General features: G+C 40.4%; 1 protein-coding gene across 3 annotated transcripts; it reads right to left on the reverse strand.

The window, feature by feature from the left end:
• Window positions 1-67,491: 67,491 nt before the first annotated feature.
• sema5a (sema domain, seven thrombospondin repeats (type 1 and type 1-like), transmembrane domain (TM) and short cytoplasmic domain, (semaphorin) 5A) lies at window positions 67,492-198,086 on the reverse strand. 3 transcript variants are annotated; one of them, XR_008600436.1, is made up of 23 exons: window positions 197,532-198,086; window positions 164,926-165,138; window positions 152,889-152,988; window positions 149,841-149,886; window positions 141,048-141,110; window positions 137,180-137,278; window positions 131,987-132,200; window positions 130,411-130,696; window positions 127,823-127,958; window positions 123,022-123,226; window positions 119,794-120,001; window positions 117,824-117,941; window positions 113,932-114,113; window positions 112,302-112,445; window positions 107,150-107,297; window positions 96,531-96,756; window positions 80,824-81,033; window positions 78,493-78,663; window positions 78,098-78,253; window positions 74,580-74,624; window positions 73,692-73,903; window positions 70,106-70,335; window positions 67,492-68,916 (listed from the first exon to the last, which is right to left on the reverse strand). XR_008600436.1 is itself a non-coding variant. In XM_055007263.1 (22 exons), the coding sequence occupies exons 2-22, from the start codon at window positions 165,071-165,073 to the stop codon at window positions 68,797-68,799; spliced, it is 3,234 nt and encodes a 1,077-aa protein (XP_054863238.1). In that variant the 5' UTR covers window positions 165,074-165,138; window positions 197,532-198,085; the 3' UTR covers window positions 67,492-68,796. The 3 variants fall into 3 exon arrangements, 2 of the variants coding, with proteins under 2 accessions (XP_054863238.1, XP_054863237.1); XM_055007263.1 differs by lacking the exon at window positions 70,106-70,335 and having other exon boundaries at window positions 74,580-74,621; window positions 197,532-198,085; XM_055007262.1 differs by lacking the exon at window positions 70,106-70,335 and having other exon boundaries at window positions 197,532-198,084.
• Window positions 198,087-208,579: the final 10,493 nt, after the last annotated feature.

Raw genomic sequence — 208,579 nt, forward strand, 5'->3', positions numbered from 1 at the left:
AATTACAAGATTAACCTTTGCTAGAGAACATCAAAAGAAGCCCAATTAATTTTTTTCATTCTTTGGTCCGAGATGGTCAAGATAAATGCTAAAGGCCATAGTGAATGTACACTCCTGACAGTGAAACATGGAGGTGGGAGTATGATTCTTCAGGGCTGTAGAGGTGCAAACAATGTTGGGAAGAGGTCATTTATAGATGACACCATGGGTTCCTGTGGACATATCAAAATACTGGCAAAATACATTCTGCAGAAACTTGGCAGAAGAGCATTATTCCAGCATGATAACAATCCAAAGCACACTGCCAAAATCACACAAAAGTTTCTAAAGAAGAAAAAAGTAAAGATAAAGTATGACCTGGCCAAGTATATCATCTGACTTGAATCCAATAGAGCACATTTGGAGTATTCTAAAGAAAAAGACAGAAAAACAAAACCCCGCCAGCAAGGAGCAGTTAAAAAATTCTGTCTCTGAATAATGGCAGAACATCTTTTCAGAAATTTGGCATACTTCATACTGAGGAGGATTGAGTTTCTACCATGGGCCCAGAATGTTTAATATAGTAAATCTAAACTGTTAGTTTTTAGTTTGACATAAGAACAAATATAATTTTGTTCAATTGAGAAGCATGCAAAAAACTTTGAATCATTTGACATTTAAGTGATACTGCACAGTGCTTTGTCCATTTCTGTTGTATGTATATATATATATATATATATATATATATATATATATATATATATATATATATATATATATATATATATATATATATATATATATATATATATATATACCCCAATTCTATAATCAAGTAAAAACTTAATTCACTTTATGTTTATCTTATTTATGCCTACGTTAAATCCAACAACAACACAAACAGCCAGTATAACACATCTGAGTATTACCAGGCTCCTTCCTCATCTCTATTTCTGTCAAAGAACATATTTGTACTTCTATCTGAACTAATTTATATTTATATTCTTCTTGAGTTCAATATCTCAAAGCCATTCCACAATTTACCCTCACAAATTGAAACTCACATTCTGAGTGAGTTTCAATTCATTGAAAAACATGTTGTTTTTTTTTTAAGTTAAATGTTCCTTTTAAATTATAGTGCGTACTTCATTTGTATGTGGCAAGGAAGTACAGATTTTTTTTTAGCTTTTGGTCCACAAGATTCATGAATTGTGAAGCACATGTCCTTGAAAACAAGTGTCAGTGTGTGCTTAAAATCCTACGTTGTTTGCCACGTTGTTTGTTTGTCATGGCTGTATTTTGTAGTGTGCGTAATGGTTGTAGGGTGCTAAGGTATTCTAAGGTTGTAAGGTGTTTCAGCGATGGATGGGCTTTCTGTCTCCATTAGTCAAAGTAATGTAAAAATTGGTTGGGCATTTTTAAACTTACAACGATGGATGAATTTATGGCCTCCTCAGTCCTGACAGCCATAATGACTTATGCAAATTGGAGGTTAAGTGCTGAGATGAGGCTGTTCAGCAAAAACAGAGATGCACGTACAGCCCAGGATGGATGGAGGAGGAAGAACAAGCTAAATGGAAAGATAAACCGTCAGCAATTGATGTTTGCCTTTGTTGAGTGGGGTATGTTGAACTTGTGTTACCATGCGGCTCGATCGATATGTCCTAAATTTGAAAATACACGCGCTGAAATTAATTTGAAAGTTTAACAGATTTTCCGCACACTTTATCTATCACAGCGCATCTCTGGAGTAAGTGTGGAGATAAATATAAAAAACAATGTGGGTGTGAACTGTCACCTTATGTCTAGTTTTATCTCACTGATATTTTTTGCACGTAGACAGAAATAAAATAGCAAAAATATAATAATACAGCTCTAGGAAAGTAGACAGCCTGAGGGTTTAGAGTATCACTGCACTGATAGTATATTTCTAAGGAATTTGTTACAAGTATGATGCCACTATGAGCTCACAGTATTGCCATTTCGGTTTATGTGTGCAATGTGAATGCTCTTTATTGATGCAACTTAAAGGTAATGACTTTTATCCAAAGTCTTTCCCTCGATCTCTTGCGAAAACCGCGGCACCAGTGAATGTCCTAATCTCACCCAGTGTCTGATAAGCAGCCATGAGCTGTCTGGTGAGTGGGGCTCATCAGTGGCAGATTAATGTCCAGCTGAACTCTGTGCACCACACTGTGAAAGGGATGAACAAAGGGAGCCTGAGAGTACAATGACATTGTAAAAGAGGGAAAGACTGATTGCTACAGCCTGTAAACGGGGTAAAATGCAGAGAAAAAGCAGAGACATATGAAAACAATTTCCCTCAGAGGGGAGAGGGATGAACAGACAAAGGGTTGGTTGAGGATAAAAAGGTGAATGGCAACAAGTAGATGTGCAGAATGTGAGAACTCCACGACCTGAAATTTATTACTGTGTGTTCTGTGCAGTGGGAGGTGAAGCAGGTTGATTTACAACATCACCTGACCCTTTTTCAGATTTGACTCCAGTAGAGATGGCCTTAGAGTCACCTCCCACACACACACACACACACACACACACACACACACACACACACACACACACACACACACACGCACACACACACACACACACACACACGCACACACACACACACACACGTTTTGCACAACATTAAAAAAAAAATACACCACAAACTGGCTGTCCTCGTATCAAGGGTCCAAGAGCCATATAAAAAGTTTATACCTTCATCAAACTCATAACATGGAAAATAAGTCATATATAGCCCCGGAGGCGAAAGAATGCATTAAGGATGTGTTTAAAAATGAGCCACTGTTTGTGTGATTAATCATCGTCCCACAAAGTGACAGCCCATGTGCATGTAATGGGACAGCTGGGATTTTCCGCCGTAATTACTGTTTTATTGAAAAATCTATATGTACGAAGAGCAATTACAAAGGTTACAACATAAACTGTTTTTGCTGCAGTGTGTCAGTGATCAAGGCGAATCATGCATCAGTGCAGGAATAATGTTTTCTGCTCATTTGAGAGATTGGGTGTTAAATGAATTTGATATGCAGAGATATACCCGCGTATTAAAAATGGAGATTAAAAAACTGGGAAAACAAACTATAATAGTGGGAAAAAAAGACGTACTTTCCAAAAAACTAACTTTTAGCTCCCCTTAAATACAAAGTTTTCACAGCAGGGATAGAGTTTGCTTGTTTGAGTCCAGTTAAATATTTGCCACCTCCACTGAAGACTCCACTGGTTGCCTGGCAACCTCACTTTGACGTCAAGACTGCACTGTTCCCCAGCCAAAATACCAGTCCTACACACAAACCCCCTGTCAAACCACAGCTTGGCATTTTTACACTTTGTTGTTTGAACAAACTAAGCAAACAGCATATAGCGTGTTAACTAATGAGCTTCAGAGGTCAGTGGTAGATATGTACTTCTGACTGTTTCCCTGTTTTCAGCCTTTTTGCTAAGCTTGCTGTCTCCTGGGAATGGCTGCATATAGGTATAAGCGTGTCAAACTTAATACATAAAAGAAAGTGTTCTATCTATATATGGCCACTTGGGACCTTGGAACAAGCTGTAAACAACACCGACACACTGACGCCAGCCGCTTTTAGCTCCATTTGGCTCTCCACCAACTCTGAGGAGAAATATGTGGCTCTTCAGGTCCTAAATGCGCCACCATGCTCACTAGTTGGCTGCTAAATTGTCTATCTGTCATTTGGAGGAGAGTAAATAGTATAAAGGGGCTTTTTCTGGTTGTTATTGATGAAAACAGCTTCTTGATGTGGCTTGAAATCAAAACTATAAAGGGCAGGATGTAAAACCAAAAGATGGAAGGAATATAGACTAATCTAGAAATGACTCCTTTCATATTACACAGTCATTATTAATTCAAGAAATATTAATTAGCGCGGTTGACTTTTTCTGTGCTGATATCTGAAGGAATCAAACATTACAGTAACTTTTTGTCACAATGTGCACTGGATCAAAGTCAAACTGACCCAGTGGGCAACTACTTGAGAGAGAAAACCATCTGAATATCTTTACATCAAACACTCAATTAAAGATCAGATTTTTTCCAGAACAACATTATACTGGAGTTTGATCCAGAACCAGTGATTAAAAACAGCTTAAACATGGCACTTGTCTTTGGGAGCTGTGATGGTGCTGCAATACACTGCCACGGCTGTTGCTAAGTAACTGCTACTGCAACTGATCTTTTCATCATTACACTAATATTAGAGAAGGCTTATTATTATTTGCAGTCAACACATCTTAGATATAAAGTAGTATCTCTCAAATATGGTGGTATTTTGATGAAAGAAAACGGGACGGTCCTCCCCCATAAACACTCCATATTAGATTGCAGCTCTGAAGTACACGGTGGTTTTTAATTACAGGCTATAGATAAATATGCCACTCATTATGAGAAATACTGAATCCCTACTCATCCAGTCGCTGTAATCATCTGTTGATTTCTTTCGGCGGCAAATGTAGAACCCAAACACAAACAATCGGCAGCTTGCAAACTCTGATTCCTGTTTCTGGCCATACATGGAGGGACGTTTTCTCATAATTCATTTAGTTTTAATTTCCCTGCGCATTACACATGTTTTAATTGTTAAAAACAGCTGGGAGGAAAAATATGAGAAAGGTTAATGTGCATGGGCAAACTGTTCAAAAAAGTATGAAGATGAAACCAGCAGCACAAAGCCCTTACTAATTTATTTATCATCACCCCCATTGTTCGTGCATTTCAAGCACCTGTATTGATGATTAGGCCAGTGTTCATTAAAACGAAATAGAAGTAAAACTTAAAACAGTAATAGGTGCTGCAGGAAAACTTGTTTGTGGAGACTTGTTCTTAATGCTTAACACTTTGCCTTCATACTGCTACAGAAAATATTACACCTGCAGTGCACTGAAGTCGAATTTTACCATGTTTGGAAGTTCAAAACTTTTGACTGAAGTAAAAATGGTGAGTAAAAATAATAGTCACCTCTTTGAATATCTCTGCCTGCCTTTTCCTGCTACTTTAAAGGCCTTTTTTCATACCAGATGTTCTGACTAGTCATTGATGGTATCCCACAAAGCCATGAGCCACAACTCACCACCAGGAGCCTGAAACAGAAACAGCTAAATGGAACGAAGGCAGCATTTTTTTTATTATTCCTGTGCCCATCCTACTGTGAAATGTAAAATGTCTTCTAAAGAAAAGGCACCAAAAGAAAAGACCAGAAAAAAATTATGACAGCGCTTTGACAGGGGACCACTTTTAATCCATTTGTAATCCATTTGCAGGCGAGGTGCTATTCAGGGTAATCAAAAGCTTCTATCAGTGGTATCTTTGTGACAAGCAAAACAGTGCATGTTTAGGCAGCCTTGTGTATTCATTCTTTATTTTCTTCTGGGAAACTAGGTTATCAGTAACTGTAGACAGGCAGCAGATTAATGCATTAAATCTGCAGTCACATGTAATCACTCTCTTTGTCTGCAGTATTGTCTTGCAGTCAGGTAATCAATAAAGATGCTGCAGAGATTGGTTTCAAGAAAGAATTTAAGACTCTTGATTTTTCACATGAAGTCGCGTTGCCCACTGTGCATTGATTTATAGTTTAAAACATGCCATGATTTCGGAAGATTTTGTAAAAACATTCAAAGATAATTCAAGTCAAACAATATTGACTTGAAATAGTGTGACAGAAAATTCTTACTTTATCTTCCCCGGACATAATATCCACATGATGCAGATAGATGAACAGATTTCTTCTCGGCTAGATATTACATGGTGATCCACAGCTGGAAACACACAGGTGCAATTAATAATACTAAAGTGGCTGCATTCCATTTCGATGAGCTAATTCCAGGGTCCTGGGATGGTGTGTGCTGGCTGACTGCCTTTCTGGGACAGTTGTTAGAACTGAGCTGTGTGCTTTTTCAGTCATGCCAAGTCAAAATGTTAGTCCTGAAAAAGGTTTGCTGTCGTTTAAAAAAAATAACAGTCTATACACACACTTGTTTTGGCTGATTATGCTGCGTCATATTTACCTTCACAGGCTGCGTTCCAGTGTAACAAGTAGGAAAACGTTTGTTTCCAGGAATGCCATTATTTGCCATTGCCCGCAATGCCAGTTAAGTACAACACAGTATGTGATATTTTGTGTATAAAAATAGCCTAGCAGAAAATACACAAGACAGTACTTTACAACAGTTTTTGAGGTGCTGAACAGCCATCTTCGATTTAAAGTCAAGGCCTGCAGCACAGAATGCTCTGGCTGCACCTCACTATCATTTTGCTGTTGAGCAAAACAATTCTCTCAGTTGTTTGCATTTCTTTAAACCAATCACAACGGTCTTGGGTAGAGTTAAGCGAAGTAGGCAATGTTGTCTGAAATTGAGATAGGGAAACTGTTTTGCTGGAACATTTGCATGTAAAGAGCATTGTCAATAAAATGTCTAATTCATTGAGGAAAACAAAACAAAAATGCAGAATCCTCTGCAAAACTTGACATTTTTGTTGCGGCAGGTTTCTCGTCTGGAGTTTGTTGTTTCTTAAAGTGAAGGTATTTTTAAAACGGTAATGTGTTGATAGTGGAAGAGGCATGAAATGCGTGGGCAGTGGCTGGCTTATTCCCACAATCTAGATCCAGTAAATCAGACTAGTCTGGCTGCACTTGTTATTTTTCTGCTATACTGTTTGTGAAAGAAGCATCGGGCTGTTTTTTATTTTTTACAACCAATCACAATCATCTTAGATGGTGCTCAGCCTATTATGTGGGACCGAAAATTGACAGGTGAATTTAAAACAGGGTTTTTTTCACCTAAAAAATGACAAAGTTACAAAAATCAATAGAAAATTTGGGTTCATAAAAGAGGTCAAAAGAACAGAACTAAACTAAGGCTATATTCAAAACAAACAAACAAACAAACAAACAAAAAACAGCAAACCAACTGTACCGATGAAACAGCCTCATAATAAACTAATAGACCTGCAAACCACTGAACAATAGGAGACATATATACTGGCTGATTACACACAGTTACACACAGTAGGGGAAACATAAAACACCTACAGCTAAACTCACAACAAAAAGTCTAAACAGCACAATTGGTGCACTAAATCAGAAGAAGATGAATGAACAAATTCAGAATTCATCTAATTTTCCAAAAGAAATCAAATGAATAAAATATTATTTAAATCAAATAAATCTGGTCCCCCCCTTGAAGGGACAGTATTTGGTATGGTCTGATTGGCAGCTCTGATATAAAAGCCTGCTGCCCCCTGAGGCCATATTTTGCCTGATGCCACCCAGATGACTACAGCTGCAGAAGTTCAGTACCCCAGCACAGGTAAAACAAAGAAAAGATTAGTACAACTTCTAAACACAATGCTGAACATACACAAGTTAATTAAATGTGGGTCTTAATAATAGAACTTTAGTACTTCATGAAAGGCTAAATAAATTATGAGTATGTTGCTTGAAATGATCAATTATGTGATGCTATTTGTGTTTTTGTATGTGCAATATGAGTGCAAAGGGTTTCCACTTTAACTGAAGTGGTTACTAAGGTTACCAATATGCATTGTTGGATGGCTGGAAGGAATAATGTAGTGGAGAATTGTTTTGGTCAAACATGTGCATGCAGGGAGGCTCTGTTAGCTAATGGCTAATTCCTAACAGAGCCAGATGGCCTTACTTTATTGTATGGTCCAATCTTTGGCACAACTTTCCATTTTCAGCATGTAGATTGCTAGCTCAGAGGTTGTTGTGGCTGTTGCTTCTGCTAGCAAAAGAGGATTTTGAAAACTGTGATTAGTCAGGTTCTTTCAACTTTTCTGTTCCGATTACAGTTGAAATTTCTCATAAGGAACTGGAAAATTCTGACTTCCAAGTTGAAATGCACCATCGAAGCTGGCTGGAGCCATTTCACAGCAAACGTTTTGACGCGTCAGTGTGGAAAAAGCAACAAAGCAATCATTAATATTAGTAGTTCAACCCTGTCTCAAAGAAATTAAGTTTCTTGAAAACTAGATTGTTTTCCAAAGCACAACAAGCAGAGCAGTAAGTAATATATTTGGGTCAAACTTGAATGTTGATGTTGCAGCTTGAATGTAACCACATGCAAGCTGCAATATCCACCCTATCAGGATGATTGATTTCTTGAGTCAATATGCCCCAAAGCTACCAATTTTTAAGCAACAGCAATGACTCCACACTAATATATCAGTTGTGCTGTGGCTTTCCACTCAGTCCACTTGCTCATGTCGGCTTCATGTACTGTGTTTTAACTTCAGCGGTATACTATCACGGCATGCTGCTGGCTCACTTTATTCCTGTTCTGACTTGTTGTGTCCAATTTGTTGGATTTAAATCTTTGTTGTTCACCCACAGCATTGCTGAATTTCACTCCCTCCAGCTAGTTAACTGCGGTTAATTGTGGTCACCTGGGTTTCCAGAGGTAACTCGGTCCCTGATTGGATAGCTTGAATAATAAACAGCTGTGGGCTTAGAGGACCTGCATCTACGGTTACAGCTCCAGTCACACTCCTGTTTCTCTTCATGGTACAGTATTATCAAACCAATAACTTGAAATGGACGGTGTTCCAGCCATCCTTTAAAAAAAAAAAATCACAATAATGAAAAGTCATCTGTATGAGTGAAATATATTTCCCTTGAGGGATAAACCACATGCTTATGTATGCATGTTTGCATGCTGTGAGCTCACACACACACACACACACACACACTCACACCTTTAGACAACTGCTGAAGCCTAAATTTTGCTGTTTATCTGCCGACTGGCAGTGGTTCTGTGATAAATCACCGTCTGACAGATATCTTGGCTTCATGCAAGCTCATGAACCTCGCTCTGAGACCGGAGCAGCTGAATGAGGTGTTTGAGTGCTGAGAATTTTTTCTGCGAACCTCAGAGGAGGCTGGACAAGAACGCTGGAGTCAAGTTGAATAAGATAGATCTTCCAGTGAATTGTCTTGCAAAAAGGTAAAGTCTCTGGTTAGATAACAAACACAATATCTACCAACAAAGTTACATCTGAAAGTGTAATAAGTACTTCCTTGTGCAGTAACTGTTTTAAAGTAAGAAGTGCTGCTTACATTTTTAAGACAGTTGCACTTTTACAGTATTTCATTATTTTGATTGAATACCCAAGTACTAAATGTGTCACTTCAGTAATATGCAAAGATTTGCATAGTAGTTCTGGAGATTTGTGTAACCTTCTAGCAGTCATCATATAAAAATGCAAAGCAGTGCACTTTAACAGTACAAGACAAAGAACAGCCTTCATCAAGGTCTTCTCGACTCTCTCTTTCTTTGTTCTGATTTTAATTGCAGAGAAAAACCAGCCTCTTGTTCTTCCTGTTGCTAACAGCAGCGTCCTTCAGGCTGTTTCTGTTCCATTGAAACCTCAAAATGCTGTTGTCTTACAATGCAAAGAGGTGAGAGAGGAGCCATACACTTTGTTGCATACACAGAAAGTCAGAGTTCTTTCCTCTCTTAGTATCTCCTTGCCATACTGGAGACTTGCTGATATCTCAAATACCTCACACTGTGGTTGTTTGGGAGCCTTCTGTGCAGAGCCCCGTAAAGTATTCAGTTCATGATGCTTGTATCATGTGCAGTCCAGATTCTGGTTAGGTGTTTTCCTGGTTTACCCGCCATATGTTTCTTCAAGGAGTAGCAGCTTGTGAAAAGGTCCAGTCACTCGTCAGTCACTTCAGAAGTCGTATTTTGGATAAGAACCAGTTGCCAAAATGTTCCTCTGTTAAGTCAGTTTCAAAGACTCCAGGTTTGGTTCCCAATTTTTGTCAAGGAAAACAACTCTTGGAAATACATGTTAAAAGCGAGAAGTGACAAGGCTGCGGGGAAAATTGCTCCACCTGACTCTGCATGCCACAAGCCAGCAGCATGTCTCATTTGTTGATCTGACTCACATGCACCTGGAGGTTTGATCTCTCTACTGCTTTCCTGCTGGTAGCAAACAACGCTCTCTCATCCATGTTTGTCATAAGTTTTATTTCAGTTTGCACTGGCAAGAAGAGAGCACAAACAACACATGTTAACTACCTAAGTACATTTGCAAATATAAGATGCGGGTGAATAACTTGAGCTTGATGGCAAGTAAAATGACAAACTGAGCGAGAGAGTTTAACTTGAGAAGATGCGGAGCATCTTTGCAATTACTTCACCAGTAAAATTATAACTTTGCAAGATAAGTGAACAAGTCAAAAATCGGGATGCAGCGGGCGCATAGAACGAGTAGTAGGCTGATTTTACTGCTCAGTGTGCAGCGCTGGGGGCAGCTCTGTGGTATTAGCACTTACCTTGGGCTTGAACCTGGCCTGAACAGATAGGTTTAATCTAACCTTGTATGAGTTGCTCCTGTACCATGAAGCATGCTGAGCAGAGGCAGCTAATTTGGCATTCCTTGGAGTGGAGAAGAAGATGAGATGGGAGGGCAGATACACACAGTGAAATCCAAATAAAATGCCACTCAAATACCTGAACCTTGGACCACCCCAGCGGCCTATTTAGTACTCTAGTTTAAATTCCAGCTTTACTTTGGTCATGGGGGAAAAGAGGGCAACACAGCTGAAACTATAAATATCCTCCTTCTGCCTCCAAACTGACAAAAACGGGTGAAAATTAGACGGTGAGTTTTAATGAAGAATCAAAGATTCAAGACCCACTGCAGAGCGAATGAAATAATGTAATGAGTTTCCTGTTTGCAATTAGGTCCAACAACCATTAGTGCCCTGCTACATAATATGGAATGATATTTTGACAAAATTCCAGTATAAGCTCAGCATTTTTCAGCACCAAAAGAAGACTTTAAGACACCTCTAACTGTTCATACTATATAAGCCTAAACTCATCCATGTCAGCACACTTTTGTTTGGCTAAATCAGAAGGAAATGGGTGGAAGTTTTACACTGGATTCTAATTTTTTGTCATTTATAGAATTTTTTTTTTTTAAAAGCATCAATATATTTCCACATCCTGGTCTGGTATGTAAACATGAGTGCTGTGAGATTTTACACTGCTGCCTTTTGCAATTATTGACTCTTATTATTTGAAATCCTTGCTGACTGAATAGGTGTAAATGTATTACAGCACTAATATCGACATGCTAAAAGGCTTGAGTGCACTGAGCTAGCTGTTTGGCTAATACTCACAATTAGTATGGGTCACTCATAGGTTAATTGAGCTAAACGCCTTTACCCCACAGGACCCTGTCCTCAGCTTCAAAATGTTATTACAGTTTGCTAATGGAACTTTGTTCTGTTTTTCCATACAGTCACAAAGTTATGCTTTGTAACAGCCTTGGGGAACATAGAATTAAAGAGTGGCAGTGAATTAAGTTGTAGAACATGAGTTAACTTGTGACATGTGAGGCCTGTTGGATCTACAAGGTTCTCCACCATTGCACCAAATAAAAAGGCAGCTATTTGGTGCTTACACTGATCAGCCATAACATTATGACCACTGACGGGTGAAGTGAATAACACTGATCATCTTGTTACAATGCAATGTTCTGCAAGGGAAACCTTGAGTCCTGGCATTCATGTGGACGTTTGACGTGTACCACCCACCTAAACATTGCAGGTCCCCCCCACTGTGGATTACTACTGTGGACAAAGCGAGAAAAACACAGGATTTGTAGCATGACTCAGAGATGCAGACTAAAAGTTTGCTATTACTAAAAGCAACGCAAGCAAGAGCAAGTAACCAAAGAGCAGGGTCATTTAGCAGGCAGAGTTCAGCAACAGGTAAGCAGGTACACCAGGCAAGAAGGAGATGGTGAAAGGCAAAGTCCCAAACATGTAAGAGGTCAAGACCAAGAGAGAGCAGGGATGATACAACACAGTCTGGCAGAGGGTGAGTGGGAGTGGAACGGATATATACTGAGGAGCTAATGAGGAAATGCAAAACAGGTGAGCAGATGGGTAATGAGGTGACCAGGAAAGGAGGAAAGTGCTGGGGTTAATGCAGGGAAGCTAGGAGGGGCTGGATCTTAAAAACGCAGAACGGATAGGAGTTGTTATCTCAAATCATTATTCTACCTGAGACTTCTGCTGAATCATCTCTGATTTTCTTTACATTTATTTAGAATTAACTGGGGATGTTTAAAATATCCCAAGTTTATGATTTTGGATTCATATCAAGTACTTTCTGAGAAAAAAATTCTCAATCTAACCAATTTCAGCTCATTTTTTTGCACTTTGAGTTTGAGCCACAATTTCTCACAAACTAAAAGCCTAATATTTTCACTGTAATGTCTCACCATGCTATTGATTCAGAATCTGCAATACCGAACAAGTAGATCAAACCATCTCTGATTACTAGTGAGTTTAAATATGAAAAAAATTATAGGTATCATTTATAGCCCCATCTTTGAGCACATGTCAGCCAAAAACCAATGACAATGCAGAAGCCAAATAGTGATACTTTATGAACCATGTTTAGTTGCATGTCACAATAATACAAAACAAACATACAGAATGCTTAATATGCAATACTTGACCACAAAAATAAAAAAAATGTAAACCTTTATTTTGTTTAAACTTTTAGAAGTCATTCAGCAAAAACGACAAGTTGTACCACAAAAACACTGATATTGCTAAATAGCCTAATCCATTTTTTTTTATTTTTATATATATATATATATATATATATATATATATATATATATATATATATATATATATATATATATATGAAAATCAGAAAAATTGGACCTCTGACACGTAGGCTCTCTACAAACACTGCAGGAAGTGAGCAAGTTGGGTATGTGAGAGAAATGATGACAGGGAAAGTCAACCTTGGTGTGGTCCTAAGAGGGATAATAACTGGGGCCAGAGATGGAGACTAGGCGACTAATGAGGCAAGTCACTAATTAGCCACCGGTGTCACTGGCCTTTCTCCTTTCACATGCTATAGCATGTGTGGCTGGATGAGTGTGTGTGTGACACGGGAGGAGACAAAGAGTCTTGCTAACGGTGTTCTAAAAGGTATGAGCTCATATTCCTCAATTTAAAAATAAATAGTGTGGACATACCTCATTAGGACTGGTTGCATTTTTGAATATCCCCTAGTAATACAACAGTGGTACAATGTTAAAAAAAAAAAAAAAAAATACAAGTAAATTTCACTTTGCTTACATGGATTTCATGTTTTGTTTTTGTTTGTTTTATTTTTAGAAGTAGTGTCAATCAATGATTATCAAATTACAATCACTGACTTTTCAGGAAGTTGTGACATGACGCTTTTGTAAAAAAAAAAAAAAAACTAGACTTGCTTAGTAGAAACACAAATTAATTATACACTCCAGTTTCACAATGACAAAAAAAGCAATGCTTTCTGTAACACATATGGTCTCTAATTATGATTATATAGCATGAATTTTCATGGTTTTTAGTAGTGTCAATCTACCATTATCAAATTTATGATAAATTACTTTTCAGTCACTTGTCACTACAACATGATTGTTTTTTTTTTTTAAGAGAAAAAATATTTTTAGCAGACATACGTCAAAAAAATGTATTTTACACTCCAGTTGCATAATGACAAAAACCCCAATGCTTTCTATTACATATACGGTCACTGATTATGATTACATAACATCATTTATTCCAGAGAGCCAGGTTGCTTCCACTGACTGCACCTTTGCCATTTACATGCATCAGCTGTAACTGCAGTAACACAGCCAGGCTTTAGTAAATGTGTTGGCAAGATGAGCTCCTCCACAGAGAAATCACTGCCACTGCAGGAGATAAGTGACATTTATGTTGCACAACAAAAAAGAAGGTGAAAAATAAAAAGACTTTCAAGCCTCAGCTATCTCCTCTGGTCTCAGGTTTCAGAGAGCCGAGAGTCTTCCTCCTTCTGAAACTCATCCTGTCAAGGTTCAGGTGTTCAGGATCAGTGACACATGTAGCCGTCCCTCAGTGGGAGCTACTTGTGGCCCTAAGGTGCTCTCTGAGGAGCCTCTCAGACCCACGGCCCGTATCCTCTTCAAGTCCATGAAGACTAAACTGCTCTCAGATCATCCACACTGCAGCTATACAGAGTTGGACCAAAAGGTCTCTTCCAGGTCCAGGATGAACTTCAATCCTTCTCTTCCTCCTCCACCTCACTGTAGAGAAGTGCATGCAGCAGTTGTTTTTTTGTTGAGCTGTAAACCGGCTATACGAGAGCATTTTGCAGGCCTATGTGCTGCCGGTGTGTCACAGCTGATGCTCCCAAACGGATACGATGTGTTAGAATATCACACACTTGCACTCAATGTGAGAAACGTCAGCTCTGGTGTTAACTTGAGACATGGGCAGTTGCACATGCCTTCTGCTTTCTGTCAGAGATAATACGTCTGCTCCCTTGTCTCCTTGATCCCATCTCAAGACCAGGTTAAATAGCACAGTGTTGGACGTCTGCAGGCTCCAGGAGAAGGAAACAAGCTGGAGTGCAAAGACCTACAGAGATCACTTGGGTTTTGCTCTTCTTTCCCCCTCAGCTCCTTATCTAGAGGGCGGAGGAGAAGGAGGAGGAGGAAGTGATGAGACTTCACTGTAATTGCTATAGAACAGAAAATTGGAGAGCTGCCAATCTAATTGCTTCCCATGTCTGCATGGCCATCAGTCAATGGTTGGAAAGGCACTCTGTAGCATTGGCTGAGATGAAAGTGGTTCACTTCTGTTTGAACACATGGTTTGCCTATTACAATATTTGTAATTAAAAATAATGTTGCTAAACCCTGAGTTAAGAGGCAGTGTAAAATCCTAGAATTAGTTGTGCAATATACTGCTACAATTTAAAGAAAACTGTAGTTGATAACAGGAATTACACTGTTACATGGCAGACGACATATAACAGATTCATATTGCTGGTTTCTTCAACTGTTTTTTTTCTTACCTAGTCTGTATTTTTTTTACTTTTCTTTCACTGCAACCCTTAAAATAAGCTAGAACTTGATGAAATTCACACCGTTGCAATTGTCTTAGAGGTTATAGCACAATGAAGATGTGAAATAATGAGGCTGACATTTTTTTCCCTCCAGCCTCTCACACTGAGTTGCTTTGAAATTAATGTTGAGTGTTCTTGATGAAAATTACCTGGTGCCATTCTTTCCCTCTTTGACAGTGCAGAAACGGTCCTTCTATTACTTTTCATTAGCTCTATCTCACATCACTATACCTTGTTGCATAAGCTTTACCTATGAAAACACGAAAATTTTGTCCCACAGACTCCTCGGGCACTGATTGATTGAAAAAGATTTGCCGCACTTTAACCACTGCTTCCTCTCACGCTGCTTAGTGCGGCTGAAAAATCAGTCTTGAGTGAGTGATATAGAATACTAAACACACTGAAAAGGTCAGTCAATATCTAATTGCTTTGTCAACTCAGTCTTTATTCATATCTTAAATATTTAATATTGCCATTAAAAATTCAGCGGCGGGATAGTCTAGTTTCAAATCACAAGGTGGTATCAGGAAAGATCTCATTAAGCATATTTCATAATGAATGACATCTTTCCTGTCAGTAACAGACTGCTTAACATGGGCACTCACACCTCCACGAGAGATCACCTTGTCTCCAATGTGTGAAATGTAAAACAAAGGAAATGAGAAAATGTTTTATCTTATCACACAGATAAAAGATAAGAGACCCTGCAGCTGCTGTAGGCATAGTAATTCCACCACTGTCTGCTTCCAACAGGGAAATGTGATAATGTATTTATTTGATGAGATTTGGGTTTCAAAAAGGTTCACTATAGTCCTTATCTCACACAATAGAAGGAGAATTTGTCTCAATATCAGCAGTTTTGGGACTCCTTATTTCACAATTCGCAAAGATGATAAATTCACTTCATTTTTAGAATGAGTTGCCCTCTGTATTCCAATCAGCTGTGAGCACTAAGTACAGCACGCGCCATTGATGTAGTCCTGGCGAGAGCGTAAAAAACCCAGAGTGCAGATAAAACACCATGCTCTGAGTCACGCACTGAAGAACAAACTTTGTCAAGCTGGATTAACACTCACAAGCTCCCGAGCAGGAAGGCAATTACTTGTGTTAACACTGATATCCACTGTAACGCCCCTTGACAACTGATTTCGTTGTGTGTGTCTGTGTGTGTTATTAGTGTGTGTGTGTAAATGAGAGAGAGAGAGAGAGAGAGATAAAGAGCTTTCTTCCTTCTTGTCTAACATGGTGTGTGTTTCCCACAGAGGCTCCAATGCAGTAAGACAAACAAACAGTAATGAGGTGACACAGTAGATATGTGTGTTTGTGTGAGAGAGAGAGAGGCTAATTTGCACCTCTTGAGCACTCCTCAAGACTCCATTTTAAACTCCACTGCATCGGAACTATATACCATGAAAAGCTATGAACCTCCTTTCAATTAGAAGAGAGTATGGGCCAAGCAATGAACACTGCTGCAAACCAACCGGTAATTGAGGTTTCGAGGTGCTATTATATTTTATTCTCAGGCTTGTGCACAGAAAAGTTGACCTGCAATATTTAAAAGCTTAACTTTTTGGAAATAATTTCCACCGAGCTGATGTGTTTCCGTGGTGGAGCTGCAATGAAAGCTGTCGCATGATGAAGGGAATATGTTCATTTGTGTTTGCGTTGGGCGAGTGTATTTATAGTCATCTTTACGCTTTACACACGGGAGTTGTGCCTGAAAAGTTATCCGGTGTTAAACTCTTCCCAAACTTTCCAAAATCCGCTGCCTGAGTGTTCTTTTTTTCTGCTACACCCGTCCCGAGCTTCTGTGCTCGCTTATTTTTTTTGACTCTTTTGCTTCAGAGCCGCTCAGATGTTGCTGCTGTGTAGCAAGGTCACCCCTACCTGCTCCACTACCTTTTAGGCCTCACACTGGCAGACCCTACCCTCACACACCTATAACACCCTCCCTGCACCACACACACACACACACACCTCATCACCCTCTCTAATCACTGCATGCATGAAAGTCTGCCCACGCCAGGTTGACTGACAGCTGATCGGTGTGACTGACCTTGACAGGTTATATTTCTGACAAAGTCTGGCAGAGAGAGAGACAGAAAATGAATGAAGGCAGACTGTATGTAAAAGACGGATACAAGCACTGAGAAATATGAAGAAAGAAAGGAAAGGAGAAAGCAGACAAGAGAAACAAGGAGCAGGCAGCAGAAGCTCGAGAGGCAGAAAGAGATGCAGATACAGCATGAGAGAGGAACAGAGGCAGAGATAAAAAGCCAGATTGCATTGTTAAGACTGCTCTGGCTGGTGTTTGTGCTGGTGCAGAGTGTGTGCAGGAGCTGCTGGTTCATGAGTGGACCTCCTCAGAGCAGAGTGGAGTGTCTGTGGTCACCGGAAGAGTAGCTGGTGGAGAACTGGAGCCATCACAACCCTACAAAGCATCTCAATCAGGCCGTGTTTTCGAGGGACAGTACACGCAACCTCGACCCGGAGTGCCATCAAAGTTCCATCGCAGCGACACAAAACGCACCCACGCAAGCTCATTTTCAAAGCCAACAGAAAGAAAATCAAGCAAGTTGACTCAAGGTGAGAGTTGAGAGAAGAGAAACTTGGGAAGGACGATGGTTTTTGTCCTTCTGCTCAGGGTTGTTAGGACAGGTGGTTGGCATTTATGAGATCTCACTTGAATGAATTATTGAGAGCTTTTTACTTTGAATAAATATGGCAAGCAATTTCATAATTAGAGATTCTGAACCCATCGGCAAGACTCCTCTCTTTTCCATCCAGCTTATGGATCTTGCAAGTGTTCTGACCAATAACAGAGTGTTTATCCTTATTGCAGTGGCAAAGAACAAACCTCTCCTCGGCTGCAGAGGGTTAAACCCAGTTTTCTGTAGTTGGATTTGTGGCTCCATGTTGGCGTCTATGTACCTCTCCGTCTACGCAGACTGAAGAATCATGGAAATTCAACCTCCTTTCTGTGACATGGATTATTTTTAAAGGTCAATTCGTGGTTTCTGCATGACATATTTGATTAATCAGATTGTGAAAGTTTTATTCATACTACTGCAATATGAGTCAGTCTGCTGTGTAGATAGTTGCACCGCTCCTCATGTGAAACTCGGAAATCCACTGGGGCACCACTGGATGTTTCTAAGAGGCTGACTGCGACTTTGCAATTTTTACAAGATATAGCAGCTGGTTACAGACTGCAGCGCTGAGTCTATGTGATTATTCCTGAGGTGTGCTGAGCACCGTGGGCGGACATAACACAGGATTTAGAACTCTAGGCCCCGTCGATGGGGAGCTTGTACAGTATCAAAGCAGCTCCTAAGTCTGGCAGCGACTACTTAAACTACACCGACTCATGATGAAGTATAAAGGTGCGGATGATGAAGAATGGCTCCTTGATAGTTCCTCCTCACAACAAGCATTTGTTTTAAGCCCAGTTTGTTTACTTGGCACATTCACATTTGGCATGCTGACATGGTGGCAAATTTTGAGCTGCATGTTTACGTCCATAGAGGGATGGATGGAACACGACATACTTGGGTGAATGATGACATTTATGTTGCACGAACCTTTGTACGCTCAGAAAGCAGGAATGGGTTTTTAACTTTAACTATGCTCCAGTCATCTACAGACAGCTGTGGACACCCAGGGATAGTTAACATTGTCTTTGTGGTCTGCTAAAGTCCACTTGGAGGACTCCATTGCACATATGCTCAGTAGGTCATATCGACATACTTTGCTGAAAAAGACACACATTTTGGGCTGAATGCAAACTTCGGCTGATGACAAAATTTTCGTCACATGGACCCCAGTGGACCCTCGCATTCTGACTCATGTAAAAACACTGACCTTCACACAAAGTTCCTAAGATTCTACGACTTCTGTCTTTTCTGCACCAGGAGCCAAAAAGAAAGGAGTAATAACAGCTTAACCACTTACAAGAGTAGCTTCCATTTTCAGTTGTTCCACATGTTCTGGACATATTTTTTTTCCACAAGGTGCAGCTCCATCAGGTAGACGTGCATCTGTGGAGATCTGCATAACAGTACAATGATTTTAACTTGAGAACAGATGTATGCTTTATCTTCTTTATTAGTATATCCTCAATATGAAAATGCAAGTTTTGGTTTGTTTAAGATTTTCCTTTTTATGACCAATTTAAATATTTGATCTACCTCTCTATGTTTCTAGTTCCGTTTTTTTTTTTTTTTTAAACAATTCTTTGTTTTACACTTCTAGTTCCCCTTTACTGTTTGTTGTTCTCACTATATATATTTCTGGGTCTCTATAGCATTAGTAGTTCTGTTTAGTTTCTGTCCAGCACTCATTACTTTACCCGAAACTTGTTCTCAGTGCAGATAAGACTAAGTTAATGCTGATTTCCAATTCTAGGAAGTGGTCACAAATGATTCCCTCAGTGTCCACACTTGAGGGAAATGAAAGAGACGTGGTTCAGATGTATAAATACCTGTTTGTCTTGATTGATGACTCCCTCACTTTCAAGCCACATGTGGAGAAACTTGTGAAGAAGCTGAGGCTAAAATTGGGTTTTTATTTTCGAAACAAGTTGGCGTTTTTCTTTTAATGCCAAAAAGCGGCTTGTCGCTGTGATTTTTTTTGTCTGTGTTGGATTATGGAGATCTTTTGTCCATGAATGTTTCTGCTCAATGTCTTCGGCTGGTTGACACTGTTTATCAAGCTTCTCTGAGGTTTATTATGAACTGTAAAGTGTCGACACACCACTGTGAGTTCTACTCTCGAGTGGGATGGCCAGCTTTAGCCAACTGAAGGATCCGTCATTGGTATACTTTCATATATAAAGCAATACTTGGACTATTGCCCACCTACATTTGTTCTGTAACTGCACAGAAAAGTGTTGATCATTACTCTCTCTGTTCACAAGATCATTTCTTGCTTTCTGTTCCTTATGCTTGTACCGAATTAGGTAAAAAGGCTGTTGTTTACTCTGCACCTTTTACATGGAATATGTTGCAAAAAAAATGGAAATTAACTGATTTAATCTCATTGAGTGCTTTTAAATCAAAACTGCGAGTTTTTGAGGCCGACTCCACAACATGCACTTGTTTTTCATAACTTGCTAGTGCTTTAATTGTATTTTAACTGTGCAATTTTGTAACTGTATTTGCTGCTGCCTATCTTGACCAGGACTCCCTTGCAAAAGAGGTTCTTAATCTCAGTGGGATTTCTCCTGATTAAATAAAGGTTAATAATAATAATAATAATAATAATAATAATAATAATAATAATAATAATAATAATAATAATAATAATAATAATAATAATTTAGTTTCTATTTTTTGTATGCTGATTTCTGTTCTTTTTCTTAACATTTCTAGTCCCTTTTTTAGTGTTTCTGATTCTCCGTTTTATATTTTCCGGCCTTTTCTTTAGACTTTCTACTTACCTTTTAATATTTCAATTTCTAGTCATTTAAAAAGACAATAAACTTTTCAAAAAGTTTATTGTCTTTTTATCTTTTCTAATTCCCGTTCAGCATCCGTGGTTCCCTTTTCAGCGTTTCTGTTTCTCATTTTAATATTCCTATTTCCCATTGTAATGTTTTCTACTTTCATTTTAATATTTCCAATTCCCCCATAATTTGCCTATTTATGCAACTGGTTAGGGTTTTTTTTCTCCATTTTTTTATGTTTTTAATATTGCTTTTTCATCTTTCTAGTTCCCCATTCAGTATTTATTGTTGTAAATATATATTTCCTCTTGTTGCTTTTGTTTTGTCTTACACATTTTATACATTTGCTTTCTTACAAGGAGGCTCTTTTGAGCCCCTTGGCTGATACTTCCTCCTCTGCACATATTTGTTGAGCTATTATTTGCTAAATCTTTTGCCGTGTCAAACAAAAACCGACAAGATAATCTTTCAAGAAAAAAATGTGTATTGCCATATTTTCCCCCCTCAATCAATAACTAAAAACAAATAAATATAATATTATTTGGTGTCAACTTTTTACAGGTTTCTGTGTACAGCAGTGTTCAAAAATCCATAAATTCTTAAAGTTCTTAAAACAAGTTCTATATTTACAGAAAACTTTTGTAAGAACATATATTTAATACATACAGTAATTTACTGGACTATAGCAACCAGTCCCCCAGAACACCACCAAAGGACGAGTCAGTGTTGTCTACAGTGAATAAAAGAAGTTTACCGAAAAACACAATGTACGAAACGGCCTCCCAAAGCACATTAAAATCTCTGTCTGCTGCTGAACACCAGAGCTCCTCTGTGTTCTCCTCAGATATATTTGTGGTGCTGTATCGATTGCTTCCTGCAGGAACACTTCCTGTTTCTCCTCCTGCCTGTATTCACGTCTGGGCTCGGAGATCTTTCTTAACTGCTGAAATGTTTAGTTGAAGACAAGTGGCAATGGTGGACACGCCTCACCTCCAGCTGCACGTTGGGATCAAGCCGCTGCTCTGGCTGATTTCTGAACCGTGTTATTGAGATGTTTTCGGAGGCAAGGCCTGCACTTGCAGCTACAAAACAGAATTTATGAAAGTCTCTGAAGCAAGAAACGCATCACAAGGATTTAGGATTTTTTACGAGAGGTGTAGAGGACTGTGAGATACAGACACCATCCTCGCACCGTTTCTCCAGCTGGAAACAGCCCTCATGTCTGACAGTATTTGAAGGTGAGGACGTGTTTCCTGTTCTGGTCCCATTATTTCCTAATGATGAATCTCTGCTAATGGTTAGTCTCTCCTGTGCTGCACTGTGGTGCTCACAATGGGCTTCTTGTTAATTGGCCTTTTGACAGTGATGCCCACCCACTGGTAGCCAACTGGGGTTTGATAAATGAGGTGCTCACGTTCCTTGCACTCCCTCTATGCTTCATGTTTTGAGAGTTGAGCGAAGTGGGCGTTTGTTTTCCATAGCACTTTCTGAGAGATGAAGTGTGTCTTGATGTGCACGGCCACTCATAAGAACCACAAGATGAACAACGCTTTTTTGCTATGTGTATGTGTGCGCTTTGTACTTAAAGGTAAAACCCACACTTAAGGCTGCTTGCAATTACTTTCGCATTTCTGGAGCTGTGTTAACCTACATTTAGCTCAGTGAGATAATCAAATTGGGAAATATTTAACCTCTATAGGAATACTTCCTTATTATATATACCATCCATCCATTATCTATACACCGCTTAATCCTCACTAGGGTCGCGGGGGGGCTGGAGTCTATCCCAGCTGACTCGGGCGAAGGCAGGGGACACCCTAGACAGGTCGCCAGTCTGTCACAGGGCTACATACAAAGACAAACAATCACTCTCACATTCACACCTACGGGCAATTTAGAATAATCAATTAACCTCAGCATATTTTTGGACTGTGGGAGGAAGCCGGAGTACCCGGAGAAAACCCACGCATGCACAGGGAGAACATGCAAACTCCATGCAGAAAGATCCCGGGAAAGCCGGGACGCGAACCAGGGACCTTCTTGCTGCAAGGCGAAAGTGCTAACCACTACTATTATATATACCATCAGAGGTAAATGTCAGGTGTCTTCTCAAGGCTCAACATTTTGCTCTTACATTTAGCAATCAAACAAGGGCAAGCCCATCACAGAAAAGGTGGATAAAAGTTTTTCCACCAACAATAAGCCTCAGTGGATTGGGATGCAATGCAGCCTCAAAGTAGTTCAGATTTCTTAGCTGACTTTTGGGCTCAGAAGATCTACACATCAAAACCACTTTTATACTTGTCTTGAGCGTGCTCACTGCCCGTGCCGATGTCCTCTACTGATCTAGATTTAACAATATTGGAAGGAAAATTTGGCCATGAATATTCAACGAGTCAGAGAAATATTTCAAATTCCAAACTGAGCACTGCAAAGTAAAGATATGACATTGTTGCGACACTTATATGTCAAAATGTATGTTCCAATAATTGAGCAAAATAATGAATATTGTTGAAATGCGGTTGCAAAGCCCGGGTTATTAAACTGCTGAAATATGGCAGCAACCTCTAGGGGGCATTGAACTACCAAATTAACCTCAGGTCAACATAATTTATGAGACAGTGTGCACAGACTACATAGATACTCTCTTGTCATTTCAGTGCACCGCTCACCAAGGTTGCATTATTTCATATTTTCTGGTCCTGCTACAATAGAAATACCTCCCCTGTCCTCGCTCTGTGTCCTTGCAGAGTGAGTTCAAAACTATGGTTGCTTTTCAATTTTTAAAAATACAATAGCGGAGGAGGTCAATTAACATGCCAGGCATTTTTGCCCATATCCCGTTTTTTGGCTGTCTCTTCAACTCTGCTACCTTTCTATTTTGCCTCGTAGGCTTGTAATCTTCATTGCTTCCTCCTTCCCTCCTGTGCATCTCTTTCAGTTTACTTTTAATTCCTTCTTGTACTCCACTTTTCTCTGTACACTGTGTTTATTTCCTCACCCGTGCTGCGTCTCAGCCTCTTAATGGATTGATCTAAGTGCTCTCCCGGTGCTTTGCAGCTGCTTGTTGTTCTTTATTGCGGCAGAAGCTTGGCCTTAAGGCGATGTAGTTCCTTCTCTTGTCTCACGGTGGGGCAGCAACTGATGCCCTTGATGAGATTGCCCTGTTGCAGTCAGACTCATTAGCTAGCAGATGTGAGGTGTCACCGCATATCACAGCATCGGGCACCGGTGAATAACTTTTTGCCAAGGTGTGAATAATATATCAGATTTTGTTTACAGGCTTCTCTCTCCTCAGACATTATGCAGTCGGGACCAGACCTCCGCTTTCTGGCTTTATACAAACTCAAGAGCCACCAACCTGCCGGAGGACAAATAACGCTGCCAGTATTCTCCCACTGTTCTCTATCACCTTTCATTCAAGTTTGCAGTTGCCTAACTATGCAGTTGACACTCCCCTCTGCAAGACACATCGGGTGTCTCTGGGTAGGACATGTTACAGTGCAGGATAAGATCTCAAAGGACAATCTCAACAAAAGAGGAGGGACACATCCTCTGGCCTCTGTCCAAATCCTGTTTGGACGAGAAAACTGATTAGAGCATCCCTATGTGAAGAGGGCAAATCAGATCATGTTTGCTGCTCCCAGTTTGATTAGGGATTAATTGAAATAGGAACCGAGCCTCCTGGGAGTAGAGTGGAAATAACAAGGGTTACAAAGCTTCACACACACTTCACCTCCGTCTCCGTCTCACTTTATTTCTATCTTTGGTTTGCCTACCCGACCAAATACTCTCTCATCAAAGGTGGGAGAACAAAACAACTTGCATGCCTAGCCCTTCATACTAATTGCTCAGACTAATAAAGGGCGCCGCTGACTTTCTTGAAATATGCTACATTTGGCTGACTTCAATGCCTGTTTGTTTATTTCTTTGTTTTATATAAAATGCCTCACCTTAATAAGAACAATAAAGTTGAGGTCGTCTTTGCCTCAAAAAAAACCTGATATGTTTTGAAATGAGTTGGCAGCTTTACAGTTGCAGCAATGTTTTTTTTTTTTTCATAATTTCAGTTGAATTGAATTGAACAGACCATTCCACCTCCCTTTATTCCTGTAGTTACAACAGGCAAGGAAGCTTTTTGTTCTTTAATGGCATATAAGGACAGATTTGCCGCTAATAATGTTAGTAATTTCTGAAACAGAGGGTGCTTGATTTAATGACAAGCCAAAACAAAATTCTCATTTCTACCTATCAGCCACGTATTTTGCTGCCCAAAATTATGCTTGTCACTGGCAGAATTTGTCAGTTCTAGCTGACTTGCTAATCACACTAACAATAGTCTAATGGTTGAAAACACTTTGTATAGCTGACTATTTATCCCTTCCAGCTGGTTCATTGTAAAACTGTCTTATATGCACTTGATAGAATAGCATTGTACTAAAACTATGTTAAAGATAAATCCCACAGTAAGAACTCAATACACCTAAACTAACTGCTTCTTGCATTACTGCCATTCAAATCTTTTACTTTTTCACATGTTGTATGCCTTTTATTTTTGATGATAGATTTATTACTTCTCAGCACAAAGGATACCTGTGTTGTACAAATTTGTGGAGACATGTTCTGCCGTTCTTCAGAGAGTATTTTTCCATCTCTCTTTGCCAGAGGGGATGTGTTGCTCTTCCTTTCTCTGTTCTACTGGATTGAAGTCAAACATCTTACTTGGCTAGGCGATACATTGCTTCTCTATGAACTCCTTTGTGATTGTGGCTGTGTGCTTTGGATCATGATCATGCTGGATTATTCCTCTTCTGCCAAACTTCTGGACATTGGAAATCATCTTGTCAACTAGGATTACAAACATTTATGGTGCCATCTATGAATGTCATATCCCACTTGTGTACTTTATTGTCAGGACTGTGCCCTTACTGTAGTAGTCTTGGCCAGATTCATGCCAAACAGGCTGAACCCCATCTGAGCCAAACATATTCATCTTATTCTCATCTGACCACGGAATGTGCTACCAGTATTTATCAGACTTATTTACATGTTTTTACTTTGGGGCTTAGTTGTCAAGTATTCATTTTTATTTTGAAAGGTGATACTATTAGGAATAATTTGGATTTTCAGTGATGTCGCAGAGGGATGTATTATTTTAGTTTCAAAATGTTTTACCCCCCAAAGAATTTATGTTTCGTCCAAAAATCCAGAATTAATGGTCTTTACTCAAAATTATTAGCAATTTACAAGCTATAAATATGTGAACATTTAGTTCCTCCTGCCAACCATAGTTGGTAATTAATGACATTATCTTCCAACTACCTTTTATTTTCATTACAACTCAGTGTACAATCTGGATCTTTGGTTTACCGTGGTTCTGGGATGTATACATGAGAGGTTGTTATGAATTTAATAGAAGAATGTAAAATCAAGTGAAATGACAAGAAAGGGGTTCATTTTCATGATGGAAGCTGTAAATTATACTGTATGACAATACATCGTTAATTTTAATACTCTCAGTTGTTGTAATTGGCATTTTAACAACCACTTTCATGTTCATATACTATTAATTTGCATATAATAAAGAAACAGTATGTGTTGTAAATTGTAGTTTTGTAAAGAATAGCACTCCACTGATTTGATCTGCTGGAAGGCTTTGTGTGCGTCCATTAAAACTTGATCTAAACAGTATTTGGTATAAGTGCTCTTGAATACTCTGAAGCCTCTCGGACCTCTTTTCACCTCAGCAAGGGTGATATTAGTATTGCATTACACTGAGAGAACTGCCTGATGCTCAGCCATTGTAAAGGGCTTGATTGCTGTCGTGCCGTTTCATATGGGCCTACTACCGCCAGGGTTGCTCCATAAATCTCGCTCGTTCGCCTGCTTCTCCTCCTCAGCTCCTCTATTCTCCTTTTGATGGAAACCATTGACCAGAAACATTAATAATAAGAAGAGTTTTAGTCACGGCCCATAAAGCTGCTCTTTGCAGTCGTTAGAGAACACTGGGAGGAAATCATTTCTCATGTTTTGATGTGAATTGTTTAAAAGACAACACAGAATCTAATGAATGCCAAGAATAGTCACTGAATCAGCGACTATTCTGAGTCTTGTGTTGAGATGCCAAATGAATACTTGTATTTGGTTTAAGTTACAAATGCATTGCATATATTTCGTCATTCTTAATGATTAGGTACAGTACTGGTCTGCAGCTACATGGCTGATGGTTTGCCATCTGCGAATTAGCATAGCCATCATCTGTGAGTTACTAGTGAGTCATTTGCTGTGTTAAATACGTATCTTAGTCAACGATTCACTGTCTGAGCTATTTTTTAATTTGATTTGCAGCCAAAATGTGGTTTATTCTCATGCAGTGCCTGCATGTATGTATCCTCTCCAAGGATTGTGGCAATTTATTTGCATACCTTTGCCTTTGTATGTTGTGCTTGTGTATATGACGGTGTCCTTGAGGATTGTGTACATGTAAGGGTGTGTGTTCATGTGTGTGCATTTCTTTTCTCTCTCAAGAAGAGCAGCCCCATCCGTCTTCTGTGCTCAGTAATGGGGGCTCAGAGTGGCTTACGCTCGGCCCCCTGATCTGTCCTCATTTGGCTGGCATTTCGTTACAGGCCAGACACTCTTCCTGTGACACGGAAAGAAACCCAGACTACCCCCTCCCCTTCCACCTGCCATCCTCACCGCTATTTCTCTTTTCCTTTTCTTGCTCCTTAGTCCTTTACTCTCCCCCACTTTGACAAAAACAAACACACACAGAAGTTCTCCCCTCGTCTGCGTCTCAGCTTTCACACCACCACCACAAGATGAGGCAAAATGAGGACAAATTGATATGAATCCCCAGGAAAGGAGCCAGGGGGTAAAAAATAAAAGCAAAAAAAAAGGAAGTGTGCCTGCCTGTGAGGCAACTGTAAGCATAAATCCACTGATATACTGCTGTGGTGTTCGCTGTGTAAGTGCGTCCATTCCTCACTATGATGCCCATAACGGTCACACAGGAAGAACTTCTAGGACAACCCAATGTCACACCAGCATCAGATGCTGTAGATCATGTGCTTTGATTTCAAATCTTAGCAATAATCGTAGCAATTTCATTTCTGCTCAGTTTCTCCTCGAAACTCTTTGGCTCTGACTGATGTTTCCATTGTGGATTTAAAAAGCAGTACGCCATACAAATAAAGGCGAATAGAGTCCACCTGCCTCGCCCGGTCAGGGGACAGGGATAACGTATATAGGAGGTGTGCTGCAACGCACGCTGAATACCCTGTGGCTTAAAACTGACGGCACGCTGAGACAAACCTCATCTCGGTTAAAGGCAATTCCCCTTCATAGTGGGTCTCTGGCTCTGAGCTGCTGGGCCCAAAACAAAGCCAGTCAATCTAATCACGAGAAAAGGTGAGGTGGAAGGATATGAGAGAGAAAGAGATGGAGGCTGAGAAAGAGCCTTTCTGTGTGTATATGTGTGCATGAGACAAAGTGAGTGGGGGATAGAGCTTTACAACAACAATCCTATGAACTCTGAGGACCCTGGCTGCCTCTCAGAGGTGTTTATATGTCTAAAACCCAGATTCATCCTGTTTGCTGCTTTCATCATCTGGGAGAAAAACTGAGAGAGAGAGACGCAAAAGCCTGATTTTTCTCAAGTCACTGCTAAAGTTCTCCTCTGTTTTAGCACTGAATAACCCTTATTGTTGCATATAGTACCCACATAGTCCATCCATAAAGTTGTAGCCTACTTATGCACAGGCACACTTCCATCTAGTGAATTTCTGTATACCCTTTAAACTCGAAAGCACATCAGCTGATGCACAAAGCACTCTCACAGAAGCACGTACTTTTTCGGTTTTCTGTGCCGTGCATGGGAATAAAGGTCCATTGTGTAGGTGTGTGCAGCGAGGTGAGCTCTCAAGTCTAGTCAGCACAACATGGTTTCTCGGAGCTGCTGGATAGCCCTACTGCTGAGCGCTGCAAGTACAGTACATCTCAATTTGTTCTGGGAGGGATCAAATTCTACTGCCTTGCAAATCTTACCAAGCAGCAGGCGAAGCACCCAGTGAATAAATGTAAAACTGTAGGAAATATAATCGAGCTGTGTTTGAACCACTAGAATCAAATTGGAGCCTGGATATCTGTATCAATAAACTATCTGTAGGGAGTCTGGCCAAGCTGGATGTGAAGTAAATCAATGAGATTCAGGATAATTACAGGCTGCATATAATGCAAAATTGCTTATCATATCCGCTTCTCTTTGTAGATGAAAGTTGTATGCACTGTAAACACTGACTGCATGGGTGGGTAATCAAAAAAATGTCAGTCTCCTCCTCCAGGATGACAGCTCATACAAGTCTGAAGTCTTATTAATAATCACAACCTTTTGATAGATAGATGTTATTAATCTTTCATTCATAACTGACCCGAGACAGAAAAGAAAGTCCTCAAAGGTCTAGAGAAGGTTGAAGAGCAGAGGTTGAGAAAGGACAATTCTACCCTAATTACCCTCATCACTCACTCTGCCCCTTAATTTATCTGATCCTCTTCCGGAAATGAAAAACTGCATCACTAATAGCCAATATCATACAGCTGAGGACAAGTTTTACCAAATGAGAAGGTTTCTTGCTGATATCGAATAATATTTTATTTTTCTCAAGGTGGTCAGAGGTGAAATGAATTGCTATTTCGTTGCCAGTAGAAAAACAAAGTAGGATTCATGTTAGAAGAGTAATGGTTGATAAACTTTTTTTTAATGCTGAGCTTTTTCACACATTTTTTGACAGTAGCTAACCAAAGCTGCAGTTTACACTCACAAAGACACAAGATGCACCGGTACAAATCATTCACATTAAATCCCAGCCCCTCTGACTGAGCGTTTGGTTGAGCTTTATACTCTTCAGGTGTGATGTTGACTGCAGTTGGTTGGACAAAGGTGGAGGAACCGCTTGGTGGTCCAATAAGACAGGTCAGGAGGCGGGGAGAACAAAGGTTGGAGTGTAGGTCTTCAGCTCCAGACTAATCAGCTGAGATGACTGGCAGTTGGGGTTCTGGAGAGGCTCTCAAGTCAGCAACAGCTGGGCCTAGACAGGCCATTTCCCTATACCAAGGCCCCAAAAAATCCACCACAGAGCAAGACGGCACACAATCACCAGTGGCTGTAACAAGCTAGAAAAATGTGTTTATTTATTTATCTAGCTAACTAATATATGCAGTTATACATAAAATAATATCAGTTACTGAAAATTGATATGTTTTAAAATATAAAATATCACAGAATAAAATAAATTAAATAAATGCAATCAATTTAGAGTAAGCCAAATGATAAAAGTAAGTCTTTGGGCCCTGCTGGAGGACTTCAGGCAGTGACAACCTTAATAGGTGTTGAACAGATCACAGATACAGGCAGGAGCCTGTTCAAGGCTTTCTATCTTAAAATCAATTCTAAAACTCACCAGTAACCAGTGAGAGACAGCTTCAATTGGGGTAATATGGTCCCTTCTCCCAGTGAGTGTTGTAGTAAAGTGTTAGGTCACCGCGTTCTGCCACAGCAGCTTCAGTGCAATCAAACACCATTCCTTCAAAAATATTCCCTCATTTGGTGTTTTGATGATGGTGCTGTCCAAATAAATCTGCCATTTGAGATTACATAGGTGTAGATCTGGTGACTGCAAAGGCCATATCATGTGATTCACATCATTTTCATACTAACCAAACCTTTCAGAGACCCCTTGTGCCTTATGGATAGGACCATTGTCCCTCACCATCATGGGATAACGGTGATGAGTCAGAACAACTTTGTGATGATTTGCAGTGACACTTCACTTTAAGAGGACAAGTGGACCCAAAATAAGCCAGAAAGATGCCCCAGACAGCATCACAGAGTCACTGGATCCCCTCACTGTAGGGTCAAGGGTCATAACTAGCCTTTAACTTTTAGTAAGCATCTAAACTGTCAAATAGTTACAATATAAAGAATAACATGTCAAATATGCTCCTAATTACTCAACAGTACTGTAAAACTTGAGCTAGCTAGCATTGTTCTGCACTAAATGAATATTCCTGTACCCTATCAATAACTGGCAGGGATATAGGATCATGTGGATTTAGCTCTACATATTTTTACAACCTTGAACTTTTACAGAGTCTCTGTTTCAAAACAAATCACATGAAAACTTTGAAAAGTCAGCTGGAGACAGAGGTTTCAACCAAACTTCACTTACGATATCTAGATAAAGCTGGTAATATCTACGGGCAGATAAAATCAAAGGTGGTCATAGAGGAATGAAAAGCCCGCTTTTGTTTACTTCAGATGAATTCAAAGGCCTTTTGTTTCCAATATTACTGCAAATTTTGATTGGTAAAATGTGTGTGCTATGCAAGAATGGAAAGCCTAACAGGCATAGCAGCAGCAACAGAGGGCTTAGCAAATGGTCAGTTATAAGTATTGAGTGCAAAAAAATACTTCTAATAAATAGGCTTATTGAAATGCCTCTTATATTGCTGTGCAGAATATTTTCCTTTTTTAGTGTTTTGTTTGTAGCCCGCTCCACTTCCTGAGACACCTTGCTGTAGATCAATAGCTCATCACAAGGCCCATTAGCAGACAGGATGAGTCTAATGAGGTGCTGAAATGAAGAGTTGGTTTAATCCAGAACAGTAAAGCTGGATTCTAATTGTTAGTTGTAAAGACACATAGAAGGATGGGTTACTGGGTGTTTTATAAAAAAGGCTACAAATTAACCTTGATTAATCTCCTGAACAGCTTATATGATTGACAATTTTCTATCCAAAGGCCTCATTTTCAATGTAACTGCAAACTTTGAAAGCTCTAAGGAAAAAGGATGGGTGTGTGCAAGACGGGACCAAATGAGACTCCCATCTCTCTGATATTAATGTTTTATTTTCTCCTATGATGCTTCCGAAGGAGGAAAAGAGTGTCTTTAGAGATGTTTTACTCCTACTTATAACATCCATTAATACCAAAGTTACACAAAACATAGCGATTGCTTTCCTGGACCCTGTAATGATTGCGAGGTAAAACAGGTGCCCAGTCATTACACTTCCTCCTTCTCCATTGTTTTCTAGTTAAAAGTAATCAATTTTCTTATGAGCACGAATCCCTTAAGTGTTTCGCTGCCTATGTTGAGTGCTTTCATTAATCAAACAGACAAACCATGCCTCAGGGGCTTGCTCGAGCCTTTATTGTAAATTTTGGAAAACGGCAGTAAAACAAAAAACTTCATCATGTGTTAGAATGAAACATGATGCAGCAGCAGCAGAGGCAATAATAAGAGAAACTCCTTCTACCTCGAGTCTCTCCGCTCGTCTATCTGCCAACTTCTCTCTTTCTCTCTCGCGTCTCCTCCTTTCCCGTGGCTCATGAAGGGCTTCATTTGTCATCCTGCGGGTGATGAGTGCAGTGTTTTTCACCCTGACCTCTACTCTCTCCCTAATGAGATATCAGCTATGCTGCTTCATGCCTCCACAACCAGGACTGAGACCTGGGTCAAAGAATATTTGAAAACACTTTTTCAGTTTGTTTAAGCCTTCCAGGCAACCAGATGGATTTTCCATGTGTGGGACTATAATGAACAGTAAACATTTTAAACTAGCCCTGAGAGAATAAAGCATATAAAAGATAATTAAGTGTCTCTGACGGACAACTTATCTGACACTGTGTGAATACTCTTAATTCAGTAAACTCCAGCCATCTGGTGACCCAAACGGCTTTAAACAAATACTTAAAGTGACACTTGGAGCTAAAATATGCAATTGCTACTTAATTCAGGTTTGATACAGTCGCACCAAAATCATTAGAGACATTTCTGTAAAGTAAGTCCACCTTGGAATATGTGTCATTAGTCCCCCACCATCAGTGTCTGGAAATATGCACCTGTAAGTTGAAAAACTTTTCTATTATGCCACAAGTTTTGCTTAACTCCGTCACACACGTCACGACTTTCGCTAATATTCTTAGGTAACCTGCCACTGTCAGTCTTCCTGGTGCCAGTCACTCACTCTGACCAGTCACCGCAAAAAGCAAAGCAGCAGGACAGCTGTTGCTGTAATGAAATGAAAACTGAATACCAGTGCCAGACTGTAGCACCAAATTCAGGACTCAGTGCATAAGCAGTCTCCGGGGGCCCCCTTCATCTCTTGATCCACGTCACTCACACATCTTTTGAAAAGTGTTTTAACCACTAATTGAGCCAAGAAGTGCACAATTTAATCTGTAATGGTTATTAGGATAGTCACTAATTGCTTATTTATAGGTGATAATAATCTGTTTCTCTGTTTCTCACTCTTCTGCATTGCTCTTTCTTTTCTCCCTCTCCTCTTCTGTCCTTTCCAAATCTGTCTCACTACCCACAGAGCAACCTTCATTTTCCCTGCTCTCACCACAACTTCCATCATCCCCTGTCACATCTTGTTGCTCACAATCTGCTAAAAGGAGAAACTCGTCCACAGGCATGAAGTCTACAGATGACTTTAGACTCGTAACCTGCCTGCAGCCTAACATACAATTAAACAAGCTGCTGGATGATAGTGCTGCTACACTCCTTTAAGCTATAACTGCAACATATGATTACTTGATATAACTTTTAGTTTAGTTACCTTGAAATAAACAAATGCAAGCAAAAGAAAAGTTTCCATCTCAGGTTTTTCAACCCACCCACATCAATGTTGGGATGTTATTTGTTAGTGGAACTTGAACTAATTAATTAGTGCTTGATAGCTGCCTTGATATCTCAGCTTTTATTTGTTATGTCCATATATATATATATATATATATATATATATATATATATATATATATATATATATATATATATATATATATATATATATATATGTATATATATATATATATGTATATATATATATATATATATCTTTGTTCAGTTATGGTTTTATGGTGTTCTCTATCTTTGATCTGCCAATGGGACTTGAGATGGAAATTAGCCATATGGCTACAAGCTCTCGTATTTACATGGAAATGTACATTAATACGAACTGTCCCATTTTTAAAATAAATGAATGATTGAACAACTGAAACTTTTGAATGTTTATTTTTTTCTATCTTTTTAACATGTTCATAGAGTGTTTTTTTTATAATCCAGAAGACACATCGCACATGAAATAAGCAATCAGTGTCATTGCTGAGTATTTCCTCCTAGAAACATTGTGCTGATGACAGTCTCAAAAACATGGATTCTGTCTTCTGGAGTTTCATATGTAACAAACCGAAAGAACCAATCCTGTTGGCCCAAAGAATAGAGCTTTCTATAACATAATTTTTCTCAAGCATGTATTTTTTTATTAATCCAATATTATATCTAACCATTGTGTTGCACAGAGTAGTTTTACAGTGTTTCAGTAGAGTTGGTGAGCTGGTGTTCTGGCATCTTGTGTTGTGAAAATAGAGGCAAGGACCTCATAGTGGGCCAAAAAAGTATTTAGTCAGCCACCGATTGTGCAAGTTCTCCCACTTAAAATCATGACAGAGGTCTGTAATTTTCATCATAGCTACACTTCAACTGTGAGAGACAGAATGCGGAAAAAAAATCCAGGAACTCACATTGTAGGATTTTTAAAGAATTTATTTGTAAATTATGGTGGAAGATAAGTATTTGGTCACCTACAAAATAACTTGATCTCTGGCTCTCACAGACCTGTAACTTCTTCTTTAAGAAGCTCTTCTGTCCTCCACTCGTTACCTGTATTAATGGCACCTTTTTGAACTCATTATCTGTATAAAAGACACCTGTCCACAGCCTCAAACAGTCAGACTCCAAATGCCACCATGGCCAAGACCAAAGAGCTGTCAAAGGACACCAGGAACAAAATTGTAGACCTGCACCAGGCTGGGAAGAGTGAATCTACAATAGGTAAGCAGCTTGGTGTGAATAAATCAACTGTGGGAGTAATTATTAGAAAATGGAAGACATACAAGACCATTGACAAGCTCCCTCGATCTGGGGCTCCACACAAGAGCTCATCCTGTGGGGTCAAAATGATCATGAGAACGGTGAGCAAAAATTGAAGAACTACACGGGGGTACCTGGTGAATGACCTGCAGAGAGCTGGGACCAAAGTAACAAAGGTTACCATCAGTAACACACTACTCCGACAGGGAATCAAACCCTGCAGTGCCAGACGTGTCCCCCTGCTTAAGCCAGTACATGTCCAGGTCCATCTGAAGTTTGCCAGAGAGCATATGGATGATCCAGAAGAGGATTGGGAGAATGTCATGTGGTCAGATGAAACCAGAATAGAACTTTTTGGTACAAACTCAACTCGTCGTGTTTGGAGGAAGAAGAATGCTGAGTTGCATCCCAAGAACACCATATCTACTGTGAAGCATGGGGGTAGAAACATCATGCTTTGGGGCTGTTTTTCTGCAAAGGGGACAGGACGACTGATCCGTGTTAAGGAAAGAATGAATGGGGCCATGTATTGTGAGATTTTGAGCCAAAACCTCCTTCCATCAGTGAGGGCATTGAAGATGAAACGTGGCTGGGTCTTCCAGCATGACAATGATCCCAAACACACCGCCCGGGCAATGAAGGAGTGGCTCCGTAAGAAGCATTTCAAAGTCCTAGAGTGGTCTAGCTAGTCTCCAGACCTCAACCCTATAGAAAATCTGTGGAGGGAGTTGAAAGTCCGTGTTGCCCGGCGACAGCCCCAAAACATCACTTGCTCTAGGGGAGATCTGCATGGAAGAATGGGCCAAAATACCAGCTACAGTGTGTGCAAACCTGGTGAAGACCTACAGTAAACGATTGACGTCTGTCATTGCCAACACAGGTTGTATTACAAAGTATTGAGTTGAACTTTTGCTATTGACCAAATACTTATTTTCCACCATAATTTACAAATAAATTCTTTAAAAATCCTACAATGTGACTTCCTGGATCGTTTTTTTTCTCCACATTCTGTCCTTAACAGTTGAAGTGTACCTATGATGAAAATTACAGACCTCTGTCATTATTTTAAGTGGGAGAACTTGCACAATCGGTGGCTGACTAAATACTTTTTGCCCCACTGTACATGCTAAAAGAAGCAGTGGTATAGAATTAAATCTAAATCATTTTAAGGCAGGAAGGGATTATTTTCATGGAAAAACCTTGTAAATATGTGACTTTAATACAGTGAGATGAGTTTTGTGGCACTAAATCAATGAATGGAAAGAAACTTTAGACATTTACAGATTTTTAACTCAGGATTGCAGGTGCATCCAGTATGTGTACTACAAAAGGTCGTACAAAATGTGTGAAAAGCCATTTCCAACTTGTACAAATAGATTGCAATAAAAAAGGATTTGCTATAAAGATAAAATGTCACTGACAGGGGATTTTGGTAAAATGTCAGATGAAATCCACCCTCTCAACTGAAAACAAGTCACATGTAAAGTGGGAGTGTGCTACTGTATCAAAATTTACACCTCTAGAGTTGTGAAAACATTTGTCTGTCACATCTGCAGTGGTGGAAAGTCACTAATTGCATTCTTTCAGGCACATAATTTCGAGATACTTCTGTGGTGATACCATCCCACTTCAGAAGGTGATACTGTAGTTTTTACTTCAATACATTTAACAGCTACAAGTTGATAGTTTTTCAAAATAAGATATTAGATAAAAATCCTGAGAATGTCATAAATATGCCATCTTTATATTAAAGTACATGAGTACATTCATTCAGATTCAGAAAACTTTCTGTATCCCCAGGGGGCAATTAAAAAGGCAGGTAGAGCAGACAGTGCAACAATGATGTAAGAAAATGAGTAAAAAACAAGAAATTAGGGAGCGGTAACATAAATAAAGCAAATAGGGATAAATATATATATATATATATATATATATATATATATGCAAATGTAGAACAAGTAACATAAGAATAAAAATAAAATGAAAACATTGGTAACATACTAGTGCAAATATGACATACTAGTGCACATACAAATGAACAATGTATGTACAATGAACACATAGTGCCTTGTTCTGCTGAACTTTGGCTGTTCTGAAAAGAAATAACAAAATACAAAACCATATTAAAGCTTTATTGAAAAATATGAATGGTTGTGAAGTTTGTTTTTCTTGGCAAATACGGATAATTCCCCAGTTTTTCCAGAATCCAAAAGTAACATACTGTGGTTAACTTTCTCTGAATCTCAATTTTCTGTTCTAAAAATTATTCACGGCAGTTACTCTTTAAAGAATTGCAGTTATTGGTTTTTGCATTTAAACTGTAACAGCCTCTAACCTGCTGAAGTCCATCACATATACTGTACATACATTCACTGCAGACAGTCTTCCCTAAAGCCTGTCCTGTTCTATGGAAATAGCATGCTGTATATCACAGTGAAACGGCGGTAAAATAAATTACATAGAGGGAGGGGTTGGTTCAGTTTAAGTGACTCCTGGAAATATCAAATAACATCACATTTGCAAACTCAAATAAACACAGGGTAAGAAATATATAATGAGCTATTTTTCACATGGCCTAAAAAGCTGGATTTAGTTGCAGTAAAGGGCTATTTCACAGTGAACTGTGTTTAGACAAGAGCTGGCAGGGCCACTGTACATATTCCCAGACCTTGACACAGGTCTTGCATTTACAGGCTGTACTGTTTACATAATCTTTAGACTCAAGGCCTGAAACTGTGGCTCCTCCTTCAGCAGCATTTGAATGAAGGATGAAAAGAGGTTTCATCTCATGTTGGGCATTTTTGAAAGATTATTTTGCTTTTTTTCTTGATTGGTAAATGAGAATATCATGTTTGTCATGATATAGCAAATACAAAGCCAGCTGCATAACTTAGCTTAGCATAAATACTGAACACCAAGGGAGATGGCCCTCTTGGCTCTGTTAGAAGTTCATGAAGTTAACCTTTCTACAATTAAATTTTTGTGTAATTTTTGTATTTTGTAAATGTATATAATGTGGCATTTAGTGAGCTGTAGTAGTACTAGTGGAGTCAGGGCAGCTGTAATCCTTGTTTCCAGTCTTTGTGCTAAGTTAAGTTAATTGGCTGCTGGCAGAAGCTTAATATTTACCGTACAGAAATGACAGCAGCATCAATCTTCCTAACTAACTCTCTAGCAAGAGAACAAATATTATGCAATATTATTTCACACAAACAATTTTTTTCCAGTTTTGAAATGAACACTACAGCTAAAAGCTGGGCAAATCGCCCAACTCGCATAAACAAATAAATCATTAAATCTCAGTTAGTTTTATTCTTTGGAAGTGCATTTTTTCCCCCACATCAATCAACAAAAGACACACAACTACACGCAGCATCTCATGCTTTCATTTGTGAATCTTTTCTGCCGGACAGATTCACATCACAGTGAGCTGAATGCTGCTCTGATAACATTCAGTTCTTTCAGAGTTGTGCTCATCCTGAATGAATGCTTCAGTGGCTCAGGTAGTACTGATGTTCTTCCTGTCAACAGGGGTGGCGCAGACATCCAGTGCATATTCTGCAGCCATCTGGAATGAGCTAAAAATGCTGAGAGACACGGTGCACGACCTGGGGAACATTGTGGTGGAGCAGAGAGGAGAGTTGAGGAGCCTGGAGACCAGAGTGAGAGACAGCGAGGGTCAGATGGAGGGAGAGTGGAGCAAAGTGCTGCTTCTGACAGCTGAGCTGGGCAACATGTCGAAGAAGGTAGATGAGCAAAGAGCAGAGCCGGTGGTTGCCAAGAACAAGATGACTGAGCTGAAGACAGCAAATGCAGGTAATGAGCAGAATACATTCTGTACTCTGTATGGAGTTTGGAAACAAATGATACAGCTAAAAGTAGAAGTTTTCTGTTTACTCCAGGAAATTGCTCATTATCCATTAAAAAAGGGAAAGTATTTTTTTCTTTTTCTCATCATTAATTTAATAAAACACACAACGCAACTTTAAAAAAGTGACACTGTTAAGTGGTTCCGCTGGAGCAGATAGCTATGCATATATCTTCAGGTAAAAAGCATGAGGAGAAAATATGATGCTTTGGTGTCAGTTCCATTAAATCAAAAAGCTACAGAGTATATTCAACTACTGTAAAACCAAAGGTGTGTCTCTCGGAGTATCTAGGAGGAGCAGGACTCACCTGAACATCCAGATGAGTGATGGATGAGTGAGGAACCTGGTTAGGACATGGCCATCACCAGGTAATTCTTGGTTAACCTCTGACTTTTCCTCAAGCATGATCATCTGGATAAATCTGCACAACTGCTGTCATTCCTCAATTTTCACTCTGTGTTTAGTATAAATTAACAAATTTTACATAAACCTTGTTCATTTTTAATGCTAACTTTGTCATTGCAAACATGTTAGAATGCCAATGTTTGTATTTAACTCGAGTCTTCCTAACCTGGGACTTGTTTTTTTCCTCTCTTTCTGCTATGCATTGGCAGATGACATTAAAACATTAATCTGTTCTTGTACTTGACTTTCAGATCCTTTTATCTGGATACCAGCAAAACTGTCTCAAAATCGGCCTACTGTTTTGCTGATTGATTGTGTTCCTGTATCATATGCCAGCCTTAAAATTGCCCAAATACCATTGTACATAATGAGAAACTTTAAAAAGTTAAGGGTTCAAGTATCCACACTCAAAAACAAAGGACTGTGTCTCAGAGTAGTTCTGTTGAAATTATGTGAACAATAACCAAACTAAAGTAAAAGTACACAAATAAGGTTGAGGGAAAGGGACATGTCACACTCTCTGCCACAAATATTTAGAACAGATGACTCATAACAGCATCAGAGAAATTGCTTATCTTTCTGAAGATGACAATAAATGAGATCCTGACTCTGTGAAAGCAGAAATAATATTCACAGTGATTCACAGGCACATGGGTACATTTTTCGCTTCGTAACCACCAGCTTTTGAGGGGAAATACAAATCATTTTGGATGTAAAAGCTCCAACTGTTTCCACACAGTCAATCCTTTGGGCTTGTTTGAAGTTAGATTTAAAGGTATCCATTTATATGACTTCCATCACACTATATTTTTGTAAATATCGATGCAAATATTTAATTTCAGGAAGGTCATGTTTCGAATTTTTTTCATTTGATTTGTTATTGTACTGTTTACAATAGATTGCATTTTGTTCGGTATGTTGAATGGATCTGTTAAATGCATAATAGTAGGGAGTGTTTTTTCCCTCTTTTTTAACAATTCCAGTGCTATCAGCAGAATTGTCAGGTGTTGAACAGAGATAGCAGACAGACCTGGACAATGAGAGCGAAGAAGTGGCCACTTTCCATCAATGTCAAGCAAGTGTTACTTCTGCGCTGGAAGTGGTTCGGATTTAGTTCAACTCGCAAAGCTTTTAGGAGATGGTTTGCCTTTCCACATGCTAGAGCAGTGATGTCCGCCATGTCATTCCATGACTTTATGTGTGTGTTTTAACACTGTTTTTGTTGAAGCTCTGTCCAGTTTATTCTGAGCCTCTGTTGAGGATCACAGTGCAAAGAGACAGTTTGTTTCTCCCATGAACCACTGTGGTTTTGTCATTTTCTTAATGTTTAGATGTTTTAAGATCACATGTATAAACAATCTTGGTGGAAAATTAGATGATTAATGCCCTTATTGGCCTTCCATATACAGCTGCTTTGATTTCAAGTCGATACTGAGGCTCTGTCTTTTGCTCTTCTTCTTTCTTGCTCTCTTTTTTTAAAAGAACATAGTCAAAATTTTTATTGGACTAAGCGGTCCTTGGTTATAGACCAACTCAAGGTTGGTACCACTCTTCAACCAACTTTCCTGTCCAAAAGCTGGTTCTAAGACTGTCGAAACATAAAGAACTGGTTTGAAATTAGGTTCCGACTTCAAACCAGCCCTTTAACTGCCTTACAGGGAAAGGGTGTAAAACAGGAGTGTTGCATGTGCTTGTGAATCACATTTTATTCTACTGAGAAGATGCTATAATAGTAGAGGATCAGGAGAAAGAAGAAACAGGCATGATACCAGGAATTATCCCATATTATGACTGAACTACCATTATCTCTGAGCTTGCTTTGTGTCTGAATGAGTGAAGCACTGAGAGAGTAACATTTTCCAAATCATAAAAAACAATTTTGCCAGACTGAATAATACTCCACACTTCACTTTTTATGAATTTGAAGGTCATTCAAATACAAACTTTTGGAACTATTCAACATCCTTCACACATCGAATAGAAATTACCCTGCCATTTACCAAAACCTGCTAACTTCAGCCTTCATAATGAATGACTGAGATATTCAGTTTTATGATTATTATTCTGTGTTTCATAAACTTCACAGGTACTTCTGCTATTTATTGTTGTTATAGTTAAATAATGGGATTTTTCCTTGCTTTTCTGTCAACACACCTCGGAGCAACAAACCAGATTACATTTTCTGAACTGCAGATTCAACATAATGACACAGAGCATCTGCAGAAAGAGGCTGAAGGTAACACTGATGAATGACTTCGGAGCTCTAAGGTTATATATCTTTGTATTGTCAAGACAGATTCAGTCGGATAAAATATCCTTCAATGTGTGCTCCACATTCATTGAGTTGAACATTTTAAAGGTGTAACTCATACAACATTTGAATTAATTGAGAAAAAAGATGAGTGAAAACTATTAATCGCTTGTATATAAACATGCATTTTTTCACAGGCAAAATGGATTTTTTTTGTTCTCTTGGCCAATCAGGTGGAACCATTCAAAACAGAAACCCAAATGGGGTACAACAAAAGCCTCATCAACTTCAACAATGCTTATAATCTAATATTAGGTACAGTTTAACTACCAAACAAGTTCATTTAATGTTCAGACTGCTTGAAATATTACCCATCTGTCCTTATTTTCTTTTTCAGGTTTCAGGTCAGAGGAATTCTTTAGAGTTAGAGTCTTTGATGACTGAAATGGGAAAGGTTTTTGGGTTCACTTTGGCCGCAATAACCAGAAAATAACCCTGGGAACACAACAATAAAGAGGGCCATTTGTACCTGTCAAATACATTAACTCTTCAAGTCAGTGGGAGGATTTAGTGTACATGCAGCCTTTCAGTGATGGACCTGTTGTATCCCATTGTGCTGCTTGTTTATGGCGACCCAAGACATGAATATATAAAGCTTACCAATTGAGTAGTAACAATATAAGACTTTTAAGTCTTGTGAGAAATCCTGAAATGACTCAGTTCTGAGCGAAATTACCTGATCAAGCTTTAATCTGAGTTGCATTAAATACAGGTTGATTTAAGGACGCGTAGTTCTCTCTGTTCACTAAAAGAGACAACAGAATAAATTGCTTCGCTTGGATGAACTCCGTCTTTAATTGCTTTTATGGTGTCATGTCTAGATGAAAAACATTGTTGAAAGCGCACTTGATCAAAGATGTGCAATGTGAGATCTACAGAGAGTGTGTAAGTGTGCAAAACAAACGATTGTAAATTCTGTATGGACTCTTTGCTCAGATACTCTCAGATGAGATAGAGCAGTGCAGACAGTAAATAAACATAGTGATCATCCGCATCTGTCATACATATAGGAATATAATGTGGTTTGAAAAATAGTGGCACAATTTTCTTCAATTTCATGTATACAGTATGTTGAAAGACTTCCTTGCTTGCATAATATCCCACTTCAAAGTAGTACTGTATACTTAGATATATTTACTTAGATATTTTCATGTCAGTGATTTATTCTTCTATGGTTACTGAAAATGTCATTCACTGGCTTCAACACTGCTGCCAGTTTTTGTTAAAAAGAGCAAAATCTTGTAGACAAGACAAGACTACGTAATTCCACAAATTCATTTAGAGAACACAGATAATTAAAGCACAGATGAAAGGAACCTGGCAAGCATGGTAATAACTGAATTTTTAAAAACAATGCATGGAAAGCAGCATTGGTACAGATGAGACACAACAGTGTCTGTTTCATTGCCAATAAAAGCTCAGACTGAGCAGTAGTAATCTGTTTTCCAAACTGCTCAGACTCCTTAAAAGATCCATCATCAGTATATATCAGCTGTAACCACACATACACACAATGACATAACTAGAGAAAGAGGAAACAATAACAATAATAACTGCTTGCACTCGTGTCTGTATGCAGAGTTTAAAATACTGAGGTCCAGAAATTGAGCTTGAGGGGTGTTCAGGGGCATGCCGTCCCGAAAATGTTCCTGATTTCCCTGAAGTCCCTGATTTTTAAATGTTTGGAAAGCAAAAATTAGAAAGAGATAGCTTTAAAGTGATGTCACTAGCTAGAAGCATAAATTATCCGTCATGCCGTAATACATAAGAATCAGGTTAAAGGTTGCAGTCTTGTCTCTGCCTTCAACATTACTTTCTTCCTATTCTACTATTTGTTCTTTCTCTTCCAGCCTAGCAACTGCCTCTACTTTTATCAGTGACTCCTCTCTTGTTTCTTATGACAAAGTGTATTAAAATCATTTAGTGAAATTATATACACATTTTTTTTACACAATTTCATCTATTCATTTGCATAATTTTTAATGTGAATTATAGAAAGGTATCTCAAATGATGCATAAACAAGATGTGCTTTATACAATTATATATTTATCCTGTATCATTATACTATGGATTCGTAATTATGCTCAGTGTAAATGGTTAATTGAGCCTATAGGTTCCACTGTAATTGCCAAAGAAAGTGCATATATATATCTGTGGTAGTGATGCAGGCATTGTTGGAATGTGATCAGGTCAGTTTTTTTTGTGTTGCACACCACAAGGACATAATTGATCCTATTGTGGGCACTCTGGGGAATATCTCCCTCATGTTCTCTCTCTCTTTTTCCTACCCAGCCTCCTTATCTTGTCCTCTATCTCTTCCCTTCCCAAGGCTGTGTTTTGATAGATGCAATGTTTTGATTTTCGTCTGCCAGTGGAGGAAGTGAGCACAGGGTAATATGACATTAATTTTCAAATGTTACCGGCTGCTGCTAGGATATTCTTGCAATTAAAATAAGAATACATAGGGCTAACACCCATTTCCAGAAGCTGAATTGAAAGAAAAGCAATTTAACTTTCAGTGAAAGTTCATCAGTCTGACATTGGTTGAACTGAACTATTGCTGGCTGGCTAACCAGCTAATTGATTCAATCTAGTGAACTTAACTAGCTTGCATTACGGTGTTGTGTGATGTAGTGCATCTACACAGTTAGATGATGACTGGCAATGAACTACAAGTAGTCTGCTAGTGAAACTTTTTATTTACCTTTACCTAAGCGAGCTGCTTGTCTGACTTCTTGATCATGCACTAAAATAAAACATGGCCAAAGCTTTAAGCTGTGAATTGTCAAGTCAGTTTGGAAATAGTCTCGCTTGGCCACCCCATTCTGCATTACAGAATGCTCAGTGCGCACTTCACCATCTTTCTGTGTAGGAGGAAAAAACATTTTGACTTGTTTGCACTTCTTTCACCCTTTAGAACCCAGCGTAGCGCCGGCGCTACGTTTTGCATATTGATTTTTGATTGGCTGTAGATTTTAAACCAGATAAGATAGATCGATAATTCTTTTTGCATATAAAATCTGGGGAGTTACACTAACATTTCACACATTCACCAGGTCTCAGCACGCTTTTTCGTTGCAGTGATGGGTTTGTAAAAATACACAATAAAGCGCACATAACAAAACTCCAGACCACCGGTTTTTGGAGGACTTCTGACTTTGAAATAAGCGTGATCACGTTGTGGCCAGGACCTGTCACATGATTCTTATGTGTCCATACCCGAGAGGCTCCCGTCCCCATCAACAGGAAGTGACATTGTTGCCGGGAGTTGTAGTTTTTCTGCCGACAACTACAACTGTAGTTTTCGGCTGGAGCCTGCACAGATAGGAGCTCTCACTCGTTTCAGTCTCACTTTTTTTTTTTTTTTTTTTTTTTTTTTAGCAAAAACATTCAGACACACAGCCCACACACACACACCAGGCATCCACCACGGTCCGTGTACGGATCTGGTAATTAGATTTTCCGTTCTGAAACGGGTATTGAAAAACAAAAAAATGAGTGGTTATTTGATTTTCGTTTTAAAATACAAAAATTAAAATTGAAATACAAGGCGTTTTTCCCTTCCATGATAAAAAGGGATATACGATTTAAAAAAAATGCTTTGATTTTCGTTTGATATTTAGAATAACAAGAAAGTAAAATCAGTAAGAGACAGAAACGAAAAAAGGTCAGTTTTTTCATTTTCTGAGACCGGAAGTGGTCATCAGCAAGTGTGGAGCCAAACTGAGTACGGTGCATTGACTGTATATAATTTTTTTCGTTAGTTTTCATGGTCAAAATGACAGATCAGGTGGCCGATCTTAAAATGAATCAATATTGATTTTTTTTTTATAGAGCGTTAAAGTTTTGCGAAGCCAGGGGGCGGGGCTACTTGATTAACAGTCCGGTCTGGAATGATTGACAGGTCCTATGGAGGAGGCAGCAGAGACTCTGTTCTCCTCGTTTGGATTAATTCTGATATAATAACTGTTGGTTTATTTATCGATGGAGCAGCAGAACATTTTCCACAGACAGTTTTCCTGCCCGTTGGCTTGTTTTAACCAGTTTTCTACGTTCGGCTGATTCAACCAGCAGACACTGAAAGGACTGATAGTTCGGTAAGTAAATGTTTATTTTCGTATCGGTGCCGCTTTTAATGCACTTTATATGCAGCTTTAGTGTCAGATGTAATGTGTGCCATGCACTCCAGATGTTGGTGGAGTTTGTTTCAGTGTGTGTTGACCAGAGAAGAAAGTTAGCATAGTAAATATTAGCTTTAATGTTAGCTATGCTAACCGAGCTAACTGCTCAGTCGTAACCTGATTAAAGCTAACGTAGCATTAAGCTAACGATGTTTGTGTTGAGTTTCATGTAAACAGCTGAAGTGTGTGTTCCTGTAATGTGGTTCATTAAGTTCATAAAACTGTGGCTGGTTGACATTAATGTAACGTTCAGGAAACTTAAATGTGATTAAAACAGTAACGTTAATGTTGTAGTTGTCAGTAATCAGCTTTAATTTGACACTAAAACAGACTGATAATTTTAAATGACATCAGTGTCATTATTTTTTGAAAATTGTCTCATTTGTTGTGATGTTGCTGCTGATTCATTAAAAGCAGATGATCTGTGTTGAAGATACGTTTACTTCTAGTAGCAGAAGTACAAGAATGAAAATGGAAGTTTAGTTCTGCTACATCAAAGATTTCTGGATTAAAATAACTAAATGAGTCTTTATGCCTCAAACTTTATTTATACAATAAAGAAAGAATGAAATAATCACTGATAATAAAAACATAAATACCAGAGAAAACCTGAGAGAATAATTTCCTGAAAAGTCTGTGAAGGAAAAGCAGCTTTTTATCCTGAAAGATCAGAATCAGCTCCAACATCTGCATCTGACAGTATCAAGTCAACCAAAAAACGTCATAGTGTAGCACGTCGCTCTTAAGACGTCATAGCATAGCATGTCGCTCTAATAACGTCATAGTATAGCATGTCGCTCTAAAAACGTCATAGTATAGCATCTCGCCCAAAAAACGTCATAGTATAGCATGTCGCCCAAAAAACGTCATAGTGTAGCATGTCGCTCTAAAAATGTCATAGTATAGCATGTCGCTCAACAAACGTCATTGTATAGCATGTCCTCCAAAAAACGTCATAGTGTAGCATGTCGCTCTAAAAATGTCATAGTATAGCATGTCGCTCAACAAACGTCATTGTATAGCATGTCCTCCAAAAAACGTCAACGTATAGCATGTCGCTCTTGAAACGTCATAGTATAGCATGTCGCTCTAAAAATGTCATAGTATAACGTGTTGCTCTAAAAACGTCATAGTATAGCATGTCGCTCTTGAAATGTGACAGTATAGCATGTCGCTCTAAAAACGTCATAGCATAGCATGTCGCTCTTAAAAAACATCATAGTATAGTATGTCACTCTAATAACGTCATAGTATAGCATGTCGCTCTAAAAACGTCATAGTATAGCATGTCGTCCAAATGCTGGTTTCCAGAGGGTTAGACGAGTATTTATTTGAAAGAGTAAGTTTACAACAACAGGGGGTTAAAAGCAAATGGGTGTTAGTAAAATAAAAATAAATAAACAGAACTAGAAGTGAACTTCATGTTGACATTGATGGGCATTCCAACCAGGAACAAAATAAAAGATAATCAATACGAAAAAAAAAACTTCCTGTTCACCTCTTCAAGCCCAAAAACACACCGCAGTAGCATCCTAAACTAAAACTACCAATGGGTTTCCTGTTTTCCTTTCTGAACAATTCAAAGGTCCCTCTCTATCTCCCCACACATCCACCAACCACTGGAACACATCTCCAAAGTTCTGCCGGGCCAGCTCAGCTTCCCCTCAGAAGAAGTTCCTCCAGATGAAGGAGCCTTTTGAGAGGCAGCTGGCATCATGATTGGACTGTACTTTGGTCTGTTCCAATCCAGCTTCAGCTCCAGAGACGGGTCAAGGGAGGCCGGGTGGACGAAGGCATGCAGCTGAGTACAATCCAGAAAACAACAGAGGAGGAGTGCAGCGGCCCAGGGCCAGAACAGAGTAGCATCGTATGTCTCTTAGAAAACATCATAGTATAGCCTTTGGGATGAAAAAACACCATCATATACATCGTATATTGTACAAATAACAAGTCAAAGGAAAGAGACATACATTGTAGAATTGTAGTAATTGTGGGCTGACTGATTTACTGATTATCAGTATTTTATTTTTTACTGATTATATAATATTATGTAATAAATAAATTTAAAAATGGCGCTACTTTGGCTCTGAACCTTTATCTACCTGTGGTCACTCTGTCTTCTGGAGTGATTTGATTGGTTATACGTCACGAATAAAACTCCTTTAACTTAACATCTGTAAACACAACAAAAACGTATCAACAAAGTTTTCTGTTAGAGTTTGTGTCCTTCTAAGTTTAACTCCAATATTTTAAATACTTGCATTTACTGCAAATGTCTCACTAATAATCATTATCAGCCTTAAAAACCCACAAAACACCCCTCTATACTCGACCACACTTAGTACAGTCCGGTTCCCCCTTCTATAAATCTGCTTGGAATCTTCCACTTCCTGTTTGTCAAAGTGGCCTTCTACCTGGACAAGTTTTGTTGGAGCTCATGCAACAAACATTTTGGGTAACTGCACTTTAATATGGATGGATGACACTGAATTAGAGTCTGTTTTAATGAGACTGAGTTAAGATGTGTAGCTCTGTCATTAAATAGGAAATTATTTCTCAGAATTCACAGAGAAAAGTCTGAAATGTTTGCTAGGTTAGCGTCCCACATGTTCTTTGGCTCAGCTAAAGCTAACTCTGCAGCTTATTGATCTCTTGAGTTGCTTGTTGTTAAAGTATCTTGCTATTGATGCATAAGCTCAGAAAGATGTTTGTCCAAAATAAGCTCATTCTCAAGTCTTAGCTTAACTTTATCCTCATTTGTTTTAACTTTCCCTCATTAGCTTAGCGTTAGTCGAACAACAGCACATGTGAGCTAGGACATGTTAACATTTTAGACATTCAGAGGTATTCTGAAGTAACTTACTAGTTGGTGAAAGAGCAGCACATACAAACTCAGTCTCATTTATGTAGAGATTAAACTTCAGTGTCATTCATTGATGTTAAAGTGCAGTTTTTCAAATGTTTGTTGCACATGCTCCTGACCAAACCAGTCCAGGTGGAAGACAATGTGAAGAGAAAGCTCCAGAGTTGAATATCACACATTTACGTTGGAAATAAATGTCTTTTTATTAGGGATTGTCATGCAAAAGTTGAATTTTCCTTTTATGATGTTGAAAACTTTATGGATTGTTTTGCAGATGTTGGTTTCTTAAATGTTTTTTGACACTCGGCCCCAAAGATTAAAACCTATGACTCACAAGCTGCGGCAATTATTATATTATCAACTATTTTCTGACTAAATTAAGATAAACAGTGAAACTTGTCTGATTCCTGCTTCATGAATGAAGATAATTTTGGTTTTCTTTCCTCTTATATGATAATAAACTGAATGTCTTTGGGTTTTGGACGCCGATCAACATTTTCCACCATTTTATGGACCAGAACAAGTAATTAATTACTGGAGAAAACAATCAACAGACTATTTAACAAAGAAAATATATTTTCGAACATACATGGCTGAATTACTCCAACATTATGGCCTGCCAAACTTAATGAACGGATACAGTTTTAAAATATGCCAAAATAAAAAAATATAACCTTTTATTTTACATCTGTTTACTTTGTTGACTAATCCAATTTATTATTTGGTTTATAAGAGATTAATCGACAAATAAACTAATGGTTTCTGGTATTTCCTCCACTAAAACTAATAAACATGAGGATTTTAAATAATGCTGTCCCACAACTACAATAATAAAATAAATAAATCTGGTGGTGGATTGCATTGAATTCCTAATAAATGATGATAAAGTGTGATATTAAAGGTTTGTGGTACTAAAAATGTCAAACTAGAGATACCGAGTTTAACATTTAGATCGATGATAAAAGTTTACCTAGCTTCATTTCTCTGGAGCCGACTCGATTGCTTTTAGGAATCGTGGTTAAATACCTGCTCTTCTTGTCATTGTTGTAAAAAGTCACGCCATCCTCGCCGACTTCACCTCTTCATGACAACTTGTTCTGCCTCCGACCTCGTGGAAACTCCAGAAACTCGGGAAACCCGTCGAGACAGATTTTCGAAAAACTCGGCGGGCGGGGGAGGTGTGGTGGGTAGTTGGGAGAGGTGGGGGAGTAGAGGGGGGAGGCCGCCACCCACCTCCCCACCTACTCTCCGCCCTGACTCCACCCAGACTCCGCCTTAGCTCTGCCCATGTGGTCACTTCAGAAACTACGATGCCAAAGGGACGACGAAATTAGTTCTTTTTATCTGATCTGTAGCTCAGTGAGTTAAGGATTTGCCTATGGAGCTGCAGGTCGCTGGTTCAAGACCAGATCCTTCTTGAATTTTTTGAAAATCCTGACAAAGACAAACAAAGAAAAAGGCCGGTGGTGGGTCTTGAACCTGCGACCTTCCACTTGGTAGTCCTCTTCTTATCCTCCTGAGCTACTCGCTCAGATACCAATTCTTCTTTTTTTTGCGCATTTATCATCTATTTTTTGCCATTTTTGAGTTTTTTTTTTTACTTGTGTCTCGACTTGACCGTTTCTGTCAGGAGGTTGGACTTCAGCCTTGGTGCTGGAGGGTTGAACCCTCAGTTCCAAGACTTTCCAAAGCCTCCACACCTCCCGAGTCCTCAGGACCTGAGCTTTCACACAGTCTGAGGGCTGAAATTTTCTAAGTCCCACAGTCGTTCTCTGTTAGTTTGAACCTTTAATCAGTCTGGGGACTGAAATCTTAAAAGTTTCTCACTACTTCTCTGTTAGTTTGAACCTTCAGACACTCTGAGGGCTGAAATTTGCCAAGTTCCAGAGTAGTTCTATGTTAGATTTAACTTTCAGACAGTCCAAGGACTGATATCTTCTAAGTTCCTGAGTAGTTCTCTGTTAGTTTGAGCTTTTAGACAGTTCAAGGACTGAAGTTTTAAAAGTTTCTCAATACTTCTGTTAGTTTGAACTTTCTGGTTAATAGAAGCCTTAAAACTTGTGACCATGAGTCTTGATTTCACATTTAGATCATCCATCTGAGTTCTTCTCAGACCTTCACCTGTGGGTTTTTTAGAAATCCTGAACAAACTTTGATTCTCTTCACTGAACAGTAAAGTTTGTGGAGATCAGAAGGTAACATTAGTTTGATAAATGACTTCAACTACTAGTAGACTTTATCTGGAAAGCAGTTTTCTGAAATGAGTTCTTAGTAAATCTATCCACAATCAAACCAAGAACATAGAAAGAGGAAATGTTTGAAGAAACAACTTGATTAATTGTTGTTTTTACCAAATGTTTTATCGGCTTGTTTGAAAAAATTCCTTTTCTTTCCCAGTGTTTAATTTTTCGATTAAATCTTTAAGGTTTTTCTTTTTAAATGTTTTACCACCTTTAATGTTTAATTTTCTTTTTAAATGCGTCATTGTATTTTCTACTTAATTCCTATTTAAAGTTTTATTGTCTTTAAGATTTAATTTTCTAATCAAACATTTAATTTTTAAATGTTTTGTATTTTTTAAATGTTTAATATTCTTCTTGTTTAATTGTATTTTTTAAATGTTGAATTATCTGAAATATTTCATCCTTAATGTTTAATATTGTTGTTTAAAGATTTTTAATTTCATAATTACATGTTTTGTATCTTCTGTTTAATGATCTAATTTAATATTTTGTCTGTTTAATATAATTGTATTTAATGTTTAATTTTCTTTTAAAAAGTTTTATTGTATTAAATGTTTTTTTCTTTGATTTAATTGCTTTTTTAATGTAGTTTATTTCTTTAATCTTTTTTTCTTTCAAGATTTTAACCTCAACCTTAGAAATGAAACAAACCCTTAAATCACAATGAAAATATGTCTGTTGTCACAATCATGAGTTAATCAATTATTCAGTTTATCAATTCAGCTTTATTTGTTTAGCACCTTTCACACAGATGACAAAACTAAACAAGCAAAGAGAAAAAACTATGATTAAAACTATGATTAAAACTCAAAAACATTAAAAAAAAAAAAAAAAAAAAAAAAAAGATTTAACATCATAAAATCTGTTGTGTCCAGGGGATGGAGGGAGTTTATTGAAGTCTTCTTGGGCTCACATGGGAATAAATTTAAAATATAAACTTGATATTCAGTCTAAGGAAACTGCAGAGCGACAGAAGAACCAACAATATCTCCTGTTTTCTCCTTTAATGAGTCGACTCTTCTTGTGCTTTCAGACCAAAGAACTACAGACTCTTCACAACCTGCTCAAACTCTTGGTACAGGACCTCACCACACGGGTCAAGAAGGTTTCTGTCTCATTTCTACTCTGAAGCTCACCTTCTCCTGCTCAAACTGCTGACAAATGTTTCTGCTGCTCTAAAGTCTGGTCTCCAGAACTTCCTAAAAACTCTCAAAGTCTCTTCTGCTGCAGGTTGCTTTGTAGAACTGTTGCAGAAAACCTCACTAAACCACATGGAGGGGCCTCAAGATAGTCGTCCAAATTAAACTGTACAAAAACCAAACTACCACAACCCAAACGCTAAAGTCTCCTGCAGCCTACCAGAGAACCTCTGAGAACAGAGAATCAGGACAGGAACTCTTACCTTCTGGACAACCAAGAATACAGAATGTGTCTGACCAAAAACCTCTAAAGACTCACTGCAGCCAAGATAAAGACACAACTCAGCTGTACCAAATCCACTAATCATTGCACACATTAGCACCATGTGCTAACTGTGGCTAAAGAACCACATTTACCAAGACAACTATCCAGTACAAAGCCCTAAAACACACCAAAAAACACATTAAAGAGGATTTTACTGCTGGAAGCTGCAAGCCAATGCCTAAAGAACAAACACAACAGAGCCAAACCCAGTTCAGTGGTGAAGAGCAGAGGAAATGTTTGTCTGCAGCTAAATAAAGCAGGAAGACACTGAGCTGCTCAGGTGTTCCTGATAACACCAAGCAGCCACCTGGACAGCCAATAGGAACACAGCTTACTGGAAGTCCAGAGGGCTGGGTTAGTGAAGGAAATTTAGTTTAAATTTGAAGCAGAAAGTTAACAAAGAAAGCTGAAAACCACCTTCTGATACCTGAAATCTCTGAGTTTTCACACAAAGAACACCTGAACATGTCAAACTGGTTCCATAGTAGAACCCTCATTGTAAAAACGTCATAGTATGGTGTGTTGCTCAAAAAACATTACAACCCGGCTGTCTCGGGTCGCCGAGGAGCAACACAAAAACAGGACAAACGCTGGTTTCCAGGGGGTTAGGCAGCTATTTATTTGAAAGAGGAAGTTTACAACAACACAACATGTGAGCAGAAAAATCACAAAGTCTGTCTTTAGTTCAGCTGAAAATATTAGTTTTTGTCTTTTTTACTGACCAAACTTTTCAGGAAGTAGATGAAGAATAATTAAAGCTCTCATGTAGAAATCCAACTTATTTTGGATCCTTATGGAGAGTTTGATCTTAGAGTTTGTAAAGCTGTTGAGTTTTTAGAGTCACATGGATTGTTTTGACATTTAATAACCGAGTCCTGAAATAAAATTACAGTTGTGGATTTCTGTCATTTAGTCTGGACTGAACAAATAACAGCAGCATAAATCTCAAACGTCATTATGAGGAGTCTGGATTGAGGTTTCTCACTTGATATTGATCAAAACATGAAATTTAGGTTGGTTTAAAGGAATATTCCACCTTAAATCTTTGAATGTTGACCTAAAAGGTTGGTTTCAGGAAGTATTCCAACTACAAGGTCCTCAAACATCCACCTTAAAGGAACATTCCACCAAAAATCCTTGGACATGCACCTAAAATGGTGGTTTAACCGAGTATTCCATCCAAAATCCTCAGAGACCTGAGGGGCTGGTTAAAAGGAATATTCCACCTAAAACCCTCAAATATAGACCCGAAAGGGTGGTTTAGAAAAAATCCTTCAATGTAGACCAAAAAAGTTAGTATGAAGGAATATTCCACCTGAAATGTAGACCTGAGAAGTTGGTTTGGAAGAATATACCATCCTAAACATCCTTAAATGTAGACTAAAAGATGGTTTGGAAGAAAATTCCACCTAAAATCCTCCAATGTAGACCTAAAAGGTGAGTTTAATGGTATATTCCACCTGAAATTCACTACTGTAGACCTTGGAGGTTGGTCTGATGGTATATTCCACCCAACATCCTTGAACATAAACTTAAAAAGTTCATTCAAAGGAATATTCCACCTAAAATCCTTAAATGTAGACCAAAAATCTTGGTGTAAAGGAGTATTCCACCTGAAATGTCGACCTAAAGGATGGTTTGGAGTAATATTCTACTCTAAAATCTTCCAATGTAGACCTAAAAGGTTGATCTGATGGTATATTCTACCCAACATCCTGGAACATTTACCTAAAAGGTTGGTTTAATAGTATATTCCCAGAAGAACCCTTGAACATCGAGCTTAATGGTATATTCCACCCAAAATACTTGTACATATACCAAGAAGTCAGTGTAAAGGAAATGTAGACCTAAAAGGATTGTTTAAAGGAATATTTAAACGATTATTTTCATTATTTAATAATCTGTTATCAGTCAGAACCCTGGCAAACTTATTTTCATCAGTATTTTTTAGTGGAAGTCACAAATAAAGGAGCTCTTGGTTTTTACCAGCGTTACTGAGTCAAAAGCTGCTGTTTCAACACAGACACGTTCACATGCATCCACAAACCTCTCAGCACTCAAACACCCACAGACAGGAGGCCGGCTGGGCCGAGGCTCCTCGGCGTCCTCAGACCCACGAGTCAGGGAGTCGCTGAACTTGTTGGTCTGGTTTGAAGGCTTCCGTGTGGTCCAGTAGAAGTCCACGTAGTCGGTGTTGGCTTTGAACCGCAGCGACTGGCCGCCATCAGGTGGACCGGCTCGTCCTCGTAGGGCTCCTCCTGTAGCCTTGAGGGAACCACAGGAACATTCAGTAGCTGTTGGAGTTCTTCCTGTCAGGCTCATGGTATAACGGCTCTGAAGAATCTTTTACTTGTCTTGTCTGGAACAATCTAACAGCCTAAACTGTTAACAGCAGTGTAAAGAAGCAAACACTCAGGCATAGATTAGGACTCAAACTAGATTTATTTTAGAAAACAAATCAACTTAGAGGCATTTGTTTACACATGTGGCTGAATAGGAGGCCATCCAATCAGATTTGAGGTCTTCACTCTGTAGGTTGGTTGTTCGGTGAGACTCTTGAACCTCCATCAGCTGACATGGATGTTTGATGGTCTTCCTCTCTAGTGCCAGATGATTCATCCATGAATTCAGCAGCTACAGACTGAAATGAAGCTCATGCTGCCGTGATTGAATTCCTGCTCCAGATCAAATGTTCAGAGCTCACCTTGAATGCAGCCGTCTGCTGTCTGATAGTTTTTCTCATTGTAGTCTTCAATAAAGTCTTTTTCCTCATGTCAGGATGTGGTGAGACTCTTTCTCAGTCTCTGCAGACGTCCCTCATTGTGCATCTCCAGAGAAGAAACAGAAAAACTGCTCACTGCTTCAGCATCACAAACACTCTCCAGCATTGAGAGTGTTTTAGGAATTCATTCATTGTTGTGAACTTTGAAGGAGCAGAAACTTTACAGCTGCCAAAGATATGAGCTCAAATTCTGGATGTTTTAGGAAATGAAGTTCATCAAATGAACACTTGATTATTGCTGATAACGCTCATTAAATTACTTAAGAAATCCAACATTAAAACCTGTAAACTCTCAGGCAGCTTTTGTTAAAGTTTGTCTATCATTCTATCATCATGTTCTGGAACCAGGACTCTGCAGAAGTTCCTTCAAACAGATACTTGGGTGTTTCTATTTAAGGCCTCAGGTTTGAACGTACAGCAGAGGATTAGAAAGGAGTGATTTTAATATTTAAATCAGTCCAGTAAATGTTTGGAGTAAAAATGATTAAAATTTTGATTTAGATAGATTTGTGTCAAATAATATTGTAGAGTCTCACTTAAATATATCCAAATGAGTTCAGTGTATTTACATTTTATATAATATTTGATTTCTTAATCTCAATACTGTAGGGTCTGACCCTAAATATTATAATAATGATGTAAATTTAAATAATAAATAATATTTTAGAGCAGTCATAAACTTTAATCAGCTAAACTTACATAATAAATATCACTGTACAATCTTAACCTGGACATTCATATTATTGAGGTAAATTTACATAAATCGTGATATTCTAGAGTCTTAACTGGAATATTTCTAACATGAATCTTTTTGTATTGTGCTGATAAACAACAATAACCCGACTTTCAGATAATATTTATTGTCTGTGATTGTGAGACTAAATTCCTCCACATTCTAGAACTTTCCATGTAGCAGCTGTAGGAATAAATAAAAATAAAATCTGTTAATTTCCACATTATGCATATTTATTTATTCTTAATATCTCAGACTGAACGGTAGCTGCCAGTAAAAACAAACTCATCTGCTGAACTGAATTTCCCAAAATGGAAACATGGACAGAATATAACACTCATGTATCCATGGCAACGCTAAAGTTTCTGCTTCTTACCAAAGTTCACAACACAAGTAAAGAGTTTAATGTAAAACTTCAGGGATGACTGCTGACCATAAGTATTGTGATCAATACTTCATGATCAATATCAGGACAGATGTTACAACTCCAGCTGTTGCATTAGACTGCAGTTATTCACAGAGAAAACATCACATTCCTCATGAAAACTAGATGGGACTTTTATTAAATAAAGTGTTGGTGAATAAACAGTGTAAACAGTGCAAAGCAGCTCCATTAAATCAGGAGATGTGAGACTTCCACAGCATGGATCACCATCTGCTGTGTTGATTCATAGCTGAATGTCAGAATGAACTGAGATAGAAAAGCTGCTTTGAGCTGCAACATTACGGTCTGACAATCCAACACCATCACAGTTTTCATCTGGTTGTTTTGCTCCAACATGCTGTGAAGTTCAGTTTTTACCTGAATCAATACAGAGATTCTATTTCCAACCAAGACTGGAATAAAAATTAGAATGTTATGAGGTTATTAATGCAACTAAATCCTTTCAGATGGAAGGATTTACTTCTAAGTTCTAATTCAAGTTTCAGTTGGAGCACATTGCATTCACAAAGAAAAACAGCGACACCTTCATAGCAACATTTAATAAACCTAAAGCTTCCCTGTTGGCTCATTGGTGGAGTTTGTTACTGAGCATCTGAACCTTAAATCCAGTGAGACGACCATCTTCAGTCGAGGCCAGTCAGAGAACTTCAAGACCTTCCATCAGCTGGACCAGATGTGGCATCATCTCCCTCTGAACATCTGGATGACAGGAGAAAAGACAGAAATCAAACACAGATCACAGAAATACAATTTATTCACTTTCATCATTTTATAAAAGTAGCATGAACTTTATTAAAACTTGACAATATCAGTAATGAAAGTAAATGTTTTTATCTCGTGTTGAAGCTAAATTTAAAGTCAATTTTAATGACAGTTTATCCTGAGAGGAGTGAGAATGGAGCTTTTCTTTCCTTTTTAGAATATTCCCTCAAAAATATTCTGTTTATTATTGGCTTTAGAAGCATTTTTCTTTACTTATTTATTTTTAGATACCTCAGACTGATACACTTTGCTGGTTTGCAGATAATTTCATGTACAATGACAATAAAAATCTTATATTATAACATATTTTGCTAAAACAAGAACTGCAAACCTTCTCAACCATCTCTCAGTCTGCAAAATTCCAACTGCGACCAAGAATTATCTGATGTAGTTTTTATTATGATATTTACTGAATCAGCCCTGGAATTAATAAAAATCTGTATATGGATATGATTTTCTCTGATGGGATCACTATGGAAGCTGTAGTAACAATTAACTATCCTTTGAAGGGAAAGATTAGGTCTTCTTCAGGTGGATATAAAAAATGCTCTCCCTTAAAAAAAAAACAAAAAAAATGCATACAATAAAGTAAATCTCTTCTGCACTTCACACATACTACACTTTTGTATAACTCTGGATGTCAGAGTAAAGGCAGACAGATCCACCAATCAGCCACAACATTCTGACCACTGACAGCTGAAGAGAACAACATCCATCATCTTGTTCTAATGTAACGATCAGCCTGGTCTAGGTAGGACCCACCCTGCAACCCACAGGATCCACAGAATCCACAGGACATCCCCAGAGGTTCTGATGAACCACTGGGTCAGAGGAGTTTTAGCAGCATAAAGGGACCAACACAGTATTAGTCAGGTGGTCATAATGTTATACTGTTATATTGTCATGCTGATTATATGATCAGTAAATGTTACCATCAATTATAACGCCCACATTGATCAGGAAAAAAAACAAACTATCAGTTCATTCAGAAACTGTGGGGTTAAACCTAAAAACACAGACCTCAACAGCAGTTTGCTTTCAAAGCAGAACACCAGCCGGTTTTCACTAAAGAAGCTTTCAAAGCAACAATTAAATGACAGTTTTGTTCTCATTAAGTTCAGAGTCAGCCAAAATAATGTACAGACATCAAGAAATGAAAAACTTTTATAAATATTTCATTTGTATAAGTACTTCTATACATATAGATACCTCTTTCTAAGTTTGATCAAATCACGATAACTGTGTCCTGTTGTACAATGTTTTCCCAACAGATGGCATTACCCTCATGAATGGAGCATCAACAAGTGACGTCTACAACACAACAGAAATGTCTGGAAGCCAGTGGCCACCACTTTGAGCACCTCTTGTAATTGTAGAGGCCAAAGATAACTCTTATTAATCTCGTGATGTCTGAATAAATTTGGTATTGAAATATTTATGCAAGTTTTTCTTTTCCTGATGTGTGTAAACATTATTTTTGGCTGACTCCGTATAATGGGTTTCTGACAGGTCACCAGGCAACATCTTTTTATAATAATGCCAAACATACCTGCATTCTACAGGAGTGATTTTCCTCATGTGCAGGTAAAGATGTGTGAGGAGCTTAGAGATGACAGGAGCAGGAGTCATCCTCACTAATTCAGCTTCCACCTAGAAACAGAAAGACCACAAACAAACACACTGATATACTCTCAAATGTTCAACCTCACAGCCTCAAAATATCTGTTTAGGAAGTGTTGTGTTTTTAAATTCTGCTGAAAGCATTGACAGACATTCTCTTACAAGGTTGTGTAAAAAGCAGCCTGTCCTCCGAGCTTCTGAGAAATCTTCCTGAACAAAGTTTCTACGTGTAAATCAGCTCAACAAAAACTAAAGCCTCAGTAAGAGATAACAGGTATCGCAAATTATAAACAACTTTCTTTGTTAACTCAGACTTGCTGCTTCAACCTCACATAAAAAGGGGAGTTTAACTCATCAGGTGACTGAAAATGAACGGCTTGTGCAGTTCTAGATCCAAAAGTAGGATGTTTCAACTCATGTTTTACTACAAATACATACAGTAATAAATAAATACAATGGCTGTTTGTTAGTTTATTCACTATTAATGTCATTTTATATACTGGATTGAACTTGAGCAGTGGAAGAGAGAAGGAATTTAATGAAATTATAGAGATTCAGAGAGGTAATGTTGCGCAATGTTAAGTTAAGCGCGGTTTAATTCAAACCAGCTGAATGTTAAACTTCAGTGCAGCTCAACGGGTTTCAGTTAACCTTAAAGTAAAAAAAACTTTTTAAAAAGCTAAAATACACAGCAGAGAAATACAGGTTGAGGTCATTCTAATAATGATGGACAGCTGCGACAGCAACTAACACAGGTGTTCAGCGGCAAGTTAGCCGCCTGTGTTAACTAGCCCGCTAGCTAACTTAGCCGCTTAGCTAGCTAACGTGTCTGGACCAACTGCTCAAACACGACAAAACACAACTCTTCACAAGTCGCTGACTTAACGTACAACAAAACAACGCTACTGGTTAGAAGTATTTATCTTCTTACCGTATTTTACTCCAAAAACAAGATCAGCAGCCAGAGATGCTACCAGACGTGCCGACCATAAATATACAAAGACTAGATACGCTAGCGTGCTGTCTCCTATATTATCTATGGTCTGACCAATCGCTGCTCTCTGGCTCCGCCCTCTGAGAATCTTGTTGTGGTTTGGCTCCACACTTGCTGATGACAACTTCCGGTCTCAGAAAATGAAAAAACTGACCTTTTTTCGTTTCTGTCTCTTACTGATTTTACTTTGTTATTCTAAATATAAAACGAAAATCAAAGCATTTAAAAAAATCGTATATCCCTTTTTGATCATGAAAAGGAAAAACGCCTTGTATTTCAATTTTAATTTTTGTAATTTAAAACGAAAATCAAATAACCACTCGTTTTTTGTTTTTCAATACCCGTTTCAGAACGGAAAATCCAATTACCAGATCCGTACACGGACCCACCACACACACCTTTGACACACTTCCACACATTAGTTGAGGAGCCGCGAAAACCTGGTCGCGCCAAACTATTTTACATCTGGTGAAGCTCTCCAGCAAACTACAGCATCGGATGAAGAGTCCAGCCACTCCTCTGGCCCGGATTCTGCCACCAGCGCGGATGAAGCCGATCTTATCGAAGGAATTGATCATTCCAGTGACATATAAGTCTGTATTCATGAGAAGTTGTTTGTTTTGAGTTGGAGAAAAGTAAAGAAAGTATAATATACATGTAACGCCGCCGAAAGCATTCCGCGCAAAATACGCATCATTTTTACAAGTCATGTGCTGCGCACAGCTAACGTACCACGTAACTTTTTCTGTGTGCAGCATTTACAATGTTGGGAAGGAGGAGGAGGAGGAAGAGGAGAGAATGAAGGTCTCCTGCTGTCCTGGTACCCCAGCGAGAGGTCGAGGGACAGACCGTCCTCCAGCCAGGAGACGCTGCAGCAGCCGCTCCACCAGCGAGCGCTCCGGGCCAGAGGCGCTCCCTACAGCTGGCTGGAAAACTGAGAAGGAACCTGACAGCTTACCTTCTCTGCCACATTTCCTGCCGAAAAGGAGGCCAGGTGTCCAGCCACCTCTGTCAGAATATGTGGACAGCCCTTCTCCATCAGACCTGTCCAAGTACTTGGACTATTGTAAATAATTTGTTTTGATGTTGATGTTGTCTCTGCAAATTTTGCAGTTTTGTTTATTTATTTATTTACTTATTTTTACACGTTACAAAATTGACCATATCTCAAAAAGCAAATTATGTACAGACTCCAAATAAATTTCCTGTGGTTCCAAAGGATATTGTGCAACTTTTTTACATTACCAAATTTGCGGGATACAGCTATGCAATTTCTGTATTTTGAAATATATGTGAAAAAAACAAAAACGATTTTCATTTTTTAAAGGTTTATTGCACTTTTAAGCAATTTTTTGTAGTAGTTAAGACATAAGTCAATACATATTATTACAATTTTGGATATCAGGGTTATTTTGATGTAAAGCAAATAAAAATACTCCAAAAAATGGCACTACAGCATGTAAAAATGTAAAAATATGTCCTGGCGGACTTGCACAATGGTGGGTCTTAAAGGGTTAAACCAGTCAAAATCATGTTGGGTGGAGCATATCAAAAGGTGCTTCTCAGGGGTCCCTCAGATAGTGCCAGAGGACTTGTTATGGTGGAACATTTGCACACAATGAGGCGAGCACTCTGATTAAAATATCTAAAACAGCATAAGGGGGACAAGAAAGCTATGTGAAATGTGAGACAGTTGGAAGGCTTATACTTGCAACAAACATCTGGTGGGTCAGACTAATGTAGAAGTGACTTAAACCTGCATTCTAAGTAATTATCCAACAGGGAGCAACTTCTCTGGTTGCAAAAGAAAGTCTAAATGTAAAAGACTCTATCAGAAAATGACCCTAATTTTTACTTGATTTATTACTTCTGCAAACATCTTCCCAAGGTGTGTATGGTCTCTGTTGTCCGTTTCAAGTCTCCTATACAGCATGGTGGGTTTTTTTCTTTTTTGTGTGTGAATTATGGTTCCATTTAGATTAAAATAGGTGATAGAGGAGGCTTTGCTTTAGGGTGTGAATACCTTGTGACTGACAAGTTGCTACTGTATCAGCATGCATAGTGTCCTTGAATTCTCAGTCAGATCCACGCCTCACTTACAACATCTGGTTCAGAAAATCCAGATTCAGAATGACAGCGAGCATATCAGTGGGTGATGTCACTCTGGCTTATGTTATATGTAGTTTATTTGTTCCCGATTTTGTAGCAATGATCCACTCTACCCACACACAAACAACAATAATGCCAGTGAACAGGTGAAAAGGCCATTTTTCTGGGCATTGTACAATATCTTTGCAGCTTTACAGAAGAGTTATTAAAATGGAGTTTTTTTCACAGCTTTTATTATACCTACTGAACAACACCAAGATTCAAACCTTTGTTGAATCAGTGGAGGGTACAGCCGGAATGATGAGATTTTTCTCTAGTTCTATACCGTGCAACGGTAGCTGTCTCCAGGATCACATTTTGCCATGATGCCACACGACATATGCACACACACAAGGACAGACCCACAAGGTGGAAACATTATGAACCACGCTGTCACGTTAGGTAAAAATCCAGATAACAAAATTCTGTTGGCTCATGTGCCCCCACAGCTTGAGTCTAGATATTACAATGACACTAATAACACTCCGATACTAAGCTGGTATAAGGTTTATAATATAGTTACCTTGTTGTCTGACTATGCTAAGATTTAGCTCAAAACACAAAGTGCAGCTGAGGGTTAAAGGCTTAAAGTCAAACAGTACAATTAATTGTTCTGAAGGGAAAATTGATGTAACAATATGAAAGTAGTATTTAAAAATACTCTATTATAGGTGTCACTATGCCACAAATATTACAGATACATCCATAAATTAGCTATTTGTTTAGTTCTCTCATATAACAACATCATTTGATTCCATAAGTGTTAAACTCTGTTTTCAAACTTAATCAATATAATCAGTGTCTTATTGAAAAGGTCTGGCCTGCGGTAGTTCATTGGACACCAGAGTCTGCCAATGGCACTGCACTTTGAGAGACACCTTTTCTACTGTTGATAAGACCACAAAACGCCATGGCAGTCATCAATAGCCCCAGTGAGTGAATCTAGTGCTGACAAAGCCCTTCTGTTCGGAAAGGTCTCCCTCAACACAGATACTGAGGAAACGGATCAGCGCCAGAGCAGCTGGGCACGCTGAGGAGAATTGGGGCTTGTGGGGAATCTGGCAGGGAAAGATGGAGGAGACATAGTGGGTAATTGGAGCGCGGCGATATCCGCCATTTTGGCTCGTTACCTAAATAGCAGCTTTGATTGAGGTGAATAGGCCCATAAAGGGTTGTGGTTGAGCTGATAAGCTTCAGTGTGGCTTAGCCGGTGTTGCAAGGCTTTTGGCACCCATGTGGACTCGGCTTCCTGCAGCTGAGACCTGGATCGATTGGACGGGCACCTGGGATTCCAGATGTCTTGGGGTGGAATCTATGGTGGCATCTCTCAATTGGCATTACTGCCTTTGGTGACATTCATCCTTCAGCCTGGCATGATGGAACTGGCAGCGTCGTGCCAGCTTCCTATCTACCCACACATATCTGTCTGAGCGAGTGCTGCTGGAAGATGTGCTTCCTTCTATCCGGACTGAAGAAAAAAGATGGAAATACAGAAAGCTGGACTTGTGCGCTGTCTGGAAGCTTGGAAAGTTACATCAACAGCAGATGCTCATATAATGTGTATAAGATTCTGAATATCCGTGGCAAAAACACAGTTTTCCTAGAAGATGTCACTGAAATAAAAATGTTTTTCTTTAAGCATGGCAGCAAGGGTGTAAAGCAGATTAGAGCTGCTTTGAAAAATCTCTCTCATCTGTTTGCTTTGAATACAGAGTAATGTTCAATCTGGGGAGATGTTTGCTTCAAAACACACAAGCAGACAGAAAAAAATGCACTTAAGGGGATGCTCTATTACACTGTGGGATAGTTAGAGCATCTTCTGTCTGACTTGGTGTATTTACAGCGTCAAAATAACAAATAAAGTGGTAAATCCACAGGGCTTCACCTTAGCCTCAGGTGGAGAAAGAGTGAGTCTAAGATAATGCGGATCTCAGCGATCGAATTTCAACTGCGCCAACTGTAAGCCCCCCTCCCGCCTCATGGATTCAACTTCATGACAGGCGTCGGTAATCACTGTTATTTTCCGACTGCAAAAAACACGACGTTTCATGACAGCTCATAAATTGTTCAGTAGTCTTCAGTCTTCCCTGGGGTTGTTTAGTCAACATCTACTTCCACCACTTCTCCAAGCTCATACAAACACACTACATCAGCATACATTCCGCACTGGGCTACCTCCCCAAAAGCAGTTTTCATAGTGTACTCTACCAACTGCTTGGGGTCTTGTCCTGCACTAAGCTGTAACTTCTTTTGATTCTCACTTCACAGTAACAAATGACTGAATAGTTTTGGCTCGATTAACCATTGGCACAGAATGGAGCCCGGGGACGTCATTTTGTGGGCATTTGTATACTTAGTCCTGCTGATATTTCAGTGCTAACAGGGTGGTGGATCTGCTCAGGGAGGTGCTGAAAGACCTGTATAAAGCACAGTGATCCATGTGAATGAGAGAAAGTCTGGTCTCGAGAGGAAAAAGAGGTGTTTAATGGGATGTTCACGCTCTGTTACCTGCCTGACAGGAACAATCTCACTCACTCACCTTGTTTGCCACTCACAGGCCTCTGTATATTGGCTGCTAATTAACAGAGCTCCTAAATGCTTCATGAACAAAATGGCTCTGTGCACAGACCTGGCTCATATTAGTGAAAAGCTATTATAGGAAATGTATTTCATATTTTAATCACATCACATAAGTAAAGTGGTATTCAAAATTTGGTATGTTATATTGCTGCATTGTCAATTTAGTTGTTTTTGCAAGCTACTGATGTCAACATGCCAAGATGCTCGCAATCACAATGCAAATATGTTGATTTTTAGCAGGTCCAAAGCTTACGACAATAAATTAAAGCTTGAGTGTGGAACTTTTACATATGAATAAATGTCTGGTGGATTAAAACTATTGCCAGACAAATTCATACAGTGCTGATTAAGCCTATCAGCACCAGCTAAATCTACGTATTTCACATTACACTGGAATTTTACATCTAGTTGTGATGTGTTTTACATTAACTAGCAGTGACTGGTTTGCCAGAGCTGAAGGGAGAAGTGACTGTAAGCACTAGAGACAGTGTAATTAACAGCAATGAGCACTATGGAGAAGAATTTGACCAATATATTGCTTAGCTGATAATATTCGCATGTCAAAGCTTCATCTGTATTTGGGTCATTCCACCTCAATTCAACAAATTCTAAAAAAAAGGTCACGCCTGACCATCTTCCATTTGACTGTTTTTCTGTCAAGTGGTGAATATTGATTGAGTTGACCATGTTTAAAATCTATCATGATAGATAACATTAGGTTTTGAGGAGTGGGCTCATGTTGATTTTTTTTAAATAATATTTTTGTTTAATCTTTTTTAGAAAACAAACACAAACACAGAGAACAAAACAAAACAAAAATAACTCAGGTGTGACAAGACAATAACACATTTTACATCAGACAGGAAGTTACATAGGCAGGCTAAGCCAGTTTGGGAAATCCTAGTAATAAGGGGGACGACAGTGTAGGTCCAATAAATTTTAAGTATGGTTCCCAGACTTTATGAAAAGTGTCCACTGTTGATTGCAGCATACAGGGAATATATTCATTGGGGATACAGTCCATTATGAGATTGTGCCATGATTTCTTTGTTGGGGTGACGTCCTTGCTCCAAAAGAGCAGAATGTTCTTCCTTGCAGCAAAAGTCAGTAATTTCAACAGTCTTTTATGCTTGCTGTTAGAAATATGAACATTGGGGAGATCGAATATGAGGCACATAGGATCCAGCAGTATTGACTTGCCAAAAATAATGGATTCATGTTGATTTTTGCATAGTTTTCTTTGCACTAATCTGTGGATCAATGTTCAAAGAGCCATATGGTGAGATGTGATGTAGCTAGAGTCCTTAAATTCTGGAGGTTCATTGGTATGTATGTACAGTCTTCCATGGTACAACTATGTGTTGATTTAGCAATACAACCCAGTTGTATGATGGTACAACTTTGGCAAAAAAAATAAAAAATTCAATGTTTCAATATCCAGCTATGTTATTTCTCAATTTATGGCATTTCAAACATTACACCACAGACTGCCTTGATGAAAAGCTAAAAAAAGAAACATGACTGCACCGTCTCTAAGAAATTAATGCTACCCATGACTCCAGATTTTACAAATGGTCAACTTGATTAATATTCACCACTTTACAAAAAAATCTGTCAAATTGAAGATGGTTGTGTGTGGGGCATTCAGTGCAACATTTGCATATTTGTTGCCTGATATAAAAACTTTCTTTTCCAGAGCAAGATTTGTTAGGGGAAATTTAAATTTAGCTAAGCAGCTCTGATGTTTTAAAATGCTCTCTGAACTGTATGCAGCACATGTAGCAGAGCACAAATCACAGCTGAAGAGTGGAGTCAAGCGTTGTCTGCACTGTAATTCACTGACTAGTTTCTGAAATACACTGCTGGAAAGGTAATAAACAATGAACCCATCATTTTCCTTTTAAATAGCTCTAGCATATTATATGTATATATACATGTATAAATAATACTGGCTTATATATTGATATCAGAATTTATTTCTTTTTGAAATCAATATCAGCCTGAAAAGCACTATATCAGTCATGTTCTACTGTGGAGGTCATAGTGGAACAACCATGCAAACATCCAAGAAAAGTTTCTGATGCTTCAAGTAAAAAACAAGTTCACAATTTATCATTAACATTTTGCTTTTTACCTAATTACTCTACCAGACAAAGTGTCACACGTCAAGTTTGGGTTTAGTGTGATAGCACAATATAGCAATGCTAATTAGCACCACCGAAGCACAGCTGTCTGGTCATTAACAGGTATTTGAACATAAACTGAAGCTTTGAACACATTTAAATTTAGACCTGATGGTGCGATTACAGAAGTTATTCCAGTTTATTATGACAGGAACATTAGTGTTCCAAATGTTTAAGCACAAAAACAAAACAGAAATTATAATATTATTATTATAGGAAATGGGAATCATTAGGAGTCACAATTTGGCACAATTTTATTTCTGTCACAACCAAAGATCCACATTGCCTTTGCCAAAAAGCCTTTAACATTTAAAAAAAAAATGCAGATTGTGATCCATCTCATCCTGCCAGTTGCCTCTTGTGACTTTTTGACTTCTTTATACACATCCAAGCACTCACATAGTCAGTTTCTCTGACGTGCACAAGCCCTGCTCTTGTGACCTTTAGCTGCGACCTTTAGCAGTCCCCAAATGGCACTTTGGGAAAGTCGTTTATTGTCCTTGGCCGTGCTGTCAAAGTGGAATGTCACATGTGTCTGACTGACTACGGGCTGCATAGCTCATGTGACTGGAAAATTCATGGAATGCTGAAAGTGTTGAAGAACACTTCGGTCTGCCAACTGTAGACGTGCATGTGTGTGCAGGAAATATATGTGCATTATGAGTGCATCCAATAATGATTCATCAATTGAGGTTTGGTGGGGTCAGTGTGGAACAAATGGCTGTTTTATACAACATGCACGTAGTCTGAAAATGTCTTTTGAGGATAACCGATACAGAGAGAAATGTGCACATTAGCAGCATCCTTTTTCTAACCTCTAACACACACTTACATGTATATATACACAATTACACATGCATCCGCTGTCCTCGAGCTCCCTACTGTATACAGTGATCGGTGTCTGTTGCTGCAGTGCTTCTTTCTCCGGTAGTGAGAATGAAGTCAAGGTAAAGAGAGATTAATTCTCTGAAGTCAGACCCTCAACCAACCAAACAGCGGGGTGATTAATAACACCCCTTCCATTACCCTCTGCACACAGATGGGACGTCAGGTTGAAGGTTGATGGAGAGCGGCACGGTGTGTGGTGTTACACCCCATCATACAGATTAGAGTTTGGACTTGAGACAGCGCCCCCACCACCTTTACCCTGCTGCCTTGTGCGATTTGTATCCTTCAGGTATCCTTCCGTTGCAGCCGATGCCATTTGTCACCGCAGGGCCCTGCTGAAGACTCTCTTTAAAAAACAGGTGGAGGGAGTCTTTTACTCTGGTTTTGGGGTGATTTATAAAGTGCTGGTGTGTGCTTATGGTGCTGTGGCTTTACAGTGTTTTGCTTGAGGAATATCAAAGTCTCCAACGTTGTCAAAAACAAAACCACATTGGACAGAAGTGCCTCACACTTGTAAGCGAGTGCTTTATATCACTGTCTCTTTTCACTCAAGTTGAAGTCATCTTTCAGCCATTTATTAGAGCCGCAGAGGAAATAAACGTTTATGGGATCAAAGGCTTCAAAGCTTTACAAATGACATTGGAAGGAAATGGATGTGTATAACTCACACTCTGACAAGGCTTTTGTGTAGGAAGCAATTTTAATTTATGCACAGTAACACAAGCAAACAAGTAAAAAGAGTTAGTTGCAACTGAACAATTGAATAACCTAATATTTGGTTATAATCTCTGAACAGAAAAGTCTCAACTTGATGAATGAATTTCATCTTACAGTATACGGGTAGCACTCGAGTTGGGGTTCAGGGGAGCAATATTTGCTATGCTCCATCTGTACAGTAAATGCCATTAACATCCTGCTCTCACAAATACATACTGAACTCAGAAGCCAAAGGAATAGTGAACACTATCAAAATTCAAAAACATCATTTTTTTTTTTACAAAAAATATATAAAAAGTACAATGACAGAGACTAAATTTGATGCAGGCTGATATGAATACTCCCAATTACTTGCCAGAATGCACATAAACCTTTTTTTTTCTTTTAAAAAAATGTTCTTTAAACACTGGAGACATTGAATAAATGTATTTAGAAAATCTACAGACATAGGCGTCAAACTGAACTTCCTGTACAAAAACATATCTTTTGAAAGCAAAAACAAAATGAGAAAACAATTTTACATTGATATTTCTATCACTTCTAGCTGCTAGAGGGAGAAAAAAAGAAAACAAAACAAAAGCATGGACAAACTTGACCACAGGCTTCAAATATCTACATCCTGATTCTAGGACTGGGGGTGGATATTGATCCATCTGGAGATTGCTGCAGCAGTAAATGGTAAAAGCCACCAGGCATCACTGCGGTATTTGTTTTTATGACTTCCAAAACCAGTCCTGAACCTAAGACCAGCAAAAAAACAACACTGCTTGCAAGTCCCCAAACCCTGGAATGCGATCAAACATGCAAAACGAAACTGAATGGCAGAGAAAACACGTCAGATGAAGTCATGCAAAGCAATTTGTGGTTATTTCCCATCATTACAAATACAGGTCTGTTTTAGAGGCGTCACAGGAAAGTTAAAAGGGATCACATTTCCCACAGTCTCTTTGTGTTGAGTTCTTCTTTTTCCCTTTTTTTTTTGTCCACATTGGGAAATCCGGTTGTCATTTCTCGGTGAGAGTCAAGGCAAGTTATGCCCCAAAATGTTGAGCTTTCCAAGTGTACCCCAAGGCACCTGAGAGAAAGTGGGCATTTCCTTCTGTTGGCAACATTGTGTGTCTGTATTTTCACCACATACAAGCTGCCATAGAGTCTCAGAGTGGGACTGTCCCACGCATGGTGTCACGAATCTCAATACAAAGCACAAAGAAAAGAGTAAAGTCAGTGGATGGTAAGGTAGGTGTCCCCACTATGGCATGGAATCGAGAGCTAATAGTCATCGTAGGTGTTGAGGTCGGTGAAGTATGCATTGGTATAGGTCTTCCCGGCAAGCTGTGGGTTGAAGTACTTATTTCTTTCTTCCAGAATGAGATTGTTTTTGTTGAAGGCCTGCAAATAAAAAAAAATAGAGGAAGAGGAGTCAGTATGGACATGTTTGCAACACATGGATCAAGTGATTATTCAGCCCAGATGGCAAGGTAAAAGCAAATCCATCTAGCACCCCCCAAAGCAAAAAAAAGAAAAAAAGAAAAAAAGAGCAACACAAATCAATGGGAGGCCGCTCAGTGAATGAAACATACATTTCACAGAGCAAGGTCAAAGCATTTGCAAACAGGCTGAAAAAATGATAAGCCACCACAGGGCTAAATTATTTTGATGCGCATCCGTATGTCCACCTCTGTCATCTCTAATACCCAGCATCAGCAGTTTTTATGGCCCTCAGATTCTTGGTCCTCCAGGACAATCTAAACCATAAAAATCGATCAAACGAGTCGCTTTTCTGTTAAACAATAAGGAAGAGCCACGGGGGGCGTCTTCTCTGTCCCTGCATGACATGGTAAACATGGAATGAGCTTCTGATGTGCTGCTCAATACAGCATCAGCAATTTGGCAAATAGATGCGTTCATATGCAGTCTGTTGTAGTAGAGTGTGTGCTGGGAGTCCCTCGGGGCAGTGTAATTGAACACTTGATGATGCTGCATTTGCAGCTGATGGATGTTTCCGACTGACACTGATAGGGAACAAGCGTGCTGGACGAAAAACTCATATATTTTGCTTCATTCCCATTATGTGATTTGCACACAAAGGGGATGTAATCAACACTCCTGCAGCCCCGGAGACGGATATGTATCTCTGCAGGTGGCCCCATGGCTGCTTTTAAACAGCTGTGCTACGATGCTTGTTAGCATCATCTACTTTGCTCCTTAAACAGATTTAATTGGCTCAAGAATGATTATATTTGAGCTTCTGTTTTGGTGAGGCAAACAAAATTTTCTTTAACTCTTAAGTGGCATTAGTGACAGAGAGGTAACAGAGGAGTTTAATAAAACAGCATCACAATGAATTTTCTGTCTCAACCCATCAAAATCAAACCATCGAGTAAAAAACACAACAAAACAAGAGAGGTAAACATGAAGAAAAACACATGCAAATGAAGGCACTTGTTGAGAGAGAAAAAAACAAGGGAAGGGATACACTGCCTTCTCACAAGCCGGGAGGGAGAAGGGAGGGAGTCGTGATGGAGGGATGAAGGGGGGTCTGAGCAGAGAAAGAGAAACTAGAGTACTGTACTCCAACCTGCCACACACAGGAAGTGCCACACGAAGTGGAAGGGCGGGGCACGTTGGGGAAGAGGAAGTAGTAGTGGTTGGGGTCAAAGAGTTGTTGGGGGGGATCAAGAGGCGGGATGTTGTAGAGGTCAGAGGTTAGTAGAAAATCTCCAGTCCACGCATAGACACCCCCATGTTAGCAGAGAGAGGCTGGTGCATGGCGGGGTCGTCCAAGGGCAAGAGTACCGACACATCTGGCTGCAAGGAGGAGAGGAATGGGCAAGAGTCATCCTCAAAGAAACCCTAAAGCCATATTCTGTCTTACAGGAAGCCTGGAAATATGATTATCTCCACATAAAACCACAGCTAAACAGTGGCTTAGGTTTGTGATTACAAACTAGTCTACTGGAAATACTCCAGCTGGCCAAGAAACCACTGTGAAGGGTGTCGATCATGCATTGTGCACAATAAACCTGACTAATGTGTCATCAGCATCAGGAACAGAGCCAGGTGTTCCATCATTCCTTCCTTAAACACTTAAAAAAAAAGGTATATTATGGATTTGCACACTTAACGGTGGAAAATTCACTGCAACATCTGATTTCATTTCACTGTTTAGGCCCAGTTGGTGAGGGTTGGAAGCAGAATGTGCTTTAGGAAAATTAGACGTTGTTCATTTGTCATGCGGCTTCTTTTGTATTTTCACGCGGCCTGTCTATATTCATATCCGCCACTATCTGCAACTGCACTAACTGAATTATGCTCGACGCTCCTGACTCTAATTGCATGACAGATGAACGCTCCTCACACCTTCATTCCGCAATGAAATTACATTTAGAGAAGTTTGCCCCCGAGCCAAAGGATCTGTTCGCACTCTGTGACAGTTTTACAAAACATTTTCATATCTGAGAAGTAGTTTTGCAAACAGAGATCCAGGTATTTACTTGGTTTATAATATAGACAGTCTCTGGTGGTGGAGATGTCCTCTGGTAGTAAACAGCATCAAACACATTTTGGGGAAAGAAAGGCTGCCTCAAAATGCCCTATTTATCAGAATTACAGTGGAATCAAGTTGACTGCAATACCAAGCTGAGAGTGCATTTCTGTGTAAAACTTACCAAGATAAAGTTTCCCAAATGACTGTTCATAAATCTCATCCTCCAAAGTACCAACTGTCCAGTAACTGATAGTTAATTAATCACAAAGTACATGGTGCTGTTGTAAAATACTCTTCTTTTTTAATGCCTGGAGGGTAAGAACTGAATGAATGGAGAAAATCAAGCTGCACTTCTTAGCGTGCTTGCCTATTAGCTTGTTTTCTGCATTAGCAACCAGGTGAAGCTTTCAAAACAAAGCATATCATGAACAAACTATATCAGTTTATACGTGACTGTTTCTCTATTACATTTTGAGGAAAACAGTTTTTCTCTATTTATGTCACAAATATGCACTTATGTTTCTAATCAACACATCTTTCACATTTTTAACTGCTATACTGTTGTACCTTTTTAGCCAACCAAGCATATATTAGATGGGACGGAACTCTGGTAACCAAGACAACGAAGCGGGTGTATCAAACATGTTGTGAAAGCAGGCATTTTCTTGCATTTTGTGGCCAGCGCCAAAGTAAACTCATCAGTGCCGAAGTGACGAGAACTGAGGAATCTTTTAAAAACAAATTTTGTTAATTGGTGTTTCATTTAATCAAGCATGATCTACAGTTTTGTTTATCAAATGGTAAGAAATAACAGGGAAATGAGTCACACAGGATTATTGCTTTTACGGTACACAGATTGATCGGGCTTACTGGCGTACTTAGTCACCCCACAAAGGCTCATTCTGAGCAGGAAAACCCTTTTAATCCAAAGCATTTTGCAAAACAAAGTAGTTTTGGTACCTAAACCAAACAGTTAGAGAAAATGAAACCAAAAAAACAATATTTCCTCACAGTGAAGCAAATCCCAGTCTCCTGGATGACAGACCTGTTGCATCCTTGTTGCAGCCTTATGAAGTGTATTTTGTGGCTTTCTCACACTAGAAGTATTTCCCGCAACGTCGTAGGCTTACCTTCCTATCTTTCATTTCTTTCAAATATAAATGAGAACGCAGCTTGGCTGTATCGGAACATCTTTTTTGTGAAACAGGGTTAAGAGGTTATATAAAAAAGGCCCATTCACCGCTAGAATATCCACTGTAATGTGTTTCTCTTCTGTCAACAAGAGGACCCAGTGTGCCGTAAGATGTTCAGGTAGCTATAGTGACCATATTTTGCTCTTTATTGGGCCCGATCATATACTCATAACCTCAGTTAAGGTTAACTAAAACGTTACACACTACAGAAACACAATGGCGTGTCCTTGTTTTATACGCCTTCTCTCTTGTAAATTCAAAACTGAATGCCACTGTTTGGAAAGAATCTAATAACAGCAGCAACACAAGGTAATGAAATAATTGATTACACTTGAGGCAGCAATCAAGGACCCATTGTTTCCAAGCTAAATGCAAAATTTTGCCACTGTTAGATGGAGTTCAGCAGCGCGAAAAAAAAAGCTTTACAGGTTGCTTTGAAAGATAAAACACTGCCACTTGCTAGATGAATTTTTCATTTATTTTTCTTCATAGGAATCTTATATGTAAATGATTGCTTCAGGATGATATAATGCTGAAGCAAAAGCTGCGTCTTAAGTGACGAATCCTCACTTAACATGCAATTAGAGACACATAAATGAAAAATAGAACCAATTAAGGGAAAGCTTCACAAAGGTGATTATTAATGCACTTTCCAGACATATTCAATAGCTGCTTGTCAGTAGTGATATCTAAAGGTACAAGACCATCTTACAGATGATATTTTGTTTAAATATATTGAGGAAATTGTTGCATTTGCTTTAAAATCACGCTACCAGATTAGTAAGTTCTGAAACCCCTTTTCTGAGTAAAAAATGCACAGGCTGTTAAAGTGGTCCAATCCAGTTTAATACAGAGCTCAGAGAACTCTTGAAAAAAGGAGGAGCATGGAGTATCTGTGGACAAGCACTAATCACCAGCCCAGACTGGCGCTAAAGGCCTGATGTATCAGTGGATAAGAGGCTGTTTGTACCATGAGAGCGGCAGGATCTCCTTCACTGGCTCTGATACGTCCAACTGTCTGCACTTTAGGAAGCAATAACGATACAGAGAACTAGTCTGAGCAGGGAGATGTATCGAGCTTCTCCGCTGATTACCTACCCACGCACCCAACACTAATTGCATTAGCATGTTATGAGAAAGCAGTGTATGACCACTGACACAGAACAAAGTCGCACACTGAGACACACAGCAGAACGGAGAGAGGATGAACGCACAACTGCCTATCCGTTACACGACTAGAGAGTGCTGGCGCACGACAGGAGGTGGTGTGACACTGAGAGTCATGCAGTAAGAAGTGTATTTAATCACAACTGACACTGGGGGAAGAGGCAAACCGTCGCTCACTGACTCGGACTGGGAGTGTGACATCAATTGATTAAGTGAAACAGCGAGGGAATGTTGCAAACTGCTGTTTTTGCCTCGACATATCCCAACATCTGTCAAGTGTGACCCGCAGTGAACCCCGAGCAAATCCGTCTACAGACCTTGATGGCTTCCACCGAGTCGTATTTGTCCAGTTTGTTAATGTGGTTGGTGATGCTGGTGTTGAGCGGCGCGGCCGAGATGGGGTGGATGACGGTGGCGTCGTGCGACTGCTGCTGGTAGCGTTGGCAGTACGAGTAGACCAGCAGGGTGACCAGGCAGCCCAGGATGGAGCTGCTGAGCCCAACGGCGATCATGTGGAAGAGGTTGAAATCTGGCAGAAGAAAGCGCGGGAAAGAGCCAAAATGAGACTAGGGGTAATTCTCTGTCAGTAAAAGTGGTTATTAAAGCTGCGATTCATGTGGCAACGACAGCATGTGCTGTGATAAAAAAGACCCTTCTGAGCTGATGAAGAAAATATAGAATTTTTGTTGCCTCTGTTTGCTGTGTGCTAAATGAACCTCTTCTATCGCTCTATGCAATCACCAGAAAAAGAAACGGCAAAGCAAGACAAGGTAAATTACTTGATGCTGTATTTTTAAACACCGCTATATCAAGCAATTAATAACAGCTACTATGTCAAGATTTAATTACTCAATAAACGTCCTCTAATAATTCTTTCTTCATAACAGCAATCTGACATAATAATTACAGTCTGATCGTAGTTTGAAATGAGAGCTGTATTTATGGCTTGGGGAAAGAAAAAAGAAAACTGCAGATATGTGGTGAAGAAATGATTTCTCTTCCCTCTGAATTTATATGTTGCTAAGCAAGACTGGAGAGCTATCGCGGTGCCTCTTATGCTCTACATGTGTCATGCCAGGTGCTATACTCCCCTCACTTCCTCTCCATTGCCCTCGCACACACACACACACACACACACACACACACACACACACACACACACACACACACACACACACACACACACACACACACACAGAAATTACCTCCACAGCGCCTCTCCTCCTGGCTGGAGCGTGCGATCGAGACTTCTGACAAAGGAGGAGAAGAAACAGCAGAAAAACAGGCAGAAGTATTAGGGCCAAAAACCATACACATACACTCCCTTGTTAGCATGACAAATCCTACCCTTGAAGGTGAGTGTGGAGATGAAAGCTGCACTCAATACGGAACAGATTATCGTAAAAACTCTGCGAGCTAATCATGGCGTGGCACCTGGAGTGGTTTATGAAAAGTATCAGCTTCCATTAAAGGAAATGAAGTACAAGACGTTGCTAATGAACCTTAATGGACTACCTTTCCCATAAAAGGGGATGGATGATAAGGTATAAAGGCAAATGGGTAATTCTGTAAAGACCTATGACGGCTTTCGTGAGTATTATGTGCCCACTAATTAATATAGAAAGGTTACAAATGTATGATTCAATCAAATGTTTATTCTACCTAATAATTAATGACCCCTAATATTTAAAGACTCTTCCTCATGAATATATGACTTTTGCAAATATGTACAGTGCTTTAATGGCGCTAGAAGTGTTCCCAGTGATGCAGTGTGAATATTATGAGCATCCTTTGTTAAAAGGAAGAGTTTAAAGGATCTCTGTGTAGCAGAGATCAATGCTTTTCTGTCTCGCATTACTGACTGTCAATAGGGAGATGCCTGTCTAAGCAGAGGTCAATACTAATGGTGTGTGTGATGTACACTACGGTTCAAAAGATTGGGATCACTTAGAGATGTCCTTAGTTTTTAAAGAAAAGCAGTTTTTTCAACGAAGATAACATTATATTAATCAGAAATACAGTCTAGACATTGTTAATGTGGTAAATGACTATTCTAGCTGGAAACAGCTGATTTTTAATGGAATATCTCCATAGAGGTACAGAGGAACATTTCCAGCAACCATCACTCCTGTGTTCTAATGCTACACTGTGTTAGCTAATGGTGTTGAAAGGCTAATTGATGATTAGAAAACCCTTGTGCAGTTATGTTAGCACATGAATAAAAGTGTGAGTTTTCATGGAAAACATGAGATTGACTGGGTGACCCCAAACTTTTGAACGACATTGTATGTGTGTGTGTGTAGTAGGTACACTTAAAAGGAGCAGATCTCCGCTGGAGTAATTCTTCAACTGACCAGTCCCTTCATATTAGTTTATAGGGCTCCATTAAAATAAATCTGCTTTTTGCAACTTGCACTGTTTTGGAGCCTGATCAAAATCCAGGCTCCAAACACTGAACACTCTTTAGGACTAACTAGCTCGACACTGCAAGACAAGTTCAATGTTGTTTCTACGTTTATGTCTCCTAAATGGCTCATCACCTTGTGAGGACGTCGTTTATACCTGGTACATAAAGCTTTAATTTCATTTTCTTTATGGACAATAACGTCATGCATGTAGCCATCAAGGGCTGTTGTGAATCTGCAACTAATATCACTTTAAGGTGCTTCTGTGCCGTGAGAAACGTGAAAGTTTGACAGCTGTATGAAAACAAAAGGGGCATGGGTTAGTGAACAGCAGGGCTACTTTCAGATACCAGCTGGAGTCAGGTTTTGTTGAGTTTTTTCATCATGTTCTTTTTTTTTTTTGTGTTTTTTAGTGGCAGTGGGGTGCTCTCGCTCATTTCCCCTAATACAATGAAGATGCAAATTTCAACAGACCTCACCATGGACACCTCAATTCAAAGTGTTTCCAAAGAAAAAAAACATTCCCATTAAAACTGTAGACAGTTCTGCTGATTATGTATTCAGCTCCATTGTATTAAGTACTGATTCTGAAAAGAAAGCTTGAATTTTAAATGAAATGCGGCGAACATCACAAATTAAATTAATCAGCAAACTTAGAAAATATGGGAAAAAAAATTAATCTGTATGGACGAAGACACACCACTAGGTTACTGAAAAATTAGTCATTTTTGTTGTAATTTGGGTGAACAGATCTTTGAAGTTGCCTGAGAGGAGAGGCGTGATGTATTTGAGTTCAAAAAAGGAACATATCCTTGAAACATGCCTTGCAGCACAATAACACCCCAAACACTTAATATCCAACAGCCTGAATATATTGTCTGTGTTGCTGACAGAATTTTTCTAAACAAAGAAAGTTCTGCTCAAGTGTCATGATAGTTCATCAGACTTCATTAACTTATAGTACAATAAAAGTGTATTCAATGTTAGACCTTGCTGGTACATGTCATACATTGTCATTTATCTTGATTATCCTTCATACATCCATGAACAAAACATGACACTGTGAGACTGAAATGTGCTCAACAACTCTCCCTCTCATGCACATATTGATTCCGCTGCTGCATGATGCTGCAAGTATTTCACAAACCCAGGGGAAATATTCCAACAAACAGCTGCGAGGAACACAGAAAACTTCAGCTCCTATTCATGCTTTGTCAAAATCCATATTGCATTTAGAGGCAGGAGAAAACTATTGATGAGCCTCAGTAGTTTAAGAATATACACATTCTGTCTGCATTAAAAGTTGCTCTTTTACGGATATTTTACTTCCTAATAAATGTCACTGAATGACACAAAACTCATCATATGTGAGAAGCGATTTATTTGTGGACCAATAGCGGTGCTGAAATGTGGGAAAAAAGTGTTTGTCGTTTGCGAAGAGAAAGCCTCTTTAACCTATCTACAGTAAATGATGATACGTTTTTCACTGACTGGTTTTGATGCTTCTTCTTGTTTGAGGTGAGATTTGTTCAAGCAGCTTGAAACTGTGAGACAAAGCTGAGAGTGTGTGTCTCTGTGAACTGGTAGCCATGATAAGCAGTTAATTCTCTGCGTGAAATCAATAATGCTTATCTTTTCTTATTATACCACTTTTAGTACCTTAAACATGGTTAATTGTTTTAAATTGACATTCAGGAAGTTGTTGCATTTGCATTTTTAACAAAAGGAAATCTCCCACACACTGTCTCCTTACAATGCAATTTATCTAATTAGGAAAAAGATCTCATCACCAAAGGTACAGAAAGATTAGAAGAGTGGAGGAACAGCAAAAAGTGCCTGACAGCAACCAGCATACAGAACCCACTTCCTCCATTTGAGACAAGTAAAACTGCTGGTGTAAGTGCTTTTTGTATGGCCTGACAAGACGCCCAGGCTCATAATGAAGCTAATACAGCATCAAGATTGTTGGAATGAGTAGAGAGACTGCCCTTAAGTGTAGCATCCGAGTTCACGCCCCCATGTAATCACCTGCTGCACTCAGGAGTCCTTGAGCAAGACGCTACTAATCCTGACCATCTCCAAAAGTGCTGCCCTGTCGCTGAACCTGACCTCTGACATGAGACGGGTCCCTTAGAGGGATCAATAATGCATTTCATTATCACAGGATTCTTGGAAATGAACTGAATTACCGCTGTGGGCATATGGTGGTGGATGGTGCAGAGTGAGTGCGCGTGCTCAAACTTGTTAAGTCATGCATGAGTGCCCAAGATATTGCTAAAGAGGAAGCTCGCATGCTGCGCGAGTGTGTGCATGCTCACCTGGTATAAAATTGGAGTCAGGAGAGCACGGCCTGGTCTCGCTGCTGTTTCCTGAGCACTGGTTTCCAGTCGGGAAAAGGACATCACAGTGACGCACGCGCAGCTGGGCGCCGCTGGAGTCACAGTGGGACCACTCCGACCAGCTGGACCAGCTCTCTGGAAAACACAGTGACAGCATGTCTCATAGCCTGTCAAGTGTGTGTTTATATATGTGTGTGTGTGTGTGCACTGTACTGGGTAAGTTTGTGTACATTAGTGATGCATGAGTGGCCGCTGAGGGGCCGTGAGGAACTAAAGAAAATAAGCAATGAACCAGTGATGGATGGTTGGCCCATTCGAGGCACTAAGCTGCTTATCACTGAGGTGTGTGTGTGTGTAGGTATGTGTGTGTGTACCTGGACAGGCTTGTGTGTTGCAGAGCGCCTCCTCAGTGTGCAGACCCAGGCAGATGTCCCCTCCGTAAGCCGGCGGGGGGTTGCTGCAGGTTCGCGTCCTCATGTAGTGTCCCCCTCCGCACGTCACCGAGCACTTGGACCATGAAGACCAGCATGACCAGCTGCCATCCACTAAACCAGGGAAACCAGTGTCAAATTTTCAATGTTACAGAAAAAGAAAAAGCTTTTTATATCAATACATGCAGCTTTACTTCTGTATTTGATACAAGACAGCAGGAAAATAGCCACTACATTTCAGATTGTTGTTTTCTCAGAGAATAGCTTTTAAAATTTGTGCTTTTATAATATGTTGTTTTTGGGTTCCAGCTCATTTCAAAAGACAATTTCCTCTGAACATCAGGTGATTGGAAGTTATTCCGAGACATTTCAAACTGCAATAGGCGACACAGAAAAATGTGTGAATGTGTGTTTCGAACTGAGAGAAAGTCTGCTTCATCCAGCTGTTAGAGTAAATTTCTGACCTCAGCATCTTCCTGTCTCCTCCTGTGATTAATAAAGATAAATGAAGCATCTCAATCCGCATTGTCATTCCTCCCTTCATGTGTGCCGAACAACAGACGTTTAAAAGACATGAATATTCATTCAGACACACAAAGAGGACGTACTGTATAAATAGATGAATGGACTGAGAAATAGGAGAGGTGTAAAAAAAATACAAAAAAGGCATTAAATAGTAGGCGATCTTGGCACATGAATCACAACAGAAGTAAATATCCTTCACCAGTCTTCTGGATAAAACCTCACTTCATTGTGGCATAGAGAAATTCCCCTTTCAACTGCTTTTAAAGACCTGAAGATGGCTGGCAGCACTATGCAGGTAATTGAAGTTGCCGATGCTTTTTGTCATCTCGGTGTAATTTCTCTATCACAAAGTGACACATAAGTCGATTCCTGGCCCTCGATGACGGATCGTCTCATCTCGGGCGCAGACGCAAGAAAAACACGGATTCATTTGTTTCCAAACCAGATGGATGGTGAGCATAACACCTTTTCTCTCCTTCTCCTTCACAGTGAACTAACGCATTTAAAAAAGCGCTGGATTAGCCATAGGAGGATTACAATTGGTCCGCCGGTCTCAAAATAATATCTCACTTTCAGAGGGGTGCTAATTGAGTATGCATTAGTATTCATTGCCACTCAGGCTGGGTTAAGTCGGTTCCTCAGGGGGGACAGGAGTGCGGAGTTGTTCATCAACATACTGCAGCTGTGGTATTATTACAGTCAACATCCCAGAATAGGTGTACTACATGTATTAGCATAGTGATGCGGCGCAGGAAAATCAAAGCACATTCACCCGACATTTTACTCAAGGGGAGCACTTCTGGCAACCATCCTCCGGGATAAAGCAAATCTGATGCTCTTAGATCCAACCAAAGTCTTCATCTGAGCTTGCGGGTGATAACAGCTTACCCTATTAGCGACAATGCTCGAGCTGCTGGGGAGTTGAATGGTGCACACTTTTGCCGAACGAATTAACGGGCTGTGAAAATAGTGTCGACGCTCGCTCACTGTCTTGTCTATTTTGCTTGCTCGCCGCTTGGCAGCAGTTATGAAGACAGATCGTGCGCGCTGAAGTCAGCGCACACAGATCCAGGCTTTTAGTGAGATACCAAAACCGTTCTCTAGGGGGCTTGATTAATAATCATCTGAGACAACGTCCTGCTTGTCTGCGTGGTGCCCGTATTGGATACCAGGTGTGCTTTATGCCAAACTAAGCACTGGATTTCCATTTAGACAGCTTACTTCCCCTGTCAGACAGAGCATTCTTTTAATTAGAAAGCTTCCTCTCGCCGTCTTCCACCAGAGGAGTGTTGAAAATGCATTGTCTCAGGGCTTTTCACAACAGAATAAGGCCTCCCATAGCTGCAAGCATAATTACCCAGCAATGTAATTACATACTGGAGCACCACAGGGATTGTCTCTTTGATTCTTGGTTTAAATTGGGGTCTCCGTCACACCTCTTATCTGCAACTGATTTCTTTTGTGGATCCTGATTATTTGGTAAGTCATTTTGTCACTGTAATTCTTTATCCATTAATCAAGAGAAAAAAACATAGCTTAAGCATGGTGGCTGATAGTGTGTATTTATCTGTGAGTGGAGAAGAGAGTTGGCTCAGCTATTGACTTATGTTCTTGTAATTGCCCTTATCTCTGTGTGTCCTTCGCCTATTGAGCCAATGTTTTTTTTTCTTTTTGAACCCTTTGTGTCTTTGCTACTATAGCTGGAATAGTACTGTGCAGTAGTCTACCATGCATGCACTCTTTTCTTACCTGGACAAGGCGTGATGTTACACTCCTGATACTCCTGTGCCGGACCCACACAGGTCTGACCTCCGTACCGAGGCTCTGGGTTACTGCAGGTCCGTTTCCGACTACGGATGCCCCGACTGCAGTCTCTGCTGCACTGAGACCAGGAGCTCCAGGCCGACCAGCCACCATTCACCGTGTGGCCTGAGATCCTCCCCAGACGAAGCACTTCGCCTGTTTGAAAGAAGCGACAACACTAATAATGAGACTCTTGTCAAAACACTACCTGTGATATTGTTAGTGTTTCTCAGCATGAGGACAACATTTACTAAAAACGCTGCTGTTTTCTCTAAGAAAGCAGATGACAGTCGTCCTCCCTCGCTGGCATCACTGTGCACATTTGTTTTGAAGAGCATTAAAAGGGCAGAGAGTCAATCACAGCTCTTGATAACAATGAATGTGCTTTACTCTTGCAGCTAGGAGACACTCTAAAAGCTTTAGTTCGATTTGCGCTGAAAAAGCAAAGCCTATCCTTTGGCTTGTGTTGATTTTAAACTAGTTTGTGCTTTAAGGCAAAATGACAGATTTCATCAACAGGTAGAGGCTTATAGAGGCTGTCAATCTTAGATCTGATCAGTAGAATGTATCTGAATTTTACTGATGTCTCAAACACAGTGGTGGAAAAATGAATCACATGTTAATTAAGTACAAGCTCCAACAGAGTAGTATATATTTTAAAAACTCCATTAGTAGAAAAAGTGGTGCATGAAAAATCCTCTTTAATTAAAAATACATACATTTTAGCAGCAAAATGTAGTTAAAGTATGAAAGCAAAAGTCCTAGTTTGGTCCATCCGACTGATAAATTATTATATTTGACCTCATTATATTATTAATAGTGAAGCATCAGTGTATCAACAGCATGTTACTGTTGCAGCTGCTGCAAGTGGAGCTACTTTGAACTACTTTATTTACAGTTTTACACACACGACAGAAGACAAATCTGAGGAGTCATCAGATGATTAATGAAGGAGGAAAGAAGAAAAAACTGTTCTGATACACAAATCTGTTTTCAGTTTTTGGACTTTTCCTTTCATCTTTCATTTGTGGCAAGATATCGGATCGTTTGAACGTTTATTGAAATGAAACCATGTGAGAAGTTTGCAGAGAAAAATCACTATTTGGTGGAGCTGTTGACAACTCACAGGCATCTGAAATGTGAACCTGGCTGCGCAGTGCTTTTTGTAAGATATCAAAAGCCAAAAAGGTTGGAAACCAGTGGTTTAACCCTCCAAACTTCAAAACCCAGGTTTGAAAGGCATGTTGTTGTAAAAAAAAAAGCCAAAATTCCACCATTTATCAGAGACAGAAACTGTAAAAACAGAGTTGGTGTATTTTCAACTTCCAGATGGTCCTTTTAACTCGTCTGTGGCATGGCACTGTGTTGGGAAACTTAGCCACATATAAGCTTAAAATCATGAGATTTCATCAAAATTGCTCCATTCTTCATGTCACTGACCCAAAACCCTCAAAATAAACCACCTGATCTAACCAGATTTTGTACAAAACTAAAAAAAGTCTGCAGTCCTTGACACAACCGTGAAGCCATGATTGTTCGCAGCAACCGACATAAATGGAGCCAAAATAAATAATCGAAGAAATTCAACTTTCTTTTTAATGATTTTTTTTTTGCATCATAACTGCACAGAAGACATTCCTGAGTTGTCTCTACCTCTAGTTATGGTTGTACTGTTTTCAGTGAGGTGCAAGACTTTATGCCGCACTGAAATAATGAGCCCACACTCAGCTAATGTTTAACAATGTGGTGTATTTTAAAAGCTGATTATGTTATCCATGGTGTAAAATCTTCAGCTTAGAAATAACTAGTACCTAAAACTGTCAAATAAATATTGGGGAGAAGAAAGCACAATATTTTTCTCTGAAATGTAGTGGAGTGGACGTAAAAAAAGCAGCATAAAATGAAAACACTTAAGCAAAGTACAAGTACCTCAAAATTTTAGTCAAGTAGAGTACTTGAGTGAATGTACTTAGTTACTTTACATTGCTGATTGAACAAATAGAAATACAACGGCTGACTCATTTATTCAAGAATTCATTCATTCAAGATTATGTTTACGGGTCATTTTAGTAGCAATCCATTGGGGACTCCATCATTTCATCAGTTCAGAATAATGAATGGATGAATATTAGTGACTTCTCCTTAAAAAGTGTCAACAATATTGGGTGGATTGCCATAAAATTTGCTATAAACCTTCATGATCCCCTCAGAATACTTTGCATCATGGTCAAATACCTGTAAATCTAATGTAATTCTCACCAGCTGCAGCCCTTGTGCTAAGCGCTAATTAGTGAATGTTAGCGCACCAAACTGAGAGATGATGAACACTGTAAACATAATGTCATGTTGTCACTGTGAACATGTGTGTAAGCTGCTATTAGCAGTTCATTCAGAGCATCATTGTACCTTATGGAGCTGCTAGCATGGCTGCAGACTCTCAGTCTTATAGGTAGTAGTATTTCTAAAAATCAGTAAATTCACCCAGTGTCAGAAATCAGCTGCACAGATATAATCCATCATTTAATTCTTCACAGCCCCTTTGTCAGTTTCTAAAGATGGATTCAGCCAGAGCCGAGTGTTTCCTGTCAACACTCGAACATGCTCGCTCATCAAACAACATCAGTTGACTAATCTGTGTACTCTCATCTGGAATTAGTCAAATAGAGGATTCCTAATGAAATATGAAACCGTAATTTCTATTTAACTGTAATTACTGGGCGCATTAATCAGCACTGTGGAAATGTGCCTTGTGCTGAGAGACAGGAAGCAGAGTGAGTGGCGAGAGAGAAAGCTTCTGGCCTTTTTGAAAGAAAAGTGAGTGAACTCATCCATGTGAGTAAATGATAATCACCTCCAATGAAATTGCAGTCACTGTCCAATCACTGTTGTGATGATTAACCTATTCAACAAACTATGCTAATTTTTTATATTGCTTTTTTCAGATAACAATACAAATCTTAATTTTGCCTCTATGCTGCTTCTGCTTATTTTACTCTTTCAGGCTCTGCTTTTAAATGAGAGAAGAGACAATTTTATTACTGTCAAATAGACGGCAGAGGCAAACCTGGATCCTGAGTCTTCAACAATGCCATAGCAGCCTTCATTTTCAGGTCTTCTTTTAATCTTTCTTTTTATTATCGCTATCTCATCTTTTTTTTTTGCCCATTGCTTCTCTTAATCCTCCTCTTCCTCTCTGTCTATCTCTGCCATTAACCTTCTCTTGCCTTTTGTCTCGCTCCCTCTCCCTCCCTCCCTCCCTCTCTCTCTGTCCTCCAACCTGGCCTCGCTGTTTTGTCAGCGTGCTCTTTTCACTGACAGTTATCACGGCACGGCTGCTTTGTATTCTCAGGGAGAGGACAGTGTGTTTACCTAGCGCAAATCCTCGACCTCTTCATAACTATGGCCGACCTTGGCGGTGCATGGGCCGACTCACCGCGGCATCAAGCTGGCGTGAGCGCTGACAGGCCCACGGAGGGCTCGAGGCCTCTGCTCTTTATCGATTCTGAGCAGGCAGTGGCACGGACAGTCCCGCTTGCCACTGTGACCTGTACTCTTTATCAAGCCCTCCGTGGCCCAAGAGACCGGACCAGTGCTCGAAAGGCAATGGAGTGCTTAATAATCAAGGTTCTCATTCGTGCAAACATGCACACACACTTTACAAGAGCCTTGTAGTCATCTGGACACACACACATAGATGCACATGCACAGCCTTCTATGCAAACACACACACTACAGTTATGTACCTGTGAAAACGTGGCTCTTTAATTGTCCACAAAACACACACTGCTCTTTGCTCTTTTTGTTTGCTTAAGCTTTGCCCAGAGTCCGCTCTGATTTACCGTGCATATTGTTCACGCTACTTCACAGGGGCTGCCCTCCTGTCGCCAAAACAAACAGCGTGGTGCCCTCCCTCTCAAATAGGGAGCGACTGGATCTATCGATCCACACAAGAAGCACACACAGCCGGAGAGAATAAATTCCCGCTCTCCCGACGAGCTCGGCAGAGTCAAAACTAAGAAGGACACAGTGCAACACTGCAAAGAAACTAGGACATGAAAAAAGTTCCCTCCTCCCTCGCTTTTATCAACCTCACACTCAGCTCAAAGGCAAAACACACTGTAAACAAACTCATGGGCATGTGTGGAAATCTAGATGTATGCATGCGTGGGGTGAAGAGGAACGGGAGATTCTGTGAGCCTTTATAGACATGCAATACCGTGCAATCTAATGTACTGTATAGGCAGATGAGGTAAGAGACAGACATGAAATGACACCTGAAAAACCAGAGACAACTGTGCTTTGAGACAGACAGACAGACGTGAGAGACAGAGAGGTGGAAAAACTTTCAGCTCAGATGGGTGAAGCACTGTCAAGCTTTTCTCAACACCAGAGCAACGCTGGACCACACTGAGAGAAAGTGGAGAAGTGCTTCTTCCAGCCTGCCCTAGATTCTGAAGAGCACATTTACTCCCCATTACTCTCCCTTCCCTCCCTCCCTCTGTTACTTTCCCTATCAGATCAGCAAAGTCTCCCTGTGGAGGGACCGATTTCTTTCGACGTGTGTGTGCTGGTACACACTCAGAAATGTATGGCTCTTTGAGCATACGTTGTGCCTCGTGAAACCGTAAAAATCGTGGGCTCTTGGTTGTTTACAGTGGCACAATATGACAGTATTCCCTGCGCTCTCCTGAGGTCTGCCAAGCGATGGTCGACCAGAAGCTCTCCAGGGGGATGTTCTCAATGGAAGAGCCAATTAAAGGTTTATAAGAGCGCAATTAAAAGCTCAGCCCTGAAGAGCATGAGGGATCAGTGCACACGTACAGAAACACAGCAAAAATAGCCAAGAACAAGGCTATATAAGCTCACCCGAAATGACTAAAGGAAGTTACTAAATGTACTGGATATTTCTTGAATTCATCTGAGGTGAATCCACTTTTTTTTTATGAGGATTAAAAGTCCAAACTACACTCTCAGAGTGTGTTACCCTCTGCTGAAACACTGTCATTCTCACTTATAGGTTTAATTATAGAGATTTATTGGACTGAAGTGGATTTATTCACTGTATGTCTTTAATATTTATGCTTCCAAGGTTACACTAACTGTGCAATACTGGATATGCTGCTAGCACAAGTCATACTTAATTATTTTGTGGTATTTGTAGGGTTTAATGCTAAAAGGGATTTCCAGTAGGTTGAACTCCAGTTTATACTTAGATTTCTACATCATTAATGTCAATCAAAGGCAGTTTTCATCACTGCCAAACTTTCAATGTACAAAACATCTAAACTTATGTTATTCATCTCGCAATATCCATGTTTTTTCATTGTTTACCTCAAGGCTTCGATTTTCTGACAGGCTAGCTCAGCATTGCATGAAAAGATTTTCAGCTCCTGACAAACAACTTGTCCTTGAATGCACCATCAAGGAGAGCGTTGGCAATGGTCCCTGCTGCTCTAAAGTGCAACAATAACGAAACTTTGACAAGAAAATTAAGGCGACTAAATGTTTATTTTGATGAATTACCTTCCACATGCCGGTTTCCAGACACCATATGCTGATTTTTATACTGGGCTAAAATTAACTGCAATCAGCGCCTTGTTGAAAGGTGAAAAATTAGTTTGAAACTTTAAGGTAGCGACAATGTAAATCGGTTGCAATTTGACATAAATCAGTTGTAATCTGTAAACCATTGGTGCTTCAAGCATTTTATTATACCAACTATATATATTTACTTAAAAAACTTCTTCCGTCCTTTTTAATGCATATGCTCTGTATAAATTTCCCGAAATTGACTGTTGAACACAGTCTTGATACGCTTGTTAGACATAAGCCCTTGTGATCGTCTTTTTATTTTTGTGTAAGCGAACACAGCAGAAAAAAAGCAAGTATCAGGAGGGTAAATTCAAGACCAGACTTCTGTCATTTATTCCTCTTGCCAGTACATTCACAGGCAACACAAAGTACCTGCCGGTTCTGCTGGCTGTACTGGTGGACTTCAAGTGCGTGTTTGTTGTAATTGCGTGCTTTCAAAAATGAGCCAAGTCCAACAACCTGAAATTGCAAACAAGCAGTACAAAAAGATTGATTTTTTTTCTCTACCTAAGGAAACCTGCTTCCATCAAAAAAAAGCACAGCCATCTCCCTGGTAATTTGTAGGACCACAGCTGAGCTCTCCACTCTGAGTTTGCATCCAGTCTGGTTAAAAAAAAAAAGTAACAAAGTGGAAAGTGAACCAATGTGAAAGGAAAAAAAGCTCATCACTAAGTCAGAGCGTGTGTGCTTAAACTGTTACTCCTTATTGTTGAAAACTGAATAGAGCGCATTGTCAAAACCTCCTAGTATGATGTTTTTAAGAGCGGAGAGCCATAATTGCACACCGACACGGTAAGCAAAGAGTGGCTTTGTGCAAAAGAGCTGACTTCCTGACAGGCAGGGGTGTTTTTTTCACCGCTGTGTTGACTTTAATTTGTTGACTTTCACCAAAAGTGCCACACTAGAGGTGAAGGTGAAACAGGCAGTGTGTCACCGGCTTTCCAATCTTACCCTGCAAATTTGGTGTCAATTTAATTGCTGATAGTTTGTGACCTCCATCTGAGCACATTCTTGCAGCGGGCACGGGTTACGTGCTTAAATGAGGCACAACAGACGGACACATAGTGAGGATCTTGTCAACAGCAACTGAGTGAGAGTTACTGTATTATAAAAGATGTAGAAATATCACATTTTAAGGCATTCAGTTCCATAAATTTATAAGTAAGTGGTGTGATCAAAAAGGTCTGGAAGTGTCTGCAGTGTATCATGATGCAACGTGTGAGCAGTCCGGATAATGAGTCAGGAGACTGTGTGACACTGCGCTATCAACACTGTAAGCTGTGTTACACACATTTTTGTGACCACTGACAGGTATCCATTTGTAATTTCTACAAGAAACTCCAACTTAAGAGCAAAATTTCATGTCAGGGTTTATAGCTACTGATCAAAGGTGGATCTGCAGCTACCATCAAGAGAAGAAACAACTGTTTGTATGCTACCAGTCAAAAGTTTGGACACACCCTCTAATTCAATGTTTTTTATTTAATTATCTTCTACATTGTAGATTAATACTGAAGACATCAAAACTATAAAAGAATACATATGGAATTATGTTGTAAACAAAAAGTGTTAATCTTCAGTATTAATCTACAATGTAGAAAAAAATACAAATAAATAAAAAGCATTGAATGAGAAGGTGTGTCCAAACTTTTGACTGGTAGTGTATGTTGGAAGAGTCTGTAGTTTGAAAGACTGGACAAGGTGTATCAAGGCAGTTAGTAGCTCACCAGGTGCTCGCTCGGTGTTCTCTTCAACATTTATGTGGTTTTGCACCAGGAATTAGTCCCAGAGCTTCGGATTGTGAAGGCAGAGTTCTACTGTTATGTCCTGAGGTATTTGAGGGAGAATATTGGGTGAAATTGGGCAATCTGAACTTTGGCATGTTGCTGTTCCAGTGCAGTGATTACCTACAGGTTTGATAGCCAAAAAAACTCCCAAAACAACTTTTGCTCCACACCTGAAGGGGTCGTGGTTACAAGACAGTTGAGGAAATTCAGCGCCCACTGCAATGGTGCTTGTCATGTTTAGAAAGAGTTTAAGTGTTGCAGGAGCACTGGGAGTTGAGTATTGTTGCACATGGAAACTACTTCAACAGGGATGGTCTTTAATTTTTTTGGTATAGTCTCACGATGTTTTGATTACACCACGTACATTAAATATACAACTATGATTATTGTGTAGAATATACTTTTCAAAATTAAGTTGACGCCTACCATGTATTAATAAAGATTTGGTTGAAGAGCTCAGAGTCTTTCAGGCTTGGAGGATTATGCAGCCGGCACAATCTCCCCATCGCTATTATGATCTTCAAATTTAGAAGTTTTAGATGAGAGCTTCCATTCTGCCACACTTCATACCCTCACTTTGATTTACCAAAATCACAAATACCGTACATGTCAATTTCTTAATATAAATAGCATATATCACCAAAATTGTTCCAAATTTACATATGCATGTATTATTTTACAGCAGTTTCCTATAGAAACAGGCTCTACAGGGACAAGCTGTGCGTGTTGTATAACTTTAATGAACTGCGTGTTCACTTTTTGGCTCAACTAGCTCTGCTTTTTCACTTGATAAACAGTGAGACAGTCACAGAAAAAGGGAGTGCTGACTACAGGGAGGGAGAGCGAGGCAGAGTAACAGAAAGACAATAAGGATGCTGGAATGGTTGTCATCAGTCAGAGTCATCCCTCAGCACTGTCCTGTGTCTACTCAGTGTCTGCTCATGACATCCGTGTGGGAGAAACTAATCTGTCGTCCATGAGAGGGCCCTGGCCTTGATACCAGATCAGCTGAAGTGAAACACATCAGGCTGCTGACACGCCAACGTTTCTCCCTGGGAAAAAATGAAGCCATCACTCAACGACACAAGCCAGCAAAATTACAAACTCACAACCTTCTTCAGAAATGTCTTTCATCTCTCCAGTGCTTTCTTTTCCCTCTGCGTGTCTGCCTCTGCTGTTGAAAGATGCAGATGATAAAACGCCGAGACAAACATCTAATTTAAAGCTTTTTTACCTGTGATATTGCTACTGCTGCATCATAAAACCAGCGAGACTGAGCTTTTCACATCTTGTAAAGATCAGCAGGGAATGTAACGGAGTATATAAATCCAAGGACTGTACTTAAGTACAAAATTGAGCTACTTTTAATTAGCTTGAGCCTTTCTTTTTTATGACACTTTCTACTTTTACATCAGTAAATCTCAGTAGACATATTGTACACTTCATTTTCTGACAGCATTAGTTACTTTAAAATTTAGGACATTTGCAGACAAAATAGAGAAGAAACTTATATAAATAAGTAAAATATATATTTTGTTATAAATTAAACTATATGAACAATTTAGACAAATGCAGCACAAACAGTAATTTGACAGAAAATCGACAACTATTTGATCATTCTAAAAACCAGTCATGATGGAATTTGTCACTATTTTCAGAAACAACCAATCGATTACCAGAGGAAGTAACCAGCAAATAAATTAACAATAAAATTTTGAATTTGTTGCAGCAAGATACAAAATAGTCTAAAATAGTCTCTACCTCAACCAACTACAACAGTAAAATCCTGTATATGAGTAACAACTTAATGATACATAAGTACTCTCAATACTTTCAATACATTTTTGTGATAATATTTTTGTACTGTTGCTTAACTCTTAGATGCATCAGTGAGTCAAAAATGACCTGGTGAAGTCGTTTCCTTGCAATATCTTTGTAATGAAAAGTTTTTATCATTTCATTTCCAGCTATTCCTCAAAAAAAACATGTTTTTGATATCATTCCATTTAAATTTTTAAGGTACCTTTTATACTTTGAAAAAAATTGTAATGTTTGTATTACTACCCCAAGCTCTTTATCACTGATAATATCATACAAAAGGTGATACACAAACGTGGAGGGACAGAGAGCAGCAACAGCTAGAGATAAGGTGTGGGGAAAATGTCTACAAAATGGATGTTGAAATTCTTCTATTGCTGTTCTGCGTAATATTCTTTTTTTCACTGATCAAAATGTTCAAAATCTGTTATAAAGTGAAAAACAAACATATTTCGAACATTAAATCATTCTTGTATGGACAAAAACATAATACAAACAATAATACAAATTATTATTCTAAGCCAAAAATGGCATAAAAACAGCTTGTTTCCTATATGGGCCATTTTTGACCCACTTACGGAAGAGTATAGGGTCCAATCACTTGTGGATCTAAGGGTTAAATAACATTGTTGATACAGGAATTCTATTTTAAAAAGAATACTTTTACAATGTAGTATCACAAGTTTTACTTAAGTAAAGATGAGAATAATTCCTCCACCTCAGATATTGATTAAATCAGGCAGGAATATCTGTTTCACAGAACTATGGCATTGCAGGAATCATCATTTTAGTGCAGTGGGCTGACCTATAGCTGCAAGCAGGGTGACTAATGATAGACAGGTAGACGGTTTTAATCCTGGCTACAGTGGGAGGTTGAATTTCAGCTGTATGCCGATTACAGCTGGCTGGTTAATTGATTAAAAACGAAAGCCCGCCCCCAAACAGCAAGCATCTACTCAGAGCTTAGCAGCTGGTAAGTATGCATGGCAGGCATGCTTCTGATTTCTCACCATGCTGACACGGTGTGCATGAGGCTGCAGTGAGAGTGATGCTTGGCATTTAAAAGAGGTAGAGGGCTGTGTAATTGTTTTAGCCTTTCCAAAATTTGAAGAAGAAAAGCAAAAGTCAAAGAAATGTATTTAAAAATGTTTTTATCTGCTGAAACATAAGCTGCAATCGCTACGGTGAGCTTATCACCAAGCTCCAGTTACTCTCAAAGGAGCACATTATTAACTAATTACCTTAGATTGTCAGGTTTTATGCTAAAATTGTGCTCGCGGCGGCAGTAAACCCACTCTAATCCCATGTGTGCGCCACCAGGTTTTGCCCATCAGGGTCCAGATAAAGGAAAACCTAAATGAAGCCCTAAAAAAGACATTTTCTGGGTCAGAGTTGAGGAAAACATGAACAACTCTGTCCTGCTTTTTATTGGATTCAGGGAAGTTTACGCATCAGCAACCCCAACAAAACTCATTACCCAAGACAGCATTACATTCATGGAAACACCTTCGTTAGTCCACATCCACAGTGTTTTCTCCTGGTGAACTTAAACACAGTGTCTGAAAATCTGAGGTAGCAGCCAAACAGGGTTATGTTAGAAAAAGAAACCCATCTGATCTCACATTGTTCCTTAAATAGGACTAATTAGCACTGAACTGAAGTGCAATGCTGTTTCTTTCTTGCTGTCTTAAACACAGGCTTGTGAGCAGGGACATGTTAGATTCAAGTCTTTTATCATATATAGCATTTAGCATTCAGATGCATATTTGAGAGGCATTTGTATCCGTGCTACTAAATTTGAGCAAAGCGTCAAGCCCCTGGGATGCACTGTGCAGGATGGAGAATGTGCAAAAACCAATTGCCTTGTGTAAACTACCAAGTAATATTAAATGTGTATCGATGCATTAATATTAAATGAAGACTTACTGTTCTCTTACTGAGTAAAGAGAGAAGTCACATGATGGAGAGGAAAGGGAAAAGCCTTGGTTTATACTGTCAATTGCCTAAATTGCCTATTTTGTTTCAAGGATGTAAGAATACATGTCTATCGAGAAAATTATGCAAATGATCTAATGTTTGGCTTTGTGTTCAGGCATGTGAGCCGTGATAAGAAGGAAAAATGGCTACAACAGCTGCAAGACTAATCACTGAGTGTACATGACAAGAGAGGTCTTTAAATCACCACAGATCTTAAGTAATTAACTCATCGCTATCATTAAGCCATGATCACTGATATGAAACAAGTCAGTATGTTCTATAAAAGCTCATTGTAAATGCTTGGTTAAATCATATATTCATAATTTATCTCTCATAATAAAGACAGATAGAGATCTTAATATGAGGGACAATGTGACACCAAAAAAACGAGAAAAGTTGGGGTGAGGTTGGGGAAAGTCGCCAACCAACCTCAAACATCCATCTATTCTCTATTGACAGGGGATTAATTCTCCTTATCTGCACGTCACAGATGAGACTTCCAGCTGTGTCAATAACATCTGCTGCATCTCCGAACATAATCTGAATTGTCAAATGTCAGGTATATCTGATGGCTATGATGCTCAAATCCACAAACATGGTGACATTTTGCCCGAGCAGGAGGAGACGAAGAGGAAGATCTCCGACAACATGGCAGAGTGGGCTTTTTATTGAGTAGCAGGGAAGCCACATCAGTGTGACAGCGAGACAGCAAGCGAGAGAAAATAGTCTTTCAAAGTTCATGCATTGACTTCAAATGAGAAAACAAAAAGGACATTGGTGGCTGTAGGGTAGGAAAGCTGCGAATTCACTTGAAAGCAGCACTGTAGTGGAACTTAATCTGTCTGAAAGGAGGACGTTTTTAGTTTGCATATACGATCTATATGCATGTTTGGCATTTTTGACATGATAATGCATGCATACATGTGGTACTGTAGTGTGATGACTTTTTAAAGGATTAAAAATTTAAATTTACTACATTACAGTCTGGAAGTTGACTTAATTGATAACTTTCTAGGAATTAAATGCATTTTCAGAGGATAGACGGCTGCAGGATAAATTGGGGTTTTTATGTGTTGCATATTTGTACCATAGACTGTATAAAAGATGTCGATACCATGGCATCACCCATTAGTTTGTGGATTATCGATTTGAAGCCTTGAGTTTGGCATTTTGATCACTGCAATCTTGCTTTGTTTGAGACACAATTGATCATATTTGCATAAGATGGAGGAGCTAGAGAGCAATGAGGAACAGATTTGACTGAGAACCAACTTGTGATGTAGGACATAGTTTACAGGTATAAGCCTGCCATTGGCTGCTCATTTCAGGTGGCTTTGTTCCTCCCCTTGCTGCTTGCTTGTTGCCATTTTCTCCACTATGGACAACAACAATCTCCAAGCAGCAATCTACAACACAGAATATTTCAAGTTTTGCGCAAGTTTTGTCAGTAAAGCAGCCGTGCTGGTTGTTTTTTCTGTAAATTTGAATGGAGACTTGACTTTAGCAGTTAAGACCATAAACCATTTGGGCAAATGCTTACAAAGGATATAAATCTAGTGAGAAGTAGGGTGATTTTACATAGATGTTCTTTTTGGATCCAGTGGTGTTGCCCCCTGCAGAGAAAGTGCAGGTTTAAGACACTTCCACGTTGGCTTTACTTTTTATGCGGCCTCCAGCTAGGCACTGCTAGCTTTCTTAAATTCAGCCTTTTGTTGAGGACTGAGGCTGATCAGCAAATGCCTTCAAGCCCTGAGCTATCTGCTTGCGAAACTACAATTACTTGCGTTCTATATCTACACATTTAGTAGAGAATATGTGACGTGGGTGGAGAAGGACTTGGAGATAATGATAGCCCTGGGCTGACTAACAAACCTAGATATACAGCAATGCCACCATTAATTAGGAAAAAATGCAAATACTTTATAAATGTGTAATATGTACTGGCTTATTGACTGGCTTATTGACTACATTTTCAAATAACGATATGTTTTACAGTGACTGAAGCCTCGGATGTGCTCTAATCGATTGCAAGTTGCCTGATGCAAATAGTAAATCTTTATCGAGTGATGCACCATTCCTATTGGGTGTTCATCATCTCAGAGGGATCTCGGTGTCCTTTGCCCCAGTAGTGGCCATCAATAAAGACCACCACTGTGATGGTAATCATCTTATGATGGCCTTTTGCTCTAAGAAAGGTTATTCTAAGTGCTGTCCCCAGGGATCTGGCACCTCATGCATGAGAGATGGACGGTGGGAGGATGGCATATTGAAAAAACACCTTTACAAACAGGTGCACATTTCTACCCACTGACAACACTGGCAATCACACACATCAGCCCACCCCCACATACACCCACAAGTACACACACCAGTGCTCTGCAGATGGATGGCAAGTTTGATAATGGTTGAAATGAAGAACTGGATCACTGGAGTCCGTCCTCTTTCTCGACAGTTATGACGTAAAACTCCCTCAGAGGAGTGAATCAAGTTGAAGTCTGGAGATGAACAATCAAGGTGCATCAGAGCAGAGTAGCACATGGAGGCCGTTTGCTACTCGATAGGTCTTGTTTTCACCCAGATGGCACAGTACAACTCGGCCAAACAGGGTTTTGAGGATGAAGAAACATTTTTACAGTCGACACTGAAGTTTCTTGCCTCAAAAATGTACACGGCTGAGCTTTTGATAAAAAGTACAAACGCGTCTTTGGAGTAAAGCAGTTTTGATGTTGAAAAGAATTTTGTTTCACTGAACATCTGCAGAAAGTAAATGGAAAAATACACATTTTTTTTTCACATCACTCTCTTTCATTTACAAGGCTATGCTTTGAGGGAACGCAGAGCAGCAGTAGTGTTAATTACTTATCTAGTTAAAATGCAAAATTTAAACGGAATGCAAAATGTAAAAGTATCATGACAAATCAGAGCTGCTGATAATCTTTTCACTGGGTGTAATGAGTTATGCCTCTATTGACACATAAATTATCACCCCAGCTCAAAACTAAGGGTGTGAATGTAAACTACAGCACACTTGGTATAGCATTTGCACTTAACAAGCTGATTTAACAGTTTTGTGAAACAGATTTATGAAAAATACACCCATATTTGTTGAAAGGATTTGAAAAGCTTGTACTGCGCAGCTCATCCGGTACATCACCATCTGCTTGCTGGAGCCTATAGGCTGCTTACATCCTACAACACTGACTGACACGTTGCCAAAAGTGAATGCTGAACTCACCGCCTTTGCTTTTCAATTGGCATAATTAACACTAAAGCTAATCTGATGTCAGCCTTCTGGTGATAACCTCTAATGAAACACGTTGTGTCTGTTACTTCCTCCCACTAATAAGAAACAAGACAGACCTATTAAAGCTGGAGCCTTTGTTCTCTAATATCTTAGATGTGTGGCTGTCACTCCTCTTAAAGCTTTGAGGCTGCAGTTTTCCTCCGTGCCTGTCGGCGCTCATTTAAAACCCTTCAGGAACATTTAAGCAGCGGCTTCAAAGTGTGAAGAGAACAACTTGTACCTGTGACAGCACTGAAGAAAAGACAGATAATCTTAATCAGAAATAGGGAAGATGAGAGAGATCAAAAGAAAATCCCAGCGATATCGCACATTAAGGCTAACCTCACGGCTCACCGCAGCATGTGGCGTGCAAGCGGAATAGCGACAGACCACCCAGAGACACAGATGAACTCAAAAAGACGAGAGGCCACCGCAGTTTAGCCCCGGCGCTAACTCTAAAGCCTTAAAAAACAGCTTTTCCCCTCTGAGGCCGAGAGCAACACCATAAACAAACTTTAACTGCTGCATCTGTATCTCAGCGCCTCTTTGCTGTGGTGTGGTGCCATCCCGCCTGTCTCCTCTCTAATATGGATACTTCCACTTTACATAAACAACTTGTCAATTAGCAGCCTGTTTGTACAAACATTCGCAGCGTTTAATTCACCAGGGGTGTGGCTGACTGAGACTGTGTGGTGCACCAACACAGGCAAAAGGGAATAGCTGGGGATGATGGATAAAGAGCTGGTGTTTGTGCTTCTGCGCGAGACTGTAATTGAACTTTGTGCACGCAGTCGTGTATGTTTGTTTGTGCTTTTTATGTGTGTAGGAGTGTGAATGATGGCGTGGGAGAGCTAAAATGAGTTATAAACTGCTGATCGGCTTTGTGGATTGGAAGTTCATTAACGTGTCTGTTGCTTTGATCTACTGATAAAGTCGAAGAGGATGGGGGCATAAACATGGGAGCTGATTGAGACAGACGTCCCTTAACTTTTGCAGGACAGAGAGAGATGAAAAGTTTTAGAAGACAAGAAAGAAGGAGCTAATAAAGACAGACAGGAAGATGGAATGGCTTGAAGCGAAGAGGACAATAACTAGGCTGAAGAGACACAGAAAGCCAGCTGATGTGGGATAACAGAAACATTCAGAGGATGACGGAGCTAGAAAGAGACCATCTGTCTCCTCCAGTGTGAACTCACCATCAGTGGAGCAGCCGGTGGATCCGTCGCTGGAGCAATAGCGCATCTCGATCCTCTGCCTACCCACTTCCAGCAGGCTCGGATCCGGGATGCGAGCTTTGCAAGTGTAGCGGAAGCGTTGCTCGTAGTGGCCCCCATTGTCGGAGATGTTAACGGGCGTCCAGGGAGTCCAGGGTGTGGTCTTCTTCAGATCAGGACACGGCAGAGTGTTGCACGACTGGTACTCCTGCAGGCCCCAAGACAGGAAACATTAGACTGCATTTAACCCAGAGCTTTATAACATGACAAGCACATTTGCAGGCAGGTGAATTGGACACGTCCGGAGTAGGAAGAGACTATCACAAATCATTAAAGGAATAATTAGCATGACAAGCTCAGACAGAAATTTCTGGTGTATTTCCCAAGCATAATAATAGATTGCACAATGGCTTTTGAAATTCTCAGAAGTGACTCGTGTGAAATTAAACAGCTTATTTTATGAGGAAATAAACAGCAGTTTTAAAGCTTTCATCATTGTTCATCCTTGAAAGCCCCTTGATTCCAGTTCTGGCTGTTTTATTGTACTGCCTGCATGCTGCTGGATCTGGTGCCACTCATCCTCCAAGATACGTCTTGCAAACCAACCAGGCCTGGTTTGCCTAACACGGCATGCACTGACTACGGATAGATTCCCATTAGACCACTTGCTGAACATGGAGAGAGGCAAACAAGCCTAGCAGAAAAGGTCATTGATCAAGTTTAATTTATAACCAAGAGGAAAGGATGGGAGAGAAGTAGCCGAGATGTCACGGAAGAAAAAGAGGAAAAGAAATAGAGGGAAATCGAAAAGAAAACAGCAACTCCTCCTCCCATTTGCATCTAGCTTTGGGAGCCGGGCAGTAAAAATGACAAACACAGCACTGGAGCTCTAACAATATATCTGATAAGATATGGGACTCATTCAGGAGTGCCATACATATATAGATCTCCCCCAAGTCCCTCAGCCAATTTGGTCTACTGGTCAAAAAACTATCCCGCATCTTCTGTGCTGTGGTGCTATATTCGATTATATGATTGCGTAATAAGCAGTCCAAACCCCATTTGTGCCCAGCTGAAAAAAAAAATAGGGAGGTGCTGGAAGTGATACATCTGAAGGTGTGATGGCTGCCATTTTCCTCAGCACTTGTTTATTTATGCTGAATAGGACTTGAGTGACTGCCAGACCTTGACAAAATAAGATAAGAGTTCCTTTCTGCACATCCGTCAGCCTGTCGCATGGGATAGGCTGACAGGTCAGCTGACGAGAAGAGCTCTATACATTATACAGTACGGAGGCCGATTTTTCACCATCTAGCTTCCTTCTTTTATCCTCTCTCATGGTCTCACTTTGCATCTATCCATCTATCTTTATATTTCTTTCACCCCGTTTTTCACACATAACTCCCTTTGTGTCAGATCTCTTTCTCCGTTTCGCTATTTCTTTTTTCCCTCCATATCTCCGTTTCATCTCTCTCTGCCTCTCCCTAGCCAACCTTGTTTCTATCTCCTCCTCTCTCACGCTCCCTCTGCATCTCTTCCCCAGGGTACCAAGGTTAAAAACACAGGGAGGATTTAGATTCTGTTAGGGCCCTGTGATGAATGAGGGTGTCACCTCCACCACACTTCCTGCCTCTCTCCATCTAGCGCAGTAATCATCTCCAGACATTAATATTTAACATTGTCACGCATCACAGACCGGCCCACAATCTGTGATTATCAGCCAATAACAAAAAAAAAAAAGAAAAAAAAAAAGGAAAAGTCCACCTCAACGTTCCGCTGATGCCTACAGCGACAAGAAAGCAACACATGGCATGAACGGAGGCGAAAAAAGGCAAACGATCTGTGGGTGTTTGTTGTGTGAGTTGTTGATGGTGGCCAAACACACTAAATATTTAATGAGGCTTGTCTGGTAAGCCTTTCTCCCTGTACTCACTGAGGATTAGCGTTGATGCAGAGGGCTAAGGAGATAATTACTGGGTTTAAAGCTAAAACCTCATTCAAGGTCTCTGAAGGAATCCACATCAGCGGCATATGCAGCTTACAGCAAGGTGGTCAGTATATACCGCATGTAATAAAGACATCCCACTGAGTGAACTGACATCAAACGATGCCCTTGTATGCGTGTCCACACAGCGATTCTTTACAGAATAATTTTACTGTAGAGCCAGGCTCTTTAAATGAAAGGTGCCATATAAAAACTCAATAAAACCAAGGGGTCACAACGTGATTAAAGGGATGAAAAAAAATCTCTTCTGGACTTTAAGAAACCATTCAAACTAAACATTTTGAGAGAATTTTATGGTCTGTGAATTGATCAAAACCCATATTCATGTTGAAGACATCACTTGTAATGTGGAATGACAGCTGAGTATGACTTCAATTTAAAGGTCACAGACAAAAAGGTTGGTAGCCGTTGCTCTAGTCGTCGAATTGGAAAGCATTTTAGAAATTCAGGGTTGAGGAAACTGTTGATACTGAATGAAAGGTGGCAGCTTATTTGATTAAAAACAAATACAAAGTATTGATTACTGAGAGCAAATAAAAATGTAAGGATGATTTGAGGAGCAGATTTAGACAGAGATCTGATATACCTCTGTTCTCTCAGTTTAACTTTCAATGCTCAACGGATATAATTAAACCAGCAGAGATGTTCCTATATTTATTTACTTGTGACAGAGTAGACATGTTGGGGACTGTATATTTGAAAAACTTAGTCAAGCTAAGTCAGTTTTGTTTATCCAGCCTATAACCACAAATCATACATTTGCCTGAGGGGGTTTTACAATCTGTTCAGCAGATGCCACCGTCAATCCCGTGAATAAGAACACAAAGTGCCTCCAAAGGACTGTTAAAGGGGGAGAAACTTCCGGAGGAGCAAGAGAGGAAGGATCCCTCTTTCAAGACAGATCTGCAATAGATGTGCAATAGATGCAAAAGAATTTGAAATTAATCTTCTGAATGCGAAAAGCCCCTGGTGGATTTGAAAGACATGTCATCTTTACAAAATAATCACGTAAATCATGGCATTCATCAGAAACCCTGAAAACAGAAAGAACCATTGGATTTTCAACTTTCCAACAGTCCTTGAACTAGTCGTCTGTGATGTGCTATTCTGTCCGATATCTTAACAAAATGTATGCTTCAAATCATGATATTTCATTAAATTCCCTGCTCTAACCATGTCCTCCAGTCTTTTGTGCAACTGTGCTGTATTGACTCTGACGCTGCAACCAACAGTCATGTGAGAAAAATGAACCTTTTCAGCTGAACTGCAGGCTGTTTACACAGAGAGGATAAGAGACAAGCGTGGAAACATATTAAAAATGTAAGATGTAAAATATCTACAGCATGTGGAGTCATTTTTTTTTATTCCAGTATTGGGAACACCTGTCCACACTTGGAAAAATGTTGTCCAGTTTTTTTTTTTCATTTTTGTAAAATAAATAATATAAGAAATTCAATTTCATTTGTTCTTCTTTTTATGATTTATGGCGCTCTAACTTTGTTATACTGCTCTGTGTACTTCTAGCCATGTTTGTGTTGTTTCTACAGAGATACACAAGTGAAATATGAGCCCAAACAGAGTAAAAATGTGGCAGCAACTTTCGCATTTCAGGGGGTTAATATGTATTTTGCTAGTCAAGCTAATAAGTGGCTGCATAAAATGAATTTATGACAGTGCGATGATGTGGTGATCCTGTGTATCAGTTGTGTACCGCCTTGGGGTCTATAATGTGGGGAAAAAAAAACAGTTAAAGACTCCTGCTGTTGAAAATATAACAGCCATGTCTAAATGTTGAAGAATGGTGGGCAGTTTATTGTGTTTTACTGCAGTAAAACGAGTCTTGTTATAGTGGCTATGCATGTGAATACACAATGGCATCATAATGAAAACAGTCCATCCTGCTTTCAGAGAAGAAATTTTATAACGTGTTGAATAATGCATTAAAAATGGACCCGAGGATGTGAAAATAAACATCAGTCCAAAGCCATAACCCCGACACACACACATACACCCACAAACAATAAAATAACTCCATTCAAATGACATTCGCCTGAGCAGTGAGTAGGTCATCGTGAGCATACATTATAAGTTGACCACTGTAAATTCTGCTTGTTTGATCGAAAACAAAGAGCCCCATTTTAAGCAAACTTTGATACATTTTCTCTTGAAACATTTAACCGAGCGATTCAAATCTCATTCTTTCCAGCTGATGTGTTTAAGTAATAAAACAACAGAAAAAGCAGGAAACATTTCCTGCACTCTTCACCCAGCCACATCTCAATTTCAGAGAAATTAACCAAAAAAAAAAAAAAAAAAACACGGCGGAGAGCAGTCGAATGTGACAAGTAGCATGTGGAACACAAAATTGGATTCAATTAATCCGCTGATTTTGACTCATACCCGCGTCCCCCCTGGCGAGAGCGGCGATGTGCATTATGGAGAGCAGCGATTTTATGCTGTGAAACACCTTTAACAGGCAGCTGCTCAGAGACGGGCAGCTCTGTAATGGGTTTCTGGCTGGAGCTCAGGAGTGCTGGGTGGGAGGACGCTTGATAGCATCTTTACTGCCTCACACAAACAAGCCGCCTGTTGGTCAGTACGGAAGTAGCGCTCGGTCTGTTTTTGTGTGTGTGTGTTTGTGTGTGTGGTTGTGTGCACGTCCATAAACCTGACAAGTGAGTGAAAGTTTTTACTCCAGGCTGCCACCCTGGCACTGATTTCTGTGTGTGAGTGTGTTTATAAGTTTATGCATGGGCGAGTTATGGATTCAGGCGGGCTGTCTCATTCAGTCTCCATCCGCAGACCTTTTCTGCTGTTATAGACTGAGGGGGAAAGAAGTTGAGAAGGAAGAAGGGCAAAAAAAAGGTAAAGAAAATCCGTGTGTCTGTGTCAGCATAGTGTCTGTGGAAGTATAAGCCCTCAGCCTTTCTCCTTATTTTTATTACAGAATGTATGAATGTGGAGAGAGGGTGAAATGCATTCTATGTTTTTACTTCTGAGTGTGTATGTGTAGGTACAAAAGGGCCTCTGTGTGGTGTCCGGCCAGCTGTGGGAGGTGAATAATAAGGAGTCGTGCCTCTCCAGCCTCCTACCATCATTACACTCATTGTGCTTCTTATTGGAGCGGGAAAGCAGTGTGTGTGTGAGGAAACGGAGAGCAAAGAATATGTGAGTGTAAAGACCCGCTAGCACTGGACGTTTGAGTGTACGGTCCAGATGTGAGAGTGACTAATTCTCTCCTACATCTTTATCTGTTGTGGTCGAGTCCACCGAGACGAAGGCCTAATGCTCCTCAAGTCTCTGTGACACATCAGTTCAATTAGCAGCACCGACCAAAACACACTTTGTCAAACACCGACTCCCCCGCCTCACCCTCTCTCTCTCTCTCTGTCTCCTCACCAGTCTGACTCCATAATGAAGCTTGCTGTTGGCCAGGAGCAGGCTACACACCAGTGCACACACAATGTCTAGCACAGAACAATACGAAAACACACAAGTGTGCGCACACATCAGTCTGCCCACTCCAGCACTGAGTACTTAGCTTTCATTTCACAGCCAGCCTGCACAACTGAACTCCTTGCAGGTAAATAGGCCGGCTCTCACTTTCATTAAGCAGCTCTGCATGGCCCACATTTTGACTTATTTAGCTCCGAGGGGCAGATTCGGCAGAGAAGAATGGCTCTTTTTGATCGCTGGATGTGACAGATATTTGACGCATTTTACTGAGGAAAGTAAGAAAAACCACAGTGAATGATGTACTCCTGAGGAGCGCACAACTCTGAAGCATGTCTTCTTTCATGTAAGACTAGGAATTTAAATTTACGTGGTAGTTTCTGACATGAACCAGTGCAAAATTCTCTCTTCAACAAAGTATTTTTCAACATGTGCTGTAATTGGGGTGTGCTTTTACCATCGTAGATTCATAGTTTTCAATGTGCTCGCAAACGTCTATGTGACATTGAGTTTCACAAGTACAAATTGATAAGGAAATGAAACGCAGTGTGCAGAAAACACTGTGAAAAACACTCATTCACTCACAGCTCAGATCAAACTGAGCTTGAATTTACAAACAAATGCATAGTCCAATGAAGACTGGAAACACACAATATTTGAAAAGTGTAATTTTGACCAGCAAAAAAATAACATCCAACCAGTAAGAGTCAGTGGGGTGGCGGCTCACCACTGGCCTCACGTAGGCAGATCATGCAATATTGAAGTCGGTCATTTGTGAGCACACTGCTGTGAATCTGATTAAAACATGAGAATTTAAGGGTGATTTTGGAAAGCAGTTTAATTCTGGCTTATTTTCCATTCTTCTTCCCAAGCTGAAGATTGTTAACGGAGCAGTTGTTAGCAGCACAAAGACGACTTTTCTATTCATCTGTTCAACTAAATTTGGTTGGAACGATTATAATCACCTACAACTTTGAGCTGTCTTTGGTGAAAGCGACTGTATTCAGGAGAAGTTCTGCCGACTGATGTTGAGATTAGTATGTATAAGGGACACTTAAACTTCATTTCAATGCCTTTCTTTTTACTATCTTGTTTTTTTCTTTTATGCTCATGAACAACAATGATCTTCCTAATTAACTTGGCATATAATCTTCTCAGTCAGCTTTGATGATCACAGTTTCAATGGCATCAAAAGGGTTAATTTAATAATTATTTACTGCAACAAAAGGGTTAATATATGAATTATTTTCTGCGTTAAAAGGGCTAACATAAAAAGGCTTACTGTAATAGTTATTTCTGCATCAAAAGTTTTAATATAATAATTGCCTTCTGCATCAAAAGGGTTACTATAATTATTTTTTCTTTGTGTGACACATTTTTTTCATGTATAATGACCTCGTTTTCAGATGGCTAACCTCTAATATTGAATATTCACTGCTTCGATACTGGGAAAAAATTGCTTTGATTCCAATTTATCCAAGGTTGACTGCATAGTGTTCCGTTTTTTGGAGTTATCACTCAGGAGAAGATGGGTTAAGTACTATACTCTTGGCACAGTGCAGCACTGCTTTGCCATCAGAGCCTCACTTGTTTATTTGCAGCCCAGATTTTTCCTGCGTCTCCTGGGATTCAGACCTGTAGTGCAGATACAGTGAAACGAGAGCGAGGGAGCAGTGTGGCATGGACCAGAGCTCAGACTGATGAAGTTGCAGTCCTGTGGCCTTTTGCATCAGCAAAATGAGCCACTGAACACCTCAGGAATAAATACCCCCATTAGAGAAAGACTGCAACTGAGGCTCAGGGCAATGACAGACAGGGCAACATTAGAGCAGGTTTGATGGCAATAAAGCACCCGGAGAGAGTTTCTTCCTTTAACTCTCCTCTTTTGGACTGGGCTTCCCGCAGATGCAAAGGTTTCTATTTTGTGATAAAGCTCACTGGCACTTTAGTTAGTTAGTTGAGCACGTTTTCCTGACTTTGTGAATCATTTTGGCCCTGAATACTTTATAATACTATTTACAGAATTCATCTTGACTACGGGTCCTAATTTAAAGCAACACAAAGGGACTCTGTCAGTCATTTCAAAGAACATAGTCACAGATTTAATCTAAAATATTGCTCTTTCTACAATAAGATGATGCTCAGAAACCGAAATGCAACACACAACTTCATGATAAAATGGTTCTAGCAATGCTACTGAATGATGCATTCTCCTGTAAAAGACAGGACTGAAACAGTGTGACTGTCATGCAGTCGGAGCATGATCAGAACATGGTGTGAGGGTGGCGAAAAAGCACAAATGTAATTATTTTTGAGGCAGCAGAAAGAAGTGGTGACAAAGAAGAGTGTGCAAAGATTTGAGGAAGTCTGCTCTGTTTCCTAGCGCTCCAAGATATGTTTGGCCATAAAAAAGCTAGAATATATCACTATAATTTAGTTTTGGATGAGATCAGTGCTGGCAACAATAGCAAACAGATCAAGGCTGTTGCTGAAATTTTGAGACATAAAACATGAATAATGTTTACTTGAAATGACTGAAAATGAAAGTATACCAGAATCAATGGATGGTAAATAAGCTGCTTGGGATAAAAGCTACAATTTCTATGAAGAAAACACATCCAAAAACTATTTAAATGCATAACTAATAATGTTTTGAGAATAAGCTTGTTAAATGTTTGTCTCTTGTTGTAGTTTTTTCCAGGGGATGTCAGCCGGTAGTGGTCATATGCTAAATATGTATGTAGACTGATGGTGGCAGCATTTTCTTTTCAGGATAGTAGGTTGCAAAGTGAGAGGAGATACTTGTTTAAGCTGAAGTGTCCTTGACCTGAATCCCTACTGTGCTTTATTTGAGCTATTCTGTATCTGACTGCGGTGTGAGCTCCCTGTGGAGGGGTAGAAGTAAAGAAACTTTTGCCTGAGGGATCAATACAGAATCAAACAGAAAAAGTAACAATTGAGTGGATTTTTTTTGCTCAGCGATTCTTTTTACAGCACATTTGAAATGTATCAACAACGCTGCTGTGGAATTTTTATCACCAACTTTAGTCCGTCTTTGTACTTTGCACAAAATAAGTTCCAAAAGTTTGTGCTTCTCCTGAACGCACTGCCTCACATTTCTTTAAAACAACAAGCAGATGTTAGCTCATCGCTGTCGATTAATGTCTGGAAAACACCTGGAGTTGACCACAGGTGGCTGCGGCGTTATCAGTTCTTACAGGTAAACATGAATGCACAAATGAAGACATACTCTGTGCTCTATTTTTCAGCTCTCAGCAGGATGCCTGGTCTAAAAAAGTAGCTGCGATGACAGAAGCTGCAACATGTGCATGCGTGTGGTCTCCTTCTGTTTAATTAAACATGGATGTGTCCGCGGGAACAAACACAGACAGATGGCACTTAAAAATGAACTCCATCATCATTTTTTTGGATGAAATTAAAAGAACATATTCCCATCATTCTCATCGCCCCCATAATGCAGGTTTAAAAAAGCATAAAGACTATTAAGTTTAAACTTGAACACCTGAGCTGAACCTATTTGGGGGTATATATTAACAGCTGTGTCATTTAGCAGCTTATGAGAGTTGTAAATGAAAGGCAGCAAATGTTTCTTTGATCAGAGTAAATACGCCGCTATAATGCAAGTTAACCAAGCTGTCCAAATAGAGTGCTAGAGGTGTCGGTGAAGCCTGCATGTAATTACAACTGCGGTGGCTGAGGTGGCCCCAATTAAGTCCATATCACAATGTTCGAAGACAAGGAGTCGATGCGAGAACAAAACAAAGGAGAAACAGGGATAACAAGTGGGCAAGGAGGAAGGAGAAGGCGAGCCAGAGAATTGAGTTAGTAGAAAGTATTCATATGACCTGCACACTGAGATCTCCAAACTGTGGATACATCAAAAATAACAGCAAATACCGACAGTCAAAGACAAGCTCTCCCGTTAGGATGCAGCAGCGACAACGTGCTGACATGCCTTCGTGCCATCAGTTTCCTTTTTCTGAGCTGAGTTCCTAAAGGAATGCATCTCAGGATAATTCAACGAAGATAATGGCCGTTGTGCAAAGACAGAAATAAGACAGCTGTCGTCGTGTGAATGTGTGCGTGTTTGTAGGTGGGAAAACAGCAGGTAGGTGCAGTAGATGATAAGGTGTGAAGGCTAAATTGCTACTTAATGGGAGGTCAGTCTTTTCATTTTGGGCGTTCTGCAGCTACTAATGTGTCATGAGTGATTATCAGATGCTATATGTGTTCCTGAGGTTGCAAGGCTTTGTGTGGGATGTTTCATAATGCTGGTGGTGTATTATTTAGCTTTATAACGGGCCATTACACAACCTGTGGGATGTGTTGGGCTTTTTTTTCCCAGCTAAATATGATCTGGGTCGATGAATGCTTTTTCAGCACTTGACAGGATTTCTCTGCAACCAAATTTCATCCATAATCACTTTAATTCAATAAATTGAACGTCTGCATCCAGTCATTTTTTCTGCATACATATCAGATTCCTTCATTTTAAACCCTAAATCTACTCCAGTCAGTGAAAAAACAAAGTTGAAACGGTCAGCTTTGCTTTTACATCCTTCAAAAATCAAATTCTCTACCAAAACGTTAAAGAAAACACACAAACAAACAAAAATACACTTCAAGGATCCCATGCATCCACAAGGCCCTGACCCATATTCTTTAATCCGTTTCCAAGAGGGACACGAGAAGCTACAGATATCATGTTAGCTCTCTCTTATTTTTACCAGGACTGTGGATGAGGGAATGTATGAAAACAGCAAGAGAAATAACACAAGCATCACATCATTCTGTCATCAAGGAGAACGCTCGTATTTCAACACTTCCTTGCATCATCTTTGCTGTGGAGAAAGCTTTGTGGCGGAAAATAAGCCTATTCATATGTGGAGTGATTACTGTGTGTGTGCGCGGTATTAAATAGGTCTTGGTAATAAATCTGATGGCTGCTGCCACTGTATAAATATAGCCAGGGGATTTGGTCGTGTTAGATGTTCCAATTTCATCACCACTGACTGTTCATCGCATCAAATGGCTTAGGCTGAGTTCCTGAACAATGGATAGACGGAGGGAAAGGCGGATTGTAGGATGGTGCATGCGAGAGCTATTGTGTTGTATGACATACCTGACCACACCCGGGACAGTCGTTGCCGTTCTCACAGGTTCGGCGTCGCGACTGGATGCCTCCGCCGCAGGGCACGGTGCAGCGTTCCCAAGCCGACCAGGCCGACCAGTAGACGTGCGCTGGGCAGGGCAGGTGCTCGTTACAATACCTGGGACAAGATAGTAGAGGATGGGAATGGTTCTTTAGTTGATTGGACATATTATATATTAAGATCTAACTTTTTAAGGCACCTGAGAGCAAAAAAAAAACACCTCAAAAAATCATTTAAATGAGACAGCTCTAGCAATAAAATGAAAAACAACTACAGCATTCATTAAAACCATTGTTATAAAGCTTGAAAATCCAATGGGAATGAAAGAAGCTCGCTAAAAAAACTGTTGGTAGTTTATTCTAATAGAAAGGTGAATGTTATTTAAAGACAGTTCCACCAAGATGTATGCATACGTCAGTGCAACAAGCTGTAAAAGCAACACTGACAGGTCATATATTAATAGCAAACGTGTTAGCAGATAGCAAGTTTTTCTTTTTTCTGGTCATCTAATTAAGGTCAGTCTACAACATGTAACTCCGGTGTCTAATCTCACTACAGTTGTTTCGCTCTTCATCAACTCCTCAGAGAATTATCTGTAGCTGCTAAATGTTCCGCTGTGAGTACCAGCTAGATGCAAACTGTGTCTATCTGCTGTCTGGAGGTGGACAAGTCGGTGGGTTTATCTAAGCCTTTTTGCATTTTCAAAACACAGCAAATCAAAAAACTGAGAGCACTACATGAAGCTGAAGGTAACTGTAGAGTCAAGGGATGCTTATCTGCAGGTTTCTCACTTTAACTCTCTACATCCAAACCCACTGGCAGGTGTGAAAGGCATGCTATCTTCAAAAAAATAAAACAACACAACTGATCAGAACTGTAAAAACAGAGAGAATCATGTGATTTTCTACTTTGTGTCATTTGCTGTTCCATCTAAAAACTTCACCACATCTAACCTTAATATTGTACCTTCTCATCAAAATCACTTCATTCTACAATTCTCATTAAAAATCACCAAAAATAAACCATTTGCATGAACTAGAGTCTGCAAAAAACCAAGATAGTCTGTACTCCTTGCTGCAATGATGAGTCCTGTAGTGACTCAGCTGTGAGCAACAGTCATGTGACAAAAATTCATAGAGCTTTCGGTTGAACTGGGATGAACTGGAGACTGTGCTTATACAGAGCACATAGGAAGGAGGCATGGAAAGGAACTGAAAAATATGCACCACCGTTCAAAAGTTCGAGGTCACCCAGGCAATTTCATGTTGTCCATGAAAACTCACACTTTTATTCATGTGCTAACATAATTGTACAAGGATTTTCTAATCATCAATTAGCCTTTCAACACAATCTAGCATTAGAACACAGGATGATGGTTGCTGGAAATGTTCCTCTGTACCCCTATGGAGATATTCCATTAAAAATCAGCCGTTTCCAGCTAGAATAGTCATTTACCACATTAACAATGTCTGGACTGTTTTCTCATTAATTTAATGTTATTTTCATTGAAAAAAAAAAAAAAAACGCTTTTCTTTACAAAATAAGGACATTTCTAAGTGACCCCAAACTCTTGAACGGTAGTGTACGTAGTAAAACATTTAAAGCATGTGGAGCCCCCAGTTTTTTCCAGTATTGGTAACACCTGTGAGCAACATACATGCAATTTGTGTGCTGGCATTACGTGATTCATATGGCAGAAGAAACATGAATTACCACACAAACGTCAACAATAGAGGCTAACTTTTTGAGTCATGCATTCTTTTGGGTTGTCCGTGGAAAATGAAATGACTACTTTAGCTGATTATATGTGAAGGGCACTGAAGATGTCATCACGCTTTTGAAACCTTGCCCATCAACCGGAATAGCTACAAAGAGTTCAGACCACTTGAGAGGAAGGTCTGAAAAGGCGTGTAAGCTTCACTTGAAACAAACTTTTACAAACCCACCATCCCTCTTTGATGTGGCCCTGGAGTGCAGAAAACACTGTGAGCCTGAACGTAACGACTGCATCACGCCACCGGAGACAGCTCCGTGGCATATGTTTGTGCGTGGCATAAAGGGCCAGTGTTGCTTTAAAGAACAACGAAGAAAATTACACCTCACATCTTAATGAACGTGCATATGCACTTTGCATAATTCATTGATACAGCCTATTAAAAAAGCCACAAAGTTGCATGCATCATCTCTAATTGCATCGTTTTACAAGACAGGATTACAGCGAAGTCTAAAATATTTTAATTACTCAATCCTCATTATACATTAACGACAGACGATTGCCAGGCTTATTAAAGCTATATAATTTATTTTATAACTTTAACATATACTATAAAATTGCTTTTATCGCTATTTTGTTGTGTTTTGGCACATGACTGCCTTTTGAAGAAAACTGAGACTTCTTGCACCGAAATAGCTTTATATTCATACCCTTCCTCCAGAGGCTAAGGCTGGATATTTCCATTGTGCTCTTCCCAAACACTGTACTATTGTTCACGGCAAATCAAAAGCAACATTTTGTATACCCTTGGTTGTAAAAATCCTTAGAGCAGTGTGTTCCTCTCCACTTTTACTAATCCGCAAGCTTGTAGTAGGCTGATACAGTGGGGAGGAGGAGTGTGGAAAAGTGAGAACAAGTGTGGATTACAATCTTGCACATGCATGAGAGACGTACAAACAGACTCTCATGTAAAAATTCTCACTTACAAACTTACACAAAATATTCCTGCTGCCCCCAAACACTGTAAAAAACTGTCTGCAACCAATCCTGTAGGGTATATTTAGAGCTTCAAAATCATCGTCACACACACTTTAATCATCTCAGACGACTGAGTGGCTTTGTTATCTTATCCTTTTCTGGTCTTTCTAAAGCACACAGAGCTGATCAGACTAAAACGAGGCTAATTACCCGCTATAGGCTGAGTAAGCAGTGTGGACGTTGTCAGTGTGCTGAGGGAAATACCAACAGAAGGTTCATAAATGCAGGCATTAACCAGCCAGATTTAAGCCCGTAGCGCTGATGTGTACGGCTGGTTTCGTCGCATTTGCTTTATCTTTAAAAGCTCGGGCTGCTGCCAACAATCAGGGCCAAACTTATTAGAGGCCTGATGGCTAATAGACATGCAAAAAAGAGGTGAAAAAAGAGGTTTATTTTACCCTAAGAACGCGAATGTGAACATCTGTGTGGATGTGAACTCATGTCATGTGCATGCATGTTTGCACAAAAAAGCCGGCGAACATAAAGCCTGTGAGTTAATCTGAATAGGGTACTTGAGGCAACAGTGGAAGAACAAAGTGTGTAGTGAGCCTTGCTGCAGATGCCTAACACCTCTGAAAGGAGCCCCATAAAATAAAAGGCTTTCACAGCATTAAAAGGATCGTTCAGCGCTCAAAAGCTGACAAAGTGCCAGTCCTCTTCATGCCATGCAGATTAAAGCTCATTCAAAAGACTTTACCTATTTCACACGTGGGTGACTATAAACAGCAGATATGGTGAAAGATTTTGGATGCCCTTACATGGGCTGAACATGCACTTACTCCAAAATTTTAACCTGCGATAAACATTTCCGATAAACCTGGATGCGCTCATATTGAACGCACACACAGACACACACACAGACACACACAGACACACACACACACACACACACACAACATCCCCGTCTTTTCCTCCCCTCAGGCAGACTCAGACTGACACAGCATAATTCATCTGTTAACACACTTTTTCTCCATCTCTGTGCTCCACTGTTCATCTGTCTGACTCTATTTCACACACACCCACACACACACACACACACACACCCACACACACACACACACACACACACACACACACACACTTCTCTCCTCTCACTCCCACCTTACAAAGACCCTTTCCCAGCCCTCACAGCTGGCCCCTAACAGGCCTAAGGTGTTTTAAATAGCTGAACAGAGCAAGTACTGAGAGCAGGAAGGGGAGATGAAACAAATGAGATTAAAGCTCGGAGTGAGAAACAGAGGGGGTGGCAAAAATCTGCTGCTGGTCTCCTGTGGTCTTTTAGTGCCAGTCAGTGGTTTTTTGGTGTGGTTCCTGACTAACTGGGCTGTGGCGGTCACTCCTTGGGCCCAACTTGGTGGAGCAGTCCTGTTCTCAAGGACTCCTCCACCATGAGACGCAATGAGGACGAAAAAGAAAGGCGGAAGGTTAGAGGAGGAGGAGAGGAAATGAAAAAGTGCAGAAAAAAAAGGAGTAATAAAAGGTTCATCCTTGAAGGCCGTATCCAATTACTCCTCCATCACGATGCTGTTTCTGTTACCATGGTAACAATTGGCAACAATTTATATCTCGTTTTTCCTCCCCTGTACCTCCTGAACTGTATTTATTTGCACTTTTTCTGCCTTCAACTCTGGTTAACAGCCAGAGGCTCGATGAAAAACATCAGCATGATGCCTTGCTGCATAATACAGACACGATAGACACAGAAGGAATGCCTCTGTTTATGAAAACACACCGGTCTTTACGAGGATGGATTTAAATTGATCTAATATCGCCAATGTCATCTAATTTTCTATCACAGTGGAAACTGTCAAAGCCTTCTTTAGTCATTTTCTGGTTTGTCAAACACTGGACTAAACTCATAGATAGCCAGAATAAACTTAGACTTTAAAACTTCATTGGAAAAAAAATTAAAATCTCTTGACCTTTTCTACCTGTGCAGCTTTGAATGTCTCTTTGTGCTTCTTCACATACTCCTTGAAAAACAGATTTTCTTTTTCGGGCCTTGAAGGTTGCTTAGAAACCACATAAACATCTTTAAAAAGGCGATTATTCTATGCCAAAGCCTCCAAAGCTTCAAAACGTAGACTCAGTCTGTGTGTGAAAGCCAGATAATTACCCAAGCACAGGCCTATCCCACTCATTCCTTAATTGGCTGTCACATAGTGGGAAAGAAGTGAGAGAAAAAAAGTAAAACAAAAAGTCACAGACAAAGTCATACTTCCAAACTGCAGGTTGCAAATTATAAAAGAAAGTTACTTTTTTCCCCCTTATCTTTGACATACACAGATCCCAACATAAACGTACAGCATCTATTTACTTTAATCAGTACATGTGGACGTATGAGTGTGGGTGTGCATTGTGTTATTTACCTCTCCTCGCGGTTCTGGCCCACACACACTCGGCCGCCGTGACGAGGCGTCGGGTTGCTGCAGGAGCGCTGACGCACCTGGAAGCCGATGCCACAGCTGGTGCTGCAGGGAGACCAGGAAGTCCAGGGAGTCCATGCTCCGTTTCTATAGTGACGCACAAGACAACATAAGTCTAAGCTACAATAGCCACTGACTGAGAAAGAATGTAATTATAGCTAGAAGACTTCAGTCCCTAAAAACCTCATTATGAAACCCCTGTTCGTTGCACACAGTTTAAAATTGAGGTTTTTGGGGTTGAGGTATGTTTTTCGAAAAATGAGAACGAAAATTAATAAGGAACAGCTACACTGAAGAAATACTGTATCTTTGACAGTCACAGAAGATGCTTTTTGTCTTTCTTCTCCCAGATTCTGCTATCTATATTTCTCAAGGGCAAAAAAAGTCTGATGCTTAGAGCCCATTCTTGATTGTTTGTTGCATAGAGGAAGGGCAAAATCACTAAAATGCAACAATCACTGAAAAGTGTGACTGTGTAGATAAATTACGCTCATAAATGGCAAAACTAACATTCACAAACACTTATTACACTTGTGTTAAGTTCACGGACGTGTATGTACGTGTATATTAACCTGCATTGTAGCAGTTAAACAGTGAGAGACTAACATTTATAGTGCCTATAAATAGAAAATGAATCAGTGACTATATTAATGAAATAGATTAAGTGATGCACAGTATAAAGAAATAAATACCCTGCGTGTAGGTGTTACAGCTTTTTATATGAGAATTTGCCGCTTTTTCCTTGCTCTGTTTTGCTGTAAATGTAATAATGGGCCCGGGTGATAAGCATTTATCATCACTCTCAGACATTTATTACAATAAAACCATATATATTTTTAAATTCGCATTTTTATATTCATAAAAAAGAGACATAAAAATGAAGAACAACCATACGAAGAGCAAAAACAACACACACTAAACATAACAGGAGGGTATACAGTACAGCGCCTCCATTGATTATTCATTCCATCGTTATAGGGTCTGCTTGACCTATATAAAGGGAGCCAAGGTTGCAAAAGAAACTCATGGAGGACTGCTCAGTAGTCTGTATTAATTGCAAGTGCATAATGCTGAAACGCATTTCCGGACCTGATTCCAATTTGTTCCAGAATCTTGCCTCGCTAATCACATCAGTTACTTATTCCGTAGGAAGAAAGCTGAAAATTTCAAGTAACCAAATTTCTATCGAGAAACATTTTGGTTTAGACATCTTCAAGTTTACCAAAATCAATCTTTTTGCGCCCAAAATCTACTATTTTTACTTCATTAACAGACTGTTAAAAACAAGCCCATTCTGTCATGAAAGAATATGTTCACATGCCTTGTTTGTTAGGGAGAAGACTGATGCAACTCTGGGTAGAATGCAAAAAAATAAAACAGAAACACCCAATCAACACTTGTTTGCTGTACATAACTGACAGTGACAGTGAAAATGAAACATGGAGCAATTCTGTGGATCCCTAATGAGAAGGTGCGAGGATGCAGGGAATAATTAATTGACTTTGCTTGTTAAGGTCTCATTACTCTATTCAGATAGATAGATATGTGCTGGTGTATAACCCAACTCATTTACCTGGAGCAGTTGGCGACCTCCACACTGATCCCGTGGCACTGCTGGCCGCCACACTGAGGTGCAGGGTTGTTACAGGCTCGTGTCCGACACAGACAGGACCCTGCGCTGCCTCCATCATTATGACTGCAAGTTGACCATCCTGACCAGCTACCAAAGCCTCCGTCGACTGTAACATTGCGCACCTGTTGGCAGACAAAAAGGGCCAAAAATAAAGCATTTGAAAGTAATTGCTTTTCTCAGAAACTGGGCATTGCATTAGAGAGGTGCTAGCAGGAATGTGTTGCTCTGGGAAACGCAGCCCACGGGTACATGTGGATGCAAACAGAAATCAATTCTCCTCAAATAGATGCAAAGATAACTGCATTACCTCATCTATAGCACATCTAAAATTGTGCAGTTATGTGCTGTAAACACGAGGAAGATATACGAAAATTGTCTCAGGATATGATGAGATTCCAAAAGAGAAAAAAAAGGCAGAGATTCAGACAAGGCAGATGAAAGCCGTGAACGGACCCATTCAAAGGACAGAAATATGAGGAAATAAAAGTGGCTTCATAAATGAATATCTGAAGCAAAACAGAATCAAACAGGAAGGTTCCGATATTGCAGAAGCTATGAATTACGAGTGATGTCCTGGGCATACGAGCTAAATGCGAAAAAGGCGCCGGTGTGAGATTTGGGGCTGCAGATGCTATGAGCCATGTCGCTGCTACATTTCAGGGTGATTTAAAAATGCAAAGAACACTTTCACAGAAGGAAAAGAGAGAGCACGATCATCAGCTGCTTTGGCAGAAGCAGAATAACGTCTGCCCTGTGCTCTTATTGGTAATTGAACTCTGCCGTGTGCCTAAATGGGGTTCGCTTGGCTGAGATAGACAACATCTGCATCAGTAGGCTGCCTGGAAAGCAAACATCTATAGAGAGACAGCCAATACAGCAATATCCCAATATCATCTACAGCTGTGAATATAAATGATATGGTAGAGGTATGTTACCTACTCGATGAATATTTCATGTAGCAAATCCCTCATTGAAAAATAAAGGAAAAAAGGAAATAAATAATTTTTGCTTTTACTGGTGAGAAATATGTAATTTCTTTCATTAAAATGCCAAAATACAAGGGAAAGGACACCAGAAACGAGATGTTAGGTCAAATCTGAAGGATGATGAAAAGCACTCATGCTTTATGTGTGTTATAAGAGAAATAATTCCTTATACAGACTGAAAGTGCAACAGATGTGTTTTTTTAAAATTTTATTCTAAGAGAGTGGTTTCCGTACAAAAATCATATTGAGAAGAGGTTTCCATTTTACCTGAATGAAAACTTAGACACATACTGAATTTTACCTTCCCTAAAACACACAGCAAAACCATTTTTTTTTACTCGTTTCCATACAGACATGAGACTGTGGTGTCAGATGGCATTTCTGAATAGGTTGGTGAAGCGCATCTCCTGTCTCTGCCTACACAACAGAACTCAGTGTGCAAACCCTTGACTGGCCTCCAACTCCAGACTTTCACTTCGCACAGAGAACACCGCAGAGCAGACTTTCAGCCATTTTCAAACTGTTAATGGACTCATAGGGAGCGAAACTGTAGCTGTGATAAAAGACTACTTTACTTTTTAGATCTTGGCAAAACATTGTTGTGAAGTCACAATGTGTCTGCTCTGGTCTGACTTCAGACCCCCTATCGTATGGCCATTTCTCGCTGTCAACGTACAAAGTTATTACTGCCAAAGTTAATTCATTCTTAGTCTAAATGGGTCTGGTTAGACTGAAGTTGACTGAGCAAATACATATTCCATCAGTAGTGTGTGCAGTGGTAGCATGTGGCCAACTGGAAATACATAAAATATTAGTGGCTGCACTGCTGGGAATATGACTATTATTTTTCATCAGATCCTGCATATAAGGCATGGTTTGACATTTGTGGAAACTGCTCTTTTTTAGCAGAAAATTGGATGAGAAGATCAACACTACTCTTTTTATGTCTATTTATTATGATGCTGAAGCCAGGAGGCAGTTAGCTTAGAGTATGATAATTACAGGAAAGTAAGGTAAAACCTCTTATAAAATGTTCTACTATGTTTGCTTCATGTGCACAAAAATGGAAGTATAAAAAGAAAGTGGTGACACAACTGTTTTGTCTTTGAATACTTTTTGTGCGAACAAGAAAAAACCTCAAACTAAACATACCACTTGCAGTATAGAGTGAGCACCAGACTTCAGGGTAGGATGGAGCCAAGCTAGCTGTTTTCATTCTTTATGCTAAGCTAAGCTAATTGGGCCCTGGTTCTAGTTTTTATATTTCATAGACATACACAAGAAAGGTATTAAACTTCTTGTCTGACTTTCCTTTAGTGAACAAACAGCTATATTTTAGAAAAAGAAAAAAAGGTCAATACGCTGCACGCCAAGTGTTTTCAAGCAAATGTTGCTGAAACGAAAGTATGGTTACAGTCGAAAGGTATTATTTTGTTTGCAAATGTTCTCAATGGAGTGAAATGATACAAAGACATCTAAGTGGCAGTCATGATAAGAGCTGGTTGTATACTCTTAACACTAAGACGCTGCTACAGTGCTTCATTTTTATCTCCTTCAGCGTAGGCTACACTAGTACATCCTCGATAAATGGAAAAGAGATAATGGCGTCCCGCAATCCTTGTGGCAGTAACATTGAAACGATTCATCAACCACAGCAGAACCACATCAACAACAGCCATGATTTTGTAGCTTAGTGTAAGTTGATATCTTTCTCTAAGTCCTTCATATCTTTTCTTGGCCTAATGACATTTTCCATTGAGGTCAAGGAAGCGAGTTACAGAAAAGACCTCATTTTTTTGACGATTTGATTGTAACCTGACTGCTTTTGAGGAAATAATGAGCAGCTAAGGCAGCTTTGACCTTTGGGTTGTTACTGTAGCCATCTATCCATCTCTCCATTTGCTATATTTGCTTTATCCTGTGGCTTGAAAGGTAGGGTACATTCTAGATGCACTCATTTTTCCACTTATGGCTGATTAACCCGCCAAACATGTCTTTTAAATGTGGGAGGGAACAGAAGCACCCACAGAACACCCATGCAGGCACAAGGAGAACTTTCAAGCTCCACACAGACAGGCTAACCAGCTTGGAACCCAGGACCTTGTAGCTGTGAGGCGACCGTGCTAATCACTGAACCAGTGTGCTGCTCTGTTTGCAGCCAACAGCAACTATTTATGCACATACATGGATGTGTGATTGTTTTTGTCCATGCATTTGTCTGAATGCATAGACAGACGCAGCGCTTGCCAAGTTTCTGCCAGAGCTCTGCAGACAGATGTCACAGGGTGCTCAGCGGATTGAATGCCAAGTATTCCTCCGAACATGAAGCCACATAAAGGAGTACAAAGGCACACAGCACTCTCATCTGTGACTGGCTTGAAAATGATGTCTGTGAAGCTCTGAAAAAGCCGAGGCATGTTGAAATTGATAGGGTGGACACCCTCTAATACCGCTCCCAATTTCAGTGCACGTTAAAATAAATGGAAGAGCTGTTTCGCTAATGAACCAGCAGTCAGAGGTGAACGATTGAGGCAGCATTCTTGATCATTGCGGGGGTACATGCTGCTCCCTTAAAGTCAAGTTGTTCAGTCTCTTTTGTTGGCGAGGACATGTTTTACAGGGCTGTTGCCTGTGAGTTGTGAGTATCTGGAGAGCAGGGTGTAGCTTTCAGAGGAGAAGAGCACAGATGAATGTGGGTATTAAATTCATGTGGAGAGTACAGTGAACTTGGAGGCCAAGTAAGGATAATTGTGTTTTCTACCAACTTGAAAGTTTCAAAGAAGAGACAGAAAATGGATAATAAGTAACAAGTAAGCGAGATCTGACAGCAGCGTCACGATACTCACAGGGCATTTTGTAATGCTCTGCTCCCACTGGCTCATTCTGACACTTTCCTCCAGGGTGGTGCATTTCTTCAGCAGCAGATCCCAACCACAGTATGGGTCCCTGGCTCCCACACAGGCTCTACAAGGAGAGAAATGAAGTCCACTTTTAATGGGCGTTTATTAACCTGTCATGTGTGCATGCAGACGGCTCTGCATTGCGAGACAACATGATATCAAACATCAGGAGGGCGATAACGGAGAAAAGATAAGGTGGCGGGAGAATTGATGGATGGAAATATGGGAGCTTGGGAGAGATAAGATGGTAGAGGAAAGTGTTAGAAAACAAGGCACAGGGAATAAGGTAAAGAAAAGAGTGGGGAAAGGCAAGAGAGGAGCAGCTTGGAGAGAGGGCAAGGAGGTGAGAAAATTAACAGAGATGAGAGGGAGGAGAGAAGCTACTTAACTGACAGAAAAGACGAGACGGATAAGAAAGCCGGAGAGAAATGTTAATTTTGTTTATGAAACCCCGACATGCATTAGATTGCATCTGCATCATAAAATTATGCCTCAACACAATTTGCTGACTGATTTTTCAGGTAATCTTCAGTCAAGAACCAGGATTATAGTTTTTACCTTTGCATATGCACACGCACACACATATTTCTGACACAAACAGCTTATCTGCCCAGCAAATATTCACTGTGAGGATACCGTAGTAAAGATAGCGGGATCTGTCTTTCCCGTATCTGTCTCAGATGGTTTATTGAGTGCAATAAAAAGCTTGATGATACTCTTTTCGTATAAATACAAGTCTGCGGTGACAGCACAATGACATATCTCTGAGCTGCAGGCATCAACGCTGCCTGACATGCCCCTAGTAAAATGTAACAAAGTTGTTCGTGGATTTCATAACAATGAACCGCATGTAGGCACAAACAAGTACACTTACGCAAGGAAACATGATCATATGCAGTCTCTATATATGAAACTGAAGACAGGTGAGACTTGTGCTTGCTTGAACGTACAAAGCGGCTGACATAGTGTCTAGGTAACTAACAAAAACCAGAAAGTTGACGTCTGTTCGGACAAAGATATGAGGGGTGGCGACAGCAGTGCAAATGAAAGGGAGAAGCTACATGCCAGCACCCGTTTTTAAGGGGGCCTTAAGGGCCATGCAGACTGTACAGCACCAATCACTGAGCCAAAAAACTGAAGACAGAGACAGCCTTCTAATATTTCAAACAGGTGAAAGCTCAAAGAAACGTCAGTGATGAACCCAGTAACTGTCGCTGTAGCTGCCTGTCTGTGTCCATGGTGTTGTTTCTTTTATCTGTTTCGTATTTTCTGACTTTCTTCCAGCCTCTTTAAAAAAAAACAAACAACAAAAAAAAGCATGAACGATGTGATGAAGAGGCATAATGGCTGCAGAATATATCACACAGCCACAGCTGTAATATGAAGCCTTAACTCTTTTGTGCATTCCAATAACAGCTCATTGTGGGAGAGATAAGGAATGCAGGTGTGATTCTTTAGCTGCGTGTGATGATGGATGGGATCCCAATCTTGTGGTGAGTCTTCACACCCCGGCCTCTGTCTCAGGTTTTCTTTGCCAATATTTATGCCTTGACGGAGCGTCTTCCAGACAGACAGAAACTCAATATATCTGATAAACACACACACAATTGCTGCAGGACTGTGCATGAGACAGAAAACACACGTTTTCTGTGCGTGTGTCAATGACGAACAGTCATTGACAGGAAGACAGTCAGAGAGACAGAGGGCAGCCATGGGCACCTCCAGTGGCTCAGACAAAGCTGATTTAGAGGGTTTTAAATCTCAGCAAAGGCCCCTGACCAACACAAAGGCCTGGCCCTCTGTGATAAAGAGCATCTTATGAAAGAGGGGGCTTTCAAACTTTGTTTGCGAGCTCATTTGCTTTTGACAACTTCCATTGAGATTAATGGAGTTTGTTTGTCTGTGCATGCACTCACTCTCTGCTCTTGTGGTAGCTGCATCTCTTGAGCGGGATCTTGATGACCTGGTCTCTAACACCCACATAAAGCTCGCTGCGGCTGTGCAGGATCAGCAGGCTTCGGATCGGCTGTCTCTTCCTGGGCGGGAACAACTCGATCTCCTCCAATAGGCAGCTCCCTGTGGACTGGTTGAGAGGGGAAAGCACTTTCCTGATAGTACCGTAATCTGGAAGAGAAAGGAGAGAAGAGAGGATTTGGCCACACAGAGGAAGAAACATGATTATCTGCACGAGAGAAGGTAAATTCCAGGAGGAGCAAGCAAAGGAGAGACATAGTAGAGATTCTGGAGAGGGAAAAAACAACAAAAAATATATGCTGGATGAGCAAAACTGCACATAAGCCAATGTGAACTCAGTGTGAACCACATAAAAATCACTCCCTAACAGAGGGGCTCTGAAATAAGACTGTCAAAAAGAATGGTGGTGGCAGGTGTGCCAGGCTTGGTTATGCCATCTTCATGCAGCGCTGTAGATGCAACCAGGGAATTGATATGGCACCTGAATGCATGACTTCTGGCCTACTTTTCTTTTAAGGGGATATTCCAGTGGATGAAACCACTTTGTAGTTCTCTGAGAGAGAGACGAATGTGGAAATCCGTGCCAGTGTGAGTGTGTCCTGACCTTTATTTTGCGTAAGGCAGGCCCTGTGCGAAGACGTTAAGGGCACATTTCCTTGAGGGAGAACTAAAACAAACGTCATCTATTATACATGCAATCCCCTGAGTGAGGAAGAAGTAATTAGGTGCACACTGATGCCATAGGAAGAAAGGTGAAATGCTAATAGATGTAAAATTTAAGTTTTTGCCCCCAAGGGAATAATGCGATTACTATTTCAAGAAACACGTGTAAAGGAATACAATTTCTAATTCAGCTGAAGCTACATGGTGAGACTGGTGTTCTGGAAAGCTGTGTGCTAATCAGGGCTAACATTAACCTGGTTGTTGGTCATGACACAAGTCCCCATTGTAGTGTTTTGTATTCTATTACTCTTTTTCTTTTTTTATACAGTACATTATACAGTATATAGAGTATGATAAACAAAGGTGGTGGTGCCTGATATTCTTGCAGCACTGTTTACTGTATGCATATTGCTTGCATTGTAATTTTTGCTTGAATAGTTTTTATTTTCACAAATGTTTTTTTTTTTTTTTTTTAAATAATCATTTTTTTGTATTGTACTTCCTATTTAATTATTGATAGATTAAACTATGCATTCCTGTCTTTATACTGCTGCAACTACCAGATTTCTCTCCTTGGGATCAATAAAATTTAATCTTATCTTATAATGTCTCCTTTTCTTATACTACATATGCTCAAATACCAATGATGTGACAAATGTATATATGTGGGACCACTTTATTTCTTTATCTACCCTGCCACCTTCTGTGAATTGTATGTTTAAATAACTCTAAAGTAACAAGTAGTGTGTCTAATTACTTTGCTGTTGAGTAATTAGTAAATTGCTATTCAGATCAGTGATTTCTCAAGGCATGCACCTGGTTAAAAGTGATGTAGTTTTGTGAGGAAGGAATTTAAAAATCTTTTGGATTTAACTAAATTATGTTCACATTAACTGGAGGAAGAAAAAAAAACCCACTGCTGCAGGGCAGAAATTACAAACGAGGGCTGAATAGCAAATGAGGTGAAATACACTTCAAGCCACATGTTCGAATAATAGAACTTCACACCTTGACATCTTTGGACCCCCAGTTGGAGCTATCAGGTTTCCCACAATGGCTCCAATCAGCAGGGTGTGTTTAACCGTTAATAATAGCATGTGATTAGATACAGTATGTGTGCTAGCCAATGGCCTTGGCAGTGTTTCAGATGTTTTCATTAGTGTGTGGTGAGTGTCTGGGGAACTTGCAATGTGGGCAGCTCTGGTCCACTACTACATTGATCACAGCACCACACAAACAATGAGAGGGGAGTTTTTTGAGGGAGATGCCAAGCATGGAGGCAGTGAACTGGAACATGTGAGTGTGTGTGTGAAAGAGAGAGAGAGAAAGGGGGTGTAAGCTCGTATGTGAGATCCTAAAATAACACTGAAGCTACAACAGGAAGATCATGTTGACATTTCCCACTGGGCTTATGGTACATTAGCACTGTGAAGTGGGTCACTACGTTCAAATTCTGTTCGGTACACCTGCTCATAATCCACGTGTGCGCCTGTTATATTATAATACAGTCGCTCAAACAAACTGGCGTCTATCTGGTGTCTTGCTGATACTGTTTTCCACACCTTGGCAAGTCTAACATCACATATTGTGACAGCAGTGTGATCAAACAGTGTAGCGATAAGCAGACCGATGTCACGAACGTCACACGGGGGAAGCGTGTAAAGGCGGTATGTGTGTGTTACTAATTACCCGTCTGTCTTCTTTGACACTTGACTGTTGGCTGTTTCTCTGCCTTTATGATGTCTTTGTGAGGGATTGCCTTGGAGTGAAATGTGGTGCTCTGTTTGTGTGTGTGCGTGTATAGTACAGTGTATGCGTGCGAGTTCGGTCAGTGCATATGGAGAACATATGGAGGTAAAAAGCGCTCAAACTCATGTCAAAGTCAAAGCTTTGATGTCTACATGATGGTGATGCAGATCGATCGGTTTTCTCATTCCTCTTGCATGCCTTTTTAATTTCTCGCAGAGAAAACAGAGGGCCTGAAGAGAAATACTCAACGCCCTTCAAGTATTTTTCTGTAACAATCAATATTCATGGCTGTATGAGTAATAATCATCACTTAAATTCAAAACAAAAAAACATCCTTGGGTGTAATCCATTAAAAAATTAAACACTCAAATCTTAGTTATTATGCTTTGCAGGACCGTGCAGGTGTGTTCTATCAGATCCTAACTGGATGCATGGAGTATTAGATTATTCTAACTAAATTCTGCCCATTTCAGCCCAGTGAGACAGATAAAAATGGGAGAAAAAACATGCATAAATATGTAATTTGAAAAAGCTGATTGACAGAAATTGTGTGTTTATGTGGGATCTCAACAGTCAAAATAAGAATACTGAGAAAAAATATTTCCAGGACCTTTAAGATGCCACAAAATGACATCAGACCATCGAAATAATATGCAAATGATGAAAAATGGGGCAGTAACAGTCAACATATGTGAAAATGCAGATTTTCCAAAACACATTATCTATTTTATAAAGAAAAAGAGTCAAAAGGAACCTACCAGTGGCCAAATAGATGATGTGGAACAGCATGTCTTTCCCCTGCACCACGTCCACCGCCACATGAGTGAAGCGGACGTTGTCCTCCATGAAGTATGGCACGGGCACCACGGGTTGGACCACCTCGTGCATGAGCAAAAACTTCTGAGCGTCCTGCAGGTTTCTCTGAGTCAGGTTCACGTAGGAGCCGGAGTCGATGGTGCCGCACTGTGGAGGCGGGGAAGTCGGAAAGAAAGAGGTTTGACTGACTGCATTAATAAAAGACAAGCTCTTTGCGACGGCAAGTTAATAAGCTTCAGATTTTTGCCCAGAAGTATCACCAGAGTTGGAAAAGAGACGGATTGAATGATTAAATGAACAAGGCTTTAAAGTCGATTGCTGCCTTGTAGCGATGGCTTGCTATCCTCACAACCTCAAGGCTTTGTAGTCAATACGCCAAGGCTGATGGAAAGAGACTGAATGAATGTTTGACTTAGCAGGTAGTTATCTCCTTTATTAGATTTTTTCCTCATATGCATTTATATTGCTGGTGAGCTTTATTGGAACCCCAATAATACTGTGTCTTGATTGTGTCATTCTTTACCTCAAAAATAATATCTTTAAAAGCTTTTTCAGGGCTTCATTATTGCTGTTCATAATATTTCTGAGTACAATGCTCTCCCTCTAAATGCACAAAAATCATTCAAACAAAGAGCTCCCTGAAAAATAAAGTACCTAAATTACCTGCAGCCAAGGTTTTTGGGCTGTGAAAAACAGCAGTCACAATAACAGAAGTATCTCACATAAATAGTTAGATTTCATTGTCACAGATTAATTTGCTTTTATCAGGCATTGTTGACTCTGAGTTTGCGTTTTGAGTCCCAGTACACTTTTGCAATGGCGGCTTAGTCAGTGTGACAGTTCTGGGTTGTAATGTAAAATGTCTGATATGTACGATATTTCCCAGGGTTCATTTATTAAAAAAGGGTTCAACGAAGTGAACTCTCTCTAGACAGGAGTTTAAAGAAGAAAATATTAAGCAGACAAAATAGTGCTGCTGGATATTGTAAATGTTTGTAAATGTGTGAATATCCTTGACATTCCTGTGTGTATTTTTCTTGAAAATTAATGTGAACTTGGACATTATGATGTATTTTCTAATATATTTTATATAGTATTCTCTAAAGAGTTGAGAAAGGTTCCAACAGCATGAATATGAAGCTGTAGCACTAATAGTATACTAAAAAGTAACTGTGACAAACAGATAGCGTATATTTTTGTAGTAATTGCACCACATATCAACAACTATGTACTTTGTGAGCTAAAAAAACTATATAAAAACTCATGGGATTACCTGAAAAGTGTGCTGTCACAATACTAAAAATAAGGACTGTTATTCTAAGCTCATAAAAACTTGACGTTTCAGAGACAATTGGTATTCACAGGATAAGATGATACTCCTGCCTTTTAAAGTTGAAATGTAGACACTTTTCTCTGCCAAGCTGAACGGGACAAGGAGAGGCACAAAGCCAGTCCAGCTGAGGGACAGCTGGATGAGTAAAACTAACCATGCATGTCCTTTTCAGTAAAAGAGGTTCCAAGCTGGGGTCAGGATTGTGGATTGAGGGCCCCATCCACAAAGAATAGATCTACACTGAGACACGGCAAAGAGAAAACAAAAATAAGCTATACTCGGCAATTACACCCACCCAAATGACGGGTACTGTTTTAGTTTCGTGCACAGTAACGTATTTGCTCCAGGCTAACCATGCACAGCCTCTTCGTACTTAGCCGAGACTGGACCTTAGGTGGCGATTAGTTCCCGCTGACTAGCTACAGTAGTAACAGCATGGACGCTTTGTACAGATCAATCCGTGGCCTTCCTTGGGCTGACAGATGAGAATCATGGAGGGCTTCCCCAGGATGGAGAACGGATCAGTGCCCCTGCCAAATCAGGAGATGGGAAATTAAAGCCCCGAAGGACAGGGAAATGCAACACTGTGTGCATATGTAGCCGTGTGCCCCATGTGAGCCTGGCAAAACATGTGTTGCATGTGTGTGTGTGCAAGCGAAGCAGTAACACACGTCTCAGGTTTCCTTTTGTGGTTTGTCCTTGCATTGCATGCATGTATGAGAATCCCAAAGTGTCTGTATGACTATATTTCTGCCACAGCGAGACAAAGTCAGGTGCTGGCCGGCGAGGGTCCAAGACATCTGTGAATGTGCAGCGAGATAGATGTCGTGATTTTCCCAGTACAGTCAAGGTGAGGGACACAACCATCATTTGGCTGAGAGCCCATCCAACACTCAGGTGTCCTGCTCACCACCGCTGCCAGAGTGATAAGTGACACTCAGAAATAAGGTTGTTTTACAGCATGTTTTTGCAAAATGGACTCCTGTTTAAAATGCCCTTCAGGTGAGGTGTCCTGGTAGATGCCATTCCTCTTTCTTTTCTCCCGGCCTTGCAGGTAATTTAAAAATCTAAAAACACCGAAAAATGTTGGTAATATCTGATTCTATTCTGTCAATTTTATGACAGCAGAAACTCACACTTGTGTTTTGCTGCAATCTAAATATTTAAGGTAACAAAAACTTTCGATCAGCATTCATCAGCAGTTTAAGTTAGCATATTTTTTTTCTAAATATAGAGCTTTACAATGAATGTATTTTTACAGTAAGTAATTACAGAGTGACAGAAAACCTATACAACACAGAGAGGGTATTAGCTTCTAATGCACAACGAACATGACTCATACCCTGAATAAACCCAGTAGGATCAATCCGTGTGGTTCAAATAAATGGGGGGATTTTCTCTGCAGACAGACAGGGAATTAAGCTCTCAATCAATGACCAGCGTGTGTGTATGTGTGTGTGCTGAGTGGCGAGTTCACACTCATAATTATCCCCATTTGGCAGCAATCTATAGCCCTTTATTTTGGTGGGCGTATTTGTATATAGTGGATATGTACGTGGCCCGGTGGCTTTTATGACTGCAGGTTTCCTGTAGGTGTTGTTTGTGCATGTACATGTGTGTAGGTGTGTGTGCCGAAAAGGATGGGGAGGAAAAAAAGGACAGGCTATAAATCCTGCGCTCGTAAATCTAATCCTCCAACATTGACAAATGCTTGATGAAGATGTCACTGAAACCTAGATAAAGTGTGCATCGGTCCAGCGGTGAGGAGCAGCTATTGTGGCCGGGCTTAAGTGAAGAGATGGGGATGGAGAGGACAACTGATGCTGGCTTATGGTTGAGGAGCACAGCTGTATAGAAGCCTATACTGCACAGAAACCCCTACTGTATGCTAAACAGGATAAATGTGTGGTCAGCTCTGACCAGATAGGGAAAATGTTTTTTTCTTGAAGGTGAGAGTATTTCAAAGAGCCAGCTGCTGACATGTAGATAAATGAATGTGTGATGACAATGAGAGGGATTCTCTGCTACGCACTCATAGGTGCGTACATTCAACTGTCACTGCTGGCACCTTTTCTCTGTGAGCATTTCATTCACTTTTCCCGCATGCATTCTCTTTCTGCATGTCATTATAGATAATGCGTGTGTGTAAGTCCCTGATAGCAGGTGTCACGAATGCTCATGCATCTGCTGGCTTGATGGAAACACGATCGCTGTCCCATGATGCGAAACACGTGTGAAAGTGTGCGTCGCCCATCGCTAACCAGACCTCGGAGGAAATTCAATCCCTCACGGAGAGCAGTGTGGCTAAGCTCGTTCCCTGTCTGCTAAGCCTGTGAAAACTTGTGCTAATAAAACATTCCCTCTCTGTCATCGGTACGGAGCGACGCTTCAAATGGGAATAAGGTGCTTGGTTTGCCCCTCCGGGTTTTAGAATGCAGTATAAACATAAAGTGCCACTTGTGCAAAACAAGGACAGTTTATTAGGAGGGACTACAGTTCACAGAACGAGGCTATGAGACATCTTCGAGGAATGATTGCGCCATTGTAAAAATCAGTGGATTTTATAACGAGAGGTCGTAATGTGCGTCTTCATGAGCAGAGAGAGGGGTGATTGAAAGAGACAGAAAATTAATAAGAGTGAAGAGACTCTGAGGTAGGCTGTCCAGGGCAGCCACACATTTATTTATCAGCGTACACATGCGCTATACCCACTACATGCATAAATTTCCTTAGGCATGCAAGCGTTGTACATATTGTATGACTGACTTGCCAGTGTGTTGAATCTAAATGACCTCTAGCATAAAAAAATGACCAATCGTGATCATTGAAGGGTAACTCAGAACTGCAACTTACATGCAGAGATCTAATAAACATATTTCACCCATGGTAGCGGCATGGCTCCTGGGTTGGCAATGTTGGGTTGTTGGTACAAAATTTTTGTCCAGGCTGAAACATCCCCACCATGAATATTTGTACAAATATTAATGATCCGTGGAGGATGAATCTGACTGACTGCATCCCTAACACAAACGGGAGCTTGACTCTTTTCTTATTGCTGAAATATAAATGTGACATGACAAGTATTGGATAGATATTCAGGTCACCCTTACGATAAATTGTGAATAAATTTCAGCTTGGTTGGACATTTCCATCAGCCACAGCTGTACTTTGTATTCTGTACCGATTTGCAAATGGTAACATGCTAAAACCAAGATCATCAACAGTGTGCCTGATTAGAATCAGCATGCTGTCATTTGGAGCATGTGAGCAGTTTCATTTTAGCTCAAAGTGCTCCACAGTTTCACAGAGTGGCTGGCATGACTGTGACACAATCAGCCATGCTGTGAGTGTTTGTGGTGTGTGGTTCAAATCTGCAAAACAAACAGACCAACGAGGGCTAGTTTTATTACCTGAAAGTCTGGATTGGGGTTGGGGTAGGGCAGCCAGGCCGACCGTGAGTTCTCCTGGTACTTGAAGGGCCCGTTGAAAACCTGCGCTATGGCACTGAGATTGAAGGCACACACTGCAGATGCAGCAATGCTATTTCTGCATGTCAGGAAGTTGTCAGGAAGACGTCAGGACGATGATGGATGAGAGAGGGAGAAACAGAGATAAGCATTAGAAGAATCTAATTCAGAGAAGGAGTCCATAGTAGAAGCTGTAAACTGTTCAGAATATGTTGGTATTTGTAAAGCTGACCTCTGTATGTTTGTATTGCTCTCCACCAACAAAACAAATCAAACACTGGGCAGATGGACACAGATGCTGGGGTAAGTGATCGTCATTACCGGATTATAAATCCTGCAATAGGACACAATTAAGCTGTTCGGCTTGTCTGATTAACTGTACAGATCTCCGGCCTGAAATACAGCTTTGACTTTTTAAGCTGTCAGTTTCAACAAGTACCGGTCTCCTCCCTCGGAAGACAAAGTAAAGAATGAGAGTATTAGCTCTCAACTCAAACTGTGAGACTTGTGCGATGTGAATTATAATCCGGTGCAGCTGTTCATTAAACTCTGTGCCTGCAGGGGGAAATGTTTCCAATACCCTTCAAAAGACTTCTTTTTCAGCAATGTGGAGGCATTGACCATAAAGAATTGATTACTCAGCTTTTAATATTGGTCTGTGCTCGCGTGTGGGTGTGTTATGTGAGAAAGTTAAAAAAAAAAAAAAAAAGACAGACGGAGAGACAAAAAAGAGGAAAGAGTTATGATGTTTGGGAAAACAGAAAATAATAGTTTTCATTATACACTCCGCCTCGTACACATGATACAGTATCAAGAGTAATGATCGGCTTCTTTCATAGGATGTAAATGCAAGATAGCGGCTGGAATAATAAACCCTGTTTGTAGATTGCTTGGCATTTCTTTTTGCCTATGCAAACAACATGATCATACAATTTTATATTCGCACAATATGAAATATGACAAAGAGGCCACATGTTGTGTTCATGCAGCTGCACAAAGAAGACATTTGATGATATTTGCTGGTGTTTTGGGGGTCAGATATCCAATAGTGCCATGGAACTGGGATGATTTAGAAAAATGGCTTTAAAACTCGTAAACTTTCAAACTTTTGGAAATTTCTTTCAAAGATGTTGTATGCTAATGAAAATATTAAATCGATAATAATAGAAACTAAGGGAAAAGATGAAACATTTTGTACAGACTTTGCAAAGATACCACTCGTGGCAGAAAAGAAAAGCAATTAATCAACAAAGTAATTTAGCGATTCCTCTAAAAAACATTTCTTGAATATTTAATGATGCATTTAACATTTAAATTGAATTGTTATTTTTTGTTGTTGACATGTATCACCAACAGGTGTAGATGCTAGTATTTTGCCTCCAACATGTAACTTTAATTTTTTAGCGTAATAAAACTTCTGTAGCCTTTTAATGTACATGTAGGATGGCTTGAACAGGGACACAAGTCTGCGGAAAATTAAACCAGACACATTGCTTTTAAGGGAGCTGACATTTGCTGAATTGGTGGGGTAGATACAGCTGATCAAATCTGTCGGATATGATTTCAACAGCTGCCAGGTAGAAATGAGATGCCTGCTTTTCTCTGCTTTTGTCTGAAAGTCAGAACCACTTGTAAAAAAAACAAAAGAAAACAAAAAAAGCACGGAGTATTTTGAGTACCAGACGTCTTTGAAAACGTTGGGAATGTTGGATTGTGCACATTACAACTGCATGACCATCCTTTGTTTAATTGTTTAATGTGAATTTCCTTTGTGTTGAGTGACTGAATATGTATGTATATATATTTAGTCCGCCCCGGAGTTATGTGACGACTGGAATTGGTTTGTCTGTCTGTCTCTCTGTTCGCAACATTACTGAACAACGGACTAACGGATTTGGATGAAATTTTCAGGGAAGGTCAGAAATGATACAAGGACCAACTGATCAGATTTTGGCAGTTTTATAGCAACTTATAGTCTGGATCCACGGATTTACTAAGGATTTCTGTATCATTGCAAGATAGCGGCACAGCATCACTGTAACTATGACAACAAGTGAATACTAAGTCAGCTGCGTGCTGATGATCACATGCTACAAATTGACCTCTGTGGACTTATCTGTCGGAAATCAGACAACGACTGTGCAGCTTTGGCGGAGTACTGCGCTCTCTGCGTGCTTTTCTTGTTTTTAATTTGATTTGCACAATAATTTACTTGAACGGCCCTCATATGCTTCTGTGTCTATTCAAAGCCTTTATTATTTATCTTTCATTATTATGTCTTCATTATTATTGTCTCTGGTAAAAGTTGTACTTTGCAGAAGTTTATTTAAGTTTTGTCCTATATAAGTTTTTTAAAATCAAAATGAAAAAAGAAATGTAAGTAACAATTTTGTCAAAATGATGATCAGAGAACAGAAAGCTTCAGGTTGATCAACTGTAACTAAAGGCGTCTGATCTGTTTATTTGTGGATGTAAATTCTAATGGGACAATGTCATACATTTTATAACTAGTAAAACATCAGGTCACTCACACGTTGGTGGTAAAAATTCCGTAGAGCAGCTCCAGTTCAGGCAGGTAGAAGGTTCCCTGCAGCTCGTTGTAGTTGAATGGGATTTCCCCTGGTCTGGAGCAGTTCAGCCTGGCCTTCATGAAGGTGGTCCAAGTGTCCTCCAGGAGAAATCGGCCACCAATGTCATTTTTACAGACGCGTCCGGCACGGGAAAACACCGTCCGGCCACAGTCGTGCTCTACTGCGTTTTCCCGAAAGAAGAAGTAGGTGAAGTTGCCGATATCGTAGGAGGAGACGAAATTCGGTTCTGGTGAAGGAGAGAAGGGAAATTAATGAGAAAAAGATTGTCACAAAGAGAAAGACGACACAGAAAGAAAAAAATGAAGACAACCAAGAGAAAGATGAAGTGCAGAGAGAGGAAGAAAAATACAGAAGGGAACATATTTAAGGTTGCAGGAGTATGAGGGGGTGGGTGAGCGAATGGGTACGTGTAATGACTGATTGACTCACAGTGTGTGTAAGTGTGCAGCCCACACAACAGCAGGTGATCAGGATTAATAACTACAGGCCATGTTATTAATGGCATTGTGTTGTAATAAGAAAACTCATTTTTCACTCCCCGAACCTAAAGGTTAGGATGAGAAATGACCAAAACAGGTGTAGCGTAATAGCTCTCACCCTATCTAAAACACGCGACCCCCACGACACTGTCACGAGCAAGACGTTCATCTTTATGTATGACATTATTGGATCTAAACCGCACACTTTATTCTCGCCGACAGTGATTTAATTCAGCTTTAAATGAAAGTATTTCCACCCCTCCTCATTTCAACCCTGTTCTCCTCTGCACCTTTGGAGGGCAGTGCAGGGGGGAGACAGAGGGGGAAAAAAAATCAATTCGCCATAAAATTAGTTATTAAACCTGTTCCCAGACGGCTGCTGCCAAGCAATGTATGTGGTAGTTTTTAATTTATTTTTTTCAATTTAGCCTAAATGTGAATCAGATAAAAGTCACTTGCTGACAAGATACTGATTGACCTGCTCCTCTGTAGCCTGGACACCTTAAGCTGCCTGAAGTTCCTCCAGTCTGCACTGAAGAGGTCTGTGCTTGAAGTGGGTCTGAGCTTTTAAGAGGAAAAGACATTGATTTTTGAAGGATTCGCAATTTTATGCTCCTCTTCAAAGAAAGGGCGAGATAAATATAAAGATTTTCTAGTTGCTTAGTAACTTTACAACTAATAGTTTTTGCTGAAAAAAAGGCAGCAGAATAATTATGAAGACGGGATCTTCCATTTTTGGATTCACAAGATTGCACAGCGCAGTGGTGATTTGAGGATGAATGCAATCCTTCAAGAGAAACAGATTCCAGCTCCCATGTTAGATAAGCAGCTGCCACGTTCAAGCATCCTTGAGCAGAATGTTGAATCCCCACCAGCTGCAGAGTTAATGTTCAATAGTTGTGAATGGAGAAACAAAGACAGAGAAAAACCCCTTCATTGTGTTTTTCTGTTTAAAATGGAGATTTAATTTTATGTAACAACTGTTGCATGCATTTACATAAACTTTAAAATTCATCCAAACTTTGGCAGCTCCTTACCGTTGAGCCACTTGGAGTTGTACTGGGCAGTGCGCAGGGGTGGCAGGCCGCCCAGGCTGCGGTAGATGGCCGGGTCTCGCCCAGAGAAGTCCATGGCAGTGGCGGCGTAAAGCTCCCCGCTGGAGGTGATGAGGGCGGTGGAGTTGTGGAGGGGGTTGTAGGGACACCGAGCCATTCCGCTAATCTGATCGTGGATCTCTGTCAGATTAGTGAGCTGCAGCGGAGAGACACAAGAGGAGGAAGCAGGAAGAATGGAGAGTAAGATTGATCGAACAAGAGAAAATAGAACTTAACTGGAAGCAGACATTGCCTTGATACGACTAGAGGATTTTTGTAGTTAGTGAGAACCCAGGAGATGAGAAAGTAGATGAGATATCCACAGGAAACGAGATGAATTTCCTTATTTCTAAATAACAGATTAGTGTCGAAAAACCTACATAAAAATATAGGACAGAGTATCAAAGGGCAGCATTAAAATGCAAACCAGATGAGTCTGGTAATATTTTGTTTGTTCCTGCCAATATGCAAATGGTACAGACTAAGAAAAAAAACTTAACCTCATTATGTTTTGTTTGGTTTACATCTACTGTGAAACACACACAAATATATATGTATATATATATATATATATATATATATATATATATATATATATATATGAGCAAAACCTTCCCGAGCTGGAAAACATAATCAGAGAACACGTTCCGAATCATTATCAACATAAAACACACAAACACAGCAGCTGCTTCAGTTCTAATGCTAAGAAACCACCTGTTAAGACACCAATAAAATTCCTAAACAGGCTTCTTAAATCAAGTTAGTGCTGACTGCACTGCTTAGTTGGTTACGTTTCTGATGTCTCTACAGGACAGCCAGCTGTTTGTCTGGCCATAACATTATTATACCACATCTTTGGGAAGCCATTCTGAGCTCCAAAGAGGCTTGATGTGAGATGCAGTCTTCTGTCGCATACGGCCTTTGAATATGAAGCCAAATCCAACTCCCCGCTTTTTAAAAATACTTTACAGCATGACCCTGGCTTAGCCCTGACACACTGCACTGGTTCCTACTTATATAAAAAAAAGTACAGGCCATAGCTCAGTGACTTAGCCTTGAATACCAAAAAAGGAGCAATGCAATTTTTTAAATCCAAGATGTAATTATATTTTATGGTGCAAAAGTAAACACAGTATACGAGGATTAGCTCATGGTTGGTGCTTCCATCCAAATTCATCAAAGTTCTGAAGGCAGACGCATGACGCAAAAAGATTGCGCTAATCTCAGGTTTAGAAATGCACAAATGATAATTTAAATTATTTGATTCGCAATTACTTTTCTATCAATCAGCTGAGTTCCACATTTGACTCCACGTCAGAGGATCTACATTGACAGTCCTGCCTCTCCACTCATTTTCCGACTGAATAATCTGCGGGTTCTTTCCACTTCTTCCATAAAGAAAACCAGGCTCCATTCAAGGCAGTGCATTGGGGAAACCAGGAGACTTCTTCAGTCAGTTTCCTGGAGTCGGTCGATTTGGATCAAGGGTTCTGTTAACTCCTGCCACCTCTGCTCCACCCGAACTACAACAAAACAGAGCAGCTCTGTCTGAGCTCCGCCGGCTTGAGATGAAAGCCTGGTATTGACGGGACTCATTCTGTGGGCCGGAACAGTCACTTTTGGGTCAGTTGGGTCATTTAGAAAGACAAGAGGAAGAGTGATAAATAGATAGACTGCAGCGCATCCGTTGCATTTTTAAGAAGTAAAGAGAGAGTTGTCTCTATAGTGGACCGAGCAGCTGCACGGGTAGGATACTGAAGTGACTTTGAATGTGTCTGATTTTTTAGAAAGAGACCGTTCACAGATTCGAGTAGACGGCTGTGAGAGCCAGTTGGGTGCTATGTGTGATGCCACTGAGATGCCACTGTGGCTATTGAGAGAATTTTTAACTACCCAGTACGACAGGAAATCTAGCCACAAGCCCTGTGTGATCTGAGATGTGTTAATAGATGGCGTTGTCAATGATTTTTCACTGTGGGTGGCTGGCACATAACACATCCTTGTAGCTTTCTGTCAAGCAAATCTGAACAAAATGTCATGTGCAACTTTTTTTAAAATCTTATCTCTACTTCTTCTCATCCTGAGCATACATACTGTTTGTTAAAACACTGATATATTGTAGCGTTGTTTTTCTCAAAAATAATCTTTGCCATCTATAAGCATTCTTATAGACAGCCAGTTTTTCATAAAAAATGAATTAAAGCTAGAGTATGCAATCTTCAAAAACACACAGGTGGGGGATGAATTCCTTAAAAGAGAACATGTGGCACATTAAAACTAGCTCAAATCTAAAAACACACAAATAGGCGACATCTTCACATTTGCAAAACGTCCAGTTTAAACTATAAATATCATCAGATGAAACTTGACTACAACTTGGCTAAAATACAGCCAGGCAGTGAACATATACACAGGTATGTATCAGTGTACCCCAATGAAACTGGATGAAAATACAAAAACCACTAAAAAATCCACAAGTACGCCAATAGACGCTATGATCAGGCATGTTTCATAAAGCAAGATGTTGTAGTTTCAGTGGAAAATGTGTCTGCACTTTGTCTGCCTTACTTTCCGCTAGCTAGCTAGTACTTAGCATTGTATCCGCCTCGACTTGAACATTCTCGTGACGTGCAGTGAGTGCAATAGCAGACTGCATGCAGGTGTGTAGTTCAATCATCTCATGTGCAGTGAATGCAAAGCTTGTACTGTCTTTTTACAGGCCTGTTACTACCCGGAAAAACATTTTAAAAAATAATTCTGTTATCAAAGCACTTGAATTATTGCTTGCTGCTGGGATGTTAAAAAAAAAAAAAAAGTTGAACGAATATAACAAAAAAATGCCCCTAGAATACATTGCATATTCTAGCTTTACTACACATTTCCATCCTCTGCTGTTATGTATTAGGTGTGGGATGTGTCAGAGGAAACAATTGCTGGCACTAATTCTCTATTCAGGTGCAATTAGGCTATTGTAGAAGAAGAGGACACAATAAAATGAAGCAATTAGAGAGAGTCGGTCAAACCTCAAACAGTTAACAACTGTTTAATCTATAACCTCTGAGCGCTTATTAAATTATTAATATTCCGCTCATTCTCTGTTCATCGTCACGGCTGATAGTAAATCTGTCCAAGCAGCGTTCTATTGCTGTTGCTGTTCCCGACCCGTGTTTCACATTAACGGACGTTCAGTGGGTAAATATGACAGCGCCTGATGAAATACGGCTATAATAATGTCATGACATTTCAACTATATGTATTTTCACAGCGGTAAACAGTCATTATGAGCCTGTGACCTTTGAATGCAGTGCTTTTGGACAAAAACAAATGTCATCATAATAGTAAACTCTTCCCTCCTACTCCTAAAAAAAAAATCCAACACAAGGAGAGCCAGATATTTGATATGGCACCGTTCTAAGGTAAGGACAACACGCTGACATTTCAAATGTTGCTTTATACTCAACTTCAGTGAGCAGTAGTCATTAACAAATAAAGGTTCTGAGCTGGCAGCTCAGTTATCCAAAAATATGGTTATTAGCACAGTGTGCTTTCATAAACTGGTTTTACAAACTGGTTAATACACAAGAAAAAGCTGGAGTTGCCCTCACTGCTTCAAGAGCCTGCTGAAACACAATAGCAATTCAAACTGAGAAGTCTCACTAAACACCCCTTTAAAACATGGGATTAAGAGCTACAGGGAATTTGAGGGAGCAGAGGAGCGAGGCATGAAAACACTGCATCGCACTGGAGTGAATTATAGAAGCGGAAAAGACAATGTGATGCAAGGAACAAAAGGGAAATCATTGCAGTGCATCATGAAGAAGGTAAAAGCAGCACAGATGAGACATGGTTTGTGTTTACTTGGAGGCCAACGCCATGATTATCAGGAGTAATGAGCTTAAGGCAATATTTTGATTAGGACGCTTAACAAGTTTGAGGTAACACGACTTCCAAAAGAGAGAGCTTAATAAGATTCATTTTATAATTAGTCTCCATCCCTGACTGCACAGCAGGAGGCAAGACAAAGACCCACAAAATCTTGTACAGTGAATCCCACATATCAAAATCACGAATCAATCATAGCTTGATTAAACGTGCTGATCAACCTTGTTGTTTCCTTCTGACATTGTCGGTTCATTTAATGAGGATTCAGTCTTCATGTTTGCAATGTTTACAGGCTTGACATACCACTGTTATTGACAAATAATGCATCCTTTAGATGCTGTCAGCTTCCATACTGCACTGCAGGTTTTATATCCCTGACAAAGCAACTATATTTTTTGTGGAGTTTGAAAAAGTTGGTGTAGTTGCAATGAAAGATATTTATTAGTGAAGAAAAAAGCATATTTTCAGTCAGCAGTGAAGGAACAGCCACTTCTAAAACATCATTCAGTAGTGTGCTGCAAGCGTATACTGAGAACTGTGTAGTTTTTAAATATCTTATTTTGCAAATCAGCTGTTTCATTCTTAATGTCGGTTAAAACATCATATGTATCTTATGTTCATGCATTAGGCCTGTGTAAGACCAATAAAATTTGCAAACTGCCCCTTGACAAATAATGTTATTTTCTATTTCAGGCACCTCTGGCTGACTCTATCTGTTGCAAATCAGCATTTCCAAGAGAGAGTTTCACAAACGGAAACCACTGGCCCATAGACTTGCAAGGTGAGAGAATAGCTGACTAATTTTCATGTGTAGAAGGAATAATTTAGTCAAAATGCATAATTATGTAGTTTCCCCACCCTATACTGTGTGGGCCAGTGCGATATTTGCACCTCCACTGTGGCTAATCTTAATTTCATAATGAGCCTTACTCCCTGAAGTCAAGCAGCAGAAGTTAAGTGACAATGTGCAAATTCTACTGGCCCAGTTTTGGAGGAATTAAGTTTGTAAGAGTGCATGCCACTGTTTATAACACACAGTGCTTTTCCCTTTGCTTTAAGAAAATATTGGGAGCATAAATTAAGAATATATTTACTTCTACAGGCAAACAACAACCTTTAGGAATCATGCACATGAGCTCATCTGCATTTCAAAAGGAATAATGTGTTTTATCTTCACAAAAGTACTTCATCGTTCACATCTATCAGTCAAAATTCTATATAGCATGGAAGAAACCAAGAGAAATTCTGCTGTACCGTTCGGTTGGTGCAGATGGGGGTGAAGGCGTTGGTTCCACAGGTAAACAGCCTGTTCCCATTCACCAGCAGCACCCTGATGTAGTTCTGGCACTCCTCCTGTGGAAGCACACCAGCAAACACACATATCACAGTTAGCAGTAACCAGCAGCGCCATTATCTATCCGCTGACAAGCAGCAGCATTAGGCAGAGAGACAAAATTACACTTTATGCCAATAAATGAGAAAAACACCTGAAGCCAGGGGAGGGCTGCTCTGCAACGTGACCAAGCTAGACAGAGTCAAATCAAGGCTAATGCCCACACGGCTTAGCCATGTAACATCTTAATTCAGCAGGGACCCGGTTTGCAGAGGGATCTAAATAAAGGTGGAGAACAGATAAATGCAGCAGCCGTGGGAGAGGACCACTCAGAATTAGCTTTAAAAAACTGCACTGGCTTTGTTGACTGGTCAAAAAAAAAGTGAAAATGAAAGTGTAGCCTCTCATTCAATCATGTTCCTTTTTAGCATGCTCTTTACATTAATCAATTCCAAGCACTTTTCTCTAAATCATGGTGAAGTACATGCTCGCCACTCTTTTCTTGGCCCCCGCTCCTCCTCTGAGGTTTTGGCCTGGGCTTCTAGCAAAGCCACTCAGCACTTGGTTAAAGGCACTCAACAAACACAGCAGCACTGACGGAGTGAATGACTGATAGAATGACTGACTGCTGCTGAACGTCATGAACTCTTGGTCAGGCGTTTGTGGAGGTTTGACGGTGATTTCCATCAACTAAAGTCATTCAGTAGTAAATGTAACAACAGTAGTCAGTATTCATGTCAGAGAGCAGCATTTGTTTTTGTCCCAGGACAAGGTAATAAACTCACAGGGTCCCCCTCTATCTGAAAGGGGCCACGGCTGGGTTGGTGAGGGCCCCTCGTAGAAATTTAAAACCTTGTAAATCTGCCATTGTCTGAGCCACTTGAGGTGCCCAGGGCAACCCCTCCTCCCCCGTCACCCCCTCTCAAGAGTCTGATTTAGGAGTGGAGGGCATCGTAACAGAGATGGAAGGAAGGAGGGCGAGGGCTTTTATTTCCCACTATCAAGATGAAGGTTGACTCGTAAAACAACTCGTTTCCTGGTGCTAAGCGCAGCCTAAGTATGTGTGTATGCGTTTATATGTGCGCCTTCAAAACAGAAGATGTGTGCATGAGTAGCCACACTTATAATGCGTGCCTATATATCTGTGCTGTTTGTGCAGCTCGTTATGCACTGTACACTTCTGTGTGTATGTGTGTGTGTGTGTGTGTGTGTGTGTGTGTGTGTGTGTGTGTGGTTGGATAAAGGAGTGGGGAGTGGGTTGTGAAAGGGGGTCTGCATAATTCAATTCTTCTCTGCAGTTTGTTTCTACGGTAAATAACGCCATATTTAATATTTGCCCAGCCTCACGGTCTTGACTTGTTTATGAAAACTTCCTGACAAATGTTCCGCGTCTGTACTGTAATACAGCGACTGCTGTGCTTTGCTCTCACATTATAAAACAAAACAGAGGCAGCAATCAAGCCCTGTCAAGTCCATTTAACTCTCCTTTCTTCTCCCAGTTGAAATAAATCAAATACGAAAAGAGGAGCGGATGCGAGCAGTAAGAAGAAAAAAGAAATACAATCACTTGTAAATTCACTCAAAGCACAGGGACGGTATCTGTGTAATAGCTTAAGCGATGGTATATTGCTGTGCATTGAGCTAGGTAATAAACCATCGAAAGCCCTGTCAGCTGCTGGAGAATGAAGTCTTTTAATGCTATTCTTAGTGTACATCACATGAGCTGATCCTCAGAGGAGAACAGTGAGCAAAACAATTCGGCTCCTCCAGACAGCAGCGACTCTCAAGGACTGAGGTAGCTTTGGTCTGTAATTCACAACTGCTATCTTGTGCCGGCCAGCCCATGCATGCCCATTATGGGTCCCTAACCACCTTTCACAGGAGGATAAATACACAGCGGTGCACACACACACAGGGATCAGGGCTGGGCAGTTCACCTACAAGTCAAGTTTAGCTCGAAACCATCTGTTTTGTAGACAAGAGTATGCCAACTAACCACATACAAAAATACACTCTGCTCAGAAAGAAACTACAAAAACAATAGGAACTCCCTTTGTACAAGCTCTATAAATAAGAGTTAAGGTGTGGTTGGGAAGCCTTTTACTTCACAGTAAGATGATTTAAATCCTCTTTGAGTTCAGTCCCACATACAAAGCAGAGAATCCCTGTGAATCAGTATGTTTGGGCTGAATGAAAAGCCCCATGTTGCTTTCAGACCTCATTATGTTTCATCATAACTTGATGTTTTTTGATTTTACTCTGCTATTTGGTTGTGCAAACTGAAGGGAGATCTGTGATTTTGGTCTTTAGAAGATTTGCATTTTTTATTTTTTTTTTGAAAGCCATAACTGTTAGGCAGCATTGATGTGCTGGTGGGAAAGTCCGACATCTGGGTCCTTCGGTTTCACTTGTAAACAGCACTCATTCATGTGTTATTTTTGTAGATAACCAAACCCACAGGAACACGCTGAATAATCATGGAGGCTGCAGCGTTCGAGTTTGTAATTGTTCATATTGTTGTTATCCTAACAAGACGTCATGGGAAAACCCATTATTTTACACATTAAAAACAGTTTATTAGTCATCTTCTTTCAGAAAACAGACCTTGTGAAGTCATCGAGGTTATTTTGGGTTAAGCTTGCACACAAGGAACTGCAACGTCGGTTCGGTGAATCCTCCTTTGAAAATGTAATGTTGTTTTCTGGTCCAATTGATGCAAATCTACTGACATTTTCATCCTCATCTTCAGCACATTTGTGTTTAGCGCTAAAAAAAGCAAATGCCTGCGTGCTATCATTTAATGCTACATGCTAAACACTACAGCGCTGGAAATTGTCATTAGACCACTGTAAGTACTGTTTTCTGCCTCTTTCTTTGCACTTCTTAGTGGAGCCATACTGTGTTTCCTTCTTAAGGTTGTAATTAACAGCTGTTCTGCCGGTTAGCAATGACTCTCTTGTTGCATTTCTCTTCATTGTGCACCAACATGGCTGTTTTCACATCATTTCACAATTCCCTTCTTGAAGGCACTGCTGAGTGATAATTTACTCAGGATTATCTGTTGACTTCACATATCCAGCTTACACACAAAATAAGGATCCCTCAAAAAAAAAGTTTTGATCATCTAATATGAAATCTTAGAAGTTCAATTCACAGATTCTATCAATCATATTTTATTCATTGACTGCATTTGTTAAAATATTCTAAGACTCTTTTCATGTATTTTGGAAAGTGCTGTAATTATTTAACCACTATGACAAAATTCTAGCTAAATTATCAATACTGAAGGCCTGTGTTGTGCAGACTATGTGAAGAAAATAACAGATGGTCTTATAATTATTTCCAAAGCTGTAAAACTTATCATCAGCATGTAAGCCTTGTCATTGTGGGCATGTTTGCACGCTGACAGCACAATTTAGTCGCATGGCTGCAGAATTAAGGGCTTGTATTATTAAAACAGAGCACAGATTTGGACACATTTCAGCATCAACCTGGCATACAAAGTTTATTCTAGAGATGTGAAAGAAAATGCAGAATTGAAAGTTTTATTGTCTCTCAGCCTTCCTGCACTTATTGTGAACACCAAACTGCTAGAATAACCCTTCGTTTTCATGAAAAGCAATAATTTAAGTAACAGTAACTGAGCTGTAATCACAAAGCACACCTTTTACAGGGGATAAGATGCTTTTTTCTTTTACAATACTACTACTGAAATTTGTTTTTCTCAACATAGTGACAAGTGTCTGATGAAGAGATATAAAAATGTGTTGAGGCATCACTTAAACTCACCTCAGATTTTCCCCGGCTGAAGCAGGCTCCCTTGGTGAACTCATCGCAGTGCCACTCAGCCTCCTGAGAGAGAGCAAAAAAAAACAGTGTAAGGCTCCCAATAAACCATCAAGAAGAAGCAAACACTGGGCACCATGTCACCATTGAAGCACTTTGAAAACCACTCAGGGAACCCAAACAAAACAATGCCTGGCTCTCAACAGTGGCAAAATTCCCACCTTTTTGAAGTCAATTTGATGTCTGGTGACTAGCCTGGCAATACAAATACCACAAGAGACTCCGTTAGAAAATGTAATGGAAAACCATACAGTGATGAGTGTTGATACGCTGGCTGCAGCACTGATTTCTGGGTGCCGACTATTCTTTGACTTCAGGTGGGAGGAATGGATTAAAACAGAAGGGAACGGTAAATGAATTTGACATCACACATTCCCCACACTCTCAGTCCCACACATAGACACCTGCACATGCATGCTCACGGCACACACAAGTTTATAAGCCATGTTAAATACAGACAGAGAATTCAATTAAGGTGCATAGCAAGCAGAGAGACCTCAAGAAACGAGAGGCAGGAGCGCGCAGAGCCAAATGTCAATTTGATTTATGTGTGAGGGAAAAGAAGGGATCTTAAGACATAACAGGCGAGTCCCTAGAGAAGGCTGTCAATGTGATTTACATGAGGAAGAAACAGAAGGACGCTTTTTACATTTTATTACGGCAGGGAGAAAAATAAGAAGATAAAACCTCAACTGGTCTCCTCTGAGGGTGAAGACATCAGCGTGCACCAGCTTCAACCATTTCATTTTATCATGACCTCTGGGGAGGGGGTCCTCCTCATTGACAAAAGTTCTCGATTCATGAAATGAGCGCTGGCCTTGGGAGCACACCGGGCCACTAAGACAACTCACGCTGGTGACAGGCAGAATTAGCCGCCGCTGCCACCAGCTCCATATGACTGGCAGGGGGAGGAATACTTAACTGAAAAATTGGCTGGTGCAATAATTTGCTTAACGCCAAGTCACGAAAAAGGCTCCAAAAGTAAAACTATTCAACTTATTTTTTTGGCCACAGAGATACGACTTTCCTGCAATAATAACCTGGCAAGGGGCCAGAGGCGCCGGAATTCACTCTCTGTGGGAATATAGTAAATTTCGCTAACTGACAGAGAATATTAGATTTCACCTTGGTATCAGGACTGTTTTATGCCAGGACAAGAGGGGAAGGGAAAGCTGAACCCCCCTCAGCACTTAGGAGAACTTCTTTCATTTCCTCTTTGAGAAGGCTGTGGAAGTTTACCCTGTGTTTTATGACAAGACCTTTGCTTTCCACCTCAGTGGCCTCCGGGAGGCGTAGAAACACCCATATGTACACACACAGGAGGGAGCTTAAAGAGGGGAAGGAGCTTAGGGTGTGTGCTGCTATTCAAGGAGGATAAGATATGGAGAATTAATGGGAGCTGGCTTCTCTCCTTCTCTTTTGTGTGTGCGTCAGTTCGTATTTCAGGCCGAAGCTGGCTATTCCAGGGAATATGCATCCGCCGCAGACACAAACAACCTGCACAGCCTGCACACACAGCACCACAGCTGAATTCACCGTAGGCGCTGAAAGTGCTTTCGCTAATCGCCAAGGGGTTGGGGGAGAAAACCTGTTAATGGCCTGAAACCTTATTCACTCATGTTCAGTGTAAAAATCAATCATAACACAATGCAAAATTACAACTTGAGATCACATTAATGGGAGCAAAGTGGTTGCTTTTATCATGAAGAGGCGATTATGTGATTTATCATCATTCCGCGTGGTTCAGAGCATATTTTCAGATTACTACATGTTCTCATTATATCTGTAAGATCCCAAACTTTATGGCTACTGATGTCCATAAGCCTGTAGGTAGGGGGGATATGATGGCGTCATTGGCCACTAAAGCCACCCGATCTGACAGCCCTGGCTCAAATGGTCCAGAGTAAAGAACAGAATCACAGCCAAGCAAAGACGAGCGCCGGTGTCATTAAGAAACATTAAAAGCTCATTAACATGCTATTGTTCAGCCCTTGTGCTCTCAAGATGAATCTGCCTTGAACTCAAATATGTCTGGAATGTGCTGTCGTTAAATAATAATAATTCTTGGCTTTATCAGGAGAAGCTGCTTTATGGGCGCTGTTTTCTCTGCCATTGTCACCTAGAGGAAATTGGAGTACAGACTTAGAGGAGAAATAAAGAAGATGAGACTGAAAGAGAGGGCTGGGATCAAATTTAGAGAGCAGATAATAGTGAATTAGTTCAAAAGGAAAAGAAATATCCATCATGGTGCTGCAAAGATAGTTGAAGAAAAGCGGTAGATATTGTGAAAAGGGGCCAGATATATACAGATGTGTGACAAATTAAAGGAAAACCCTAAACCACTGACACCCAGAGTGACCAGATCCAGTGCCTTTGTTTAGCTGTGGGAACACTTTGCTGTCATGGTTTGGATCAACTTGTTCCTTTAGAGAGAACATTCCCAGCAAATCAGTACCAAGTTGCTCTGAATGAACAGCAAACCCTAACCCTAACCTTTATCTTATGATGAAGCATTTCTGTTCTAAAGGGTGTAGTTTCTTCACGATGACAATGCCTCCATCCGTAGGGCACATGGAGTCACTGAATGCTTTGATGAGTCCAAAAAAAATAATGTTAACCACACGATTTGGCTTTCAGAGTTACTGGATCTCAACCAAATTGAACAACTATGGGAGACTCCACCACAATCATCACCAGATGAAGGAATATCTTTGTTGTTCCACCCTTCTAGCAGAGCTTAGAGACCGAGAGAATAAATGGCAAGGTGCACTGAAATTGTTCTGTAGTGGCCCAACACTGTACTAAGACATTTTTGCTAGATTTTTTTTTGTTTAATTTGTCACCTCTCTGTAGTAATTAAAGCAAATAAAGTTTGTAACAACAATTAATTTAGTTTCCAACACATATTTTAAGTGAAGATGATAATATTTTACTCTAAACCTGTCTAAGCCATTTTTTGGAGGCAGAACTGAAAGTGAGCACACCCAAAATGTCAGTAATAATGGATAATTGCAAGTTGTACAATGTGATAAGCACAACAGATCAAAGTTGAATCTGGAAGTTTGGTGTGTAAACTGCAGGGCCCCTATAATACTTGTCAGCTGAGAGGCATTTTCGATGTAGTGGCCACACACAGTATTGCAGGATCATGTGATGCATACAAACCTGAAAAAACATGCTTCCACATACAGTCATTGGAAAAGAAGCAGGTGTACATCAGAGAATTAATTTTTCTGATCATCACAAATACCCTAAAATGACAGAATCAGATCGCAGGAATTCAGAAAATAAAGCTTTAAACTACATTCTTGTGGAAAAGTTAATTATTTTACATTGTCCATTTTGCATTGAGGCAACAAGAAGTTAGCCGGCCCAGTCAGAGAGAGTCTCTAACGCACATGATCTCCAGCAGCTTTCCTGGAAAGTGAATCCTGTGCTTATTCTTTATTGGCCAAAAATGTGGAAGCCTGTGAGAGTCTGAAAAAGTTGCTCAGTGGGGAACAATTTTCAGAGCCACGTGACATTATCTTGGAAAGCAAGATCCAGTTCCATTAATACAACTGTGATCCCTTCCAAATGAATTTAGGTAACTGGAGAGTTTAAACAATTGTCTGACAACTCCTCTTTCTTTCCACATTGTGTTTCTTTTCAGCAATATTGTCGCTCTCCTCGATCACAGCATGTTCTCAGTGAATAGAGTCTTATCGTTAACCAACGCTAAACTTGCAAAAACCCCGAAAGCAAGACCTAACCGAACGAAATAATCATTTAAGTGAGATAAAGAGTGATTAAGACACAGAGTTTCACAGCGAGGCAGAGACAATTTGGCACAGTTATTTGTTGCTTCAGGGAAGATGAAGGAAAAATTCCTGACAAGTTATTATTCACATGTCCGCCCGCTCTACTGCCCTCTGGAATGGGTGCAATCCTCAGAGATGAACCATTGTGTCGGAGCTGCTCGTCACACTGAGGGGCTATTGTCACCGCATGGTGGGTGCAGGAGGGATACAAATGGAGAGAGTGGGCAGGGAGGGAGATGGACAGAAAAAAGGAAAATGAGGGACAAACAGGCAGAAAAAATAACAACAAAGAGAAAACAGAGTCCAACTTAGGAGTCAGGCAGAACAAGGGAGACTGTGTGGGCAGAGAGAAGTAGTCAGTGAGATGGAGGAGGGAGCGAGGAGCTGAATTCCAAAACAGCAGCTTCCAGACATGATATTGAATATATTTTGCATAAAGAGGGTCCAGAGAACAGACCCGCTGCTGACAGCTGTCTAGCGTTGTAAAATGACGGTCTGTGAGTCTCACTACACGGGGACGCAGGGTTGAGAGTAAGAGCTGGACAAATCCTGCAGGGTAAATCTAATCTGTCTTATGAATAGCTGATATTACCTTTTGATGTGCTGGCACGATATTTACTATTCAGACTGATGTCTGCTGATGTAAGCTACTGAAAGATTTACACATGAAATTGGTCTTGATGTCATGTCTCAGCGAATGTGTACGTCTGAGTCATTATGCACATCATAACACCTTATAAAAAGATAAGTCAGTGCAGAAGTGACCCCCTGCTATGAATCTTACAATTTAAATTCGCAACCCTCTCGCTTAAACATGCCATCATCTCCATGATATCACTGAACATGCTGATATCTGTATCACCAATTCCTATTATGCTTTTTATTCTATGCATTTAAATGGCCAAGTTAGTGTTCTAGTAATTGAATTAGCAATGATGATGAGGACAGTTTCAGTTAGCTACTGATTAGCAGGGCTAATTGTCTGGCTGACGAAGTGTAATTGTTAGAGACAGGCCTGAGAAATGCAACATGCAAGAGTGGAAGGAGCCTTTTGTTTTCTTTGGAGTTCCCTTTCCTTCGTACCAACAATACAAGGGGAGGCAAAGAAAAATGGAGGCAGAATGTACATCTCAACACCAAACAGTGTCTGTTGCCAAGGGGAGCTGTTATGGATAGTGTTTTCATGTGCCAGTGCAGGAAGAGAGAGAGAGAGAGTGAGGCTGGAGTGAATTTCCACTATTTCCTCCTCCTCCTCCTCGGCTTTATTGAATGGTGAACAATGCCACTGATCCTCCTCATCCCGGTGCTTATTGACTAATGCTGTGCCACAGTGTTTCTGTTGAAACTCAGCCTCATCGTCTGCATCCTGTTTCGATTGAGAATGGAAACGGCATCTTGATATTGAATTCTAAAAGGCTGTGATTTTTTTTCTCTTAATTTCTCCTTACATTAGCAACTCTGCTTTGATAATGCGAGTCTGACAAGATCTTATTGTGCCTGAAAATTAGACACTTAACATCCTTTCATTAAGGACTGTATTTGAGCTGCTGTGCAAGGTTAAAGATGGAGCTAAAACTCAGCAAGGGTGGATGACCGCATTTGATTGTTTAATAACGTCAAAGTACAATTATTTGAAGAGGTCATGGGCAGACAGAAACACAAGGCTGAGTTGTGCATCGAGCCTGCTTGGCCATTCCTCAGCCCTGGCATTGCAGCGGGAAATGATAATGCCAGCATTGATTCACCTGCCCAAGGTTGGCAGCAGCTCAGTTGAGGGAGCTGAATCGGGGAGAGCGGGGGCAGGAGGACAACACTGAACAGATGTGAGATATAATGTGGGGTTCACCTGTAGACAGCGGAAGGAAACTGTGCTGTGTGGTGGCTGTTTTAACAGCTAATTCTTTGGCTTTGGTAGCCGTAAATGTCTCATTAGTTGTGCATGCTGCTGAGTTAAGCCCTCGCCTTCTCTGTTTTTTTCTCACTTCAGCTGCACAAGTTTAAAAGTGGAGCAAGGAGAAAAGCATCCACCTTTTGTTCTTGACAGTGTTTTCCAGATCAGTGAGGATGAGGGTAGAGGTTGACAGGGAGAGGAAGGCCTCTTCAGACTGGTGAGACACGGCAGGAAAAAAATGTAAGTGCCTGATATTAACTCTAATCAAGGCCACAGGGAGGGCTGACTCATCTTTCAAGGTCTGACTCTTCCCTCTTCAACCCCGACTGCCATTCAGTTTGAGTACCTACTAGAAAGTTCATGTAATGTGAAATATTTTCTGCTGTTTATGATTCGGTAAGTGTCCATCTCACTTGTAAACAGCCCCTCAGACAAGCTTTTATGTCTTTTCTAAGGGACTGAGCCCTTTCTACTCCCACGACTTATGGAAAACCAAATCTGTGGTGTGGCCTTAAAAGACTCTCAGGCAGTGAAAAAAAGTTTTCAGATGGCTTGACATTAACTCTTTTAACAAAAGTGTTAAAGGTTTCTCTCCAACTTCTGATATTGTAGGCATTTTCTGTATTCTTTTATGACTTTCAAGCAAGGAGGGTTTTTACAGAAGAGATTATAGTTGCTGGAGCTCAGGCTTGAAAAGTCCTCCTTGTCTCAACTCAATATGTGCAATAGACCAGCCGTGTTTAGCTAGAAGCTTAAGTGTCAATACTCACTAAAACCTCATGACACAACAGTAGGACTAGCAGGTATTCAAAGTTAATTTTCTGCCTCACAAAATGCTTTAAAAAAAAGAGTAACTCATCACCCTGCAACCAAAGACAGAAAAAGCATAGAACCTTTACTTCCTGCACCAGAGGACCTTGGTGGCATTTTCCTTCTTTTTTTTTTTTTCTGGAAATGTTTCATGCATGTACATACAAGATGAGATCAGCCATCGATCATGTCGTAATTACACCTAACTCTTTAGCGCATTATAGGCTGTTTGTATTACAGTGGCTCCAAGCCTTGTGCTCTGTCAAAACATACACAGCCTCCTTCTTAGCGCTGCCAGCCATGCAAGAACAGATCACTGCCATTAGGCATTATCTGACAGGACTGATACATGGGGATGGGGTGAAATCACAAAGACAAGCGTAGGTGTAGCTTTTAGCCTGATTTCCTTCTGTGGGAAAAGAAAAAAAAAAGAAGCTCATGCAACTCTTTTGGAAATTGGTACAACCAAATAAAACGCACTGAATTACAAACAACTGCTCAAACTTTCTTTGTTGGCTCTGTCAGCACGATATTCCCTTGTAAATCTATTTGATCAATCGGCAGTGCATGTAATGTGAGCGGAGCAAGAGCGCCAAAGGGGAAATTCTTTCAAGTCTTTCGTACCGAACAACAATGAAAATGAGAAATATATGTAAACCATGCCACAGAGACAACCAAATCTCCTGTTTTCTTCTAGGATGAAATTGAAGGATGAAGAAGAAGGATGGTGAATGGAAAAATACCACTCATGCTTCTGAAATTTCAGCAGTTGAAGTAAGACGTCTCCTTGACTCTACAGACTCGATCCAGTTTCATGCAAAGCAGGAACGAGTGCGTAGGTCAGCCTAAACTGGCCCGAGGTCTGGGCAGGGATTACCACATCCTATTCTCCCAACAGAAGATATCTTGGAGTTGAGGAGTTGATTGGCTCAGCGGAATCTCCTCGCTGATTCTGTAGCACCAGCCGAGCGCGGGATGAAATAAAAAAGGGGGGATGATTGGATAGCACAGAGCATCTTTAACAAGCATCTGTGTCCCAGTGAGCGCCCACAAAAGACCGGCTCTGCATGAACCCTCAGCTCTCTCCGTGGGGGGTTTCTCTGCTTTCTTCCCTCTGTCTGCCTGCTGTCTCACTGCTCCCTGATTCTTTTGTGTTTGCTGCCCTCCACTCCCTCCCAGCCAACAGATTCAGTCCCGCTACTTATTTCGTCTGACCGTTATTCTCATTTTCCCTTTCCCGTCGGATTTATGTCAACAGCGCTCCCTCCATCCTCCATTTGTCTCTTCCTTCCAACCATTCGCACAGCCCTGCTTCCCTCTCTCTCCCTCCTCATCCTCCCCCCTGGATTTCCAGGGTGTAAATGGCAAACATCAAGAGCTGTCTAAGCATCAAAGGAGCCTTGCTGCTACCACCTAGAAATAAAGCCCTCAACATGTCAATATTTGTATTGTAACACAGTGGGTCACAAAATGGTTAGCTCCACAGGTGGGGATGTGGACTCACACAAGTGTGCAAAAATACAGAAAAGGGAGAGGATGCCAAATGATAACATTAGAGTGACAACATGTGGGAGAAGGAAGAATGAAAGATAGACTTTTAATATAGAATTGCCACCTTGAGTGTACCGTTGTTTATGCATGCTTTGTGGAAATTTTACAACATGTCACCATAGGCATGGCAAAGCCCTCAAGCTAGTGCACTTTAGTTTCTGCCTTGCATTTCAGAACAGATAATTGTCTGTGTGGACTTTTTTGATGCTGCTACCTTAAAAAAAAAAGCTGAAGATTTAAACCAAAAGTAGAGCATCATTAAAAAAAATTGCAGAAAGTTTTAAACAGCCTCAAAAATGTGGAAAAGTATAGCTTTAGAGTGTATGTCACATGTAGTTTCAAATTGGATTCCAACCAAAGGGTATTAACACACAGACTAGACTTCATATCAACACTCCCTCTGTGTATCAACACACAGCGCCATCAACCAAACCCAATGGTACTCCACCGGTTGAGAAGTTGTTGTGACATGTGAAATGCTAAACCATTTTACTGTAACAGCTTTAAGTTATGGGAGCTGGCAGCGCTTTGCTACGTTCAGCATGGTCTTTATTTGGAGGCAGGGCGACGCTGTGCATCGCTGTAAGAGCCACATGAGGGTGAATACATATTCGCCCATAAAACTGGGTGAGGCAGACGGAGGGAGGAATCAGAAAGACAGAGTGAGAAGGATTTAGCACTCACCTGGATCAGTGTCAGGTCTTCTAGATTGAGCCTGAAGAGGTGATTTCTGTGAAGAGAAGGAAACGTGAGTTTATAGAGACATTTTCTCAAAATGAAAAATATGTAAAGATGTTACAGAATATTTTTTTTCTACAAAAATCTGCACTGTGTTTATCTACAGTGTATTCAACCTCTAGTCCTTTCATGTTTAGTCGCCTCATCAGTAGGGCCACCAGTATGCTGCACCACCTCCAAAAAGGAAGCGTACTCACTTAAACTGCTTAAATAGTAATTTAGAGGGTGAAAATAAGTGAAAATGATTCAAAGGACAATGAAATATAGGAGTTTTCTATTGATTTTATTATGTACTACTTTATCCGTTGGACTTTTTTTTATTCCAGGTATTACCCACCACTGTAAGTAGACAGTTTGGATGGGGCCTCATATGTGTTAGTAGCTACTATGTATAGCCTCGAGCTGCTACAGCCTCGAGCGCAGATGAAAAGCAGCCTACAGTTGTGTGATAACCTCACTTTCTAACTGTCTAACTTCACACCTTCAGATTTTTCTTTCATTTTAACAACTTGTATTCTCATGCCCACTTCAAGTAATGTTGCTTCGCTGAGCTTCTCTTTCACATGTGCGGCCGTACTCCATAAAAACTGTACATAGATTGTTGTGTAAAATAGACAGAGCTGCTCTTTAAAGCGGCTTCATCTGAAGCTTCTCAAGTTCTTCCCACTTAGAAGTTAAAATGAGTCTTTTCACTGGGTGCATGAGGAGTTGTAAGAGTGCAGACAGGGTACTGAAAAGAACTGACTTCAATAGATAGCTGGATTCAACCGCTGCAGCAAACTATGGACCTCTAGGTTTCTCCAACCCATAATTAGGATGCCAAAAAAGACTAGATAAAGCACGGGTAAACGGTTTTATGGTCCAATTTCCCAGAGGTTTGTGTGCACGAGGAGCAGTAAGAGTGATAGAGAGAGAGAAGAAGAGAGTAAAGGACAATCAAAGCCTGGCGGTAAAAATCTCCGTCTAAGAAGTGCCGACCTTGCCTTTGCCTGAAGCTTCTCAAATCTGCAAGGCACAAACAATTGGCATTTCCAACTTTTCAAGAGACATTAGGTTCTAATGAATGCCATCTCAGGAGGGAGTGTCTGTATTTTGACTAACGATGTCTCAGGCTGTCGGCTGAAGCCATTATGAACCATTATCAGAATGAGATCACATGAAACTTGACAATTAGGACTCCAACTATTATTCATTGCAATGTTTTTATTTTAACCCTCGGAGATGTCGACATTATCTATGTTTTTGTACTACGTGCCAATCACAATCCAAGAATACTGCTGGTATATGCCACCAAAAAAAAAGTTTTGTTTTGGTAAATTCAGTGCAAAAATACTTTTTAAAGATGATCTGACCTGGAAGGCTTTTCTTTTGCTTTGCTCAAAAACTGTTTAGCAGGCAGAGTTTGTGCAAAAGCGTGAAAAATAAGGTTTTATGCGCCTTTCTTTCATGTCAGAAATCATTTTTAAAGAGCAAGCATTGTTTTTTTTTTTTTATTTTTATAAATCTCATTTTAGAGTGAAAATCCCCAGGCATGCTCACACAAACACCTCCACACACATACACATACATTTACGCGTTCGCAGAGATCTATCAATCTACAGATGAGTGGCTATCAGCTAGGTTTCAGTGTGGCCACGGCCCCCTGTTTTACTGTATTGATATTTGCATCGATTCCTCTTTCCTTCCATTATCACTCATACTTCTAACCCAACCTGCAGCCATCCATCCAGCCATGTTGCTTTTCACAGTTAGACACTCAACAGCCGTCGAGTTGGCACCGAGAATTGAACTAAATCTCTTATTTGATTTTTTTTGAGTGCTGGGAGTACGTGTTGACAGAACTGGCTGAATTGTCGCTAAAAATAAAACATGGCCGGCAAACACAACATGAAATCTAATCTAATCTAATCTAATCTAATCTAATCTAATCTAATCTAATCTAATCTAATCTAATCTAATCTAATCTAATCTAATCTAATCTAATATAATATAATATAATCTAATCTAATATAATATAATATAATATAATATAATATAATATTCACTTATAACACAATGTCATGTGTTTCATTCACAAGACCTTTATCTGTCCACATACACTTTTCCTGATTAGCTTTTCCATCTCCGTTCTTGGGTGCATTAGTAAATTCCCTGGGCTCGCTTTGTTTCTGTTTGTTTTGCTGCTCTCCTTCCTGATGGCTCTCCTGTTATCTCCTGTTCAGTTTGTTGTGATTGTTTCTTTATACTGACAACTGAAGCCATTAAGCAAAGTGCAGAGCAATCAGTCGGAGACTCTTGCGCCATCAATGTATACATGTGGATGCACATATACAAAAAAAAACTGTTTAGCACTGAATGGATGCAGGTATTTTTAAATTTAGTGTCTCAGTCACAAATAATTACAAAGAAACGGCAAACAAACACACACACACCCACATACACATTTCTTTCATTTATTTCTTGAAGACTTAGCCCAACCACAAGAACTACTTTCCTAAATTTATCCTAATGTTAAACTAAACCTGACCTTACCCTAACCCTTAAACCAAGTCTTCACTCCTAATCTAATGATTCCCATTATGGGGACTTGCTACTTGTCCCCAAAAGGGAGGTGAGTCCGTATGGTGTGACTGTGAACAGATTTATGTTCCTGCACCATAAGTAATACCAGTATGCACACACACGCACGCACGCACGCACGCACGCACGCACGCACGCACGCACGCACGCACGCACGCACACACACACACACACTTGGCTGAGCCTCACAAAGACAAAGGACTTGGAAACAATCTCCAAAGCCATTTTTCTTTGGCTTTTGAGGACATCTATTGAGAAACTGATCATTACTCATGCAATGCTCCAACGAACACCACAAAAAAAGAAGAATGAAAGACGGTGCAATAAAAGAAGAGACAACAAAAGAAAGGGACAAGAGGGAAGACAGAAAGAAGGGAAAAAGAGAAAAAAAAAACTAAGTTGGATATGGGTTACCTGGCACCGACGATCAGTTCGTTCTGCCCAGGGTCAAAAGTCAGCTGTGAGTAATCCACCGTGCCCTCAGCTTTGAACCTGAACATCCACGGCTCCATCTCTGCCAGTGACACCAGAGGAAACAAAATCAGTGAGCCAATCAGAGCGGAGTGTTTATGGCTGTAGATGACAGCTGTGCTGATGAATTATCTGACTTCAAACACTGAGGTCCTTAAGGGCCACATTTGTAACAAGGCTGCAAATCTTCCTGTTCCTGCTTTTTGTTGAGATTTTTCTACAGTCAACTAATAAACTGCAATTGTTGCAGTTTAATTTCACAAATTTCCCAGATTTATATTGGTACAAAAAGCAAACTTGAAGTAAAGATCAGGCAAGAAAGCAATAGTGTTATAAACTATAGCAGATAAAAGAAAACCCATGTGAACAAAGAGCGTCTGAGTGAAAAAATTTAGGAAAACTACAAACAGTAATGATGGAGGGAAACTAAGTATGCTTGCTACAAATCATACTTAAATAAAAGTATAGTTAAGTATAATTTTGAGTTAACTGTATTTAACTAGAGCTTCCATTTATGCTGCTGTTTTACTGCACAAGTATTTAATAACTTAAATTAAAAAGATTCACAAAACTGTCAAAATGCTGCTTATAGATTCATGCATCAGTACCAGTAACCTAATAATATGATGGTTTTATCAGTAACATTCACAGGGGCCATTTTTCAGCATAAAAAAGTAGCGACTTTTAGCTTCAAAACTAAAATTTGTACTTCAGTTCTTGCTGAACTGAAAATGTTCAATTTAGGAATTGTACAGGCAGTGGAGTAATGTCCATTCTGGCTACGTAAAGAATCCAGATGCTATTTCTACCACTGGGGACCAATAGATCCTTAAAGTGAAAAAAAAAAAAACGTGCAGACCATATACTCCTCTTAGACAGCACTGGCTGATTTTGGGCTATATAATTAAACCTGACTTGACTCATTCACAGCAATTGGCTTATTAAGGGATTTCTAAAAGGACAAATTTCCTTTTGTTTTGCATCAGATGCACTATTTTTTATGTTTTGAAGGTGGCAGTTGGCACATTTGCAATTGCTGAATAAGTTTGGCACTTGGCACCTGCCATGAAACAAATATGGGCTTTTTTTACTGAAGAAGTGAAGAGGAGGCTGAGTGAAGAACAAAAAGGCTTCTAGGTATGCTTTGTTGTCAGGGTCACGCTTACAAAAAAATTATTTTCCGTGATTTGAAAGACTGACACATGAGTGTTTCACATGCTTCTCATCTTAAAATCACAAACTGAAACCTGAAATGTGGATGTCTTCTGACTCAGTGGGAAGTCCTTTGATTTCTATATACTATCAGAACTACTGTTGATTGATTGGCTTCATGGAAATGTATACTCCACACGAACCAGGAAGATGGATGAGATTTTAAGTTTTTATGGAGACTGCCCTCGACTCCATGCTTTGGGGAATACATACAAACATAACCAGAGCGAGCGAGAGAGGAGCGATATCCCAGACAGACACTGACATCTTATCCACAACATGCCTTTTCTCATGGCGCCCAAGCCATTAACCCCTGACCAATCGAATCAGGCGAGGAGGACGGCCTGTCTACTGTCTGGTTACCCGATAGGTTTAGTTGAGGGTGGTCAATCAGTCATTATGGTGACTTATGTCCTCCATCGCTCATCACTTGCTTGATGTGTAGCCATAATAACTTTTCCAAGTGTTGCTGTATACACAGCTTGGATTACAGTTTAAGAAAGCATTACAGTAGAAGCTGTATTTTCTCCAGATTGCTTGGAATTCGTGTATGTATGGATACCTTGGAGAAGGATGCCAGAGCTCAAGCATGGCAGAACTTTTAGTAGTGCTTGCTAAAGTAATTTTAAAGCATTCATCACTATATTTCTGAGCTATTTCCGGATGAAAATTTTCAAAGGGACTTTTTTAATTTACCAGGGAGCTTTCCATCAGGGCCTGAACAGAGGGAGAGGACAGCTTGAATATCCTCCTCGAAACACATTATCTGCTTCTTCAGGCACACCTGTCAGACAGCATTTCAAATGAAAGCATGCCCTCCCTTGACTGCATCAAAAGCAAGTACTTCGAGTGTTCGTGACAAATGTGGGGTTTCTGAGTGGCTCAAAATGAAGACAAACAGAGCAAAAGAAACAGGAGCTTCCACAGAACATCTGCCACCTCCGACTCACATTGTGGGACCAAACCCTTGCTCTCCTAACAAAACAATATCATCTGCTGAGAGCCTGTGTCACTGTATGCAAAGGCATTTTCCCTTGTTCTCTTTCAAGCCTCCAATGGGAGTACAAGAGAACTGTGAGAGCAAAAAAAAAAAAAAAAAAAAAAAAAACACGATTCGCATCTAATTCCAAGTTTCACAACACTAATACATTTTCATTAGCCGCAGTGAAATAAATATGTGCGAGATCATGACCAACTTCACCCCTAAGATTTCATTTTGCTTAATAGCTGCTGCTCTGCTTATTCTACAGGGAGACACCAGTTTTGGATGTGCCAATCCTTTGGCTCCACTGAGCTTGTTTTTTTTTTTTTTTTTTTTTTTTTTTTTATGCCATCGAGAGGATCCCTGGAATACAAATGTAGCTGTGACACCCCCCCGAGGGAAGACGGCGCTTGACGAACCCAGCTTCTCCCCATAAATCTCCCTGACTCACCAGGGGAGGCTCGCTAACGGAGTGATGGAGTGTGTGTCTGAATGTGTGTGTGTGTGAGACAGAAAGAGAGGATATTTGTTGGAGTGTGCAAAAGGGCCAAAAGGTTCTAATGGAACACAACGGCACTCAAAGGATTTATGGCCTTTTGTGATGAGGCCAAGGAACCGTTCATAAACATTCATAACCAGGCCCTCCCAAGGCTGTGCAGCTAAATATACAGAGGTTCCCAAAGTCAAACTCCTAGCAGAATCCTGTTTTCATTTTACTGCTGGGATGCAAAATTGTGGCCCACTTGGAAGGATTTTTAAAAACCAACGTTGCAGGATACTGAAGTAGTGTCACCACAGAGACTAATTTGAACTGTGATCTAACTTGTGATATTTATTTGTTTTTGGATCAGTAGTAATAGCTAATTTTAGCGGCACCCAGGGAGGTTTTTATGGTCCCATACAGAGCCAACAAATCAACCTTATCGTAAACCCAGCGTAAAAGGAAACAGCAGGACAACCCCCCAGTTAATAAGAATATCCCCCCAAAAAACAAATCCTACATTCAGTTCCTGGATTTCAATTGCGCTTTGCATGTTACATGGCTTCACATCAGCCACACTTTAAATGCATGTGATAATGTAATCACATCACGGCCATGCTTGTACAGCAGACGCCTGAATCAGGAGGTTGGCTGCTCATGAGATGAAGGCGGGATCACACACACACACAGACACACACATCCAGACTCACACACACAGATTGGGATGAAAATTCAGAGCTCAGCCAGGGCTCCGAGCCAACACAAAACCAGCAAACACACACACACACACACACATATACGCACCCCACCCCCTTTTCTCGGTCCCAACTTATCCCCTTAACCCCTGTCTCCTGCCTCCTTAAAATAGAGCAGCCCATCACTCACATGTCGTTTGTTATTCCTCGCTCTGACGCGGAGCAGTTGACACAAAGACAAAATGACAGGATATATAAATATTTACACCCAGCATCAGAGGCCACGCCAGTCTCCGGTCTGCCGGCGCTCAAAGTTGCTGCTGCTGTACTGTACTGCCAGACCAGCAACAACGGCAACATGTGGAACCAATTCTGAAACATGAATGGTTTTCCTGTGAGTGGTGTAAATAGAGTGTGGCAGTGGGCGCTCACATAAATGAACAGCCAATTCACTCTAAATGCAGCCCTGTGGTAATGGGCTGCAGTAAGAATGGCAACTATTTGTTCAAGTTGTTGTGAGGAAATGACTGGTCCTAGCGGTCGAAAAAACAAACACCTGCCTAGTTGGAGGAAATCTAAAGCAAAAGGCAAGGTCACTTAAGACCTTCACGCGTGGCTCTGTAGTTGAAGGCTCCTTCGTGTTATTCTGAGAAAAGAAAAACAAGGACAATTTACAGCTCGAAGGCCTACAACTCAAATTGCCGTTCCTGTGCTGTGGCCCCGGGGCAGAGAGTGAATCATGCAAAACAAACCACCGTGAAGCCACAAATAACTGTGCGATAAAATATTTAAATCTGATGTGCATTTCGGAGTCGAGTCCTTTGATTGTAATGGTGCCACAGAAGAGACACGCTTTCAACAAGATGACCAAATCTCCTCAGGCCCCTTGCAAACAAAATAAAATGAAATTAAAACATGCATGGCAATGACATGTGGGATTTTTATTGCTCTGGGTAACTGAAAGACACACAAATCCAAAAATACCATAAGTGCAGGCCCCTATTCATTCCACTGGCAGCTTGTCATCCATTAAAATATAACATGGTGAGAACGTAGCTTGACCTCGGACATTATTAGAGAGAAGTTAATGTTTTGGAATTTAAGTTCCACAGACCTTGAAGAGCCTTAAATTTCCAACAATCGTCCCCAAATGACCAATTAAATCATCTCTGGTACTACTAGCCTGTTGCATTTATGAATGCTGTGAGGCCATTTGTTTATTTTCCTGCCTTCACTCCCATCTCTGTAACGATGTGTTAGCTTTTTAGGGATGATAAAAGCTAAGCTCGGTCTGAGGCTGTAAAACAAGTCTGCCGGTTCCACTCCTCAGAGACATGGCCCTCAGCTTGGCCTGCGAAGGCATTGTTTACACCACAGTTTATAACCTTTAAAAGCCTTCAAGCCTACACCCAGGAACACTTGTTAAATACAACACTTTATTAATACAGCATATCTCAGGGGCTTTGAGCTACAATAACACTACAAAAGCTTGGTCAGAAGTCTCTTACCAACATATCCTTCTCCAGGAATAAAGTCTTTCAACCCACCTCCTAAAATAATCCCACAAATAGCACACATGTACATTAGACCTCTGCTGTAGCTATATTCAGCCTTGTTTTCGTCAAAGTTACCTTTTGGGTAAACATTCGGGGTGTTGTTGCTGAGCTGCACAGTGTGCTTTCTTTCTGAAACCCTACATTTTTGAAACCGCCATACAAAGCAGAAAGTGGTCTTTAGACTATAGCATCCTCGCACCACAGTAGCAGTTCTGTCAGCCAAGTGTTGTGCCAAGTCAGAAAACCACCATCCCCAGTGGGGTCAGACCCATGCGAGGCACGCCCTTCCAGAGTCAGGCCACAATCACACAGAGAGAAAGAAAGGCTGTCACTGGAACCCACTCAGACAAACCTTGACCTTGGCTTCTCATGATGGCTCACAACCACTTTTTGGTATCATTTTAACTCCTTTTATACCAGAAGAACTTGATCTGTGAGGTGTTTCAGTGAACAACTACAGTTGCATGTCCATTTGCTTTTTTTTAAACTTGTGAATACCCTTCTGTTACCCCCTACCCTGAACTGCAAATTTTAATCTTTCTTTTCTTCATACCAGAATAGATTAATCTATCTGGCACTGGTTAATCTATTTCTGATTTCTTTGAAGTTACTGTTCAACTTCAAATGTCAGAAAATTGTGAGAAATTACCATTTGAATGTTGCAGGGTCCAAGGTGATGTCAAATTGCTTGTTTTGTCCCGCTAATATTCCAAAATCCGACAATAACCCATTTAAATCACAACACAATAGAAAACAAAATAAGGAAAAAAATAAAGCCAAAAATCCATTTGTGGTTCAAATGGATGTTCACATTTGAGAAGCTGTCCCCAGATAATAAATGACTTTCCTGCTGAATAAATGATTTAAAAGAATCAATAATGTATAAAGACTGTTGTTAGATAATCAATTAATTAGCTTTCCATTGAAAAAAAATAATTTGCTTCTTCTTGACAAGATTAGAGGGTCAATACTACTGTTGTCTAGACTCCATGTAGCCACTGCCAGTTATCTTAGCCCTGCACCCAAATAATGCACGATATCTAAGTGCAAAACAATAAAGACAGCAATTTGTGGTTTTAAGACATTGAAGAAGGTGCAGATTTTGCTTCCTGTGGACAAAGCCAGGGTAGCTGTTTGCCTGTTTCCCATCTGTATGGTAAGCTAAGCTAAACAGCTGCTTGCTCTGCCTTCATAGTCAGACATCAACAGCCTTTTAAATTGTTGGTAAGATAAGATAAGATAAGATAAGATAAGATAAGATAAGATAAGATAAGATAAGATAAGATAAGATAAGATAAGATAAGATAAGATAAGATAAGATAAGATAAGATAAGATAAGATAAGATAAGATAAGATAAGATAAGATAAGATAAGATAAGATAAGATAAGATAAGATAAGATAAGATAAGGATCAGAAAACAACCCTATACAAAATGGCAATAAATGCAGTGCAACAAATAGTCAAATAATGCCGGCAAGATGAAACCAATTACTAGTGTTTTGCAAAATTTTGATCAACTGGACATTTAGGCAGTAGTTGCAAGACTCAAGCCAGATCTCTATATGTATGCTTGTGCACATCCAAAAGGGTAAAGTTTGCCTGAGTAGAGTGGGAGTGTTGTTTTTCTATGATCCACAGGGGTATATTTAATGTGTTTGTAGGCCTCCCAGCTTGGCTAAAGAGCAGTCATGGCAGCCTCACACTGCATGTTCTCAACAACCAGGGATTACACTACATTACATGCAACACAATGACTCACAAAAGAGAATGATAATAGGTTTAACGAGAGGTTTCGCCTCCCTCACACACAGTTGCATGGGCATATGCGTGCTTATGCGTATATGTGTCTGTATATTCGGTAATGACTCATGGCTTTCTTTCTTTTTTTTTTTGCTTTTATTGCACAAAAGCGAGGGCTGTAATTTTGCAGCCTCTGAAAAAAGCTTTGTGTACTTTACAATGAGATGCATTTGAACTGCACACAGACTATCATCAGGCCATGAAAGGAAAGTTATTAAAAAAACGAGCAGAAACATAACTGTGAGAGTAAAGATAAATGGACATCTTGATGAGACCAAGGGAATTAGCAGCTGCTCTGCAAAGGTGCTGATTCTAACATACAGTGAGACTGCAAGTAAACAAAGTACAATGATAAAACTTAAAGAGACAATTTGTGCTAAAGGGAAACTTTCTGTGCCTACATGACAGCAAAGAAAAAGTCCACAGAACTTTAAAGCTTTACATCAAAGCTGATAAGTAGACTGCGAGTCAACAGCCTTTGAAAGCACGTGTTTGAGCATTAATGCAATTCCATTTTATAAAAAATAATTCCACCGTTTTGCAGTTTGAACAGTTTGACTGCAGGTGTGTCGCACTGACTCCCAAAACAGTACATCGTCTTTCTCACTCAAACAAATTAAGTGAGACAGAATGCCAATCATTGTGATTTGAATTCTCATTGAAACACAGGACTCAGAATCTAACAAAGGTTAGTGTGCAGCACAGCCTGGGAAGGTGTAGAAAGGTTCAGCTTCCTCTGACGCACCAGAATGGCAACCAAAAGTGAACCAGAAGCCAACCAATTGCCTTTATTTTGACTTTTGATTCCCTTGGTAAACACTAACACACCGCTGTTTTCTTTGCCAGTCCAGAAAATTGAGGGTAAAATTATTATGTTCAACAACTGCCCAATTCTACATTTAACAAGCTACCAAAACTGGAACAATAGCACGAATGCGTGGAAAGACATTTCTCTTGGACAGAGGTTTATAGACCCTGCAGGGGGCTGAAGGAGTTTGAAAGATCCCATTTCAAACAGAGAAAAGACAAGAGGGGAAAGACGTGAATCATGCTGGTTCTTAAACTCAGAACTTAACCGCTTAGAAAATGAAGAAAAAAAGCTCCAAAATAAGCTTTAGAATTTCTTTAGTATAAAACAATCCATTGGTAGTTGTCTTTGTATTCATGGGTACATTGCATCTGCTTAACAGTTACCTTGATTTGTTTTTTTCTGACAACTCAGCAATGATATAAAAAAACACACACATACATTTAACTACAAATGCTGTCCATTTATCTTGATGTTAAATAGCTACCATACTACAAAACACATTGTAAATGTTTTCCTGGACACTACTTAAAATTTAATCCGATAAGTTCTGTGGCTTAGCCAAAGGAGACTTTTTAAATGTTGAATATGGGTTGCAGTGGAGATGTATGTTTATTGCTCTCACGCTGGGGAAATTTACATCATTACAGCAGCAACATTGTTACACCAGCAATAAACATATGTATAATAATAATAATAATAATAATATGTACAATATGTACAAGGAGGAAAAATAAAATGAAGAATGTGGGTAAACCAACTTCATAGATTTTACCATGCCTCATTCAGTATCAAATGATATCTATCCAGTGAAGCTTTATTCTACATTAAGGAACCACTGCATCATCAGCACTGATCATTCAGACCAAAGACTTTTCTCGTTCTTTCCCTTTCTTCCGTTCAGTAGGTTCTGTGTTGGTGAACCGTGTCTGAAAGCTAACTGAAATGTCGACCCTCTTTATTAGTACTCCTATATTTCAACCAAAGCATTAAACCGCTGGAGCTTAATGGGCCAATCTGGTACATTAGCGAACGCAAATGCATTGACCACAGCTGACCCACTGGCTGCTGTGTGATCCTGCTCACACAGAAAAGCACAAGGCAGGCAAGCATTACATTAGCTGGGCAGTTAGTCATCATCATTGCACTCAATTGGCACAGAAGAAGGAGTGCCACCTCAGCTAACAATGAAGTGACAAAGACTGCGAAGAAAGGCGTGAGAGAGATAAAGGGCTGTAGTGGAGCATGCTTGTATCTGTGCTGGGCGAATAGGTTGAATATGAGTCGTTGCATGTATGTGGATCACAGGCAGTGACCTTGGACTTCCAGTCAATTTCACCCAGACAGAATGCATTGTGCTTATCTGACTGGGACTCTGCTGCACTGAAAACAGCTCAATGACATTTTGCTTCTTTGCCTTAGGTAGACAGGACTGCATTGATTTCTATTGATGCTTGCTGTTGACTAGGTTTCGCAGCATTTTATTACAGTTTAGTTGTTCAATAGCAATGGAAGATAAAGAGTAAGGGCGATGAAATTGGATGCAGCATATACTGTATCTAAAAACTGCACAGCCATGTAGGAAAGGCACAAAAAGAAAACCGTGTCTGCTTTGTGTCTCGAGGGAACAAACAAGAAAAAAAGGCCAGAAAGATAATACAGGAGGGGAAGTTTTCCCAGACAGCAAAAGAAGCTTTATACATATAATTTTACAATAAGAGAGTAAACAGAAAAGTCCGTGAGTAACTGCTCACTAAGCTCTCCTTCCCTTACATCATGCCTACACAGAGAGTGGAGTGTGAGCAGCACACTGAGCAGAGCAGCAGCAGCAGCAGCAGCAGCAGCAGCAGCAGCAGCAGCACTGAGTGTTCAGTCTGTGTGTCTGCACAGCAGGCAGTCCAGGTACATTGTTGAGCATAGGTCACCTGTGTTTTTGGAAGTGCTCAGAGCCCAATGCACAAAGACTGTAGTGACACGTGTGAAATGGGGAAAAATATACTCAAAGCCTACAAATACTCTTGAGGTCGCAGCTATATATGTGACATGTGAGCCACTTTGGTGTAGACAGCTGTATTGATTAACAGAGAAGCCTATTGTTCCATCAGACGTGCATCAGACAGGCGACTCAAAAACATGGCTGAAAGGGTTTCTGTGTAGACATGGTGTTAGATACTGTCAGTCTCTGGTGTCTGATACAGCACACTGGTAGTCTGCAGTCAAAACTGTGGCAAATCCATCCATCCATCCATCCATTATCTATAAACCGCTTAATCCTCACTAGGGTCGCGGGGGGGCTGGAGTCTATCCCAGCTGACTCAGGTGAAGGCAGGGGACACCCTAGACAGGTCACCAGTCTGTCGCAGGGCTACATACAAGACAAACAATCACTCTCACATTCACGCCTACGGGCAATTTAGAATAATCAATTAACCTCAGCATATTTTTGGACTGTGGGAGGAAGCCGGAGTACCTGGAGAAAACCCACGCATGCACAGGGAGAACATGCAAACTCCATGCAGAAAGATCCCGGGAAAGCCGGGACGCGAACAAGGGACCTTCTTGCTGCAAGGCGAAAGTGCTAACCACTACACCACTGTGCAGCCTTGTGGCAAATCTATGAAGATATATATATTATGAAACAATGGGTTGCTGATAGGGATGGACTGATTATTGTGACCAATATACAGCATTTTCCCAATTATCAGTGTCTGTATTTTTATTGGTCGATTACTGATAAATTAAATGCTGCTTCAGGTCTGGTGCAGCCTCCTCTCTCTGCCTCTAGTCACTTTGTGGTCTCAGAAACACGAGCCATCGCCACAAACTGGTAAATTTGCTACTCCTGCAGTGGCAAAGGCTATGCTAACGGCTAGCAGTTAAGTTAGATGCAGCCGCAAATTACCCTAAAACAGAGTCTGGAAATCAATGATTAATAATGCTTTAGGATATGAACCTTGGCGGACAATAAAAATTGTGAAATGTGAAATATTAAGAAAATAGAGGAGAACAGTGGATGTAACTGCAGGTGACAAACTCATCAATCTCAACTGATCCCACATAAAACAGAGGAGAACATCCCAATTTAGACCGTGCTATTTCTATTTTTCATATTCTATTACAGTCACCCTTATTAATGAAGAATCTTAGTTATGAATGACAGGGTCCTACTATTACACGAGCTAAAACATTACATCAAATGTAATACTGGTTCCAAATATTGGTTATCAGTCTTTCTTGAGCACCAGTAATCACCATAGGCATCAGGCCTAAAACCAAATAACGGTCGATCCCTAGTTGCTGATTTCAGTCAGACATAGCCAAAAGCAGGCTTGCCATGTCTAGTGGGTTTTACGTGATCATAATTGTCTTGCAAAATGTATCACATGACTAATAAAGGCGGCATTAAATCATTTGGCCGACTTTTGCATGTTTCCAGTGTACATCTTTAAAGTAAGTCTCTTGTCAAATAGGTCTTTAATGCACTTGATGACATGCAGCTTTAGTCTTTTAGCATGATACTGTGTCATGCTAAAATGCTGAAGTTGCATGTTTTTGTGTCGGTGTAAAGCTGGTTAGCCGGAGATGCTAATGATTGCAGACTCCATTAGAGCAGATGAGTACTGTTTGGAATCCACTCTTTACATTTTTGCTCCTGTGTTTTTGATTTCAGAAAGAATCAGAAAGATACCAATCTTTAAAAGCACTCTGTATTTAAACACCATTAAAACGTGGAGAAATCCAAAACTTGACAGGCTTGCAAAGCCTAATTACAGCTGCTAAGATATAATTGGATGTTCACAGTTTGGCAGGGGTTTTGCAAACAGTCAATTCACATTAAATTCACTTATTTTGAGTGATGCGAGTATGTCTGCCTAATGTCTGTAGTGTAATCAAAGATTCAAGCTCCTTCAAGCTCTCCAGTGCCTGCAGATTTAACCAAACATTTTGCAAGTCTAAGTAAATTTATAGTGGTTTTCACTTGGACTGAAGTATCAGCTATGAAGACAGTCATTTCTGGAGAGTGATATTTAGTCTAGATTACCTTAGACAACATTTCATAAACTATGAGAGAAATGAAACACCTCATTGCAAACCACCTGCCCTGAAAAAAACAAAAAACAAAAACTAAACAAAACTTCATGGTGCTTTATTTTTATACTAAAAAAATCTTGGGTTATCAATTTGCTTATAACTTAGAGCTGACATGTGTGCAAAACTGTTTATGTATCTTAGCAACAGTGAAATGTTCTTATAAAACTGTCCAGAAAATGACTATATATGGTGTACAAGTCTAATCTTATGAGAAGTGAAGAAATAGTAGGAGGGTGAAACAGACATAAATAACTGACCAGAAAAGCAGGTATGGAGGGAGATAAAAATGTAACACAATGAGGTGTATTCATGATCCCACCCTGGTGTTTGTGTGGGTTTGTTTGAACATTTACCTGAGTGTGGAATGAGTGGGTGCTCTGTCTTGTGACAGGGCGATTCAGGCAGCAGCACTGGCCCTCTCCTACTGGCCACGCTTCCAGGCCGCAGGACCAGCATGCACTGCAGCAGCAGCAGTGCATGCTGGGCAACAGGGCGTCCCATTGGGGGCCTGGGCTTGGCTCACTTCTCCTCAGGCCTCAGGGGCCAAGAGCATTGGAGAGACACACCTGGAAAGAGAGAGAGACAGACTTGGGTTTAAAAAAAGGTCTGTTTGGCATCTGATTTAATCCAAGAGCTGAAAATGTTGATACAGTGTAGCCCCTGCGTATCTCTACAATCACCGAGGATTCACCCGAGGAGATGAGACGCAGCAAAAATAAATCCTTACCAATAACGAATGAGGAATGGAGGTGCAAAGAAGAGACCATGACAGATTTCCAGAGAAAAAAAAGTGTACACTTTTTGCTAAGCAACAGCAGCATGTTTGCTCCTCGTTGGCACTGAGAGACCTCACACCTCTCACCTCTGACACCAGGTGCATGAATCAGACGATCTGCGTTACATCAGCCACCGAACGTGTGTGTCTGCATCTGTGTGTGTCATTTAATATCTGAAATTATGTGCCCTCTGTGCTCGCCCTGGTTTCCACTGCAGCAGAGCTTTGTTGTATATAATGATGAACCGCAGAAATAACCGGATCTGTGCTGTGTGTTGTGTATTCATGTGCTTTTCATTATTAAGAGTCTATTTCTTTGTTTGTGCGTGTGACTGATATATGTTTGGAGCTGCGCAGGGCTCCTCGCGGGTCAATTAAATCCTATAGCCGCTGTAAATCTGATATATTTTTATTCACAATCAAACCTTCCAATTGCTGGATGTGATTATTATATGATGCTTATGGCACACTCATGCTTCCTGGAAAAGTCATTCCCTGCATGAAAAACAAAGCAGTTTGCACAATTCAATTGCACATGATTTCTTTCTTTGTGGGGGTGAATTGATGATCAGTCTAGACCATCTACATCATTACTTTTTAATCATTTATGTGATGCCATTACCCCAAATGATTCATGCTGTGTGCAGCAGAAGAGCAAGCCTCCCTGACTGTATACCACATTATGTGCAGCATGTGTGGTGGAGTGAGTGAAGATACTGAGAAGATCATAACTGTAACGCAGCAGTAATAGAAGGCAATGGTTTAAGTTTTCATAACAGAAAACGTATTCTGTGGCTGAACCTGTGGAACACACTTATTAGCTCTATTGCATGTGAAATGGGCTTTTCATCTGTTGTCCATTCAGTGGAAAAAATGGTGTTCTGCAGAGCAAGAGCAAAACAATCCTCCCTCCGTGACGGAGTTGATTTAGTGTGAATGGAAGGTTGCAAATAAGCAAAAACTATTAATGTCATGTTTGTTGTGGGAAGGTGGTAAAATATGGAAAAATCTGCCCGGTGCCAAGGAAAAAAAAAAGACAGATGTGAGCGAAGAAAGAAAGAAGTGGTGTGAACATTTGCTCTCTGCAGACAAACCTCGTCTCCTCTTTTCTCTGAAGTATGAATCCCCCTCAGTGCTGGAACACTTGGAGTGGCTCTGGGGTAGAACATAAGGCAGGTCTCTACTCCTGGTTTCAAATGAAAACCATAATGTCGAGAGTGTGGCGGTTTTATTTCATTTCACATTTGAATGGAAAGTTTACTCTGCCTTTAATGTGCATGAATATAATATATAATAATCTTGGGGCCTATATGGAATTCATTCAGAGTCCAGCACATAAAGGCACAGGCACAGTGGAGATGTGTGGTTTGGCTTCACCCACAGAGGAATGTAAAACACCTGTCATCTACAGCAGGGAAAGCAAGTGACAGCCAGTGCCAGTTGCTGCGCTCTGTTCCATTTCCCTTTCGTCTTGACGGTTCACACGTCAGCTCCTGTACTGTTTTGCAGTTTCACTTTAGTCAACCTGTCGTTTTACATGCCACTTTTCTTTGTCTGCTAGTTTTCCTGACAGTCTTTAATAATGTTTTCCCCACCAAAAAGTCATTTTACCTGTTGCTAGTCTGCTAGCTAGGACATTCTTCTTGCCATTTTTCATACAGCCTTCTCAACTTTTATGTCTGCATTCACTTAGGAGAGATATTTCACAATCGGCTGGGCACAGAGGTGAACCTTACTTAGGAAATAAGATTATGGATGTTTTTACAGTCTTGTGTGTGTAAGTGGTCTGAGATTTAAAAGGGACTCTGGTATCTACACACACACACCCACACACACATGCGCGTGCAAACACAGCGTTAGTTGACAGGAGCAGAAGCCGAGGCCAGCAGGTTGAGCACCCTCTGTTAGCCTCGCTACCTCTGTTACAACCCTGCACACAACCTGCTGTCACTGCAAACATACTTGTGCACACATGCATGCTTGGAAAACAAAGTTGCACCATTTCATATACAGTATGTACAATACGCAGTGCCATTAAAAAATATCTATTATTTAACAGTTTCTTAATATCTGTTTCTTGTGCTTTTCCTTGTTTTATGGGTCCATGGGGTGTTAACAGTATTTTTAATATTCTCAGATTTGTAATAAATTTTGACAATAATGGTGCCCTGAGGGGTTTTCTAGTAAAACAAAGTGTACACTTCCTCCGTGAAATACACTGCATAAGCCTTGTTGTCTAACAATCATGTTTACTGCATTTCTTTGCTTATAAAACACTCAATAATTTTGAAAAATGTGTATTGGCCTTATGTTTACATCAGTGTTTGCTGGTTCTCTTGCTTGCCTTTATTGGTGCATTTCTACACCTCTTTGTGCGTCATCATCACAAACAGTTACTAAGTGCAACTGTTTTAATGTGCACTGCGTTGCTCAACTGTATGTGATCCAATCAAAATGGGAGCCCTCTAATAAAAACACTGAAACTCAACAGGGCACCTTTAATTTAACCACAAATAAACACTTGAAAAAATAGCATAACTGATGATTAAGGACTAACTGTGTCCATTAAAAAGGCTTAATTTATTGTTGGGGTTTTTTTGTAGCAAAACATAACTTGTGAGTCCTTCATTTTTTTTGCCATACCTTTTACATCTGGATCTAATGAAAACTTCCATGTCTGTTTGTGCACGAGAATGAAGCCTAATGAAAACCTCTCGCTGCATGGTGAAACAATTAAGACCTGCAAAAACTGCGATACTGTAAAAATTCATACGCCGTAAATTTCAAAAATGCATGTCACTTCAGAGACCCACACTTAACCTGATTTATGCCCACGCATGCATTTGCATCATGCCTTTTAATGTAAGTAGCAGAGGAGATGCAGCCATGATTTACAGCCGAACCATCTGAGCTGTTTTTTCATTCCCCTGAAAAGATTCCTGGTGGATCCTATTTTCTCTTTAACTCACCACAAGCCACCGACTGGTCCTGTGGGAGAAAACTGGAAGAGCTCTCTGTGCTGTTCGGTGGTTCAACTCTAAATCATCTCCAGGGCATTAGTACAAGCCTCCATCAACACCACCACCTACTCCTGCTCCCACTCCTACACAAGAACACATATACAGTCCCAGAGCTTTTGCAGCAGACACACTGAAATCATCCTGGGACCTGGTGATGGATAACAGCAGAGTACATTTAGAGCACAGAGCAGAGGGAGAACTGGCCACATAAAAACTAAAACATGGGCTAAATGGTGTTGTCATATGAGATGGAATTCTTTTTGTAATTCTGAGAATGTGATATAATTTTCACAGGAATTGTAGGTGCATATACCTCACTTTTAGAGTTTAATTTTTTTTTTTTTTTTTTTACTATAACCTCTTCAAATATTATCCTCTTACTGTCCTGCCTGCATATGTAGATGAGAAAAGAGAGGAGTTGATAAGAATATTGATGCACTTATCTCACTTTCAGTTATTACCGTGCTCTCAGAGCAGCAGCAGGTGGTGCTACGGATTTTTTTTGTGGCCCCCGGTTTCAATTTGCAAGATACATACGGGTTGCCCTGGCTTATTGTTGGAGGTTGTTGGGCTGATATGCAGCCTGAGAGGATGACAGCAGACACCACTCAGGGGTAAAACCTAGTTCTGCTACATTCCCTGCATGATTTTTTTCCAGGTACAAAAAAAAAAAACTGTGATCCATATTTTCAAGTAAAGTTTCACTCCCAACTCATCGCATACTGCAGTTTTGGACCCTTTGGCACCACATAAAAAGTAGTGAGTACCCTTCAGAAACAGACGCCATGGGTGCATAACCAAATGTTCTCTGCTGGTGTTGTTGGTTTTTAGCCAATGAGGAGTCTGCCTAATGTTGTGAAAGGGCATATTTTAACCCAAAACATGATATTTTCCTCACCTGAACCAAATCATGAGTGAAAATAAGTCTCAAGTCACAAAATAAAATGAAACTAAGCATAAAGTGGTCTGTGACCTATACCACCGCAAACCCTCTAACCTACTTATGAGGCTCTTTAAACTACGAAAAACTCTTTTATTTCTATTAGCATTGAATATTGATGCCAAAGGACACCTTATGTGTATCTCTCTATGAGAAAACGGCAGTTTTTGACACCCTGGGAATAAGAACAGGCTGTATTTTTATTGATGCCAGACTTAAATCTGCATCCAAAACACTTAAAAAATACTTAAAATTAAATTTGTATTAATTCCCGTTGGCAACAATATCCACTAAACCTTTGACCAGCTGTACTTAAAGCAAAATTTGGACATTTTCATAGCTCTCCCTAATTGGTTTCTCATGTCGGTACACGAAATGTAAAGTGAGAGCCAGGAACCCGTTAGCTTAGCTTAGCATAAAGATGGAAAACAAGCAGCAGCCCAAGTGCCAATACCTCTTAAGTGCACTAATTAACATGTTATCCTATATCAACTATCTAACAAATGTATTCTATTGAATTCTCATCCAGGCTCTTTAATGTGGATGGTCAAGTTTTGAAGATCTATTCATTGCTGCATGTTATTCATCAGCCTCTTTACACTGTTTCCCATTCACACGCACACACTTGCACAAACCAGATGCACCATGCAGTCAAACCACCAACCTGACCAACAGCTGCCCACAAATAGAAGTCGAATAATTATGCAGCTGCAAAAACCACATGCACAAAAATGCAAACGTAGATTCAGTTGCATGTAGACAGCACTGTGCAGATGCACACACAGATTGCATCCTAGGAGTTGAGGTGTCAGCTAACTAATCAAATGAAGTCTTCCTGCAGTAACAAGTGGAGAGAGAGGATCATATTAACACCGCTATTGATTTTGTCTGAGGGGGACTTCATGCTGGTTGAATTGCACTATACATAATGAATAGGCTCCGGAATAAACGCCGGCTTTGTATTCGTCACCCTGACACATACATGCACACACACACACACACACACATGCAGGCTCACATACAAACACGTTTGTCAAATGTGAGTGGTGCGGTGACGATCCATCTGTCCAAACACAGTCAGGGGAGTGTGAGATCGGGGTCACACCACAGTGCTGATAGATGCTTCTCTCTTCCTCCCACCCCTCTTCCTCTTTCTCTCTCTCTACCTCTGACCAGACAGGATACACACCAGTAAAATCAGCCCAGACTTTGCTTTAGACCAGAGCACACAAAGACACCACTGAGCGGCTATATGTTTGTGAGGCAGAACGCTTATATGTGTGTTTGGATGCGACTGACTGGGTGTTTGCCTGTTTATCACTCCGTCTATCAGGCGGGTTATTGCCAGTTTTTGTTTGTTGTTCCGTGTCTCCGTCTGCCAATTGGTCTCTGTGATTTTGGCGTCTTGTGTTTAGACCAAAGCAAACACGGATATGATGGAGATGTTTGATTTTTACTTTGCTCTATGTCTGTATGAAAAGGACAGTCTGAGTGACTGGATAGGTTATGATCGAACTAAATTATGTGTCCATGAAGGAACAGTGACTGACCCACTAACACTTACTAACTGAGTGGCCAAATATGACCGGTTTACCAAGTAACCAGCCAACAAGATGACCGAGTGGCTCTCAGGCTGAATGTTAAATGACGTGACAAGGTAACGAACTAGGTGACTGACTGACAGAATGGCTGATGACGTGTCAGACTGAGTGACTGACTGCTGTGTAAAACACAATATGATTGACAGTCACAGTGGTCAGTAGTTGGACTTTTCTTCTTTTTCCGGTTGTCATGACAATTTTTTTTCAGTGTCAATGGTCAGATTCTTCAGTCTTCCATTGTTTCCCTTTATCCATGCCACTATTTTTCTACTTTTCAGTGATTTTTCTCCTCATTTTTTATGCTTTTAGTCCACCACAGTCGGCTGGGTGTCTCACAGGTTCAGTGGAGGAAGACAGAGAGAATGACGGAGAGATGATTTTGCCATCAAAGACTCACCGCCGCACAACAGGGTCCTTTCCGCTCCACGACCTCCAGATCAGAGGGCAGATTAATTCCACGTGAAGAAATGTTTGTGTCTCTCCAAGAGTGGGATTGAAAAGCGCGCTTGGATCAGATGGCTTGTCTGTTTCAAACCTTATCTCTGGTGCACAGTGTGGCTTTTGAAGCACAAATCAAATGCGCACATGTACAGCTTGTCTTGTTCGCTCTTTCATTTTTTCTCTCGCTCTCCCTTCTGACATAATCACGAGACATCTCTCCTAGCTTTCTGCAGGCCCAGGATGCATTTCATATTCTGCCTATCGATCCATGTTTTTGTGTTTTATATGCTATATATCATATATATTCCTTTGCTGGACTTGCTGACGTCCTGATGCAACAGCATGAATAGTACAGTGGATCCTGAGCTCTTATTCAATCCTCCAGTGTTTCAGCAGGTAACTCAACCTGTTTTGAAATGGTATACATAAAAACTATATGACAGCAAAAGTTGCCGTTACCAAGCCTACGCTATGCCTGAAAAAATGGCTTTTTCTCCTATATGGGTCAGTAGAAAATGTCGATAGCTGAAGTTCTCTCATTTAATATCACAAATACTATACAAGAAACGTGAACATTGGTACGCAGGTTTACAATTCACCCACAAACCCTTTTTTGTTCTTCTGAACTCCAATTAGTTTCTAAGCCTTTACTGTTCTTGTCACACTTTTACCATTTTTGTCCCGAACCTCTATGGAAACAGCACAACCATGGCTAGAAGTAGAGAAAAACTCATTTCTGTGCAGTATGACAAAGGTATAATGGCATACATTAGTTAGGTTTCTTTGAATATTAGGGTATACAAAAAAAGAAAAGAAAAAAGAAAACTGGAAACAACATTTTTCAATATTGGAAAAAACAATGTGACCCTATATACTACAGATATTTCAAAATTAAAATTTGTAGTTTAATTTGTTTCAATACTTTCCTCCTATCTGTTTTATGTAAGCACTGGCTGCAGCTCCAAAAATTAAAATTAAAATTAAAAAATCCCAGAGTTTTTTATTTTTATTCCACATTACTGTTGGCTCTATCGAAGTCACTACTTGGTTCAAGGTTGTGTTGGGAAGGACAGAATTGTCCGTTTCTTGTAGAATCTGGTTAAAGTAAACAGTTTATATTTGACTTTTTTTAACTGAGACGTGAGATAAAGTGGTTTTGATAAAATATCAGGCTTAATTTTAGTTCAGTTTTCTGACATGACAGTGCACATATATGTTCAAGTACTGTCAAAAAGTTAAAAATCTCTCTTCTTTCTGTTTTTCCAGTTTATTGCTCTAATAAATAGTGTAATTTTGGCTGCTGTAAGGTTGTGGAGTTGAGATGGTGCTATCATACAGTCAGTTATTGAGTGCTCTGTGTTTTTGGCACTTAAATCCAAACCTTGAGGCATAGATGACATTTTTGTTTCAAGGGATTACTTGGGTCACATTAAAACTTTCAGTCATGGCAACATCTACTCAGAATAGTTTGGCTGACTTTTTAAAATATGCCCCAGATCTGTTTTGTTTCATGGTAGTTTGAAGGCAAGCGTGCCATGGTGCAATCACTGGATGCAAACAAGCCTGTGAAGTTTCTAGGACACTTAAGAAATTCCTCACAGTTTTATTCAGAAATGTTATATTTTGAAGTTATTTATTCTATGCTTCGTCAAGAAGGTGTCCTTAGCTTTGGACTCTTTGGATAAATGCGTATCCGACTCTAAGGCCGAATTTTATTCTCTTCCACACACAGCTCTAAATTGGAACAAACATTCAAATTCACCAAATATTGGATCTGTTATTCCCTGTTGGAATGATGATTCTAATCTGTTATTGGGTTTGGGACCTCTGCCTAAGATTTGGAAAACAGAACTGCATGATTTGCAGCGTATTTTCTGCTCTCAGCATATGGAGGGAACTCAGACGTTTGATGAAACACAGGTGCTGGAGATGAGAAACAGAAGTGAGATTTTTAGGAGGTGGGCTGAAACACTGCAGGTAGTTTCAGTGCTCAAAGTTGGTTTCTCAAAACCTCTCCTGAAACTTTTACAGTACATTGTCTTGAGGTCAATTTAAGATAATGTCATCCTCCTCCACTCCTGAGTAATGGTTGTATACAGCTCAGCCTCTGTGGTATTTTTTTTTTTTTTTTTTTTTTTTTTTACTGAAAAACACAATGAATCTCAAACACAGTAAAGGCTGTGTGCTGTACTGAGTTGGGCTGCTTCTTGACCGGCCTTAATGACTCACCTGACCACAACCATAGCTTTGGTCCAGTTAAATTGGGCACGTACATCACACACATTTGCACACACTCACCGAGCCACAGAAACACACACACACACGCTCAATCTCTCTGCTGTCTTGCTCAAAAACACACCCAGCAATTTCATCCGAGTCCCACCCTGGCTCTCTAGAGGTTCCCAAATTCTGCTGTTATTTTTACCCAGCTCAGCTTACTCTCTAGCACTCGTGCTGATGCCTCACCACGTGCCGAATGCGGTCTGCATGTGTGTGCATCTGCGCAACACAACTCTAGACGAGGCGAGGCTTCGACAACATGGAATATGTGGCACAAAAAGTGACATCATGCCTGAAAAGAGAGAAACATCCCCGTAAAAAGCTCTCACCAAGCACTAGACAAAATTAACAGCAGGACTGGGGCCTGTGTTGCCATTCATGACTTGGTGATTGCTGGAGGTAGTTCAATATGGCCTCTGACTAAAACCATTACAGAAGGTCTGGCTGGGAATCGCTTTGAGCACCGAGCAAGGGCTGTTGATTTCCAAATTTAGGTCAAGGTAAAGCAGAGGCAGGACTTGTAACCTGCACAGCCGACTTCCTAATTACAGAGAATTTATCATTTCTGTGGATGGCTGGTTTCTACTGGAGTATTCACAAGGCTCCTCTGGAAGTAGATCTACTAAATAATCTTAAAATTTGAATTTATTTCAAAATAGGAAAGGCAAAATGTGAAGCTATCTCCATACCTGGCTGACTCAGCTTTGCACCAAAAATCGAAACCAGAAACTTGGTTCTGTTCAAAAGTAACAGAGTACTTTTACGCAAACCTCTATGGCTCACTAGTTAACACATAAAACCACAACTTTTACGAACATTTACAGATCAGTTTTTGTGCAGATGAAGCAATGTGACTTCATTTCTAGAGGTGCTGGTCAGCTACTCAGACCAGGGGCTGGCTATAGCTTCATACTTTGCCTACAGATACAAGAGTGATTTTGATCTGCTCATCTAACTCCCAGCAATAAAGTGAATTATTGAAGAAGAAAAGTTCTCGGCTCTGCGCAGCTGCTCGGCGCTTAGCAGCAGAGATTCCAAGAAAGAGAGATCAAACAAACAAGATACAGTACAATGTCTTAATTATTTAACTTCAGTGTGTTCTGTTAGTCAGATTTTGATACCACTAGACGGAGTCACGCTATTTCCCTGTTTTCAGTCTAGAGTAAACTCAGTCGGCTGACTTTAAAATCCCTGTATTTCCCCGCGAATTTGTCTTCTTATTGAAAAAGACCCTGAAGGACTTCATAAAATACACTTAGCTACATGCAGCACAGACAGAGGAGAGAAGACTATCAGCTATCAGGATCTATGTACAGCACACACTGTTCCATTCACTGCCAATTACCATCATTCCACAGACCGTGAACCTGTCCAAACCTCTGTGGCCGGGCTGCTGCCACTGCTGAAAGATGTCTGTATAACACTGTCAACTTGTTAAAAAAATCTCACTGCTGACCCAGGCACTGATCGGCTCTTGAGACGGTGAATCTGACACATGGCCCAGACCCCGAGGCTACTGTCTGAGCTCCTCTCAGCGTCAAGAAAACGCTGTTCGCTGGGACCGAGTTGTCACAACAACCTCAGAGCGCTGCAGTGGCTTAAATCTAAAAGACAAAACCCAGAGTTTGTCCCCGCTGTCCCTAAGCTACATCTCAGAGACTTGACACTTCCATAACAGCCTCAGTTAGGTAATACCTCTCTGGTAGGAGTGTCAGGATGCTGGCAGCTCCATTATACAAATGTTGGGGTACTTCTTCAGTGTCAAAGTCATTGATCACTTTGACTTAACAGCTGAAGACACCAACCCCACTACCCTTGACTGATTTGTGATCGTGTTTTTTTTCACCGTGGAGATGATCAAGGCAATCCCCTTGTGGATGTTTGAAGATTTTTCTGTCATTTTCCCAGCGTTTAATGTATCGCCATCAGAGATTTCAGACTTCAAAGCCTTTGTTCTCCGTGCAGTGTATTAGCAGGGCCAATCCACACGAGATTCACCGTGTCATCTCACGGCTGATCAAGGCAGTGGTGCGAAGATGGCCACAGCACTCCAAGACTTATAGGCAAATTATTCACCACACATGGAGGAAAAACAAACACTAAACTCATAGCGGCACATAGACATTCACCTGGGACTGCAGTGATAAGGGGCATAAAGCCCACCACTGAGGAATGGTGACATTTTTAAGCTTTAATTACATGCTTGGCTAACGGGCAGCAACTGTCTCACTGGGCGCAAAATTACACTATCAGTGTCTACAGCTGTGCACATACACAAAGTCGAAAACTGACTTCCCGTTCACACAAAACACACCTGCCTTCTGAACCTGTGAGGTGAAGAACCAGAGTGAGGGCGCTCACTGCTCTGCCGGCATCAAGGGTAGCTACTAACTGCAGGACCAGCTCTTGATCTATACTTCCAAAAGGGCACCGAAATGCTACCTTGATGTCAACCAGACTACAAATGAAGAGAAAATTACAGTCATTCAAGGGTAAATTCCTCTCATTCAGCTCAGAATATGAAATCAGTGACTGCAGACTTTTTTTTTTGTTCTGTACAGGCTGCTGCAGTTTCGAATCATCCAATTACTAATATCGTAATCAATCACCAGCTTTAGAGATGACAGAATATGACTGGGGGATGTGAGGGATGAAATCTCTTACAGATAAATTCCACTGCAGGGGAGGTCGAGTCTCTTTGGTTACACTTGCTGTGAAGGCACAGAGCTTTCAGCTGTTTGTGATGTTGCAGCTTCTAGAGCAGATGTGCAAAGTAGCAAGGTATTTTTACTCCAGTGTTACATTTCAGCATATTATGGGATGTAAATTCATGAGGTTATACTGTTCTCAGCTGCATTCATACTAAAAAGCGGCTACAGTCAATATTGGTTATAACAATGGTTCAAATAATTGTGTGTAATAAGTCAATTGTAGCGAAGAACCTCGGCTCTCAGAGCTTTACAGCTTATTTTAACATATTATTTTAGATTTACATTGACCTGGTGGCCAAAAACACGATTCCAAATGAATGCTACTATCATTCCTTAGCTGCTGGATGTGTAAATACTGCCAAATCAACTTAAAAGGTCAAAAAATGTCAGTGTGATTACAGCTTGTTCCCACTTTCCCCAAGTGCCCAAAAAATTGTTATTGCAGGGGTCTAGTGGTTTCTGAGTGAACCATAAGAGAAGATAAAGTATGATGGACTGCTACACAACATTTTGTATTTTAAAATGTGCCAGTTTTTCAAGGTTTTATGTTACAAATCTGTTGTTTTCTTGTTTTCTACAATATATCTTACCTAGCCTGTAGTAATGCTATAAAAATCACCTCTTTAATACTTTGAATGCATATAAAAGAAAAAAAATGCTAGTCTGTCCTCATTCAATGCACTTTGAGTAAAGAAAAAAAAGCCACCGTGTGTTTTTTTCACTATGTGCTTCTTACTTGAATTTAATGCTGAAAAAACGTCATAGACTTCTCTGATAGAAAGCACTTTGCATCTGCAATAATAAACTTTAAACTCATTGTCATGTTGTGTAAAATACTGTAAAGTTGAGATGTGTTAGTTAAAAGTTGGAATTCAGCAGTTTGTCTTTAATGGAGTTTTATCCCTATATTACTATAACAGCTGGTTAGTTTCTCATAAAGTTGGCCAACTTTGTCACATTTAATCTTTTTTTTCAGCCCTTTCATGTTCAGTCTGCGGGACGATGCGAGAAGGTAAAGGTACTGTTTTTATCAGTCATTTCTTTCTTTTAAAGCTGGTCCTTTACTGACAAAAGTCTCAATTGTTCAAAACCAAAAGGAGGCAAAGGGGCAGGGAGAAGTGTACTATAATCAATCTTCCCACATGTTTCTTGCAATCAACACATCCAAGATAACGAGCCTAACAGGCTGCCAACTCCTACAGCTCCGTAATTATATGCCTGAAAAACAACAACAGCCATCTCTTTGGCAGAAAAAAAAACATACACACATATATTTCAACACACATAAGGGACCTACAGATGGGGAGGGAGCCATAAGGAGGCTGCCTTGAGATGAGTTGTCTTTCTGTATCAGAAGAAATGTGGCAGGAGGGATAGAAAATTAGCTCTCGGCTCCACTGGAACCAATTAATTACCCGCGTGTGTAAGTTTGCGCACATTATTGTGTGTGTCTGTTGAGTGTCTGGCCTTTGTAATTTGTCCCGTTAACACCAGAGATAGGCACAAAAGCAGAAAGTTAGAGCATTAATGGAAAAGAGAGACGGATTTGGTTAGCAGCAGCTGTTTGAACACAGAAAGGATGCAGCAGGAGGATTTGTGTGTTTGTACGTGTGCATGCCTGCCTGAGCCCCCTTCTCCCCAGAACACGTCTCCCAGTGGTAAACTGGAACAACAGCGGAGCAGTCGGAGACGGAGCCCGCAGGCGTGCGATGTGATCGTGTCTCTGTTAGACGAGGCGAACACATGTAGGCCCATCTCCCTCCGTCTCGCCTCCCCCCTTTCTCTCACTGCGTTCTACTGCGGAGTTGAAGGATTGTATTTCACCGTGAGCTGAGCAGACTAGACCACTTTGACAGCTAGCCTCCTCGAAAATGGAGACGCCCGAGACTTTCAGTCACTTTCAGAACCAACCTTGCACACCTTAGCCCCAGGCAACTTGTGTTTCTGGATCTATTAAGGCCATGTGAAAGCAAAAACTTGAGCCTAACTATGGAATGTACAACTTCAGTAATTCTTCTTCATGCAGCTCCTTTCTTTACACTTCTACTGGAGCAGGGCCTACGGGTAAAGGCTTTAATTGGGCATTTGATTCCCACTTGGTGTCCAGAAGAAGACTATTAGTCAGTAGTACAATTAGGAAGCGCAGCAGTTGAAACGCATTGATTCAGCAGTCTTATATTTTACAGGCACTATGCAGACTGTATGCATACAAAATATTATGTAGGAAGCACCTACACAATTAATACTATGTTGTGTCAACATTAAACCTCAAGTTAACTAGTCGCAAATGCAGTGCTAGAGGAAGTTCACACATAGACAAAAAACCTCCCCGCTATAAACATTTGCAACAGCAACAGATATTTCAAACTTATTCCCAGCAAATATATAAGTTTTTACTGGTGATCCTTCAGAGACCCCATTTAAATAAAGTCAGTAGCACTTTTTTTTGGTCATGGGATGCACATATTAAAAATAGCTTGTTATTAAGCTTATTTACATCCTGTGAAGACGAGAGTGCGTAAATCAAATGATTTGTGCTGTGTCTTTGAAATTCAACACATTAAAGAGGCTAACTTTTAACATCAGGACTCAGTGATTAGGATTCTGCAGGGAGGCGGTAATTGCATTTCCTTCTGTGTGATCCACTGTATTTCCCCCATGAGAGAGGCCAGGCTGCTTTCAGAAAGCACAACAACATACACATCTCGCAACATTCTCTCAGAGGGGAAAAACTTCGAAAGCACGGCAGAGAAAGGGGGCAACAGTCGCTGGAATTAGTGGATAAGGAGCCATCCATAATTACGGAGTTGCATCAGGATGTCCATGTAATATGCTGTTGTCTTGACGATGATAACTGTAGCCTGCTTAAACACTGTCCTTAATCATATCCAACAGAATGGTGAAAAAGTCAATCCATCAACACATTTCTTTGCAGAACACCAAACTTTGCTTAACTCAATCTCTGTTTTATGGTATTATCTCTATTCTTACATATTTATTTTTTCATTGGAAATCACTTACATATCCTCCTGTGCAGCATGAATATCAACCACTAACTGATCCTGATAGCTGACAGCTCCAACGACACATATTTCCCCCCTAACACCGACATTCACTGAAGTCAACACAGCTGTATTTCGATAAGGTAAAACAGTTCAAGACTGCACCACATCATTATCTTACCCACATCAATAGATGTCATTATCTACATGCTTAGGTCCAAAGGCTTAATGACCACGTTGTCCTTCACCATGAGCTCATTAACCACTGTGACAAAGTCTTTTGTGCAGGTAGATTTCCTCTGTAAATGCCAATTGCAAGGTAATGAGAAGCACTGAACTGGGGCACAAGTTGACAAAGTGCCAAGGAAGAAACGCTGCTTAAATGAGGGTTTTGTCCTCCTGTAAGGAAATCCGTGTGGTGATATGGAAAAGGGTGGCACATGTTAAGCAAACTAAATGTGAACTGCTAACACCGGTAAAAGTGCCTTTTCTTTGTAGCTACCCTGTGTGGCCTTTCATAGCAGCGTGGAGGTTTGGGAGGTGCTGAGGGTGATGCATTTGAGAAGCTGCCACACTTTGTAGACAAGGACAGGAGGGGAGACATCAAACTTCTGAGGGAAATAGAAAACTGAGGCTCAAGCAGATTTTCTCCGGGTGTCATTACTGATGCTGATCCCTCGGCACGTCATGCTACACTCTTACTAATCAGGTTTCACTATAATGTTTCCACACTGTCTCTTTCTCTGATCAATGACACTCTGCCCTCCTTTAAAACCATGAAACTTCACACGGAAAAGCGTGAACTGCACAGTTAATCCACTTCGCCGGTGTACTGCTAAATCATCAACATGCCATATTAGATGGGCAGATGGGGCGGGAGGAAAGTAAAGTAGGCGAAGATTAGATCAAAGGTTTGCACACCACACGGGGATGAGTAAAGGCACACAAACAAAGATGCAAGTTTAGGGAACTGCCTTTGAAAACAAGGATGCACCTGTCTGATCTGCCTGATCGGTCTCTGCCTCAATATTTATGGTATTAAGTGGAACGAATATCAGCCAGATGCCACAGATGCATATTAAAAGCAGTATATCATCGCTTCATGAATGTGCTTTACAATAAATGCATTTTATTTTGAAGGTAGCAGTAGATCTTTATTTTACATTCAGAACATTACTGACAGATCCCATAAATCTTACTAATGACAGACTTTTAGCAAGGCAGCATTAATTTAGCAGGTCAGTATTGGTTTGTAAGAGGAAATAAGCAAAGAAAACAGGCTATGAGTTGGACAAAGGCCTGCAGAAGCATGTAATTAGGCTGAACATTGCATTTTAGCTCAGACAGCAAATATATAATTGGCTCAACAGTGTTTGTAAGCATGCTTTTAAACCTATAGTTTGTCTGTTCAGTGGATAGTCAGTGAATATCAGTAAAAGCGATATAAGCAATGCATTTTCACTCTGGTGCCGTTGTCTTTCATCCAAAATGCATCATTAAAAGCTTTCTCTCCAGTCTTTGGTGTATCTCAGGTGGAACCAAGGAAGTAAATACTGCAGGAAGGTCATGGATGTGCTTCTGTCGGCCCAATCATACAGAAGACAAACTCGATTCATACCCAGACTAGCTGCTTGCAACTATTGATTTAGCTCATTCACATCCTGGTATGCGAAGCGCAGTTTACCATGGGAGCTGCTCGGCCTGAGCTTGCAGAGTTTTCTTTGAAGCCGGGTCAGATTGAGGTTGGTATCACGTTCCCAACATCTCCTCTGGGTCTCAGCAGCAGTCATTTTATATTGTGTGTTTTGTTGTAGGAGACAAATTGAAGGTAATGCTGTGTCTGCCATCAGGTCAGGTGAAAATTTATACAAAGTTCGCGACAATCTTTTCATCCAACATGGCAAAGATGGGTCAGATTACTTTGAAATGCAGCCAGGTGCTGAATATAAATTACAAGGTACTTTGTTGCAAATAGATTTTCAATGCAAATAAATACATTTTGCATATGTAGCATTTACAGGTAGAAAGAGAAACAGTACCGGCACAAACTACAGGTGTACTGTTTGCGTTTGACGACACGTGGGATCCTGCTTCAGTTGCTGCAGTTTTTTTTTTTAAAGGTGATATTGACAGGAATGGAAAGCTATTTTGGAGCGACTGCAGATTCTCGAACCTTCCATCTTGGCTCAGCACTGTTATTTTTTCCTCCGACTCACAGTGGAGCATTTGTGGAAGGAACTCAAAATAGTACGTCAGATGCACTTTTCATAAGTCAATCGCGTTGGATATCTTGACAAAGAAGCTTCGTATTTTTTTAGTTGACATGTTTTGAAGATGTTATCAAAATCCTTGACAATGCCACTATAATCTAATTGCACTTTTTTCAAATGCAACTTGGGCTACTTACTTTTTGGTCTCTAATTACATAATCCCCATTACTTGTAATTGGGTGCTAGTCAAGGAAGTGAGTTTTAGATAGAAGCATTATGCAGAATTAAAATGCACTTATATTTAATTGTTACCAACAAATAAGATGAGTTTAGGAATCAGAGGCAGTATTAAGAAAGAAAAGGTCAGACTGGTGTATCCCTTCTCAAAAATATGAAGTACATTATTTTCTCATCAAAACAATTCAAAGTTTTTACCAAACTACTGACTAAATAAAGTTACTGAATTCATTTCATCGGCATATTTTACACCGAGAAAGGTGCTGTGTAGGACACCTTCACTTTTAAGTTACCGCTAAGGTTCTAACATGCTATAGCATGATTTATGAACACAATGTGTTTTTTTCTGAATTCAAAGAAAATAATATTTCTGTCCCTGTGGTGACCTTTAATAAATATGAAATAATAACTATGGCAGTTTTGTGCTTTTATAGAATTGTACAATGGCAACACACACTCACACACAACAGGCATTCAGCTTTCAACAACAATGCCAACACTCTTTTCAGCTCATGTCACAACTGCCTTGAACTGCCCTGAAGCAACAACACAGCCTTTAAAGGCTCTCTATGACAAACATTTGTGAATATTTGAGGACATCACAGTCAGACGGGTAATTGCAAGTCTTTGGGGTACGGTGTCACTGTGCCCCTAAAACAACACACAACAAGTTCCCTCTAATTGACCCAAATGAGCCATGTAACAAATAGAAATCACTTTGATAGTGTGTCATCACTTCCCACCCAAAAAAATTGGGAGAGCGTCAGGGATTAGAGGCTACAAAGAGGGAGGATGCACATCCTGTCTGTCTGTCTGGGAGCCTTAAAAAAAAAAATAAAAAATGAGCGTGTCTGATCACAAATACTGTCTGTCAGGACAAATCACACATCAAACAGACTTATAAAGTCTGGAAATTGCCACATATCACAGACGCGGTATATCTTTAACATTTTTTCGTCTGGGTAAAACTACAAGGATATCAAAAACTTGCCCCTCCGTCTTGCAAGGAGGTGGGTGGATGGTCTATAATTGTTATAAGAATGCATGTGTCAGCAGGTACACAGCAGCAGAGCAGGTGTGTGTAAGCGTGTGTGTATGTAAACTTCAGGCTCCATGTTGGTGTTAATGAGTTTTGTGGGGGAAACTCCAAGGTTTCTGGGATAAAAGTGAGAAGCTGGCGTCTCTATTTGGGCCAGTATTAACTCTCTGAGCCTTCATTGCTGCAGGCTCCTCCACTAACTTGATTAGGCAGGTACGGGCTCGGTGCTTTGTGTTCTCCCTTCGCTGGAAATGAAGTCTCGCACAAGGACGAGCAAACACTCACATGAAAGGGACAAACACACACAGGCAATCTTAGTTTTACCTTACACCTTATAGCCTCTGTTTTTATTTCTTCCTTTTAATACATACATGCTACCGCAGCTCCTCCCACAGTGCCACCCGGGAGCAAAAACAATACCAACTAATCAGCAGCAACAGCTACATCAACTTCCCCTGACAGATGAGGAGACACACAGGCAGGCATGGCATGTGTCTATAGCTGTGACAGGTCTAATTTAAGCTCACAGCTAAATATACAGTACAGTGCAACACTGCCCCTCTGAACTGTGCAGCTTCATGACGCCTTTGAAGGCTCGACATCAAAGCTGAATATCATCGCTTTTAACTCTAATATATTAATTCGCTTTCTATGTTTAGGTTCTGCCTCAGATTGCTGCGGAGATGAAAAAAGGCCAGCTTGCCCTAACAATGCATATTCATGTAGCGCACACACACACACACACACTCACTCATTACAACACCTAAGAGCTGCACAAGACATTGAGCTCTTCAGATTTTGGTCAACTGACCCAAATTTCCCCGAAATGATGGCATGTATTAATTTGGAAATACCTTCCTGTGTCATTAGGACAACAATTGTAGGTTGTGGTTTTGGATAATACCCCCCTCACTGCTCTAAATCCCCAGCAGTCAGTCGCATGAATACTGGGCGTATTTAATGTGTGGTCTCACTGTTGTTGACACACCAGCCCTGGGGTCCATCTGGGCTTGATTGTAGGCCAAAAACAGATGTTTCTGCCTGTATCTGTTTTTGCGTGTCTGTCTTTCTCTATCTGTGTGTGTGTGGCTTCTTCACCACATTAAAACCTATGTGTAAAATATATACGTGTGTGTGCACAGATGTCTACCTGACCCAGATGTATCTATTACTGCTGAAATGCCTCTTTGTCAGTGTGTACCTGACCCACTTATATCAGTTTCTTTACTTGCATGTTCCTCTATGGGTGGAAGCTTGAGTGTGCGGCGGTTTGTATATTTTAACAGTTTCAAGAATTTTCAATTAATTTATTGGTATTTTTATGTCATGTCTCTCCACGTTTGGATATGTTCTTGAGTTCAATCTGCCAAAATTCCCCTTGATTTAAAACCTTGAGCAAGAGAATGTGTCTTTTGTGGAGTTAAATCAAAAGAGGAAAAGAAAGCTGATTTCTGCTTCTAAAATGTGAAAATTTGCAGATTTTCTGTGTTTTATGTCATTGCACACTGACAGGAAATTTGCATTTTCCCCACATAATCCATTGTGAAATAATCAGAAGAAGAATCAGCATTGAAAATAATCATCAAATGCAGGCTCTGTGTTATAAAAACCAAACAAGAAGGTACTTTCATATGTGCTCTGTATGAATCTATGAAGGATTTTGCTTCTCTGGGCTGCATGTAAGCCGATCCACATGAGTGACGCTCACGTTACATGATAGGAGGAGATCACAATGTTGAGAAATTTTAGAAGAAATCAGGGGAGAGAGCTGAATTTTGGGCAACAGAACCAAACTTTAATAGGTTCATCCTTTTCCCATGCGTCGCCTCTCTACCAAGTTTTATAAAAATCCAGTCTGGAGGCTTTTGTGTCATCCTGCTGACAGACAAATTTACCTCCGCTGAGTCTCCACTTCCTTGGCAGAGGTGACAAACCTCAACGTCTGTAAAATTGGATTTATCAGTGTATGGGATGAACGACAAGATGGACAATGATATTAAGCGCCGTGAAGAGCGATTTACTTTTATGTGGCATGCTAGGTGATCACTTGGGACAGTAACATGCTGAAACACACACCCGAACAGGATGTTGGATCGAGCAATGAGCTTATTTGAGACACGGGCGCCTGTTTCACAAAAGCAATTTGTAAGCATTCTCCACTCTGCCAGCATCCCATTTCACAAATGATTGTCACTCACAAATTACAGCTCAATTTAAAGTTCGACAGTCTTCTCCCATGTTCTTGCATGGGTCACAAGTATGGTGTTTCTTTTGATGAGAGTAAAGTGCACTATGCTGCAAAACCCTGTTCTGTAGGTTCACAAACATGTTGACATGTATTTCTACCGAAGTATAATTCCAGCTTGAGTCCGAAGCAGTTTTTGTGCTGTGTTGGGATCATTTGATCACATTATTTCTCTGTATTATGTTAATCCTGAATAAGAATAACTAACAAAGCTTTTCTTTTTAATGTATGTCTAAATCTCTTTACAATGTCAGCATGAATGGCAGGATAACAACTATACAGTGTATAGCAAAGAGCTACTTATTACTGTCATCTCTGTCATATTTCCCAATAAATAATGTTATTTGTAGTGGAATATTAGCAGAAAGAGCTTCTCTGATTTCCACTATTGTGTCTGCCTACCAAAGTGTCCTTCACCTTCGTCGAAACCCAAGAGTGAATTATCACATGGTTACACTGACTTGCTTTGTACAAATGCGCACAGTCAATGGACAAAGTCAGAACAAATTTAAGTGTGTCTCATAACTGTGCTGCAATTTATTCTCCAGCTGAACACTCCAGTGAGTTTGTCTGGATGCCTGAATCTATTTTATTTGCTGCATATATTATTTTTGTTCAAGTGAGCTTACGTGCAAATGTGCATGTGTATGAATATGAATGTGCATGTGAGCGAATGCGCTCCTGCGCATATGTGTAATGCCAAGAATTTATTGCTGGCACCAGGCTGATCGGCCGTCTGCAAGACTGGAAGTCGATGAAGTAACGGCCTTCAGTCGCTCGCTGACCTGTTCTTCAAAAGAGAGGGACAAAGGACTAGAGAAGGAGATGGGGCGAGAAAGTCGTTTAGGTTCACTTGAGGTAGATTAGTGGAGAGAGGCCGGTAATAATGAGAGGAATAGAAGAACAAAGGATGAAGGAGATGCAGGCGAGGATGACGGGTAGAGGTTGGATGAGATTAAATTGAGGGACGGGGCAAGGATAGAGGAGGTTGGAGTAAAGAGGAGAGGGGTGTTAAAGAGGTTAGGCAGGAACAAAAGGAGCGATGAGTGAGGAGGAGAATGGAGAGGATTACCATGACACAGAGTTTAGATGGGAAGAAAGAGGAGTTTTGGGGTGCTGCAGAGAAAAGCAAAAGAAAAGGCTGGAGCTGAAGTGTGGCTTTGCTATGAAGAGTGCCTGGGATCTCCATAAATAACACACACTTTATGCCATAAAACAGTTCCTCACATCTCTGCAGACCAGTGTGTGGACGTCAGGAGAGGTCCCACAGAGGTAATTGAATCAGAACATGAAAACAACAGCAGGACAGGGTGAGGTGGTCAGGCGCAGCTGGAAAAGCAACATTCCCCCCTCTTTTAGACTAAAAGGAAAGGAAACACTAAGGGGAAACAGCGGTATTCTGAGTATCTGAGACTGCGGTGTCCAGAGAGCTGACTCTAGTGGCCTTTCACAAGAGCCTCAGCTCCAGGTGCAACACAGAGCAGGTCTGTTTAACATCCAATTCCCTACGTCTTCTGGTTTTTAAGACCACCTCTACCCCACATGTCTGTGTTTGCACGTACACACTGGGCTCTTTTCTTCTTTTGTTTGATGTAAGCTGCAATCTTATAACTGTAATCATCCATCATGGTGTGAAATGACAACAAAACACGTGAAAATAGATTCAAATTTGGCACCCTTACACACACAAAAAAAAGGATACGCAGCTTGTAATGAACCAGTTCACACGGAAATACCTGTAACAACCCGTCCACTTTTACAGGCTAGAAAAACGTTGCGGGGGAAGAAGTTGAAATTGGGCGAGAGGAAGCTTAAAGTGCTCTGTTTGCGATGCACTTTTAACTGGGCTCATCCAGCAAGCTACCGCCATTGTAAAGAGGAAATTGCCTGTAAAAACTTCCCCTCCGCTGCCTCATCCCTTAAACCAGCGAAAATCGGGAAGTGAAGGCTCATTCTAAATAAACATAAACAACGCTAGGTGTAAACGAGCCTCAAAGAGGAGGTGGGCGAGTCGTCTGTACAGCTGGCCCAGACTGTTAATGTCTGCACTTTTGCTATTAGACAGGACCCCCTGGCTGCCTCATACAATTATGTTATTCTTTTGGGGCACTGAGTGTGGGTGTCTGCATTGTGAGACTGTGTCTGGAGGTGATAAAACAGCAGAAAGCACATAAATAATGACTTAATGATCCCCTCCACCCTTAGCAATAATGATGACGACGGAGTTTTCCAACCCAGGACGCCGGTGGGGGCGGGTGGACTGATCCACATGTGGCCTCCAGGTGTGCTTAACTTCATCACTGTTACTTCTTAACCTCCCACATCACCAAAGCTGCGTCCACTTTTACTTTGGACACCTTTTACTATCCCACCGTTGCTCTATATCCAGCTATAAATTGCAGGTTTTTTCCCTTCTCTGAGCATTTTATTATGCTGCAAGTCAAAATATGTGTCTCCTGAAGCTGTTTAATGATTTCAAGAGAATGATACAGCTGGATAATCTGCATTAATCACCCTATCAAGCTACATTCTTCTGCATAAGGAGTATGAACGCAAGCGTATGTGTGTGTCTGTGTGTTTGTGTGCGTCTGTGGCGGGATGTTTCTGAAAGAAAAAAATAAAAGCACAGGTAATTTTGAGTGACAGACTCTGTGGAACCAGACACCGAATCAGATGTGCAGCTAAATTATAGTCCATCCAGTGAGGCAGAAATGAAAGCATGATTATCCATAATTGTTTCTTTAGGTACGTTGTGTTACTGCTGCTCTACAACAATAGCAGTAAATCATGTGACTGTAGACTGCAATTAACATCATTTACCTTTCTTTCCCCGGCAATCATCCTCTGTGGCTAAAAAGGGATGCATTTGTGTTCGAAACATTTTAGCTTTTTGTGCTGAAGGTGTCATTAATTATTTTGCCAACAACTAATTGGCTTTTGCAGCTTCTTCTCAGGAATGTAGCAAGAACTTTGCATGTTATCAATGCACACTGTCAGAGGAAAAAGATGACTAAGTGGCACTAAAATGTGAGAATCAAAGATGAAATAAAGTGACTGTAATCTGCCAATTACTATAATTGCTTCGGATGAGAGTGACGATTGCTGGATATCTGAGAAATCCCACTGAGAGCATGAACATGTGCACAAGAAAACTCACTTTTCTATTAGTGAGTTTCTAAAGACATCTATTTGGAATGAGAACGTGTTAGTTATGATATATTGGGATTGATGGGGGACAGAGAGGGAGTCAGTGTGGGTGGGGAGCTCCACTGATGACAATGACAGGTTACAGTAGGACTCACCGTGTGCAGGGAAACCTGCCACTGTAGGTGTTTGGCACAAAAAGGCTCCAGGATCCACAAGCTGCTGTTGTTTTACGCCTATTAACACACAAAACTGCCCATAAAACTGAAAACGATGGTTGTTAATGTTCTTGAGTAAGTTACTGCATCCCAACCTGCACTCTGACCTTCCCATGTCAGAGCGGAGGGAGCGAAAAAGATTATATCCCTCTGGGGATGAATATGGCATTATAATAACATTATGGCTTTCAGCATAGAGTTAGAAGGAGGTCTGGAATTACAATACAGTTGAGACAGAGAAAAAAAAGAGTTCTATTTTCTCGAAAAAACAACCTAGAAAGCTTTGTAGATCTCTAGCTGCAAATTTCCAATATTTCTAACACCAGCAGACGCAATAAAGGCTGAAAAAATGCAACAATCTTTACTCGCACAATTACTTCCTGAGTATCAGTTGCTTGATGGTCTCTAGCAACAGTCTCCACTTCACATTGTGTAATACAACTCCTTTTTCTGTGCTTTTCTGAAGTCAATAAAAAGACGTCGACCCTGCAGGAAAGCGTCCCCTTTTGCCCTTAACTGTTGCAGTGAAGGGAGTACCTTTCTACCCAGAAAGCCTTTGGGGAACAGCGTGGAGCACAAAATAGATCAGGGCGCTACAGGGCCCTTGCTTCATAAGGGCAGAGGTCTATTTTTAATGACAACAAGAGCACTGCAACAAAGTGTTGTGGTATAGGCAAGTCCAGAGGAAATTTATCCTCTGCGTAGGAGTTCCCTCCCTCACTGCGCCTGTCTGAAGTGTTCTGCAGCAGCTTAAGTCAAAAACAACTGCAAAGGTTTCCTGCAACAAAACCCATTTTATCCTCCATTTAAAATGATCTGCTTGAGCTGATCTCAGCTTATCCTCATTAGGGAAGATCAGGCAATTGTCTTTTCTTCTCTTAGTCCTCTGCTGTCATGATAAGCGGTGCGTGTTTTCATGTCTCTGTGCACCTTAATCTGTTTGAAAGAGCAGCAGGAAGGCCGGGGTCAGGGTTAGGGCCAGGTCTGTTCAAGCTGAGGTCAACAAACTGGAGCAAACCCATCTCTGAGAAAGTGAAATTCGAGCCTTTCCTTTCAGTGCTTCTGCAGCCTGCTGACCTCCAGAGGCCTGACACTTGCACCTGAGCTTCATGTGAAACAAACAGCCGATTCTATTAATATTCTTCATATTGGTACATAAGAATTTTTTTATGGCTTTTGTTTGCTTATTCTTGAGGATATATTAGTTGATTTCACTTTTCTGCATATCCGACAGCCTCCGTTTCTCTTTCTCTGTCGGATCTCGGCCTACATTGCGCGATGCTTCAGGGTTTAAAGCTCATCTCCGTACAACACAAAAGCACCCACCTTAAAACGTGTGTACACTGAGATGTGTGTTTTTAGGCACTTTGGTGTTTCTTTGTGTTTGAGTTTTCTCTTTGCTATGCAAGAGCAAGGAGGGAGGGAAAAAAAAAAACAACACATCTCATCCCGGAGAATCTTTAAACAATCCACTTCAGTCCCAAAAGGGCAGCATGGCGGAGGAAGCGCAGGCAGAGAGTCAGCACAACTCTTGAACGTAACTCACTTCTCTGGGGAGCTCAGCAGCACAATAGAGTCAGAGCCAGGGAATAGAAACATTCTCTTGTTTCATGAACAGCATAATCAGACCACTGTATTAGCAAACCAACACTGTCTATGGAAAAAAGGACACTCCTGGCAATACCTCTAGAATTACTCCATTGTCTTTTGCAGCAACTGATATCCTTATCTCTGAAGCCCAGTACCTGGCTAGACTTAATGTTCCATGACAAAATATCCCTTGAAACCAAACTCCCACTTGTGTACAATAGCATTCAACTCCAAATGACCACTTCGCCTCATGCACACGGCCTTAAAAAAATCAAATTCAGCTTGGCATGCTGCAAATCACCAAAACAAGGTGCTCACAGCTGGCCTTCCAGTTTCTAACTGAGGGCTCATTCTTCCTGATGGTTTATTCAAGGAAGAATGAAAAGTTATTCACGAGGAATAATAAGTGGTTTGTTATTCACTGCTGGTGGTTTAGATCAGACCACACATCCTCCATGTGGTTTCACCTTCAGAACTGAGGCAGCATTGTGTCTGCGACCGGGGTAGACTACACATCCACATCGGTGCTCAACACAGACCGGTAAAAGGGCATGACTCACCAGAGCCTCATGTCTGGAGAGAGTGCAGAGTTTGCAGGCAAGGTTTTGAGAAAACAATGGCTGCATGTGAAGCAGCACGTTGCCACAGTTTTTTTCCCCTTTAAATAAACACATAGGTTCTTCAGTAACATGCTACATAATAACTGCAATAGCATTACTTTAACGGCACATTTCATTTCCTTGGCAGATGCCTGATACTTTATAACTAATGCTATTTTGCCACCTTCGCTAGCCTTTGATTGATGTTCAGTTTTTTTTTCATGTTTTAAGGAGAATATTAGCTGTGAATGGAAACACTGAAATGAATTAAATAGTTAAAAACATAACAAAAGTCCTCCAGTCTCCCCTCTCAGGCTTTACGAAAAATGTGCTATTACAAGTAAAACCAATGCACGGTACATTCTACATAACTAGCAGTACAGTATTATAGGTGAATGTACTTGCAGTATAAAAAATTGTGGTAAATGAGGTACACATGAGGCTAATCAGTATTTCTAGTGTTATTATATAATGTATCAGTGTGTAAGAAGCATTTTACTGTTGCAGTTGGTTGAGAGGTTAAGTAACTAGTTTATCTATTTTTTATAAAGTTCAGGATTTTAGTCCACTGATATCCAAGCTTGGAGTTGGACCCTTCCAAAGGGTCACAAGATAAACCTGAGGGGTCATGCGATTATTTTTGGTGTAGGAAAGAACTTCTGTGATATGAATTTGTATTCAGTTTGTGTTTTTATATGCTGGAGGACACGTCACTGGGCCAAAAATAAAACAAATATTTACAAGAGTAGTTTAACAGTGTTTGCGTAAAGTTGTAAGTGAGCTGGTGTGCCTGAGCTGCAGGGACTTCGCCGATTGGTATATAGAGAACACAATTGTGTAGAGCAACATTTTTAAAAAAGGAAAGGGTTAATTTAATAGACAAAAACTCCTAAATATCAAAGTTTGATACACAGAGGTGAGTTTTTACTCGTGTAATCAATAACCAGAGAGGGCCTTTAGCTACACCTCACAAGTCTATGCAGCCTGAGAGGTGAAACTCAGGGCAAAAAAAGCCTCCATAATACCTGCACTGAACTGTGGGTGACTCAGGTGAACACATCCACCTTTCTGAACTCTGGCGGTGACAACATTCGGATTTTTACGAGTTGACAGTGAGAGGACACTGAGATTTTTGTGAGTAAATACAGGGAAACTGCTGTAAACGTGAAGAGGATTTTGGAAAGCGAGGAAGACATGTCCCCTTCGTACGCTGTGAAAAGCATGCCTCGTCTTCACTTCATCTTGTTTTCCTCTCTTCTGTCAGCCCTCTTCTCCATCCGTCTCCTGTCTTTCCTTCTTCTCTCCTTCACTTGCTGCGTCTGCTGCCTTATATTCTCTCTCTTGTCTTGTCCCTTCCTGTCCTGCCTGTCTGTCTCATGTCTGTCCCTCTCTAAGGACTTCTGGCTCTGACAGCTGAATCCAGCAGACAGATGCATCCTGGGAGCCAGTAGACTGCCGCCTCTTGAGAGAAGCTCCTCCTTGTACATTTAACAATTTTTCTAGAACCTGCTTGCCCTGCCTGTCTGCTCATCAGTCCTTGTATCACCCCTTCTATCTCCATCCATCTCTTCACTCTCCTCTTCCCTTTGTTTTTCCATTCAAACAGAAGGTGCCTCCCCTCTTTGTCTGGGAAAACTTAGGTTCTTATCTTTTCACCTCTATCAGCGTTGTCCAATCTCCCTTTCTCTGGTTATATCTCTCCTCTAATCTCCCTCTTTATCTCCCTTCTGTTCTCATTTTTTCCCTGCGTGGCCAAACTACAAGTAGTGGGCTGCTTTATCTCTTAGATGTTATCGCAAACTTTCATATAAGGTCGGATAAAAGGAATATAGCACGCTCTCTATTTTCGTTTTCTCATTCATCTGCAGAAAGAAAGCATCAGCTTGCAACTTGAAGATGTTTTTTTCGAGGATATTGCTGTGATTAGCCCTTCGTAATGATTTCAAAGTACAGATAAATGTTTTCATTTGCTGAAGATTAAAGGATTTTCAGTATTTATATCCTCTCACTGATCAAATTAGAGCTTCTCTGGCTGCGATAGATGAAGCTCCGATAGTTCTAAACACATCATATCAAAAGGGCTTCTTATCGTATAATGATATGCTCCATAAAGATAAGACGCAATGATGCGCGTCCCAAGAGGAGCAAAAAACTCGAACCCAAGAAAGACTTCAGCAACATTACCTCCTCCTGCTGATGTGAAAAACATATGGCAAACAAAACTGCACAAATAAATGCATGGAAAGTACACAAGCGTGCACCTGCTTTAGTAATGGGTGGCTGCTAAATTAGCTGCGACTATACATAGCAAAGAGTGTCAACGTCTCACAGGAGGCAGTCCAGTTTTGCTCTCACCTCTGAGGTACAAGCTGCAGCCTGAAAGAAGAAGCTCCTGCAAAGGAGAAATATACGAGCTGAGCGCTGCTATCAAATGATCCTCTCATTCATGCTTCAAAGTCATTCATCTTCCAGAGAAATACAGCTGGGTGACGGCCCAGAGAGGATGGAGGAAAAAAAAAGTGTGTGTTTCCCCCTGTGTGTGTGTCTGCATGTGTGTTTGGTGACAACTCATGACTCATTTCACCCTTCAAACGGCCCTGTGGCACTCAATCAGTCAATAAACAAAGACCAGCAAAAGCCTCTTCGCTCTTTCTTCTACAGTCGCTCATTTTAAAAATCCTCTTTTCACCTCTTTTCCCCAGACTCATTACACCTCATCGCACACTCTCCCCACTCCTGGCTTCTTCTCCTCCCCTTCACTGCTCCCTCTCATGCCGATACAAGCGCAAAGGAAAAGTACAACGCACTCCAAACTTAAATAAGTTTACAATAATCGCTTCTCCTGTTGTCACAGAAGTTTGGATCCATCTCTGTTTAACCTTTCAAACATCCTCTTGGCTTGATCCTCTCGTGAAAAAGAGGCTTTGGGGATTATTTAATCGTGACCCAAATAGAGTCTCCCTCTTCTCCCTGTGCTGGCATCATGGTTAAAAGACAGATTCCTCTGCTTATTTGAGCGGGGTTTGAGGTTGTAGAGGAGAGAGGGACAGAGCTAATGTAGTGTAACAGTGCTGGCGAGTGAAGGCTGGTTTAGCGCCGCTAATTCCCTCTGACGTATGGACATGAAACCGAATGTTGTACTCAAACCACAGACATTCATTCTTGGATCCAAGCGGAAGAAATAACAGCACATCCAGGATCACATATCGCTCGCCTGCGCTTCCCTGCCTCACTCAGAACTCAAATTATTTCCTACACCTGCCCTCGTGCTGTTTCTGCTGTTTAGCATGCAGTGCGAAATTACCACAGCTTCCTCTCCTTGTTTTACAAGGATATGTCCCATCAGAGAACTGCTTTGCGTGTGTGGATGTGTTTGTGTCTTTCTGCACGAGCACATCCACTTTTTATCACTTCCTTTCCAGCTCCTTTCACGTGTCGTCTTAATTTTTTAACTGTGCTCATGTGTCTTTTTCTTTTAGCTTACTTTACTCCAGCTGTGAAGCATAATAATATAATATTTCTCACAGGAAATAGAATCGCAGTGTGTGTTTTGAAATACTGGCACCATGGCCGTTTATAAAGCATCAAATCTTTCACAAATTACCTTGACAGAAGAAAACTTGTATGACACTGATGCAGATGTCATGTGGACTTTGTCGGGACAAACAACAGATGCTATGGGTTTGCCTTGTGCCTCCCACTTGATAGCCTCTTCACGATCTCCATGGCAGCCACTGTGACACTTTGGCCTTTAAAGAACAGAAGTGGCGTGGATGATAAACTTTCATTGCCAACATTTCATTTTCTCTGTGATGGACAAGCTCTCAAAATCCCTCGTCGGAAACCTTGGAGCAGCCATAGCAACATCGCACCATTTCACTAAATGACTGACAATCGCAGAACTGGAAACAAAGAAAATGTTTACTAATACCCTGACAACTTTCTCTGTTGTGCAGGAATAGGTCAGAAATGTACCTGAACGTGTTCCCGCCAGCACAAAACCCCAAAGGAGCAGTAAAAACGAACACAAATGTTTTGAATCTTTCTAACATGTGGGCTCATTCTCCACTACAGTCTCAAAATCAGAAGTGGCAGGAGGAACAAGGGAGGGATGAGATAATGGCAAAGTGGTTGTGATGTATAAATAGCCTGTGGTAGTGAGAGGACAAAGCACAGCAGGGAGGAACAGCAAACCACTTCAACTATTGTTTGAGTCGCTAAGTTTACTTGCATGAAAGCAATAAATCATCCACTGAGGAGAATTTGTGAAATCAGGGCTTCCGTGCAATTCTCAGCCAGTAAACCGGGGTCTTTTGTGAGGGCTGTGTGTACAGAGACCAACTATCCCAAAGCTCCATCTTGCCGGTGTCAGATAAACAAGTAACCCAAGGGCCTTAAAGAGTGACGAGGGGCCAGAGGGTAATGGCTGTTTAGTTTACACGTGCATGATAATGCCTTTCACTTTCACTCCCAATGGGGCTCGACCCCCGAGGGGACGTCGAATCACAAAGGTCGACAACAATGGGCTTGTCATTCACGCGGTTTCCATGGCGACCACAAAGCCCGCTGAGGCCACCGGGGGTCATTTTCATCACGGGATTCTCCTGGCTGGGACTAATTGCTGTGTTTGTGCTGGTGTTCTGTGTCAGCGCTCTGGCAAATTCCCAACACAACACAAATATCAATCACGCTAATCATAGGCTGCTTTTCACTACGCGCTGGTTTCCATTCTATGGACTCATCCGTATCTGCTGCTCATCTCTGTTATGAACCTTTGGCTCAAAAGTTAAGTGTTAATATTGACTGAAGAACTAATGACTATATATTGCTAAATCTGCTAATTAACTTCTCAATTAAACTTTTTACCTTTATATATATATATGTGTGTGTGTGTGTGTGTGTGTGTGTATGTATATGTTCACAATCTGTTAATTGCCTGAAAATGGCAATCACTGACAAATTCAGTTTTTCCAAAACCCAAAGCTATGAAATTTGCTATTATAAATCACCATCTGAGAAGCTCGAGTCCTTCTGTTGACCGACTAATCACTGCAGCTATGATGCCGTTCTTTCTCCAGCAGTTCATCTGCAATATAAACTGGCAACTTTTGCCAAAAGGCATTAGGTCACTTGATTTCTTGCTTCTGCATTTTGTGCGACTTCTTGTCTCTTGTTTTGGGTTTCTTTTTCCTCTCTTATCCCAGGGCATTTTAGCATCCGAAGCCTAATAAACGTCTGGACACTGGGAGTCTAAAGTAATTCTACCATCTGGGCGAGCGTCACTTTGGTAAGCTCAGTGTGACAGGACGAGCGGGCCACAGCGTCCTCATGGGTCTGAGGCCTTGAGATCAGAAGGAGCTGACTGTGTTTATCAGAAATGCGGCTTTCAAGTCCTGAAAGCTAGCATGACCAAAACAACCAAAGACCTTTTTAATGCCAGCAAAATGGGAAAAAAATATGCTGAGGGCTCAGCACTCAGGACACAACATCTGAGTAAAAGCCTGCATGGTTTCTTAAAAAGGTGCTTGCCTCGGGCCTGAAAAATTTATGGTTAATGAGTGACTTAGTTAACAAATATGTCCACTTAATCATACACCAATCAGGGCCATCATCGAAGGAGATTAGTATTCATCTAAACCCAAGGTCAGAACCTTGGGGTAATCGAGAAGCTGTGAATTCATGTAGCACCTGGACCACATACATTATCGCCTCACAACAACCACAGTTTTTACCAGCAGCACAGACAGATTCTTGTACATGAAGCTTGTCTTTTTTTCTAATTTTCTTTAATCCACTCATTGACAAGTAAAACAGATGCTGTGTCAGTGCGGCTTTTGTGGATGAGTGCTGCTCGCTTAATTGGAATTTACAGTGCAAGAAAAATTCAAACAAATCTCTCACTTTTTTTGATAGTTTTACAAAACCACTGGTAAGATGCTTCAGCGACTACTGTGAGTTTGAAGTGTGTGGCTGGAAGGTTTGAATAAATATAGTATGGAGCATAAAGCTGTACGCATTCAGAGTTTTATACAAGACACGCATTCTGTTCATGTCCTTTGTGCCTTCAGAACAGTCACATAATTCCCCAAAGTGAGTGAAATGGAAATCTTTACTCTATCAAAGAAGAATGGAGGATTCAGACAGCAGGAAAGTTGCAAGTTGCATACAAAAGCAATGATTTTGTTAGCTGTGAAATAAATAATACTGTGAATATTTCTTCCCATAATTAGCCAGAAACCATCTGAGTGTGAAATTTCCACAGCTTGCATATCATCTGTCAAGCCACTGATATTTCCAGGGCTTGTGCACTATTTGCTGCACTATAGTCTTTCTGTTTTTTTTTTTTGCTTGTTTTGTTTTGTTTTGTTTTTTTTTGAAAAGATGACATAAGTCATGTTTTCCAAGCTTCTCCCAAATTGCACTTATGCACTTGCTGCTGCAGCGAATGCAGGAAAATGAGCTGGAAATCAAGCCAGACTCCAATCAGCTGTAATCAGGTATTAGAAAGAGGAAAGAAAGGCCAAACATTGCTGTGAATTTGTTTGGATATAAAGATTTAACGAAAGCTCTGAGGTATCTAGTGACGGCTGCACTCTACCAGCACCACCAAGCGGCCAGACATCGCACAGCATAATGCAAAACTTCGAAAACTGATTATTTGCGTTATTGTGGATTTGTGCTGGTGTGTGCGTCCTGCCCGATGCTGGCATATCTCCATTCAGCAGCATGTATGTTCAGTGGTGATGTAAATGTAACATAAGGAATCTGTGATTCAGTTAAAGCAGTCAGTTTCTGAATATAAGCAAGGAAATACATCGCGTTTGCTTTGGAAATGGCTACAGAAGTGTGACACATGTGGATAATAACAAAAAGCGGTGCGTAATTCGTAATAAATGTTTCTTCTTACCAAGTGAAGTGCCCAACTCCCGTTCATCTAGTAGGGAACGAAGCTGCGTGTCTTGTCCCGGTGAGAAGAGTGGTGAGGAAGCACAGAAAATGAAGATGAGCTCAAGATGAAATATCCTCGGTTCGGCTGTGACTCTTGCCAGAAATCGACCTCGGTTTAAAAAAAACAAAAAACTCCTGTCTCTGCAGAGATTCCTCTGCGCTCCCTCTCTCGTTCTCTCTCTCTCTCGTCCCTCCGGAGCCCCGGGTGCTATTTCTGCCCCTACAGAGAAGCGCTCTGTGCCGGTGGCTCCGCGGCGCACGGCTTGTAATCGGACACCGCACTGACACGCTGCGCCACAGACAATAAAGCTTCCGATATTTGGGGTTGTGCGACAAAGCGCCGTGGAAAAAGAAAAAGAAAACACAGAAAACGCCAAACTTTACTGCAACTAAAACGGCCGGTGCGCGTACAGGAAAGAGCCAAACCGGAGTGTGTGGAGGTTGGCTGATGTGTCCAACGCTGCTCTCGGTTACAGCTGCGCAGCACACGAGCTGGGTTTTGATGGCTGAGGATTGCGCCCCCACTTTGCGCGTCCACTCCAACAGCGAGCAGAGACGTGGCAGCGGCGCACAGCTGTCCTGCAGGTGGAGGAGAGGAATAAAGAGCTGAAGCCAGCCACTGAGATCTTGGATAGTTTGAGCTATTTTGACATCCTGGCGTTGGTGATGCACTATTGATCCCAGGTGTGACAGTCTCCCTGGCTTTCCTTTTCCAAGGAGGTCAGAGTTCACTTTCTGCCTCTGAAAAGCACTCACCCTTTAAGCATGGGTTATATGTATGAAGTCTTCAGTCTTGGGCTACTTTTGGACATTAATACTCAAGAAAGAGATATAAAAACTCTACTTGTTTTTCAACAAATTGTAGTTTTCTGAGTCATTGTTGGTGCAAATTCCTCAAATTGTGCAGATTCAATTTCAAGGACACTTCAGCTGAAAGGATGCTCACTGAAAGTATAGTTGGAACCCTATCGTGCAGATCTGCAACCACAGGAACCCAGCTGTCCAATATTGTTAATGGAATGTTTTGTAACAGCTTTACAGGGCCAAAAGCCATTCCTCCATTCATCCAACAGCAAAGTAAATACACACCTTGCATTGATATGAGTGTATGTGTGTGAGAAGACAGGAACAAGAAAGGGAGTGCGCTGTGTTTCTGTGTCTTTGTGTATTTTAATAGTGACATCCTTGGTTCAATTACCGATTTATCCCCCGGTGACTGAACACAGCCTCTATCAAGCTCCAGAAGCCTGAAGTGTCGTACACAGCTTAAGGGCCATGACAGAAAATGTGCCTGTCTTTTTGACAGACACGTGGTGGAGTTAACAACAGCCTGTTAATACGCGTCTTCGTTATACAGGAACGTGCCTCTGTGAATGCCTCTTTCTCCTGTGTACCCACATCTAAATTCAAATCAGGTAATTTTCATAAAAATGTCGCTACCCACGACGGAGGGAAGTAAAGCTGAGATTTACATTTCAAGTGGCCTCTGTGCAACTCTGGGAATTGCGTGGGTAACCTTTTCCTTTCTCTTGCTTTACATGGAGGTGCAACGGGAGCTTTCTTAAAAATTTCACCACAGATTGCATGATGACACGGCATGCCACAGGCAGTTGTAGTGTTTGACAAATTTTACGTAACAGATTTTAAAAAACTATAAATTAAATTCCAGTGCAATAAACAAACTTTTCACTGTGTCAAGTGGTACTTAGAGAATCAACTATCCAGTGTGGTCTCATCCACTGAAAGCACTGTGACCTCTAGAACTTTTTTTTCTCCTCGCTTCAGGAATTTCAGACTCTCTTTGCCTCTGCATGGTTTTTCTCTCACACACAATAGATGTTTTACTCCCTCATGGCCAAAAGCGAAACCCGCAGTGCTCCAGCTAAACTTCAGTGAGACTTCAGCTGTCTAAGCTGCACAAAGAGAGCAAATTTCATCAGAAAAAAAAACACAATGTCTTTGAATGGACCATCAGATTCGGTGATGGATGGGTGTTAGTACATTAGTTCGTGATGGGAGGCCTGAGACATAATGAGTCAAAGCTGCTCTGGCATTCAGTTCTCCGCTGGTGTGTGTGTTTATGGACGGGTGTGTGGCTACCTTTGTTGCTCAGCATTCCTGTTTTGATATCAGGCTGACGCGCTTAAGTTGCCAGGCAACCACAAAAAAATTCCGTTTCAGAAGAAGCCTCCTATATTTCACCTGGTCATTTAAGATCTCAGCGGGGTGAAATTGCATGTGTGTATTGTTTCATCCTGCAGCTTTTTGAAGACATGGGCTTTTACTCTACAAAGTGCCAAATAATACTTTCAGAGTGATACAGGATGAAAGAAAATAAATGCCAGTTTTCATGTGTGTGCAAATAAAAAAAAAATAAAGGCATACCAGACGGGAAGGAAATACAAATTTGGGAATACTCCTTGGCATGTCCAATCATTTGTTGTTGTGTTTCCTTCATGTGACCACATGTATTTGTAATGGACTGTGTACATGTTATGTGTGTCGGTATACAGTGATGGAAGGAGTCACTAACAGCAGGCCAAGTCCTTGCTTTGGTGCCAAACCTCAGTTGACCGTAGTCAAGCCCCCAAAATCCCTCTGTCAAACAGGCCATCTGTCATGCAGTTTCTGTGCCGTTTCAAGCCCCAGGTCAGCTCACACCTTGCAAACACAGCCAGCCAACCAGCCAGCCACTGGGACATGCAAAACACACACTTTCTGACACATGAATGCAACATTTTCACACCCTGGCACAACCACCCGCTTATGCATGGTTCTACGAGAATGACTGTTCGTTTGGCTGAGTCAGGTTGGGACTCGGAGAGGTGAGAGTGCAGGTGAGTGGGAGAGAAAACAAAGGTGTCTTGGTCATTTCCCAGGACAGCGGGAGCTGGGGAATAAAAAAAAGGGGATACATGACTATGCAAAGATAGCAAGGGTGAGAGAGCGAGAGTAAAGCTGGCCAGCTGTGAAAGACTGCAGTCATTCCTCACTCTGAGCTCCATACCTGCAGACTCAATGAGCCGTCCCACGCTGCAGCAGGGCCAAAGCCATGCGATTTCTCAGGCTTACTCAGCCTTACTGTGCCCCTGCAGCAGTAGTATCCAGGGCCTTGTAGTGCCAGGACTCCACAAAGTCTACTTCCCCTGCCACGCTCCACGGGAGGAAGGATTGGTCAATGACGCCGTAACTCAGAGTGTCAGAGGAAGTATGAATGCGACAGGGGAGAGAGCTATTCTGTTGGTGTCAGACTCAGCAAAATTATTAAGAGTTTTAAGTTTCTGTAGGGTGCTAATTTATCAGCTAAAGATCGGAGATAAAGCTCTTTAATACTTTGACTCCTTCACCTTATTAGTCACACTAACATCATGCCTCTATAGGGATGACAGTATTGATCTGTAGGTGAGCCCACCACTCTGTTCAGACAGAAATATCTCTATCACTTTAGAACAGATTGCTATGGTACTTGGCACAGATATCAGTGGTGCCCACAGGACGAATCCTAGTTTCTATGTCTTACCTGACCTGTCCTGTAGCACCACCAGCAAGTCAAAGTTTTGAATTATTCTGTGAAATATCTTAGCATGCACTCGATAGATTAACCCCAAACTCGGTAGAGACATTCATGGTTCCCAGATGATGAACCCTGTGATGTTGGTGATCCCCAAAAACTATTGGATGGATTGTCATGAAATATGGCAACATTAATTCTCTTTAGAATGAGTTTGCATCCATGTGTGCAGATTGATGTGATGCAGAGAGCAGACACATTTCCATTTCTATGCTATTTTAGGGTATGTGTTTGTAGATGCGCCTACCCATGCATACACATTCTCACGAATACGCATTAAACAAAGGACTGTGTCACTACATCGATCATTCCGTTAAATACTTGTATGTAGACAGTAAGAAGATGAGCACTGTTCTGTTGTATTTGACACAACAAGAAAAAGTCAAGACAAGTAAGTGCACCCACCTAATGAAACTGGGACAAAGGATGGAGAATACCATCCTTGGTGCAAGAAATGACAAGAACTGACAAGAAGAAACATCACCAGTACTTTCAGATGCCAGGCTCAAAATGTTTTGAGCTGCTGCACATGCTCCTTACATCCAACACAAAGTACAGTAGCTATTTGCCAAACATAGTGGGCAGGCATCACACAGGGTTTCAGGAGAATATGAAACTTTCTACTGTGTTTGAGTCTCACTGGACAACATGTACCAACCAAAGTACCTCCCAAGTCCGGCAGCGACTGCTTCGATTACGAACAAACATATTCTATTGTTCTCATGGCTGCATGTGATGCACATTATCGTTTCACAATTCTGGACGTGGGGGCCTACTTTGAGACAACTGTGGTGAGCCCTTAACTTTTCATATTGTGCCATCATCAGGTCAAAGGTTTTATTTGCTCAGTACTTTGGTTGAAAGTTAGAAATAAAAATAAGAAAAAAATTGATTGAATTTCTGTTGCCAATTAGCTAATGTTAGCATGCTAGCAAGCTAAAGTTAGATGGTGTACATGATAAATGTTACACCTGTTAAACATTCAAAAATTAGCATTGTGGCTGCTAGTGTTGTAATGAGAGGGCTTAAGAATTTTTCTTTTTTGAAATTTAGGATGTTTATTCATCTTTTGCACCTCACAAGATTTTTTTTGTTGAACTCGTTAATGTCCTGTACTCTTTAAGCTAATCTTCCTTTTTTAAATGTGACTTTTACATCTCGTTCTAATGCTTTGTATGTCTTATTTAAAACACTTTGAATTGACTTACTGTTTAAAGGTTCTACATATATAAACTTACATTGCCTTACATGCTGATGTTAGCATTTAACTCGAATCAGTGCCATAATAGCCTCACACAGATGTCAGCATGGTTGTAGATGTTTAGTCTTGCTTTAATTGATAAAACAAGTCCACTCCCTGCATTTTGGGAAAATAGAGTACTCCTCAGATTGAACTTTATACTCCAAGCTCTGTTTTCTAACACCATGATGAGAGTTTACTCCATCTTTATCTTATCCTTGTGGGCCTGTCCAGTCCTCATCAGCCTGATACAATGCAGTGTTGAGGTATTATAGAGTGTTTTTGGGGTCGGATCCATCCAAAGGTAGTGGATGGATGGACTGAGTGAGATAATGAAATGCAGCACCAGAGTCCAGGGGGTCATCTTTCTCGCTTTCTGCCGAGATTCTGGCTGGCTGTATTTGTCTTTGTCCTCCCCTCTATGGCCCATGATGGATAGCAAAAAGAATATGGCTGATGGTGAAAGTTTTTTTTCAACTCTTCTTCTTTTTTAGCGTCTTTTTTCCCTCCTATCACCATTAGCAAAGTGGCAAAGTTAAGGGCTGCTGAGATGAACTCTGTGAAATTCAATCATGGGAATTGAAGGTTTGGAGGCGTAAGGTCTTGGCCCCATGGGCAGTTTGGAGATTGCTTCAGATTAATTAACGTCAAAATGAAGAGGCTGAGGCTGAAGAGAACAATTATGTATGTGACTGGTGGGCACGATGTTCGCTATTCACAGTATAGAGTGTAGTCTGCTGATTTTGGTCTGTGTGTTAAGAACATATTTTAGTCCCAGTCAGTAATTTTGAGAAGCCAAAAGCAATTTAAGTGGAGATAGAGTAGGCAAAAGCTACCCATGGCTAAATGGATAGAAAAATAAAGCCACTTATGTAACTACTCAAGGCGCATATAATCCAGAGAAGCCACAATGGGGAAAACTACCACCACCTCCTGTGCATTGTAATCTTGTGAAGGCAGACTTGGAATCATAAGGGGAATACCACTCAATTAAAGAATTTAGATTTTATATGTAAAGCTTGAAATGTACAGTCACATTTTGTGGCTTTACATATGAACCACCATATGGCACCTACCGTGTGTATTTCAATGTGAAAATGTATTTTAAAGTGGATCCTGTATTGCTATGGCAGCACTGTCAGCTGAAAATATACCCTTATCTGCAGACTATCATACTGCAGTCACAGCCACTTCTTCACCTTTTCCTTTGCATTCTTAATGGGGGATGACATCAACAGTGCAGCATCACAGATTAAGCAGACAAATAAACTGCGCTGTTCACCAACACTGACCAAACTGTCTCAGAAAACTGGAAAAAATCTTCTAATTTCAAACTCAGCAGAAGCAATTTGTTTCTTTCAACAGCATGTTGAGTTTTAGGATGATTACACTTCTGCCTCTCACAGCATGGTGCTGCCTGTTCACTCAATGCACACATTCACAAGTCTGTGTCCTCACCAACTGAGGTCACTGGTATCATTCTCACTAATATTACATACATAAACACACAGCTATGCACACATTTTCAGATGTGAGTGATATGCTTTCCTGTCTCTGTCCTTCTCACGTTGAAACATGGAAACAAATCCACACTATCAGTCCAACCAGCCCAGAAGGAATTTGTATTTGCGTGAACCGTGATGCACTCGAAGGTGTGCAGGAAAGCAAGATTGGTCTTCTCGGTACAGTGCGTTTTTATCTCAAGAGTTTTGGAAACCTTGACTCGTGTGCGCATCTTAGGTCTGCAGAGGAATCTAAAAATGACAAAAATCTTAGGAGCTTTTCACAGCTTTCTAGTCTAACAGGTAGAAACAGCCAGAAGAAATTGCACAATTGAACTGAATGTTTAACTTGCATTAAAATGTGTATGCTCTCGGTAAATCTCACACATTGCAGTCTTTGCATGCAGAGCTGATTCTTGTATCCTTCAGCTGACTGTGACTTTTATAAACTGACCCATTAAAGGAAGGAAAATAAGCAGCAAGGCTGACAACAGTCACCGAAACTTGCATTAACTGATAATAATCAGACTCATTACTGGGATATTATCATTTCTTATTATTCTCAGTAATACAGCCTGCAGTATGGGAGAGGAACTCATTAGAAAGGAGGCACCATAGGAACTACAGACATCCATCATTTCTGCACCTCTCCTTTAGGGGCCAGCTGCAAAGAACTGTAACATACTACTCATGATTCTTGTGAGAAACTAGCTTTGTTGACAGGCAGAGGGGTGCTTGGGTAATTGTTTTTGCCCCATGCTGGACAAGTTAATTAATTTCAATTACTGGCAGCTCTCCAGTTGGAGGTTAGAAGTCAGAGCTAGGCCAGATTGTGTGGAGGAGGTAGTCTAATATTTATTTGTCCTTATATCAAAGAAGACACAGCTGCATGTTGAGTTTCTGATTTGCCTGTGAATGTGTTCAGACAGACTTCCCTCTGAAGTTGTCTTAAGAGCTGCTCTGCCTACTGATGGAGAGAGTGAGCTCAGGAGAGTCTCGCTGTCTTCACACAGTAGAGCTGGAACCGTCAAAATGGCATTATAAGATGTAGGCACCTGCTTGTTTTCGGGAAATTTAGGCCACTTGGCAAAAAGGAAGAAACTCTTTTGCTTTGGCTTTGAACACTCGCTCCCCATGGAGTCACTTTCACCTTTTTCCCATCTTTGAGGCATGCCTTTGGACAAGTTAGAACTAAATGTCTGAGCACTTCAGTCAGGGTAGACTAGACAAACTAGATGGAGACAGCTCATATGAAGTAAACATTTATAAAAGCAAGAGTTCAAATGAGAACAAGAGAGTACTGACAATTAGTAGTGGCTGAATTGTGCAGGCCAGACTGCACCGTTTTGCACTAAATGGAACAAAACATTTTCAAATGCTGGAAGAAAAACAATATAATCTGGTCAGCTGTGGGCTGTGAGTGTGTCAAAGGCAGTGACGTGGATATTTAAGAATATACGGGAATGCAGGTATGCTGTACTGTGTAAAATCTCAACTTCCAGACCTATATGTTTTTTTTTATTCAAAGCTTATTTTAAATTCTACTTGACACAGTACTACATTATAAATATTTAGGAATTTTGCTAGAGTACAGATTGTCCTAGAAAAAAAAAGATTGAACAATGTTAAAGACAACTAACACAACTGAGAGTCCACAGCCATACTACTGGTTCCATAAGGCTCAGTAAGTTGTTTATTGGTAGCCGTACATGATTTGCCCCTTGGTGATAACAAAGACATCACTGGTCATAACATGATAACAGTAACAAGGCTAATATGTGTTGTACCATGCTTACATTTCTAATTAGTACGGAAAAACGAAGAGATCAGCAAAGGTTTTAAGTCTGCAGTTCATCCTCAGAAGGACATACATATCTGACACAAATTTCAAGGCAATTAATTTCAGCAAATCCCACTCGAGACATTTCACTCCAAACCACGAGAGGAAATTTTGGGTGATGACCAAAAGACATTAGGATACATCTTATGAGCTGGCAGGCCGAGCAGAAAGAAGCCAAAACCTTTCTGGGCACCATGGACGTCTGCACCAAACTGCATGACAGTCCAGCCAATATTTGAGATAACCAATTAAAAAGAAAAATGTCAACCTCGTGGTGGTGTGAAATGAAAAGTGAGGGTGGGATTACTGAAGTTAGCAGGCTTGATCCTCAGGGGACCATGAATGTCTGCATAAAAATTCATGAAAATCCATCTGTTAGTTGTTTCAGTTTGGATCGAAGCATCACACCAACAGATTGAGACTGCGTGTCATGAAGCCACACTGTAGGCATGTAAAATTTTAGTAACCAGAGCAGAGATATTTCAATGAAGTCGACACTGTTAAAGGGTCAAAACTAGTTCAAACTCTTGAGCCACTTCACTGCTGTCAGTCAGTGAAGATGTCCATTATAAGTGATTGACATTTGCAGCTTTGCTGCTGCAAAACTTATTTTCTTTTGCAGTTTTCGAAGTAACATCTCAGCAGTTGTTTTTAGCAATAACAGCTTTAACAGTAATTAGTCATACATCGACTTCCTCAGCACCAGTGTTCAACACCTAATGGTGACGGCTCCATATGCGAGACATTTTCTTAACTGCTGCCAGGAGACGAATGCTCCTCAGGTTTTAATAAGAGGTAGAGGCATTCAGCATCAAAGTGTTTTATTATAGATTATGTATATTATATTTCTATATGAATCATGCTGGAGACATATCAGTGAATATTACAAGCTGTTTGCAGCAGATTTAAAGAATTAAATATTTATTTTCTCTCAATCCATTATTAATTCAGGCGTTCATCAGATGTCTGGGAGAGTCAACAACAGTAATGCAGGGTTTCTAGAGACATTAGTATCAAGCCAATCATTTTCAGGAATTTTCATTTGCTTTTATAAGATCAGAGTGCGTGCTATCGCTCTCAGAGGTGATAAGATGCGCAATTTACGATTGCAAGTCTACATGTCGAGCAGCAACATGCAAATGATTTCTTAATTGTATACTTGCATGCTTTCCCTCAGGAAGGCCGCTGATTTCCCAAGTGTGACATCTCGGTTGGACTAGGCAACAAAATGAATAAACAGCCTGACTTTGGTGCTTTGTCAAGCCAAGCGCACACTTCTCACTTCAGCAACACGTGTATTACCATAATAGCTACATGGAGCCCCATCAACCCCTTAATTGATTGGCTAATTGCTCAGAATCCCTCAACTGTACCCCAATGACCGACTGGTGTCACCTTAGGGATTGTGGGATTTGTGTCAACATTTCCCCATGTCATCCCATTCATTCCCTCTTCCTGCTACTCTTCTACAGAGCGTGAAGCATGAGATTGGATTTACAGTGTAATGGAATAAAGCACATTGTTTCTCATCTGTGAGAGAGGAGGATGTAGCTGATAAAACCCCTTACTTGCCCAGCTGGAAGTTTGATCAAAGACCTTGCACACAGGAAGGCAGATTTGTGTTTTTCTTGCCCTCTTTTTAAGTTTACTTTCCCCCCCAGAACAGTTTTGGGTTTCATGGTGGTGTCGCTATCGATTTGCTCTGTTCTGTTATGCTAGGTTTTGGAGGAAGAGTGGGAGTGAATAAAGGAGGTCATCATCGGGAGATCAAAGCCTCTGATATGACAGGTGTGGTGTTTTCTCCAAGAAGTTTGTAATGCAATTTGTATAGAAAAAGACACAATGAAATCCATACTCCATGGTTTAGGTCATTGCTGTGGCAGCTGTGATAAAGTTTAGTCAGCAATAATGCCACCCCAATGTGAAACTAAATCAGGAGGAATAAAATTAGCCACGGTTCTTTGAGATCTCCAGAATGTCCATTTTTCTCTTTGACTCCCAGCCTTTCATTTCTATTCACTGACTTTCATCTCAATGAATAGAGTGCCATTATCAGTTAATTAACTCTTATCTGCTTTACTGTTACAATGATAACATTTTCCAGTGTCACACCAGGGCATAATCTCTTTAAGTTACAATGTCGCAGCTACTGCCTATTACCACAACTTTATTTTTATTTCCATATGCAGGAGGTAAAAGCAGGGAGAAGACGGTCTATTTGTTCCAGCAGAAGCAATGAGAGCAGAAGGTCAGACTAGATGTAATTAGTCAGAATCCTAATGACTTCTTTCGGAAACTGGCTCTGGCAGTCTGTCGCTCAATTTATGCTCTTGACTTTTCAGTTGCTCTTTATCAGTGGGATAATACAGAAGTTAATCGCTATCTAGTTACAATGTACAGCACTTGGATGACGCCTGCAGGTGCCTCATTCAGGAAATAATGTAATAATAACAATTGGAATTAGCATTTTAATTGCTTTGTAATGGGTTGCTCTTCCGTCCATGCCGGTGTAAATGAGACACAGAGTAAGTAAAATCCTTTACCTGATTCTTTGTCCAACCGAACACAGAATAATGCCTCTAAACCAATTTAAAGGATTGATGTTCATCTAAAGAGAAAGTGGGAAGATCGGGTGTTTTCAGACAAAAATTGCTGGCTTGTTTTAGTCTCAGAAAGCTTCGTTCTAACTGTTAACTCCTTTTAAAACTGAAATAGGGGAGTAATATGCCTCACAAAACCAGAGAACTCAAAAAGACAGAAAGATACAAAGACAGGAGAAGACAAAAGAAGGTTTTGATGATCAATGATGCTACCATAAATTTTATGGTAGCATCATTGACTATTAGGCCAACAT

The sequence above is a fragment of the Amphiprion ocellaris genome, chromosome 22 (genome assembly GCF_022539595.1).
Source record: "Amphiprion ocellaris isolate individual 3 ecotype Okinawa chromosome 22, ASM2253959v1, whole genome shotgun sequence".
In the NCBI taxonomy this organism is placed as follows: Eukaryota; Metazoa; Chordata; class Actinopteri; family Pomacentridae; genus Amphiprion; species Amphiprion ocellaris.

What these genes read in the sequence shown, in the direction of transcription:
- sema5a (XM_055007262.1), bottom strand. Translation starts at nt 165,073, where the DNA reads ATGGGACGCCCTGTTGCCCAGCATGCACTGCTGCTGCTGCAGTGCATG. An exon ending in TCAGCCGGGGAAAATCTGAG is followed by an intron (nt 137,279 to 141,047) that starts GTGAGTTTAAGT and finishes GTGCTTCCACAG; the next exon opens with GAGGAGTGCCAGAACTACAT. An exon ending in ACTGTCCCGGGTGTGGTCAG is followed by an intron (nt 96,757 to 107,149) that starts GTATGTCATACA and finishes TGGGGCCTGCAG; the next exon opens with GAGTACCAGTCGTGCAACAC.